At 41.9% G+C, this 288,358-nt stretch overlaps 1 protein-coding gene, 1 long non-coding RNA gene and 1 pseudogene across 5 annotated transcripts; 2 read left to right on the forward strand and 1 right to left on the reverse strand.

The window, feature by feature from the left end:
• Positions 1 to 85,359: 85,359 nt before the first annotated feature.
• Positions 85,360 to 221,518, reverse strand: ARHGEF7 (Rho guanine nucleotide exchange factor 7). 3 transcript variants are annotated; one of them, XM_045186729.3, is made up of 22 exons: positions 220,978 to 221,518; positions 189,536 to 189,622; positions 166,586 to 166,670; positions 164,551 to 164,681; positions 152,846 to 153,047; positions 145,533 to 145,621; positions 134,621 to 134,715; positions 134,290 to 134,385; positions 124,129 to 124,251; positions 118,354 to 118,492; positions 117,554 to 117,613; positions 116,692 to 116,838; positions 114,666 to 114,752; positions 111,335 to 111,413; positions 110,999 to 111,138; positions 108,385 to 108,609; positions 105,546 to 105,639; positions 101,180 to 101,269; positions 97,929 to 98,105; positions 89,819 to 89,918; positions 89,418 to 89,472; positions 85,360 to 87,738 (listed from the first exon to the last, which is right to left on the reverse strand). In XM_045186729.3, the coding sequence occupies exons 1-22, from the start codon at positions 221,140 to 221,142 to the stop codon at positions 87,616 to 87,618; spliced, it is 2,589 nt and encodes an 862-aa protein (XP_045042664.1). In that variant the 5' UTR covers positions 221,143 to 221,518; the 3' UTR covers positions 85,360 to 87,615. The 3 variants fall into 3 exon arrangements, with proteins under 3 accessions (XP_045042664.1, XP_045042665.1, XP_053772280.1); XM_045186730.3 differs by lacking the exon at positions 97,929 to 98,105 and having other exon boundaries at positions 220,978 to 221,516; XM_053916305.2 differs by lacking the exons at positions 85,360 to 87,738; positions 89,418 to 89,472; positions 89,819 to 89,918; positions 97,929 to 98,105 and adding an exon at positions 91,584 to 96,499 and having other exon boundaries at positions 220,978 to 221,515.
• On the forward strand, positions 189,875 to 218,134 carry LOC112321555 (uncharacterized). Of its 2 annotated transcripts, XR_002976536.3 has the most exons (4): positions 189,875 to 190,081; positions 190,284 to 190,466; positions 211,088 to 211,141; positions 217,627 to 218,134. It is a non-coding gene; the product is annotated as an uncharacterized lncRNA (long non-coding RNA). The 2 variants fall into 2 exon arrangements; XR_006653780.3 differs by lacking the exons at positions 211,088 to 211,141; positions 217,627 to 218,134 and adding an exon at positions 196,024 to 196,698 and having other exon boundaries at positions 189,880 to 190,081.
• Positions 221,519 to 246,418: 24,900 nt separating the features above from the next.
• LOC112321556 (elongation factor 1-gamma-like) lies at positions 246,419 to 247,691 on the forward strand (annotated as a pseudogene).
• Positions 247,692 to 288,358: the final 40,667 nt, after the last annotated feature.

The following is a 288,358-nucleotide window of genomic DNA, read 5'->3' on the forward strand; positions in this document are numbered from 1 at the left end:
GACCTTCCACCATAAAACCAGAATGAGGAACACCAAACCATTGCTTGACCAGTTTCAAGATCCTTATCAGAATGGACTGTGCTGGTATAAATGCAGAGAACTTTTCAACCCCTGATCCCTGTTCTGCCTTCCCTCTCCCTTCTTATTAAAACTTCTGCCAGCCCTGAGATGTTAAAATGGGCTGTGGGACATGAGTCCACCATTTTCTCAGGTGGCCAGAACTTGACAAACACCTTCCTTCTCACCAGCACCTGTCTCACGAGTTGGGCTTTCACTGTGGCAGGCAGCCAAACCTGACTTTGTTACACAAGGACAATGTTGTCCATGTTGCTGCAGGCTCTAGAGGGGAATAGACATGAGAACTGGAAAGTCTCCATGGATGTGGTAATTAAGAGGGCATTAGTGACCATAAATACACACAATTTAATTCATTAAAATGTCCTTCCCTAATGTCAAGTTTTGGGTTTCTGAGAAGGTGAGAAGAACTGTAGAAGATCAGCTTAGTTCCTGGCTGCCAAAGATTTCATGACCATAAGGTCAGGCAACAACCAAACAAGTTTCATGGCCCCCCCAATGGCCAAATCTGGAACAATTTGATGGCTGAAATAAATAATAATAGTCGTGAATTATAACTCATTGACTAAACTAAGAATTTAAAAATCTGTAAAGATTTAAATCAATAAATAAATGGGAGAAAGAAAGCTCTGATAGTAGAATGCATATATCTGTCTCATGATATGATGTGATATGTGTGACATATTTTGTTATGTTGTATTATATCATATTATATTTGTTATACATATATTAATATCTAACAATAGATAAAGAAGAAATGAGAGGCTTAGAAAATCACCAAGAGATGTTAAAATTAGTGAATAAAAATTGAATGAGGAACAGAATATTTCTAGGCTTGGTGTATGTCTCCATAAACTACTAATTAATTGGGTAACATGTAAGTTTATAGTAAGGAAGCCTGATAGACACACATTAACCAAGTGCTCTAAGCCAGCATCACCAAATTGCAGCAACCAAAGTCAGTGCCTCCTGGAAGAAGACCCAGTACACTTCAGTGGGCACCCTGCTCCAAGTGCAGAGCTTGAATCCAATCGTTCAGGATCACAAGGTAAATCTAAGTAACAAGCTGACCTCTTCAAAATCAAACGCATCAAGGTCAAGAAAGACCAAGAAAAGCTGAGGAATTGTTCCAAAGTGAAGAGCACTAAAGAGACATGACAACTAAATGTGCCTCATAATCCTGGATCAGATTGTAGGTAGGGAAAATATGGATATAATGATGCTGGGTTGATTGATAACATTTGAATATTGCCTGTGATTTAGACCAGCGGTTTTTTTTTTATTTTAACATTTTTTTATTGTTGTTCATATACAGTTTTCTGCCTTTCCCCCCATCCCTCCCCACCTCCCCCCCCATTTCCACCCTCCCCCTTGTTATTGTCCATGTGTCCTCTATAATTGTTCCTGTAGACCAGTGGTTCTAAAACCCTCACTGTGTCAGAATCACCTGGAAAGCATGTCAAAATAAAGCTTCTTGGGCCCCATCACTAGAGTTTCTGATTCAAAGGGCCTGGAGTGGAGCTGAAAATTTGCATTTTTAACAAGTTCCCAGTAGATGCTGATGCTGATGGCACAGGGACCTCACTTGGAAAAACACTGGGTTAATAATATAACTGAGTCAATGTTAAACCTCCCAAACTTGATAACTAAATTGTATGTATGTGAAAGAATGTCCTATCATAGTAAATGCACACTGGGGTAGAAGGACTTGACTTAATCTCACATTAATTTCACATGGTTCAAAAAGTATGCGAGAGTGTGTCTGTGTAAAGGGAGGAAACAGTGATAAACAAATGGTACACAAGGTAAACAACTGATGAACCTAACTAAAAAGTATATGGAAGCTAACTGAGCTATTCTTTCAGCTTTTCTTTAAGATTGAAATAGTATCAAAATTAAAATTGGCCAAAAATATTTTTTAAATAAAACATCATCCCTTGTGCAGTCCCCAGCAGTGGTAAAAGCTGATTGCTACCTGCCTCTACTAACATGAGATCAAATACCTGCATGGGAGGTAACACAGCTGTCTTTCATCTACCTCCTCACTGCAGATAAAGTGCTCTGTGATACGGGAGAATATCAATGAGTCTATAAACCCTGCAATTTTTAAGCAAAATCGAGTTTGTAAATACTTTTTTCTGGAGAGAGGGTCCTTAGTTTTTTAACTAAGAATATCAGTAAGTTTATCTGTTAAAATACAGTAAGTTAAAAAAAAAGAAAAAGAAAAAAGCATTACTACACTACAGAAGATACTATAAAGTCAGCGTCTTTTCTTGTCCTCTTAGCTCAGTGGACCTGGCTGGAAGGGCTAATGAGGATCTGAGAAGCTGCTGTACCGATGTCACCGCAGTCATCCTTTCTGGCTAGTGGCCTTACTGGTTGCTAAATATTTAGAATATCACCCTAGCATGTAGGGTACCAATTGTGCACCCAAGGGAAAAAAGCAAAGGACTTCCTTTGCACACATAAAAGTCCAAACAGGTAAGCAAGGTTTAGTTAATGACATGTGCACAAGACACAGGGTGAGTCAGGTAAGTCATAGAGTCTGAAGGCAATGATGTTTGTCAAAGTCCTCTGCAGTTATCTCAGTCATTCCTTAAAAGGTACAGGAAGGGATAAACCTGTCATTAATGCCTGTGCATTCAAGTATCTTCAGGTGTATGCACAGACCAGACTGTTCTATAATTACCTGGGAAAGAAAGGGAATTCAACTGTCTAAATATCCCATTTCTCCAATACCTCCGTTAACACCCCCAGTGCAGAACATTATAAAGGCTCTCACAAAACACAAAGCATTTCTATAACCATTTAAAGCATCACACATCACAGTGGCTGCCTTTCCTGATGTGGTACCTGCAGGCACCAGGCAGGCAGCGCAAACTCAGAGGAGCTCCATTTCCATAATGAGAGGCCACTTTGTGCCTCGAGAGCCTGGTGGTTCTAAAACAGTTGGAGTGAACACTTGGGAGTGCAACTTCTTAGTCTAGAGTCGATTTCCACTTCACCTGCCCACCCCACCCCCAATAATTACGTAACATCATTAATTACCTGCCCTGTTATTTTGCTGGCAATATATAAGAAGTCGTGCTATTTTTATATGAACAAACTACCTGGTCCCCATTCACTGCAGTGGGGTAAATTCTGCCACTTACTCTCTGCTACTGATATTACAGAGGCCCTGAGCAGGCTGAGGTGGCCTTTTTGTTAAACAGTAGCATATTAAGATTTCGATGTTTAACTCTGGATGGAACTAAAGGCTATTGGAAGGAGCCCATGACTACAAACTTGGGCCCAAATATTCAAATGATTATCTTGTAGGGTTACTTAACTTCCCAGGGGAGGCATGTGTGAGGTTCTAAACACCTTATTATTGTACTTGGGAAAACTTGAGGGTGGTTCTAAGGCCCTCTCCACCATGAACAAATTTGCCCTTTAACAATTTTTTTAAATTATTTATTTATTTATTTATTTATTTATTTATTTATTTATTTTAGAGAGGAGAAGGGAGGGAGAGAGGGAGAGAAACATCAATGTGTGGTTGCCTCTCAAGCACCCCCTACTGGGGACCTGGCTCACAACCCAGGCATGTGCCCTGACTGGGAATCGAACTGGTGACCCTTTGGTTCACAGGCCGGCACTCAATCCACTGAGCCACACCAGCCAGGGTCCATTAACAATTTAAAGACATCTTTCAACATGTAATTTAAGCTGTATTTTTGATACCCACCACAGGTTACATATCATAAGGTAGGTCTTTCTCACCTATACTTTTCTTTAATTTGCTAGATATAAAACAGAAGAGAAAAATTGAGATAAAAAAAAACCACATTTTCCCCCAAAATGTCTCTTTCCTATAATGGAAGGGGAAATGCAAGTTTTAGAAAAGTGTGATCTCAGCACACAAAGGGGAGCCGTGGGCTGGGGCACACCAGTCACTGCAGTCAGAAACGTCTGTGGGATCGACCCTGAGACCTGGGGTTATTTCTGATTCCAGCACTGACTGATGGTGAGATCTGGGCAAGCTCAGGATCTCTCCACCTTGGTCTCCTTGTCCACAGAATGCAGGTGACAAGAGCAGCACTTCACTAGTTATTTGTGTGGATTAAAGAAGATAGCATTTAGCAAAATGCTGGTAGACATTAAACAATAAAAGTGACCTATTGTTTTTTTAAAAACTGGGCAAGGCTGCCCATGTATCTCCCTACTCCTTGTTGACTTCAGCCATATCTCTTTCCACAGTGCTGCAGGTAAATTTTCCCACAACAACCAGAAGGCCTGTCTACCCAACAATCCCCACCTCTGATGGAGTCTCTGCTTCCTTTGGTCAAAAAGTCTGAAATCTTAACAACTGAGGTTTTCTTTAAGACAAGCGAGTCCTTTACCAAATGTCACTGTAGAGACAGGAGTACTGCTGGATTCTGTGAGTCATTGTCTTGGGGCAGGAGGTGCCAGGAAGCATCAATTCCCAGACAGCAGGTCCCCCCAGCAGGGCTGCAAGGAATGGAGGGAGGGGTCCAGCAGAAAGTGCCCATCAGCTGGGAACTGTGGGCACATGGGGTTCCTCGGGAATTGGAGAGAACTGAAGAAAAGTGAGAAACATCACAGGCTGACAGCCCCATTTCACTCTCGCTTCTGTGATTGTTCCAAGCCTGTAACCTATCCCTCATATAACTCACAACAACTTTCAATAGTGGGATGAGTTAGTGGAGTCCACGGCACACACTAACCACAGAACATCTGCCAAGGACCAGACCTGAGAGGTCTGCACTGTCCAATATGGTAGCTGCCTACTACATTTGGCCAATTAAATTTGAATTAATTAAAATTAAGAACTCAGTTTCTTAATCATATCAGCCACATTTTAAGTACTCAACAACCACACATAGCCCATGGCTATTGTAGTAGACAGCACAGTAAGAGCATTTCCATCATCACGGAAGATTCTTTCATTGCATAGCACTGTTACTGATCCATAAAATTACACACAACAAAATGTGAAACAGTGCCCGGCTGGGATGACTGTGGGGAAGAGGTAACAGATGAAATAAGAAGATATGACAAACAATAATAGTTATTTAGATTTTTCTCTTCTTTCTTCTTCTTTATATTTCATTTATTTTTAGAGAGAGGAGAAGGGAAAGAGGAATATCAGTGTGAGAGAGACATTGATCAGTTGTCTCTCATATGTGCCCAGGCCAGGGACCAAATCTGCAACCCAGGTATGTTCCCTGACCAGGAATCGAAGTGGCAATATTTCGCTTTGATGGACAACACCCAACCAACTGAGCCATGCTGGTCAGGGCTTCTTTCTTCTTCTTCTCCCAGTTCTTTCTTCAGAATTTAATTAAACTTTATGTATGATTTATTTCTCATTAAAAAACTATGGAATATAGGAATCTTTTGAAGATCTACCATGGGTCAGGTGCTTTCATGTACAGTTGATTCTTATTAATCTATGGTATGTATGTTGTATAAAGTTGCCTTGAAAACTGAATTATCCCCAGGAGAAATGCAGGGATAGGTTCCAGCAAGCCTCTGGTCACAACATTTTCATTAACAGATCAATACATAGTCATGTATTTTATGTGTATTTCTTTTTAAAGGTATGTGATGGTTAATGTTATGTGTTAACTTGACTGGGCCATGGGTGCCCAGATAATGTTTGTTTGGCCAAACATTTTTCTGGGTGTGTCTGTGAGGGTTTCTGGATGAGATTATCGTTTCAATCAGTGGACTCAGTAAAGCAGATTGCCCTCCTTAATGTGGGTGTGCCTCATCCAATCAGATGAAGGTCTGCAGAAAACAAAAAGCTGGGTAAGAGGGAATTCCTTCCTGACTACTGAGCTGGGATAGTGATCTTTTCCAGCCTTCAGACTCAAACAGAAACATCAGCTCTTCCTGGGTCTCCAGCATGTTAGCTATAGATCTTGGGACTTACAACCTCTATAATCATATGAGCCAACTTCTTGTAATGAACTTATTTTCCATATATATATACACCTATCCTTGTTAGTTCTGTTTCTCTGGAGAATCCTGACTACATCAGACACTTTATTGAGTATATACTGTTGATTTATTAACATGGAAATCACAGTCAACAGCACTATAATAAATGACTGGACAAAACTTATTTAACACATGTATTTTCTCTGCAAGGCACATCACGGCCTTCTAACGTTTAGGAATACTAGGCAGCACATTAGCACTCTGCTTGGAGACCAATTTAAGTGACTAACTCACAAAAAAAATCACAAACATGTGACAAACATGGCACCAAATAAAAACTAAAAGAGCCTCAGTCTCCTTCAAAGTAGACATCTTGGGACCTCACACAGTTCTCCCACCTGGAGCACCATGTTCCTTCTGCTCTGGTAGCAAAAGCAGAAGAACAAACTTTGCCACAACATGTTCCATGCCAAGATCCTGCATCAAAATCTCTGACACAGTAGTTTTTAGAATCTCCAGATCAGCTTCTAGTTCTCACACTGTCAGCCGCCAGTCTTTGTTGATTGCAGCCCATACATGGTCAACATTCTCAGGTGTTCTGCTTGTCCCAGGCCTTCCAGAATGCAGATCACTTTCAACAGATTCTTGACCATCTTTGAAGCATTTGTGCCACACTTTTACTTGCGCTGCTCTCGTTGCATTGTCCCCAAAGGCCTTCTGAATCATCCAAATAGTTTCCACAGAGGAATGTCCAAGCTTAATGCAAAATTTGATGGAGATTTGTTTCTCTACTCATTTACTCAGTCATTTTGAATGCAACAACCATACAGTACACTTGCTCACACAGTGGCATCTACCATCCCCCTGACTAGTAAAGTCGTCATTGTCCATGCATGCGCATTCTAGTCCACTCTCCTTGGCTGCCAGGTTACATCGATGTCACGCAAATGTTCTTGTTATATTAACAATGGGTGGACTTTTTCTGGAAAGACCTCATTGTATATTGGAAAAGTATGCAAATCCTTTTGCATGCAGAGACCACAGCTCTAGATTGCCCTTCTCAAGCAGTATTAATGTCAGTGCTCCTCTAAGGCTTCCTTTCCTATCCAGGTAGCCCTGAAATTTTCCAAGTGCTTACAGGTAAGAGTATAGAAAAGGGCGTACATGGAGAACCTGGCACACAGAAAAGAGTTGGAGGAATCTGGCTTCCCCATGTCCTCCAGGTGACCTTCCCAATATCTGAGAGGCCTGGGTCTCTTCAACCTCCACCCTTCATATCCAGTACCACTTCAGTGAGGGAAATCCCCTATAGTCTGTCCAGCATCACAGGCCATGCACAGAGTCCCTCAAAATTAATAAGATGACAACATTCTCTTTTCTTGGGTACTGGCCACAGAGCACCTATTTCTCATTTTCTGCAGAAAGCTTTTTTTGAAACCTCCTCAGGAACAGAATCTGGCTCTCTGGAGAGAAGGAACCAAGTTTTCTGATCGTGCCAGGACAGCAGGAGCAGAAACCAGACAAGCTGTGGAAAGTGTGAATGCTGCAATTCTAGTCAGAAAGGAAGAACACATGTGTCACTGGGGTGCCACTTGGAAGGAGTTTAGCATGTGAGTGAGTATAGTCAGTAGCACTCGACAGCACTGTGCCCTAAAATAAGACGAGGTGGACGTGAGAAGCTACACTAGATGTCTGGCGTGGGCTGTTCATGTGTTTGGAATGAACGGGAAAGGTGAGGATTCTGAGGGAACTTTCACTTTGTTTGTAATGCTACACATGAATGTAATTGATCTCCTTCCAAGGGAAGGGTAAAAGATTTCAAGTCAGTTATCTTCTGCTTGTAAACTCAGTTTGTGCCTAGGACAGAAGACAAAATGTTTTGTCCCTTTCAAAATAAGAGTAATTTGTGTCTTCTTGAACAAGCAATGCTCTGGTGATGATTGTGCAGCTTTTTGCTTCAAGATGCTGCTTGTTCAACATTTCAGTTTTAATGATTTGACCATCGTAAATCTAAATACTCACTCCATGGTTTCTCTTTACCTGAACATTTCATGGAAATGGATTTTGGAAGGCAGATTTTCAATAATTAATTAATTAATTAATAATTAAATAATAATAATTAATTCAGATATCTTTCCCTTCTCAGAAATCCAACTAATTCTCAGATTAAGGAATTCATTCTTTGTTGAAGAGTCAATCAGATTAACTGTATTTCAGCAAATCCAAGCTATTACAGTAGAGACAGACATCCTGATTTCAAAAATATTAAAATCTTTACATTTTCATGTTAGAATCACTGAGGTACAGCAATAACAACAGCCAACATTTAATAAAAGCTTGTCATGTATTAATTGTAATTATAAGCACTTTGGATATATTAGCTCATTTAAACCTTAGCACAAGCCTATGAGTTAGATCTTATTGTCTTCCCAACTTCATAGATGTGAAAAGCCAGGTTCAGAGAGAGAAAGTGACAGAGGAAAGGGGTACCCAGACAGCTGGACTCTGGGGCCTGAGGCCCATTGTTCCGCTGTAAGTTATTCCTGCTGCCAACTGAAGGGATATCCACTCTCTGTGGGCAGTGCTATGCCTAAATTCCAGCATCTACTTAAGGTTCAACAAAGTCCATGTTTGCTAAATGAAATAGATACATTTTAAAGATAAATAGCCTTTAAAAAGAATGGTACTTACCAAGAGTTAAATAACCATAATATTAAGACTTCATAGACCAAGAGACATGCAGCTCACAGTTTTATATTCTGACCCATTTTCTACAGGAGACACAGCTAAGGAGATCACTGATTATGTTCAGACCAAGAACAGAGGTTGGTTCCTGCTCTGGCCACCCCCCGCCCCAGTCAACCCCACCCCAATGGACAGTGAGTGACCAAGAGAAGATGCTCACTCAGATTGGCCCTCATACTACAATAGGGCTGCCAGAAGCTAGGATTCCCTGGGCAAATGGATTCAAGCCCCCTGCCTGGGCCTGCACAGACCATTTCCTCAACTCATCTTCCCAAAGAGGGATTAAGACAAAGCTGCTTGTGGGTTATAGACATAGGTGAGATTTGCAGGGCAAGAATGGAGTGATTGGCTGTGGCTCTGCAGCCACTTTGCCTGAACCTGCTAGGGTCCTGTGCCAAGTTCCCAGAGGTTTGAGTTCCACATTCATACCAGGCCTTCAGGTTATCATGAAGGCTCTTTCTCCAAGGTAGGAGGCAGAAACTACATTTGTTAGCTTCATGTGTAACTGAAATATTGAGACATGTAATATGTGGGCCTCCATTTGTACTCTAGCTCTGAGCCCACACATATTAAGGGCTGAGAATGCAACTCTGCCTGCTTTGAAGTGTAGCTGTTTGAGTGCTGGGTGTGTGTTCATTGAAAACAAGAATTGTGAGAATTTAAATGACCCCAGGGACCAGTGCAAGTAACTCCTTTATTTTCAGCTAAAGGTCATAAGGCCCAGAGAAGCAGCTAATGTCAGGAATGGAAAAGACGGGCAGTTTCAAATAATAAACAAACCCAAAAGAAGGGAAATTATCAATTTATATGCAATGGTAATAAACTTTTTTTATTTTTTTTATTTTTGAAGAATTAAAATGACCTGGGGTGAAGGGACACTCACGCTGCCAGACTGCATACGTAATGTTCAGTGTTGTTAAGTGAGAGCACTGTTAGATTTTCCTTAGTTAATTATTTTTTCCTTTAAATTACGTTTTCAAATCTCTACTTCAAATCTATTGTAGGTTAATAGCAAAAAATGTTTTCTAGTAGAACTCAACTACCATTATTTAAATAAAACCAATAAGTCCAACTAGACAGATGATACATGTCTTAAAATGTACTCTTACACTCATTCTTTAAAATTAAAGATACCTGCCATATACGTTAATACTGAGAAAAGAATAAAAATTAACTCTACTAATAACAAGCACTGTCTCCATAAATAAGCACACTTGTAAGTTCTTAAACATCAATTCTAAAGAACACTCAAAACTGTGATGTAGCAAATAAATATTCTTTATGTTAGAAATACATACTAGATATTTCTAGAGTGACATAAAAAAAAATTCTCTACCTGAATGGTTCATACCCTGTACCAGAAATTTTGATATAACAATTATATCCAAAAACATTGTTTTACCTTTTTGAAAACAAAAGAAATAATATTTGGAAAATTTATCCAGTATCTTCCAAAGAATGTCAGAGTCATTTTTTTTTTTACTTTTTACATAAAAACATTCCAGATACCTGATGGATGCCATCTTCAGTAGTGTATACTGAGGTACAACTAAAACTGGGTAGAATAGATGATTGCATATTTCAGGTTTGTCTTTCAGTAACCTGCAATTTTTCAGAAATAGCTGGAGGAAGATTCAGCCATTAGGTTTATGAAATGTATAGTTGGATGAGAATACAACATAAAGTGGGGCTTGTAAATCTTATGTGCTGGCAGTGTACAAGAAGCAATCATCTATAAATAAGCTCTTAATTTTCAATAGCACAAAGAAATCATCAAAGTCATAACAGGCTTTGTACCAGATCTTTGACCTTTAGAGGTATGATTTGCATAGGGCAATGGAAAAGCATTTAACCTAAGTCCTTAAAGTTTCAGAGAGCATAAGGTCAAGTAGTGCCAATTAAAACATTAAGAAAGGAAAAAGGAAAGGAAAGGAAAGGAAAGGAAAGGAAAGGAAAGGAAAGGAAAGGAAAGGAAAGGAAAGGAAAGGAAAGGAAAGGAAAGGAAAGGAGGGAAGGAAGGAAGGAAGGAAGGAAGGAAGGAAGGAAGGAAGGAAGGAAGGAAGGAAGGAAGAAAGGAAGGAAGGAAGGATTCAGCTTTTGACAAATAATTATTTGCATAATATCCTTTGAAATTGTTGACATTGGCTGTTAGTGTTTAAAAAACTGCCTACATTGTACCCAGTTTTTATAGATAACCTTTTTCTAATTATCAAAAATCATCATTAGTTTTAATTTACATTCTGATTCCTTAAAAAATAAAAATATGCATTCAAACATTTCTATTACATACATAATATACTTCCTTGTCTTGTAGAAAAGCTGCTCTGTCCAACATAACCAAAAATCAAGGCTAATCAAGGATTAAAAGGTTTAAATGATGTTAATGGGAGAATAGAGGTCCATAAAAATAAATAATAAAGCACCTTTAGACTTCATTGACATTCACCTCAGTGCAAATTCACATTATTTGTCCCCGCATTTACAGGATCAGTTCACCTTGTGGTAGGCAACATTACTGACATAAGACAAGTCACAATGGAACACTTCAGTGTGTTCCTCCATGGGTTTTTACGCCCTTTTCATTATTCCTCCATCCTCCACCTTGATACTCAGTTCTACCTTTAAAGTGAAGATCATTGGAGAAGCACTTACTCAATCTCTCAGTGCTGATCTACATCACCTGTGCAGTGGGACTGGCAAGTGACTGCCTGGAGCAAGCTCACCATGGTGAGGGATCAGCCTCCCTCTCTTCCTGGAAACCAAAGAAGTTACTGCCACCCATACTTGTCTCAACAGCAGGTGGCCCCAGAGCATGAGAAGGGGCCTTGAGATGGCGGTGGACACTCAGCCCTAACGGGCCTCCAGGTTGGAGACCAAAGACTTGGTAGCACCATTAAAAATGAGATAAGCACAATGCCGCTGTGATGCATGAGCTGGCACAGTTCTAGAAGAGTTGGCAGAATCTAGAGCAGCAACCCCAACCAGCAGTTGGAGGGTTTACCAAGCCAGGTTTCTGTGCCTCACCTGAGAAAGCTCTAGATTAAGACCCTGCCTTGTCAGTGTGTCTGCTGTCTGAATCCTTAAACCACTCATTTTTCTCACCCCATCCACCCTGGGAGATCCAAATCCCCAGGGGAAAATAAAAAGGGCTCCTCTTCCACCAGAGATGGACACTCATCTCTTGAGTGTGAGATTGCCATGGGGGCCTCAGTAGGAAAACAAGAGTTTCCTTGTCCCCAGACTAAGGACAATACCAGAGCAAGGATAAGGTGTGGGTGTGGCACACAGCTGGGGAGTGAAAGAACTGACCTCGGTGGTCAGCAGAGAGGGGGAGAGGACACCTTTTCATTCTCCCCTCTGCTATTACAAACTTTATAGACAACTGTGCATCCAACTTGTCTGGTAGGAGACTCGCCCTCTCTGGTGACATCCAGTCTTCTATTCCAGTCTGAAGGTTACTTGGGTGGGATGTCCACCACTGTCCTCAGTGCAGCCTGCTTCTCATGCTCTGGGGAAGACATGAGGGGCTGTGTCAGGACCATTGGGGCATGTGGACACTATCGCTCACTGCTGAGAGATGGAATGAAGGAAAAAACGCACTTGGTCATAACCAACTTTTCTCTTTTTAAATAACTGGAGAGAAAAATCACACACCAACATTCTCCTTTTCAGACACCTACCCACTGACTAGGCTCCCCTTCTGGCATTGTTGGATCCCCAAAACCAACCAACAGAAAGTGGTTGCCCTTCCCCTCTCCTTGCCACGCATGTGTCAGGTGTAAAAAAACAAAGCCACTGCACATTAAAACAGGAATTAATTATTAAAAGGAGAACTTTTCATCAAGACCACCAAATAGTTAAAATAAAGAAAATTATAATTTTCAAGTTGAAAACAATCTGTGATATTTGATCAATAGTTTCTGTAATGAATAAACTCTATTTCTTCATTATTTCTTCCATAGTAAAAACACCCCCATGAACTTTTCTTTGTCATTTCCTTTACATAAAGCTGAAAGGTAATTCTTTGACAATTAGCAATCTTCTCTTTCACAGGGATTCAACTTTAGCATAAGAATAAAGCCGCCATGCAAGGCAGCTCTGTCAGTGGGAGAAAGTAAGAGGAAATTATCAGGGGGGTTCTGACAAAGTGTATAATGAAAGCCAAAAGAATCCTGGCTTTTTCCCCAAAAAATGAATGATAAATAGATTTAAAAATCAAAATTGATTAAGGTGCTCAAGATTCTGAAAAGCACAGAAGACTAACTGCAGCAGAGTATAATATATACAATTAGAATTCTCATTCTGAAAGACTTCGATGAAAGTCGTGTTTATTGGAGTTGAGAACATACAGAGGTGTGTTAAGTAAAGCGTAGAAACATACACTCATGTAAACTAATTGGATAATGGCATATATTACCACGACTGTCAGTTTCCACTGTGCCTTTAAAAGTTCCTTTTGTTAAGCACACAATTTCATTGTTTAAATACCCAAACAACACAAAAATACCTGTTAGCCAGCAGTAAACCTAGCACACATCCCTGCCACATCTGAGTGCAAATAAACACTCTGCTATTTTCTCATTTTCTGTTTTCTGATTGTTTCCACAGGGTAGGCTCACTTTTTATTGATTCAGGTTCTTTGAAACTGTCAAAGTTTCATAGTTTAAAACTGCATGCTGTGGTATTCATTTCAATTTCTCCATTCTTCACTTCTGAACCAAAAATCAAGTTTGTAGAACCTTGAGGCTAAGCCAGAAAAATACCCATTATTTCCTCAGACCCTCACAAAAAAACAACTCAGAGTGAAACTATCGGTGGACATAAAAGGACCGTTGTCTGCCAAACAATCAAAATTCAGCAAGAATGACATTATTCTGACCAGTATTAACCTGCCCACACCACACTGTACAATTCTCAGTATTCAAGGGTATTTTCCTCTTTCCTTTTCTTTTAGTCCATTGAACTATTTTCAGATCCAAGAAACTGGAACTTAAAAGGCAACCAAAAATGATTACCAAATGAACAGCTAAAGCACTTTATCAGAAGGAACTTCAGTGGTCAATTTGATGCTTCTGCGTTAAATGGTAATAGAAAATGACCTCCTTTATCTGACTGACCCAGTCCTCTAAATCTGGGTCCAAGAACACCATGGATATTTTCATAATCCAACATAAAGACAGGGCTTGCACACATTTTTGCAATCACCAGAACCCAACTTTTTACCAACTTGAGAGAGAGAACAAAAGTCACCGTTGCCCAAGCAGCAACAGTCAGTGATGAGTCTATGCAATGCAATCCAGCCCCACCTAAATCCCAACAGCATGTTCCTCCTGCATAGGGGCTTCCAAGCTGAGTTCGGCAAACACAGATCTCACTGGAAGAAACAGTCATTCTGCCCCCGGGTCACACACTGCTCTGCACCCAGGTTCCACCAGGTCCTCAAGGACTCCCAGCATAGCCCCAGTGGCCAGCAGGCATGCCCCCAGGCTCCCTCAAAAAGGTCCTGCACCATCGCAGCAACAGAACCACCCTGGCTTTACCCATGACCCATTTGGAAGTCACCGCAGTTCAGACAACCAGACACTCTCTCCCAGCACACCTCCTAGCACTCAGTGAAAAGGCACAGCAAATTGTCCCCCCAACATTCACCCTCTTCCCATGGAGCCCAAAGACACCCTCCTCCTCCTGCAGCCTACCTCCTGTGCCCACATCCAGCTGCCTGTCTGTCTGGTCCAGGGCTCTGGGGCTCCAGTCCTCGTGGGTGCTGAGAGCCAGCTCCTGCGAATTGCGAACGTCCTGTGGCAGCAGGCTGGGTCTCTAGCAGCAGCAGCAGCCGTGGCCGTGGTGAGCACAGCTGGAGACCAATTAACCAAACATTGTATGGCAGCAACAAATCAACAACTAAAACCTGCGCACAAATCAAGCAAAGTACCATTTCAGAGGGATGCTGAAAGCTGAAGTCACCGACCGCTACATTTCTTCTTCAAGATCATTCCAGCCAGCTCCTTCTGCTATTTTTACTGTACCATAATGCACTAGGTCTGGCTTTTACCCTATTGAAAGAACATGAATATATTATTATCCACACAAAAGAGCAGGTTATTGTTTATGAATTACCAGCCTTCCCAGCAACAAAGGCTATTTTCATAAGAAAACTCAATTTCATTTTAGCTCCAATTTGATTACCAGCTGAAGAAAAGAAGCTCTGCTCCTAACCCTCAAAGGATTTTTATTCATACCATTGAATGGGCTTTATTGCTTCCTTTTCAAAACTGACGTAGAAAGCTTTTAGAGTAAAACATTGACAAAAAATTATTGCGCTGCTATTTTGTGCAATAACAGAGCTGAAGAGGGCAATGATTTCTCAGCCATCCTTCACTGTACTTCAGAATAGCAAAGGCTGGAATTAATGACAGACCAGAGAGAGGAGGCAAGCTCAGGTCTCACAATGCACGTCAAATCTAAATGATCACTATACATTGAAAGGCCCCCAAAAAAGCCCACAGCTGATTGATTCATGGCTTTCACAAGAAAGACAGGCTTGAAGAGTTTATTGCACCACAATTTACTCGGAATTATCATAAAAATAAATGTAGAGGCTGAATGTCACCCTGGCACACTCCAAAACACACACCCAGGGACAAAGTTCATGCAGGCATTATCCTGTGCACACTGTCACAGCCGGAGCTGAGGCTGGGAGGGTGTCCATGATCGGGGCTTAACTCGCTGTTGACATGTTGGGCCAGGCTTGAATCGGGCTCTGTAGAGGAGAATATTGCCCTCCCCAGTAGAATTTTTTTTCATCTTCACAATTTAAATGGGAAAAATCTGCAACTGTGAATAATATCCTGGTGTCCCAGAGGCCAGACCCGTTTGCCTCACACCTGGATCGTCCTGAGGCTGCCCTGGAGTGTGTGGGTCTGTCATCTGGTTTGTTTTCATTCCCCAAGGAAGCTGTAAGTTTGCAAGAACTCAGTTGCCTGCAAGAACAGTTTGGGGGTAAATGTTTAAATGATACAGGTAGTTGTCGCTAAAATGGCTTTCTCCACATGCACGGCACTTCTCTTTTCATTAAAATTTGAGCAATAATGGCTAAGCTAGCAGGGTTGCCAAAGAAACCTGCACTTGATATTATGCAAATAGAGTCTACTGTGTAATAACTTGGTGTTCCAGATGCCCCAGCCAATGGCCTTAATCACGTAGGTGTGTCAAGGAGGGCCGAACCAACCAAAACTGAAAGGACGTTCTTAAAATCTATTTATTAGCCAAGAGGTGAGTTCCTCTACTTGCTTATATTTATGGAGTAATTGGGATTTATATATAAGTGAAGAATGTGCAATGTGACCTATTGGCAAAGCAATATTTATATTTTAAAACAAATAAACTAGTGAAAGGCAAACTACCCCAGTTGGCCATGACATTTTTTGAAGGGTATTGAATTCATTAGTCAAATGCTGGTGTTTTGCCCTTCTCTGTCTGTCGGGTGATCTGAGCTTCACTGTTTAGTAGGAAACAGGAAGATTTCCAGTTGTTTGTTATTAGTCGTTTTCCATGACTCCCCCCACCACACCCCCTTCATTGCTCCAGAGCAGCCACTATGTTGTAACACTAGCACTGTACATTGACAATGTCAAAGAGCCAAATAACTAACGCATGTTGCACCTTTCTTCGGGTTTCTTGGCATTCTGCATACACAGCCTGTTCAATTAAAAATATGCAGTCTATTCTACAGTCAAATATTCAATGTAGTTATGTTCTATAAAGCCACCGTGATCAATATATTAGCAAATCCTGACCATAGTCCCTGGGGAAATAGAAGTTTAGGTTCCTGTGAGCCTCCGGTCACATGTTCATCCACCAATCACATCATAACCTTGTTTTACATGTTTCTGTTTATTGTACAGTGTTGATTCATTAACACTGAACTCAGAGCTAACAGCACTATAACTCATGTCCGAAAGAAGCTTGTCTAACACACACATTTTCTCCATGAAACACATCAGTTTCTTTGACTTAGGAATACCACACAGCACCTCAGCACTATGCTTGGGGCCACTTTAAACAGCAAAATTACCCATAAAAAATAAGCACCAAAACTTAGACAGTGTGGCACTAAGACTGTGTAAGGGGCACGTGCTTATTGTACTAGAACTGAAACAAGAAAGAAAGGTATTGTCTTGTTCCACCTCAGCCAGGAACTTTTGAGATAATCGACTCAGATTTTTTCACTGCACACACTGTGTATGTCCATAAGCGACCTCGAGAGCTCTACAACTAGGACGTGGAGGTACAAGTAAATTTTAGCAAGTAGGCAAATTTGCAGATACAGAATCCATGAATAATGAGGATCAACTTGATTCTTTTTTTTTGACTTAAGGCCATTTGCTATGTATTGAACTGTGTCTCCCCAAAGTGCATACGTTAAAGACCTCACCCGCAATGTGATTGTATCTGAAGGTGATAGGTCCTTTAGGAGCTATTTAAGGTTAAATGAGGTCCTAAGAGTAGGGCCCTGATTGGATAGAATTGGTATTCCTATAAGAAGAGAAAGAAACACAGAAAGCTTTCATTCTCTTTGCGTAAATCACAGGTGGTAAACACAAGTCCCACGGGCCAAATCTGGCCCTCTGCCTTGTTTGATTCAGCCCAGCATCTTGTTTCTACCCTGTGGCAGCACCAAGATCCTTGTCCCTAGTTAAGGAGCTAGTTACATTTATACAGTCCTAAAATTACATTCGGCCCTTTGAAGGCAAACACGAGGCTGATGTGGCCCCAGAAAAATGAGTTTGACACCCCTGGAGCAAATATACTGAGAAAAGGCCGTGTGAGGACGCAGCAAGAAGACACCTATTTACAAGCAAGGAGAGAGCCCCCACTAGACACCAACCCTGCCAGCACCTTGATTTTGGACATCCAGCCTCCAACTCTGTGGGAAATAAATGTCTATTGTTTAAACCACGCAGTCTTAATACACTGTGTTTCAAAATTATATTCTAGACAATTTAAGTCTATAACTTGATTATGTACTTACCTCTCTCTATTCTCTTTTTCTCCCTCCTCCAGTTATGCAAAGAGAGAATCTGTCCTCTTGTGGTTGGCTCACAAACTCTTACAATAAATGCACAGCCACAAATTAGAACCCAGATGGGTATGAGCCACATTAGCCTCTATTTACATATACAAAACAGTCATAAAATGGACCAGATTCAATACAGAATATAAATTTAGGAAACTCTAATTTAAAATCCTTCTGAATTTTGACAAGAATCTTTTGAACGTGGTCCAGTGCTGTTACTTCATTGATGGGCTAAGTTTTAGGCTCAAAGCCTTCTCAGGAAACATGTGAGAACAGGTATGGCCATCTTATGCTCTTCCAATACAGTACACCCCCAGATATATATAGATATAGATATAGATATAGATATAGATATAGATATACACACACACATATATAGACATATATATATATACCCCAGCTATATATATATACACATATATATGTATATATATATATAGCTGGGGGTGTGTATACATACATGTGTGTGTGTGTGTGTGTGTATAGCTGGGTGTGTGTGTGTATATGTATATATGTATATATATATATATATATATATATATATATATATATATATATATACACAACCTGAAGGACAACCATGACCAAAGTGTGCACTGATCTAGGCTCATTCTTCCTTTCCCCCAGAAAATGCATCAAAACAACCTAAAGAATGGCCATGAAAGTCATAAGAAGGAAATGTGTGCCCAATCACCCACTTCCACTCAACACCCATCAGGAGGCTTCCTGCTGAGTTAAAGCCTAGTTTGGCCTACTGATGGGCTTCAGGACGAGCACTATTTTAATATGAAGAACACACATGACTTTGGAACTAACGAGGCATAGTATTAACCAGCCCTGGAGCAGTCATATTTTTACTCAGTATGCTGTAACTGCGATTCTCTAACACCAACTGGGTGTCATAATTCAATCTAGTTCTGGCACTAACTAACTACCCACAGTTAACTTATACTCCACAGGTTAAGGGCTCAGTCTTGCCAGACTGTCCCCACCCCAGATGCCAGTCCCACATTCCAGGTCTCCAGACCACCACCATTTCTGTCCAACCAGCTACAAAATTAAGGTTTCTTCAACCCCCCTTCAGGTTCAGTAAATCCACTGGGACAACATATAACTTAGGAAAACACTATCTTTACAATTTTTTAATAAAGGATACAAATGAATAGACAGATGAACAGATACCCAAGGTGGCAAGATCTGAGGGAGAGGGTGGGCACAGTTTCCATGTGCCTTCCAGGCACACTACCCTCCCAACCCATCAATGAACTTACCTACCAGGAAGCTTGCAGAACCTCCTGAGAGCAGGGTTTTTACATGGCATTTCATTACACCGGCATGATTGACCAAATGCTAGCTCCAGGCCCTTCCCCTCTCAGAAGTTCAGGGAGTAGGGCTGAGAGTCCTAACCCTTTTATTGTTTCATCTGTGGATGGTTCCTGGAGACACAGAGGGGCTCATTATGAATAATAAAAGATACTCCTATCACTCAGGAAATTCCTAAGGCTTTAAGAGCCCTGTGCCAAAAACTGGAGCAAAGGCCCAATACACTTTCTAGTCCATCACACCTAAGCCCAGAGCTGAGCCCATGTCCTTGGAATATCTCCCAAGTACACAGTAGGTTTGTGGGCCTCTCTGAGCATCCCAACCAGGCTGGCCTAACTTAAGGTTTTTACTAACATGATGTTGACGTGAAGAACAGAAGTAGCTCAAGTGTGTAAGTTGGGGTTGGAGCCACTTTGCCTTGGAGGGGGGGTTCTTCTCACTGCCTGTCCTTTCCTGGGTAACACACCCTGTCCCACCAACACCTCCAGACCCAGTATGGCTGGCCCAGGACTGGTTACCTGTGTCCCATCTCATGCTCCTCTCTCTTCCAGTTTATACCCAAGGGCACGAGGATGAGGACTGGCCTCTGTGGTAGGGGCATGAGATCTAGAGTCCCCTCCAAATGCAGATATTAGCTAACACACCCTCATCTTATTGTCATTTGTCCTGTATGGGTCAGAATGGAGTGGAGCTGTGTGGACAGTACAGGAGAGCTGGAGTTAATGCCAAGTACTCACAAAATTGTAAACTTCATCAGTATTATAGGGTGAGTCCTATAGTGTATTAGTCAAGGTTCTTCAGAACCAAAAGGATGTAGATAACACAGAGATTTATTATAAGGTATTAGCTCACACAATTATGGAGGCTGAGAAGTCCCACCATCTGTCATTGGCAGGCTAGAGACCCAGGAAGGCCGGTGAGATTTAGAAGGCCTAACAGCCAGAAGGCCAATGGTATAGATTCCAGTCTGGGTCTGAAGGTCTGAGACTAGGAGTGCTGTGGTCTGAAGAAGATATGTCCCCGCTCAATAGCCAGGCAGAGAGAGAATCAGCCTTCCTCCTCCTTTTGCTCTTCAGGCCCTCTACAGATTAGAGGAGGCCCACCCCTGTTGGGAAGGGCAATCTGCTTCAATCAGTCTAAAAATTCAAATGCTAGTCTTATCTAGAAACCCCCTCACAGACACACCCAGAATATTGTCTAACTGGACATCAGGTCACCCCTTGGTCCAGTCAGATAGACACGTAAAATTAACTATGACATGTGTGCTCTGCGCTGTGCTGTGAGTGCTTTACATGTCTTATCTCATTACTCTCACAACAACCCTGGGGAGTGGGAATAGCCCTTGTTTTACAGATAAGAGTCTGGGTGCAGAGGGTGAGTTGTGCAGCTGAGAAGTGGCTGTTATGGGATTCCCAGGAGAGCTACCCAGCAACCTGCTCTAGTTCAGACTCTGGCTTGGAAATTCCTCCCAGGTGTCAGTGCTCCCCTAGCCCACTGGACCCCACAGCCAGATTTACCTTCAAGTATTACTTCACTCTTCTCCCTCCTCCTCAGTATCTTCCATTGTCTCTGTGTTTGCTGGGAACTGCCTGACCAAGGTGGCTCCTCACACTACTGAGGTTCCATGCAGCAGAGCTCAGCAGCCTCCAGAGACTAGCAGGAGGCAGGGGCCCCTGGTCTCCTTCCTGACCTGCACCAGAAGGCTGGTTGCACGTCTATGTGCTAATGAATGGCAAGCACGGAGCCCAACTTCCTGGTCTAGCAGTTCAGTGAAGGCCCAGCCCCAATCCCTCAGAAGCTCCAGGTGCTTTGCATAACACTCTCACTCCAAGTGGACAAGACAAGAGTCGAGTTCAGTCTCATCGAGGCCTCTGCCTGGTAAGTGTGAGAACCCAGAGCCATGGACCAAAACCTTCACTGAGTCACACCAGAATCCATACTCCCTCTGGACTTGGCACTAGCTAAGGTGCCTGTATAAGTTTATACGTATTTGAACTGTGCCAACTAAGGGATACTCCACATTATGAAGAGCTGAATGGCGCTGGGAGATGAAGTCCTGTGACCTCAAACACTTTCTCTACCATCCTCCCAGGTATGTGCCCCATAAAGTCTTACTAGAGTTAGGGCCCTACACAGTCTGTGCCTATGTCCTGCTCTGGGCCTGGTGATGCCCACAGGGTTCTTGAGAGTGCATCATGAGGGCCCAGACTGAATGGGAGAGAGCTACACAAGGTGCTCCATGGGCCCTTCTGGGATGGACAGCCAGGTCAGCAGAGGGGCCAGCTACACAAGAATGAAAAGGGCATTCAGTCAGGATATAGGACAGGAAGCCTTGATGGCTGAGAGGCAGCAGGCTGGGGCAAGCTAAAGTCAGGTCAAGCTGTTGAGAGATGATCACAGGCTTTGGGGGGATGAGATACAGGCCATTGTCTTTGATTGCAGCATCTGATTTGTGCTTCAAGCCAGGTTAATCCGCTTCAACTGTATAAACAGGCCCCAGACTGGCCAGTCAGGTGCACCTTTTCCCAGAGCATGGTGGATGGGGGCAGAGGCGTTGGGCACAGGCAAAAATGGCCTTGAATCTGTATCCTGTGGCCTTTTCACACCCACAAGCCAGGTGTCCTCCACAGGAGTCCATGATCTCCTGTGGTCTCTTCATGGCTCACATTTCCCCTGTCCCAGGGACAGAGTCCCAGAACTGTTACTCAGCATGTTATCTATTTTTTTAACCTACTTCAAGGACAGTGGTTTGAGTGCAGACTCTACTCACCTTCAAGCATTTCACATGGAAGGAACAGTGTGTGGTCCATATTATCAGAGGGACTTCCCCTTCCTCCAGAGATGTGGAACGCCACAGGCATGCTAATGTGTCCTCATCTTGGATACTCCTGGCCCTGTGGGTCACATCTGAGTTCAAAATCTCTTTACATCTGAACACAAATGCATTCCGAAAATAATCAGCCAGTACATCAAGAACAGCTATAGGTATTTTCTTTTTTTTTGATGTATTTATTGATTATGCTATTACAGTTGTCCCATTTCCGCCCCTTCACTCAACTCCATCCTACCCACCCCCTCCCTCCCACATTCCCCCCCTATAGTTCATGTCCATGGGTCATACTTATAAGTTTTTGGCTTCTACATTTCCTACACTATTCTTACCCTCCCCCTGTCTATTTTCCACCTATCATTTATGCTATTTATTCTCTGTACCTTTCCGCCCTCTCCCCCCCTCCCAATCCCCTATTGATAACCCTCCATGTGATCTCCATTTCTGTGGTTCTGTTTCTGTTCTAGTTGTTTGCTTAGTTTTCTTTTGTTTTTGTTTTAGGTGTGGTCGTTAATAACTGGGAGTTTGCTGTCATTTTTACTGTTCATATTTTTTATCTTCTTTTTCTTAGGTAACTCCCTTTAACATTTCATATAATAATGGCTTGGTGATGATGAACTCCTTTAACTTGACCTTATCTGAGAAGCACTTTATCTGCCCTTTCATTCTAAATGATAGCTTTGCTGGATACAGTAATCTTGGATGTAGGCCCTTGCCTTTCATGACTTGGAATACTTCTTTCCAGTCCCTTCTTGCCTGTAAGGTCTCTTTGGAGAAATCAGCTGACAGTCTTATGGGAACCCCTTTGTAGGTAACTATGTCCTTTTCTCTTGCTGCTTCTAAGATTCTCTCCTTCTGTTTCATCTTCGGTAATGTAATTATGATGTGCCTTGGTGTGTTCCTCCTTGGGTCCAGCTTCTTTGGGACTCTCTGAGCTTCCTGGACTTCCTGCAAGTCTATTTCCTTTGCCAGACTGGGGAAGTTCTCCTTCATTATTTGTTCAAATAAGTTTTCAATTTTTTGTTCTTCCTCTTCTCCTTCTGGCACCCCTATAATTCGGATGTTGGAACGTTTCAAGATGTCCTGGAGGTTCCTAAGCCTCACCTCATTTTTCCAAATTCTTGTTTCTTCATTCTTTTCTGGTTGGATGTTTCTTTCTTCCTTCTGGTCCACACCATTGATTTGAGTCCCAGTTTCCTTCGCATCACTATTGGTTCCCTGTACATTTTCCTTTGTTTCTCTTAGCATAGGCTTCATTTTTTCATCTATATTTCGAACAAATTCAACCAATTCTGTGAGCATCTTAATAACCAGTGTTTTGAACTGTGCATCCGATAGGTTGGCTATCTCTTCCTCGCTTAGTTGTATTTTTTCTGGAGCTTTAAAGTGTTCTGTCATTTGGGGCTTTTTTTTTTTTTTTTTTTTTTTTGTCTCGGTGCTTCTGTTGCTTAAAGGGGCGGAGCTTTAGGTATTCCCTGGGGCGGGGTAACGCTGGTTGCTGCGCTGTGATGCTGTACATGGGGGAGGGGCCAAGAGGGAGCAATGGCACCCGCTCCACTCTCCACTGGATTTCAGTCACTCCCTCTGCTACCCACATTCAAATTGGGCCCCTCCGGTGCTGGTTCCCGAGTGGGTGAACTTGTGCATGCTCTAGGCCCCTGTGGGTCTCTCCAACGACCTCTCCTGTGAGGCTGGGAGTCTCTCCTGTTGCCGCCCCAACACCCACGGGTGCTTTCAATCAGAGGTCTGAGGCTTTATTTCCCCAGGCTGGAGCCCTGGGTCTGCTTCGCTCCCCACCATTCATCCTGGTTCATCTGTGCACGAGTGTGGGGCCGCAGGGTCTGCTAGTGGTCAGACTGCCTGCCCCGTTCATCCCACACTCCGCCAGTCTCGGTCCCGCCACAGCCATGAGAGCCCTCTCTGCCCCGGTGCCCGTCACCGCCCCTCCTACTGGTATGGATGTATGTTTCTTTTTTATCTACTTGGTGTCGGACTTCCTTGCCATTCGATTTTCTATCAGTTCTGGTTGTGCGAGGAGGCGCAGTGTGTCTACCTACGCCGCCATCTTGGTTCTGATGATTTCTGGTATTTTCTTTTACTAAGAAAAATAAAGATCAAAAAAGCCTAGACAAAATATAAAATACAGGGAAACAGAAGAATAAGTATTTGGAAAGAAGAGACAAAGGTTGATATTATAAAACATTAGCATGGGACAAGAGCATGGGGAAAGTATGTGGGAGGGGTGAAACATCAGAGAAAGATTAGGAAGCTCATGAAGACTGAGGGCCAAGGAGAGGGGACAGACAGAAGAGAACACAGTATGATGATCTCTTAATGGAGATGGTGTATGTAGAACCTGTTAAGCATAGGAGAAGGCAGCACTCACTAATAAAAACATCTTTTCTCTTAGAGAAATCAAAATATTACTGCAAAAGTCAAAATCACCCTTGTACGTCAGGCTTACAATAAAAGAAAACATGACTTAAATGGCAGCCAGGGTAGGAATAGCTAAACAAAGTGTTGACACCAAGGTCATTTTCATCTCACACACACACACACACACACACACACACACAGAGCTTAGAAAGAAAGTACTAGAATTGCTCCTGTGTATCCAAATCAAAGAAAGGAAATAAATATTGCTGAAGGTTTTTAAATGGGGAGGCAAAGCTGTTAGAGAGAGTTAAATGGCAGAAGCACAAAGCCTCTTCACAATGTAGAAAAAAAGTAGCTGTCAATGAGAGGAATATTCTAGAAGAAAAAGAGGGGATAAAAGGCAAAGGAAAGGTTGGTTCAAAAGAAGGCTTTGGTAAGTGATGGCCTGAAACAAATGTGCATTGTAGAAAGTGTCTTCAAGAATATCAGAAAAGATTTGCCTTCTACAAAGGCCTCAAAGCGGCATTAGACACATAGCTGAGTCCTGCCTGCAGAGCTGTTCCTAGGTAATTTGGGTAAAACTAGTATCGTAATGACTGGCAACCCAGCGAAAGCTAAATGAAGGACAATTGAGAATCTTAAATGTCACCTGATAATCCATCACCAATGAACTAGCTACATTGCCTTATTGCTTATCCACCAATGGAGACATTAACGCCTGACCTCAGGCTCAACGTCAGGCTCCCTTCTGTATCATTTGTTCGATCAGCAGCAATTGAGCAGCTACTACATGAGACCAGCACCCAATCTACAAGGCATTGAAGTATTTCACCCATTTCACAGGTGAGGAAACCAAGGGCTCCCACCACAATTCAACAGCTTGATTCCAACTTGGATCCTCAAAATCCAGGCCCAACACAAGAGACTTCACAAGGAGCCCCGCCCTCCACCTTCTTCTGGCCCCACAGGATTTGAGGGGCTCTGTGGTGACCATGTCTTTTGTCTCCCAAGTTGGACAGTTTAGAGGATATAGGGGGATATAAATGATCACACCAGGTGACAGGCTAGAGCCAAGACTGTCCTGGGTGAGAGGAGGTATAGGGACCCCATGAGCAGCCCAGCTGCCTCAGCCCAAAGAGAAATGGGCATTTCCCTTACTGGCCTCTGCAGGTTCTCAGCACACATTCTACTTTGCTTGTGGGTCAGAGTGACCTGGGAAAAGGAAGAAATGAGGCTTGGGAGAGGCTGAGCTGAGGACCAGCCCAAGTATGGACACAGCCAGCTGCCATGCAGATGCCCTCCCAACCCAACAGTTACTAATGACAGGGGTGACAATCAAAATACTTCACAACCATTGGCATGGGCACTGACCCTACAAAAGAGACATTGTATAAAGGCAGGGGCCTGAGAGCCCTAATTCACTAGTTATTACTCCTCCACCTGCCCCAGGTGTCCCAGGTGGTGTGGTGGCAGAGGAATGGGGACTCAGGAGGCCTGAAGGAGTGTCTGTTACCACCATTGCAGGAGGGTTTCAATTTCTAACAACCAGCACAGCTATACCACAGTTACTGAACTAAGATAAACCAGGAAAACATAGGGGGCAACCTGTAATGGTCAGTTTTTGCTGCATAAAACCCCAAACTTAGTGGCCTATACAACAGCCATTGACTTACATTAGATTATGGTTCATGGAGTCAGCAGACTGAGCAAGGCTCAGCTGGGTGGCACGACTCATCCATCTGGGCTCTGTCACACATCTGCAGTCAGTGGCCATCAGCTAGTGCTTCTTCTGCAGGTTGGCCAGCTTGGGGCTGTGTGGGAGGTGACTGAGCTTGGCATCACCAGCCTCCAGTAAGAGAGTGTGGGGGTGTTCACAGGGTGGCAGCTGCCTTCTAGAAGTGGGAGGAAGACACAACACCTCTGGAGGACTGGGGTCAGAACACAGACAAAGCTAATCCTACCTCATTCTGTTAGCCACAGTAAACCACAGGGTCAGCCCAGATGCAAGGGATGAAGAAACAGACTCAGCCTCTGCGGGAGGAGAAATGCAGGGGGAAGACAAGAACCAGCTCTTCAATCTATCACAAAGTTCTAGAAACAAATGATGTCCCTATAGCCTTGAGACTTAGTAGGGCCAGAGAGAGGGTGGCAGGCAGGGCCTGATCTGGAGAGCTATTCAATTCTCAATTCAAAATGTTAGCAGAAATTGGGAAGAGGTGGTTCTTCTGGATATTTCTGCCTGGAAACCAAGATTAAAACCTTAGGCCAGTGAAGTCAATTTTTGTTTAATGTATTTGTTATTTTTTTCTTTTACTTATTTATGAAATGAGCTGAGGCCAGGAGTAATTTTCCTCTGTGCTTTCAAATAAGACTGTAAAAGGTTGTGCCCTGGGTTTTGCATTTCCCTGCCAGAGCCACTGAACACCGCTTTGTAGACAATTGAGGGAGGATGTATTTATATTTAATGCAGTCACATTTGATGGATATTTGGGTGAGGGATTTTTAAATAGGAAAAAAAGGACCGGGTGCACAAAGGATCAGAAAGGACATGCATGGCAAAGGCTGCAAGAGACACAAAGGAGGCCTGGGATTCTGCAATTGTTCTTCAAGTGCATTAAGCCCATTATGACAAAAGCGAGTTTTATTGCTCTCTGCCCAAACTAATGAAGCCAGAAACTCTTGACAGTGGACAAAGCCATTTCTTCTTAGATAAAACAAAATTCTTATATTTATTTGTTTTGCATTTAATCTGAATAAACCAGAATGTTTAAAATGTATTTAGTTTGATGAAATATTCACCATTTCATGTAGGAAATAGTTGCAGGTAGCTGGGATCCTCTTGGCATAGCGGGGAAGCTTTTTCTTATTAGTGTTCTAATGACAGTCCTCCAGTTAAAGACCATGGCACCTCCAGATTGCAGAGCAGAATGCCAAAGACCAGAGATGCCCCAAAGTCCCAGAATATTCACCTGCTAGTGTAGTCAGCAGGCATGACGTGTATGAGCTTTCCTTCCCATTACTGCTCTGCCTGCTTCCCAAGGATGACCTCAGACTTAGGATCCCTGACCAGCCTGAAGAACACACTGTGACAGTTCACTTCAGCAAAGTGTCCCCAGCAATGTTTGGTTTTCTTTCCCTTCAGTTTGATCGCAAGAGGTGACTATCATACAATTCTTTCTGGGTTGGCTATGTGTCAGCCTAGAGTGTTCTGCCCTGAACAGAGGTTCTAAGCCATGGGATTAGCCCAACATTCCCTTCAGCAACTCTCAGTGAGCCCACCCTGCAGAAGAGACACTACTCCAGACCAGCACCCAGCAGATCTGACTGACGGGGTTCTCTAGCTTCACCAACGATCAGCTGCAGATGGAAGTTCTGTTTTCCTTCTCTGGGTCCGTGTGCTTGATAACATGAGGAGCAGACAAAGAACTCCCTCTCAGTCCCATTGCTCTGGGAATTTTCTCCCAGGGATGTTGACACCGTCATTACCAACTTCTTGCAAAAATATTAAATACAGTGAAACTCGTCAGCTGTCAAAGCGTTTGTCTTGGACACCTGAACTAAGAGGATTCATGGACATGGCCTTTATCCAGTACCCTCTTCCATCTCAGAGGGGATAAATGGAGGCTCAGAGAAGTGACATGACTTAGTCAAGTGGTCTAATTCCTCAGACAAGAGTGTGGAAGAATTCGGCCAGTTGTTCACTCCACATGGGGGCAGGCACCTCCATGGGCTCAGTCTGACATTTTGATTCTCCCAGGGTGGTTGCCCACATGGAGCACAGAGCTGTCTGTGGGCAGGAAGAGGGGACCGAGACCCTGGCTTATGAAATAGGGATTTTGTTGGGAAGTAACCAGGGGGTGGGGCCTGAAGCTTAAATAACCTGGGGAGACCTCTTTTAAAAAAAAATCCCAACTTGCAAATACAAAATCAGGAATAGACCTTGGAGGGGGCCTGAATCTTTCCATGTCCATAGCTTCGCCGTAAATTCACTTCTGAAAGTGGTTGGAGGAGAGAGAGAGAATTGGACCAGGAGACAGACCTGCCATCTGAATATGAGTAGTCATCTTCAGATATAAGTCCCTCAACTCTGAGAAAGGAAAGAGGAAGGCAGTCCTGACAGCTGGATTGGCCCACAAGCAGCTGCGTAGAGTGTTCTCCTGTTGAACATGCACAGATGCACAGAATATCAGAGAAGCCAGCAGTGGTCAAGAAGGAACCCAAACGGCTCAGTGCTCATGCCTGTGCCCAGAGAAAACACAAACATGGCCCAACAATGCCGACACATCCTTCCATCCTGGCTAACACAGGCGATGCTGCTTCTTCACCTATCACAGCTTCAGCCTGCTCTGGGCTTTCCTCCTCACAGACCAGATTTATGAACATTACCCCTGCTTCCTGACAGTATCCAATCCAGAACAAAGTACTTCCTTAAGCCCTCCCTAAAATCTTTGTTCAGTTTCCTAATGAGCCCCTCCAACCCCTCTCACTGAGATGCCCCATAATTCCCCACTCATGTGCTCTCTGCAAGGGCTCACCCACCGCACTACCTCAGATGTGTCCTGGGGTCTTTGCTGAAGGTGCTGACAACACCACAACTGCTAGTGCCAAAGTCAGGAGGGGCTGCCTTGCCTGATGTTTATTTTAGCCTTATCTCACCCCTCAGAGTAAAAAAGAAAGGAAAAAAAGGAAGGGGAGGGAAGGGGAGGAGAGGGGAGGGGAGGGGAGGGGAAGAGGAAGTGACAGTATATCCTAGACACTGGAAGAGAAAGGAGTACAACTGCCCAGGGCACTGCACTACCCCACGCACCACAATGTCTAGGACCACCCACACCCAAAGAAGACCACAGGGCATGCCTCACCCCTCCCTGCCAACAACCCTGATCTTCCACCCCAGCCTTGGCACCTTAAGGCTTAATCAATCCATCTGAACCCACAGCATGGCCCAGAAGGGTGCCTGATCCCAGAGTTTTTGGAGCCTTCCAAGGTTGGCCCCAGTCCCCTGACCACTGCACTCTCTCAGCTGACAGGCTCCTGGGGACCCAACCGCTCTGGGTGGGATCTATTGGACCCTCTCTGTGTTCTTCAAACACACATTTCCCACAAGACACTGAGACCAGTTCATCTCAGATAGGCCACAGCACCCAGAAACCCTGCTAGCGTCAGAGCCTGGACTCTCCACTTGCCTGCACACCTGGAGGTGCCTTTCTGACTAGCCCGATTCAGAAGTCCCATGGCAGAGAAGTGTAGAGGGTGTATGACAGAGACGGCTAATATTCGAATCCTGAACTTTGTGACTATGGGACAGTTTCTTAGCCTCTCTGCTCCTGAATGCTCTACTGGGAAGTAGGAGTGATTGTTGTACATCATCTCGTGGGCTTGTTGTGAGGATTAAATGAAATAATAAAAAAGTAATGCTTAGGATAGTGTCTGGTGTTGAGGAAGCACCCTAAATGTGCTGGTGGTTGATGCCATTATCAGAAGGGCTACTGCTAACCATTGCACTTCCCGTCACAGATACTTATAAGGAAATAACTAAGATCACAAAGTGCTGATGCTGTATCAGCTCTTTGTTTTCCCTTTCATCTTTCCCCATTTTCTCCCTGATCTCATCATTGCATTCTTTAGGACTCATCCCACCCTATTCAGTTTCTGCTGCACCCAAGGGACTGTGGTTGACAGATTCAGTCCACCTGGATTCTAGATGCCCTGCTTCCAATTTTGATTCTGCCATAGGGATGAGCAGAATTCATCCTCACTGCTTTATGTCTCAAATTTTCCATCCGTGAAAGAAATGTCATTCCTGCCAAATACCTGTCCTCCCAGAGATGGGGCCAGAATGAAATGTGTCTGCTCAACAGCTTGACATTTGGGAACGAAAGGAGCCACAGAAGCAGAAAGTATTATTTGTGTGTGTGTTGGGTTTGGACTTTTTGTTTTAAACAGGATGGATGTATCCTGCAGAAACAATGAGAATGGCTGTCTTTACTACTATCTCATCCCCATGGGTGAGCCCTGGTCCAATTCTAGCCTCTCTCTTCATGAACCCTCCATAACTTAGGCTGAGGCATGCCTTCTGTGCCACAGACTGGATGCTCGTTTGCCCCAGACCCTGGCCAGCCACTCCCTGTCTTGGCCATCAGACAATACAGATGACACTGAGAATATAGTTGAAAGTTCCTGTCTTACTGTCAGCAGTCCTTACAGCCACCTTCGCACATACTCCTACTTCAATACTCCTATTGAAGGGGTATAGTGACCCTTCAATACCTTACATTGCGACCTCTCACACAGCATGGGTTTCACCTGCATATTCTGAAATTCTAAAACCATTCATCTTTTCAGTGATTAATTCAGTGCTAAGCATATTGCATATTTCTATTCCTGAGGTGGGTGAGTATTCAGGCTGAGTAACCTTGGTTCTCTAGAGATGGAAAGGTATGCCAGGCCTGATCTCACAAATCCTGGATTACATTCTCTGTAGTTTAAAATTTACTTACCAATCTCTCCTCTGATTATCCTGAGGTCAAGGAATAATCTTTCAAAACCTAACTGGTTTTTTTTTAAATGATTAACCAAAATGACTAACTGTTGCCCTGACCTCTTGCCCTGGAACTCTCTCACATGTCCATTCCTCTTCTTATTACTTCACACTATTAATTAAAAAAAAAAAAAAAAGAACAGGGCCCCAAAGTATCTATTTTTCAAAAGCACATTTTTGTTACTTGGAGAAGCAGATCAAGTCAACGTAAACAACATCAAGTTCTGGAAGCAGGCATCACTCATTACTTTTGCCTCTGCAAGGTGCACTACAGTGCCACTGCCACAGCGTAAATGACAGTTGTCAGCCCAGCAGTTAACCCGACACACAGTGGGTCATTCCTTCATTGGGTGTCTGGGCTACATGTACTTCTGTTTTTAGAGGTGAGGTTCTGCTGACTTCAGGAGCAGAGTGAGTGGGAGCTTTGTGGTTGGCGATTGTTCTAGAAATCACTTAAAAAGAAGATAAAGCAGCCATATGGAAAGAGCAGAAGGGTTTGCTCTCACACCATTTATGATTCTGAATGTGAGATGCATCTTTGAGGTACGTCCTCCAGTGTGTGACCAGAGTTTACACACTGACCTGGTTTCACTCAAACGAGTGCCCACTGGTGTCCGTTGAACTGAACTGACAAAAGAAATTAAATAAATGGAATGACAAATGAAGGGGGAGGAAAGGAAAGGAGAAAACAAATGGACAAAGAGTAGGAAATGGGAAGGAACAAGACGTGTATACTTCTGTTATAGCCTATAAAATTCATTCCTTCTAAGAACTTAAATCTGGGGCCCATGTTGAAATGGGAGCAGGGCCCCCTGGTTCTTACGCTAGCTGGAGACAGTGGCTCACCTGGAAGTGTCTCAGGCCCCTCACCCCACAGTACTTTCATGTTTACCTTTCTAGGTTCCTGTCACCCCTTATCATTTATGCCTCATAGTCACAAAAGCAGGCAATTGGGTAACAGTAGGAAACAAATCTGATCATGGATTAAGAATTAAGAGTATATTTTGTTCCTCTAAAAATCAATGCAGGAAATACCATAATATTTATTAATGTAATTCATGGTGTATTAAGAGTAGCCAGTTTTCTTTCTTTGGAGTGGGGATGGTGGTGGTCAGAACTGCTGTGTTTTACAAGACCTCTAGCTGGGTTCCCATGTCTGCAAATTAGAGATTAATTTTTTTTCACTTAACACAGTATTCTACATGGTCCTGGGGCCTGGAGGTGGGCAGGGGATCAGGCAAGAGAAGAACAAACCACAGTTCCTGATTCCAACCAACTTGGAGATTACATGTTTGAAAGTTTATATCCAGGGCACTATTTTTCACACAAGATATTGCCCAGGAATATAGATAAACAAGAAAGCACATAAGAGTGGAGCTGCTCTGCTAAAGGTGGGGGGCTTGGGGTCCTGGACCTCCAAGTCAGGCAGTGGGGGTCCTCTTATCTCTCCATCTCCAGGACCTAAGAACCCTTAAGGATCCTAGGAGCACAGTTTGCAAACCACCAGTCAGCTCACAACAGTGCTTTGGTAGGAATCTTGTCCCTGCCCTCGCCAGGTTACGTACAGTCAAAAACATCATTCTTCCTCACTGCCTTCATGTGTTGAATATCAATGGATTAAGCAATCTCCAAGATCCTATATCTTTCATTTGCAAGTGACAGAAACTCCTCAACTGTGTCAAGCAAAGTAAAACAAACAAATAAAAAAAGAAAGTAGGGGAAACGTATTGACTCACATACCTAAAAAAAAAAAATTAACAACCATGTTACAACTTTGTTAACATTTGTTTGTATATCTACATATGTGTATGTGTGTGTATGTGTGTATTCTTAAATAACATGTAGTTAACAGTTAATACTGAACTTGAAAATTTTTTAACAGAAGAACAACCCTGGACCACAAACTCCCCAGATGACAGCAGTTTCTTCTGACCTTGCCAAGGAAGCCCTATAGAGATAGAACATACCAGAAGAGAAGCCTCACATGTAAAGTATCTTCTTCTTGACTCATGTAAAAATACTTCAGAAAAATTTCCCTAACAAACAGGAATTACAATTGTGAAGGTTCCTTGGCCATCAGAGGCCTCTGAACCCCCATACTTATGCCAAGAGATCCTCACTCACCACCTTGGGTCCTGGCTTCTCTTGGCCCCAATGTTGACATTAACCCTCCAGCTCAGGTTCCCAGGGTCCATCTGGGGTGAGCATAGTTGGGTCCAGGCACTCAGCACATGAGTTCTCCCATAGACAACTTAAGTGCCAGGCAGTATCAGACAGAAAGAAAAGCCTCACTCTGGACCACCATGGCCTGGCCATTGTCACCCACCCACAAGGTCAGACCCTTCTCTAGCCTTGGTGACACAGAATGGCAACCCCATCCTTTCTGCCAAAGGGCTGTGCTCTCAGGAATTCAGTCCTTTGTAAATGTGAGTCATGAACTCTTTGTTAGACAGTTGTTCTGAGGATGAGAAAGAATGTGTAGTGTGTTTGACACACATCTCACTCAACACTGTATGGTACATGGGATAATGGAGCCCTCTCCTCCTACTTTCTGGAAAAAGTCAGTTGTTACAAAGCTACCTTTCCAGTGGATCTCATCTCAGCCCACAATATTTCCCTAATCCAGTTGGTGCCTGGACCAGCAGCATCAGAAGCACCTGGGATCCTGTTAGAAAGGCAGATTCTGGGGACCATCCCCAGAACTGCTGAGTTGGTAGGGCTCAGCAACCAGGTTTTAACAAGGTCAAGGCAATCTAAATTTGAGATCCTCTTCCCTAACTCAAGCACCTTCTTACAATTCATACAGATTTTAAAATCCAGAGAATATCTTTCCAAGGACACCTATGCTTGTCATTTCTGTCTCTTTCTTCCTGCAGAAGCCACAGAAGGCAACTTTTGTCACCAGGCCACAAACAGAATGTACAAGGCTCCCAAACCAAGGTTTCTTCAGTTTCTTCACTTTTCATCAGCATGGACCACCCTGGGCAGTGCCTTGTACCCAAGGACTATTTAAACTGTTCATTTAGAATTATGAAGCATTCATCTCCATAGTACCAGGCATTGCAACAGTAAACAATCACACATGAATGAAAATGTATTTGTCAATGTGTTAAGCCTCCCTAGGAGCTGGGTCGGCGTTATTTTATAAATAGATTAAACTGCTTTCTAGAAACACTTCTAAGAATAGTCCCAGAGCTGAGGTAAGCATACCTTGGTTCCTGGATCCACAGTGGGGCCCTGCTGGGTGGTACCTCAGCAGATAGTAAATGGCCAGAAGTTTGCTAGGAACCTTGTGGTTCTGTTAGTTTGTGCAATGTTGTCGGCAGGGAACCAGTCAACTGCATTCCTGTAGGGAATAGTAAACTGCATCCTTGGTTTTGCCTTCTGTACACACTCTTGTTCTTTAACATAATACTATGATGAAGGAGGAAGCAGACAGGAGAAGGCTTCTCCCTGTACCTGCAGTGAGGTTCTTGAACTGGGGGCTGACATGTTCCTAGCTCACTGAAAGTTAGAAAGGAAAACTAAAGGCAGTGACAAGTGTCCAACAGGGACCCTGACCCAAGCTCAGGGTCAGACCTTGGTAGTCCCTATTAAACAAGCTGATCTTTACCATAAGATCAATGGAACATTACTGAAGGGTAGAGCACAAGGGGGTATAATCAGCTTTGCACTTGGGAAAGATATGCACAGCTGCAGCGTGGGGAGTAAAGAAAGGCAGCAGAAGAAATGGAAACTCGGTCAGGAGGCTGTTTTGATGCACCAGCGAGTGATGGAGCTTAGCTGGGCCAGGAGCTGGGAGAACAGATGGGGAGAAGCAAGGATACCTCAGAGTCATGGGGAGGACACTCTCTCTCCTTTCTCCACTGCAAATCTGGACAAAGGAGTTAAATACACATTGTCTTCTAACAAAACTGAGGACAAATATGTAGGTGTTTTCAACTGTTCTACAACTGAATTGTAGAATCATAATGTTTTAGACATGGAATACCATCTAGCAGTGGTTTCCCACCCAACTGACCAAATGCCCCTTTTTTTCATGACGATATTTGGTAACAGCCCCTTTACTGTCTTGAAATGAAAGTTAAAAATATAGCATCTTCCTACAGCTATAGTTCCAAATATATATAATACTGTAACTATAATATAATAAGAAATTAAAGCAATTCACAGTCTGATAACATGTGCTCCCAGACCCAGGCAGAAAGAAGGACCTGCACCAAACTTGCATGTGGAATCATGGCGCATGTGCTGACACACCTGTGACAGAGCGGCTCTGCTTCTGCAGATGTTCTACAGCGCTGACTGACTCCTGGTCAATCCCAAACAAAGCATATCTCTGTTTTACTATAACTTCATTCTTTTAAAAAAAAAGTGTATGTTAAAAGTGTGCAAAAAGGCATTGTGTGCATATGTGATACGGGGTTAAGTTTTAAGTTCAGCTAACAAACAACTGGTTCTCACCTACGTGAATATCTGGCAGGATATTCAAAAGGTATGAGGGATGCAGAACTAACCTGTTTTTTCCCACACTGCTTCACGAGTTAGCTGAGGTCTGGCATGGCTGAACTCAACTATAGGCCATTTCAGCCCACCCCACATCATTAGGAAATCCAAAGTGCCCCCTTTGGTAAAACGTACTAGTGTAGCCCAAGCCTGTTGTGGACATGTGAGGACATGAACACCCAGAAAGTGAGTGATTTGTCCAGGGATATGCAGCCGCTCAGTGACAGTACTGAGACTGGAACACAGATCTGCCTTCTCTTTCCCAACACCTCCTGTGAACCTTCCAGTTTCCCCCATGCTGTCATCTCCAGTGACACACTGGGAAGAGGAGGAGATTCCTGATGTCCCAGGAAGAGGAAAATGTCAGCCCCTCAAATATATCACTGTTGAACACCCAGTCCTGGAAATACCAAGAGTCAAGTAGATTTCACACCATAGACTTGGGACTCAAGAGTTCTAAAAGTATGTTTTGTTGTATTATTTCTCATTGCAAAATAAAATGTGCTCATTGCAAAAACATTTAGAAGATGCAAACATACAAAAAAATCAACAGGTAAGCATTTTGTTGTATTTTCTTTTCTTTTTTTTTATTGATTGTAAAGAGAGAGAGAAAAAAAGATCAAGTTGCTGTTCCATTTATCTATGCACTCATTGGTTGCTTTTTATATGTGCCCTGACTAGAGATCAAACTCACAACCTTGGCTTATCGGGACAACACTCTAACCAACAGAGCTACCCAGCCAGGGTGATGTATTTTCATATATATCATTGTGATGGTTACTTTCACGTGTCAACTTGGCTAGGCCATGCTGCCCAGTTGTTAAGTCAAAGGTCAGCCAGTCTGGACATATCTGTGAATGTATTTTTCAAGATGTACTTAAGATTTAAATCAGTAGACTTTGAGTAAAGCAGATTACCCCCCATAAAGTCAATGGCCCTTATCCAATCAGCTGAAAGTCTCCAGAAAAAAAGAATGAGGTTTGCAAGGAAGAGAGACTTCTCCCTCCAGACAGACTTTGTAACTGCACATGGGCTCTTCCCTGGGTCTCCAGCCTGCCAGCCCACCCTGCAGAGTTTAGACTTGCCAGACTCTATAATCATATGAGCATCATGGGAGCCAATTCCTTCAAATCTCTCTCTCTCTCCCCTCTTTCTAATATACATAATACTACAATGTAAATTAAAGACATACATAATATCTATTTGTCTACTTAACTGTAGATAAATACACACACATATTCTATTGGTTATGTTTCTCCAGAAAACTAGAGAAAATTAGTTTCCTAACTAATACATATATACACACACATATACAATTTGAATAAAAAATAGAATTTTATTGCTCCTGTTGAAGTAAAACTTGATTTATTCATTTGAGAGTTATGTAGATATATTTGTTCATCATGAGTGTTTCTCCCCACCTTGCTCATTTCCAGTAGCTGCCCTTCAATTGCATGGATACACCAGAATTATTTAAACAAGGGCTTACTGACTTTACAGATGACTCTGCTTTCCTACTTTCCTTCAATGTTTCTTACAAACCCCCTTTCAAAGGTGACAAAGGGAAAGCCATCCAGGGCCCAGTGTGAATCAGCCTCTACCAAGGCTCCTCCCTGCCTTGAGGGGTCTCAGAGTTCATGGCTCTTCTGCTCTTCAGTGGCTTTGGGGGCACTGGACATGAAGGGGTCTGAGGAGACCAGTCCCTTCCATTGGGATCCAAATTCCCCTTCATGAAGCACCTTGGACCTGCTGCTTGACAGGTCTTCCCAGGTAAGCCGTATGCACCGGATGACAGCCTACACCTAGACTGTACCCTCATTGATAATGTAATTATCAGGAGAATCATATTGCTGCACACACAGCATTTTGAACCATTTATCACAATGTTGATCTTTATTTTAAATATAAATCAGGCAATCATTTATGTCTTTTATGTTCTTTGTATTTATTCAAGAATATTTAACTGTAGACAAAAGGTGACTTATTCATTATTCATCCTGAACAAGGCAAGTATGGCAATTTGAAAAGGCTGACATTTGAGCTTTTTGCCAACACTAGCAAAATTATATCCTTCCCATTGTAAATCAATGAAGTAGAATCATTGTGCACAAAGGAATTAAATTGCCTTGTCACTTTAATAAGGCCACCTTATATACAACCTTCAACCAATGCCATTGTGTAGAGAAAGGGTGATCCTCATCCTCAGCTGCCTCAGATCTCAGCTGGCTTTCCAATTACACGGGCATCCTCTAAGTCCTTCTCTTTCCTAAGAGACCATGTCAGAATGTCACAGGCACAACTTGCTATCAGTGACATGCACGCATTGGAGCAAATTAGCATCCCAGCCATAGTCTTGCTTGGGATTTTGTAAACTTGTTCAGTAGGTCTCCCTCAATTTGGACCCCTCTTCTATCATTTTGTCTCCAACCTCTTCCGCCCATGAGCACATCTCTCTGCCCCTCTGTCTCTCCCTCTGTCTCTCTCTCTCTTACACACACACACACACACACACTTACACACTATTAGCTCATTTTTTTATTTCATTGAGAAAGGTCCAAATTTCCCAGGCAGGAAACATTTTGTTAACAACAAATGACAACCTCCTAAATTTAAACACCTTAGGTAGATAGTCCAGAAAAAAGGGAAAGTAGGTTTGTGGAGCAAGGCAAAACTATAAAATAAAGAAAACTTGATGGCAGCACAGAAGACAGCTTCTACTTTAACACAGAGCTGCAACATTCTTCATCCCTGCTCCTCCACATTGGATTAATCACAACAGAAGGGAAAAGATGGGCATGGCAAGGGCAAAGGGCACAGAAAAGGCACTGATAGCAGATACACGGTATCAATGCATTTTTGAAAGATAGGAATCAGGTAGATAATAGCAACTAACACAGAAAAATAGATACAGTGAAATCTGAAAGCCTACAGAGTGGAAAAGGCAACAAAAGCTAGTTGAGTCACCACACAGGACCCCAAAAGGCTCAGGAATTGCAGACAACTGTGTCTCTCAAAGTAGGGGTATGAGAAAGTGTTCAGGACAAAGGTTTGTTGAAATTCTGATGAGACGTATTTAGACCCCAGATCCCTTTTTCTAGCATCTACCACCAGGAAACAGATCCCTCTCCACTCCAGCACAGCGAGGGAAGTTTAGTCTCGGAGGAGGTTGAATTCAATAACCTCTAGAATGAAGGACAAGAGGAACAGCTGAGTGTGAAGGATATGATAAAAGACATTGTTCAGAAAACAAAAGAGAAAATACAAGACTTTTTTTTAAGTTATTGGAGTAATTAAAATAGAGAAAAATCATTCAGATAAGGTAAAAGACATGGGAATTCAGAGAAGAAGTTCGAGGATAAATCCAAGAATTTTAACATCTCTTTTCAATTAGAATTAAAAAAAATAAAAGCAGAGAAAGAGGTGGTAATGTTTTCCCTGTCCCAGAGAGCTGAATCCTGAGTCCCTGCTGGTGTGTGAGTCCCAGGAAGTCACATCCAGGGCTGTGGCTTGTCCACTCCAGGCCAGAGAGAGGCTGTGCTGGGGACCAATTCTATCACCCTGTGAACAAACTCCCTATGCGGTGACTCTAAGCATCTAGATTCCCTCTCCGAGCCTTGAGAGTCTTGTCAGGTGCTGGCCCCCACACCTAATAGATGAGCAGCAGCATGCCAAGGAGAGGAAAGATTCCCCTGGGAGGAGTAGAACACACAGGACTGTTTTCTCTGCAACAAAGAATTTCACTTTGGAACCAGGCTGACTGTGAGCATAGGGGGTTGAGGTTGAGTCACATCTAGTGGGTGAGTGAGCTTGCTGGGGGACATAAAATGACTTGCTCAGGCCATCCAGTAGATCAACTAGAAATCACCAGATATCATTTGAAACTAATAAAAAGAAAATAGGGGATGCCTAAATAAGAGGGAAAAAGACTAAAAGCATTATTAAAAGTTTTAGTATAAACTACAAAGAAATAAGCCTCCTAATTGCCAAAAGAAAACAAATTATTAAAAGAGAAATAAATAGAATTTATTATAATATACACATAAATATAACGTTTAATAATATAATACAGTTGAGATCAAATATAACATTGAAAACTCAAGATTTTCAAATTGGTTCACAAAGTAAAACCCAACCATGTATATACAAGAGACATGTCTACACAAAGTGTTTCCCATTGCTAAATCAGCAAAGTTACCGGTACATGCAACCAAGCAAAGCAGGGATGTGAATAGTCACTATAAGATAGAGAACATAGTCCTTTTCAAATGCTCATGGACTAGTCACGAAAATTTACCCCATATTAGTCACAGATAAATATTTAATAATAAAAGTCAAACATAAATAGAAATGCAAAAAACTTAGAAATTAATACAGAATCAAAGTACCAAAAGGCCTTTTCTCTTGAAAATTAAAAGGAAAAAAACAATGCTGTATTAAACAACAATTGACCAAAGACAAAAGTAGTGTGATAAAGTTACTCAATGGGATACAATTAAAACTGATCAGGGGAAATTTTATAACTTTAAATAATTGTGCTAATAGAATAAAATAATAAAAAAGGACTTTAAAAAGCTGAAAAATAACAACTAAAACAAACCAAGAGAAAGCAGAAGGAAGAAAATTATAAAGGTAAAAACACATGTGACACAGAATAGAAACTAAACTAATATTTACTTAATAGTTATTAAATAACATTAAATACCACTATGTAATAGTTTCTTTTTTAACAAATTAACAAATAGACACTTTTATAATTTGCCTTATCAAGAAACTAATGAAAAAAAGAAGTGATAAAGGATAAACAACCATGAAAAAGATGAACATAAAAAATTTAAAAAACTATTTGGTACAACTCTATGCAAATTCATTTAAAAATCTATAACTTCCTAGGAGGAAACAATTTGCTAAAATTGATGCAAGTAAATATAGAAAGCTTACACAGATCTACCTCCACAAACAAAACATAGAAAATTATGAAAGAACTGTCTCATAAAAAGGACCAGACCTAGATGACTTCACAGGGACAAGATGACCTGGTTGTTATATAATTTGTCCCAGAGTATACCAAGAAGGAATCTTCCAAATTCTTTCTTGAAGCAAATATAACATTGATATCTAAACCAAAATAGGTAGTGTTCCAAAAAAAAGCTATGGACCTAGATTTTTTTATAAATTAATGGAAAAAAATCTAAATAAACATTAGCACACAGAATCCAAAAAGATGTTAAAAAATAGTACCTCATGTCCAAGTAGAACTTATTCAAGAAACGTGAGGCTGAATCAGTATTATAAAATCCATATATATATATATATATATATATATATATATATGGATTTTACATATATATATATATATGTAAAATATAATTTGGCATGCTAACACAAACTGTAAGGAAAAGATTATATGATCTTCCCTATAACACTAAAAAATGCCTTCAACAGAATTTAATATTAATTCCTGATAAAAAATAATCAATAAGAACCCATGGATACTTCTCCAAATATACATATATACATATCTATATCTATACACACACATATATACATGCATATGTATGTATATACATAGATAAATGTATATAAGCATGTATTCCTAAAATCAGCTTTTAAATCATTACCTTAATTTCTTAATAGGAAAACAATGAAGGTATTTCTCACTAAGATCAAAAACAAGGGGCTATCTTATTTAGCACTGCACTGAAAATAAAATGAATATGATTAAATAGAAAAAAGTCGGAGGCCGGCCAAGATGGAGGTGTAGGTAGAAACCCTTTGCTCCTCAAACAACCAAAGGAGGATAACAACCAGAAGTGCCAGAAAATCAAACTGCATGGAACTCTGAGAACCAAGGAATAAAGGAAACAGTCAACCAGACCAACCAGACCAGTAGGAGGGAAACGGGCAGACTGGAGGACAGAGGGAACACTCAGCAAGGTGGACTGTGGCTGGGGCTGGCTGAGAGACTTTTGCGGCAGGGCTGGCTGAAAGGACCCCCCAAGAGGTGGCAGACCCCGTGGGCAGGCCTGGCTGAATGGGAAATTGAGACTTAGAGCTGACTGTGGACTATAGCAGGGGTTGCCACAGTGGGAGAAACTCCCAGTCTCACACGAGGGTTTGCTGGAAAGTGGGTTAGAGCCGAGCAGGCAAGCTGCATTGTTCCCTCCCTGACCCCTCCCCCACAGACAGTCCACAACACAGCAAAGAGGGTTGCCCTGCCCTGGAGAATACCTAAGGCCCCGCCCCCTACAACTTAACAGGTGTGCTGAGACAAAGAAATATGGCCCAAATGAAACAACAGAGCAAAACTCCAGAGAAAGAGCTAAGTGATGAGGAGATAGCCAACCTATCAGATGCACAGTTCAAAACACTGGTAATCAAGATGCTCACAGAACTGATTGAGCTTGGTCACAAAATGAAAGAACAAATGAAGACTACTCGAAGTGAAATAAAGCAAGATATTCAGGGAACCAACAGTGACAGGAAGGAAACCAGGACTCAAAGCAATGACTTGGAACAAAAGGATAAAATAAACATCCAACTGGAACAGAATGAAGAACAAGAATTCAAAAAAATGAAGAGAGGCTTAGGATCCTCTGAGACAACTTTAAATGTTCCAATATCCTAATTACAGGGGTGCCAGAAGGAGAAGAACAACAGCAAGAAATTGAAAACTTATTTGAACAAATAATGAAGGAGAACTTCCCCAATCTAGTGAAGGAAATAGACTTCCAGGAAGTCCAGGAAGCTCAGAGAGTCCCAAAGAAGTTGGACATAGGAAGCACACACCAAGGCACATCATAATTACATTACCCAAGATTAAAGATAAGGGAGAGAATCTTAAAAGCAGCAAGAGAAAAGGAGACAGTTCCCTATGAAGGGGTGCCCACAAGACTATCAGTTGATTGCTCAAAAGAAAACTTACAGGCAAGGACCTACATTCAAGATTACTCTATTCAGAAAAGCTATCATTTAGAATGGAAGGGCAGATAAAGTGCTTCCCAGAAAAGGTCACATTCAAGGAGTTCATCATCACCAAGCCCTTATTATATGAAATGTTAAAAGGGACTTATCTAAGAAATTGAAGATCAAAAACTATGAACAGTAAAATGACAACAAACTCATAACTATCAAAAATTGAACCTAAAAAAAATACTAAGCAAATATCTAGAAGAGGAACATAATCAGAGAAATGGACATCACATGGAGGTTTTCAGTGGGGAGGGGGAGGGGAAGAATAGGGAGGGAAAGGTACAGGGAATAAGAAGCGTAATTTGTAGCCATAAAATAGATGGGAGAGGTTGAGAATGGTATAGGAAACAGAGAAGTCAAAGAACTTATATGTACAACCCATGAACATGAACTAAGTGGTGGGGAATACTGGAGGGTTGGGGAGTGCAGGGCAGAGGGGGATAAAGGGGGAAAATTGGGAAAAGTCTAATAGCATAATCAACAAAATATGCTTTAAAAAAGAGAAAAGTTATTATAGAATTAGAAGTTTTGAAAGAAATAAAACTCTATTTGCAATATATAATAATAAAAGAATTCAAAAAATAGAAGAATACAAACTGAATCTACAAAAATAAATTGTGTGAGTGTTTGTGTACACACACAAACAATAAACAATATAATGGAAGAGAAACTCTCTGTGCAAGAGCAACAAAAACGATAAAGTACTTAGGAATAAACGTACCAAGAAAAATAGAAAACCCACATGAAAGTAATTTCAAGCCAATTATAAAAAATACAAAATAACTTAAACAATCACAAAAACATCCTTTGTTCTTGGATAGAATAGCTCAATATTATAAAAACATCAATCCTTCTAGAGATAATATATAAATTTAACAAAATTAAAATAAAACTTCCAGGAATTTTTTACTCTGGACTAATGCAAGTTGATTCTAAAGCTTGAATAATTAAGCACGTAATAATAGAAAAACTCTAAAATAAGAGCAATGAGGGGGGATTAGTCCTGACAAATATTGAAACATACTTTAAAATCTCAGTAATTAAAACTGTGGCATTGGCAAATGAATAGACAGACAATGAAAAAGTCTAGGCATAGGCCCAAGTGTATACAGAAATACAATACATGATAAAGGTGACATCTCAAATTACTGGGAACAGATAGACATTTTGATAATAAAAAACACTGTGATCATTGGATGGTCATTTGGAAAAGGGTAGAAATGGGCACATACCTCACACCATCCGAGGTCTGTCCAGAAAAAGTCCAGCCATTGTTAATATGTCAACAATTGTTTGCATAACATCAAAGTAGCCTGGCAGTGAAGGAGGTTGGACTGGAATGTGCATGTGTGAACGATGACAACTTCACTGGACTAGTCAGTGGGGGTGGTAGACGCCGTTGAGTGAGCATGTGGCTGTCAAATTCAAAATGACTGAGCAAGTAGAACAATGAATCTGCATCAAATTTTGTGTTAAGCTTGAACATTCCTCCATGGAAACTATTCGGATGATTCCAAAGGCCACAACTATGGGCAACTGGTGATGGACAGCTTTGTCACAACAATGCACCCGCTCATGCATCACATCTCATGCTCGTTTTTTTGTGAAACATCAAATCACCCAGGTGACTCAGCCCTGCTACATCACAGATTTAGTGCCATGTGACTTCTGGCTTTTCCCAAAACTAAAATCACCTTTGAAAGGGAAGAGATTTCAGACTATCAGTGAGATTGAGGAAAATACAGTGGGGCAGCTGTTGGTGATTGAGAGAGCTGTATGAAGTCCCAAGGTGCCTACTTTGAAGGGGACTGAGGCATCATTGTCCTGTGCGTAATTTTCTTGTATCTTGTATCTTCTTCAATGAATGTCTCTATTTGCATGTTACATGGCTGGATACCTTCTGGACAGACATCATATACCAGAATAAAGACCAAAGGGATCAGTGATGTAAATGAAAAAACTTCAGGAAGAAAACATGTGAATCTTTTATAATCTGGATATGAAGGATGTGAAGAAAGGTTTTAAACGACAACATCTTTAATGTGCAATAAAAGAAATAATTAATTAATTTCACTATAAAACTCTTTTAATATTTAAAAACCACTGTAAACCAAGTCAGATACCAAGAGATAAACTGATAGAAAGTCTGTGCAATATTTCTCACAGATAAAGTGCTAATCTCCCTAATATAAAAATAATATCAAAAATACAGGAAAAGAAAGATTAAAAAATCCAATAGAAAAATGGACACAAATAGTTCACAGAAAACAATATACAAAATATTGTTAACGTATGAAAAGATGCTCAACTCCACCCATAAATAAAAATTAAAACTACACTGGATACTATCTCTCACTTATCATGTCGGCAAAAACTCAAAAGCTCAACCATGCACCCTGTTAGCAAGACTACGGGAGAAGCAGGCAGTTGGATACATTGCCAGTGGGAATGCAAAATGGTACCTTAACTATGGAAGGATGTTTGGCAACAACTAAGAAAACTATGCATTTACTCTTTGACAGAGAAATCCCACTTCTAGGAGCTAGCCCTGAAAACATCTTCACAAATATATGCCCAAGGTTATTCACTGTGTCAATATTGCAATATATAACAACCTTCATGCCCACTGATAGGAAATGAGTTACATAAACTATAGTACAACTGCAAAATGTATTGTGCTAAACTGGAAAATATTATAAACTAATACAGAGTGATTTCCAGGATACATTTTAAGTTAAAAAAGCAAAATACAGAGGAGTATATATAACATACTACCTTTTGTGTATAAAAGAAGGTTAAATAATAAATATATATAATACATATCTAATACACACATATATTCATGTATACACACACACATATTTACACAGAAGGATTAACCAGAAACTAATAAAAACTATGACCTAGAGGCTAGTGGATGGGAAATAAATGAAAGGGATGTGGATGGGAATTAGAATTCTCTGACTATTATTTTCATATAGTTTTGTCTTTTGAGCATGTAAAAGCTTAAGATGTTCAAAAAGTAAGTCAGTATGATGATAAATGGCGTACTCTAAAACTATAAACCCACAGAAACAAATGAACTCAATGGCATATCAAACTGATGACACAACCACGTAGAAGGAAGAATTAATGCAAGTGAATTTTTAACCAGGTTCTTTGACTAGTCTCACTTTGTGCTATACATTCTAAGGACAAAAATTATTCCAATGAAATCTTGAATTTTTCCTTTTATAAGTTTGTTGTTAGTAGCGGTATTGGTATAATAATCCTGAAATGAGTTTGTGCATGCTAGAGCAAATAGGTGAAATATATTAAACTTTTGGAAACCCAGCGTCTTAAGAGAAGGGAAATACAAATAAGGAACAAGAGACAACCTGTGGTATTGGACTTAAACTGGAGTAGCTTCTAGCTCTGTCCATCTAAAGGGCCAGAAGCAATGACATCCCAGTTGCAATTAGCACACCTAATAGCCATGTCTTTATTTATAAAGCAACTCCCCACACAAAGTAACCAGGAGTCCTTAGAAAATTAACTAATTCCAGATCTCATGCAGAGAAAGTGCAAAGTGACATTGAACCATCTTTAATGTCAGAAAGCAAAGACACATTTCAAGATGAATGGGCATGTCAAAAAGATACAAGAACCTGATTGAAGAGGCTCCTACTAGCCAAACTTGGAACAATTTGATTTTAAAAGAAAAAAAGAATGATGACTGTAGTCAATTATAAAACATTGAATTAAAAAAAATAATTGAGTCTATGGTGAATTAATTTTTAAAAAGACTGAAGAGATAAAGTTTTTCTTTACAAAAGAAAGTCAGTTAATAAATGTGGGAGAAATGATAGAATTAAAATATCACCATTCCACAACCATAATTGACTTAAGCAAAAATCACTGAATAAAAGGTTATTGGGGAACAGAATATTCATATAGGTTCAATATATCATCCCACAGATTTCCTACCAATAACAAAAGGAAAAGGTTTTTACACTAGAGCAATCTGGTAGTCATCCTAAACAAACGATTAAATATAATAAGTTCTTATACACTCCTAATGCAATGAAACAGGAAGTACACAATATCACCTATGCAGCAGTCTTGCTGTAATACTGGACCTGAATCAAATTATGAGGACACAACCAAATAATCCCAATTATAGACATTAACCAGACAACTCACATGGCCACGATGGCTTGAAAGGGGAAAAAGGAAGGGCACAGGTACTATTCTAGATTAAAGGAAATTATAGAGACAATAGAAACAACCATCATGTGTGACCTTTAGCTATACCTAGATTGAAAAAATATGTAAAAGACACTTTGGAGCCCATTGAGTAAATTGGAATATGGACTATGATTTTGGGGGGATGAGAAGAGCACTGTCAGTTTGGAAAATGTCATTGTTCCTTGGAGACACAGGCTGAAGTACTTTCAAATGATTCCAGAATTCTGTGTGTGCCTCTGTCCTCAAGTGTGAGAGACAGAGATACCGAGAGAGTGCACAAAAATGCACCAATTAGTGTTCCAGATAGGAAAAATAGAGTGAAGGAAAAGTATGAGAATGGAGGATGTGAGAGTAATCTTGACCTCCCATGACAGTAAGTCAATACATAATACACAACACTGCTAAGTCAAAAACACTGGTGCCAGAATGTCAGGGTTCAAATCCCCGTCTTTGCCTTTCACTCTGTATTTGGGCCACCTACCTAATCTCTCTGTGCCTCAGTTTTCTCATGAGGCTAATGACAGTACCTATCAAATTGGGTTGTTGAGAGAATTAATAGAACACATAAAGAACTTTGGAGAGTGGCACAGCGTAAGCCTTGGTGAAACAGCTACTTCAGTAAATCTAAACAGCAATCAAGGAGATTGTTTAGAAATATGAAGAAAATACCGGAAGTCAACACTGAAAACAATTAGCAATGACAGCCTCTGGAGAGCAGGACCTGGGGTGGGAAGAAAAGAGGCAGAGGGCTGCTGTTTCTCATTGTGAACTCCATAGAACTATTTGCCTGTTAAACTATGCTCATCTATAAATATAATAGGGGGTAATTCTTAAGAAAGAAGAAGCACAAGAGTTAGAAGTGCAGCTTTCAATACCATCTGTATGGAAATGAACTCTAAGGCTGAGGCACTACTGTGCTTCTGTTTCTTCCCCTGCAAAATAAAAGGGTGAAAGATCTGAGCACCCAGAACACAGCTGAAGTGATTCTTCTCATGAGAAACAAAACCCCATAGCCAATGAAATGTTATATAAAATCTTGGGGTTAAATGAAAAACACCAACCACAAAAATATATTCTATTGTCTGACCCACTGTGGGCTCTACTGTAACACTCAAAGTTAGCTGGTCTGCCCAGCCTCACCTGGGGGCGCAGCTCTGTGGAAGTTGGCGCCTCTAGAAGCCACTCTGCCTGCAGGGTCATCTCTCCCATTAATTAACACCAGGCACCCTCCACATCTGAGAAGAGCAGGGTGCCTATCTCAATCTCAGCCCACACTGGGATCAAGGAAACTGCAAAATGTCATAATCAAAAGCCAATAAAGCTTGCCCTGCCACCACAAGAACCAAAATAAATACATTTTTTCAAATTTAGAAACACACATACACATGTGTATGTTGTAGCATTAGAGCTCTTTCTACTCTCAATATTTAGTCCTGTTTTGAGAGTTTCCTGAAAATACGTGACTGAAAACAGACCCACAGAAGAACAGTGTGTGGTGACAATGTCTTAACACTATTTACATTGCTAGTTTCAGCTGGAAAACGTTAATGTCGAATGACCTTTTTCTGAAGGGTATTTTATGGAGACAAAGCAATTTTTTGTAATATGGTTACCATAGTGATTGGCCCTTTTAAAAGGCTGGGGGAGAAATGATGTACATCTGTAATCAACAGCCACTGAAACAACAAATGGTTTGATAAAGCCACATTTGGGGATTAATTTGAAGCAGACAGATAAGCAGGTTTTTAAACCCAACCAAAAAGAAAAAAAAAAAGAATGCTGTGGTACTGCACAGCAGAGCTTTGGTGACTAGCACGGACCTCTGCTCAGAAAGAAATGGTAACTGCTTAGGGATCCAGGGAGGGCTCACTGATGCACAAAGACCTGTGGGTTCCCACAGGTGACGAGTCAGCAGCCTCCTCCCTACAGAGTGAGGAAAGACCCTCCTGCCCCCTCTCCTAGTCGAGTTTGACTAGAGCTGGCATCTGCTCTGTCTGAATAAAGGAGATACCACTTATAAGAACTAGGGCTTCTTGGAGAAATTGCTGATCCCAGGGCTGGGGACAGGAAGGTACAGGAGGAGCCTGAAATATTCTGTTGCGTCAGAAAGCAGGAATCTGCTCAAGGAATGATGCCAAAGAGATGCAGGAGCCAGCTTGCAGGGGCTTTCTCTAGCCAAATGTGAGAGGATTTAAGCATCAAAATAAATAATGATAGTAACAGAGTATAGTCCATAAAACCATTGTATCATGAGTCCATACAGATTGAATGAATGAATATACAAATTGGAAGCTTAATGAGGATACTTACACAATTTCAAAGTACCTACACACAAAATACTAAATAAGGAGAAAAGAGTAACATATAATGCATTAGCCTTGGAGATGTCATCTTAATCTAGTGATTAAAATGACAACTATCATATGATTTCACTTGTGTGTGGAATCCAAAGAACAATATAAATGAACAAACAAAACAGAAACAGACTCATAGATACAGAGAACAGACTGATTGTTGCCTGAGGGGAAGGAGTTTAGGGGAAGGGTGAAAAAGATTAAGGAACTGAGAAATACAAATTGGTTGATACAAAATGGTCACAGGGATGTAAAGTACATCATAGGGACTGTAGTCAATAATATTGTAATATTTATGTATGGTGTCCAGTGGGTCCTGGAAATATCAGGGAGAACACCTTGTAAAGTATATAATTATCTAGCCACTATGCTATACACCTGAAACTAATACAAAATAATATTGAATACAAACTGTGATTGAAAATAAGTAAAAATTAAAATAAAATAAAATGACCATTGCCAGCAATGGAGCTATTTAAAAGTGATACCTCATAGATGCAGACTAGACACAGCACCTCTTCTGTGATGTTCACTACAAAGATGCACAGCCTAAGTGTATTCATGAGGGAAACATTGGACAAATCCAAAGTATGAAATCCTACTAAGGCATTGATCCATAATCTTCACAAGTGACTTTTCTGTGGTGGTCCAGGCAATGCTCCAGACTGAACAAGACTAAAGGGATCTGACGGGCATGCTGAAACAAATCCTTTTGATATAAATGGCATTACTGGGAGAATTGGAAACATTTGCATAGGGTCCAAGGATTAGATGGTAGTAAATATCAATGTTAATTTCCTGATATTGATAGTTGTATTGTTGTTATACAAGAGAATATCTTTGCTTATTGGAAATACACATTAGAATATTTGGGAGAAGGACATTATTTCAGTAATTCTGAAATGGTTCAGTGGAGAAAAATATTTTGTACTGTAACTTGCAACTTTTCTGTAAGTTTGAGAGTTTTAAAAAATAGATTTTAAAAAGAAGGCAGAGCCTTCTGGCCAAGATGGAAGCATAGGTAGATACACTTTGCCTCCTCATACAACCAAAAAAGAACAACAAATTTAAAAATGAAAAACAAATAAAACTGCCAGAAAAACAAACTGTATTGAAGTCCAACAACCAAGGAGTTAAAGAAGAAACATTCATTTAGACTGTAGGAGGGGCAGAGATGGGCAGCAGCGGGGGAGAGGATATGCAGCTTAGCAGTGGCTGGAGGATCTGGGGGGCAAGGTGGTGGCTGGCAGAGGGAGCAGTCCCACATTTGCATACAGGTAACCGGGAAGAACAACTGGGGAGCAAGACAGACCACACAATCTGGGGTTCCAGTGTGGGGAAATAAGGACTCAAAACCTCTGGCAGTAAAAACCTATGGGGGTTGAGGCAATAGGAGAAACTCCCATCCTCACAGGAGAGATTTTTGGAGAGACCCACAGGGTCCTAGAATGGACACAAATGCACCTACCCAGGGAATTAGCACCAGAAGGGCCCAATTTGCTTGTGGGTAGTGGGGGAAGTGATAGTGGGCAGAAAGCTGAGCAAGTGGCATTGTTCCCTCTCGGACCCCTCCCCCACGTACATCACCACAACACAATGACATTGGTTGCCCCACCCTGACGGATACCTAAGACTCCACCCCTTACAATTGTAACAGCTGCACCAAGACAAAAAATATGGCCCAAATGAAAGAACAGATCGATGCCCCCAAAATAGAACTAAGTGATAAAGAGATAACCAACCTATCAGATGCACAGTTCAAAACACTGGTAATCAGGATGCTCACAGAAAAGCAAGTACGGTAGCAAAATGGAGGAAAAAGGGAAGGCTGTGCAAAGTGAAATGAAGGAAAATGTACAGGGAACCAACAGTGAAGGGGAGGAAACTGGGACTCAAATCAATGGTTTGGAGCAGAAGGAAGAAATAAACATTCAATCAGAATAGAATGAAGAAACAAGAATCCAAAAAAATGAGGAGAGGCTTAGGAACCTCTGGGACAACTTTAAACATTCCAGCATCTGAATCATAGGGGTGCCAGAAGGAGAAGAGGAAGAGCATGAAATGGAAAACATATTTGAAGAAATAATGAAGGAGAACTTCTTCAATCTGGTAAAGGAAATAGACTTCCAGGAAGTCCAGGAAGCTCAGAGAGTCCCAAAAAAGTTGGCCCCAAGGAAGCACACACCAAGGTACATCATAATTACATTAGCCAAGATGAAAGATAAGGAGAGAATCTTAAAAGCAGCAAGAGAAAAGGACACAGTTACCTACAAAGGAGTTCCCATAAGATAATTAGCTGATTTCTCAAAAGAAACCCTGCAGGCAAGAAGAGTCTGGAAAGGAATATTCAAAGTCGTGAAAGGCAAGGATCTACATCCAAGATTACTCTATCCAGCAAAACTTTCATTTAGAATGGAAGGGCAGATAAAGTGCTTCCCAGATAAGGTCAAGTTAAAGGAGTTCATTATTACCAAGCCCTTGTTATATGAAATGTTAAATGGACTTATCTAAGAAAAAGAAGTTAAAAAACTATGAACAGTAAAATGACAACAAACTCATAACTATCAACAACTGAACCTAAAAACAACAAAAACAAAAACAAACTAAGCAAACAACTAGAACAGGAACAGAATCACAGAAATAGAGATCACATGGAGGATTATCAGTGGGGATGTGGAGTGGGGAGAATGGGGAAAAGGTACAGGGACTAAGAAGCTAAATGGTAGGTACAAAATAGACAAGGAGAGGTTAAGAATAGTATAGGAAATGGAGAAGCCAAAGAACTTACATGTATGACCCATGGACATGAACTAAGGAGGAGTGGCAATGCTGGTGGGAGGGGAGGTGCAGGGCAGAGGGGACTAAAGGGGGAGAAAATGGGATGACTGTAACAGCATAATCAATAAAATACATTTTTAAAAATCACAAAAAAAATTTAAAAGGCAAATTACTAATATCAAAAATCAAAGAAAGGACATCACTACAGATTTCATGGACTTTGAAAGTGTAATAAAGGAATACTATAAAAAACTTTATGCCCACAAATTGAATAACCCAGATGAAATGGACCACTTCCTTGAAAGAAAATCTAAAAGAATTTACACAACCACTCCTGGAACTAATAAGCAATTACACCAAGGTTGCAAGGTACAAAGTCAATATGCAAAATTTAGTTTTTATGTACAAGCAATGAACAAATGGAATTTCAAATTAAAAACACATACAATTTCATTAGTACCTCCCCAAATGAAATACTTAGTTATAAATCTAACAAAATACATGTGTACAAACCTATATGAGAAAACAACAAAACTGTGATCAACAAAATCAAACTAAATAGAGAGCTATTACTTGTTTATGGATAGGAAGTCTCAATATTGTCAAGATGTCAGTTCTTCCCAAACTGACCTATAGACTCAATGTAATCCCTATCAAAATCCCAGCAAGTCATTTTATGGAGACTGACAAACTGACTGTAAAGTTTATATAGAGGAAAAGACCCAGCATAGCCAACACAATATTGAAGAAGAGAAAAGTTGGAGGACTGACACTACCTGACTTCAAGACTTACTATAAAACTACAGTAATCAGGACAGTTTGGTATATTCAGCGTGATTACTTTGTAAATTATATAAATGTCTAATCACTGTGTTGTACACCTGAAAGCAATTTAGTATTGTATGCCAACTGCGATGGAAAAATTTTTAATTTAAAAAGGTAATAAAAATTAAAAGACAGTATGGTGCTGTTAAATGAATAGACAAATAGATCAATGGAACAAAACAGAAAGCCCCAAAATAGACTCACATAAATATAGTCAACTCATCTTTGTCAAAGGAGCAAAAACAATACAGTGAAGGAAAATTGCCTTTCAAAATTCAAGGTGGATAAAAGACTTAAATATAAGTCGTAACACCATAAAAGTCCTAGAGGAAAACATTGGCAGGAAAATCTCAGACATTCCATGCAGCAACACCCCCACACACATGTCCCCCAAAGCAAGGGACATAAAGGAAAGAATAAACAAATGAGACCTCATCAAAATAAAAGGCTTCTGCATGGCTAAAGAAAACAGCATTAAAATGAAAACAGAACCAACAGTATGGGAAAACATATTTGCCAATGATACCTCAGACAATGGTCTGATCTCCAAAATATATAAAGAACTCACACGACTCCACTCCAGGAAGACAAACAACCCAATTAAAAAATGGGCAAAGGACTTGAACAGACACTTCTCCAAGGAAGACATACAGAGGGCCCAGAGACATATGAAAAGATGCTCAGCATCACTAGCCATCAGAGAGATGCCAATTAAAACCACAATGAGGTACCATCTCACACCAGTCAGAGTGGCCAACATAAACAAATCAACAAACAAATGTTGGAGACGATGTGGAGAAAAGGGAATCCTAGTACATTGTTGATGGGAATGCAGACTAGTGAGGCCACTGTGGAAAACAGTGTGGAATTTCCTCAGAAAACTAAAAATGGAACTGCCCTTTGACCCAGCAATTGCACTGCTGGGATTATACCCTAAGAACCCTGAAACACCAATCCAAAAGAACCTATGCACCCCAATGTTCATAACAGCACAATTTACAATAGCCAAGTACTGGAAGCAACCTAAGTGCCCATCAGCAAATGAGTGGGTCAAAAAACTATGGTACATTTACACAATGGAATTCTATGCAGCACAGAGAAATAAGGAGCTTATACCCTTTGCAACAGCATGGATGGAACTGGAGAGCATTATGCTAAGAGAAATAAGCCAGGCAGTGAGGGACAAATACCATATGATCTCACCTTTAACTGGAAGATAATCAACAGAAGAAAAAAGCAAACAAAATATAACCAGAGATTGTTCTTAACTTGAAGTTAAGAACAATCTAACAATAGCCAGAGGGGAGTCGGGAGGGGATAGTGGGGAGAAGGGTTTTCAGGAACTACTATAAAGGACACATGGACAAAACCAAGGGGGAGGGTGGAAGCAGGGGAGGGAGGTGGGTTTGGCTGAGGTGGGGTAGAGAGGTGGGGAGAAAATGCAGATAAATGTAATTGAACAACAATAAAATAATTTAAAAATTGAAAAAAAAATAGTGCCAGATCAACCGGACATACATCCACATGCAAAAATGAATTTAGAAATATACCTTACACACTTCACAAAAAATTAACTCAAAATGGATCACAGACCTAAATGTAAAATGCAAAACTATAAAATTATTATTTTCCAAGGTCCTTTTATTAGAATATCATTTATACATCCTTAACCCCCTGGTCCCCCCTTCTTTCATCATACTTCATTGGCTAAACTACAAACTACCTTCATCCGGGTGTCCATCATGTCCTCACTTGCACCCACAAGACTAAACAAGTTGATGTAACCTGCAACTCCCCTGACTCACCTCATCTTAAATTCACAACCACTTGCCTTGCAGCTACTCAGAGGCCCTTGCAGGGCCTACCTGTCTGTATGTACCAAGTCCATACTTTCCTAGCCCAAGCGGGCAGTTGCTGGGAACACTTGTAAATGCACCTTCTGACCTTGTCTGTCCGGTGTGGGCAGTGGAGGCCTGCATTTCTAACAAGCTCTCAGGTGATGCTGACGCAGCTGCATCCAGCACACCTGGTACCCAAGGTCCTAGTGGAGACTTTACAGGAGTCCCTCTCCCCTCAAAACTCCAACATCACTGTTAGTTTTTTATTGTTGCCATAACCAATTACCCAAGATTTAGTGGAACAATACAACATAAATATGTTATCTTACAGTTCTGTAGGTCAGAAACCCAGCAGTCTCAATGCGCCAAAGTCAAGTTGTCCGCAGGGCTGTGTTCCTTCGAGAGACTCTGGGAAGCATGTTTCTTGCCTTTTTCCAGCTTCTAGAGGTGCCTGCATTTTTGGCTCCTGGCCCATCCTCCATCTTCAAAGCCCACAAGGAGACAACCCTATGCCTTCCTTCCATGGTCACTTCTCCCTCTGACCCCTGCCAGGAGAGCCCTCCACTTGTCAGGACCCTTGTGACTAGTTGGGTTCTACCTGGATGATCCCAGATTATCTCCCCACCTCAAGGTCACTATCTGCCATCACACCTGTGAAGTGATTCACATATTCACCCAATTTGGGAATTAGGAAGCAGACATCTGAGGGGCACTTATTCTGCCTCTTGCCTGCCCTCTCCAGCTAAGGACAGTGCCATATCCTCAAGATGCAGGCAGTTTCACTCTCACCCCTGCAGACCTCGGCATGCTCTGCATTTCCCAAGGGTCTCACCTAGAACCTGGTACATGCAGGTGCTTCATCAAAGCTTGTTCCTTCATTCCTCTGAAAGGGTTGATTGCATGCTGCTCTCCATTGAGATGAAATCCTCTACTCTCAGTGACTGGACCAGAGAAAAGGCTCCACTCCACCTGGCCCCCTGTTGCCTGTGGCCTTGTTCACTCCCTCCTATGATGCCACAAACAACGTCCCAGACCAGGAGGTTCCACACTGAGCATCCCCAAGACCCACCCTTATCCAAAGTCTCAGCCATTTGCTTGGTTCTCTGTTTCTATTTAAAGATATATCCACAGACATGAAGGTACAAATTGTGCTCATTCCACTTTCCAACCACTCTTCAGAAAGAAAAAAAAAAAAAAGCCTCAAGGTAGAGGAAGGACAGAACCTTCCCAGCAGAGGGACTTCTGGTGACCTTTATTCTAAGCATCCCCATTTAATTTATAAACTCTCTCTATGAAGGCAAGAGATTGAGATTCATCTTTTTAAATCTATTTGTAAGCTAAAAACAACTTTTTTAAAAAACTCCCTGGAAATCATCATGGGAGGGAAGGAAGGGGTTAGAGCCAGAGAAAAAGCTCTGACTTTATTTTTCTTGTGAAGAATCAATAGCAGACTCTGAGTGTATTAGGCCTGGAAATTGCGGTGTCCCCATGGGGTGACATGTCAATACACATATATACCCAGAGAATGGGGGAACTTGCTAAACTGCCTCAGGCAGTTAAATGCACTGGGTCCAAATTAAGACTTATCAGCAAGTTCATTATCTAAAAATAAATCAGCTTTTCTTTGCTTCATCAAAAGATCAGATTATAGTGTATGCAGCCTTACTTTCAGAATAAAATGCTTTTATTCTTAGACAAGTGAGGAGAGTGAAAATTATTACATAATCTGTTAGGTACTGTACGGGCCAATTGTGAAAGGGAAACGACTGTCTCTCTAAAAGAGGGTTATCTGGTGGTTCCCCCCACTATAAAAGTACCAGAGACTTCAGCAGTTAAAAACAATACCAAGTTCAGATGTAAAACAGAAAACATCCGTTGCAAGCATCAGCCAGTACTTCAGCTTTTCTTCAAGCACAGATGGTCCTGGAGCCCCAAGGTCAGACTTTGGTCCTCTACCACATTCTGCATGATCTTGGCTATGTCTCTTCTTTTCTGTGTATGTTTACAAACCTGAGATGACTCTACGCAGACCTGTCCCCTTCCAGTGTGATGAGAGCAAAAAAGAAGGTGGGTCTAAAGTCTTCCACTGTGAGCACCAGAGCCAATCTTTCCATAAGTCTGTAAGTCTACCTCCTGCCCCAGGCAGTGGGTGGAGCCAGGCAGTACAATTACTGCAGTGACAGGGGGTACAAGGGACTTTCATCAAACTGCACAATCTGAGGGACCAATTTCCACAAGACTGCTCTCACTTCAGGTGCCAGTGACAAGTCAGGGGGTCCCCAGACCACCCATATACCTCAGACCAGCTGGTTGCAAATTCAAGGGTCTTCACTATCACACTCATGTTCCATAATTTTCTAGAACAACTCATTGAACTCAGGAAAGCACTATAATTATAATTTCAATTTTATCATAACAAAAGGATGCAAATTGGAACCAGCAAAAGGAAGGGTGAGGTGGGAGGGTCCCACAGGACATGCTTCCATGTCCAGGACACGTCTCCTGGCACAGCAGTGTAGGCCACCAACCAGGGATGCTCAGCCCAGCCTCAGTGTGCAGTGTTTACTGGGGCTTCATTCTAGAGATATGACTGAGTGAATCGATACCCATGTGGCTTAACCCAAACACCAGCCCTCGCAGAGAGGGGGCTGATATCACCTGGTTGGTCTTTTTGGTGTGACCAGCCCCCATCCTGAGTCATCTCATTAGCATAAACTCTCCAGGGGTCCACTCTGACTCACAAAGACACTCCTTGCCTGAGAGAAACTCCAAGGGCTTTGAGGTTACCTCCCAGGCATGAGAGACAAAGGCCAAACCTCTCTTTGATTGAGGCCAACTTCTTTATTCCACAGGGGGGTGAACTGGTCAGTGTTTTCAGATAAGAGAACCAACAGGAGATTTACTTATTTACTTATTATAAGAAATTGGCTCACACAATTGTGGAGGCTGCCAAGTCCCAAGGTCTGCAGTCAGCACACTGAAGACTCAAAAATCCAATGGTTTAAAGCCCATGTTTCAGTTCAAATCCAAAGGCAAGAAAAAGCTGTCATCTCAGTTCAAAGGTCATCAGGCAGGAGAAGTGCCCTCCTACCTGTAAGAGGGCCAGATTGTCTTTAGGCCTTCAGCTGATCGGCTGAGGCTCACCCACAGTGAGAAGGACAATCTGCTTTCCTCAGTCTACCAATTTAAATATTAAATTCAACCCAAAATGTCTTCACAGAAATACCCAGAATTATGTTCAACTAAATATCTGGGTTCCCCCTGGACCAGCCAAGTTGATAAGTAAAACTAACCATCATCGAGGACAAAGACAAGTGTCTATTATTGTCCCAGAGGACAGGATGGACTCCAAATACTGTGCTGTTAGGGAAGGAATGGGAAAGAAATGCCACCTACAGTCAAATATTAACTATGGTAATCTGAGATCCCGGGAACAATTTATTTTTATCTTCTTTTCTGGATTTTTCATATTCCTTCTTTTCTTCTTGAGGGCATTATGGCAAGTAAAATAAGTCAGACAGAAAAAGGTAAGTACCACATGATCTCATTTATATGTGGAATCTAAAACCAAAAAAAGAGCTCATGACTATAGAGAACAGATCAGTGGTTGCCTGAGGAACAAGTTGAGGGGTGGGCAAAATGGGTAGAAGAGATTAAAGGTAGAAATTTCCTGTTACAAAATGAGTAAGTCCTGAGAATATAAAAAATATTCTACTACCCTCTTCCTTAGGTTATAAGTCCTAAAAAGGCAAGAATTTAGTCTTAATTTTATGCTGTCCATTATGGTATTTTCCATTCACTCCATCCCACCTCCCACTGCCAATTCAAATATAAACTTATTCAAATTTATGTAGCATTATTAATAATTTAAACTTAATTTTAAAAATTAGGTTTGACATGTAAATCATGGAAAATATTCCCAATCAAAAAAACATTGCTTCCCTTCTCTATCAGAAATATCTTTCCCACTGTGTAGCATAAACTAGCTACACAGCATTTTGTAGTCATTCTTTCCAGCTGGTGTTAAATATCGTGCATCCAGAAACTTTGTCTTGTACAGTATTTCCAGCTTGTATTACGTGTGAGATTGCTTTACAGACTTGAGTTTTCTAAGGCCAACAATATAATCCAATCTTGACACCTCTCAGATCTCTGGTGTTCATGTTATGGAAAGAGTATATTAATTCCTGGAGGTAGCCTGTAAGAGCTCACATCACATTCTAGAATTAAATTGACCTTGTTTCCATCCCCCACATCAGAAGAAGACGAGAGGGCTGGGCTACCATTTGCCAGAAGACACCCTTTTCAACACGCTACTCCATTCTTTGGGTAGCTGATGTGTCTGTTGCATTTATTTGAGTGCACTCCAAACAAAGCAATCTGGGCGTAAAACACTGCAAGATATTTCCCACCTTCGAAAGGAATCACTGCAGTTCCTAAAGCAAGAGGACATCTGAAACAACTCTTGAGGCTCTTACCAATGTTCTAGGCTCAGAATTAAGTGTGCTCATGGTCCCAGACAATCTGGGGACCTATGATGTCAGCTTCATAGCCATGTTGTTGTCAAGAAAACATTATCCAGCCAACTTCCCTCTTCTGTTCTAAATATTTGCAAAATTGTCAAAGAGTATCACTCCCCAAACACCCAGGAACTCTGCTGTGCACAGCATTTCTCTGTGGTAGCCTCCTCCAATTATCAGGTATCTCTTAAGCATGATGAAGCCCCAGCTATTTGTGGCTCCCTGGGAAGTGTCTTCCACTCTCCCAGGTTTTCTTAGGAGGAGTAAGTGTGCAGGCTGTTGTGCTCTCTACCCCTCTGCCTCTATTACCCACAAGGAAGGTTGCACGTTTCCTTGTTAATAATTCCTTTATCCTGATTGCATAAGTTTCCACCTTGCCAGTATCTATATCATCAGTGTGTCAACCTAATCAAATGTCATTGCAAAATCTCTGGCCTCCCTATTTATTGATGTTTTATTCCTATACAATGACATTTTACAGACTACATTTTTGGATAAGTAAATATGTTTTTGCCATCACTTAGTTTGTGAAGTTAAAATATCTAAAGCGATTTCCTCATAAAAGATTTACCATAAAAGTCTATTTATTCTGAAGTGTTTGGGAATACTTTAGGAAACTGCAAATATAAACCACCTATGTTGGGGTTAGAGTGAATATGATTCTGGATGTATTGAAGGGGGAGGTTCAAGTCCACAGAGTAGCTCAATGTTATGAACTCATAGTTCACAGTCGAAGAAAGAAGAAAGAAGCAACATTCAATGTACCAGGCCGAGTTTGATAGTTTAATCAGAAATTAAGTAAAAGCAGGGTCAAGATAAGGACACAGAGGTACATTATTACAGAAGTGACAGAGAAGAAAATAAAGACACTTGGTTGGTGGGGGTGGGGGGGGAACAGTAAGCAAGATTTTTCTGTCCTTGAGAGAAAATGTATGTATAGTCTGGGTCACTGGGCATACAGAAAAGAAAGGCCATGGGACAAAAGAGTTTTTACACAGGGGCCTGAAATCTTTTATAGAAGAATCTTTTAAAATTTTCTTTTTATCAGCCTCATCAATATGAAAAAATGCTCAAGCGTAATTAGTACAACACTCTAAATGTGGACAGACTTTTTTTCCTTTTTTTTTTTTTTTTTTTGCAAAATTGTGTCATAGTGAAAATACAGAAGAAAAGATGCAGGATGATTAAGGAACCATGAATATTACAAGGAGCTCTGATCTTAAAGATTCATTGTTGACTGTTAAAAAAATAAAGGATTGTATTGGTGGGGTAAAAAGCAGAACTCCACTCCAGGGAACACAAAAGACGTACGATACTATCACATGTGTTTGTGTAACTTATTAAAATTATAGTGGAGGCCTGTATTTTATCACAGTAGTTTAATTCTCCTCTGATTTGCCCCTCTCAAAATGCATAGTAACTATTACTTTCCTTTTGCTATTTAGACAAACATCATACCCACGTTTGTGATATCTATAGACTGGTTTCATGCTGGTTGACTTTTTAGAATAGGATGGCCATTTCATTGGCCTTTCTTTCTATGTCAGAAAGACTTCTTTTAACATTTATAACTTTTTATTTCAAAATAATCAGAGTTCACAGAGGTTGTGTAAGTAGTACAGAGGGGTCCCAGGTACCCTTTGCTCAGATTCTCCTAGTGGTTACATCTTACATGGCTACAGTACAAAATCAAAACCAGGGAAGTAACTCTGGTCCAGTGTGCGTGTGTGGAGCGCTATGCCATGTTCTCATGTGTGTAGATTCATGGGACCACCACTGAAAGCAAGACACAGGCTGTTCAGCACACACAGACCTCCTTTACACACCCACACCTTTCCACCAGCACCCACGACTTTCCTAACCATGCCAACCATCTCTATTATCACCTGAATGAGATCATACAGTATGTGACTTTTTGAGATTGGTTTCTCACTCAACACAATGCCTTTGAAATCCATCCAAATTATTGTACATATCACTTGTTTTTCCTTTTTATTGCTGAGTAGTATTTCCTGGTATGGATATACCAGTTTTTTTTTTAACCATTCACTTGTTATAGGGTCATGTTTCTAATTTGGGGCTATTACAAATAAAGCTGCCACGAACATTTCCGTACAGTTCTTTTGTTTAAACATTACATTAAGTTTTAATTTCCCAGGAGTACATTTGCAAATTGTATGGTACATGTGTGTTTCAATTTTTAAGAAACTGCCAAACTATTTTCTAGAGTGGCTGTATCAGTTTGAGTGAGGAATAGAAAGTATACTTCCCTTTTTATCACTTTTCCCACACCCATTTATAATATTCTGGTCTTAGTTATTTCCTTTACATACACTGAGAACCATATTTAACAATGTTATAGTTTTTACTTCAACTATCAAATATGAGAAAATGCAAGAGGAAAAGAAAAATCTATCAAATTTCCCATTTTTTCCATTGTTCTTTCTTTCTCTGATGTTCTAATATTCATCTTTTACAGCTTCCTGTTTCCAGAACTTCCTAATCCATTCTTTTGGGCTAGTTCTGCTACAGACAATTCTCTGTACTGCTTCCTCTGAGAATGTCCTGATTGCCCTTTCATTCCTGAAGGATATTTTCACTGGATATAATACTGTGTTGATGGTTCCTTTTCTTTCTGCACTCAGAAAATGCTGTCCCTTTCTTATGACCTCCATGGTTTCTGGTGAGCAGTCTGCTGTCATTAGAAACACCTTCTTCTCTAGGTGAACTGGCATTTCTCTCTGGCTGCTTTCAAAGTATTTTTTATCTTTAGTTTTCAGAAATGTGGGGTTCATTCAGCTCCTTTAATCTATAGGTTTATATCTTCTATTAAGCTTCAAAAATTTTAAGGCATTATTTCTTCAAATACCTCTTCAGTCCCAATCTCTTTCCCTTCTTCTTCTGAGACATCAATGACATGGACACTAGATCTTTTGCTATATCTGACAGATTGCTGAGATTCTTTTTTTCATTCTATTTTCTCACTCCCATTCATATTGGATCATTTCTATCCTCAAATTCATGGTTTCTTTTTCTCTGTCCTTTCCACTCAGATATTGAGCTCATCTATTGAGCTTTTTATTTTGGTTATTATATTGTTGAGTTCTAAAATCTCTACTAGGTCCTTCTTTATATCTTCTCTTTGCTGAGATTTTGTATTTTTCATGTGTTTTGAGCATGTGCATAATTCCTCATTAAAGCATTTTGTATGATGGCTGCTTTAAAATCCTTGATAGTCCCAGCATCTGTATCATGTCCACACTGGCATTCATTGGTTGTCTTTTCTCATCGAAGGAGAGATTTTTCTGGTTCTTCGTATGATGAGTGATTTTCAGTTGAATCTTTGATATCTTGGCCACTGGGTTTTGTCATGTGTTTTAGCACCTTCCTCTGACACTGTGCTGGTGGGAGCTGGGGTGCATCACCTTGCTTTCCAAGCTTTCCACATGGGGGTAAAGTCCAGCTTTCCCTGTCAACCTCCATGAAATAGGAGACCTTGCAGGCTTGTTACTACTGGCCTAGAGCAGAAGTCTAGTTTCCCTTCTCAATCTCTGTTGTACCACCCTGTCTGGAACAGAGGTGCCTTGTCCCTGCTCCTCACATGGCCTCTACTGACAGCATGTGTGTGTGTGGTGGGGAGCACTGGGTAGTAGTGAAAGTCTAGCCAAATGGACTAGAAATTGGGCTCTCCACGTGATTTCCACTGACACTATGGGGGGGGTCGTGACCTCCCAAAAGGATGAAAGTCCTGATTCCCCACGTGGCCTTTTCTACCCACTGCCCGCACCCAGCAGGTGCACCTTGCTACAGCCTGGTGGGGTGGAAGTCAATTTAGCCATCATTATTGCTCATGGCGAAATACTGGGTAGAGAGAACTAGTTGAAATAAAAAGCTAAAATGCTTTGGGGGAAATCTCTGAGAGTATTAACTATATATACTAATGTATTTCAGAAGGAGTGAGAGTTGGGGAGTGATTTGGTATATACCTAGTGGGTGATTTGGTATATTCCCCAGCTATTGTAGAAATATAGGCACAAGCTATATCCAGCCCACATTACTATGGCAAAATAATATGTAATATTAATTAGCCTTTGGTACTTCAGAGAATTTTTGGACCTGTATAGTAAAAGTAATAAGTAATATTTAAAGTGCAACATCTTGATTATGATAGTTTTCCCCTCCAGAATCTTAAACCCTTCTCTAAGTGTTATCACTACTCCTGAGGTCATGATAACATGAAACATGATGTAAGGATTAAATATTTGGTTGCAAATAGGAAACGTAAGTGAAGAAAGTAAAAGACCTAGACAACACAACAGTGGGTTGTGCTGAGCCAAGCCACAGGGCTGTGTGCCTGGGAACTGGAAGCAGACATCATTCTTCTTCCCGGATGGTCCTGAACACCACTGGACCCACAGCTAACCATCCTCCCAGACAAGTGCTCTCCCAGGAATCAGCTCAACTCCTCTCCAGTGAAAACTGAGCTCAAGGCCTTTTGTTTACAGTTCCTCCATTGAAGAGGAGAGCTGAAACCATAGGTCTGACCAGGAAGGGTGTTAGAAATGATGCCTGGGGTTACCAGTCACCTGGTAGATATGCAACCCTAAATCCTACTCCTATCCCTTTCTCAATTATGGGCAATCCAGAATTTCTTTTTTTCTCCTTCTCTGTGGCTGGCTAGAAATTGTAACTGATTCAAATATTTAAAACATATATTTACATATTTTGGCTTTTTAAAAGTGTTACTCCTCTTTATAAAAATGCTGCTTTTGCTAACTGAGTACCTGTCAGACCACTAATACGATGCTAAAACAGTTGGATGATTCTCTGTGGCAGGGCTATCCTGTGCACTGTAGGATGCTTCACACCTACTAGATGCCAACAGTACCTTCCCCCAGTTTGACAACCAAAAATGTCTCCAGACATTGCCAAATGTCCATCAGGGGGTAAAACTGCTCAGGGTCAAGCACCACTGGCATAGAGGAAGGTGAACAAGGATGGGGATGCTGATGGATCTTTTATAAGCCACCTACTCAATCAAACCTCTGCAAGAGAACCAAGGGCACATTCCATTCACATTGCCATAAAAAAATGCATCCTTGAAAAGCTCTTTGAGGGCCACCCTGTGAGGATGTAAATGAATTAATAATGTTAATTCCTGATCTTATTAGAATAATGGGATCTCAGCATGCGAAAGCCAGGTATTGGCTATTAGCAGAGTCAGGTTGGGCAGTTACAATCAGCTATAGGAATAAATTGACCATTAGAGGTTTTGAACTACAGGATCACAGAAATGTCTAATTGTGGAATCCCTAGAAAAAGATGGGCAAAATAATAGGGTTGTTAAACCACAACTTGCAGACCAAATCCTACCCATCACCTAATTTTATATAGCTTTATTGGAACCTGGCCACATCTGTGCATTTCCATTGTCTCTGGCTATCAGCAGAGTCATCAGAAATTATGGCCCACAAAACTTAAAGTAGTTATTGCCTAGTCCTTTAGAAAAAGTGTGCTGACTCCTGACACAGACAAATATTAGGGCCAATGACTAAGGCAGTACTTGACCAAACTTCCATTGCACAGAATTTACCAGCTAGGCAACATATATAAATATATATATAGAATTATACTTTTATATATTACATATTATTTATATTTTATATACTATATATAATATATATACTATATATAATATGTATGTATATTCTTGTCTGTAATGTATGGATATATAGGTTACAGCTGCTCTGGAGAATGCAAGCCTCCAAGGTAAAAAACAGATCCCCCCTGGGCTGGCTTGCATGACCCACGGTTGACGCCGTCAGTCTCTGGAACATATGTGCATTCTGCCCTGGATGAGGGACTTTGAGGAAGAAGCTGCAGAGGATGGCTCTGGGTCTCTCCAAAACTGATGCTGCTCCTCTTATTAGCACAGCTTACTGCTGGGCAAGCCCTGAATTTCCTGCGCATCTGACTGACAATTGCACTCTATCAAAGTATAGCCTGTCTTCTGAAAAGGGAGCCTCAGGGACATCACCTTGTGTCAATGCTATAAGCTGCCTTGATTTTGGTAACAGTAACAAACAGCACCATTGAAAAAAATCAAAGCTGCTGGTAATGTTCTCACACTCCAAAGTCTTTCTCTCTCCTGAAATAAAAATACAGCATCGACTAAGGCAACATGAAACAAAAGCACTTAAAATACTTTTATTTTTCTTTTTCTTAATTGGGTTGTCATTCCATCACACATTTTAACAGTGGTTCACCAGCTATACCATTTCATTTGGATATTTCTGCCATGCTCCACATTTTCCTCATCATGCATTTCAATCCTCAGTTTCTTCATCATTCATCAGTATCACTGTTGCTGAATTTAAAACAAATATAGGTGGTTTTTAAAAAATGGAATATTCAGCAATGCCAAGGAAATTTCATCAAGTTCTGTGAACACATCTATATGGCCTACAATTGGCCATGATTTACTCAATTATGTTTGGTAGGTGGATTTGTCCTGCCCTGTCTCTACACTAATTCCTGGGAGAGAACAAGCTTATTGAGGGGAGAACAGGCTCCCCCTCTCGAGGCCCCATTCTGCAGAAAGCACCCTGAGAAGGCGGCATTGTGCCCTGTGGGAAATCACTGCACGGACACAGTCTCGGTTAGGGGTGAGCATCCAGACCCATCCAAGCGATGTTTGGGCAGGCCGCTTCTCCCTGCCTCTTCCTTTTCCCATTTGTTCCAGGAAAACCAAGTCATTAGGACTAATGGATAACAAGAGACTAGATAGAGTTCCCATACAAACATCACTTAAGACTGAGCTAATCATTTGGGATGTTTCCTTCTCTACCTGACAAGTTGCTGACCTGTGAAAAGCATCAAGGAACTGCCAAGGCCTCCTAAGAGTTAATAACATGCAAGAAACTTTGCTTCCTGAAAGCCAGTGGTGTTGGAAGACCTAGCTATTATTCATATCTCCTCAACCATGACCCCAAGCTGTCAGGGAGACACAACAGGAAGTGGTGGTGTCAGGCAGTTCTGCCAGGAAGCACCTTCCTTAAATCTGCTGGGGTCGCAGGTACACCCCAACACCACTGCCACCCTGGACCCACTTCCCACCCACACAGCTGGCCCAACTAGAGAGGGTGGGATGACAGAGAGGAAATGAGGAGGAAGAAAAGATAGAAAACAGTATTTATGGAAGGAAATGTACCTTTATTTTATGATTTTTATTTATTTTTAATCCTCACCAGAGAATATGTTTATTGATGAGGGAGGGAGAGAGAGAAACATCAATGTGAGAGAGAAACATCAATCAGTTCCCTCTGATACAGTTCTTGACAGGGGATGGAACCCATAACATTTTGTTGCTCAGGATGATGCTCCAACTGACTGAGCAACAGGCCAGGACAAATGTGCCTTTAGAGCAGGAAAAACCCAAGCTGAGGGCAGGATCCACCTTACAAACTAGACCCTCCTATTCAGAAAAGATAGTTTAGAATTAATCCAAACTAAAAAATAAGTGCAACTCTTGTTGAAAGGCTAATGTAGCTGCTGAGTGTCTTTCACAGACAAGATCTCTTGAAGGAATTAATCTGTGCCCTGTGCCCCGAGTCTGGGGCAATCCCACCATCTTACCACTTACCATGCTTCCCTTCACGTTCATCACTTTTCCACGCTTTGCCAATCCAAGCCTTTGGTGGTGCCCGCTTACCCAAGCGGGCTGCCTTAGCTTTACCATGGGGCTTGGGTGACGGAGGTAATTTTGTATTGACCTCCTTTTCTCTCCTCTCTTGAACAACTCTGAGGGGAACAGAGTTTTTTATCACAACCAGAGAAATTGAAGATAGAAAACTACAGGCCATCCAGTCCTCCTCCAGGATGTCCCCCCTAAAAACACAGGGTTCATGGTCACCCATGTAGAAAATTTGTCAAGGTAAATAAATGCTTTGCCTTACTAGTTCCCATTTTAGTTCCTTATACAAGCGCTGAACAGATGATCTGTATGTGGCACCCAGACTCTCAAGGACAAAAACAGGAGTGGGAAAGGTGCATATTGTGTGCAGGTTACAGCCAGGTCAGTCACTAAGGATGCCACCTAGCACCCATCAGAGTAGGAAAATAGTTTTCCTTGTTGCTGGACAAAGTGACCCAACTAATCTCAGCAGCTTGTATTTATGTCACAGGGAGAGACTAGTGGTGGAAGGCCCCGGAAGTCAGAAAGCTGAATTCTAGTCCTGCCTGTAGGCAGCCACCAGCTTCCACAGCCTCACTGGGTAGGCGTGTCCTCACCATTGAAAAAGAAGGGAAGTCACATCCGAGAACATGCCTACATCACGTCTCTATCACAGCATGAAGGGACGTGGTCAGCCTGGATTGGGAAGTCAGCCAGCCAGAGCCCTACAGACACAGCCAGGTGGGAGCTGCCCCTCTGCTGCTTATAGGAGGGCTGTAGAGTGAAATGTTAGGTGCTCATTAAATACTGGCTGGTATTATCAAGCTCTGGGGAAAAACAAACTTGGATTCTCAGGCCTGCTGGCTCACGTTCCTGGCAGGCTGTCCTCATGGCCCCAACAGCACTGACCGAGGAGGGGGGTTCCCCCAATACCCACTCCTCTCCCATCCAAGTTCTGCATGGGAGTTTGAAAGAACAAAGCAACTGACCTGTAAATAATGGTGAAAATAAAGGCCCCAGTGATGATCACAATCAAGGCAAAAAACACTTGCACATAAGCTGGAAAACAATGTCTGTTAATCATCATTTGGGTTAATGACAAAAAGGCAGCCATCCGCCCCAAGTTGGGCCTCGGCTCCCCACCCTGCTGCCTTTCACCAGCTCATCCCTGAGCGCTGCCTCTCCCCACTGCCACTTCCCTCCTAAAACCTCTCTGTGGGATCCAGGTTGCTCACAGACAGATGAAGCCTCCACGTGAAAGGTACTCAGGGTGGTGGCTGGTGGCTACCCAGGTGACACCTGAGGACCACCCACTGAGGGGAGTACTGTAGAGGTGGCGCCCTTGTCTGTTCCCCAGGAAACAGCGACATTGGCCTCCAGTGGTCTGGGCAACTCACCCTGCTCCCAACTCCATGAAACTGGTTCCTCAGTGAGCAGGTCAGTTATCCCCAAACTGAATATAGGGAAAATAAATGCTTTTTGGATGATAAATCCCATTGGTCTGAGTTCAAATTTTATTGACTGAGTTTTTCTGTATTAACAAGGGGCTTCCACTGTCCTCAACTGTTCACGTCTTCTCTAAACCCACTCCCAACAGAAGAACCAAAGCCTTCGAAATAACTCTTAGGGGGCAGCCTCCATTCACACGTTCACCTGCCGTAGGGGCATCCATCAACTGGTATAAATTCTCGGCCCTTCTCCACTCCCTGGGAAGGAGTGGGAGGGAGAATTTGGCACCGCCCACACCCCTGAGCTTTCTCCTAGGGATATAGCCTAAGGCACAGGGAAAATGCTCTTTAAATGATGTTGAATGAAATGAATTGAAATGAAGAAATGAAGTTCATTTTACCTAAAAGAGTGAAATTAAAGATACAAAAAGGTAAACCACAAGTTCTTGAATTCCAGGGAATATGTGTTCCTTAATATAATCTTGTGTCTTTGCTCATGAAATAAACTCAGAATTAATACATGAGTGAAGTACTGTTAGAGAGCGACACATATTTAAACAATGTTTTAGAATTGAATTATAAGCATATCTTCTATATCCTTATATGTACAAGCATTTTTAGTCCTTGATGTCAAGCCCCTGGAGGCAGAGACTGAAGCTCTTTGATTTTATCTGTACAGTGTCTGGCCAGATATAAACAATATGTATGGTTTTTAATAAACCATATATGATGATTGCTTATTCAGAAATAGTAGCAATTGAGGAAAGCATTATTTTCTTCAAGGAATATCTTGGGAAATTCTCCCCCAAATATAGTTAAACAAAAGTTTTGAAACACCTCAGCAAGTCTCATGAAGAAACTGAAATCAAACACTTAGAAGAAATGACATGTTACATAATGTACCCAAAGTCAAGCCTGAAGAATGAAGGCAAGTCACTGTCTTTGAATTCCTTGATTCTTTCTCAAAGATCTAATGCTAATTCCCCAAGTTCGCATTCTTAATAATACAGATTATGCCATAACACAATGTGAACTTCAAACCAGCCAATTTAAGAAGTTGGTGAAAGGTTTTCATAACATGGAATTATGTGCACAAAGAACTCATAATACCCTGTCACTGAATACTACAACTTACACAGCACAAAGGTTCATTCACCGTCTTGAATGTGTAAGATGTCAAAGAAATGAAAAATGATTTGAGGGCACAGTGAGAACCCAAATGCAGGGCTCACTGCCCAGACTCTTCTCACGGAAAGCCCAACCTCGCAAATGTGAGAGAAGTCAGAAGATAAGAAAAAGCCTGAGAACCAAGATGGCGGCGTAGGTAGACACACTGCACCTCCTCGCACAATCAGAGCTGACAGAGAATCGAATGGCAAGGGGGTCCGACACCAAGGAAATAAAAAATAAACATTCATCCAGACCGGTAGGAGGGGCGGAGACAGGCACGGGGTGGAGAGGACTCATGTGGCTGTGGTGGGACCTAGACTGGCGGAGAGTGGGACAAACGGCACAGGCAGTCCAAGCACTAGCAGACCCTGCGGCCCCACATTCGAGCAGATAAACTGAGAGGGCCGACTCAGAGTGGCAGAGAATGGGCTGGCAGAGTGGCGGGTAGCACCCCGCGGCCCCACATTCGTGTATAGATAAACTGGAAGAACGGCCGGGAGCGAAGCAGACCGCCCAACCCAGGGCTCCAGCTCGGGGAAATAAAGCCTCAAACCTCTGATTGAAAACGCCCGTGGGTGTTGGGGCGGCAGCAGGAGAGACTCCCAGCCTCACAGGAGAGGTCGTTGGAGAGACCCACAGGGGCCTAGAGTGTGCACAAGCCCACCCACTCAGGAACCAGCACCAGAGGGGCCCAGTTTGATTGTGGGTATCGGAGTGAAAGATTGAAATCCGGAGGAGAGTGAAGCGGGCGCCATTGCTCCCTCTCGGAGCCTCCCCGACGTATAGCGTCACAGCGCAGCTACCAGCGTTACCCCGCCCCTGTGAACACCTAAGGCTCCGCCCCTTAAAGTAACAGATGCGTCAAGACAAACAAACAAACAAACAAAAAAATGGCCCAAATGACAGAACACTTCAAAGCTCCAGAAAAAATACAACTAAGCGAGGAAGAGATAGCCAACCTATCGGATGCACAGTTCAAAGCACTGGTTATCAAGATGCTCACAGAATTGGTTGAATCTGTGCGAAATATAGATGAAAAAATGAAGCCTATGCTAAGAGAAACAAAGGAAAATGTACAGGGAACTAATAGTGATGCGAAGGAAACTGGGACTCAAATCAATGGTATGGACCAGAAGGAAGAAACAAACACCCAACCAGAAAAGAATGAAGAAACAAGAACTCGGAAAAATGAGGAGAGGCTTAGGAACCTCCAGGACATCTTGAAACGTCCCAACATCCAAATTATAGGGGTGCCAGAAGGAGAAGAGCAAGAACAAAAAATTGAAAACTTATTTGAACAAATAATGAAGGAGAACTTCCCTAATCTGGCAAAGGAAATAGACTTCTGGGAAGTCCAGGAAGCTCAGAGAGTCCCAAAGAAGTTGGACCCAAGGAGGAACACACCAAGGCACATCATAATTACATTACCCAAGATTAAACGCAAGGACCTACATCCAAAATTACTGTATCCAGCAAAGCTATCATTTAGAATGGAAGGGAAGATAAAGTGCTTCTCAGATAAGGTCAACTTAAAGAAGTTCATCATCACCAAGCCCTTATTATATGAAATGTTAAAGGGAGTTACCTAAGAAAAAGAAGATCAAAAATAGGAACAGTAAAAATGACAGCAAACTCACAGTTATTAACAACCACACCTAAAACAAAAACAAGAGCAAACTAGGCAAACAACTAGAACAGGAACAGAACCATAGAGATGGAGATCACATGGAGGGGTGTCAATAGGGGAGTGGGAGGAGGAGAGGGAGGGAAAGGTACAGAGAATAAGTAGCATAGATGATAGGTGGAAAATAGACAGGGGGAGGGTAAGAATAGTGTAGGAAATGTAGAAGCCAAAGAACTTGTAAGTATGACCCATGGACATGAACTATAGGGGGGGAATGTGGGAGGGAGGGGGTGGGCAGGATGGAGTGGAGTGGGGGGGGGAAATGGGACAACTGTAATAGCATAATCAATAAATATATTTAAAAAAAGAAAAAGAAAAAGCCTAACCCACATAACTCATTTATCAAAACTGAATGGATGGAAAGAGGACTAATACTTGCCTCGATGCAAAAATGACATACTCACTTGCAAAAACAGTGGGCTCTCTTCAAGTAGAAAAAAAGTCTTGAGTTTGCAGGGGCTTTGGTGGAGGGAAAGTGGTCCTTAAAGACATTAATAATTAAGGTGCTGTAAGGAACAAGTCTCATTTTTTCAACTGAATGACAGGCATAAGATGATTCTACTAATTTAAACAATGTTTGTTATACATACTAACATCTACAAAATGGCCAACTCCCATAGAAAAATTTGATGAGAAGAAATTAAAGAAGACCTAAATAAATGGAAATACATCCCCTGCTCATAGATCAGAATACTTAATATTATTTAGATGGCAATAACCCCCAAGTTATACAGATTCAACACAATCCCTGTCAGAAATACGAGATGGATTTTTTTTTTTTGCAGAAATTGACAAACTGATGCTAAATTCACACAGAGATGCAAAGGATCCATAGTAACTAAAACAATCTTGAAAAAGAACAATTGAAGAGCTTACACTTCTCAATTTCAACACATTACAAAACTACAGTAATCAAAGCAGTATGGTACTATTTATAAATAGATAGATATGTAGAATAGAATTGAAAGTCCAGAAATAAATTCTCACATTTATGGGCAATTGATTTTCAATAAGGATGCCAAGATAATTAAAAAAAAAAAAGAATTGTCTTTTCAACAGATGATGCTAGGATAGCTGCATACCAAAGAATGAAATTGGATCCCTGCCTCACACCACATACAAAAATCAACTCAAAATGGATGAAAGACCTAAATGTATGAACTAAAGTGACAAAGTATAAAACTCTTAGAAGATATCGTAGATATAAATCTTTGCCCTTGGATTAGGCAATGGTTTCTTAGGTATAACACCAAAAGCACAAGCAACCGACAAACAGATAAACTAAACATCATCAAAACAGGAAACGTTTGTGCATCAAGGACACTATCAAGAAAATAAAAAGACAACCAACAGATTGGGAGAAAGTAGTTGCAAATTACATATCTGTTTAGGGTCCGCTATCCAGAATATGTAAAGAGTTCTTACAACTCCATAATAAAGACCCAATTAAAAACTGGGCTAGGGATTTTTAAAGATTTTTCTCCAGAGAAGATATACAAATGGCCAATAAGCACATGCACGGCTGCTCAATATCAGTACCCATTAGGGAAACACAAATCAAAGCTACGAGATACAACTTCATAACCATTACAATGGACATAATAAAAAAGATAGACCACACATGTTGGTGAGGATGTGGAGAAACTGAAACCTTCACACACTGCTGGTCAGACTGTAAAATGGTGCAGCCACTTTGGAAAATAGTTTAGCAGTTCCTTAAAAATTTTTAAAGAGTTAATATATGATCCAGTAATTTCACTTCTGTCAATACCCAAGAGAACTGAAGACATATGTTCACAAAAGTTTGTACCAATGTGTTCACAGTAGCATTATTCATAGTAGCTAAAAAGTGGAAACAATCCAAATGTCCATCAACTGGTACATGGATAAACAAAACGTGGCATACCCATACAACGGGATATCATCCGTCTTTTAAATGATTGAACCACTGACACATGCTACAAGCTGGGTGAAGCTTGAAAAAACTATGTTAGTGAAGGAAGTAAGACACAAAAGGCCACACGCTGTATAATTCCATTTACATGAAATGTCTAGAATAGGAAAATCCAGAGAGACAGATAATCAGTGCTTGCCAGAGGCTAGAGGGAGAGGATAATACGTTAACTGCTTAATGGGTACAGGATTTCTTTTTAGAATAACAAAAATGTTCTAAAATTTTTAGTGGTGATGGTTGCTCAACTTAGTGAATAAACTAAAAACCACTGAATTATACAGTTTTAAAGGTGTATTTCATGGTATGAGAATTTCATCTCAATAAAAATAATAACCAACAAAGAGGTAATTTCCAGTTGTTTCTGTCTGCAGGTCCAGGGGACGGTGTGGGATCCCAGGGAGACGGGGGTCTCCCGAAGGTGGACGGTGGGTCAAGTAAGGTGGTGTGCTCCCAAGTCGTCTAATTCAAGATCTAAAGAAGAAATTGCCATCAGAAAATCCTTCTGGCTATAAATGACATTCCTTGTGACCTCTCATCTACCACTTTTTGAAAAGCCAAACTTCCTTTTCTTTTGCCCTAAGGGCCAAGTCTTCACCATGAAACTAGACAGATGCTCTCCCTTTGGGTGAACCAGGATCCTGCTAATACTTTAGCTTCTTGAGTCATTTTCTCCAGAATATCCCTTACTTCTTAAAAGAGCTGGCTTCAAGTTTTGAGTCTTTGGGGTCAGGCGGTCCCATGGACCGGTAGTTGGTAACACTCACAGGTCACTAATGTCTCTCTCACTTCCCGGGGCTTTTTGAGTCCAGGGATGAGAAGGCAGACTTACTGTCTTGTGTCTAAGGGGCTCAGTCTAACTGGGAGTTCAAGGAGAAAAGAAAGAAGCAATCTACCCAGCCAAGAATACAAGCTTGCCACTGCAGGTGAGGACAGGAGAGTAGCCTGGGACAGGGAGGGACCAGGACACAATTTTCCACAGCATCAGAGCTGTTGAGCGTCCCCAGCCAGCAGCCAGTTTTTCGTATCTGTGGGAACACTTTCCTCCTCTTGGGTGAGGTCTTGTGTAGGCTGCCCTGGTCTATGGACTTGTTTAATCCCATTCCAAACAGCCCTGGAGCCCGCTCACCCTCATTTCTGAAAGGGCCACAAATGGCAGGAAAACGCATCAGCCGTCAAGTGGAATTCTTGAGCATTTGGAAATATTAATTTAGAAAATTCCAGTCACAGAAGGCCAAAGCTCTGAAGTGTGAGAAAATATCCAGAAGGTATATTAAAATACCCCTTCAGGGCCAGGCATCCTGGCTTATATCCTCCTCTGCACCCACTTCCCCCCCCTGCCCTCTGACTGCTTTCTCACCATGTGCCTCCCCTGGTGGGCGGGGAAGCAGGCCCTGTGTGGAGGATGACAGACTCTCCCCTGGTCCCACAGCCTCCCCACCCAGGAGTCCCTGCTTGCCCTGCCTCCCCAGGAGCATCCCAGGCCTGTGTCTTTATTCTGACAATGATGAGCCACAGGGGTCCTCTGTCATCCTCATGGTCCAAGCTGTGCTTGCTGGCTCTGGCCCTGGTCAGATCTGACCGCTTGCACAGCCAGCAGCCAACCCCTGCCCTGGACCAGGTGCTTTTGCAGGACGGTGTCCTCAACTCCCACCGAGAACATCCCCCAGAAGGCCGCAGGTCTTCCAAGGAGGAGGGCCCTCAGTTAGTCTTCTTCAATAACAAGTCTACCCATCTGGGAGTGGACTTTCTCTGGTGAGTGGACTTTCTCTGTCACCAACCCTTAAAGCCCTCTGCACTCACTACTGCAGAGAGATGTGACCAGGGAATGATACAAAGGGCCTGTCCAGCGATGAGACCCAGGACAGGAAAGAATGCCCCTCCTGGGCCTCTGTGACTTTATCCCTATGGGGTGGGCCTGGCCCAGTACTTACTGGGAACTGCTTTTTCATAGCAGACGCCTTTATGAAAGCAGCACCCGAGTCCCTGACACCGATCTCTGCTGACATTGTGGTCACATATGGTGTACAGAGGAATGTCGCACACTGCAGAGCAGACACACACAGACCAATTATTAGCAAGAACACAGCCACCACTTGTAATTCTAGAAATCATGGGACTTGGACAGGACTTAGGGGTTTCTGTTGTGGGTTTTGTTTTTAATTATGCATCGTACAGACCTCACTTTGAGACTAAGATCTGGAATAAATTGGATTGCTGAACAAAATAATGTCAAGTTAATTACACAGAATAATGCAGGGTCCGCTAGTGATGAAGGAGATAATACATCTCAGTGGGGCACCCGCAAGGCTCAGAGCTCTACAAAGAAAACGGGAAACAGAGATCTAGTACAATGGATACTTTGGAGTTCGGGTAATAACATGTAATTAATTCACTTGTAAGTAGACAGTGAATTAAAATTATCAATATGGGCTGAGGATTATTTCAGAATTTAAAAGTTGAATCAAAAGGAAAGTTTAATGCCAATTTTGACAAAAAAGAAAAAGATAATGAATGTGCAATACACTGTAAGAGACAAGTGACTGTTTTCAGCAAAGCTCAGCTACCTAACACCTAATAACACTGTCAGCTTTGGGGACATGTGATTCCCCTGGCTGGCAGCTAGCAACGTCCGCCCCAACCCTGCTGGGGTCTCTGCCACAAGGGGTGGGGAAGGAGGGGAGCCCACCCACCTCTATGACTCCCCAGTGAACTGCAGTCATTTCCCTAGAGTTGACTTAGACCTCAGACTCAGGGTTTCCAGAGAAACTGCTGTCCCTCATGCCCTTCACCACCTTTCCCAAGACCCCTCACTCCAGATTTGACAAAAACTGTCACCATGGCCTCCCGTGCCTGGCAGAGATGCGATGGAACGGTGGTGGCCCTCTGACTGCCATTGCAGCCCCCGGAGCACACAACTGGACATGCCAGCAGAGCCAGAGGATGAGAGGTCCAGCTGTTAACTTTCTGCAGGAGGGCCATGGTGCGCTGGCCTCCCCGGGGACCCTTGTGTTCACCGAGCTCTCAGTCGCTCCGCAGAGTGGCCATCAGTTTAAGGGAACAGGAGCTGTGCAGGGTTTTGCTCCTGGTGTGGTCCAGGCTGACACCTAAGGCCCTCAGGGAAGTGGTGGCAGTCTCAGGGACACAGCACAGGGAGCGCCACCACACCCACCTATGGCTCCCACAAAATTTAGACGGGGCTGCTGATGACAGTCACGGTGGCAGCAAACACTGGCTCCTGCGTGCTCAGGTCCTCAACCTCACCTAGAAAGGTCCAGGAGACCCAAGACCACTCAGCTGGCAGGCAGAGCTGGAGTCCCCATCACCCCTACTGTTTCCACCCCCCACCCCATGGGCAGGAAAAAATTCATTAAGAGAAACATAATGTGTTCATACTGATTATTCTCTTTAACATCACCAGGCAGGTGAGAAAATCTTGGTACCTATTCCCATTTTGGCTGCCTTAATGGAATATTTTGGAATAGTAGCTGGTCCCCTACCCCCACCTTTGTGGAAGCTCAGTCTCCCCATCACATCGGAGACCTCCAGGAGCCTCCCTGTCCTTCTTCCCCCTCCTCTCCAGCACTGTTTTATCAGCCTGGACCTCCCACGATGATGTCTCAATGCATTTCCTTCAAGTCACCACACAGAAGAGTCTCTTACATCTCCATCCCTGGCCATCCCAGGAACTTCCCCAATCAGTCCCTGTTCCAAGCCAAAAAAAGAAAACCAAATTTTTTTCCTTTCTATTTCCTTATTACTAGAGTCACACATGAAGAAAAGCTCAGCTGAGAAAAAAATTCAAGAAACACACATCTGCTCAGGGGAAGTAACACATCCCTCCTCTCACCTACTCCCCAATGGTCTCACGTTCCTGGAATTTTTCTCCTCATGGTTTTAAGTGACTGCAATCACACTATATATACACACTAACCATGTGCCTTGAAAGATGATTTACATAAGGGGAGAAAAGGCATACAACTGTAATTGAATAACAATAAAAAATAAATTAAAAAAAAATTTCCTTCAACACTCAGATACAAGTGTCCAACTTCACATCCTGGGCAGGGCTGGGGTAAGGTGAACTTCGCTGTTAAGAAACATTTTTTCTTTAAAAAAAAAAAAAATCACTCTTGCCCTGGCTAGTATGGCTCAGTTGGTTGGAGAGTCATCCTATAAACTGAAAGGTCTCAGGTTCAATTCCACATCAGGCACATGTCTGGGTTGAGGTTTAGTCCCTGGTCAGAGCACATGCGAGAGACACCAATTTATGTTTCTGTCTCCCTCTCTCTCTCTCTGCTTCCCTTCCCCTCTCTCTAAAATCAATACGCATGTCCTTGGGTAGGGATTTAAAAAATCATTCTTGCCATAAAAATTATGAAGTAGCTGAAGTATATGGTTGAAGTATATTTCATATGAAAACATCTTTAACCCTCAAGCCCCCTGAAAGATAGATTGCTTATGCTGAAAACCTCAGATTCAGGGATTTTTTGCAATGAAATTTTAAGAAAACAAAGACTTCCTAGTATTTTCCTACATACTTTAAAAAAACAAGTTTCTTTGCCTTTTTTTCTCAGCCTGGTGGCTGGCTAATCATCAACCCCTCAGGTTGAAATGGCTGCCATAGTGGTCTTTTCTCATTACCTGCAAATTTCTTCAGGGGATGCGAGGGGGACTTTTTGAATTCTGGTGCATATCTCATTGTAGGAGTTGAAGGATGGGTGAGGGTTCAAGGAGACCTGGGAGAGAGAGAAGTTAGCACAGTCTGGACCTGAGGCGGCCAGGATGACTCGGGTCCAAGTCTCACCTGTTGATATTTTCCCCCAGCTGAGCCCAGCAGCCATTCATCTCTCAGTGACACTGTAAGCGGACTTTTGAATACAGCAGGATACTGGCCACCTCCTCCCTCCTGCGCCTGGCCAGTAAAGTGTGGACCCAGTGGCATCACCTTCTGTGATGTCACACAGCCCCATGACATCACACAGAGGGCAGGACTGTGATGCTGGTCCTGTAGGGCAGACAGAAAACTTGCAGGGCTGAGGAGGGTGGGCAAGCCTTGGGGCAGGCATGGGTCAGAAATCCCGCCCTGCTCCAGACCCTGCACCCAGCCCCACCCTCGTTGCCCAACCAGGCCTGGCTTTGGAGCCAGGTGTTTTGAGTCCCACCACTCCCATCTTCGAGTCACATTTCTCCTTCTTAGAGAAGCCACTTCTGCTGACACTGCTGGGACACAGCAGTGAGTCCCCACCTTCAGGGACATATATTCTCATGAAAGGAGACAGAACAGACATGTAAGATCAGACATGTACTGTGGAGGACAGGAAAGGAGAGCACACTGGTCTGGAAGCGCCTGGGGCAGGCAGTGGTTTCACAGGGGTGAGCAAGCAGCCTCTGAATTAGGCAGCACCTGAGCAGGTTTGGAAGGAAGTGAAGAAAGGCATTATGTGGGTATCCAGGAAGCAGGTGCAATGTGCAAGGCTGAAGGAGCAGCAAGTGCAAAGGCCCTGGGGTGAGGCAGGCCTGGTGAATCTGAGGACCCAGAAGAGGCCCGCGTGGCCTGAGTGAAGTGACAGAGACATCAGAGAATAAATCATGAGCAAAGAAGTAGGTTTCTCTTCCCACTTTGGCCTTAGGGTTGAGTGAAATAGGGCACTAGGACAGGATTTTGTGTGGAGGAGAAACTGGAGTATATTTTAACAGCAGCACTCTGGCTGTGCTGAAAGTACATAGTAAGGAGGCAAGAGTAAACTTGGGGAATCACATAACAAGCCAGGAGAAAAATAAGGGTAGGGCCAGAGTAGTAACAGGTTGAATATTCTGTGTGTGTCGTTTTAGAGTCTGTAAGATTGGCCGACAGATCTGTGAGAGGAAACAAGTCAGTGAAGAACCCAAGGATCTTGCCTGAGAGGCTGGAAGGTGTACCTGCCAGGCAGATACTGCATCTGTGGCTCTCTCTGGTCAAGGCTGAGGTCCCAGCAGGGTGTGCACGGTGGGCAGCTGGACAGAGAGCCAGCAGCATGCAGGAAAGCACCCAGGGAAGCCTGTGTGGGGGCGGGGGGGCACCCTGGGCTGCCAGAAACAGGGAGCCTGCAAACTGGAAGAGGCAGCTGGAAGCCCAGGAAGTGGGAGGCACCATGTGGCATGGTGTTACAGAGGCAGGGAAAGAAAGCTACTCTGTGAGAAGAGGAGGGAAGAACACAGGTGCCTGGACCAGGTGAGAGTGGGGCGGCCGGGAGGCAGGGGAGTACCATCAGGTGGGTAAGTGGAGGGACCACCACCCAGGGGAGCGGGCACGGCTGTTGGTTGACATGTCGCACTCGCCATACCACTGGGCGAGGAGCAGGGACACTGGACTTAACCAGGGTCGAGGTTTCTGCAGGACAGGGGTGGTGGCTCTGGCAGGATTTAAGCAGGGAAGAGATGCAAGGACAGAATGAGAGCAGAAGGGAGAATCTGTGGGAGGAGTTGCAGAGAGAAGAAACTACCCAGACTCTCCTATTATCCAATTGTCCCAGTGGCTGCACCTTCTGACGTTCCCAAACGAAGGCAGTCAGGTTCTCTCTCCTGGGAATCTTAACCTACAGCAGCAGAAACCCTGCCAGACGTTGGTTCAGGTTCATTCGGCAAGCTTCCAGGGAAGTCATAGAGGCAGGGAGTCAAGTGTGGTCCTTTAAGGCTGGGGCTCGCACCAGGAGGCTGAGAAAGCCCTTGGGTGGCAGGAGGATGCTCATGACAGGCTTCTAGGAAGAGGCAAAGGAGGACTGGAGATTCCCAAGGATTTATTCAAGTGAAGACACAGACAAGACAGGGCAGCTAGGGGACAGTGTGGGCAACTGCTCTGGGGCGGGGGCAGGGGGCAGGCAGCCGACCTTAGGGTTGGTAGGACCAGGAGAAAAGAGAAGGGTTACTTCCCCTCCACCATCAGAATCCACCTGGGGCCACAGGACAAGGGAGATGCCACCTCACCCCAACCTGGGCAGCCAGAACCCGCAGTGCCACTGTTTAGGGAGATCCCCTTTCCGCCCTCCCAGGCATGTCAGTGCCTGAAGCCACTGCCCACTTTGGTGACTGGCCAAGCCAGGCCTGTGGAGGATGGAGGCTTAACAGTCCACGGGAGGGGGAGCCAGAGTGGCCAGGGCTCGTCTCTCCCTTAGTAGCCCTGAGTCCTGTTCCCATGTGGTATTTACTGACTTCCTTTTAGTGAAGAGCAAGACATTTGCTGTCGTGGGCTGTGTTGTCTTCCCATGGGAAAATGTAGGTGGTGTCGTGGGTTTTCTGAAATAGGAAAAGTGCCTTGGGATCCATTACAACCTTGAGGACTCCAACTACTAACCCTTCATTAGTTAACACCTTAATGGAATTTAAACTACAACGTGTATCTACACTGGAGCCTCACTTCTGGAAGGGCAGGTACTCAGGTTAGAGTCAGGGCCCAGAGGTGAGAGTCCACTTTCCCTATTGTTGTAAGTTGAATTGTGCCCCAACCCCCACCCAAAAAGAGAGCGGTGTTGAAGTCCAGTACCTCCACTCATGACCTTATTTGGAAATAGGGTCTTTGCACATACAATCAGGTCAGGATGAGGTCATAGTCAGGGTGGGCCCTAATCCAATAGGACTGGTGTCCTACTAACAGATAAACAGACATACAGAGGTAGTGGCCTTGTGAAGACACACACGGAGGGAAGATGGCCACTTGCCAACAGCAGCAGACATTGGAGCCACAGGACCCACAAGACAAGGAACACCAGACTGCTTCTGCTGTAACCACCAGAAGCTGGCAAAGGCAGGAAGGACCCTCCCCTCTGCCTTCGGAGGCAGCGAATTTAGCAATTTGGCTGGGACAATAACCAGAGAAGAAACACCTGCATACTATGGCTATTAGCCCAAAGCATGTTGTTTACAGGTGGGCCTTGGTCAGACAAGGGTCTTTGACTCCTGGGCTCCCTCAGGCACTGAGGGCCACCTCAGGCCCAGGCCCACAGGCCAGTGTGGTCTGAGGCCCAAACAGCCCCACCCTCCTGTCTCTGAGCCTCTGCCAACTACACAAGACAGCCAACCCAACCCATCAGCTGTACAGTGGCAGCTGATGGCCAGCTCTGTCGACAGACCTCACACACCACTGCCACAGAGCAGGGCTTCCCTGAACAATTCCCTCCTACTACGCAGCCACCAGCTTTTAATTTTGCAGTGTTGCCATATTCAGGAGTTGCCACTACCTCCTTTCAGTTATTAAATGCCAACCCGTTTTGTTTACAAATAAAATCAAGTTAATTAAATACCGCATCCAAGAAAGAAATTAAAACAGCATCTACCTCAGCCCAGGCAGAGCTCAGATGATCGGCATCCAGCATGTGTTAGGCAAAAGGCATCCTGCAGAAGGCACCTTTTTAGAAGGGCAGCACTGCATTTTGTCCTGTGCTGACACTGGCAGAGTTTTCAGGGACAGGGCAGCATCTGGCTCCTTGGCCAGCCACACAGCTGACAAGCTGACTAGAGGGCCTGGCTTCGGAGCCAAAGTCCCACAGGCTTGCTGACAACCATCTTGGTAAGGGCACAGTCACGTGGACTTCCTGGGGGGCCTGCCACCAGTCGGAGTCCCCACCCCCCACCCTCGTGCGAAGGACAGCAGCAGTGCTCACTGTAGGCGAGCACATTCCAGCATCAGAGAGATGACAATTGTAAAGATTTTTTTAAAAAGCTCAAAAGGGAAGAGGGCCGAAGGTTCTCCTGGTCTTTAGCTCACTCAGCCCTTCCCCAGGCAGCCATGAGCAAGCACTGAGGCATGGTAAGCAGGGGATGGGACGACAACGAGGAGAAAAGCAGATGCCATCTGGACTTCAAGGGGTAAGAGGGAATCCATAAAATCATCACAGGCACATGTATGTAACCACCACCGGGAAGGAGGGACGGGAGGACTGAGTCGGGATATCAAGGAATCCAGGTCCACCAGGCACAGGACTTCCAGACAGTCCCCAAGGGCAGGGAGGAGCACGGTGGGCCCAGAGTGCACACCAGTGAGCACAGCTGGGTTGCAGCAGCCTGAGGGAGCAGGAATGGCTGTGTGCATAAACCTGTGCCATCTGTAGGTACAAGCAAGGTCACCTGATGAGCACCAGAACAGCGTGTCTTCTTCGGCAGGCACTGGGGGCAGCAGCTGAAACGTGTACACATTCTTCCAGGTCAACTGAGAGGAAATGAATCATTTGGTGGCCAAGGGGAAACCATGAAATTAAGGCAGCGTGTGAAAGCATGCTTAAAAGCCAAAGGATGCAACTTGCTGTGTTTACAATAAGGAGACCAAGGCTTCCCCGGCACTGAGGGGACCAGAGGCCACCGGTCTCTCCCCGCAGCAGCCCTGCAGTCACGACCACAGCACCGTAACATTAATCGGTTCTTCCTGACCGCACCAGGAGCACGTGGCCTGGAACGCTGACTCCTGAAGCAGTTACCATTACTACACTTTCATGCCTGCCTGATACGTTCCACAGTGGACACACACACCATCAATAGGACCTTGCTCAGTGGTCGTGTCCAGGAAAGAGGAATAAAAGGGCACGTGAGGTTAATGAGGTGAGAGGTGCTGCGAGGGGTGCTGGCCAGGCCAAGGGCTTACCCCTCTTCTGAAACGAACAGTGCAGACAGGCGGTGCCATGCCGGTGGCTTTTTTTTTTCCTTCTTACGAAATCTGGTGAGAGTTGTGTCACATTTAAGAAAGAGGTTTTTGTAGCCACTGAGAGCTGGAGACAGGACGACCAAAAAAGTAAAAATAAAAACCCATTATTTCATCTCATCTTCCCCCTACTGCTTAAACAATTTTGACATCTTTAAAACTTGGACACACCTGAGAACTGAGAACCCTCTGCAACTGCAATGGGCACAAGTGTTCTTAGGGGCATCTGAGCTTGAGATACACAGGCCAGCTGTCAAGTCCTCTTCCAGCAGCCTATCAGAATAGCAGACACTGATCGCATGCAGACCCGTGGAAGACCCGAACAGATCAGCCAGCCTGTCTGCCGACCCAGCCTTCCCTCCTGCTTCCCAGTCTCTGCTCAGAGTGCTGGGTGGCTCTCAGCCCACACCCTCAGCAACTGCCCTGTCTGCCTGGGGCCGGCACTGACATTTTTCATCAGCACCGAGGAACTGGGGAGGAAAGCAGCCCACCCGCCCACCCCTCCACTTGCTGAAAACCTGTTCCAGAGGAATTTGGAAAGGAGAGGGGCAAAGCTAGAGTTCATGGTGGTAGACTGAGAGCTCGTTTTATTTGCTTTATGAAGAGAATTATTGCTACATAAAATCTGATGACACTAGGGACAAAAACATACACATTTGTAGAGACCACACCTCCTCTCCCAATAGCATGTTTACTGACGAGTGGGGAGTGAAGCACAAGTTTCATCCGGCATTTATTACCTCGATTCCTTTTTTGAAAAACTCTAAGTGTAAAACTGTCAATGTCACTTCTAAAACATCTTCTGGGAATGTGGCAAATTCTATCAAAGTCTAAAAACTGCACAACCCGTCCCAGAGTCAACCATACAGCTGCACTCACGTGGCTGCACAGCGGTGCACACTAGCATGTGCAGTGGAGCACCTGGCAACAGGAACAGCCTCCGCCAAGTTCCCTGGCCGTAAACGCAGTCCATCCAATCCACAGAGTATTTCTGTAGCTGTCAAAGCCCAAAGGTCATACAAATTCTGTATTTCTTTCTAAAATTTCAAGTTCTGTTTTTCATATGTAGGTCTTTAATATATCTGGAATTAAATTTTTTTGATGTAGCAATTATTTTTCCCACATGGATTTAAAAGATAGGTGAGTTAAAGTGTGACCTCGTTTGTGGGGAACAAAATTGTGTGTACACACACAACTACATACACTTGCCATTTGCCCAAAAGGCAAATAAATAAGACATGTCGCAGTCGTTACTTTTGTGGAAGGTGAAGGTATTGGGAAGGAAATACTCTCTTTACATCCTTAGGTAGTTTGTGTCTTCCCTATGGGCAGGTGTTTTATAATTAAAGACCAGCTAGAAAAATAAATGCTCAACTGCCCCCCAGAAGACGAACGATCGGAATCAGAGCTGTCTAACATACCACGCATTCTACTCACAGGGCAACTCAACACAAGTGATTTCTGAACGCCTTCTTGTTTCAGGCAGAAGTGGAAATCCTCTGCACTTCGGGTACCAGCTGCATTTGGGTTCTTGGCCCCCACCACCCCAGCCTACAGTCACTGCACCCCAGGCGGCTGTGAGCTGAGCCAGGCGCATGGACACACTGGGCACAGGCTACTTCGTCTTGTTCTCAGAAACTCCCTTCCAGAGACACCCATTACCCCCTGTCCGGCGGGGACACTGGGCTTCCAGCTTCAGGGGTGGCCTGGATACCTATCCTCACTGCCTTGGTAGCCTGCCTCCTGGAGAGCTGGAGTGTTATGTTAAGAGGACTGTGAAAAATGTCAACCAGCACACAGATGCTAGTTATACCAGCAGGAAGACAGTGATTTTTCCGCAAGATATCCATCCCATCATTTGTCTCCCAAAAATCTGGTAGAAAGATGACAAAATAGTAGTTACTAAGTTATCAAACAGAAAGCCATAGTGACTGAGAGGAGTGTGCTATCAGCTCCATCCCATAGGTTTCAGGGTGGAGATCCTGAGAGGGAAGAACGTTCTACATACCCCCAGTTTGGCGGTTTAACTTGTGGCTTGTTTTCTTCCCTGACCCCTGCTCTCTAGCCACTTACCTAGACGGAAGGCCCTGCCTGCAGGGAGCGTCAGGGAAGGGCAACACCAGTGACAACACGCAACCTCTGTGCTGTTATGACCTTCCTTTAAGGGCACACAGGAATCTTGAAAAGTCTTTCACTTACTCAACCCCACAGCACTGTTTACTGAGCACCTTCCAGAACCACAGTCATTCTACAATGACAGACAAAGTGGAGGCCATGCCTAACGTCAATTCCATTTTCTAATCATCTATCTTCAAATATTCGCAAACCCCAGATTTTAAAAGCAAATATGGCATTTCCCAGTGTCAAAAATATACCTCATAATTAAAATATATAAAACAGTCAAAGTGTAAAGGTAACATACACAAAAAAACACATCATGAAAAATAAAGTAACATATTTGTAACGTAAGGAAAATAATCAGTTTAATAATTACAACAACGTAGCATAAGTAGTCAGTGCCAGGACAGTGTGGCATTTCCGTGAAGGTCCCCACAGCTGTAAATGAGGACTGTGTCCTGGAGACAGGAAGAAGTGAGGGACATCAGGAGGTCCACACAGAGCCAGGTTGTCTCCGATGCCCGGACACCCTGGCGCATGTGGACAGGCACACGCACCGCAAAGCACAGTGGACAGAGTTTCCGATGCCACGTCTCAGCATCATGTGGGACTGAAAGTGCTTCACATCTCAGGGTAGGAATGGCTTCATCTCCTCGTCCGTGAAAGATGAGAGCAGAGAAGTGACCCTTAGGGTAAACAGTGGCCCTTTTACTGTTCCCATCAACCCCCAACCCCTCAGAAGGTCACATGGAGAAACGCAGGCAGTCTATTTACAAAATAGAGCAGGTTTGTAGAAAGAATTGCTCTCAGATGCTTTTTCTCTGCTCCCTAAGCTTAGTAAAATATTGGATCCACGGGAAGAAAAGGTAATGCATTACAGAGGCATCTCAGCCTTCACCCTCCATCAGGGGAAGGGACAGTGAAAACACGTATGTTCTCACCTGTCGCTTAATCAACAGTTAAGGCAGGTTCTGTAAGAGACCCGTCCAGGGTGCTGACAGCAACACTGTTGTCACAAAGCAGTGGAGAGATCAGGTGATGAATGTTGTTCCTGAGGTAAAATTTGCTTAAGATAGCAAACTTCAGTACACTCAAATTTAATTGTTTTTCACTGCAATGTCTATGCATCACCAAAAAAATACTACAGTAAAAATAGGGCTTACCAAAAAAAACTCAAACTTTTCTAGCCCTAGCACTAATGAACAAATGCGAAGTACAGAAGGTTGGCAATTCTAGTTGAAAGGTCAAGTGTGGGCCCCAGATACATGAGCTTATAGCCTGGAAGGGGCCAGCTCAAGTGACCCTCGGCATGGAGATGGGTGGGGACAGGGACTGATTACCATGGGCATGGAACAAGACCCATGGACAATCAGAAAACCAAGTAGTTCCCAAGTTGCCCAGTTCATAGGCATCAGAAGATTCCAATGCAATTAAAGGGTCACCTGACCAATAAAATATAGCAAATCACAAAATGTCACATCTGCAGCCAAATGGGTATTTTTGAGAAGTCTCTAATGCACAGGGCTGAGATTTTGCTTTTTAAAGATATAACACCTGAAGTTGTATCTTTATAAGATATAAAGAAGAAGTTATCTCACTTTAAAACAACCTCTTTACAAGAGGGGAACGGAAAGGACAGCTCCCTGTGACATTGTGATCCCCTCTTCAAGGCAGAAGGACAAGCTGGGCTCCACCGCTGATCTCCCTGCCCATGATGCTGAGGTGTCTACAGCCCCTGGCCCAGGGGTCGGCGGAGCCAGAGTTAGGACTGGCTGCCTCCTCCGTCTGCTCTGCTGTTTGGATATAGGGCAGGAATGGACCCACATTTAAACGTTCATTACTTAGGTGGAATTTAAGGTGGCTATTGCTTTACTCTTGCTGGAAGAGGGAAACACTTCTCCTTCCCAGGGAGCACTGCAGCAATGCTTGCTGCACTCTACGGTAAAACACAGCTCGGGGACGTTGGCCTGACAAACGTTACCCAGCCAGGTCAGCTCACAGCATCACCTCGATTCGTCTTCATCGGCTGCAGTGATATGTAGTCATACATTTTATTTACAGGTTCTAGTGAAGCTTTCTCTTTTGAGGGAAGGACAAACAGTGCACTTTGTCAAGGTATTAAACTAGTCTACATATAAAAGTCTGCTAGGGTCTCTCCAAGTGCAGTAAGTACACTCTGATGATCACAGCGCTCACAGCAAGCAGACAAGAGGGGACACCTGTAGCTGGACACGATGGTGTGTGTGGGACTCCCTTGGATTCTTGGCTGAGGCCCAGGCTCTCCCTCAATCAGTCAGAGTGTGGCACTCAGAGCCACCGACGTTGGTGACTGCAATACTGCTTTAACAGAAGAGTTTCAAATGGCATTAAAGTGTCTCTGCAGCTATAAATAATTATGGTTAAATTAGTTAGGCATACCAAAGTGGGCAGTACTTTTAGAGCACTGTGGACACTGCAGTGGTGGAGAGCACTCAGACATCCACCAAAAGCCCCTCAGGCGCCCTCTGTGCCTCTGCCATCCATGTGTGCACTAACAGGACTTCTAGTTCACGGGACCAGAAAATCAGTGGGGAGGGTGTCCTAGCGTGGGTATTAGCCCAGATGTAACCGCCATGGATATGCATCCAAAATGGGGTATTCACAAGAAACATGTATAATATTTATATATATTCAATAAAAGCCTGAAAGACCAGGATTGTAGTCAGTCACTGCACTTATTGCAGAATGAGGTAATTAAGATGTTACCAGAGTAAGATTAATGCAGTTCACCCTCAGTGTCTACACCTCATGTTTGGGTTCTTCAGGAACAATGTGACTGTATCTATTTGCAGGATGAACTCCAGCTTTTGTTTGCAGGGAAAGCAAGACAACTTCCATCAGCCCTGCCCTGTGGTCCTGAATGTCACATCGGCTGGGGTCACGGGGCTCCCAACTTGGTCTCATAACTGGTCTTTAAGAAAGTACCAAGGACGTTCCTTAGAGGTTGGTCTCGTCCCAAGCAGGATCGTTCATATTCTTTAGAACTTTCCTCACCAGCTTTTCCAGCTCTTTGCGGGCTCTCTGTTCTTCCTCCAGAGATTTCTTCATCTTCTTGTTATCCTATAAACAAAGCACACAGGATATTCACTGTGTTTGGCCCTGGAGAGGACTTTCTTTTCCCCAGCAGACTTGGGGGCCAAGCCGACTGAAATCCTGGGCTGGGGTCCGCCCTGCTCTGTGGTCATGAACGCGTTCAACAAGACCGTCTAAGTATCTAAACAGACACTCGGGGCTCCGTACCGCGCAGTCGTTCCTGGGAACCAAGGCAAATCACAGATGGAAAAACCGTCCTAACATCTCTTAAAACTTAAGTTCCAACTATCAAAGGAGAGAATCTCTGCACGACATACTATAAGCAAACGGCTGAAAATAGCAAAAGAAACAACTTGCATCCCACCTACTTTTCGCACATTTGTAAAGATCTTACAGAGTTATGTAAGAATGGAAGTAACAGCGACTGAATGAATATGTAAGTGAATGAATAAGCGCCTACTTCCGTACAGCCTGCACCCAGTAGTTCCTTCACGTGGAGAAGATGCATACACAAAGAGGTATCCCACTGCCACCAGTGAAGCAAAACCCAGGAGCCCCTCAGAGGAAGGAAAGCACTTGAAAGTGGCCTTGGACACTGCTGCAGATGGCTGACGGGGGCAGCTCTGAGCACGTGTCCAACCCCAGACCACACTGTGCTCCAGTCTCTCCCCGGCCTCCCCTCTAGTAGGGCAGCACTTACGACTCTCTTCTTGGAGACCAAAGCCATTTGTACAAATAATGTACATACACAAAATACATTTCATCTGACCTGTTGTTTTGGTTTCTCAAGAACAAGGACCATGTGTTACACTAGAAAGTGGCAGAGAAGAATCACAGTAGGTAGTTAATAAACCTTTTAATTAGGTGGAATTTTAGATATTTTAAATAATTATTCTATGAGAATTTGAGATAGTTCTGATGCCAAAAACACTACAGTAAAAAGACAGAGTTTTAAACAAGCCACTTTAAAGATTTATGTCCTGGTCTATCACACTTAGGGGAGACTGATCACAGTCTATCACAGAAGACCACCTGCTAAAATTCTGAAAGGCAGGGTTTCCTTTCCGTTATTGAGTTGGACAGAAGTCCATTTTGTTTTCTCCATACAATGGTGCTTAGTTGTCTTTAACTTCATTTAAAGTAATTTTGTTAAGATTGTATCAGCGTGCATTTAAGAAAAAAAAAAAAACATCAAAATTGGTGAATTTTTGTGCAACCATTTTAATATTGGAAGATGGAAGAAGATATGCAACATTTTCAGCCTAATATGCTTTATTATTTCAAGAAAAGTAAAAACTGAAATGCAAAAAAAGATTTGTGCAGTGTGTGGAGAAGGTGCTGTGATTGATTGAATATGTCAAAAGTGGTTTGCCAAGTGTCTTGGTACTACTGACATCTTGGCCAAAATATTCTTAGCTGTGGGTCTGTCTTATGCATTGGAAGATGTTAAGCAGCACCCCAGTCTTCTACCCACTACAAGCCAATAGCAGGAGATAGTCGATATACTCAAAATAGCCAAATCAATAAAATTATTGGTGAAGATGAAAAATGTCTTTTACTTTACGGAAAAAACTAAACGTACTTTTTGGCCAACCCAATAATTTGCTTAAGGACAACTGACTTCATTTTCAATATAGTGTTTCTCCTCTTTTCCCCCATTAAAAAAAAAAAAAAAAAAAAAGATTAAAGAACTGATTATCACTCACCTGTCTTAATTCTTGGACTTCGTCCTTCAATGCATAGACAGTATCAACAAGACTCCTAGAACAGAAAATGGAATGAAACCTGAACAAGGATAAGGAATGAAGAGAACACAGAGAAGCACTTCACCAGGAGACGCGACGCCGCCAGATGAAATAAAGGTCTTCTGCCCTACTCACTAAACATCTAAATGCATATACTTCAGATCAACCAACTTCCTTCTGTGGGAAGTTACAGCCTGGTCAACGTTAACTCCAATCTATGAGGACACAAAGTAATAGTTTCTGAAGCCTAACCCCAGCCCAGCCCTCCTGGAATTTTTCTGACTCCAGCACTCACTCATCCCCTCCCCACCCCTCCACTCCACACACACCACCCTGCTTTAAAATACTGGAATATATCTTACTTTTCTTCTATCACTGTCTGACCATTGCTTTTAGTTTCTTCAACTATAATTTTTTCTTCTTCTGGAAGCAAAACTTGTGGAGCAGATTCTTTACGTGAACCTATCATCATTGGAAAAAAAAACCCACAGGTAAATACCATAGTAAAACTAAAAAGAACTATACCATACTATTTAAATATTAATATTAAATTCCAGGGACTATGCATTAAAAATTACTTTCTATATAAAATAAGAAAAGGCAATTTTTACCAATTTTCTCTATTTCCATCTACTAAACCCTTTTTCATTCTTAAAGCATTAATGAGGAAACAGTCTTTTTCTAATTTATTAAGCTTCAGTTTCTATTCTGGACTATGGATACATTAAACTCTGAATTTCTCCACAGGCAGTAAGTTAAAGGTTCTGACCATAGTACCCTGGGTATTTGGGAATAAATATCCAAATCAACCAAACTGGCCACATTCTAGGAATCTTAGAAAGATATGTCAGACTATGAAGTACATAATATGAACTGAGTGTTTAATAAATTTTAAAAATTGGCAATTAAAACATTTAACAGTGTCATGACAGCTAAAAGCACAGCAGCTTGCCTAGGACAGTGTCTCAATAAATGTTTGCCACAAAATAGGTGCTTTAGAAATTCACTGAGAAACCCAAATGTTTATTTTAAAAGGTAAAAAAGGAAAATCAAATCTTACTTAAGGACACAAGGAAGAAAATCATCTTTTCTTACAGAAAATATCAAAGGTTATATAACACTAGGCCATGTATCATTTACATTTTTGAAAAGTAACATGAGATGCAATTGAGGAACACAGTCTACCAGAGAACACCCACACTTGCAAGGGGTACTGGGATAAACACGTCTCCATTGAAAAATACCCTCCAGTTTGATATACCCTCCAGTGCTCATTACGGAGATGGTGGCTCAACTTGCTTGATCTTGTTTTTCCTGGTTTATCTTTAATTTGCCTTCCTAAAAGTTCATCAAATTATAAGATGGCACTTACTGTACATCCTTGTATTATGGGAACATTCAGCATAACACCAATGTTTTAATAGTTTGATTTTAAATAGTTTCACCAGTACTGTATCGTAAGCTTTTCCTCCTCTGAATGAAACAAGATTAACAATTACTAACAAAGCTTGATGAGAAAGGGCTCATAAAACATTACTGACGTCCACAGAGTACCTCTACCATTCCCACGGCAGCACCCACAGGAAAAAGGACTGTGTTACAGGCCTCGGGGCCTTGGCCAAGTCTCTCCCTGCTGCCTCCTGGACATCTGCAAAACCTCCTCCGTCCCAGCCTCACTGACTGGAAGGGCATCAAATGCAAGCACGCTGGGAGACCGTAAGGTCCAGAGCAGCACAAAATTAAGATGCTGACTTTCTCCTTTGTTATCTCAGATATACAAAAATTAAGCTCTGGGTAGCAAATACAATTCTATGTTACACAGTAAAAACTTCTATATATATATTTTATATCAATAAAGGGAAGGGCCTTTTTTGTGTACTGAGAATAACTTTAGTATTATAATCAAATGCCATACTTAGAATTTTGTCACAAGCCCTAATGAGCTGGTATTTAGAAGTATGTTTGTACATGGGTTTGTCAAATATTATTTCAAAAAGGACCCTCTGCTAGTGTTTTTGTGTTCACACCACGCACTGCATATCCTGGACCAGCAGATCTTGTCACTGTCAGGCAGGAGGCGCTGGTCACTCATAACCACCCACCCCCACCCCACCCCCGTTAAAGCCACACTCTACCCTTTCACACACTGACCTGCAGAGCCAGGAAATTACTTTTAGACACAGGCTAATGTCCTTCAAGACATGGTCCCAGAAAGGGACACACCTTTAAAGACATTATTATGCTGGCAATAATCCGCCTCCCCAGGGTACTGCCTGCTCCAGGTGCCATGGCGCCGTGAGGGTCTGTGGGCATGTCTTCTTCTAGGCCTTTCTGGGTTACCAGGGAATGCTGGTGGGACATCTGGGTTACTTGGAGAGATACTGCTTAAGAAGAAAACTAGCGTTGTGAACCAAATTACTGAGAAAGTACAGGGATACCAGCCAGCTAAAAAATTCTGGAGGCTGAGGAAAATCCTGTGCTACTGATACAAATGCAAATGTTACCCACATTTTTATAAGCAACTTAATTCATGTGCTATTTTCCTGGAAGAACAGAAAATCATTCATAAAGATTCAGATATGTAGAAAACAAATTTAATTTGCGCTGTAAAGAAAACTGATGACAACAGACAATTTAGATGGCTCATAAATTTTCCAGCTGGTATCTGCTTTGAGTCCAAACAGTTGTTGACTGTGTTACAGTCAAATAAAAAAAGTTATCAGTTGTGTATCTGTCACATTCAGTTTGCAATACAAAGCTTCAAGTGGATTAATCAGACAAGAGGTTGAAAATGTTTTTATATAACAGCACTTCAGGGAATATTAACTTCTATGCATTTCAATTATTTCTGCATCTTCTAGCTTCTAGGCAACCTACTTACATTGTTTCCAGCATCAAAATGTTCAAATAACAAAATACGATCACAAGGGATATCTACTTTGTAAAGCGTGTCAAGACAGCAGTCGGCTGTCCTGCAGAGGTGCCAGGACTACCTAACTCGCACCCACACCCCATCTGTGGGAGTCCTCAGTCAACTCTCGCCCCTCACTTACACTGAGCCACACAATTCCATTATTGGTAAAATAAAAGAGCAAAACCAACCACCTCTGCAGAGATGTTCTGAGGATTAATTTTGAAGTTACATTTTATAAATGTCTTCTACCAGATGAATTCATAAAGATAAAAGCCTTGAATTCCATCATGTAACATTTAGCCACACACACGACTGCATGGCTCTGATTTTTAATACACTTGAAGTACACAAGAAGAATTTAACGACATATGATAAAACATTAAGTTTGAGAGTACTGTAGGTAGATGTGCCAAACTGCTTAACTCCTAAAACATGTAAATGTCAATGTAAAAAAAATGGCATTTACGGATTTGATGGTGAGCCAGCAGGCTTGTAAATGATTATTTATTGCCTCCAGAAAAATCGAGGGGCTGCTAATAATCTGCCTAGATTCAGTATAATGTATTTTTCTAAGATGACTGAAAAAATGTTAGTCTCTCAAAACGATAAAGGAATATTCTCCAGCCAGATTCATAAGTTAAGTTCACTATTTAAGAACAAAGTTCTGGAAAGTAAGCAGATCTCACGAGTTACCTCAAAGACTATGGAAGTGTCTGCAGGGGTACCCCAGTGTGTTTCCCTGAATTACTGAGGTTGGAAAAACAATTTAACAGCAAACTTCCAAAATGTTCTATTGCTTTACTGAAAATCCTCTGAAAGGCCTGAGACACAGATGAACAGGTTTGTGATGGTTCCAGTACACTCAAGAACTGTGTTTCCCAAAATCTGTGTTTTATAGGAGTTAACAGGGATTTCTGCAACACATCATTTTGGAAAATGCTGACTGCTACAGCTACTACTTAAAGATTCACAGTGCACATTTTAAGGTTCTCAGAAGGTTTGCGGTAAAAATACCTATTGAACTTTAATTCAGCATCTCCTTAATTCCCCTGAGCACTGAACTCTTTCTTCAGCATCAATATTAAACATTTTGCAGTTTTCTGGGTAACAATTTGAAGAGTGCTAGAGTAGCCTAAAATACATACACACAAATGCTGGTTGGTTTTGTTGCACTTCAATATGGGGGTGAATATAAAGGAAAAATAATTTATACTTAGCACCAATCCAGCATTTCCCAAACTTGTCTGCACGCATCTGCACATGCTTGGGATCCAGCCCCCACGATGGTTGCTGAGAAACAGGCAACAACAGTTCCCAACTGACACCAGCAGGGGTCATGCTGCACCACACAGCTGGAGAGCCAGTAGGCACTGGGATCCCTGGGGGGAACTCACTCAGAAGTGTGATCCAGAAGCTGGAGACACTCTTAGAACCCTGCCCCCTAAAATTGTCAAAGATCCCTAGAGCTTAGAATCCTGCCCCCTTAAACATTCAGAGCCCCCAGAGAACTATGGGCCTTAGTTTGAGAAATACAGATTGATCAAACATTTCCGTTTTATAGACAGATGACTTGCCCAGGCAGCAAGTGTAGGGTTCAAGCCCCAGGGCACAATCGTCTTGGCTGGCAGAGCACCAGTGAGGTGCCTGATCTCACAACACATGACTGTCAAATCCAGGGCATACATATGGTGTGTGTGTGTACACGACTGAGTCGCCTCCCCCAAAAGCTTATCAACAGTTTATCAGAAAACAATGTCTGCCTATCTGGCTGGTGGTCTAGTACATTTGTAGCAAAATTCACTTCTTAACTTCATAATAAGTTAACTTCATAATTTTTCTAGTATCCGTATCAACTTATACCAGCGGCGTCAAACTCATTTTCACCGGGGGTCACATCAGCCTCACAGTTTCCTTCAAAGGGCTGAATATAACTTTAGGACTGTGTACATGTAACTACTCCTTAACTAGGGGCAAGGAGCTCTACATTCAGCCCTTTGAAGGCAACCGTGAGGCTGATGTGGCCCTCGGTGAAAATGAGTTTGACAACCCTGACTTAACTGAAATTAAAATAATATTCAGAATAAAGTAAAATATTACGTTTTTTAAAATCTACTTTAAAAAAATCTCACCAAAGGGCCACTTTTTTACTTATAAGATTCTAATTTCTTTTTCTTAGGAAAGGAAGACGTGAGAATGTGAAGAATGATTTGTATTTGTTCATCATTTGCAACTTGTCCTCGCCTTGCACTGCACAGGTACTTCTTTTCTTTCATTTTGCTTTTCCCGGAAAGCTTTGCATGCACTTTAAAAAACAAACAAACAAACAAAAAACTGACCTTAATCTAAATAAAAAACTATTAAAGTTGAGCTTTTTTTTCTATTTATGCATGCACAGCTCCCCCCAAACCAAAAATGAGAATGCTTAATTCTGAAGACAAACCTCCCAGTAACTGAAAACTTGTTTAAAAAAAAAAGAGGAAAATAGATGATATAAAAATGTACAAGGGGTGACCTTGTATTGTTTAGGACACATTTAACCTAAGAAGTACAAACTTTTCCATCAAGGCAGAGAGAAAGGGCTCTACCGCCTGGCCTTCCAAGACACTGTTCAAGAGAACAGCCAAATCATATTGAACTGCAAACTATGCTACTCCCCCAACCCCCAGGTAACAAATATTAAAAGCCACAGGCTAGCAAAGGCAAAATTTATTTCAACTGTACATAACAGATGTCTTTTTTTTTAAATAAAACAAACACTTCATTGCCATATGCAACCACAAACAATATGATACTGTACAATACAATGCAACATTCAGGTATACATCCAACTGAGTCTTCAAATGGCAGTCACCCACTAAAAATGGCTTTCCCGTTCACAGATAAAAAGCACAATATATAAATTTTTTCCAGGTCTTATACCACTATATACATATTACTGTGTTTTAGCAATTTTATGCAAAACACAATTAATATATCTTATATACTTGTGGCAAGTTAATTCAATGGGAACACCATTTAGGCCATTTGCAAAGGGCCGGATAATGGCTTAAACCTACCTTCTAGTTCAGATTCTTCATCCTTTCATTATAATACTAACTGTACACATAGATATTACAGAATTGTATAAACATAAAATACTATTTCAGCATGACTGAAGTTCCACATAAGTAAAAATACGGCCCTTTAGATGCCTCATCACCACTGCCACACAAGAACTGTTTTCAGGCCTATGGCACTAATACTTCCAACCAGGTCACAAGAGCTCATGGTGCCAGACATTCAAAACAAATCCAAACAAACAAAAAGCCAGGTTGTTACTGTGCAGTGATCTTAGCATCAACAAAAATCGTCGTCCAAATGGCTTTAAGTAGTACAAAAAGGAATGATGGGAAAGTGTCAAAACTTTGGTGTATAGAAAATGACAATGTCTCATTAAGACAACCCAAATGATACTTAGTGTTAAAACTCCAAGTGCAGCAACTGTACTTCAATGCTGTGGTATACATAGCACATGACATAGGCAACCCAAGTTTACTAAGGCATGGCAAAGGCATCAAGGCCGATGCACAATTATTATAGTCTCAAAGCAAACAGAAAATGTTCTATTAATAATAAAAAAGATGACTACTCTACATGATATAAAACAAAATTGCCTCCAAATTCCTTGCATGATATTGAGTAAGCATATGAACTCTGCAGTTCTCCAAAAATTCCATTTGCTATTTGGCTTAACACATATAAAGCCTATCTCTACCATGAGTTAACAGGGGGCTCAAATTTTAAAAGATTGTTCCTCAACTTTCTCGTTTATACTAATTAATATAAAAATATGAAATCTCCAGATGGCATAAGCCTGGAAACAGACAGATATTTGGAATGATCAGTTTTCCTAATGACTCATGGCATGCAGTACTGAAGCGGTCTGACTTTCTAAGCAAAATGCTACGGCCGGGAGTTCACTAGCACCTCTGGGCTCATAAGCCACAGGACCCAGCTCCCAGGAAACAAGGACGTGGTGCATCAGAGATGTCTCTGTGCAAACGAGATCAGAACACTGAAAACATGGGGTTGGTGAAGGAGGTGTGGTGAGGGAAGAGAGCATTCGCAGCCACCTGGAATTACAGCCACCCTGAAGAAAGGAAAAAATGTTATTCCCAATTTATAATGGCATCTTGTTTTCTGAAGCTGGTTTAATGAATACTTAAAACACAACCTTAAGGTTTCATTTAACATCAAATACAGCATGCAAGGGAGAGAACACAGTGCTTTCCCTCTAGCAATGACCAGATGTGGATTCAGATGCTACAACTGAATGCAACATGTCACATTCAGTTCTTTCTGAAGCGGGAATTAGTCTTGAGTGAGGCCAGTGAAATCTCCTTACAACAAATCCCAGGAAAGTGGGGGAGTCTGCCCCAATCTGAGATTTCCTATTAAGTGAGTTACATGGCAACTTAGTAAATCTTCAATAAACTCAGATATCCCCATTACAATCAAGAATGAGGGCTACATAGGACAGGGTTGCTGTAAATGGAGTTTCACTGCAGCTAGTTGCTGAAAACAAACATGTGTCCATCACAGGCAGTGTAAGTATGGATGTCAGGGTAAGCCAGGTTGTGACTAAAGCCAAAGCACTTGCCTTTTTAATTATACCACATGCCTCTCTCTGAAAGCAGTCTAATCTATACTTTCAGAGGCTGGATGCTTCAGAGTTTGGACTTTAAACCTTCAGTAGAGTGGTACAGGCTTGCTAAGTGCCATTTAAGAGAAATTACTCCAATTAGGGAAAGTTTGGTGTGATGACAGTGTCTGAGCTCTGACAGTAATTTGGTCTTTGGCAAGGAAAACTCCCACCCCACGGGCCAATGCGGGGCATGAAGAAGACCATATGTGGCACACTGACAGGCACAGAGCTGTGGGGGTGCACACAAGCTCTTCTGTGCTGCCAAGGCCCAAAGCCCACACCAACACATGGTTCTTCATGGTCACCTCAGAGCACAGCTGCTTAAATTGAACTCACAGTACTTTTGTTGCATGCTTTTTTCTTATCTCTCCACAACTACTTGACCAGTGTGTCCATGATGCATAAAAAATTTAGATCCCTGTGTGTAAGGCCAGAGTCTCTGCCATGTTACTGGCACTTAGACCACAAACCTGTATGGTTTCAGTATAAAATATCCAAGTGTTCACATAGCTGTATCCAAAAAGAAATGAGACAGTTGCTACACTGAGAATAAAAAACAACCACCATTTGGGGCTATAAAACCATCACTACTCACTAAGAAAAGAACCCTTAGGGCTAGGCTGTATGAATTCACCATCTCCGTCAACAATCATTAAGTAACTTCCAATGGATATTTGAATGGGCAATTAAGCCTCCACAAAGTACATGGGAAATACCAGAAATGCTCTCAAAAGTTGTTAAAATATCACATAAAAGAGACAAGGAACAGCAAGAAAACATCTAAGAAAAGCAGGCTGCGATACAACAAGCGTTTGTTAAGAAAGCTCAGAAGTGCATTAGTTCTGGTGAGAGATATATGAGCAACAGCTCTTACGAGATGTAGAACCCATTCTGTAACTATGGGCTGTCCATATACTGTCATAGTCAGAGTCTTCCGAGAGGTCTGAAGGCTCCAAACGAGAAAGGCTACTGCGACGACCCAAGGAGTCTAGACTTGATTGGTCATCATCAGCCAAGACGTGATTATGCATCAGGTCAGTGCCTTGCCATGCTAAGACAGGGGTGGGATGGAGTGACAGGTGTAACAGGCAAAGATGGGATGAGAAGGAGGACGGACAGGAAGAGCCACAACCAAAAACATGAAAACAAAAGCAAAAGGTGATGGGAAGAGAAGGAAAAGAGAAAATACTGTTAAAAAATGGCAACAATGTTCATTTATTTCTCCTTATTTATGGCTGAGTTTTAATAACAAAGTTAGCACAACCCTTAGAATAAAAAAACACATTATTATTTAAACAAACCTAAAGCATGTTATTGTTTCCAAATTTTCTTTTAAAAATATGGCTAAGTTCTCAGTTAAATTAATGCCATGTCTACAAATGATTCTATATATATTTAACATGTAACCAATTCTATCCTACATTCTATTAATAATCTTGTTGAGAATATTATTTGTAAAAGGAACCATTTATGTGGTTAATTAAAACCTGTTCCTATTTACTAAGTGGATATTGAGTGCAAAATAGTTTCAAAGGATTTTTGACTTACTGCTTTAGCTATCTCTTTGGCAGACTATAAATCACCAGAAGTCATCTTAATGATGGGGGGTGGTGTTTAAAACTTACCTTATCAAACTATAACCACTGTAAAAATTTCAGAATGGAAAAAGGAATTAAATGGGGTCCACTTCCCTCTCATTGCCCTTTTCCCATCCCCCCACATCTCCACTCCTTAGAGCACTCAGCTGGTGGATATGGATAATGGGAGAAGCCATGTCTGTTCAAATGTTATCCACCCTGATGCAGCCCCCCTTTACTGGCAGGAAGACCGAGGTGAACTGGTAATGCCACGACGTTAAAAGGAGAACAACTGAAGGAAGTGCGCACCAAATGGGAGAACGGAAATAAGCCCATGAGTGGCTGGCACCTGTGAGCAATGACACTGGGCAGGCGGCTATGCGTGACACATGCAGGCTGGAATGGGCCAGAGACAAAGGGTGCTGAAAGAATAAACTCATTGGGAACCAGGGACCCCTCTGTGACGGGGAATGGCACAGACACAACCACTGGACCCATCCTGTTTCTGCTTCTGATCAAAGTTAATTCCATTCCAAATTCGTAACAAGAACAAGCAGTGGACTGGTTTGGATTTCTTTAATTAAATCACTAGTCTATAAACATCCTTATCTCCTTGAAACAGAAATCAATACCAAAGATGTTTGGTTCATAGTCTTATTGGCATCTAAATGTATACTGAACTGAGCTGAATTTTAGGCAAGATAATGGTATCCTGTCTTCACTAAACATTTACTAGGAAAAGAGCTGCTTTCACTGTGATCCCGTTTCCCAATGTATTAGGGATATCACCTTTCCAGCACAAAGGATCAACTTCCCCTATCTGACCTGTTCTTACTTAGATTTAAGGCCATATATGGTTGTGTATAGGAGGCTCCAGAGTGGTTAGCTTGTAACATCACTTAAAAACAAAAACCAGTGTTTTGTCCAATGCTTTTCTTGCACAGGAGAAATGGAAACACACAATACAGGCTATGTGATAAGAAAAGATCTGCACAAACTATGGGCCATTCCTTCCAGGCAGCCAGAAGCAGCAAGGCCACAGGCACATCACAGGGCACTGTCTCTTGGATGAAGAAATGCAGCTTGCACAAAAACACACATAAAGCCCATATGACCTGGTCTATTCACCTGAGACTAACAGGTTAGAATTTTATTTCAAATGATTGAAGTTGAGATGAGTAGTTCTTTATCATCTCAAATTCAAAACCCAAAAAACTATGGCCACATTTTATAGCCTATTACTTAAAATACAATCTCTTACCAAATATAAGAAACTGTCTATAAGATCTTAAATGACAATAATCTGTATTTACAAATGACTGCTTGATTTTACACACACATACTTGATATTCATGCCTTTCCATTTCTCTCCTCTGCTGACCAGTCACTACGAAAGGCATTTTCACTGGTAAGAGTGTGGACAAAAGAAGTCATAATGTCATAGGTGGGGTATGTAATACACTCGCCACAAGAGAGTTTCGAGATTATCTGCAGGTGCCATTTGGCGTTTAATCCTATTAGCTCTATCTTCATCTTTAACAAAAGCTAGAGCAGTTGAAATTCCTTTTCCCACCTTTTTTTTTTCCTCATCATTAGTTTAAAAACAGGACAGGACACTGATTCCAACCACCATACTGCAAGTAGTGAAAATGAAGGTGAAATAAGTGATTTGCTAAGTGTCAGGGTGGAAAGAGAACCAAAAACACAAAACCTTAATAAGAAGCCAGTTTTATGCCACATGTAATATATTAACCATCCAGTTCTCAAAAAGAAAAAAAGGCCCACATAAGAAACAACAGTACACAAGGACACCCTGTGATGCCTGTGGCCCTGGTACCAGTAAAGGGTGAACTTGGCCCCTTTCTTCTGAACAAATTCCATGCACTACTCCACCTGCCCCGCCATGCTGCACTCCACTTTCAAATGCCGGGGAAGTTTCACAAAAAAGAGCCCCCTTTTTATTTTTCTCAAAGATTAAGGTCTTTTTCACTTAAGACATTATACATAAGATGCAGGTAAATTCAGTGGTACTGAAATCTAATAAATTCATTATTAGTGTCCACTTCTAAAAAGTTTTAAATGCAATCATTTTTCAAAAGGGGGTAGATTACAAGAAGCCTTGTTCTAGGTTTATATTTTTAACAATTCTAAGAAGCTAATAAATAAATAAAATAACACTATCACACCAATAGTTTAAATAGCTTAAGTAACTGAACTGAATGAATCTTTCATTGATATCTAAATATACCTTCTGTAAGCAAAAGAAAGCTTTATAAATTCTGGTGGTACCTTATATTTGAAGTTTTCCCAGGAGGACCTTTGCTGAAGTCAAATTATTTTACTGACAGCTCAACGCCTTTTCAATGATTTAGGGATGTCAGGCTCAAGCTGTTCTATACCTGGGCAGGACCCTGAAGCATCACTCACTGAGGACCATTCGGGCAGTGCAGAGGAGCCGTGCACAGGCCCCTACAGCACAGGTTCCTTCTGACTGTGATTTTAAACAAAACAAAGCACCACAATTCCAGTACATTACTGTAAAACTTACTTGAATTAAGCGTTTGCCGTGTTTTGGCGCTCGTGCAGTAAGCTTCAATGACTTTCAGAATCTGCGCATCTTCTTCCAAAGCAGCTGTGCCTGTCAAGAGATACAGGACACGTCACAATCGAATTAAAAATGACAATTACAACACGTCACAATCCAAAAACAATTAGTACCATTAAGTAGAGCAATGCAAAGTCATCAACTCAACCAAAATGGTGACAATCAAGACAATCTCTCCTTTTATTTTCTTGTCAGGTAACTGTTTTCCAGTATTTATAAAACAATTACATTCAAAATTATTTTTACTTTTGTAGTAGTTTTGGTCCACAACATACCTGACAAAGGGTTAACTTCCTAAATATATAAAAGTTCCCTTACTAATCCATAAGAAAAACAATATCCCACATCCTCAAATCAAACAGGCAAGAACTAGAAACAAGTAATTCACACAAAAAGAATACAACCTGTAACAGAAGATATTCAATCTCACTAGAAAGGACATGAAAATGAAAACAAAGCATCAGGTTTCCAAATACCACAATGACAAAAAACAGTAAGCCTGACACTTCTCAATGTGTATGTGGAGAGCAGGGAGAAAGTGTCTTCCCTCCGTCCACAGCTGTAGGAATGAAGACAGGCAAAACCCTCCAGAGAGGCGATATGACCATATTTATTAAAGGCTTTAAAAAGAATATTCCCTCTGATCCACAAATTTCTACTAAAGATTTCATCTAAGAAATGTGTAAGGCACAATCTAAAGTTTGAAGGTATCATTCATTCCAGAGCTTTTCCTTAAACAATGGATTATTCCAGACACTGGCTTCAGCGTCAGAGGTCACAGGACAGAGAACAGAACCTTCTAGGTTAACAGCATCTGATAGTATCGGATGGGCACAAAGCCTCACACACAGCACACTGCATATGATTCTATGGTTAAATGGTTTCTGGTTTGTTTTCCTAGGTTTTCTATATTTTTCTAAGATATTACTTGGATATATATTTTTAAAAGGCTCACCTACTGTAATAAAAATGTGGAAAGAACAGAAGGCTGAAATATTTATAAGCTGCACAATAAAGCCTCAACATCATTTTATGATAGTAAGATAGACATTTACAAGGTAAGCCAAATATTCCCTACTAAAAAATAAACTTTAGTACCCAGAGTTTAAGAGCAACTGAGAAATTGACTTATATTTCAATAATTGGGACCAATCATTTAACGAGTTTCCCATAATAAGCTCCTTTCTTAGGATTAAGAAAGATAACATTTAACTAGTGTAATTTTTTAGGACATGCTGCAAAGTAACTTCCAGGGACAGGCCATCCCCTCTTGGCCAAAAGAAAAACGATCTGTCCAACTGATTTAATGGGATTACTATTTTCACACGTGGGTTAAGTGCAGTAGCATCACCCTCAGTGCCAAGAAAGCATTATGATGCCACAAAGGGCACTGGCTTCCCTAGGAAGGCTGAAAAAAGTAAATTAATGAGAGAACAGCACACATCTTCTATGTGGTGCAGATTCTGAGTGTAAAAAAAGTGAAAATAACTCACAAGATTACAATGTAACTTTAATGCAGTCAGGTTTACGGAAGTACTTGCTCACACAGACACTAGTTACATGAAGGTCCACATAGATAAAAGTTTCTCCTCCAACCCACACAAAACCCCTTGGTTTTCTTATTAACACTTGGTTCCTTTTCTGTGAGCTCTTTACCTCCCTACCTCCCTCCCTCCCTCCCTCCCTCATCTCCTAAGACTCAGACCATTCTCTTCTCCATTCATTCTCACAGCTTCAGAAACCATCTTAGCATATGAAACCACCAAAATTCTCACCATTGGTCCAGACCTGCCCCTGGGCCTCGGAATCCTGTTAACCCTCTGCCCAATCACAGGACCTTCAAGTTGAAAGGCTCACTCTCACATGCTGAGTCCAATCCAACAACTCATCCTGTGGGCCTGGTTTCTCAACTATGGATGGCACTTGACATTTGGGGTCAGATACACTAAGTCCTCACTTAACATCATCAAGAGGTTCTGCGACTTTAAGTGAAATGATGTATAATGAAACCAATTTCACCATAGGCTAACTGATATAAACAAGAGTTCCTATAACTTCTCATCAAAACTATAGTGTAATGTTGTTCAAGGACCTGCTATAATTCTTTGCTGTGGGGCTGTCTTGGGTGCTTAGCACCATCCCTGACCTTTACCTGCATCCTCACCCAGCTGTGACACCAATATGTCTCCAGACATTACTAAATGTCCCTGGTAGGACAAAGTCATCCCCACTGCTGGAGGCTCCACTTCAAAGAAATCTGAACTCTGCCCATGTTTCACTTGTCATCTCCTTGTCCGGACCAACATTATGTCATCCCCCCTGGACTACTGCACAGTCTCCTAACCTGGTCTTCCTGTCCCCACCTCTACCCGTCTCTTCTCAACACAGTAATCAGCAGTCCTATTAAAACCCAAGTCCCATCAAGACCTCTCTTCACAACTGGACTGGCTGCAAGTTTGCTCAAAGTACCTTTGGGAACCATCTCTCACTATCTCCCTGCCACCTTCACCACCTGAACCCCAGGCCAGGAGGCTCTTTCCTGTCCTTTGAATATACCACACGGGTTCCTGGCTTAGGCACTCTAGAGCCAATGCCTGGAAAGCTCTCCCCCAGACAGCTGCTCAACTGGCTTCCTCAACCTCTTCAAGCTGCTCACTCAGACAACACCCCCACACGCATGCCTCCCCAACCTCCCTATTAAGAGCCCCACCACACCTCCCTCCCCTGCACTTCACACAAACGCGCTAACATTTGCCTATTTGGTCTCCCATCTGTACCTGTATCTTTGTACGAAAGCCGAGCTCCCCGAGGAGAGGGGTTTTCATTTGTTTACTGCTGTGCACCTGGCACACAGAGGTACTGAATAAATCTGTCAAGGGAATGGCACCTCATCTGCAGCCTGTCCCAATGCCCAGCACAGAACCTTCACACAGAGCAAATGCCTGCTGACAAAGGGACCCACCAAACACTCCACAGTCACAGCTGCTAAGTGTGGAGCAGATGTTCAACTCCAGGTCTGACTCTCCTCACTAGAATGCAAAGCCTCATTACTCCATTTTATGAGCTGTCCTAGAATATTGTTGAAATCTGAAGGAAATGACCATTGGGATGGCAAAATACATGGTGCCCACTGCAGTTTACCGTCAGGTGTCAGGGGCAGTGAGAGTTCATGTTCACAGAGCAGCTGCCTCTAGGCCGTTACTGCATTTACTTCTCCCAGCTTATCATCACCCCTGTTCTAAGAACGAGGAGGTCCCACAGTGATTAGTGGCAAGAGCAGGCTCAGGTGCAAGCTGCCAGACCTCCAGGATCACCTATAGCCACTGCCCCCTCCTCTGGGTGATGTCTGCCATGCATTCTGACTAAAAACATCTCTCCTGGCACCCTTCTTCTGGAAATGAATCCCTGAAGGGCCCCAACGGGTATGGCAAAAACAAGGAGCAATGCTCCAGAGAGTCAGGAAAACTTGTGACAAAGCATGGGGTACATGTGGAGCAAGGAGATACAGAGATGGGCAGGCTCAGCAGGGACAGAGGGGTGGAAGGCAGAGCCCTTTCAGATAGAGCCCACAGCTTCCCTGAGACTCCCACCAGGCAGGGCCATGTCCTTATCAAGGTTCTCCTACAGTGCCAGACAGCCCCATAGCCGCCTGTTCACATGAAACTCTTCCTGCCTATGGCAGTGGGAAAAGGGCTCGACACTGGGAAGAAGTGGGTGGGCGTGTGCCGAAGCTCTCCAATAGTTTGCTTCTAGAAACAGCTCTACTCATTCACACGCTGCCCAATGAGCATCCCTTGTGTGTGAGGTGCCCCCTGTCAGAGGCTGAGAAATCCAGAGCTGAATTCGATACCGCGCCTGGCATTTCACAAGTTTACACTTGAGCAGTGAATGATGTCTGGGCATACAGGCCTAGGGAAAATGAGCCCTACAGTGAGAGACCACTGGGGGAATGCAGCCCTATCATGTGAAAACCTCAGGGCAAAGAAGGGCAGGAAGAGCAGGTGGTCTCAGGTCACCCTGCAGGCCTGGACTGGTTGCCCAGACAAAACGATCGACACAGAGGCCGAGGGACAGCCAATGGTTCCGTTAAGGAGAAAACCACATGCATGGTCCATCACTAGTGTCTCTCTCCTGTCGGCAAATATCTACACTGGTTTTTGGCTACTGCTGCTCAGTTTCCTTAGAAGTAACACTAAGCCTCAGACCCTGACTTCTGTTTTAAAGTCTCTGAAGAGCCACCGCCCTACCCCATGAACGCTACGCTATGCCTGTGTGAGGCAGACTCATGTCTTCGTGCACACATACTCACTTTTCCTCAGTGCAAACTCTTCGTCCGAAGGCTTCCGCTCAGGTTTACGCTTAGGTAGCAGCTTTTTCATGGTCTTGGGACTCTTACTAAGATCCTAAGGAAAGAAAAAGAAAAAAACTGCTATTTCCAAAGGCAGTAATTCTGACTGGCATATTAGTAAGGGTCGCTGTGAAGGTGTGAAATATTAAATCACTACAATTATTCACTGTTAAGAGTTTCCTACTTCTTTCCTATTTTGATTTTTTATTTGCCAACTGCTGAGCATTAATGTAAAGTCAATAACAAGGCAATGACTCTTATGAACATCCTCATGTTACTTGGATCCGTCAGCATTGTCACAACACACAGCAGAGGTGTGGCAGGCCTGCAGGGAGGCAAGCAGCTTCTGGAGAAGAGAGAAAGGACAGCTGGCTGATGCATGCACAAAGATCCATGCATGCTGCTAGTTCTGGAGCAGACCCATCTGCTGCAGCTAACTAGAAAGAGATAAGGAAACTAAGGCTATTTTAAAGGAAAGGTAAGTAAAGAACGACCCCTTTGGAAAAATACTTGATGCCTTGAGGGACAAGACAGGAGGGAGCAGTCAGCCTGTCAGCCTTCAGCACAGATGCACAGACCAGACCCTGGCTCTCCACGGCGTGTTCATGCTAATTCAGACCTACATTCACAATGTAAAGGCCTACCTCTTGCCTCTGTGACACTACTTCTAAAAACCGTGCAGAAAATGAAGGTGCAAACCTGAAAGCAGGATGAAGTCCAATAAAGTGGGCAACGTTTCCACTGTCAAACATGCATTAAGTATCAGTATCATTTAAATTACAAAAACCATTTGTTTATGAACCTTATAATGAGAAGCCAAGACTCAGGAGGTGACGTGTGCTATGTGATGAATCAGACTGAGAGTACAGAGGGAGCAGAGCTTGATTTTTAAAGGTATCTCTTCCAAATATTTTCCATAAAAGTTAAAAAGCTGTTAGAAATGCAGCAGAAATCAGCTCACAAAGAAATAAATGCAGCACATGTTCGAAGTTTTCCCAACTTCAAAGCAAACAGAGATGAGGCTCCAGGCAGTGCAGCAGACAAGGCACACCTGTGCAGAGGGCACAAGTCCACCCACACTGCACCGACTCCTGGACCAAGGCAAAGCTGGCTGCTCCATTTTCTGCGATACTCTGTAAGATTACTTTCCATTAAGAGTTTTGACATGCTCAGTAATAATACTGTACAGTAATGAGAGTGTGAAACCTTTTATCCAGCATGGGGTCCAGAACAGCAACTGTACCCAGACTTACCAAAAACAGATGCTCATGTTCACTGCCATACCTCTTCCCTTGCCTTTCTGTTCCTTTAACACTTTTACCCAATTTCCCCCCCACCAATAATGAAATCTCCACCAGTACTTGCCTGTGCTATCTGTAAACACTATACTATGTAATAAAGAACACTAAGATTACTTAAGTAACTTCCCATTATAAAGAAATTTCTGACTTGGGCATATGACCACCAGCAAGACATGTATCATAAAAGAATTTAAGAACAAGAAATGTTTAAGAATTGGTTTTAATTCATGTAGTACTTTTCTAGGTGTCTTAAAATACTTAGGATGACCAGCATGGATGGCAGAAGGGTCTGCTCCAGATCCTTTGGCAATTCCGTCCTTGACTGGATGTGGAGACAGGTACCAGGCAATGGTACTGCACCATGCTCACATGCACACCTGTGACAATCAGAGTCATGATAGCCACGCTCACGATAACACATCCACATGCGCACGCAATGAACATACTGCCACTCATGATAACCATATGCATTCTCACGCTCACAACCATATTCACACTCATGCTAATACAATAGCCACATACACAATAACTAAACTCAAGCTCCTGCTCACTCACCATCCTCACCCAGTCACACTCATTATAACCACAGACACTCATAATAACCGTACTCACACTAAACCACACTCATACTCACAGTAGCCATATTCACATTCACGATGACCATATTCCCAATTCATACTCAAGATAACCACATTCACTCACACCACTCACACTTGTGATAACCACACTCATCATTTCAATTATCAAGCTTCCTCAAGTGCTAATATTTCTCAGAATATAGTTCTTAAGACACTTTCCTCATCAAAGCAGGTTAAGCATATGAAACCTAGTATAAAAGTATAGGAAACTGTTAATACTTAGCTATGGGTGGGAGTAATATTTTAACTGCACATAATACATATAACAACACTGGGTTAGAATGGAAAAAGAGCGAAGTGCACAATCACTCCTAACACAAAGAGAAAAACTGTCAATTTTCTTTCATTGTTATTTGTAAATATTTTTATCTTAAATAGCTTCTGGTAACAAAATGCAGGGCTCCTGAGTAAGATCTCAAATTTGAAAATGGGTTATTAAGGCACAGCAGAATAGTATGCAGAAATAAAGCAAGACCCATCACAACTGGAAGTTGAAAATAATTTCAGATTCAACTAGAGACCCAAAGGAAGCCCATGTGAAGCCTTCTAATTTCTCAAGGCAGGAACACAGAGACCACAGAAAAGGCCCCTCCAAGGAAGGCACAGAGAGGGTCCGGTCCAATGCTACACTAGCCGCTACCCCATGAGGTTCTCCATGGCCCTCCCAGGCCCCCAAACAGCAGGAGAAAATGAGAAAAGAAAGTCAGACCCTTCAGAGTTCAAAGACTCTGATCTGTATTTTTTTATGCCACAAATAGAAAATGTGATTTTCCATATTTCTGAATTCAGTGGAACGGAGCACACAATGACCACCTAACCCATCCAGATGTGAAGTCACGCTCACTTTTGCTCAGACCTCACCTCCTTGTAGCACAGAGCAGCTGAGGGCCTGAGGGGAGGTGCAGGTCGCAGACAGCTCAGGCTCCATGGCTTCGGGGTCTTGGGAGGCTCCAGGGGCCCCCAGTTGATGGTGGTGTGCGGAGTGCCATGGTGGGAGGGGTGGGGCAGTGTGTGGTAGGCAGGCGTCAGTGGCGCAGGCTTGCTGTCTGCATGCTTGCTGGATGGGGTGATTGAATGGGAGGGGAGCTGCCCAGGGAGAAGAACAAGAAGGATCAGAAATATTCACCATCAAAGATACCTCGATCAAACACACTTAATTTTGCTAATTTTTAAAAATGCTCCCAGTGAAATAACCCCCAGGTCATCGTTTCTCTTTCATCTCCGAGTCCAAGCAGTCAGACTCTGGGATGCCCCCGTGCTTCTGCTTCAGGCTGGGACCAAGCTTGGGTCAGGAGGCAGCAGGATGCTGGGGGCCTAACACGTGGACACTCCACCACCACTTTTATTTGCCATGGAGTAACATTTGCAAACTGGTGTTTCATTTAATATAGGTACCAGAATTTTATGAAAAAACAGGCATTCCTGAAATAGGAGTGTGGTTAGGGGGGAGGATAATCCTCCCCTATCAAATACTACCCAGTGCCTGGTGATTCAGGGGTGGGCAAAGTTTTTCTTTAACAAAAAAGTGGCACAGCAAGACCCATTTCTGTTGATAGCTGCTTATGTTACAAGAGCAAAGTACAACTGCAGCAGAAGCCATGTTGCCTATTAAGGCTGAATATATTTACTATCTGTTTCTTTACAGAAAAAAGTTGCCGCTCCACGGAATAGAACAAATTTTCTCACAAAAATTTAATCAAGACAAAATTTATAAAAATCTAATTTCTCAGAAAACATTATTAATGGGGCTTATATTCCTGGAAAACCCATCACAATGACAATTAAATAATAAAATATTAATTAAATAATTCAAAATTAGCCAATGACCTCATATTAGTCCAAAGCAGTAAGGCATGCTTAACAGGAGAAAGAGTGGAACAGTTCTGTGGGCTGGAAGCCTGAGCAAGGCCATTATTAGAAAGAACTGAACAATATTTGAAACACATGCTTTAAATAAAGAAACCTTAGCTCTAGATGATGCCTCAGTACTCAAGAACAGGAAAATAAACTTGCTGTAGAAACCACATGTCTGTCCTGGTGTGTGAATGAGTGTCCTGTAATATGTTGCACGACCACTACAAAACTTCTTCAAACTAAGTAATTCACAATTCACAGAATTGTGCAAAATATCCCTTCTAATAATACTGTAGTAGTAAATAATATTTGGTGGTGTTTCTCCTTACTTAATAAAGTCAGAAGAGGTATGCTTTGTGCTAAAATTAAAATAATACTCAAGCTAGACACAGCAGCCAGATCACAGGGAGAATACAGAACTACCCCAAAAGGAAGCTCCCTAAGAGCACACATTTCAAAAGCCTGCATGTGAGGAACAGTCCCAGCAGACGGGGTGCCTCCCTTGCCACTGAGGGAGACGAAAAGGAATATGAGAGGCCAGGCTCCAAATACAGAACAAACTTTTATCTGATATGAAATTTCGTAAAGTTTAGTTTCAGACTGTTAGTGACAATCTGAATGAAAAGGCACTTCAATTTTTTTCTTTATAAACACACACATATACACCAATGTCTTTGGAATAAATTTAGTACCATAAAAGCATCTTTATTTTTTTGAAGTACTGGAGAAGTTAAAAATGGTAGAGATATTCAAAATGAAACATCAGCTGAAGCAAATAAGTAGTTTTAGCCTCTAAACTATTGAGAGATTTCAATAAAATGATGATACTGTGATCAGAATGTTATGCTACAGCCACTCTTCCAGAGCTAAAACATTAATGCTAAACATACGAGTGCAGAAACTACACAGTAGGAACAGTCCTAATAAAGATCACAGCAATATACTAAAAATGTGAGGAAAACCTACCAACTGGAAATGCTGTGTAATCCTAAGTCATTTGTAAAAGAGGTGTGCCTGGTTCTTCCATATTGTTTGATACAGATGACAAATGATTCAGTGTCTTAAGCAAAAAACACCAATTAAGAGAACTTTTAAACACTGACACAGATCGGTACTGATCTATTCTGAAATGTCTAAGAATCTAAAAAGCCAACGAGCTGAGCTGTTGAGGTTTTCTAAGTGGATTTCTTTAAATCAAAATGAATCAAAAATTATATTTTAATGCCTTCAACATGAATCTGGTCCTTTTCATCTTCATAAATACTCATTTTTTTGTTTTGCTTTTTGATGAAATGTAACAAGTACAGTTAAAACGCTCAGAGAAAGCATCAAGGGAGCAGTTATTAGTCTTCAAGGCTTCCTCGGAGCACAGAAGCACCCTCCCACCCGAGTGCCACTGAACTGCATGTGACGAAGCACAATTTAGGGCTGTTTCACAAGAGTGATCACTGTGTGGATATTCACTATTCAATGGAGAGAAGCAAATATTTGCAGAGAAAGACAAGTATTGTACATTCTGGATCCAGATTTGATAACACTTTAAATTATTTGACACTTGCTGACAACTCAACCAAAAGCTAACCCTGGAGTTTGGACACAGGAGAAATATGGGGGTCCTTACAGTATGAGACGGCACAGAATGAGGCTTAATAGGGGGGTTGCTGACAGATGTGACTTTCGTTTGCTTCTGTAGATGGTCCACCCATTCATGGAGATCCTGCTGGTTGTTGCATGAAACTAATATCCGCTCAATCATGCTGCCTACAAGAGATGAGAAAAACAGGGTGAAATGGGGATAGAGGTAAAAAGCACACACACGCACATACACACACCCAGAGTATAACTCAACAAGGCTTAAACATCAGCCCTCTGAAATAAGCAAAAGAATCTGCATACAAATGTTAAGGTGCCTCTCATCACTGTGACAGATAGCATCCACAAAGTTTTTGCCTATCACCTGATATTTCAAATGCATTTCTATGATTTTCACTGTCCTCAAGCTTTGTGATTGTCATTCCTGTCGTTGGTAGCTTTCCCTAAAAAAGAAACCCCCACAAAAAAAAAACAATTAGTGCTTTTCTAGTAAAGAAAATACCATCATTAAAGTAAATACTAAATTATTTTAGAAAAGGCAGAGGAACTACATTTGTAAACCACAAAAACTATTTTGTTTATCCCAGATGCACGCAAAAGCTTCTATCACATATGAGTAATCATAATACTATAATCAAGAAATTAAGCCAGCAAAAAGGTACAGAGCAGCAAACTAGAACACAAATTCCTAGAACACAAATAAATTCCAACTGATGAGTTACTCTAAACATAAACATGAGGACACAAAAAATTACACATTACGATAAAAAAAGAAAGAAACTAGAGCCTGTGGTAGTGATTTTAAATGACATGTTTATGGAATGGAAGCACTGATTTGCCTCATAAAAATACAGAGAAAGTTCCGTATCTGAAGGCAAAATAAGGGGGAAATTTGAGCAAAAGGAATTGTACAACAGTTATACTTGGTTGTCCGTCACACAGGAAGTCAACAGCTATGCTGGGCACTGCCCAAAATGCAGAAAATGGCAGCCAACCCATCCATTCTGAAAACAGAGGACTTGGGAACCAAAACAGGAAATGTCACTGGAGAGATACCAGAAAAGGACTGCAAACAACCTTGCAGGACATTTGGTCCTATCTAAAACATCCACTGAGACATCTGCTTCACACCGAAAGGTCCCTGAAATTTGGTCCTCTCAAAAACGTCTACCCTTAAGAAAACATCCCTGGGTTCAAACAGCACATACCATTTATTTTTTCTTTTGGTTTACAGGATTAATACATAAAAAGTTATCATGTCTTATTGGTCCAAAGACTGTGTTGTGGCTGTATGACCAATGATAACTGTTCTTGCCTCAGTAGTCTAGCTGGTCATGGCACATGAGGTTAGGTAGATGGGTGGGCGTGGACCAACTGTCTCCATGGATACACCATGGTACCTGGTGACCAACCGAGTCTTTAGGAAAAGTCTGTGTTGGAAGCCAATCTGCCTATGAAGAACCTCCGAAAGCAGCAGTTCTCAGCAAGGTAAGAAGAAAGGGCTGCCCTGCACAGGACACTGGCAGAGTCACAGAGATGTGGATTGCTTCTGATACCTACAGAGCAGATGGCCAGCGGTGCTGCTGAACACCCTACAGTGCATGGGACTGGAATGATCCAGTCTACCACATCAAGTGTCCGGGCCGAGAAAGCCTGTCTTGACATTTGGTAGTTGGGACATTAGACACTGCTTGGTCCTTCTGTGGTCAGATAAATGTGAAAAATGCTGCATACTGCACACTCCTTTTCAGATTCATAACACACTGAAGTGCATTAGTATCTTTGAGAAATCCTGCAGAAATAAAGCTGTGTGACTGCATCTAACCTAGCAAATCAATACCAAGGGACAGAATGTTCTGGTTGTTGCTAGATTTAATGCTTTTTAATGTCCTTCAAAGCCAGAAATAAGTATTCACAATACATAGGTCACAGCACTCAGAGATACACAACCCCCAAGCAATTGTGCAGAATGGGAAAACAGGTCCTACTGGTGGCATGAGGTGTCCTGTGGCACACCAATGCCTATGTCCACAGCAAAAGCACCAACCAGCCTTGTCTGTTGGGGCCTGGTCTGACCCAAAGGGCAACCGCTGCTTCCTCAGGTCAGAGCAGAGTCCCATCTCAGCCTCTTGAGGGATAAAACATGAAACCAGAGAGTGCTGACGGAAAAGGACTCAGCTTTATGTTTATCAGGGTCGTTTAACAAAGCAGGAGCTACCAGTGTGAGGGAACTTAAGTAGCTGCTCTATTAGCGATAGACATTTGCTCAGAAGCAGCCTTTCAAATTAAGAGGCATTATTTTTCTGGGTTGTCAATATATATTGGCTTTATCACTTTTAAAGTGGTCCTTTTGCAATACAAGTGTGATGACAACTCCGCTTTGGATGGCAGGCAAAGGTTTCTGGAGACACAAACAAGCTGTAGACACTTAGACTCAGGATTCACTAGTGTTCTATTGACAATACAAAACAACACACCATGTTCCAAAAAGTGAAACTCGGAGGAAACAAAGTGGTGACTTATGTTGAGGCAGCACAGTGATTGGCCAGGCCTTTAGATATTGATGGGAAAGGCATTAGTTTCTGTAACTACACAGAAAAAAAAAAGGCAAAAAAACCTTGCCAGAAGCACCTAGAGACATACAGAGAAAATATAACCTAATTAATATCGCCATTTTAAATTACAGTAGGACCTCCATATCCACAGGTTTCAAATCCACAGATTCAATCAACTTCAGATCAAAAACAGTATTTTCTATCCATGACTGGGAATCCAAGGATGGGGAGGGCTGACTGTATGCACTGTCCTATGCCATTTTATATGAGACTTGAGCAGCATCCATAGAGTTTGGTATCTAAGAGAGGGGATTCTGCAACCAGTTCCTTGCAGATACTGAGGGGCAACTGTGTAAAAAAAAAAAAAAAGAAAAGGTCTCCCCTTGCATTTTCTTCTTTTTTTTTTTTTTTTAAGATTTTATTTATTTTTAGAGAGAGGGGAAGGGAGGGAGAGAGGGAGAGAAACATCAATGTGTGGTTGCCTCCTGTGCGCCCCCTGCTGGGGACCTGGCCCGCAACCCAGGCATGTACCCTGACTGGGAATTGAGCCAACAACCCCTTGTTTCACAGGCCGGCAGTCAATCCACTGAGCCACAGCAGCCAGGGCACATTTTCTTCTTAAATTAGCTCTCACATCTTCTCAAAGAAAAATCAGTGAAATTATAAAATATAAAGAGGTTAACTGATCATACACTACTTACAGCACCTGCCATCTGTCAATGTCTCGAGCAGCGCTGTACTGCTTATAAAACATCTCCGCCTGAAGCACTGTCCCACTCCACCCAGCCCACAGGGCACCCACGATGGCACCACAATGACCGGGAAAGAAGTGGCAACTGCAAGACAGGACTTCAGGGGGTGACGGAGACAGCCTTGCACCTCAGTATCTGTGTCCTTAGGAGAGAGCTCTGTAAATTTCATGTCTCCTATTTTTTTTTGGCTTAGGGTGTTTGTACAGTGACATCACAATACAGAGACAGGAGCTGTGTGTACATATTTGAAGGTATAACACTATACATACAACATTACACAAACACATAAATATATACAGGTAGTATTTAATGTAAAGATTCAAATTATGCCTGGAAATGATTCTCAGATCCACAATAAATAGAATATAAATTTAAAAATGTGTTTTACCTGATAGATAAAACCACTCATCCTGGGACTAGCAGACAACATAAGCAAAATATTTGGGAAGAGTAGAAGGTATCTTTCATTCTTTTCCTAAGGTAAAAGAACAAATATGAGTAATTTTTAAAAAATATACTTACAGATGTAAGAACATATATTTAAATTAAGCCTAATAAAACATACATATTTCTTGTTTAGATATTTCTCTCTACTAAATTATATTAGCTAAATTAAATGGAAAAATTAAAACAAATTCTTAGACTCACAAGTAGCCCATGTAACATCTTTTTTAAAAATTTGGTTAAGGAGTGTACCTCTGCCATTAACTCTTTTTAATTCATTTAAAGCTTTCTTTTTGTGATTGAGAGAAAGCAAAACAAAAGAACCTGTAAAATTTTAGAGGGGAAGGAGAAGAGGTGGACCTTTCATGCTAAAAGATGGGTAAGATAAAATGTTAAAATCAATGTTGGTCTATTAATAATTCCTAGCACTTACCTAAAACTCCCTATATTATCAATTTAATGTTGTTTGCATCCACCCTGTAAACTTAATCTAGTTTACATGAAAGACTTAAAAGTATTATTTATGTATCAAAAATTATTCACTTCCATAAGGTAAGAAAAGCCCGAGACCACAACTAAAGGACAAAAATTCCCAGAACCTAAAAGGAGATACAGAAAGAGAAAACACAGACATCCCTCATCACAAGCTGGCATTTAACTAATGCCCACAGAAGTTACATAATACTAGGGAGCAGTGTCCCCAAGCCATAGGCAAAGTGCTTTAAAAAGGGGATTCTATACAGTGAAGAAGTTGCTGAAAACTACTTCTTGTACTCCCTTCTTAAATATGCGCAACCTACACTGTGAATACTCAGAGCAGAGCTCTGAGAAGCCCTGTCAAAAAGAAATCTTTACAACTAATTATAATCTTTTCAGTCGTGATCATAACTGAATCACTGAATCATTTTTTTGATGTGCATCTATTAATATTTCGTAGATCTAATATTACAAGAAAACATTTTGGGAAATGTTTTGATTTTTTAAAAAAATTTAAAAATGCATAATTTAAAACAATCTGTAGGGCTGATACCATTTTTAAATTTCATAGGCAGGAAAGAGTATGTTTGTGAGTGTAAGTTTCAGTTTTCTTACTGTCCTAAAAATCTGATGTTCGAAATGGGTCATTAACAATTTTGATCATGTTAATTATTTCTTACAAAGGTAGAATAAAATTCAAAAAAAGGTACTAGTTAGTGACCCAATGAACATAAAACTCATGTGAATGCTGAAGCACAAACTGCTCTATTTTCACTGTGTGGGGGATATCAGAAGAATCTGGTTTCATCTCTCACCTAAACCAAACCTGTAAGATAACTATAATTCCAATAAGCAAATGCCAATTAGTATTCATAACAGTAAAGTATAATGAACTAACCATCGAAAACAGTAGATTTCTTAGAATGGCAGTATTGGTAGAAGTCACAGCCAGAGAGACACACGCTTCCCTGTGGCAGGTATTTGCAGAACCGGGCTCCTAATGAGAAATCTAAAATCCTGTCTGGACGCCACCTCCGCGCTGGCACTGACACAGACTTTGATCGTAACTGCTCTCTGGCTGCATCTCAACTGGTTGAGCAGTCCACAGTCAGCTAAGCCTAACATACGGAAACCACTTTTATATTTGGCAAGGACGAAGGAGTCCTATTCAGATGTTGCCATCACTTGATATTCCTTAAAAATCTTGTATTACAAAATCATAAAAACATAACATTCTGAAGTATTTATAATCTTAACTGTAATTGAGGAAACTTAAAAAGCATTTATAAAATATAAATCACATTAATGCAAATTACGTTCAGCTCTTAATTTTTACACAAGGCATTTTAACGATTTCAGGGAGAACAACTGAGAGGCGGAGTAAGAACAAAGTCCAACAGCACATGGCTGGTGTCCCCTTGTGTTTCTTCCACGGTTGTTCCCACCTACTCTGCACAGCGGGACAGAAACGGTCACAGCGTGCACTGCAGTACCTCACTTCCAGTACACTGAATCATGACCTGGGACATGTAAATGACACTGCCCAGGGTCTTGATGTCATCTCCCTCCCAGCTGCGGATGGCTTCCGTCAGGATCTGCAACTCCAGCTCCTTCCTTTTCCGCACGTCTTGACACTGGGCCTGATAGACATAGAATACTCTTAAAAGAGATAAACTTCCAGAATCACAAGTTTGGCCACATTGCTTTGTATCTTACTTCCTCTTAAGACAGGTAATCTACTGAACGTGTATTTAATTCGCAGGTATGGAATGAGGTCAAGAGAGGCAAAACACATAACCTTCCCTGGAATAAGAAACGCTGTTTTAGAAAAATACAGATCTTGCCACCTCTAAAGGTGTAGACTGGACAGGAAAAATATTCTCTGATTTTATTAATATTTGCCAACACAGGAGACTGAAAAGAGGAGGGGAAAGAGTAAGTCCCATTTGTGCTATAAACAGAAGTATATCTCAGAAACAGCAAGAACGCATGACAAAAAATGAAGTGGAACCACCAGTATTCCATTTCACAACCCATCACTAGGATGGAGGTTAAAAACATGTTTAAATCATTTTCAAGTAGCTGTAGCATCAATTATGTGGTGCCTTTTAAATATTTAAACAATTATCATTTTATTGTTCTAGTGTCCAAAGTCTAGTAAAGCATGAGAATTTATCAGCTATAGAATAACTACTCTATGTATACTCATTTTTATTTCATCAAAGTAAACCTGAATTATATATCACAGGTTAATTTTTTATCATCTAACTTTTTTTAGCTGATAAACAACTTTTCTACATTGCTTTGCCATAATAATATCTGAAAAAAACACTCCATAATATGCTAATCACTTACTGAAAGGTTTTTGAAGGCAGTCATGGATTTCTGAATATCTTGTCTATCTGGGTGATAATCCTTTGAATAAAAGAAACACAACATTAGCTTTCATAATGAAAAGTGTTTTCCTTAAAAAGGCACTCTATAGACTAGCTTCAATTTTCTAATATTTTTCAACCTGTGATACATCCTATTCTTCCCAGCACTGAAGTGCCACCTCTCATTCTTTAAGGGAATTATGGAGCCAGTGGACTTAGGGAAAGCAGTAATTCGGAAGAGAGAAGCCAAGAGCTGGAGTCAGGAGAACGTCTACTGTGGTGAATGAAGACAGCACACACCACGCCCAGTCCTTACACACAGCATCGCTGCTTTGGCAAAGGTGAGCAGTTGTGGAGAACTGCCTGCCTGCCCTTTATAGAAAAAGTTCACCAAACCCTAGCCTATAACACAAATCCAAATTTCTGCAAGGCCCACAACCTATTACTCAGAAACAAAATAGTATGTATCTTTGGTTAAATGATAGTTTTAACATTATGCTACTCTACAACTTATGCATTTTGTATGTGTAGCTCAATGTCCCTGATGTGACTCCTCAGTGCTATCAGCACTTTCTATCAGCAGCGGTGGGTGAAAGGGGAGATACAGGATCTGGGATAAGAAGAAAAAACTTAGTATTTAACAAAATCATTCTGAAAATCTGCTGAGTTAAAAGCCTTGGTAAACCCTTGTTCATTCTGGCCTCTAAAATAAATCATTAATAATAATTTCTTTGACAATGGCTAACAGATGCCAAGTGACAGACACGTGATAAGCAGTACCTCCATGTGTCTCTCAAGCTCCTTGAGCAGAGTGGGGTACTTATCCAGGCGCATGAATGGTTTGCTGAGGCCAGTGGTCAACACGAGAATCCCCGGACTGTTGGCACCTTTCATCTCCATGAACTCTCCCAACTCCTCACTGAGCAACAAGCAGCCAGCAATAGAAGAGTAAGACAGCACTGTAAGAGTTCAGCATGAGGACGTTCTCTTATACCCACTAGCAATCACCAAGACTATGAAATATAACAGGGTATCTTCAATATTGTTAAAACCACCACTTTTCTAGCCAAACATGTGCTGGTTATTTCAAAACACCAAAAGGGAACCCCAGAAGGTTCATGTTATTTCTCTCATTATGAGCAAAAACAATTGTACATGATATAGAATACACGTGGTTCCCTGTGCAACTCCACTCATGAAAGGCCATTTCGGCAAGTCAATTTCATACAGCAGTGTTCAAATTCTTAGAGCTAGAACAGATTTCAATTATCCAGGAACTTCAAGATGATAAAAAACATAAGAGAAAAGAGGCTTTAAAACAATAACAAACTGAATCATGGCGTTAACATTTTAGATGCTCATCAGTCCACCGAACACCCCCACATGAATTGCACCCGAAAGCATTTTGTGAGAGAAACAAGTCTTTCTGACCTTCAGAGTGTACGATGTGGCACAATGAAATCATTAATACTTATTTAGGCTTTAGAATTTCCTAAGCATTTTCACACCATCATTTTACTTAATCTGTACAATATACAAAGAAGAATGTTATATCCATTTATTGTCGAGAAAATTGACTACAAATTCAGAAAATTAAAAAGCTCAAAAAGAACTTCTTAGTATTTTACTACTCCTCTTTCTCCATCAACTTCACTATTATCCGTGTACCTTTTACAACCAACAATGCCCTCCTGAGGCCTCTACTATTATGCACACTACATTTGCCCTGGGCGGCCCAATTCAGGAGCCTCCGCGTTCAGAAGGACAGGAAAGCCAGGAGTGCACTGGGAGTCAACCTGCCACTGACACACAAACGACTCTTATCAGTGACTGAAACTCTGAGTTTCTGTCTCTCCACTGGTGGACAGATGATGTTTAGTGCCCATGCGAGGACCTGGGTCTGTGTTCCTCACTGCTGCTGCACGTGTCATTCCAGACGTGGGAAACTGAGGGGCAGACAGGCTGGGAGAAAAAGAGGTCGCCCACTGGGAAGAGAACAGCGTGAACTCTGCGTCCCATATCACCTATTGGGAAGAACAGTACCATCCCTCCCCCTACCCAGCTACATTACACATGGGCCTCTGCCCAAGCTTCTTAGGAACACACCAGCCACACTAAAGGCTCCTAGTAAAAAAATATATACAATATTTAGACTAAACCATTTGAAAGTGCTAGCTGAAAAGTGGTGAATATAACAGTTTCCTATAGTTCAGCCTAAAATCACCCCATGTGGAGAGGTGTGAGAACAAGAATTAACATTGACACTCCCCCATTACCTCATCCTCAACTGATCATCTAAAGGAGAAATCACCTGACTTATTAACTAAACCAACTTAGAAATGTAAAGTTTCAAAAATCAGGTTGAAAACAAATGAATGAATCACTAAGAAATCAGCCTTACATTGCTTAAGCATGTAAATCCTCTTTAGAAGACTACTCTATCTAAACGCAGGTGAAAACTGAAAACTTAGGTGGCCTGGCTAAGCAAGGTGCACTGCATTTAAAATCAGAGTGCTGATTTTAAATGATTTCTGGCTGCACAAAGAAATACAGTAATAATTTGTTAATAGTACCTGCTAAATAACTATCTACCACCAATACATCACATATTTTTAATATCAACTTTTTAAATAAATACACATCTACAAATATTTAGAAGATATTATCAAAATCAAAGCAACTTATAAAAAGAGTGAAAAACATAACCCTAATTATACAAACTTAACACATATAATAAATCTTTTCTCATTTCTGTAAGAAGTAAGGCTTCATTATGATTTCCTTACTGTGAGCCATTCATGGTGACGCAATTTAAAATGCCACCAACACAGAAGCTGCCAAACTACTCCTAGGGTTGTGTGTATGCTTGCTTTCCTAATCAACACACAGTTCAACATCTCTGTGTGACTGTGCTTTCTCAGAATGGTTTTCTCAGGAAAATCACAGAGCTAGGATTACTGAAACCGGGAATAGTGGTATTTCAGAACCTTGTGGATTAGTCCACTGTTTATCCCAGAGGTCATGGTGATTTAAAAGCCAGGAACAGTAACCTGGAGTAACTGTTTGCACAGTTTTATCATCATTTTGCATTTTCCCTTCCTCACAAGAGATGGGTAGGGTAAGTGAAGAGTGCTCCTAAACTGACTCTTACCTGCTGCCTCCTCTCCCACCTACCCCAGCCATTTGCTGAGCTCAAGCAGAAGTGAGAGCGGCAGAGAGAATGGTCGCACAGAAGAACGAAGAAAAGGGAGAGACACTACAGGACAAGCAAGCACTCTGAGCTGGGCATCAGAGCAAATGCTTCTGAACATGATTCTGGTAAACATCACTCTGGGCCTATGACACCAGTATTATTATGCACATCTACAGATGAGGACGCACGGTGAAGGCCACTACCTCTGTTCTCACTGCCGGCTGGGTGGCTGAGCCCAAGTCAGCCCCGAAGCCTGAGGAGACATGCTGTGTCTGGGCTGGCCCCACTGACCACACCAGACCGCTCTGTCTTTCACACTCGCTGTGCCCTCCTCACACTTCTCACCAATCCGTACTCAGAAACGCTCCTCTTCAAATTACTCACTCTGTCTCCCTAAAGCATGAGTAGAGTAAAATTGATGGATTCAAGAAGGAGCAATTTGTATTTTGCATGCTCTTCTCTAATTATTGAAAAATTCATCAAGCAAAATCCCCCAAATATGAAACTTTATGGTACCAGAAGTACATTTCGAATCCTTGAAATATAATCTATGTAGGGCCTTTTCTGCCATGAGAAAAATCACAGAAAAGTCTATTCATGTCATTTTTGATATTTCAGAATTGTATTTTAAATTTTGTAACTATAGTTACAGCAAAGAAAAATTGACAAGACTAAGTTATTCTTATTACCCCTCCTCCCCAAAACCCTACAGCTTAAAATGTATATGAAAATTTTTTGCAAGCAAAAGTAACTTCTTTTAATACTCATGACATTTTTGTAATGCTAGAACATGTACGGTTAACAAAAAAACAGAACTTTATAAATCTTTATAGGTCACTTTCACTTTTTCAATTTTTTAATTTAGTACAATAAAACAAAATGGTTACAGCTATTTTGACAAAACAATGGCTCTTTCAGCTTAACTTCTACTGATGTGAGCAATCCTTGTACAGTACAGCTCTGCTGTATTTACTGAAATGACACTGTGGGCTGCAAGAAGGCAAAAAAAAAAAAAAAAGGACTACAAATAAGGAGAACTATCATGTAGCCAAGAAAAAAGTAACAATTAAAGTGCTGGAAAAAAAGAAAATTCATTTGACAGACTAAATTATGAAACCCACAATTCATTCAAAATAGGCAGTCATTAACATATGTCTACTATCATTATCACATGATAATGCAAAAAGTACATGAGAGTTATAATTCTACAATTGGTGGTTCTGTAAATGCATTCACAAGAGTCACACTAAGAATTTAAACTAACCCATTATGACTGCAAAAAGGCCTTAAAACTTCAAAACACCACACTTAAATCAATCCTTAAAAAACATATTCAAACATAAACATAGATTAATCTACCCATCAGTGTGGCAGCTTTAACACTTCAACAAATGCAGGGAAGCAGGAAAGTGGTAACAAGTAAAGATCCCAGAATGAAAAGAGGTGAATACTGACAGAAGCTGCCAGCCAGCTGCGATCCTCATCTCAGTTCACGGACTTACACTTCAGAAGTGGGGTCTGACCTGTGAACAGAGTGGGGACTCTCGCTGCTCAGAGACTTCAGGAGGGCACAAGAGCAGCAGCACATCCTGCCACGTCCACGCTCCAGGCTCACACTCCCAGAGCATGACCTCAATCCACCCATCTCCCAACACTGGGACAAGCCACACGGAGGAGGCAGTTTCCCCCCTCAGATACTTATCTGTATTCTTTCCCTGTTATTTTGGGAAAATGCTACACTTACATTTCAGCTATGGTGCAGTCATTAAAGTAACAGTACAGAAGAGAGGATAAACAGCACGTATTTGTAAACATTTCCCTTGAAAGTATTCTTTTAGAAAACTTTAACAGTCTGAATTTGCTTTAAATGTCTTCAGGACAGATCCTCACTTTCATGGGAAAACATTTAGTTAGAATTTTTCCTTAAAATTGTTCACCCCCCTCCACACTTCCAACCCAATCCTAGAGAATCAATTCCTCAAAAAAAGAGGGAGAGCAAAGATAGAAATGATAACATTCTATTTATTTTCTGTATATCTTCCCCCTTCACTGCATCAATAATTCCTCTAAAATATTTCAGAAACACATTTAATCCTTGCATTTCACTTTTGTAAAAATTTCATTTAATTTGTAATCCTCAGGAGTAGATAGCAGAGAGCATAACTAAACACAGGTTCCATGGCTTCAGAAAGGCACATGCTACCATAGCCCACCCTCCTGGAAAGGTGAGGAGGGGTGAGGTAATGAGGGGGGTGTCTTTTAGGTTTTCTGTTTCTGTCAGACACTGTATATCCTAAGGTCCCTTCTCTTCATCACCATGTTAAAGACTGTAGTTTCATTTCAGGACCTTTATCATGTTCGTTCACTTCTGATCAGTTCACACATGTTTTGCTTAAGGTTTACAATAACCCTACGAAACACTTTTACAAGTGTGAGGTGACCCAGGCCCACCTGTTTAAAAGCCGTAGTCAGGGCTCAAACAGGTGTGACTGATCCAGAAGCTCGGCCACCACTTTCATACTCGCAAGGACACTACACTTGAACCTCAAATCGATCTCTAAACAGCTTAGCAATGCTTGCTTACCAAGAGTTCCTAGGTTTTAAGTTGAAATATTTAGAGTAAGATGAAGTTAATTTAAGTATTAGAATTAAAAGCACAGTGGCACTTATCTTCGTGCTACTAAAACTATTTCTGCATTTGTGGTTCAATAAATATTGACCTGTTTTCAAAAGAAACCATAAACATTCTTCTAAAGCATTTATTAATAATAATCCTGTGCCTCTGAGCTCTCTAACATCTGCTCAAGACTGCAATGCTCCCCAGTCTTCCTACAATTTTCGGGAAACAGACACGGATGGCCTTGTCTTAAAAAACTGGCAGAAAATCTGTATATTCTGTTTCAAGTGTTTTAATTTTGTCTCAGGTCGAAAAGCTAAAGCTAATTATCTCTAATTTAATGTTCAATATACCTATAAAACACAATCTTAACTTTGAAATGGGAACTTTTCTCCTAAAACAAATCTAATTCAGTCTCATGTACTTCCAGTTGTATGACCTGAGAGAAATATGATTCTGGTAGCCTGGATTTAGCTTGTAGCTAGATTCTAGAAATCTTATCAGCTCCTTCAACCCACTGTCCAAAGGGTTCTAGGCTAACGGGGAAATTTCAAAAAAAAAATTCTTTTCTATTACAAAAATACTAATACGCATTTCAAAGACTTATTGCCAGTACTTTTCAGGCACTAATTTTAAGGGGTAACTAAAATTTTCATTGTTGAATAATCAAGTGAGTACTAGCATTGTTTTGGAGGGTACCCCAAGAAGGCCTTTCCCTTCAGGTAAGGTGTCTACATGAACGCACCTGTGTTCCGTGAGAACATTCACTGCGGATGGGTGATTGGCACAATATGCAAGGTACAAGGTTTTCATTTGTGGCATCAGATTTAAAAAGCAGCCTCCAACTCTCTGCTGAGTTTCAGGCAACCTGGAGACATACAACACAAAGAAAATCATCCTAAATTTGACAGACAGAAGGAAATTGCTAAGTAACAAATACAGAATATTTTGTGTAAGAAGACCTCCTTGTGTACAACCCTATGGAAACAAAATATACAAATCCCAGGGTATAGCTATTCACAGCACGGTTATAGCAGGGAGAAGTACCTACCTTGAAAGCTGCTCTGCTACAAAACAGAGGACTAAACCCCTACCCTCTTCTCCAGCATCCAGATGCCAGCACCTGTGCACAGCAGAGCTACAAACCCACAAGTCCAGGCTTCTTTGAGCAGTGAGGAAAACAGATAGATGTCTTACATTTTGCATAAAACAAGGAAAATTATAAAATGTGGCTATTTGGTTAGTAAGTTTTTCTACCAAAGTAGCATCAAGATAGGCACACAAAAAATACAAAAGCCACCTTTTCCTTCAGATGAAGACTGGGCACTGAGCACATCTATCAAGCCCTTTACTTCCCAAACCCACACTATGATGGTTGGCTTGATTCTTTAGAAGGCATAAACTGACAAGAACAAAAAGGACAGAAAAAGAGATGATCAGAAGCCACTTTGGAAGCTGAAGAGCAGATGATGAGTGATCATAACTGGGCAGGCAAATCCCACTCTGAGACCACATCTTAGCGCCCAGCAATCAGGCTGCCCTTCAGCAGTAGAGCCACAGACATGGCTGAGTAAAGGTCTCCAAGGCGGCAAGACATGCATTTCTGTGCACCAGGTCACTGGCTGAACATACCAGCAGTGACTCAGAGCAGGGGTCCTCTGAAGACAGCGTGAAAGAACACTGACCAACCCCAGTCTCCTTTGCCCCCCCAGAACCCAAGGGTACTGACAGGAAGGGTTACAACCTTCCCAGCAGGAAATCTGAAGAGCCTTCTTTTCTCCTGAGGGAATGTGACCCAAAGAAAAAGTGACCAAAAAATAGTAATACCAGGAGTACCCCAAAGAAATAGTCAACAAGTGTCAACCCATGGCCAGCACTTCCACTCAAGTGTTTAGTGCACCAATCTTAATTATCAGAAGACACAGGAATGTGACCAAACACTTTAGGAAAAAAAATAACCTAACAAGAATGACCAAGGGCAAAAGATGGGGAATATGAATGGGGAAAAAACATGACAGTCTGCAGGGAACAGAAAAATATTCAAAAGAAATTTTAATCCTGAGAGAAATAATACAAGATCTATGAAAAAAGAAAAGGATGCTTTTGTGGATGGAGAAAAAAGGGGCTCTATGAAAAGTACCTCACAGGGTGATCTGACCATAAATTCCTAACTGGGCAGGCCATGGTGGGTAGTCCAGCACTATCTTTTTGTAAAAGGTTTATCTTTCCTTAAGCAAGCTGTCCATTGTTTCTCTGCACCAGGTAAGAAACCACCCTCAGGACAGCACATAATCTTGTTAACTACACTGCAATCCAATCTCCACCTAGCCTTCTCCCATCTCCTTAGTTCTCTCCTTAATCTCAAATGCATAAAAAGAAACTACAAACTGTTATTCCCAAAAGCATGTAACTAAGTCTGCTGACAGGATGTTGCTTCCAGGTGTATCCTCAGTTTGACTCAAGTAAGTTTTCATACAAATTCTCCACAGGTTTGGATGATCTTAGGTTGATACCTTGAAAATTAGAACACTGAGGACAAAAATAAAGGAGCCTGTAAAAATCAAAATGAAAGAGCAACTGAGAAAGTCAAAGGAAATCTGAAAAATGAAGTTCTGATATCTCCCAGATTAACAAGAAAGAGAAGATGAGAAGATCAGGACAAGCAATTCCACATCAGGATAAAAATTCCAGCTACAGAAAACAAAATAAACAGAAGTAAATCAAAGAAGTGACCATAAAATTTGGCAGACTAAAAGACATAAATCTCGAGACAGGAAGAACTCAGAGTGCCAGCAGGAGGGGCCCGAACCAAGTGCAGCAGCATCAGAGTTGAGAGTTCAGAGTTCTAGAGACAGACTCTAAAGGCTTTGTGGGAGAAACACAAGTTTCAAACAAAGAATTAGGAATTAGAATGGCCTGGGACTTCTCAACAACACTGACCCTTAAAACAGTGGATGGAAGCAACCTAAGTGCCCATCAGTAAATGAGTGGATAAAAAAAACTGGTATATTTACACAATGGAATACTACGCCGCAGAAAAGAGAGAACTCCTACCCTCGCTACAGCATGGATGGAACTGGAGAGCATTATGCTAAGTGAAATAAGCCAGGCGGTGAAAGACAAATAGCATATGATCTCACCTATAAGTGGGACCTAATCAACAAAACACACGCAAGCAAAATATAACCAGAAACATTGAAATAAAAAACAAACTGACAGTGACCAGAGGGGAGCAGAAGAGGGATAATGGGGGAAAATGGGAGAAGATCCATCAAGGAACATGTATAAGGGACACATGGACAAAGCCAAAGGGGGTAAGTTCAAGGATAGGAGACAGGGATGAGTGCAGCAGGGGGTCCATGGTGGGGTGAAAATGGAGACAACTGTACTTGAACAACAATAAAAAAGAGAAAAAAGAAAAAAAAGAAAAAATAGGAATGGACCATTAAAAAAAAATCCAGCAGATAGAAATAACTTCTGACAATTCTATCTCCATGCATCATAATTAGTATGAACATGGATTAACTGCCTTCCAAGCATTCTTTCCTCACGACGTTCCCAGGAAATGAGGGTCTACAGCAACAAGAGAGGAGACACCATCATCCAATACCAAGGAGGTAAAATGTGGGGTGACAGTCAAGGGAGGCCCCGAGACCATGCAGCAGGGTTAGAGATGAAAAACCAGCAGGGTCCAGAGTGTCTTCTAGAATAAGTACATAATATATATGAACATATTGAAAGAAATGAACATAAGCCAAAAACAAACTAGTGATAGGTATAGAGAAAAAATAGCAAACAAAAAAATGAAGGCAATTATCACCATTAGTATCCTGAGACAAAGAGCGGGCAAGGCACAGTAATTCTGGCACAGAACATGGCTCAGCTGTCAACAGTGTGTACCTAATGCAGTACCCACCCAGCCCTGAACAGGCTTATCTGGAGTTGGACTGTTTAGTTCACTTATCCTTATCTGAAGTCAAAGTAACCTAGCATCAGTACTGCCAGCAGACTCTTTTCCAAGTGTGAACTCCTAAGTGGGTTTTTAAATAGCCTTCAGGAATTAGCCACAGTTCTATCTGCAAGAGAGTCACTGACCTAACAAATAAACTTCAACTATTTATTCAGGCACTGGGAATAACAGATTAAAAAGAGTAAGAAATCTTCTTTACCTTAAAGGTGGCTGCAATCTTTGTAGGTAATATCAAACAAGAACAAAAATAAGGGAATATAAAACAGCTAACAATGACTCAATTTTGTGAGATACAAACTTCTGCCAGCCCAGAGGAGGAAAGCGCACACCCTCCGGGAGGAGGCAAGAGGCCAGTACCCTTTCTAAATCACCCGAAGACCAGCCATCACACACAGCGAGGATGCTGCACATTGGACCTTTCTATCAGGATCCAGACACCTAACACACCACTATTTTGAGACTATAACACACTGACATTTGAGCAGGTGATGTCCATACTCAGGGACACAGTGAAACAGTAGAGTCTGGCTTCTAAATGGGAGGGCTCTAGCAGGAAACCCCAACTGCCTAGCTGAGGGGATTGAAGGTAACTGAAAAAATGGGATAACAAAGTTTTATGAACAGGAGAAGAACACTGTCAGAGATGTGTATATGGAAGTGATTAAATTTTTATGATTGCATAATATTGCCCAGTGCTATGCCCTGTGCTATGATTTCACTTCTCGTGGTCTAATACCACAGCGCAGGGGTGCATTCAAAGGAGAATGTACCCAAAATTTAAATCAATGGATTTTCATTTCTTATATTTCATTAATTGATTAAAATTAAGTTATATGTTAGCATGGCTTATACATGAATAATTACTTCATTAAATAAGGTCTTCTTTCTTTCCTTCTTTGGCCCCACTGAGCCTGGCCTTAGAGTTTTACTATATCTCTCAAACCAACTCTGCAAGAATTCACTATACCCGCCACCATCATATAAATGGCTTTACAGTTTATAAAGCCATCATAATCCATACTCACTATAATGGCACCAGCAGACAGAGCTCAGAAAGGTTACATGAGTCATCTTAAGACTGGAGCCTAGGTCATGTGCCAACATGCCTCAAACATGATACCATCTAGGATCACTAAATAAACAGAACAAGCAAGCAAAACTTACAAAGATCATCAATGAAGCACATGACAGAATTAAAATTGAGAATGTTCATTTTGGTTCTCTCTTACACTTCTAGAGATTGTTTCTCAAAGCATGATAATATTTAATGCAGGGCATGCAACATGGTGTTGAGGTCAGGTGCAAAGGAACAAATGGCTCACAAAGCTGTTATTGCTAGCAACTTCCACCTCTGGTAGTACTTATGGCCAAGATCTGATCATGGAAGTGGTGTCATCAAGGGTCTGACAACAGGTGTTACCAATGATCTAGTAACAGTTGTGTTGATACAATCCAGTCTCTAGTCTTTGCAGTAAGAATAACAGCAAAGGACACAAGGGGATGGGATGTCCAAAGGGCCGTTCTCCTTTCCCAAAGTGAAAATGAACAAATCCCAGAAAATGCTTGAGAAATCATAAAACTGCTAAGCAATTTTCTCCCATAACACATTTATTCCTGTTGGCATTGCTAACTAGATAGAACATTCACAGTTCACAATTCACTACAGACTTCAGAGGGGAGACTAAGATCAACATGAAGATACCACTATGAGCTGGGCAAACCTCAGTACACTTCGGTGTTCTCAATAAAGCCCGGGTCCAAGTGAGACTGCTCTTCAAAGTTCATTATTATCTCTACATCACCCAAGCTCGCTATTATTTAGACAGTTTAAAAAGATAGCCTTCAAAAAATAAATGACATCTTCCTGTTTAAATCTGCACTTTGACAATAATCTAAAACAAAGACATACTATTTTACTGTGAAAATGTTACTAGAACAATCCAAAGAGTATTTATAAAAATGAATATATGTACATATTAAGATAAGGTTTAAAATTCACTTTTGAACAAAATCAGTGTGGTTATTCAATCAATACCAATTAATTAAATACTTTAGTATATGCTATATGAACTATTTTATTCAATAAGCTGAATTTCTTCTGTCATATACAAGGGAACTCAGTCTACTTATATTATACATCGAAAAAGAGTTTGCAACTAAAAACCCATTGAAAAAGAGTTTGCAACTAAAATCCCAAACATGCATGTAAGCAAATGCAAGGAAGAAGAGAAGGCTGTGACAAGAAGTGATATATATTCACTGGGTCTGAAAGAACAAGCAGTATTTAATAAGAGGAGAATAAAGTAAATCCACAGGAAGGGAATGGCAGGGAGTACTGGGTGGGAAATCATACTTCTTGGTCCCCCAGGGAATAGAAAGAAAGGCTTTCCTGCTGAGCTAAGGCACAAGGAGGGGAAGGGACAGGAGAGAAGCCTGGTATCACTGCACAGAAAGGAGCCCACCTGAGGGACTACCACAGATATTAAAACTTTGGACCTGATCTTCTGAATCAACTTTTACCCCCACAAGATGTCCCATTCAAACATCTCAAAAACAAGTTTCTAAAACACTGCTGTGAATAAGTAAATGAGTAACTGGGAGCCATTCAAAGTTTCCAAGTGCAGTGTTGATGGAACAAGGCCCACTGCAGAAAGAGCCTGGGCTGGTGGAGAAATGGATGCACAGGGGGCAGGCAGGAGGGTCATGCAAGGGCACAGCAGGGATGAGGTCACCTAAGTAAGGGCAGAGCCAAGAAGACAGAAAGCCTTACAGAGGCACCTAGGGTTTCTAGAAAGAACAGACAGGGAGGCAGTGGAGTCTTTAACCCAAATAAGGACAAAAAGGCGGGGGGGGGGGGGGGGGGGGGCGTAATCAGGGGAGAAGAAAGGCAGGGACAATGATGTGGATTCCTGCTGAGCTGACTTGAAAGGCATGAAAAGTTGAGAAGAGTAGCACAAAAATATCAAGCAGATAGTGAATGAAAACACAAGTCAAAAGAGATCAGATCTGGAAAGGCAGATTTAAGAGGCAGGAGCAAGAGCTGGCTTTGATACTCAGGATGGTGACCACCAAAAAGCAAGAAGAGGAGAGGACTCAAGGGCAGAGCCCTGAGATCTATGCAGTGGGTAGAAAGAGCCAGAAGCAACCATGTGAGAAAAAGAAACAAGGCGGCTAAAAACATAAAAGAAAATTTCTACAATTCTAATCACTCTGACTCCTCAAATTACCATTTACAATGTTCCCTTAGTCACCCCCAACATTTCTTTCCTAAACACTTAGTCATTTTCTCTTTCACATTCCAAGTGAAACTCTCCTGACTTTTTAGTTTATGACACAGACACAGCCTCCAAGTAACTAATTGTCTGATGAGAATAAGATTATAAATATTTCTGCTACTTTCTATCACTCCAAATATAGGCAATGATGGTTTTAACTAAGCTAGCAGTTAAAAATAGTTCTCTTCCCTCCAGCTGTTTTAGAAGAAAAATAATAAAAACATCCACACTAAAAAATAAAATTTAGAATAAGGAACTGAATTCTCATACCGATTCATTAGATCACTAGATTCACTACAGTGTTCTCTAGTTCCCAAATGATCCCATGGCTAGTCAACTACATATTAGCTATCTCCAAAAATGATATGGCTGCCCTGGCTGTGTGGCTCAGCTGGTTGGAGCATCGTCCTGCACACCAAAGTGTTGTGGGTTTGATCCCTGGTCAGAGCATATACCTAGGTTGCAGGTTAGGTCCCTGGCTGGGGGGTGTGTACAGTAAACGGCCAATTGGTGTTTCTTTCTCACATCACTGTTTCTCTCTCTCTCTCTCTAAAAATCAATAAGCATATCCTCAGGGAAGATTTTTTTTTTAATGTTACAGCAAAGAAAAAACTGAGAAGAAAACACAATTTTATCACTGTCTTCTACAAAACAATTTGCCCAAAGATAGTAATATCTAAATTCATATATCCTACATATTTCTTTTAATGTCCTAAATTAGTCTGAATTTAGGCAGACATTAAAACTAACTGAAAATAATGCCTAAGAACTGGAAGGGTGAGGGGAAAAAAAATCTTTCAATTTGAAGAAAAACTGACCTTTCCTTCAAGAATGTCAGCAAATCACCCACGGACATCCAAACTCAATGTTTCATTTAGTACTGAATCACAAATGGCTCTAACAGAAATGGGAGGGAGAGTGTTGCAGAATCAGGAAGAATGCATTTCAACATAAAGAAACAAAGCCCAGGCAGCCACCACCACCTGCTGACTTTGATTTAATGCTCACAGTATACTCTACTATGCCCATTTTACAAATGAGGAAACTAAGGCATAAAGAGGCAAATACTCCTGGGCCACACTTCTTTACACATGGTTGAGTGGGATGCAGTGGGGCACTACATCTCCCAAATCTCCACCCTTACGTGATTCCAGGGCTGGCCAATTGTCTGTCGGACCGCCTCACTAAAAAGTACACGAGCACCCCAGAAGGCATCTACCGCCTTATCCTAAGTCCTTTCTTTAGTCTCGCTTTCATCAGTTAGTAATACCAATATCCCTCTCAATCAGCTCAACTCAAAAATCACAAAGTTTTTTAACTAAAATAGTTCAAACAACAAACCTGCTCAGAAACTATCCCTAGAGAAGTAAATTCTTCCTTAAGCTCTATTGACTTGATAATCTAAGACCATCTATTTACTGAAAATTTACTACATGTTAAAATTTAAAAAGTAAGTAACTGAGAATATAAAGAATAAGATACTGTCTTGCTCTCTAACAGCACCATGAAACACAATTCTCCAAATGTTGCTCCAAAATGGGTATGTTTCCTTCATAGTCTTTCACAGATGGTGGCATTCTATAAAATCCATTTCCAGAGAGCCAAGGACTATCATATATTAGTATTTGGCAGAGCCATTTAAACACCTGTGTGAACCTTTTTGATGAAATGGTGCCCCGTGTATCACATCTGAACATAGAGCAACAGCAAGAAAGCTATGAGACATGTCATTCACACAACTGAAATGTATCTGATTATTTAAACTCAGATATACTTTGTCAGCCCTGAGTGTCACGACAAGGGCCAAAGAAGCATGAAGTATATGCAAAAGGGGGGGAAAAGGAAGGACCTTGAAAATGAGGATAGAGAAAAAGTGAAAACCCCAAGACACTCAGTGAGGAGTGGTAAAGTGGGTCACATCCACCCCACACAAGTTACATCTCAAGTTATATATAAAAAAAACCCCACACTTGTAAAGTTCCAGGCACAGGACTGGACTGTGGGGTCAGCAAGTCAAGAGCTGCCTGTCAGAGGACAAACGCAGCAAACCCAGTTATCTCTGCTGCCTGCCTGCCTCCTTGGCATCTGTACCTAAGGGAAAGCTAACTTTTATGGCTCACTTCTTCTACCTCTGTAACTTTCTAAACAAACTATCACTTATATTTGAATTCTTCGGTGTGGATTCTTAGCTACACTCAAGGACTGAGGTCTAACGTCTGGCGTCGTTTGCCATTACCATTCCTTTACCACTCTGAACTTTAGTTTTTACATCTATACTGTGAAGACAGTAATATCTGCCCTATTTCACAGGGCTGACAAGAGGCGCACAAGAAATACTGCAAAATGTGCTACATAAGAATTTATTTAGTCTATATCACCTATATAGCCACTAGGAAAGAAGAAGCAAACATTTACTCCATTATGTGCCCAACCGGGCTAGCCTCTTGCAAAGACCCCAAATTGTGGCCAAATGATCTTCATTCACCAAAAGGAAAGCAAAGTGATTCTCAAACTACTCTCTTAATGATCAGGTAAGTAATGTCATTTTATGCAAACCAAAAATACTGCAAAAACAAAAATTGTGGATTTCTGTTTGAGAGCTAGTGTTTCGATACACTGACACGCAGCTTTCACCGCCACAGCTTCCAACATGAAAGGCCTTGACGGGGCCTTGAAGCCAAAGGTAGGGGAGCAAACCTACTTGCAGCATGGCAAACTGTTACCAATTTAAAGAGCTGCTGGCACAGCAGGCAGGCCACCCTCACCACTTCCAAGACTGAGAAAGACATAGGCAAAAACCTGAAAGAAAAACCAGAGACCAACCAGAGAGGAAAAAAAACTTTCTGGTCCTTCTGGTGACTATAAAAATAAAGAGAATATAAAAATAAAATGTGCTGCCTTCCTTTATCAAGCCCACAAATAAATAAACATCAATATAACCTGATGGACTCGAATCTCAAACTTTCATGTGCATTATGACTTTAAGTCATCCAACAGCCAGCAGGCATTTCATAAATATCCTTTAATATCTGCTGTTAACAAAGAACATAAAATGGTCACACAGGAAAAAAAAAAATCTCATGTCCGATCATTCAGAACACACCTGCCCCCTAGCCATGGGGAAAAACAAAATCTTGGAAATGTGACAAAACCAAGTCCTTAAGAGATCTCAACAGCACATTATGTGTGCAGTGCTTTACAATTTCTCAGCTTTCTCAGGCCAGAAAGAACGCACGCTCGCTGGAAGACAATGCCGGGAAGACTTGGCCTTCAAGGGTGTGTGCACACACACCTCCCCGTGGAGCACAGGGCAGCGCAAAGGAAACCAAGCCATTGGCACCTCCATGCTCTCTCACATGCCATCCTCTCCTCTACTGGAGTTATGCATCACCTACTTCCCCTCAACACCTTAAAAATCAGCACTCACGTGAAACCCTTTCTTTTCTCTGACTAGTCAATCGATACTTCCTTTAAAGACCACTAATGTAAAATTTAGATAATTTAAAACATAGCTTTTACTATAAAAGATAATATACCTAAAAAATTCAAAATAACCTGGTTTCCATCTTTGGAAATGTAAATTCTAAAATTATGTTAAACTTAATCCTTTAAATAACTATCATACCAATCTGAATTTTGTGAATTTTAGCATCTTACTTACTTGGTGCATTCTTCTAAAGACTGTACAAGCATTTGCTGGAAAGAACATATTTCTTCTAGATTTCCCATTAAATATGAAGTGTTTGCTGAACTTAACCTAGAGCCAAGAAAAATAACAGTAAAAATATGTAAACAGTTTTACTTATATTCCTCTGTTCTCCCACCCCAATGCCCCATTAAAGTCTTAACCTAATAAACAAACTGCTTATGTCTAAGGCAAACTAGTACATTAAATTCTGTTCCAGTACTTAATCCTCTATTCAATGAAAATGCAAGGGAGCACCTAAGGTGATGACTACTCTACAATTAACCCAATTTATCACCTAACTTACTTCTCACTGGTCTGCAATGGCCGTAGATAGGTTGAAAGCATAGTCTGAAGTTCTTTAGAATATTCATTTTCTGTTTCCAAAATATTCTGTAGCACCTACAATAAATGATGAATACGTATTATTTGACAGTAAAATTTATAAACTTCTGAAAGATCATCACCATTGAGCTTTTTGTTCAATTCACATTGTTGCTTCTATATAATATTAATGTGTTTAATATCATACACAGATACCTACAATTCACTGCTACTTAATTACTATTACCACAGCTACACTGACTTCATCTTACTGCCAAGCATTTGACATAGGTATATGTAGAATGAGGCTAGCATGAATTCCTTCATCAGATAAGTAATGCCAAGCCTATAGATAAAAAGGGAAACCACTGATAATCACAAAAGCACAGACGTGTGGATGAATATCTAAACACTGTGTTGTGCAAAAGAAGTCATTCACAAAAAGCACATCCTTCATATTCCTTTTTATTTTTAAATCTTTACCCGAGGACATTTTTTTTCATTGCCTTTAGAGAAAGAGGAAGAAAGACAGAAGCATCAACTGGTTGCCTCCTGTACACATCAGGACCAGGAGTTGCAGGCACCTGCACCCAGACCAGGGATCAAACCCACAATCTTTCAGTTTCGGGATGACACTCCCACCAACTGAGCCACATTAGTTAGCCAGGGCTGCACACTCCATTTACAGTAAGTCCAGGAACAAGCACAACTAATCTACAATGGCAGAAATGAAATCAGAAAGGGGGAAGGCAGTGTAACAAGGGGGAAAGGGACATGAGATAAAATTCCAGGGTGACAGACATGATGTAGACCATAATTTGGGAGGTTATTACATAGACATACACACCTGTCAAAGCTCACTGAACTGCAACCTTATAATCTATGCATTTTAACACACATAAAGTATATTTCAACTAAAAAAATGAAGTTTGCTCATTTCCTTGATTGCATCTGGGAAAGCTAAATCAATTTCTGGGAACTACAGACCATCAGAAATATGAGAGCTCAGATCATCCTACATGCATTTATTAAAAATTAAAGGTCTACCAGTATAAAACAACCTTTGAACAGCCACCACAGGCATACCTCATTTTATTGCACTTCTCTTTATTGTGCTTCACAGAGGTTGTGTGTGTGTGAGATTTTAACAAACTGTAGGCAAGACCCTCCTGGACCACCAGCAAAAAGATCATGACTCATTACTGAAAGGTTTTCTTAGGCTCCGCCGAGGAATGAATGCCAATCAGCCACAAAATTAGGCAGTACAGAGCTTTATTGGGGTTTGTGCACCTGGGCAAGGTTCCCGGGTCCGCAGAGCGGGGCCGGGGAAGACGCGCCCAAGCAGGGAATATGGTGGGGTTTTATGCACCAAATTCTGGTTGGCTCCCCTTGGGGGCTAAGGATTGGTCTCCTCGAACAAAGCGGCAATCTATCGTTGGTGGCTCCCTGGTTTGACATCAGCCGTCTCTTCCGGGTTGTAGTTCGGCTGCCCTTTTGTCCTACCCCCGCCCATCCTGACAATTATTGCAATCCTCGCTCTATTGTGATGGTCTGGAACTGAATCCACAAAATCTCTGAAGTATGCCTGTACTTTGTTTAAAGACAGCAGATTAATTATAAATCAATCTTAAAGTTAAAATGTTCCCTGGTCTCCTATATTAGTGCAGCAAATTTAGCCAAAAATCACTTAACTCCTAAAAATTGGGAGTTAAATATAAAGTGCAAAACAGCTGAACTGAAGCATGAGCCTCTTTCCATCAGTAATCACCAAGAGCAAAGGCTCCTCACAGGGCAGGGTGCTGAGGTCTGCAGGTAGAACCGGGATGCATGAGCAGGCTTAAGACTAATTACTTATGCTTACTATATTCCCAGCACTGAGCAGGGTGCTCTACATACTCACAAAACCTATGCCCTTTTCAGAGGAAAAGACCAAAGTGTAGGGAGATTCAGTAACTTACTCTAAATCAAATAGCTACTGAATAGCAGAGGCAGAATGTGAGAGCTTAGGTCTCTCTGACACTATACTGCCCAACGGTGCCTTCTCCAGCCACGAGACTAAGGGCAGGACTGAAGGCTCCTGTGGGACCTGACATGAGTAAAGAAAGTGAAATCCCTTTCTCAACTATTTTTTTTAGTCCCCTCTGTTAAGAGAGCCAGCATCTTCTTTAATCAGGAAATCATGTTACATGTTTTTTCTGAGGATCCGCTACATGCACTAACATGTGCTCTGTCTTCCAAAACTAACAAGTCATTCTAAATTAACCATACAAAAAGAAATTTTACAGAATAAAGCTATCAAACATACCCAGGTTCTATCCCCCTCATTTTTGATCATCAAAATGTATGTTTAAACACTTAAGAAAAAAAGTACTCATTAAGCTAAAAACTTAGATTACGGCATTCATAATACCACATGGATTATTCTGTTCACTACTGTTTTCTGGGTACTCTGAGGAAAGACTACAGTCACTCATGAGTAAATGCAAACCTGATTAAATAACTTACATACTACACTATTTGATTTGCAGAGAATCAGAGGTTCTTTCACTCTGACACTGAACACTGGTTTTGCCCCTGAATGGCTCTATTCATGGAAGACCGGTGGAGTGAGCCAGAGGGAGGAGGGGCCACTCCAGAGTTCATTCCTTTGTGGGGCAATCTGGGTGCTGATCCTATGATTATAGTGTCTTCCTTCGAAGAAAAATACTGATTAGATACAAATATCACAGGACTAGTGGACAGCGAACACAGTGTGACATCGGCCACTGCACCATCAGAGAATTATACTTAAACCAGATCTTACCCTTCAAAAATAACGTGAAGTAAATAAGCCAAGTATAATGGATCACTGAACTAAAAATAAAAATAAAAATGTCACAGACATGTACAATGAAAAGTCCTTTTGCAATGTTAAGACAAAGGTTAAATTATATGATTTCATGTCTCAATTATAAACATGAGGCATTATTAGCAACACTAGTTAGAGCACACTTGAAAACCTAAACACCTACTTTATAAAACAAAAAAGTTCCTAGGTAACATAAAAGGAAAACTATGCAAGAAAACATCACTAGTGTAAGTGGAAGAAAAAAATGGCATTTCCTCAATAGTAGAATTAATCACATTAAGCAGACATAGAAGCTTCCACAAGAATGTACCAAAAGCAATCCTATCAAAAAGTTACACTTACTAAGGCAGTTCACTGGTTCATTTCTACTACTAGTCATAAACATTATCTTCAAATAAGTGCTAAAGACAAGTTCTATAATACTCCCAATCCAAACAATCCAAGTTACACTTAGCTTTTTCCACCAAGGCAGGACCAAGACTTGGCTAACTGAGTCATGCTTGACGCTGACTGGCCACTCTGTCAGGAGGCCACACATCCCTCCACCCTTTGCTCAGCAGCACCATCTGTGTACTCCAGTCATCACCTTTCTTCCCTTTCTTGACTTCTGCAAACTCTGGCTGCTGCAGGACCCCATGTGACCTAACAACCAGGTTGCCAGAGCTCCATCACATGAAGACAGGACACCAGCGAACGCGTGCCGTTTTCACAGAAAGAGCAGTCTTTCCTCCACAGCCCCGCTGAGCTCAGGCAGCATGAACTCTCCCTGAGGCAAAAGGCGTGGAGAACCAAGTCCAGTCAAACAATGGTGCCACACAGAAGGGAGGACATCAGGCAAGCCACAGAGACAATCCCTGAACTATCAGCCACTACAGCAAAGCAAAACAAAGGACGACTGATTTCAGTACCTTGCAGACACACAGATACTCATTTTATTATTACCACCATTAAAGGAGCACTTAGTTTCGCTGATTTTACAAATGAGTTACAACTTTCACTGCCATTTTTTTTTACATGGCAGTGATAGTCCTTTAAAAATGAGTAAGAGATCTACATATATTTTTAAAGATTTGATCCAGATAAAAGTAATCATCATAAACTAAAACCAAATTTCAAAAACATAATCCTGGTTCATAAGCACAATGGGAAAATGAAGAATAGCACAATCAGCCTAAACCTTCTCCCACTCACCTAATCAGCCCCTCCCCACACAAGGAAAAATAATCACTGCATGTTTCCTTTCAACCCAGGCCCTGTATTTAAACTGTAGTTATTGACACTTAGATTTTCAAACAGTATATCTTAAGACAGGATTTGAGCCACTAATAAACCATCAGCCCCTAGGGAAAGGTGAGGAAGGGCAGTGCTGCTGCAGGAAGGAATTCCTACAGTTCTGCCTGGCTCCACAAATCAGAGACGAAAAAAACGCTCAGAAGCAAACCCACTCCTACACCCCAGCAATCCCTGATTTAATGGAGTTATTGATCTCTGCGTATACTTATTACTTATAACATTAACTCTCAAAAAGAGGTGCCACGTAAAATGTTTGTTTTATGTGACTGTAAGAAGTTATGTTATTACAGTATTTCTAAATTTGGGGATTCACAAGGTCTTGGGATGCTATTTCTTCCAAACACTAAAAGGTTACTAAGACAACAGCAAAGGCTGCAGGTTCACAGTGATGATGTCACAACAGAAAGCTGGCCTTAGCAAGCAAGCTGATGTGCACGACTGCACCCTGGTGTGTAACTAACCAGACTTGAGAGCGACAGACCTGCCCATAAATCCTGGCTCCGCTACATCCTACCTAGTACTATACTTGTCTACAGATCTATTTCCTTTTTTTTTTTTACAAAAAAGGATTCCTTTCCTCAAGAGTGTCAGGTCCTGACTTAAGGTAGAAAGGATTCTTACAAACCACCTAGTACAGCCTTCCAACCCAAACCCGGAATCCTATTTGGAGCTAGTTCTTACATAACTCCATTATTCGGGAGGTAATTATTTTATAAGCCAGTCTTTTCCATGATTAAATAACTTGAGTTATTTAATCATGGAAAGCCTTCATTCATTTACCAAATGCTTAGCAGCTCCTACTCTGTGCCAGGCTTCTGCTACCACCTGAAAACCTTTATGTATACTGTGATCAATATAAAACAAGAAAATTATATAAACACAACAGGAGTAAAATCTGTCAAAGACGTCAGCAGGCCCCTCGCTGTCAATATGAAATGTGGGTGGGATATTAGAAAGGAGGGCAACAGCTCTATAGGAGGGCCACAGGGAACAAGCTGCATACCCCTCTATAATCCCTAGGGCACACGAGATAATGGACCTTATCCACACATAGGCCTGGGCAGAGACATCACATGTCAAAGGATTAAAAAAAAATCTTGGTAAAGATGGAGGGAAGCCAAGGGACAAGTAAAAGATAAATGCAGCCCTGGCAGGGTGACTCAGTTGGTTGAGGCTTCGTCCCATACACCAAAAGAATGAAGGTTTAATTCCCAGTCGGGGCACATTTGTAGGTTGAGGATTTGATCCCTGGTCAGGGTGCATATGGGAAGCAATGTTTCTCTCTCTCTCTCAAATCAATAAACATATTCTCAGGTGAAGATTTAAAAAAAAAAAAAAGATAAAGGCAGCAAAACTAGGGCTGAGTTTGGGCTGTTCAATGTACACATTGGATGTCAGGTCAGAAGCTCAGGCATTCTCCCTGACCCAGCAGGCACAGGGTTCATGGCCACTCAGGGATCAAAGGGCAAAGACAGATGTACTATTTCTTTGCAGCACAGAAAAGGTCCATGGAAGTTTGCTACAACATTTTTGAAAGAAAGATGCACATCTATTTTGTATATTTATTAAAATTAGTGATTGCTGTCTATTATATCATCTTTACAATGTTTCAAAGGCAAAAGCTGCCCTGACTTTTCATGATATTTGGCATGAATGGAAGGATAACTGTTTGCTCTCCCCATACACACACAGTACTGACATACACTTTTAAGTCAAAGTTCAATAAAACCTAGAAAACAAAGCCACAGTATATCACTGAACATGTAAGATCTTAAGAACCTGTAACTTCTCAGTTCGACATATTTAAGAGACCTCATTCTCTAATGACGACTGCAGAAACTCCTGATCCTTTAAAAGAGGTGATCAAGACCTTCCACACTCCAGGGATGGGCATCAGCTTCTACATCAGAAGTGCTTGCTCTCATCTCTTGTCAGGAAGGAGGTCTATTACCATCCTGCAGGTGCAGTTAATGTTCTTTCATTGTCAAAATCCATCAACCTCAGGCACATCACAAACACATTTTCTTTAATTAGAAGACACCCCCCACCCATCACTCTTGACTTCAGCTGTCCCAGGTAATCCTCAAATGGAATGCCTGTTTGAAAACAAAATGCTATAATGGCCTCAGTGATACCTAACATCCTAAATGGCCCTAAACACTCTTCCTAATAACCCTGAAAACCTTTTAAAGGCCAAGTATTTCACCAGATACCTTAACACCAACTGCTAATCCTCTTAACAATACTTCAAGGCCAAGTCTAGCACTATCAACCTCATTTTACAATGCAGTGTCTATACAGGCAACTAGGGGCTTCTACCTGGCCAGCCCACCAACAGAGCACACAAAACCTGAACCCCCCCCTCCCCCCCCTCCCCTCCCCTCCCATCCCCTCCCATCACCTAAGCAAGGGCACTCCCTGAGTATTCATTGTCCTAAGTTCACTGAAACATACGGATTGCAAATAGTTTTCACATTTAAAAATAAAGGTAACAGTGGTGGCTGACTTTCTACAAAAATTAATCTACTCTTTATATTTAAAGTATCTTGGATTTTTTTTCCCCTTCCACTGTCATTCTCCAAGTCTGAGGCACCACTGCCCCTAACCATGGCTTCTGATGCCCTACTTCCATTTTCAACAGTGGTGCCAAAGTAATCTTCCAAAATCACTACTGCTTGTATCACCCGGCAATACAATTCTGCCACTCCAACCATTCTCTGGCACTCTCCCTTCTATTTTCTGACATTTTTACATGATCACATTTGGTATGTAATTTCATAATTCTATTCATTACACTTAACACAAAAGCATTTTTTATATTTTTAAAGTACATTTTTAATGATTATAAATGGATGTACTTCTGGTTACTTAATCATTCCTGTACTGCTATATATTTAGGTTGCTTGTAACTTACTACTATAACAAATAATCCTATGAAAACACCTTTGCACAAACTTTTTAAAATAGATTTCAAGTAATTTCTCTGGGATGGATTTTGACAAGTGTAATTACTAGATTAAAAGGCTTGAGTGTTTTCAGAATTTTGTATATACCTGCCATATTACTTTTGAGGAATCCTACATAGATTTACATTTCCACCATATTACAACTGAAGATTCTCTCTTTAAATCTCTGCTTACTGGATACATATAATCTGGCTATCAAATTTTTTATGGTAAGCTTAACTATTTTGTCAGAGTGGTATGGACTGCATGTTTGTGTCCAAGACAGAATGTGTTCAAGTCTCAATCCCCGATGTGTTGGTGTTAGGAGGTGGGGCCTTTGGAAAGTAATTTGGTCACAATGGCAGAGCCCTGGTGACTGGGAATAGTGTCACAATAAAGGGATGAAAAGACCAGAGCTTGCTCTCTCCACCTTGTGAGGACACAACAGAAGGCGGCCCTCTATAAACCAAGAAAAGGGACTTCATGGATAACCCAAACTTACTTCCAGCCTCTAGAAGCTGTTGAATCCACTCAATCTATGGTATTTCTTTAGAGCGGCCTGAACTGATTAAGACACAGCCATCAGTATTTCCCCAGTTTTATACTGCTCACCTCATTTCCTACTTATTAATCTTAATGTATTTGTCTTAATGAGCTCCTCACACATTGGGGACAGACTCATAGATGGAGAACAGGATGACACTGGGGGTGGGGGAGGTTAGGGGGTGGAGGGATTATGCCAAAAAAAAGGACTCTTGGACATGGACAACAATGTGATAAGTGCTAGGGGAAAGGGGGGAAAGGGGACAAAATGGTAATGGGAAAAAACACAATAAAGATTTAATCAAAAAAAAAAAGAAAAAGAAAAATGAACAGAACCTCAGAGACCTGTGGGACCTCACCATGCTTACCAACAAGTGTACAATGGGAGTCCCGGACAAAGAGGAGAAACAGATGATGAATCTGCCATGACAACAATCATGAATCACTAAGAATCACTTTTCACTTCCCAGTGTTTTCTGGTTTGTCTTGACCGTTACACACCAGCAGAAAGATTCATATCCATCCCCAATAATGCTTATCTCCTTTTGTGTCTTAATTTCAAAATGTTTGTTCCTCCACCTAGAACACTCTCCTCACTGCTCTCCACTGATCCCAAGTTTAGACTTAGGTCTTTCATGTAACTGTGTTTGGGAACATCAGCCCAACCCTAGTCTTAACCTCTTAGCCATATCTTTCAGTGGGGTTTTCTGTGAAAACAAAACCACAAAAGTTCAAAAATGACTAACATGCTATCTACTATAGTTGTTCTCTGTGTTATATATTGTCCTATATTTTACTTTCCTGTACAATTTAGAAATACAGGATTCAGAAAAGCTAAAACTGAATCCTGGGTGAATCATTAATCACTGTGTCACCTTGGACAAGTACTTTAACCTCTAGAGCTTACTGTTTTTCTCTACTATAAAATAAAGAGTGCTACATCAAAAGTCGATTTTCTATGCATTTCATGAGTTTATGCCCATCCATAACAACTGCAATTTTAACATTCACTATTTACTGGTGCAGTATATCTCAATCACCAGCACCACCACTCTAGCACTTTGGGGCTGTTATTAAGTAAAATAAGGGTTACTTACACACAAGCACTTTGGTAGCACAACAGTCAATATGGAAACTGAGATGATGGGTAGCATATACAGCATGTATACACTGAACAAAGGGATGATTCCTATATGAGCAAGGACAGCAGGAGATTTCATCACGATAACTCAAAACAGAGCACAATTTCAAACTCACAGACTGTTTATTTCTGAAACTTTCCATGTAGTATTTTCAGAACATGGTTGACATGGCTAAATGACTGTGGAAAGCGAAACCACAGAAAAGAAGGGACTACTTTAAACTCTAACAGCAAAAGAGTAGCTCCCTCTTGGGAATATCACCACAGACTATGACCGCATTATTCACCACATAAAACCCTCCACAATAAAGAAACCAACATCTCACATAAGAATGCATGAGGAAAAGGAAGCTCCATGAGTTAAGTTTTCCTACTAAGAAACCCTGGAAAACCATAAAAAGACTCTGATTGTCGTTTTTGGCTACATACACAAAACCACACATATAACACATTACATACTAAAAAACAAAGAAGTTAGTGGAATCACATCCCAGGAACAAACATCCAGCAGGCTCAGGACTGAAGAGGATGTGCAGAGCTAAGCAGAACCATGAGAGGACATGCTGAGGCGTCCCATGTTCTGAAAGTCGACAGAGTTAAGGTGGAAGTCAGAGTCCAGATGAAACAGGTGAAGATTGGTGAAAAGAAAAGGAAGCCAGGGAACCAGAAGGAGAGGCTTAAATGAAGGCCTTCTCAGGAAAGGAAGCTCTGGAGTAGACCAATACAAGGAAAAGAAGTCAAACACTGCTAATGGCACATGCCAAGCAGCATCATGCACAGAGCCCAACGAACGAGAAGTAGAAAAGTGAATTTATGAAAAGAGGCAATGAAATGGACACAGAAGGAGAGAGTCAACAATTTATTGTATCCTTGTCCTAGACTATCTGCTGACAAAAGAAAATTTTCTGCCATTTCTATTTACTGTTTTATGCCCAATGCCTTTAATGAGGCCTGGCACAGAGGGGGCACCCAACAATAACTTGTAAAGTGAACAAATTTCCCCTGAGGCCAACTTATTCTATAAGATTTGGGGGCAAATGGAAGGTAAATGCTTAGGAGAAAGCTGAATATACAGACTCACAATAAATACTGTGGCAACAGGTCAGTGTGGTAGAACGGTCTCATTCAAATCTGTCATAATTTTTTACCATTTCTTAATACAAGTTCAGCAAATTAAACACAGGGTAAAAGGGCTGCTGGAAAAAACAACACTTAACTGGTTGTTATTTCACTTCAAAAATTCAAAGGTCTCATGGCCACAGATGTATATATCCCCTGATCAAAAAAATAAAAAACCTGAAGGAGAAAAATAACTAAATAAATTCACACTTTCCACAGAATTCAAAACATAACCATATTTAAAAAGTCTACTTTGCTGGGTTTTCATAATAAATAGATATATAATAGCAATGTAAAATTTTATTCAAATAAAAAATATCATTTTCTATGTTCTGTACAATGTGCAATTATGTAGGGACAGAGGTTTGGATTAGATACCAGGTTTAATATCACAGATGTTTTTTAAGCTCCCAAACTGCTCGTTAACTTTCAAAATGCAGTAAGTTTTAGGACTCCAAAACATTGTCTTTACTATGTATGATCTTTAAACACTCTCCTCTAACTTCATGGTATTTGATATTTTTATATACACGTATCTGTATACAAATGTATACATACACACACACACACACACACACACACACACCAATCCCAGGAGAGACTATGTTAAGATACGAAGAAACTATATTGATTTAAAGTACTTACAATCTACTCCAAAAATAAGCATTATGGCATTTGATGCACATAAAATCTTTAAAACACATTATATACCTCTTTAAAATCTTATTTTTGAAGACTCGGTATGGGGATATGATCGCAATACCAAGTTATGTGACAAGAACAAGGTACGACTGCAGATTCGCAGTATTTAAAGTATATTTAAGATTATAAAATATAGAGAAATTTGCAGGAAACACACCAAAACATTAATGGTGGTTACATGTGTGGGGCAGATAATGATTTTTATTTTTATATCCTTATCATAGTAGTTTACCTATCTGCATTGCTGAGTTTTAGTGGCATTCAAATACAAGGTATTTTTTAAAAATAATCTGTAATTACTCACCACATTATAATAGCTTTTGTTAATGGCAGTCGTATCGAATCCTTTAGGAGGGCTCTTCAATGTTCCTGATTTGGGAGACACAGGTTTTTCTGAAATATAAAAGTAATGTAGTTTTACTGATCAAAACTAGAGACACCCAAATGTACCAGCCCCCCACAGAGCACAGCATGACTGGCCCAGCAACCTCAACAGAAATAAACCAAAAATGGGACGTTGAACAGAAGGTCTGCACGCCTCCAGGAGGCATCACAGTGCCCACATCTCCTTCTCATGCTCAACAATCTGAGTCTGGGCTGAAATCTCTGAAAGATTACACTCCATTGTTGCCAGCAAAGAACACTAAATTGTTAGCTATACAGATAGATAGCTTAGCAGTGTAGTAACGATAAAATATTACCCAAACAGAATTAGAGAAAATGTTGGCAGATATGTGACAAAATTAACACATCAAGACCCACGGTGTAAACTGTATTTCAAGGATTCTGATCACTCAGAATGCAAAAGTCTCTCAAAGTCTCTATGAACAATATGGTCTGGCTGAAGGCAATAGACAAAGGAGAAGGAAGGCCACTCCAAACAGGCAAAAACCAGGAAACCACCTCACTGCTTTAGTAACTTCCACATAAGTGACAACAATGAAAGCAGTCATGAATACTGCACGGACTGAAGTAGTTTTAAATTGCATGGCTTTCATTCAACATCCATTCAAGAGACATCAGGCATAACTGGTACTGAAGAAGTGCTTGCTAACTGAGAACATGGCTCTCAGAATGTGTGTGTGTGTGTATGTGTGTATCATTAGTTCTATTGGGAAAGGTCTGTCTACCATTAGTTCTATATGTAGGTTTGTCTGTCTATCGTTGATTCTATGGGATAGGTCTATCTGTCTATCACTGGTTCTGTGGGGGGTTGGGGTGTCTGACAGCTAAAAAGTGATACTATTCACTACTACTGAGGGGTGAGGAAATGGTGAGAATGTATTCAGTGCTACCTTTCTGAAGAAAGGTCCTCCCCTTCTTGGAATAAACTATAAGAATGATGAAATCAACATAATTTAAATACTGATGTGCTAAAGAAAAAGAGGATGAGGAGTCCCTAGATGCCAAAAGTAAAAGGGATGAAAAACACTGACATGACAGAGTGGGGCCTGTGATGACCTCCCCAGGGACAAGGGTGCAACCAATGCAGGAATACCACACAGCCCTGATGCAACTTGGGCAGAGTAAAATGAGATGAATCTATTGGTGACCTGTACAAATGATAAAAAGAAGCCTAGAAGCTTCTCTCCAAGCTGCTTCTCTCCTGGTCCAGAGAAAAAGCAAGGAAGTGTGCTAGCTACTCAAGAGACTGGGTACACAACCACTGAGAAATCAAAACCCAGAGCTTGACCCTGCCATGGTGTCCATTCCAAATCTACACCATGCTCCTACAGAACCACCAGGATTTGCTCAGTGCAAGAAAACCTCTGGGAGCCCCTGAGGAAGCAAATGTTATTCCTCTCTGAAGGAATACTTCTGCAACCCTGGGTACAAGGGTGTCCTACTGAAAAACCAACCATTCCACGTCAAAGAGTGAGGGCTAGAGAACACCTTTACTTCCAGCAATACAAAGAAAAACAAGATTCTGTATAACCTTTGTCCCTTTCCCTGAACAGAAAATATTTATTTCAAACACTGTTCTTTCACAGCTAAATTAATAACTATCCAACAGCTTGCATTTTACTCACTTTTTGATGTCAAAGATAAAATAGTAAAAGTGACAAACTTAGGAAGTGGCAGTGTAATTGCTCATGAAAGATCTGTGGATGAGCAAATCACAGTCACGTCTAAGTTCTTACATCACTGCCAAGCATAGGTTTTTATGCATCTCAAACTAACCAGCACCATAGTAAGATTTCTTTAAAAAGAAACTCTTTACTGTACACAGATAATGAGCTATCTAGAAATGGAAGAAATTAACTCAACACATCAGAAAAAGCCATTTGAAAGAAACCTGGCGAATCTGTATGCACACGTGACAGTGTACTTGTGAGAATATGGAACATGATTTGTTCACTCAGCCAGCTTACACCTCAATGGGATGCATTTTCCAACTGCATGCACCTCGTCATGCTGCCCACTAATGACTGCAAGGCTCCGTGTTTGCTTAGCAAGAGCAGCAGCCAATGTCACTCACTCCCAGAATCGGCCCTGTTGCTTCTCTTTTCTTCCATATCCCTTGAATGTTAAGAAACACACACATACGTCTGGGTATAAAATATGGCAGGTACCCATGGGTTTTATATATCAAAAAAATGTGAAAATAAATGTTAAGTAACAATAACATATCTTCCATAAAATAGTACAGATTCAGGAAGAATACACAGTGCACTTGCAGCAAGCATTAAAATTCTCTTATGCAGACTCTTGGAAGATATTTGTCTTTAAAGAGGAACAATTTCAATCAAGAAACCACAAACAGGTCAAAGGCACAAATCATGAACTTAACCAGAACATGCCCTCTGTCACTACCAGAGGGCAAACAATCACAGCTACTTATACTTCCCCAAGAAGTGGAATAGAGAAATTGGACAAGCTTGAGATCTTACCTGGATATACGCAGGCCAAAACATGTCACTTAAAGGTAGACCTTAGTTTTGTTTAGCCAATAAAAATATTTATAAATCAAGTCAAAACAGAAACTCACAATTTGAAGGAAGTCAGTGTTTTTGTTTCACCAGTAAATGATCCTAACAAGATTACAGTTAGAGGAGTCTATGTTTAAGACCTGGCACATTTTGCTTACAGAAAACGAAGCATTAATTACACTATAAAGTACAAGGCTTACATTATACACAACTTTCAAAAAACAAAACTATTCCCAAATCAGAAAGCCACATAAATTACTGAAAAGATGCAATAATGAAGTGTTACTGTGATCCTAGAATTTTAGTTTCAACTGTTATAAAGCAATAGGTAAAATATGTGGTTTTACGTATTCCTATCTCAAAATGCCAACATTTAAAATCAGGTAGGGATAACTTTCCTTAGAATATACTCAGGAAATCTGAAAACACGACAGATGGGAAGTTCTCCCCAAAAGAGATTATTCCTTTAATTCAACTGTCAGGTAAAGAAAAATTAGCATGGTGGATTACCAATTTGAACCAATGTTATTCCTTATACCTTAAAAAATAAACAGAAAAAGAACAAAGAAAAATGTCCAAAGTTACCTGAATATGCAAACTGAGGAGTCCACATGACCCCCACCCAAGGGCTTGTGAGCAACAAAGCAATCACACACTTGTTTAAAAGGGTAAAGAGTCTTTCACATGCACGCACACGGAGACCCAGGAGAGACCGAAATTTCAGAGAGAACAAAGTGATGCAGTCACTATGTAATGGCTGGTTCTTCTTAGGGCCGCAACTGTCTCCACCAGCTCTCAGGCCCCACACTCCACTCCAAAAACGGGACCAAAAAAAAAAGAGCAAGATGTCCACGCTCCACTACTGGACTTGAAAAAGGGGAACGGTGTGCTACAAAACCAACTGCAGTTGACCCGTGAACAACATGGGTGTGAACTGCACAAATCCACTTTCATGCAGATTTTTATTTTTCAAGAAATACTGTAAATATATATTTTCTTAATAACACGGTCTTTTCTCTAACGTACTTTATTGTAAGAATACAGCATATATTGACACATATAACATACGAAATATGTATGAATAGACTGTTTATGGTATCAGTAGGGCTTCTAGTCAATAGTGCACTCTCAGCATTAAGTTTGGGGGGTGAAAAATCACTTGGATTTTTGTCTGGGAAGAGGTTGGCGCCCCTCACTTCCATATTGTTCAAGAGTGGACTGTATTACCAAATGATGATGTTGATGACATTCAAATCGATTTGAAAATAACTCCCAGAAGTCACCTGAAGAGAACTTTGAGACCTACAATCTCTATCTTTCCAGTCTAACTTGCAAAAGTTAAATTTGAAAACTCCATGAGGAGAAATACATGAAAAGTAAAAATTCACTCATTTGTATTCTTACTATCAAACCAGAACTCCCAGTTAAATGAGTCATTCTCAAGAGAATTCACAAGAGCCTGATTCAACAGACATCAATCAGCAGGCTCCAGTCCTGATGATTTGTACCCATTACCGGCTCTGTGACCTCCTAGATGTGTCCATTATTAGCTCTGACCTCCTGATGGTGTGCCTCATTATACCAGCTCTGTGACCACCACCACCTCTATGACCCCTAAATTATGTGTCCATTACCAGCCCTGTGACCACCTCATCCTCAATGGTGAAGGGAAAAACCACCTCATCCTCCCCCTCCCTCGACTCCAGCATCCTCCTGGAAAAGGCCCAAGTGCTACTCTCTCATCCCCAGAAGAATGAATCACCAGAATCCGAGAGTAGCAGAGAAGTTGCTCTCAGAGCCTGGACCCAGCCTGCCCCAGCCCTCAATCATGAGGGCCAGCACCTTGACTGCCCAGCTGTCCCATGAACTAACCAGGTAACTACTGGTAAGTCCAACCAGGTTACAGACTGAGCCACATTTCCTAACAGCTGTGCCTATGAAACCAAAACGCCATTTCCTTCCTGATCAACCTGACACCATTGCCGCACTCTCGGCTGGTTCTGCACTTAGATTAAAAGATTATTATTTATTTGTATCATATGCCCTGAATATCCCAGCACTATCTGCCTTCTGGGGTTGTGGTGAGGGCTGAATCAAGTCACAAGTAAAAAGCACTTTATATAATAACCAGAACATAATAAGCAACCACAAAATCTTGGCTATTGTTAATTTTATTATAATAATGAAAAAATACTGTTTTCATTATCAACAACCACAGAAAAACAACAATGAGTTACTACTCACACCCATTCAGATGGCTATTATAAAAAACAAAACAACAGAAAAAAAGTGTTGGCAAGGATGTGGAGAAAATAGAACCAGTTTGCACTGCTGGTGAGAATACAAAATGGTTCAGCTGCTGTGGAAATAGCATGGCAGCTCCTCAAAATTTAACACAGAATTACCATTTAGGCTGCAATTCCACTGCTAGGTATATACCCAAGACAACATAAAGCACGGATCAAACAGATATCTGCATATCCATGTTCACAGCAACATAATTCATAACAGTAGCCAACAGGTGGAAACAACCTAAATGTCCAGCAACAGATGAATGGATAAACAAAATGTGGTCTGGAACAGAAAATATATATATATTGATCTTGAAGCAGGGTGCAGCCAAGAGGAGGGCCCCAAGAAGGGATTTGTAATGGGGTCCAGGACTCGGGGTGTCCAGGAAACATTAGAAAAATGTATATAGGATGTCCTCACCCCTACAGGCCTGAGCCAGGGGGGATGGGACACATGGAACAGGGCCATTCAGAGCTGTTTTGGGTAGCAAGAGCTTTGTAGCTAACCCCTGGCAGTCATTTAACATATCTATAACCTTTAACTGGTTTCATGGATGTGTTAAGTAGCTGTGGCCATGCTTTGAGCCAGGGGGATGGGACCAAATTCCACCCAAGATGGGACAGGGAAGCAACTCCCCCTGGTTACAGGGCCTGCGTGAGAGCTTGGAGATGATTGGCTCCATGCTATGGGGCCACACCTGCCCAGACTTACTATGGCAGCCCAGTAAAGCTGGAAGAATACAGGGATGCTGGCAGGTGTAGCTGACTGTAGGAGGAGTCGGAAATGGGCTGCAAAGGAAGATGGGAACTGGGATTTAAACCTAGGCCCGGCAGCCATAGGTAAGAAGAGAGACCATGTGGCTCTGAAGGGAAGAAGAGACCATGTGGCTCTGAAGGGAAGAGGAGAGACCATGTGGCTCTGAAGGGAAGAGAGAGACCATGCGGCTCTGAAGTAAGAGAGAGACCACGCGGCTTCAAAGAGTAGGGAGGACCACAAGGTTATGGGGGAGAAAGAAGAGACCATGCAGCTCTGAAGGAAGGAGTGAACCACGAGGCTCTGAAGCAAGTAGATAGATAGAGGTCCATGTGGTTCTGAAGTGGGGAAAAGGACCACGCGGTTCTGAAGGAGAGTAAAGAGGACCACGAGGTTTTGGAGTGCTTCTTGCCACGCGGCTTAGGCAGCAGGAGAGACTTTGCAGCCATAGAGAAAGGGGAGAAAGGACTCTTGCTGCTGGGCCATGAGAAGGTGCCACATGGCTTTGGATTAACTGGAGATCGCAGCAGCCACACAGCTGATGGTGCCGGGAGCCTGAATCACGGACTTCTACTTCTTTTCCTGAGACACGGTACCCCGGACTGGGCACAGGGAGAGGGAAGGACTGTGCATCTGTGGGTATTCTAGAGGACTTTAGTATCTTACTGAAGACATTAGGTCATTATTCTAAGTTTGTGTAACTTTTGAATAAACAATTCCTTTCCTTTTCACCAGTCTCTGGCATTGAGAGACGTCTTTCCTCTGGCGGCGGGCATTGCGAACCTAGCAGGTGGGCGTGGGGGGAAGGAACCTCCAGAGACAGAAAGGCGGAATCCTTTCTGTAACAATTTATCGTGAACCACCCCCACCCTCTTGCTCTGTAACAATCTCTGCTTCTGGTTCACGGCACAGAAAGCTAAAACCCTTGTAATCTCCTAGGCTGTAACAGTACTAGGAGCATCTTCTATTCTATTGAGGTGACTCTGGGTTGGCTGCTGGATGGAGACTGATCACCAGAAAGATCCAGCCAAGATTAGAAGCTTGGAATTTTCAGCCCCACCCTCTACCCTCAGGAAAGGGAGAGGCACTAGAGATTTGAGTTAATGATCAATCATGCATATGTGATAAAATCTCCATAAAAACCCCAATAATATGAGGTTCAGGAAGCTCCCAGGCTGGTGATCCTATCTACATGCTGGGAGGGTGGCAAACCCCAACCCCACAGGGACAGAAATTTCTATGCTCAGAATCCTCAGGACCTCACTCTATGTGGTACCTCTTAATTTGGCTGTTCAGCTGTATCCTTTATTATATAATAAACCAGTAAATGTAACTAGTGTTTCCCTGAGTTCTATAAGCCATTCTAGCACAATATCAAATCCAAGGAGGGGGTCATGGGAACTCTAATTTATTGCAAGTTGATCAGAAGTCAATATACCCCCAATGTGCGGGTAAAGTAAAAAATCACTTCCACTCAACAACAACAACAAAATAGGAAAGAATTTGAATATTCAGCCCAGTGTTATTTACACAAGTTCAACGGAATAAAAGGATTTAGAAAAGGATTGAGCACATTCATTTCTTTCTGTTCCTTGTCACCTAAAGGAAAAGCATCAGTCCATTCTGCCAATACTCCACTTACCGCTGGGCTTGATCTCTCGCACATAGTTGCTGGGGAACCATCCAGTCTTGCCGTTGTGTGTGCCTTCCCACCAGCCCCCTTCCTCCACTCGGGTGACATGGATGACATCTCCTTTTGTAAAGGAAAGCTCATCTTCATTTGTCTGCTGGAAGTTAAACTTTGCTCTTACTACTAGTTGATTGTTGCTATTATCGGTCATGTCCTAAAAAAAGGAGATGGGATGAAAACTTTCATGAAGTACAGTTTCCACCACAAAGTAATCAGATATTTTACTATTATAAATGTGGCAAGACAGCCCTAAACAGCAGGGGAAGGTTTAAAGTTGAGAAACTTAAGTTTCCTATCTATCTCCCGCAGTGCACCTTGACCACCCCCCACCCCCATTTCCAGCCCTGGAGGGAACTCTCTTAATGGCTTGAATGGTCTTATTCCTGCCATTGTTATGTCTACATATACACATTTTCACGTATATTTTTATGGAATTATACATCTGTACAATTTATAAAAAGTTAATACACTGCAGTCATTTTTTCAGCAGTATTTATAATTACTTTAATCTTAACTAACTGTGTAATAATATACTGTATGGCTATGCCATTGATTACTTAAACAATTCTCCATTGGTTAAGTAATATTAAATTCAGGTCAGAGAACATGTATGACATATTTTAAATTTTAATACCTATTTATAAACTACCCTCCCAAAACATCCTGCAAACTTACACCAAGCTATATTCCAACCAACAGTACCCTAGAGTTATTTCTTCAAACATTCACCAATACTAAATATTGTCAAGTATTTTTATCTTTGCCAAACTGATGGGAAGAAATGGTACCTCATTTTAGTTTGCATTTTTCTCAGTGACCAAGAATATCTGCAGATCTCTGAAATGTGGGAAGAGAACGGCAGACTAGCCAGAGCTTCCTTTTATCTCTATCCCAGAGTGGGTGCTAGAGAAGCCTGCAACCCAGAAAACACCGATAAGAGTAAACAAAAAAGAAAATCCCCAAGAAAACTGCGCCCTCCTGACTGAGGGGCAGCAGGTACTGACAGTGATGCAGGCACTGAGCCTGCACCTGGGTGTCCACAGGGACTGAGTAGGACATCCCACACCCCACAGAGCACCAGCACTACCTTAGCAGGTGACATCAGCAAAATTCAGACAAGGACTCCCACCCTCCCACCAGGTGGCAGCAGGCTGCTACATCTGCCCACAAGGCATCCTCCCTCACCCCCTTTCCCTTCACTTAGCCTTAGGGGACAACCCAGTCCCAAAGTCTCCGCACCTTCCATCCAGCCTCAGGAGAGACTAAGGTCCCCAATCTCCCCCACAGCCTCCCAAACCCCTACCCCTGTCCAGTAGGAACCCCAGCAACACCAAGAAATAAGCCTGACCAGGCACCACTGGAAGGGCTCTGGAAACTAAGCTGTCACTAGAACCACAGCCTACCAGCCTAAGCCAGGACCACACACTATACCCATTCAGGACCACAGACTGCTAAGATACAAAATGTAAGTAGGATCCAGCATCTCCTACCTAACACACTCTCCAAAGTCTCCAAGGTATAATCCCAAACACTCATTATTCCAAAAACCTGGAGAATCACAGCTTGAATGAGAAAAGACACTGATACCAACAAGATGGAGGGATGCTGGGATTATCAGAATGGGTTTTCATTATCAAAAGGTTTCAAAAAGCAATTACAAATTCTCTCAAAAGAGAATAAAATAGAAATCTCAGAAAAGAACAGAACTTATAAAATTTACTAAAACTGACACAGTGGGGGAAAAAAGTGACGAGAGCTCCAGAGACTTGTAGGAAATAACAAAGATGTGAGACAGTTACCATCAGAGTCCTGGAGAACAAAGAGAGCAGCATTGAAAAGTGGTGTAAGAAATATGCTTGAAAATGTCCCATATTTGACAAAAGACACAAACATACAGATTCAAGAAGCTGAGTGAAGAGAGAACCAAGATGGCGGCGTAGGTAGACACACTGCACCTCCTCGCACAACCAGAACTGACAGAAAATCCAACGGCAAGGAAGTCCGACACCAAGTAGATAAAAAAAAATAAGCATTCATCCAGACCGGTAGGAGGGGCGGAGACGGGCAGCCGGGGCGGAGAGGACTCCTGTTGCAGTGGCGGGACAGAGACTGGCTGAGTGTGGGATGAAGGGGGCAGGCAGTCTGACCACCAGCAGACCATGCGGCCCCACATTCGCGCACAGATAAACCGAGAGGGCCGGACTCAGAGTGGCGGAGAACGGGGCAGGCAGAGCGGCGGGTAGCAGACCCCGCACCCCACACTCGCACACAGATAAACCTGGACGAATGGCGGGACCCAGGGCTCCAGCGCGACGAAATAAAGCCTCAAACCTCTGACTGAAAACATGCGTGGGGGTTGGGGCAGCAGTGGGAGACTCCCAGCCTCACAGGAGAGGTTGTTGGAGAGACCCACAGGGGCCTAGGGCGTGTACAAGCCCACCCACTCGGGAACCAGCACCAGAGGGGCCCAATTTGATTGTGGGTAGTGGAGGGAGTGACTGAAATCCAGTGGAGAGTTGAGCGGGCGCCATTGCTCCCTCTCGGCCCCTCCCCCACATACAGCGTCACAGCGCAGCAACCAGCGCTACCCCTCCCCTGGGAACACTTAAAGCTCTGCCCCTTTAAGCAACAGAAGCACCAAGACAAAAAAAAATGGCCCAAATGACAGAACACTTCAAAGCTCCAGAAAAAATACAACTAAGTGACGAAGAGATAGCCAACCTATCAGATGCACAGTTCAAAACACTGGTAATCAGGAAGCTCACAGAATTGGTTGAATTTGGTCGAAAACTAGATGAAAAAATGAAGGCTATGCTAAGAGAAACAAAGGAAAATGTTCAGGGAACCAATAGTGATGGGAAGGAAACAGACTCAAATCAATGGTGTGGACCAGAAGGAAGAAAGAAACATCCAACCAGAAAAAAATGAAGAAACAAGAATTCGGAAAAATGAGGAGAGGCTTAGGAACCTCCAGGACATCTTGAAGCATTCCAACATCTGAATTATAGGGGTGCCAGAAGGAGAAGAGGAAGAACAAAAAATTGAAAACTTATTTGAACAAATAATGAAGGAGAACTTCCCTACTCTGGCAAAGGAAATAGACTTCCAGGAACTCCAGGAAGCTCAGAGAGTCCCAAAGAAGCTGGACCCAAGAAGGAACACACCAAGGCACATCATCATTACATTACCCAAGATTAGATTAAACAGAAGGAGAGAATCTTAGAAGCAGCAAGAGAAAAGGACACAGTTACCTACAAAAGAGTTCCCATACGACTGTCAGCTGATTTCTCCAAAGAGACCTTACAGGCAAGAAGGGGCTGGCAAGAAGTATTCCAAGTCATGAAAGGCAAGGACCTACGTCCAAGATTGCTCTATCCAGCAAAGCTATCATTTAGAATGGAAGGGAAGATAAAGTGCTTCTCAGATAAGGTCAAGTTCAAGGAATTCATCATCACCAAGCCCTTATTATATGAAATGTTAAAGGGACTTATCTAAGAAAAAGAAGATAAAAAATATGAACAGTAAGAATGACAGCAAACTCACAGTTATTAACCACCACACCTAAAACAAAAACAAAAGCAAACTAAGCAAACAACTAGAACAGGAACGGAACCACAGAAATGTAGATCACATGGAGGGTTATCAACAGGGGAGTGGGAAGGGGGAGAGGGGGGAAAAGTACAGAGAATAAGTAGCATAAATGATAGGTGGAAAACAGAGAGGGGGAGGGTAAGAATAGTGTAGGAAATGTAGAAGTCAAAGAACTTATATGTATGACCCATGGACATGAACTATAGGGGGGGAATGTGGGAGGGAGGGGGTGGACAGGATGTGAAGGGAGGGTAATGGGACAACTGTAATAGCATAATCAATAAATATATTTTAAAAAATAAAAAAATCTGATCAAAATTTAAAAAAAAAAAAGCTGAGTGAACCCCAAATAAGATTAACCTAAAGAAATCCAAACCAAGTGACATCATAATTAAACTTCAGAAAACTAAAAAGAAAGAAAAAAATCTTAGTACCAAGATAAAAGAGACATCTGCACTATGCAAGATCTCACAAACCTTACCTCCCGTGTGCTCTTTCACAGGAAGTTAGTGAAAGATGTGCTCCTCCAAACAAGGGGAATTATCCAAGAAAAAGATGATAATGAAGGGAAAGAGGGAAAGAAAAGGACTCAGGTCACAAGTAATCTACAAGATGATGATGAAGAAAATCTCAGAGAGGGCAGCTGGCAACAACCTGGCTGACAACCAAGAGACAGGGGTGGGCCAGAAGACTTCAAGTTCCTTAGAGAAACGAAAGTGAAAAATCCTAACATATCTGAATGTACAAGAAGAGATTATTAGAAAAAGGCAAAAGACTAGGACTATAATCTGCAAAAGGTACACAGAAAACTAAACAAACAGGCAATAATTATTAAATCCAGAAAACAGAATGTTGTTCTGAAAGGAAGAACAGTCACTGCACAGACCATGGTTCCCTTATGAGTCTGAGCCTAACAATGCTACACTAAACGACGGCCCAATATGAGCCCCAGTGGAAGAAGTCATGAGGAAGAAGAGCCGGGAAAGGGCCCAAAGGCAATGAAGAGCCCTAATCCCCCTCTTCCGCTGTGGGAAGTCCACACTGATAACACCTTAAGTGTAAAAAAAAAAAAAATCAAGCTTAATATAGGCATTTTATTTAGAGACTCACAGGCAAATACCTAAAGAATCAAGGGGAAAAAAAAGAAAGTTCTTGTCTCTTCTGATTTTTTTCATTCTCTCAGGTCTTGGAGAATTAATTAATTGCCTGATGCTTTAAACTAGGTATATGTAACAATAAACAAAAAAGATAAAAGCACAAACACAATGTTAATAACGCAGATCTTTAAGAGGAGCTGACAGAATTCCTGAAGTATTTAATGCTTATTTATCTATTTAAATATTAACAATCTAACTATTATATAATACATACATTAACTACTATACAGTATAAATATTTAATAATTCAAGTTAATACACTAAATATGTAATGTATACTTAATATTTAATACTTAGAATACTCAATAAAGAAATATGTCTTCAAACATTTGGCAAAGGAAGCTTTGGCTGACACTGTCACCTCACACATAATACTTGCTGGCACACTTGAATGGTGAGAGGTGGGGCAACACTCACTAGTCTGTGTGAAGCTCACATTTGGGAAAATGGCACACGCTGTCCTTGTTCTGGTTCAGTGAAACACTATCGGGCTTACTATGGCTGTATCAGATTCTCTCTTTCTGCAAACCATTGTCCTCACTCATCAGCTGACTACTACAATCTTCATTACATTCTCCTTTCTTGTGGCTTATCCTGGCTTTTTGTAAATGCACACTGCCAATCCTGGTGATAAATTCCCACAACACATAACAAATAAACTCACAGAGCAGGCGCCTAAGGAGGTCACACTGCCCCTGGGGCGACCCTACTGCCAGCCATCCACCTCAGCTCAGCAACCAGCACTGAGGCCCTCCTCTCTGCGCACAAGTTTGGCCTGAACCTAAGTCGAGGCATGGTGTCCTGTCCGGACCTTATCAAAGAGGTAAATTACCCTCTCCCTACAGTTATGAATTCTGTACACTCAAGGCACAAGTTAGGCACACACCACTGACACCATCTCTGCTTTACAAATAGACACTACACTATGGAAAGAACAGGGAGATGTCTAAGAGATGGAAAGAAAGACACAGAGTGTTGGAGGCCAGTCTAGTCATTTAAAATTTCTGATTCCACAAATTTCCATTCCTTCAGCACGTATTACATTGAAGGATATACAGATTTTTACAACGTTGCTCTGAAGAGTGCTGATTAGAGGGCAAGATGCTGCTGAAGACAGGCTGAAGGGGGGGTGCGCCACAGAGAGCTGTTCTCTGGTGACTCTCTACAACACCAACTTCAGACTAACATTACAACGGAGTAAAGAGTGCTCTGGTCATGTCACTAGTATCAGTGGAATCTGGGAAGGGTACATTTAATAACTATCTTATAACTCTTATAACATTCTTATAAGAATGTGTTCCTTCCCTTTTTTTAAAGTTCTCCTGAAACTGTATCTTATTATCTACCTGGGCTCAACATGACACTCCACAGCAGTCTAAAATATAGTGAGCTGAGCAGATGAGGCCAGTTAAAAAATAAGTATACACTGGTGGAATTCCATTTACATAAAATACAAAACAGGTTAAAACCCATCTTTACTATTAGAAATCAGGACAGCAGATGCCCTTGGGAAAGGCAGCTACAACAAAGGCAGGTGGTGCCAATCAAGTTCTGTCTTTTGATCTGGGTGCTTACACACAGGAAATGATCAACTTGTGAAAATTCATCAAGCTGTTCGAATAGGATACACACACTTTTCTATCTGTATGTTATATGACAACAACAGTTTGTGATGGAAGTGAAGAGGGAAAAGGTGACCCCCACCACCACATTCATTCTTAATAGCCTCTTTCTGATTCCTATTGTCAAAGCACCATCCATCAGTAACACGCATCTATAACTTAATCAAGTACTTTATTTTATGCAATGTTCTGAAATTATCCTAATAATCCAGAACCAGAACATCCTGGTAAGCTACCTTCACACAATCTCTACCTTCTCCTCCATTCCCTAAAAGTACCTAGAATCTCATTTAAAGAAAAAAAGGTTGTCAAGGAGTGAAAGACCCAATTTCTACTCCAATGGTTAACTATTTCCCAGTCTTGTGATCTTGTGTAAATATCTTAACTTCTCTAAGCTTCAGTTTTATCATAATGCATTTTATCAAATATAGAAGTCAGAAATTAGACAATGCCCCATGGTTTTATATTCTACCCAATACTGTCAATTATGACATCAACTGTAAGACATGCTACTTTCAGACATGGCTAGGTTTTTTAGAGGTCATAGAACTGATTAAATACAGTACCTCAGAGAAGCACAATACTTCTGTTTATAAGTACAAGTGAACTAAAAATATTTTTTAAACATGTAATACATTTTACTATCTTGCATGCCTTGGAAATACATTTTGTGAACTCAATAACCAATGCTGGCCCTGGTCCCAAGAGGCAGTGGGGACTACAGGGAGAGAAAATGCTTTAAGAGCTCAACTCTCATCTCTGGTAAATGAATGACCACAGGAGCAACAATCCCACAAATATTCTCCCCAAACTTTGAGGAAAACTTCAAGATCCCAAGGTCATACTTTATTAAGAGTCAACAGATCAATACTTGGGGCACAGCAGAGACATGAGAAATCCCAGAAGCATTCAATAACAGTTATTTAAGAATAAAATAAGGATGAATTCAACCTCAAACATGAGAAAATCTACGACCCAAGGCAACAGGCTGAAACTCCCCCATCTCTAATTCAGTTATGCAGTTGTTCTTTCTAGGAGGTAATAAGCACATCATGTAACACAGGGTCAGATAAGGAGCTTATTTTAGTGCAGGGCACTGGAAGTCAGGCAACAAGAAATCACCCCAAGAAAGGAATAATCAGAAAGCAACTGGGAAGTGCCATAATAAAGTTACAACTTCCATTTCAATGCAAGCAAACACTAGAACTTTTCAAATCTGCCTTCATCACAAGGCAGGAAATCTTTCTGAGAACAGATAGATGATGAGTTCACAGACACTGAAGCAACATTACGCGAACAACCTGCAACAAGGTGGTGGTCAGGCGAGAGAGACAGTCTTAAGCAGAGACGCAAGCAATTACAACAGCATCTTGAAAACACTGGTCCTTGCTTTGGAGACGGTAGTGCCTTACACAATTTCAAAGCTAGGCTTTATTTTATTGAGATCACAAAATGTTCAAGACACTACAAGTTGCTTTTTCAGCTCAACTGTTTTACTATGGAAAATTTCTGACACAAAAGTAGAGAATGACAGGTATACTTCCATGTTACTATCACATGGAACACTTTGCCACTCTCATTTCATTATAAACTATTTTAATCCAAGAAAATTACCTCAAAGTACTATTAATAACACATACAGAAAAATCTAAGGGCAAATAATTATTCTTACCCAGCATGCTAAGAGAAGCCTTGCCATGCTCATTTCACTAGCAGATAACTGTGTCAACCAGTCACAGACACAAAAGCAGGTGAGATGACTGAGGTCTTTTTATTTCTAGTATAACTCAAAAAATCTCTCTAGCTAATGAAAAACTAATACTGTACTTACTAACATTCTTTATCAACATTAAACTTTATTTTACTTCAAATTATATGTTGCTTCGTGGCATTTTGGCTAAGATCAAGTGTAATACTTCAGATTATGTATCTGCAATCTAGTTCTTATTTACTCAAACATAAAAGAAAGTGAAAACTGCCACGGGTAAATGGGTCAGACAGCAAAGATTTCTTCACCCAAAGTTTGCTGATTTCCCTTACACTTCATACATTGGATAAAGCTGACTTAAAATATTGTAAGTGGAGAGGAATCAAGATGGCGGCGCAGGTAGACACACTGCGCCTCCTCGCACAACCAGAACTGACAGAGAATCGAACAGCAAGGGGGACCGACACCAAGGAAATAGAAAATAATCATTCATCCAGACTGGTAGGAGGGGCGGAGACAGGCACCGGGGTGGAGAGGACTCGCGTGGCTGTGGCGGGACTGAGACTGGCGGAGTGTGGGACGAACGGGGCAGGCAGTCCTAGCACTAGCAGTCCTAGCACTAGCAGACCCTGCGGCCCCACATTTGCACAGATAAACCCAGAGGGCCAGACTCAGAGTGGTGGAGAGCGGGGCAGGCAGAGAGGCGGGGAGCACCCTGCGGCACCACATTCGCCCAGATAAACCAGACGAACGGCTGGCAGCAAAGTAGACCGCGCAACCCAGGGCTCCAGCTCGGGGAAATAAAGCCTCAAACCTTTGATTGAAAGCGCCCCTGGGGTTTGGGGCGGCAGCAGGAGACTCCCAGCCTCACAGGAGAGGTCGTTGGAGAGACCCACAGGGGCCTAGGGCGTGTACAAGCCCACCCACTCGGGAACCAGCACCAGAGGGGCCCAATTTGATTGTGGGTAGCGGAGGGAGTCACTGAAATCCAGTGGAGAGTTGAGCGGGCGCCATTGCTCCCGCTCAGCCCCTCCCCCACGTACAGGGTCACAGCGCAGCAACCAGCGTTACCCCGCCCCGGTGAACATCTAAGGCTCCGCCCCTTAAAGTAACAGACGCGCCAAGACAAACAAACAAACAAAAATGGCCCAAATGACAGAACACTTCAAAGCTCCAGAAAAAATACAACTAAGCGACGAAGAGATAGCCAACCTATCGGATGCGCAGTTCAAAGCACTGGTTATCAAGATGCTCACAGACTTGGTTGAATCTGTTCGAAAAACAGATGAAAAAATGAAGCCTATGCTAAGAGAAACAAAGGAAAATGTACAGGGAACCAATAGTGATGAGAAGGAAACTGGGACTCAAATCAATGGTATGGTCCAGAAGGAAGAAAGAAACATCCAACCAGAAAAGAATGAAGAAACAAGAACTTGGAAAAATGAGGAGAGGCTTAGGAACCTCCAGGACACCTTGAAACGTTCCAACATCCAAATTATACGGGTACCAGAAGGAGCAGAGGAAGAACAAAAAATTGAAAACTTATTTGAACAAATAATGGAGAACTTCCCCAATCTGGCAAAGGAAATAGACTTCCGGGAAGTCCAGGAAGCTCAGAGAGTCCCAAAGAAGCTGGACCCAAGGAGGAACACACCAAGGCACATCATAATTACATTACCCAAGATTAAACGCAAGGACCTACATCCAAGATTACTATATCCAGCAAAGCTATCATTTAGAATGGAAGGGAAGATAAAGTGCTTCTCAGATAAGGTCAAGTTAAAGAAGCTCATCATCACCAAGCCCTTATTATATGAAATGTTAAAGGGAGTTACCTAAGAAAAGAAGATAAAAAATAGGAACAGTAAAAATGACAGCAAACTCACAGTTATTAACGACCACACATAAAACAAAAACGAGAGCAAACTAGGCAAACAACTAGAACATGAGGGTTGTCAATAAGGGAGTGGGAGGGGGCGAGGGGGGTAAAGGTACAGAGAATAAGTAGCATAGATGATAGGTGGAAAAGACAGGGGGAGGGTAAAAATAGTGTAGGAAATGTAGAAGCCAAAGAACTTATAAGTATGACCCATGGACATGAACTATGGGGGGGGAATGTGGGAGGGAGGGGGGTGGGCAGGATGGAGTAGAGTGGGGGGGGGGAATGGGACAACTGTAATAGCATAATCAATAAATATATTTAAAAATATATATATATTTTAAGTTTGTGTATTTTTTTTCTCAATTTAGAATCATAGCTGTTCCAATACTCTACAAAATTCCTGCATCATTAAACCCTACATTTCATGGGGTCGCTTTGAGGGTGGAGTTAGTCCAGGTAAAGCCCCTAGAACAATGTCAGGCACAGGGGAAAACAACTCAATGGATGCTGTATTCCACACAAAATCAGAGAAAGGGTAATGGGACTTCTGGAAGAGGAAAAAGAGTCAAACATAAACAGCAGAGTTAGCTTGAGTTCAGAAGTTCAAGAACATGCAAAAACTATATTCCTTCTATAGCTTTCGGTTTTTAACACAGCTTCGAGAACTAAACTCAAATTTCTTTCCCTCTACAAAATAGACCTTTAACCAAGTTAATTTTTATTACTTTAGGATCACCATTAGCTTACTTAACAATATTTCTTTCTGTAACAACATTTCTGAGTTAAAGTAAATAGAAAGCTATGGTCCCCTAAAAGCTATTAGAATAGGTCTCTCTTCAGACTCAGGTTACAAGATAATTTGTTTCTAACACAAAATAATTTACTAAAATGTTGCAGGAAACAAAGTCACATCACTTGCTAATCAAACTAAGGGCCAATCACCCATTAGCTCAAAAGAGGGATCGGTGTGTTTTCACAATGACAACAGGGAGCAGTCTCATCCTACTCAGCTGATGTGGTGGCCTCTTTCCACACTTTCTCCATTCAGTACTATATTTAATCTTTTCCCAGGTTCTCAGTTACAATGTCACTGTTAATCCGGTGTTCTTCGCTCAGAGCCTGTATCCTGATGATCTGTAAGTGAATTTCTCTTCCCTTTCCAGGATGTCTGTTAGTCTAAGTTCCTTACCCATCTCATTACCGGCCATTACAAGGGAGTCCCTCCTACATATACTGCACCCTGACTCAGTAAAGCACTCTCTAAGTCATGCTTTATTAAAGGAAAAACCTCCCTTAGGTCTTTTCAGCTTTCAGCCATTTACTCTTTATACAGCTAAGTACTTTTACAAATATATGTATCTATTCCTGTGGTTCTATATATACATACTGGATGAGAAAAGACTATGCAAGTAGCCAGGGAAATATTTTAAAGCACAGATCTCTAGATTAAACTGATTATGCATCTTAAAATGTAATGCCGAAAATACACAAGTTTCTCAAAAGCAGGCATTAGCAACACATCTGGATAATTCGGTGATGAACTAACACCAAACCCAAGAAAAGGAAAAATGGGGCGAGGTCTAACCACTCCTCACTCTACAACTGTTACCAGAGACACGTGCATCATTCCAGATACGCCTACACGCACTCACTTCCTAACATATTCCGGTTTTAATAACCATCTCCCTCAAACTTACCAAACTTCGATACTGGCCCTGGAACAACCTTGAAGTCCGACTGTGGGAAGGCTGGGATCCCAGGGAGTCAAAGGACTTTGTCCGATGAGACGAGGGCCGGACACACACAGAGTCACTTCCCAGTCCGATGTCTGAAAAGGTCATGAAAGGAGAAAAGAGTGAGCTGAGACGCCTGACACCATGAACCCTCACTGCACACCAGACTCTAAACTGGGGCAGCCCCCGAGGGACGCGCCGCAGCCCACAACAAAGCAGGCCTTTTATATGCAGTAAACAAAGCACAGATTCTGTCTTCTATAGAAATGACTTGTACACTCGCTCCCCAATCACCTTTCCAGAAATTTACTGGAGATAACTATTCCTTCTTCTCTCATATAATTTTCAATTTTGTAAAATGTTCTGTAACTTGTTTTTAATACTTTCCCTTCATCTGGAAAAAATAAACCTCTCAAATTCAATTACTTAGCAGAGCACCACCCAGAACTCACTCCCAATACTTCACCACCATCGCCCACTTCTCCAGGATCACGCTTCTCATAATAAGCAGCAAGAATTATTTGGCAACAAAACAAAAAGACTTACTTAAACCCAACAGAAAATCCCCTTGTATTTTTCAGACAGACCCTTCTGAGGATTGAATTCTCAAAATGAGGACAGCCCATTCTATACTCACCTCACAAAGTTGGTGAAAGGAGCAAAGTAAATAGCTATTAAAGGGCTTAGTTCTCTCTCTAGAGTCTCTTCATGATTAGACACTCCACTTAAGCCAACCAATAAGTAAATGTTAGCAACCCACTTCTTCGAAGTAATTTGATTTTTTTAAAAAGGTGGCCATGAATAGTTTCTAAGGAAACCACTGTTCTGAGATACATGTGCCTAGCAATTTCCTAAAGCTACATGGGGAGCCTTCTGTAAAAATATCCTTAAACTGATGGTCTCCGGGTCTGTTTTCCTAGCAGATGTTTGAGTTGGCTTATATAGTGTCTTATAAAATTTTTGAATTAGTTGTCAACAACTACAGTCTGATGATATCATGGGGAAACACAAATTTCCAGTTGCTCTTGAAGCACAGGCAGCCCCTGGACAGCCATTCCAGCAAAAAAGTGCTGTGAGGGGCACCAGAGCGGTTCCCAAGTGCAGAGGACCTCCAGGGTTGTAGCCAGATGTGTTCTGACTCGGTTCCTCCCAGACACAATGAGGAGTACATCCCATCTGAAGCTCCAGGACAAAATGGGAAGAAACCGTGACAAAATAAACTGAAGAGGTCTCTGATCAAAAGAGACGTATCAAAATCTAATTTTCCCCCAGAAATCTGAAACTAAAGTCTATAAATAGAAAAATAAAAATGACTTTAAAACAAAAGAGCCACTAAGTCCTTCTTTTAGATGTACAAGATAGAACTTCTCAGAGCTCACGGGACAGGCAGAGAGCCTCCCTCTGAGGAATTTGCACAGAACCTCTCATTGTCCTCACTTGGGTCTGGAGCCCAGAGGGGCATACTGTGTCCCTACCTCCACTCACCCTTCTCCATGAGATATGACTGGGGCTCAGAACACGGTAAACCAAGTACCCTGAGCACGTACCCTCATAGCCATTAGGAAACCTGGCCCAGGTGTTTAGAGGCCAATTCACTGGCTATGCCATTGTCATGACCACACCTCAGAAAGAGTCACCGGATCTGCTAAAAATTTGCATTTTAATCAGCATAATAAAAATCCAGAGAAAGGTGCTTCTAACTCCAAGCCAACCCACGAGTGCAGCTACATGAATGAGACGTTTCTCCTCTGCTCTATTTTCAGGTAATAACTGCTCTGCCCACAGAAAGGAAAACATCTGATAGCCACCTGAGGACATAAAAAGGAACATTCTATTCTAGTAAGAAAAAAAAGTCACGGCAAAAGTGACACCTAAAAATTTAATGCAATAATAGCTTATTTTTTTGAATTTGATAATGCTCATTTTGTCCTGCTAAAAGCAAAGTTTTTTTGACCTTTTGTCTTCTCACCCCCTCAATTCAATTTAAAAAAGGTCTTACCTGCTGTTACTTTATTTAGAGTCACTAAGGAACTGAGGACCTTGTTAAAATTCTGCCCCTGATACAAATCATTTGCATCAAATGTCTGAAAGGAAAAATTAAAACAAAATTAATAGAGTCTTGTGTTGGGTGCAGGATAAACAAAGTTCTCGCAGCAATGACAGAACCACACATAGGATTTCCAGATGAAATCCTAAAGATGCAGCACCACCTGAAAAAGCAGGACCAGTGAGCTCAGCCTCTGGTCTAGGGGGGCGGGGTATCCAACAGAATTCCCTTAAGTGTACCTTCATCCTGGGCCTGAGAGCAACTCCCCACCCTCCTTCATAACGTGGATTGGGGTCCCTTCCCAAATGAGGGAGACAATTCTGCCAGCACTCAGGGAATGCTGGAGTGGTTTCCCAATCCTTCTTTCCTTAGATTGAGGCAGAGGCTGCAGGACAGGCATCCTACAGATTTCCTCTCCTTGTCAGTCAATTCCAAAGCTAACAGCAGCAAGAGAGAAACACGGGCATCAGAATGGATGTGAGAGTAAAATGAGGGGAAGACAAAAAATGCAGATTCCAGAATCAGGATAGGTATGGGGGAGGAGGGAGTCCTTGACCTTCAGGGCAGAGAGCTGAGGCCAGACCAGTGATGTCTACCCTGAAATTCCTCCAATCTGGGCGGCTGACAAGGGGAAGGACGAGTCAGCCCTAATGCAAGTGTGCGAGCGTGTGTGAGCACGTGCAAGCACGCAAGCAGGCACACACACACAGGAGCTGAAAAATAAGGCGCAGTAACTTGTTCAGAAGCCTTACAGCTAGTCTACAATGTGTATGTGCACACACACACAAACACAAATCATTCCCAAATACTATCTGAAGACTACACACAGCTTTCCATCACCAAGTAACTCCCGCCAAAAAAAAAAAAAAAAAAATCAATAGTCAAATCATCCACAACCCTGCCAGAAAAATTATGAAAAAACTTCTTTCAAAGATGAAAATAATAGCCACAGTATTTAGGTACCAATATGTAAATCGTGTTAACATACTTCAAAGTTTATCTCAGTGGGACAGAAATGAACAAACATGACTAGACCTCTACGAAAGAACTATCAGCAAAGGAGGGCCCTGACTTCCTCTCCTCATTGACTGCCACCTCTTTCCCCTTTTGGTCACTTCCTCTATCTCACAGGTCCTGCCAGAACCACCCCCACCTCCTTCCTCTCTCCTGGTTAACTCTTACGCATCTGACTTTTTCCCAGCCTCACTTCCTTAACCAAGACTCAGTGAGGTCCCCTAACCAGGCTCCACCGGCACATTCATCACAAAGACAACTTTATGTTCAATGTGTATATGCCACCCTGGACTGTAAAATCTACAAAAGCAGTTTTACAGCACCCAACATCTAGCAAAATGGCCAGCACAAAGTAAAAACTGAAATGTTTGCTGAATAATAAATGTACCAATCCATCCACCCATCCACCATTCACATAAAGAACAGCTAAGAGCCATTCCAAATCTGAATAATTATTGTTCTCTTCCTCAAAAAGCATCTTCAATTAATGATCTTTGCCTTTAATTTCTGAAATGAGTAAAGAGTGCCATGAGGTATGTTTAAACATGAAAAAGGAAAAAGAAAAAGAAAATCTGGAAGTTGAAAAACTTTAAGAAAGAAGGCCATCAAATCACTGAGTCAAGAAGAGCTGAAAAGACAACTCTCTTTTTCTAAAAGCTTGTGGCTCCATTTACTTTTTTTCTAAAAACTTAACGGAGCCACCAGACTTAAAAGATGTGAATACACCTAAGCATTCTGTATGCAATTACTGATGTCATCTCATATAGTTGAAGTACAAAATAAAGCTAATTTCATGATGCCAGACCCTTCCTGTAAAAAGAGGTAGCCCTCACAACAGTCTTAAAAATCATCTTATACAGTTTAGTTCATTTATTCTAGTATCTATTTTTGAGTAAATTGCAAGTCAAATGAGAGCAGGGTGAGATCTGGGTGACATATCCACCTACATTTTTAATGGGGTTTTTAAAAAATAATTAAAAATATTAACCTCAGTAGGACTCAGTTTCCTTATTTGTAGAACATGGAAGTTCCCATACTTGTAAAATTCTAGAGGAGCTGATCTGCAAGTCTTTCAGCTCTGAAGTTATAATTCTAGAACCTGGAAAATTAAAACTGTGGTATTCCCCAAAAAGAAGTATACATAAAACATCTACTAACCTTCATTGTGGTGAGGCAGCGAGTCATAAAACCCAGAAAAACAGGATGTTGCAAACTGAAGTTTCCTGTTATTCCAGAACTATATATCTTTCTTACTTGGATACCAGGAAGCGTCTGGTTGGCTAAAACTGCACACCAATGGGGTTCAATGTGACATCAGAACTTAAGTGAATTCACATATATCCCACATTTCTTAACAGGAAACTACACAATGAAATGAGACAAATGCTTGCCTCTAAGAGGAAAAAAAAATGCATATTCTGAGTCAATAAAAGGTTTTAACTAAAGTGTTCCTCCAAACAAAGATAACAGACTATTTCCTGAAATAGGAATCTATTCAACAAAAAGCAAAACCAGAAAAATCTTAGGGTACTAAGAAAGTTTGTACTACAAGAATAAAAGGGAATTCTCATTAGATCTTTTATAGAAGTATCTCTGCAAAAATAAGTCAGCCTGCATATGAGAATGACCAGGGCAGCACCATAAACTGCCCCCTGGATCACTCGGTGCTTAAGGAGATGAAAGTCCTCGGAGCCTGGCCCACCTCATGACCTAACAACCACTGATGCTCTAAGAGCAGTGCGCTCTCACCCCTGGCCAGAGTATGGAGCAAGCAGGAAGGAAGGAAACAGAGAGGTCCCTTTTTTCTTCAGGTGGTATTGGGAGAGTGTTATCAGGAGGGGCCGCACATTAGGATCTCCTAGAACTTTACAAAACCAAGATTACTTTACAAAACCAAGCTACATCTCAAATCAATTTAATTAGAATCCCTATGAAGGGACCCAGAACCAACATGTTAATGCTCTCCAGGTGATTCTGAGCAACCAAGGTTGAAAACACCTCCCTGGAGACTTAAGTGTCATGAATCCTCTCCCTAGGCAGGCTCACCCTCACACCCACCCCTTATAAGTACAGTAAGGAAAAAACACTCAACACCCCACAAATCTTAGAATCTATCCAGTTGGAATTATCAAAAACTCACCTTCACTTTGACATTCAAGTGTCCAATGTTCTCAACAAAATAAATTATCCTACCAGTATTCCGTTAAAAAAACACAATATTGAATGCATTAAAGTTTTCATATTTTACTTTTAATAGAAACAATACTATAATGAAATACAACAATTACAAACCATATAGAAATCAGGACAGAAGCGGCCCAGAGTATTAAAAGTAGGATACAAAAATACTTCCTAAGAACTCTCTCTAGTCTCTCATGGGGAGAGAGAGGTAGGGCTGAATTAATGTTACAAGGCATGTAGTGGAAATGAAGCAATACTGTTCCAAGGACAGATAACCCGTCTGAACTTGAAGACTGCCCCCTGCTGGTTATTTTCTGAAAAACAACTACCGAAGGGGAAAAAAGCTCCCTCAATTACCTAAATGCTCAAGAACACTTTAATTACCATCCAGAGAAGGAGCCACAAGTCTCCACATCCTGCGCCGCACACACCAAAGACACACACTACTTCTGCAGCACACCCCACAATGCACGCACAGCATGCATTTCCTTTTGTAGCACAGCAAACACTGCACACTGCACACTGCTTCTGCAGCACACACCATAGCATGCACTGCACACACTATACACAAGCACACTGCTTCTGCAGCACACTCCACACATTGCATATGCAGCACAGCAAACACGGCACACATAGCACATGCACACTCCTTCTGCGGCACACACCATACTGCACAGCGCACGCACTCTCTGGTGCCAACCTCCACTAATGTACATCAGCAAGATTCCAGCTTATACTCCAACAGGAGATTGCCTCACTCCATATAAGAGTGCTACAGTTCCCATCAGAATTCCCACCCAAGATGCTGCTCCTGACACAGACACCAGCCCCCACGCTCAACTTTCAGTCTCAACAGCATGGACTCTTTCGCCACCCCAAGGCTCATGAAGGGAAATACAGACAGACACCAGCATGAAAGAGGTTACCCCCACCAGTCAGCACCCTGGGTCTGCTCAACATTGTGGCTGGGATAAGTTGTGCCTGCTGCCCAACACCAAAACAGCTGCCCGATTTGGGAACACTTCTGTAGAACTGTCACTCCCTGCCTGACACTGAATTATCCAAAGCCTTTTCCACTAACTCTCAGAGCGCAAATCATAGCCGACCTCCCGAGCCCATTTTTAAACATAGTATGAAAAATGCAAAATCACAAAACCCATGCAGCACTGTCAACAAAGGTGGGGATGTCAGGCAAAGGTTGTGGCTTTCGTTACCAACCAAAAAAAGCAGGAAATGAACTATTTTAAAGGGACAAGTTCTACAATCCAGGCTGATGGAAGTGTATTCCACAAATACAATTACAGGCAGAGATGTGTTAAAAGAAACATCCAAGTATAGACATGGCAGAATCACCCCAAACCCACAACTTCCTTTATCAGGATAAAGTACCAAAACCCAAAAAGATTCTAGCCAAGAATGTAACATTTTCCTTGAATCGGTCAAAACAGGACACTGCTATAATCTTCTAAAAGCATCAGCATAAATACTCTTTTTCTTCTTCAGAGGTGTGGCTAACTTTCCCATGTAGGCAGGATGCACAGGGCGTCACTACAGTCCCTGCGTACAAAACTAAACTTAGTGGCCAAAAAATGTCTTCAAGACAAAAAGAAAGGAGAAGCTCTTAGGTGTGGCCTCTTTTTCCTCCAGTTTCTCTCACAAGCATGTACATCCTATTTCTCTATTGGAGGAAAACCCAGAACCATATAATCCAGAGGGCTGTAATTATCTACATAAACAAAAACAAGCACATCACTAACCCAGCTGACACCAAACCTAATAATGAAGGCTCCAGGCTGGTTTTTTCCAACATGGGCTAGTCCTGGATATTATCTTACACAAGGCACAATTGGAAGAGAAACTTGGAGGAATATTAAAAGGACCACAAGGGGGCTCTGAATGTAACCAAAAGCAGTCCAGCTGCCTACCTTTACAAAAGCCAATGTTTATTTTCAGGTGCCCGCCAGCTAGAAGATGGGGGACTCACATCTCAAAGCCCATCTCCTGAGAAGATGGAGGACTTATGTCACACAGCCCATCTCCCCCTCTCAGCAGAGGCAGAGGTGTTTATAAGGAGGGAGAGGGTAACAGAAGGGATCCAGGGAGGGGTTGCAAAGTACTCTACGTGCAGAGGAGCACAGTGCATTCCAATAAGGCAAGTGATGGTGCAGTGTGCATCATCCTGGTTTAGTAATCCTGGCTTTACATCACCCTGGCTTCACGGTCAAAGGTCAGCAAATCTCCAGGAGCTGGGATGCCTGAGGGTCAGAGTCTGTATCTTTTGACTTAGTTCCTAGGATTCTTATACAAACATGTTGCTCATCTACAAGCTACATTATTAGTCAAAATCAGCACTTATAAAAACGTCAAAAGAATGGTGGGGTGGGCTATACTTTCCCACCATTACAATTTTCCACCGTTACATGAACACAGGAACAGTGCAGAGAAGACAAAAAGTCGAGACTAGAAGGACGAGCCAACTGGACGTGGCAGTCACTGCAGGACACCCTGGACTCACCAGCCACATGGAGTCACTTTGAGAGAACAAGAGCTCTATCAGAAAATAGTCCAAGACGCTGGCATAAAGCACGGCCACCCCACACAAACCAGGCTCTATGGCCTCCAGAAGCCTATGATTTCCCGATCCAAGCCCAAAAGGGTGAGGAGGGATGACAAGTAAGCACAAGTCTTCCGAGGGCCAACCTCCCTCTCAGCACCAGCCCCTGCGGACAGGTCATTGCACGCCCTGGGCACCATCTTCCTCATCTGGTAAGGGGAAAAAAACACAACTAGCTGGCCTTTCCAAGGCACCTGTGACACAGTGTACTTTTTAAAGAATTATCACAGACTTTGAGCAAGGAAGAACCAGAGTCAAGAGACCTAGCAGAAGGAAAAACGTAAGTGTGGGAAATGCAGAAGATGGCTTTCCTGACATGCTTTTGTAAAGAGTGAAGAAGAAAAAAGAACAAAAGCAAACAAACAAACAAAAAAAAAACAGGGAAAAATGAGTTACAACTCCATAAAAGGTAAGGAATCCCTCTGTTCTAGAGCAGCATTCTAGGTTCCAGAGAAGAAAAGAGCCCAGGCTCAGGATAACTGGGAGAGGGACAAAAGACACTGCTGCTGGGCCTGGCAAGACGAGGAGGACACCAGGTTTGTGTTAGCACTCTCCCAGAGAGGACACTTCTGAAGGCCTGACAGGACTCTCTTCCCACCTAGCAGCACAAGAGAGATGCTTACCGAAGCTGTGGCCTGCCTCAGAAGAAACTGGAGGCTGCTGAGAGCCCCAGTTCACCGGCAGTGTGCCAGGTGCCACAACTCAAAGAGGAAAGAAAGCACTTGCCATAAGACAACAGAAAGGGCTTCTAAAAGAAGTTAACAACTGTGTGTGGCCTTAGCAGATGTGCAGACCTCAGCTACAGGCAAGGGGCAGAAACAAGTCACACCATCTATATCAGAAGGAGACCATCTGCCCTGAGAGGCTCTTGACTCTGCCCAGTGCTCCTCCCTAATCTGTCCAGCAGTGGCCCAGAGTAACTAGCTCCTCAGAGCACCCTGCACCCTGACCACTACTCCACCATAAACACTGTCAGTGACACGTCACTGAAAGGGCTAAAACTGACTATCAAACACTTGGCAATCTGGCTCAGCCTTAATTTTTGCTAGTCCTCTAAAAATATCCTATTTTGACATACTCCTTATTTATATGGTCACATCGAATATCAAGTCTGGTTCCTAAACACACACGTAAAGTAAGGATGGCTTACCTACACATAAGCAAAATGAGGTGGTGTCACACACGTTAACCAGCTGTCACCAGTGCCCATCTGGCAGGGAGGCAACACCATCAGGGTGACGCGCTACGTACTTTTGTGAGAACTCCCATATGCATGCATGTTTAGCCAGGTAGAAGATAACTTTGATTTAGCAGAAATTTGTTGAAAAATAGAGGTTTCAAAGGCACAAGTTGTAAGAGCTGATGCTGATCCAATCTAGAATTTTCGCATTCATCACACTACTTCCAGCTTCCTTTGTCTCTAACTCAAGGCACTGCAGCTCACTATGTCACTGCTTTCTTCCATTCACACCCGCCAACCCCCGGAAGAGAGTTGTGCACCTTCACCAACTGCCACGCCTTCCCATGGGCAGCCAAGGAGATGTGAGCGCACATGACATGCACCAGCTGTAAGCAGGATGAAGCACACAGGCTCCATGCAAAAGCTTTAGGAGCCTTTGAGTGTGTCTACCAATCTCTGTTCTTTTCCTTTAAATGACCGGCACACCATAGTTTGTGAGACGGAAGTCACCAGTGCTGCCCAGGGAAGGGGGCCACAGCCCTGCCTTTAGCAGGGAGGAATATCCAAAAACACGAGGACAGTGCTTGAAAATCACCAGCATGCCTATCCACTACAGGAGTTCTACCTTCCCATGCCATGCTTTTCTCTTTAAATTATCACCCCTTCTAAATGGATAAGTCAGACATCAAATCCATTCTGTTGAGTGCCGATACACCTAGCAAAGAAGTGGAACACAGCTCCGTAGGGTAACTGGAAGTCACCTGAATCACTGGGTTTGCCTCAGCCTGGCTTCACCTGCATCTTAATGGGATCTGAAGGCTCCCCATTATCGCTGAGTTTGCCTTGCTTTGGCTTCCAAATTCATAGATGGTATTAGAAGTTACAAGTATCTTCCCCATAAAAATAGGAAAAATAAAACTTTACGTCACAAAATACTGTGTTATACATTGTATAATGAATACCTTCAACTGCAAGTGAAACCCAACTCAAATTGGCTTAAACAAACAAAAAATTATCAGTGCACATAATTAACCAGTCAAGAATGGCAACAGCCACAGTACAAAAAAGGAAAGCTTAAGGGTAGCTCTTCACTCTGCTTTCCTCAGTGTGGGCTGCAGCTTCAGCAATGTTCCTCTTTGTAAGGCACTACCACTGCCAGTAGCCCCAGAGAGCCAGCAAGTCCACAACCTCAGCAGCACCTGGCTGTACCTGCCTGACTCCAACTGCACAGCCGCTGAGGCAGAGCATCAAGTAAAGCTGTGCAAGTCAATAACGTACGTGCACAGCCTCCTAGCAAACCTGCACACATGCATGGCTCACAGTGCAAGAGGGTAAGGCGGCCCCTACAGCACCAGGACTAACCAGATGCAGACCAAAGGGATCAATATACAATAATAATGGGCACTACCACAAATGCTTTCTCACATACCCTCCCTCAGAGTCTCATCAATAATCACAGCGACCTGGCCTGATCACAGAACCCAGACATCACCAACCAAAACAGACCCTGGCCCACCTGGCCATACTGTCATGAAAGCAACAGTATATGACTCCCACCTAAATGATGTCTCTGGCTGGTAACACCCATCGGTATATCCAAAAAGAAGATACCAAGGAATGTGGAGAGAAAAAAGTCTTCTCTCCACCATCTCTGTCCTGATGGAAAGACCCCTAAAACAAAAGGCCAACTAAGCGCTGGCTCAATCATGTAGCTAATATTCCAAATGGCAAGAACCAGGTCAGCTCTTACAATAAGTTTATGAGGAAGCTATTCTTGACAAAAGAAATTGTTACTTTTGGCACAGTTCTAGAGTGTGGTTCCTGAAGTTTAAAAATATAATTTTGTCCTATCACACTGTCAAATGGAATTTGTGATTTTAGATCAAGATGAGTAAAAATGAATCTTAAATAAGTTGTGCTATTTAAGTTTAATGCACATGGTCCCTATTGTTGGGATATGTGAAAAACAGAGATCCAACAGTGAATTTTCGCCTTCTTGGCTTCTGTAGGTTTTGTACTTAATTCCGCCTACTTCCACACTCCAGGGATAAAATTAAATTTTCATGATGGATTCTATCATTACATACAGCACTTGCACCCAACATGCCTCCAATTTCTTTCAGTTTAAAATGAGAATTAGCCTGGCTGGTATGGCTCAGTGGATTGGGTGCTGGCCTGCAAACCAAAGGGTCACAGGTTTGATTCCCAGTCAGGGCACATACCTGGGTTGCAAGCCAGATTCCCCAGTAGGGGGCATGCAAGAGGCAACCACACACTGATGTTTCTCCTTCCCTTCCCCTCTCTCTAAAAATAAAATCTTTAAAAAAAATAAATTTTTTTAAAAATGAGAATTAAATTATATGCCATTTTATGGATTCTACTATATCAATACCTAAAACACAAGGGCGGGACCACCTACAAGACAGAAATAGCAGCCAAATATTTAAGGTACATTTTCCAAGAAGTGGTGGGGGAGGGGAGAAGACAAAGTCCTGAGAAGAGAGCCAAGATAATTGAGCAATGAAAGCTTTTAAAAGTCTGGGTCACCAACAGAAATCACCACAGAGGCTGAAGCACACGCAGCAGCAGAGGAGTACCCACCAAGACCAAGGCCCCAGGGTGCCATGCGGGAGACTTCATGCCAATCTTCCTTCACCAACAGGTGTGGAGAGGAGAGGCAGACTGGCTAATGGCTGCAGGACCAAGACACAACGCAGCAGTGGGTCCTCTAGATTTTCTTTTCCCTTCAAATGCCCCAGACGAGGTGTTAAGAGAATACTGCCGCTAAGACACACCAAAGGGTGCAGACAAAAAGAGCCCCGAGAGAAACCTGTCCTCTCTGACCAGGGCATCAGGAAAAAGGCAGCCCAACAGACAGGAAACTTCTAGACAGTAACACCAGGGGAAATGTGGCCCACCTTACCCACTGTGACAAAGTAAGTGCCCTCCCTCCAGCCTGCCCACCATGCCCTGTGGAGTTCCTCATCTTTCACACAGAAGTTGAAAATGATATATCATAAAATACAGTTTTCTGATACATTATTTAAATTTATTGAAGTGACTACTGAAAAATTAAAAATCACCAAGCAGAGCAACTAGTAAAAATTGGTATAGAGAGGGGTTGTGAGGGAGTTGAGAGGCAGGGCAAGTATACTTAATCCTTCCCTTTCATGGAGATCTAAATGAAGGAAGTCAAAGGGGGGTGGGGGGACACAGGAAGTGAATGAGAAGATTTTAGAGGGCCTTTTAACTGTTAGCTATTACAAGGATAACATGAGAAAGTACACGTACTTTATAAACTACTCAATACTGTGCCAACGCAACTTTTACCATGCGACATGGAAAGGCCAAAGAAGCCTGAGTGATCAGAAAAGACAGAACAGTAGATAGTGCTTGACGTGAGGCTTGAGGGTAGGTGCCGTGAAAACATCCCGATGTGCAGACACTTTGAGAGAAGGAAAAACGTAAGCCTAAGACCAAATATTTTCATTCAGAACATCTTTGTTTTTTAAAAAAAATTAGGACCCAATACTTTTAAACGCTTCTCTGTGTAATCTCTAGTTCCCAGTATATGTACACTGTGCACTTACTTCAAAGTAAGCACCACTTAATAACGACCGGCAGCGTGGGCACGGCGACACAGCGTGACTGCTGGCCTGCTGCATCCCCAGACCGCTTTCCCATCTATTGGCCTTAGCTCTACCTTTTAGGGCTGTATTTGAGTTCCTGGTGCTGAGCCCAACCTCTACTAACTTTAAAAACGATATATGCTTTCCAAAATGTCTGGCACCTGTCCCGGCTGAGCATTCTCCTTCCATCCTAGTACAGTCTCCAACACACTAAAACTGCCCCCCAAAGTAAGAGGTTATCACATACCCCAAGCAGTTAGGCCCCAGAATGCCAAAATTCAAATCCCCCATCAATCCCTATTTAGGATAACTCATCAAATTCAGTACATTTTGTTAGTTCAACCCAACAAATTAATTTGGGAAGCCTGAAGGCCAGCCACGAAGGAGTGACAGGCTTGCCCCGCCTCCACCCTCAGGTGTATTGCCCACCCATTTTTTCAAGTCTGGTCATCTGAAAGGTCTCTTTCTTTCTCTCCCTAAATCCCAACCCCATGTAACTGTCCCTCTCGCAGGCTTACAGGAGCTGCCTGTATCCCAGTCATGTGTATTCATTTTATTTGCTACACAGTGCTCTTTAATGCTTCCAGCAGAGAGACATCCTGTGCATCTGTGCATTCCCTCAGCGCTGGGCAAGGCACAGGAACGTCCTCATAAATTGTATGCAGACTAACTAACATCACCCCAAGAAACACTTCCCCATTCTCCACTAGAATGAAACACAAACTTGCTCTTCTGTATCACATTTTTCAGAGCACAATAAATGCTCTGGTCATCAAAAAAAAAAAAAAAAAAAGCCATGTTCTCATCCCATGTGAATAATGTAGCAATCTTCTTAAGAACATTCCCAGTCACATATGAAATTACCCTCTCCTCTTCCATGGGCCAGTTCTTAACTAAAATTCAAACAAGTTGCTGAAAACCAGGAAGGAGGTAAGTTTCCAGGTCTTGTCTTGGCAAAGAGATCTCAAATTTGAAGCCGGGACAACATGAAACTTCTTACTACACAAACTTCCAATCCCCTAAACTGCCTTGTCCTGATTCTTCAAACACCTGTAATTAATCGATGTTCTTTAAACTCCTAACCATGATCCATAATTTTTAAAAATGCATTTTACATTACAACCAGGACACACACACAAAATCCAGTTGTTGTGCAATTTGAGTTTTTAATAAATTCACCAACAGGTAAACAGTTAGCAAACGCAACAAGGATAGATCCACTCAAGCTTTTAATAAAGTTGCTAATGCTTCATCGGCTCTACTTTCTTTATTCTCCAGGTTATAAATCCTTCACTATACTGAATGGCTTTAACTGAATTATCCACTACACCCAAAGTGATGGAGGATATGTAGAAAATGAACAGTTTACAATTAAACACCCTAAATCTTAGGTAAATTCCATCTCAGTTGCATGATGGAGATTAGTTAACACATTCATTAAGAATTCAAAATACATGAATATTATGGACACTACATTTGCCTAGATCCCTGAAAAGATCAGCTGTCCCAGAGTCCCTAATTTTCCCTCCATCCTCTTCCTGTTTACAGAGCTTCCACCAACTGTACTGTCCCCTTCCCCTTGGTTCAGCTGAGCTTCAATTCTAAATTCAGAAGTTATGGAAGCTCCATAAACTTGATTCAAATGCCAACTCTGCCATTTAGTAAATGTCACATATGAGGCATATTTCTTAGCCTCTCTAGATCTCAGTTTCTCCTCTGTCTACTGAGGCTAACAGCATCTACCTCACAGCATTGCCCTGTGGCTGGTTCTAGTACTTAGGAGCCACTCAGCAAGCATTTGATATCATTATTAAGTTGCCGGTATGAAGTTTTTAAACTTATTATTACATTTCTATCTCTTCTGCATTTCTATCATTTCTTTTCATTCATACAATGGAAATGTCCTGTTTGTTCCTTCCTCTTCAATTAACTTTTTTATATTCACATCTGAAGTCCACATGGATAAAACTGAGGTCATGGCTTCAGTATGAGTCAGAGACTGATCAGTTGCTTGATGATGAAAATCTTGTACAAAGGTAATACAGAACTCAGAAGCAGGTGACTAAATTTACAAAACACAATGTTCAGATTCTTGAAAGAAGAGGTAATGTCTTCTCTTCCACATGCCAAAATGCACCCAACTTTCTAGTTTAGATGCCCAACACCACCCTCAAATGTCCTTTCCTAAACAGAGCCTGAGGTTCCAAAGGCAGTCTCATACCACCTGGCTAACACCATGAGTAACACTAATTCAGGAAGGATGATCAGGGGGTTCTAGGAGCATCAGGTGAAAGGTTTTGGGGGCATCACCCACAGAATACATATTAAGTACAAAAGAAAAGGGCATCTTTATAACTGAGAGATGTGGGGAACATGACCTTAGCTAAGTGAGGGAACTCGGCACTGGCAGTATGGAGTGCACTGACAGTAAGCTGGCTCTGATTTGACCCATGAGATTACAAAACATCACTTGTGTAGGATTCCTGCATGAAATGTTTAACCTGAATCAGATTCTGTCTAGACTGTATCACTCTACATTACAAACCCTGTATTCTTCAAAACAGTCAGTCATAAATGATAAAGGCAGAGGAACTCTTCTGGAAATGAAAGAGACTAACAAGAAATGAAACAAGGGGGCAACACATGACCCCTTGTTTGGAGCCTATATTAAAAAAAGAAAAAAGAAAAGAAAAGCTGTAACAGTCACTTGGAGACCACTGCACAAGTGTGAATACGGACTGTATATATGACGCAGTACAACTAAAACAATGGAAAAGGCCTTGGGTGTGCCAACAGTACCTTGGTTATATAGAAGAATGTTCTCATTTAAACAATATACATACTGAGTATTTAAAGGTAAGCATTATGAGGTACACCACATTCAGGGGTGTCCAACCTTTTGGCGTCTCTGTGCCACACTGGAAGAAGAGTTGTTCTTGGGCCACACATGAAGTACACTGTGACACGTAAGCACAAAAAAATCTCATAATGTTTTAAGTAAATTTACGATGTTGTGTTGGGCTGCATTCATAGCCATCCTGGGCTGCATGCAGCCTGCTGGTCGCAGGTTGGACACCCCTGGATGGTTAACAAAATACAAGTGTGTCCAAAGGCTCAGAGAACAAAGGGGCAAAAGTGTCCACACAGCAGTCTGAGTGAAGGCACAGGATGTTTACACTAGTCTTCCAACCTATCCATTAGTTTTAAATTTTTCAAAGTAAGAAAAAGGGGGAGGGCATATTATGAGGCTCTCTCTAGCATTCCCTAACCAACCCAATCCCTCTTCTAAGTAGAAAAGCATTTCACTCATTATCCACAGATCTTTCCTATAAATAAGAATTCAGCTGAACAATTCTGATAGGCTCAACATCACTTCTTCAAGATCTCAATTGTTGCCACATGGATTTCTCTCAAATTCCCACCACAGCTGAGCTGACCTGGTTTCGCAATGAGAAGGATGGAGAAAAGTATACTTTCCTCTCTGCCTTGCCTAAGCTGGGCAGGATTCTTGGCTCTTCAAGCATGGGAGAATCGTGTGGTTCCCTCTCCCAGCCTGCTCTCTGCTGACCTCATCACACCCTAATTTTAATGAACCAGCTGCATCAGTTTAAACACCAAACTGATTAAACCAGAAAACTATCCAAGGGGACCCTGGAATCAGTATTTTATTATAGAAGCTCCACACTCTGCAACCCAAGAGGATACTACCCATTCTAACCTCTAAGTCTTCCCTAAAGAGCAAGCTTACATACTCCGTTTGTATCAAAGTAGAAAATATCAATGGTCACAGGAAGTAATATTGTATCACTTCTCAACTCAAGGACCAATCAGTTGCTCTAAACTGTCAGAGCAAATACCCAACATAGACTAATATAAATATTCTGGTTAGAAAGTTATTTTTTAAAACATAATCAAATGCAGACTTCACATCTAAATATGATCTGAAACGCCCTGGATTTTGTTTTGTAGTTATTCCTGAGAACTTGTCCTCACTGGCTCCTAGGACTTAAAGGAATTCTTTGGGGACACAAACTGCTTCAGGACAAGTACTTGTCAGGAAAAAGAGGGGTGAGAGAGAATTTCTCCTTCCTACAAGACCAACTGGGATTTTCCTGATTTGTTTTTAAGTGAAAGTAAAAAAGTGATGACTAAAAGATATTCAAAGAAACCTACTGTACTAGACTTAAAAAAGGTGACAAATAGGAAATACAGAAGGGAATGACATCAAAAGGCAAAACACCACACCAAGGGACTGGAATTTCCTATGGCCAGAGAAGGCACTCACACTACCTCAGCATTCTCAAGACCACACACGCCCATGAGTTCCAGATTCTTACTGTTCCCACTCATTGCTCATGACTGACATTATTTCATTTTCCACAGGGTCTTACTGGAAAGTAAGAACATGAACCCTTCATAAAGAATTTTCCCCACCAAACTGGTTGGTGTGGCTCAGTGGATTGAGTGTCGGCCTGCAAACTGAGAGGTCACCTGTTCGATTCAAAGTCAGGGCACATGCCTGAGTGGCCACGTGCCCAGGTAGAGGTGTTTGAGAGGCAACTGATCGATGTTATCTCTTCCACATCGATGTTTCTCTCCCTGTCTCTCTTCCTCCCTTCCCCTCTCTGTAAAAATAAATACATAAAATCTTTTTAAAAAAGTTTTCCCCACCAATTGGCCAACATTGGACATCCTTGTTCAACTGTAAAATGAAAAATACACGTGACCTAATAATATTCAAAATAATGCATGTTTCATACACAAAGAAACACACTTCTTTCCCCCTCTCTGGGCCAGTGATGATGCATCTGAGGCTAGTGAGAGGCCTTCCCATCAATACCCATACATGCCTGTGTGGTCAGCTGAGCCAGCCCAGAAAAGCCAGCAGAGAGCAGCAGCAGCACCTGAAGTGACAGCTGCAAGCACAGCACTGGCTTTAACAGTCTAGCACAGCCCGCGCCGCCCTCAGTGAGCATGGCTCTCCTTACACTCCACACACATGCAGAATGCATCATATCCAACACCTGACACATCTCACCTTGATCAGATGCCTCTACCTGAGCTGTTTCCAAAACCACCAACAGGCTATGACCAGTTTGTAACAGGAGAAAAAGATTCTGGGCCCCTTCCAGCGTGGAGACAAAAGATTGATAATAGAGTCTTCTATTATCATCAATCACACATGGAGTTCTTCAACACACCTGCCTCCCATCCCCCAGATTCTCCTACAGTCTCCCACAGTGGGAACTACAGAAATTTCCTGTCCATGTGTAAGGAATCCAAGAAAGCTCTGGACATTTTGCGCCACATCTCCCCCAATGGAGGGGAAAGAGGATGCGCAGAGCTTCTTTTCCACTGCTGCTCTCTATGGGACATGTTCAGTTTCTCTTATACCAGATCTATATAAATTTGTCAAATACAGTTTTCTAGCCATGCTCAAGGTCCTTCCTGATCTTAAAACTCTAGGATGCTAACACCAGAACTGCCAGGCCCCCAGGCTGCCTCCTGCTGTGCTCTGCAAAAGGTAAGCCATCACTGAGAAGAGCCAGGACCCATAACAACTCCTCAGCTACAGTCAGGCTACACAACATGGCCAGCTGCCAGCTTCTCAAGCTGACCCTTGTTTATTCGGATCAGCAGATAGCTACTTCATAAAATGAGGGGGGGAAGCTACCTTCTGAGTTATACTTTAGTTAGAAATAGTTCATGAAGCAAGGCCCTGAAAGAATAAAACAAAAATGTAAGGAGTGATGATAAAAAAGAAAAAATGTGAATGGGGGTGGGAGGTGGGGAAAAAAGGCTACACTGTGAGAGAACAGATGGGACTCTACAGAATGCTGAGCCCCTTTACCAATGGTCTGGATGGGGCGCCCCACAGGGTTTTTACCAATTCAACAAATACCTACTTGGTGCCTGTGAAGTGAGAGACACCAGAAACCCGAATAGTAAACAAAGACACAGAACCTGCCCTCCGGGAGCAGACCAGGGAAACATAGATACAAGTAATGATGCTGTGCTGACAGAGGCAAACAGCAAAAACAGCCTGAAAGACCTTGGGAAAACCATGCAGATGGCCACCTGAAGAAGGGGCTTCTGGCACAGAGACAGGATGGGCATCAGGAACAGCCCCCAAGGTAGATGCAGGCACAGCCCATTTGAACCTGGCCCCACCCCTTGGCAGCTGAGTGACCATAGCTCTGTCCCTCAACCTCTCTTCTAACATGAAAGTCATTATAAGGTTTAAACAAGTTAATACAAGTGAAGCCACCAGAACAGTACCTGGTACAGAACACAGGCCACTATATGTAAAATTAAACAATCAACAAATGCTACTCAGACATCTCAAACAGTCTGACGTGCCTGGAACAGAAAGTCCAAGAGCACGGGGGAGGGCAGGTAGGAGTGGACAGAGTTCAAGTCATGAGAAGTCCCAACCACTATGGCAAGGCTCCTGGGAACAACCCTCTGAATGATGGGGATCAGGGACAGACAGACCCGCAGGACACCAGGCTGGACGCCACATGGGCTACCCCACAGGTGGCAGCATTACATGAGGAGATATGAGGAGCAAGTGGAATCAATACTCAAGACCAAGACTAAGGGCCGAGTGCTGAAAGTTTGCTTCTGGGGTAGGAGAGAGAGAGAAACTGTTTCTTTCTAAGCCTTGGAGTATGCTATGTACACATCTTACTTGAACAAAAGGAAGTTTTCAAATGCAACCTAATGACATGCCCTTGGCATCCTCTAAGTCCTACGCCGCTAGCCCAGAGGTCGTATTTTCATAGTAGTAAAATAGCCTCACTCTTTTACTACATGGTGTAAGTAATGCCAGTATTTGCTAAATAACTAATTAAGATACGAGTTATACAACTCTGACTGGCTGCATTGAAACAACTTACAATGGTTACCCAAGGAGGCCTGGCAGGCAGACCTGAAGTATGTGTCCTACATCAAGTGCGAAATTAGAATCATGGGCTAGGTCCTGTTACTAAACCGGTAGCTAGTGGAGGAGGTAGAAGTTTCACTGAATAGGCTTTGCAGAAACCTTATAAACACCTGGCCTGATGCTCAGCTCTAAGTCCCCTTCGTGGAGGCACTGGAAGAGTTAGACGCAAAGTGAGAACATACCCTACGAGCCTATCCTCCCCTTTCACCCTGAAGTTCTCCCACTGGGAAATGCATACTAACTCCCACTTCCCAGCTCTCATAATCCCAACACCAGAGGAAGGCTTTCTCAAAAGGATCCTTAAACAAAACCCTGAGTCTACCTCACCTCCTGTCATTACACTGGGGGAACAGTACTGCCTGGGAAGCTGGGGCAATTTTTAGTGCACAAAAGATATTATCTTGAGTTCCTAGCAGAAGCACTGTCACAGCAGGCATGGATGTGGACTGAGATATGCATCATGTCTTCTTCTTGTTCCTCCACCTCCTCTTGTCTGGGATCAGGAATACAGTTTATTAGGCTTACCCAGCCTGCCTGGGCTTTAGCCTTATTAACTCAACAGATAATAGGAACCACCTTCACTTTTCCCTTTTTACACTTAATTCCAACCTAATCTATTCCTGTGTCTCTTCAGGGTCTTCACTGTTCTAGTGAGGAGGGACAGTGGAATGTTCTTCTGGACCTTGGGCAGGTGCTGTACTTCCCAGTGCCTGAGTTTTTCTAATCATAGTTTGGGGGTAATAACCTAATAGAGTTGCTTAAAAATTGAGTTTAAGAACAGAGTCCAGAACATAATAAGCACTGAGAAAATGCTGCTTATTCTTGTTATCTATCAGACACCTTCAAAGAATAATTCCACCAAGCTAAACCAGCTACACAATTTACATGATCCAGCACAAAATGAAAATGCAGAGGTTCCTTGTTCAGTATGTTTTAAGAATCTGAGATGGGGACAGCAGAGCATTAAACCAAATGCAGGGCCATGTGTCACTGACTACAAGGGTCAAACACCCAAAAGGCTATCCCTGCCACAAGCTGAATTCTCCTGAGAACTTACCTATGGTCCTTGCTACAAGCTAACAGTATTGCCTTACAATCATTAAACAGTTCAACTACCTCCAGGCCAGGTGGCAGCATGCTTGCAAGAGCCCAGTCTGTGGAGCCACAGGATCCAAGTTCAACTCCTCTTTCACTTGTTGGGCTATGACCTGGGACCTCTTAACCATCCAAAGTCTCGATCACCTCATCAGCAAAATGCGGAAAGTGCCATCTTCTTTGCAAGATATTTGGGAGGATTAAACAAAAGAGTATAAATGAAATGCCTAGGCACATCATTGTACTCAACAAATGTTAATCCCATTTAATTTCAAAGATGACTATATTTCTCCAGCCTCTTCACTGATCTACACTTGCCCTGTCCAACTTGGGACCACTCCCTATGTGAGCTATTGAGCATTTGAAATGCTGCTAATCCATAGTGAGATATGCTGTGAGTGTGACAAATACACACCAGATTTTACAGACTTAATATGAAAAAACAAAGAAACAAGCTCACTGATATTTTTCTATTAACTACGTACTGAAAGAACATCATTATGGATACAGCAGGTTAAAGAATGCATTATTAAAATTCATGTTTCTTTTTACTTTTTTAATGTGTTATTGAAAATTTTAAATTACAAATATGGCTTACATTGTATTTCTATCAGATAGTGCTGATCTAGATACACAATGCAGTCTGTCTGGATTGCAAAAACAGTACACACCCAAAGATCTGAAACTGGAGGGAAGCTCTAGTTATCTGCATGGAAAAGCAGTCCAGACACAGAGGTGACTAACTGCTCACCCTACAAGACACTTTGACAAGGAGCTAAGAGATAAGACCGCGTCAAGTTTGATACTTTTTGCCAGGAAAAATTAAAATAGAATGATAATATCTGAGCAGAATTTGGCTTTCTTTGCTTTTAAGTACCTACGAAATGTTTGGAGAATACCCTTTTCACCTCTCAAATGACCCTTTTCTAATTACATAACTTATAACAACTACTTTAAAAGGCAAATTCTAGTAAAGGCATAAACTGATTTCAAAAGTTTATTCAGTAAGTCAATCAATAATCACTATGTCATTACCTACTATTTCCAGCTTACCACCTAGTCAATAATACAGAAGATGACTAGCTAAGAAGACTGCTGTGTAGCCTCATAAACCTTCAATGCAAAGCTGCAGTAAACAGCTTAACTATCTGTCTGAATCTAGGATGAAGGTAGCACTTGGGTGGGGTACTCCATCCCGAGGGAAAACACTGTAGACAAACTTTTGTCTTTATTCAAATTAATTCTTACGCCTACATCAACAAGTTTTAAGTTTCCACATAAGCATGTGTTAATTATTTTAATAGTATTTTAAAATATTCTTTTGGATGACATCTCAATTATAACCTTGGCTAAAAATCTAGAAGAGAATTGAGCGTTAGGGCAAAGAAGTATCATAAATAAGTTTGTCCTTCAGGAAAACACACAGAAGATGAGTGTTTTAGGAATACACAAGGCCATTTCTTTCCCAAAACCTCTCTCTCACTCAATAAACCAGCCCAGTTGATCACAGTACTGGAGAGCCCACCTGAATACTTTTCCATACTCTCACCAGATACTGGAGAGAAAGCGGAAGGTAACTGCAAATGTCTGAGGTTTTCAACTTAGATTTCCTATTCTAGCAGCTTTTCTTTCACATCCCCTTTCAAAAGTCCAAAGGTGTTCAAAACTTTTAAAAGCCCCTACTTTTGACCTACCAGTGCCCTATCAGGGAATTTCTCCTTAACACATAATCAGCAATGAAGGATTTTGTTCAGAAATGTCCATCACACAGTTCAGTGTTTACAATAGTGAAAACTTAGAAATAACCTCTATGTCCAAAAATGGGAATTACCACTAGGAACTATGAGACACCCTTTAAAACTAAATAGACAAATATTTAACATGAGAAAACAGTCATACTATATTAATTCAAAGCATATTACAAAACATTATGTATACTATGATATCATGGATATTTTAAAAGTATATTTACATATGTGCAAAGGGGAAAAAAAGACTGAAAAATATATAATAATTTTAACACTGGTTACTCTAGATGTAACATTAGACCTTTTTTTCATTTTTTTCTTACATTTCTCTATTTCTTGGATTTTATATAATGAATATGGATTACTGGGTAAAAAAAATTTTTTTAAATACACAGCAATGTGGTTCAAACTACAAAAAAACTATTATAATAATAGCTACTATTTAGCAACTAAAACACAAGGCACTGTTCTAACAATAAATGCAAACTGTACAATATTCCTTCAAAATTAAAATTCCTTTCATGATCAGAACAACTCACTGGGGCATAATACCTGACTTTCTACAGGTAATTAAAATGTGTATGCATTAAAATAATAGGAAAAGTAACTACAATGTTCAGTTCCTCTTTTCTTTAAAAAAAATCTTAGGATAGTTTAAAGTGGTGGCAAACAAGAAAATACATATACCAAAATTAGACAGTCTGTTACAAAGAAGTCAGTCTAGCCAAATCCCTGAAAAACAAAAACACACTTTGATACTTATAACTATAAAGCAAAAACTAATCTAGAATACAAGCTGTCAGTTTTAAGTTTTGTGTTTATAATTTCAAAAGGTTTCTTGTCAGTCTTCCACAATTTTATGAAAATGTGTAAAACCTAGAATGCATTTCAAAAGAGCCAAAGCCCTTCCCCACTCACTTTCTTCCTACATATTTTCTTTTACAACCACTGGGCGATGGCTGCACTGTGGTCCAAGTGCAAGGCCATCTTCTGAGGAACAGACCTGTCCCTTCACACCACAGATGAGAACAAGCCTGGAAGCCCAAACTGAGTCCACACAAACTCCTTTTTCAGAGTAACTTCATAAAAATCAGAGCGACGATTTACGAGGTTTTTGATGTGTTTTTTTTTTTATTATCTCCAATGTAATTAGGAGTTTTAAGGGTGACTTACAACTGACCTTGATAGAAGGCTAACAAAATTTGCCTCTATTTGCAGTTTAACAGAAGTGATATTTAGTCTTTTAAAACAGCACAAAATAAGTCATAATTTCCCTTTAGCTTAAAAAAATTGCTATCAACTGAACTTCATCAATCAATTATTGAAGGTCTACTATGTGTCAAGCACTGTTCTAGATGCTTGGGATATGTCAGTTAACGAACTTTTCTAAAACACCTTTAAATAAACTCAATTCTTTTTAAAAACTCACTATATGACATTTCAACAGCAACCTCTGGAAAACTAAGGATATTTTTTTAACTTTCTTTAAAACAATACTTTCTTTAAAAGTCTTATACTGAAGTTGTCAGATTATAATCTTATATGCAAACTGAGTTCCAAACTTAATATAAATAAACAAGAGTCATTAGTTTGAAAAGGATAATAAAATCCCACAACAAAGGTTAAGAAAAAGCAAAAATTGCTACAAGCAAAGCTTATTATCAGAGCCCAGTAAGGAAGTCCACCTTATACCAGGTTCTGCCAAGGATGCTTTCATGTCTGTAATCTAGAAGCTTTGTGTAACGCCCAGGCTGAGCGTGCTAACGTGGAAATGGCAGAAAAAGCAAGCTTTAAACACAAAACTGACTAAAGCCACATTAGCCTGTAATTCTGAGGTAAAAGTACAGCTAGATTTCTGGATCTAAAGCACTACCCCAAGATTAAGACAAATCACATGTTCAAATAAGATGAAAAAGAGAAGTTTCCAGAGCGCTTCCCGTGTAAAGCTGTATTTAGAATATCAACAAAACCTTAAGCAACCTGGAAGAGACATACCACCCAGTGTGCTCCCCCAGACACAGGCTGGCATTTCTCTAAACTAAACATCAAATATTAGAGTAAAAACCACCTAATTTCTGGAAGAAAAATAAAACACATTAAGGAGTAAGGCAGGAAGATGATTGGGGACCCATTTATTTCTTCACGGCTTTCCCTTCTAGGGATTCTGACGCGCTCACCCAGATTCAGTTGCGAATCATTGGAGAACCCCTAAAAGCATTTAAAGCTGAGGCAGGTGCCAAAGAATCAGATCGCACCTTTGACAGATAGTTGTCGAAAATGCGAATCACCGGCACCACGAGCTACTGAAACCACTTTTCTCATTGCAAAAAAGGCAAAGTATGGGGCTCCGTACAGCGGCTCCTCCCTACCCTGGGACCGCGCTCACAACCTGGGGCGGCCCGCGAACAGGATCTCGGGCCGATACCCTGGCCGTCTAGCCCCTGTCAACGCCCAAGACCCCCTGCTCCGCGACCCCCGCGGCCGCACCCGCTCACCTCCAGGCGCAGGGAGGCCCCGCAGCCTCGCAGAAACTCGCGGATGTTGCTCAGGCACTCGCTCTCGCTCCGGGGCTCCGGGTAGACCTGCAACACAGAGCACAGAAACTGAGCAAAGCGAAGAGGCCGCGGACGGGCCCGAGACGAACCAGCCGCAAGCCCAGCAGAGGCTCCGGCGCGGGAATCTGGCTGCCCGGAGCGCCCCCAGTTGCCCGCCAGTTCCCCCGCTTAGCCGCTACCTCCTCTCTCCCTCTTTCCTTCCTCCGGGATGCACCAATCTCTGGCCCTCTTCCCTCGCCAGGAAGAGGACGGGCGCAGGAAGTGACGTCTTCAGACCGCGCACCGGACGGTACCCCGCGCGACCTTTTCCGGTCCTCGGCCTCGACCTAGCAAACGCGGTCCACCTGGCCCCGTGCGCAGCCGCTTCCTCCTGGCGCCCAGTGCTCATCCTCCGACTCGGCCCACCTGGCCTGGCCCGCGCGCCCTGCTCCTGCTGACACCTGGAGCTGCACCTCAGACGCGGCCCGCGTGGACACAGACCGCCAGGTCCGGAGGAGCCCGAGTGGGCTCGGCCTCGGTGACTTCAGCAACCTCAATGGAGCTGGAGAGAACTCAGTGTGCCTTGAGTTCTCCCCTGCCCCGGGCTCAAGGCAGAAAGGAACTAGCATTCTAATATGGTTTTAAATAATTAGGAACATAAATTATGCTTGTTGGAATCACAATGCAGCATTTCTTTCCCCAAATACAGGCCATGTGCTACACGAATGATTAACCAAAAGAGCCGGTTACATACAAATCGCCGAGTAAGTCACCTGGGGAGGAATTGTGGCGAATGCAGCCTCCACCACTGGTAAAGAGCAGCAAGGAGGGCTCCTGCAGTCTGCCCGGTGCTTGGTCCAAGGTAGAATTGTGACAGCTACCCGTCACACATGTAAGTAATTATTGGCAGCATCCCAAGAGACATTAAGGAAACCAGGTACAGTACCAATTACACAGAACAATCAAGGGAGAAGTATGAGGACATCAGAAGAGCTTTTCATTGTGTTCTGAACTGCATATGAAGACTAAGTTTTGGCAGTTACATTTAACCATCATCCAGTATTCTAGCATTTTTGAGGACATTGAAGGCCCTTTGTACTGTCCTCTAGGGGGAAATCAGGCCCTTCCATTAGGCCTCTCTTGGGAATACAGTGGTTTCATCTCAAAGTGCTCAGATCTTTTACAAATCAAAACAAAACCAGCATGTTGAGAGGTGTGGAGAGGGAGGAAATGAGACTTCCCCCCCCATACAGTGTGAAAATTCTTCGAAGAAAGTGCTAACGTATTTCCCTCCAAATTGAACAGATTTGTTTATGTAGAACAGCAAAACCAAAGTGGCTTCCTACTTCATTTTGCTTCTCTCCCTAAAAGAATCAAAAAGTCTATGTATCAAATGTGTATTTAGTATCTAAAATCTTCATGTTAAATAGTTGCAAAGTATTAATTTCAGACATCCTGATGACATTTTAAAACTGACCTGGTAAACATTCTTTTTAAAAAATATATCCAACAGACTCTAAATACAGTAGACATAATACCCATTTTTCCACATAAGGGAAAAAAATTATGAACATGCTCTTCTTTAAAAAGTCAGAAATTTCACATTAATTTTTTTCTCCTTTAACTCATTTCCTTTGAACTTTCCCCACAAAATTGTGCTCTGGGGTGATACATGTTTGTGCTTAAAAATGATACTGCTCACATTGTTTTCCCAAGAGGCCCACACAAATGTAGTTAGTCCTCATTCACTGATTCTTTGTTTGTAAACTCGCTTATTAGGTAAAATGTATGTGTAACCCCCAAATCAGTACTTGCGACACTTTCTCAGTTATAGATAGGTTCATTGAAGCGAGAAATTTGAATTGCCTTATGCACACATTCCGAGCTGAACTTGAACCAAGGCCATGTTCTGTGCCATCTTGTTTTAGGCATAATGTTAGGCAAATGTCCTTTTCACAGGCTACTAATGTCACATTTTTCACATTTTTGTGCTTTTTGTTGATTTCATTGTTTTAAATGGCCCCCAAGCTAGTCCTAAAGTACTGTCTAGTGTTCCTAAGTGCAAGAAGTCTATAATGTGCCTTACAGAGAAAATACATGTGTTAGATAAGCTTTCTGCAGGCCTGAGTTATAGTGCTGTTGGCTGTGCATTCAGTGTTAATGAATCAACAATACAGTATATCCAGAAAAAGGACAAAATTCACTAATCTGTACGTGAGGCCATTCTGAAAGTGCTAAAGTAACATCTGTAGTACATGATGGATCTATGGAAAAGATGGAAAAGCAGCCAAGTTTGTGGATTCATAAAATGAAGACCAATGAAAGTAGTGTAGTGGACAGCATTGTGAGGCTAAAGGTCAAAGAAATTTATGGTCATGTTACCCATGGTCAAGAAAGTGTTAAAACTTTCTCAGCTACTGCAGATTGGCTTGCACGTTTCAAGAGGCAATACTACATGAAAAATGTTGACTTTGCAGATTTGGCAGATCATGAGGCTGCAAAAGAATTTTTAAAATATCTGCTAAGCACTATATATGAATAGGGCTATATGGAAAAGCAGGCTTTCAATGCTGACGAGACAGGCTTGTTTTACAAGAACGTTGGCAAATGAATCTATGTAACACAAATGGCCTCCAAAACTCCTGGCTTAAATCATGCAAAGACCATGCAGCCTTGCTATTATGTGCCAATGCCAAGGAGTGCAAACCCTTAATGGTACACACAGCACAAAAGCCACAAGCACATAGAGGGAAAAACCTGAACTGTATGCCAGGCCACTGGAGGTGGAACAAAGGAGCATAGATTGAGTCCGAAATAGCCTGGGATTGGTTCCACAACTGCTTAATCCCAGAAGTTGAATGCTATTTCCAAGGCAAAAACTTTGCCTTCAGGGTTTTGTTAATTTTGGATAATGCTCCAGTTCATTGCCACAAAGAACTCGAAAATGCCCACCCCGATGAAGAAGTTCTCTTCATGCCCCCAAATGCTGCATCTTTTATCTAACCCCTCACTCGGCATAATAAAAGCTTTCAGGGCACACTACACCAGGAAGCTTTATGGCACTGCTTTTGAGGCTCTTGACGCCAGTGAGGAAACCACCATAACGGACTACTGGAAGTCAGTCACTATTCACAGTGTTACTGATTATACTGGCACAGCCTGGGATGGCATCAAGCAGGCTACTATCAATAACTGCTGGGGAAATGTGTGGCCAGACTGCATGAAAAATTTCGAAGGGGTTACAGAGAATATTAAAAACAGCATCGAAAGCATAATGCATATTGCACAGCAATAAGTGGAGATGGTCTCAATGACATGAAGGAAAAAGATGTGGAAGAAATTTTGACAGAAACAGCAGTAGAACCCACCAACAATGACCTGGATAGCAGAGGAAACCTGGATGTTTCCTTCAGAATGGAAGGAATTTTATGATGTAACTTGATTCTTTGAAGCCTTCTGAGTTACACAAAGTTCAGATATAACCTATCATAAATAAAAAATTTTAAATCATCAGGTAACAGTTTGATTAGGGTCCCTTGCAATTCTGTGAAAGCTAAGAAGTAGAAATCTCTGAGCTGCAAAATTCCAGTCCTTAAAGTTAATGACTTTTCAACATCATGAATACTTTTACTTGTCCCTTCGTTAGAAGGCCTTGAGGTTTTCCATCTTGCAGTAGTGTACCTCAGGAAGACAATATTTAGGGGAACAGTCTGCCCTTTTATGTGCTGTGGGAGAAAAGCCATTGTGAAAGTGGAGGTGAGATGACTGAACCAGCATGATGCCCTCCTTGGTCACAGGCACCTTTCTCGGGCTAATCGATTTTAGGGAAGTGCGTATGCAAGTTGAGGATCTGGAAATGGATTCCCCTAAAGCTATCCCATGCCTTCAAAAGCCATCGTGTGTGTGTGGCTAGCTAGTTCAGCGTATACTGTACCTCAAACAACATACCTGTTTGGAAAACTAATGTGAAAGAGTCAAAACTTTATAGTAAGCAGTCTCTGACTCTGCAACATAACATGCTGACCTTGGACAAGTCACTAGACCCTTCTGGTCTATGCTCTGACCCCCAATTTAAGTCGAGTATATTCAGTCTTTCTCACAAAGCTGTTGGGAGGATCAAATGGAAATGCAAAGAAGAGTGAGACAAGGTCCCTGCCTTCAGTGAGGCCGGGAAGAATTGCACGCAACATGGCATGTAAAACCACACAGATGGACACCCAGAACCATGGAGGCACATAGAAAAGAAAGAAATTTTATAGATGTGTGGCAGGGGCTGAGGCTTAACCAACTCAAAAGGTGACATCTAAGTTGGGGATAAGACAGTGAGAAAGCATATGGCATTGCATTTCCAAAGGTGTGACATTCAAGAAGTCCATGGTGTTTTGAAGGCTGGTGAGCAATCAAAGACAACTGATTATTCAGTTGATCAGATCATGGGTGAAACTACAGTAGAAAAAAAATACGTGTGAGATATGATGGTACAAAAGAAGGTGTGTAAAGTCCCCCTTATTTTGCTAAGGAAGCTATATGAATAAGTGAGCACATGAAAAAGTGTTCGTCATTAGTTATCAGGGAAATGCAAAATGAAACTACAGACACTACCACACACCGCCAGAATGGGTAAGATGGAAAAGGCTGACAATATCAAGTATTGGCAAGACAGAAAGCGATTGGAACACCCACATACGACTGGTAGGAGTTTAAAGTGGTGCATTTGGAAAACTGCAAGTTTCTTGCAAAGTTAAACATACCTATGACCCAGCAATTCCTCTCCTAGGTATTTATCCAAGAGAGATGAAAACGCCCACAAAAAGGCATGTACAAGAATGTTCATAGCTTTATTTGTAATCACCAAAGGCAAGCACTACTCAGGTATTTAGAGAAGAGCTCTGGCCTCAAATGACCAACAACTGCCCAGTTCACTTTCCAGAAATCCTGTCCCAAGTTCTCCACATTAATAAACTCCAGGCTTAGCCCAGGCTAGTGTGGCTCAGCTGGTCCCAGAGACTGAAAGTTCACAGGTTCAATTCCCAGTCAGGGCGTATACCCAGGCTGCAGGTTCAGTCCCCAGTCAGTGCGCATATGAGAGGAACCCATCGATGTTTTACTCTCACATCAAGGTTTCTCTCCCTCCCGTCCTCTTGTCTCTTAATAAAAACATATCAATAAGCATGTCCTCAAGGTGAGGATAAAAAATTTTAAAAAAAGAACTCCAGGCTTTTCCATCAAGAACTTTAATCCGGCAGAGACATAGGTACTCCCAAAATCACTGTAACTTTCCTTTCAAATATGACTTTTGTACTTAATAGTTGATGAAGGGTGTGTCTGACGTCCTGAGAATATGCTACAAACTAAATCATGAAGCAATGTTAAGATCAGACTTCAGAGACCTCCACAGCTGTCCAGTTTCCTTCCCAACTCTTCTCCACTACCCACACCATGCCAAGAACAACCTGCTCCACCCTCAGTCCACACAAGGTGCCGACTCAGGCAACTGCCTTCTCTCTGACTGAATGTGTAGAGAGCTTGAATGTAGAGAAACTATGAGAAAAGAAAATAGGCAGGTCTAGCAAGGCAAACACTTAAAGTTCAGTGCTATCACAGCGATTAAGATCAAGAGTATACAAAACACAGCTGATACTATATGGGAAACACTTAACTCCCCAGGACCCTAGTCCTCAAAATTTCTGATTGAGTAGGTCTGAAATACAGCCCAGAAGTCAGCGTGTGTGCGCACATGCTTGTGCGAAATTTCCATCTGACTGTGTATATGTGTTTTTGAAATACCCCATCTGATTTTCAGCCAAGTTTGGAACCACTAATACTGTATAATTCAGTGTTTCTCAAATGGACATATGCATCAGAATCACCTGGAATAACATTACTAAGACCTGCCACAGAGTTTAAACTCTAGGTCTATGATGGAACCCAAGAATTTGGATTTCTGACAAGGTCCCAGAAGATGCTGATGATACCAGGACCATACTTAGAGAACTAGTGGGTACCAGTAGACTGGTTATTAAAGACATGTCCTGTTTTCCCCCCTTTGGAAAAACAAATTCCCAACTACAGAACAAAGGTCTTCCCATCTCTCTGCTGTCAACAGCCTCATCAACCCAGCTACAAAGATCACTTCCCCTGAGTACATGTGGTTCTGTCTGCAGTCCCGACCCTGTAGCTGGACCTATTGGTGCATGCCTTATTTTCACCATTAGACATAAACTCTCTGAGCGCAGGGGCCCATAGCACCTCCTGTTAAATAGACTAAATGACCTGCTCACTCCCGTCACCAAATTCACTAATCACAGAAGTGAGAGAACCTTATTGTAGAAAGGTTCTACATTCAAGGCAGACTGTTCTTTTATAGCTGAAGATACAGTAACACGGGATAGATGACCTGCACAAAATTATGCAGCTTGCTTACTTCATCCACCTTCTCTGTATTCCAGTATGCTAACCTGTGAAGACTGTAGCAACCAGGCTCCCCAGTACATTAGCTTCTGGTGGGATTCAGCCAATCAATGGCCCTAGCAGGAGGAACCAGGCTGGCAGCCACTCTGCTGAGCAGCTGCCCGACATGGCTGCAGTGACGCCCTGGAGCTGCTCACAAAAGCTGACTGTGTGCTTCCCACTCCAACTCTGCAATCAGTAACATCACCTTGGGAACTTGGAATCAGGCACAGAGGAAGTGTTTATACCACAGAAATTGGCAAACCCTACAAATCAGGGATCCTCACCACAGAGAGCCCATTGTTAAGCCTTTACCAACACACTACTGGCTGAATTCCTCAACTGAAGACCACAGTTCCTCCTATCAGGAGTCTTCTCCTGTGGCTGCAACTTTCACGGACTCCAGGAAACTGCTTTCCTCACCTTTCCCTTCAGGCCCAGGGGAAGCAGTGGCTTCCCAGAATACTTCCATATCATTACAGGTTGTTCTTATCCCTGCCCATACTTTGTAAATATCCTCTTCATTAAACTCTCCCCAACCACTGTTTAAGTATGCTAATCTGCTTTCTGCTGGGACCGAAACCTACTGAGCTTCTAGTGGTACAGTTAAAAATAGAACAGTGTCACAACAGAAGATGGGAAATAATTTAGAGAAAGGATTGAATCAATTATCATACTTCCACAAAACAGAACACCACCCACCACATAGCCTTTTAAGAAGAGGCAGTTTTATATACTAATATGTTACAATCTCCTAGTTACAGCAAATAGGGGAAAGGAACATAGGGAACAGTACATATAACATGCTACCTTTTGTGTAAAAATAAGAAAAAAGAAAAGACAAGAAGAAAAGGTGTGTGGGAGTTTAGAAATGCATGGAATATCTTCGGAAACACATGTCACTTGCCTCCAGGGAAAGGAAATGGGACTAGAAGATGGGAAGAAATTTGCTTTTTACTCTACTTTTTTGTACCTCTTCAGTTTTGTACCACATGCAAGTATTATTAAGTAAATGCATTTTTAAAAGTAAGAAGGAGAACAAGTTAATGTTCTCCTCAGGCCATGGTGCCTTCCCAGTCCTTAGTGCGCCCAGCCATCAGTGTGTTGGGGTCCTTGTAGGACCAATCTCCACCACTCCAGGCCAAGATGCAATGCCATGTTTAAAATCCTGAGCTCAGCTTCTGAAAGTCTAATTAGCACTTATTAATGCATCTAACTTTTAATTACCTGGTAGCCAGTGCTTTATTCTAATTAGACTGAAGCTATCTCCTGGCCAGGACTGACTGAGCTCTCCCACAGCATTGTGTGCTCATCCAACACTCAGTGACGTTCAACGGAGTGAAAATGTAGGTCGGCTGAGCCCACTCGGCAGCCTACCGGGCAGCCCTTCCTCCAGATCGACTGGAAAACAAACGAAGCACCCAGCAGAAATCTCGAGGATTCAGTTGCTAAGTACCTTCTCAAAATGCATAGCCGAGGTTTGCAAGTAGTTTACTGAAAGAAATTCAAGCCTCTAATAAAGTATATTTTTCTTTTGCTTTCCTTCTTCAACTTATCCCAAAACCCAACTCTCCTGTGGATACTGCAACCATCCGGGGAAAAAGAAAATGTCTTCCATCAGTTTGGAACTAGCCAAACTCTAAATGTCAATAAGAAGTGTGAATGTACAAAGCCTCCAGTTCCCAAGCTTAATTCAGATATCCAAGACATGTGAAACGTCAAGGAGAGGCCCAGCGAGACTACACAAATTAACTTGTGTCCCCTGAGGTTTGGTTCCCACAAACTGCAAACGCATATTTTATGTCCTTTAGAAATGGTCACACCATCCAAATTCATACCAATGCCAAAAATGGACTTTTTTAAGTGTAAGCATAAAACATAATTCATCAGACAACCAAGAATAAACTGCACTGAAGTTATATTTTGTTCCCCCAGTAATGTTAGGTCAAAACACGCAGGTGTGTATTCATCAAGTGAGAGCACCCTGGAAAACAGCCCATGCCCTGTCTGGCTGTGATCCGGGCACCAGGGAAGCAAAAGTGCACGGAATGGGCTATTGTTAATGTCTCATTACATCCCCTAAGCAGATGCCATTTCTTATGCCTTTGAAGGATCTTGGTACAAGAACACAGAAGAGTACAAATTCTTTTTTTTTTTTTTTTTTTTTTTTTTTTTAATATATTTATTGATTATGCTATTACAGTTGTCCCATTTCCCCCCCCACTCCACTCCATCCTGCCCACCCCCCTCCCTCCCACATTCCCCCCCTATAGTTCATGTCCATAGGTCATACTTATAAGTTCTTTGGCTTCTACATTTCCTACACTATTTTTACCCTCCCCCTGTCTATTTTCCACCTATCATCTATGCTACTTATTCTCTGTACCTTTCCCCCTCTCTCCCCCTCCCACTCCCTTAATGACAACCCTCATGTTCTAGTTGTTTGCCTAGTTTGCTCTCGTTTTTGTTTTATGTGTGGCCGTTAATAACTGTGAGTTTGCTGTCATTTTTACTGTTCCTATTTTTCATCTTCTTTTTCTTAGGTAACTCCCTTTAACATTTCGTATAATAAGGGCTTGGTGATGATGAACTTCTTTAACTTGACCTTATCTGAGAAGCACTTTATCTTCCCTTCCATTCTAAGTGATAGCTTTGCTGGATACAGTAATCTTGGATGTAGGTCCTTGCATTTAATCTTGGGTAATGTAATTATGATGTGCCTTGGCGTGTTCCTCCTTGGGTCCAGCTTCTTTGGGACTCTCTGAGCTTCTTGGACTTCCCGGAAGACTATTTCCTTTGCCAGATTAGGGAAGTTCTCCTTCATTATTTGTTCAAATAAGTTTTCAATTTTTTGTTCTTCCTCTTCTCCTTCTGGCACCCCTATAATTCGGATGTTGGAACGTTTCATGGCGTCTGGGAGGTTCCTACGCCTCTCCTCATTTTTCCAAGTTCTTGTTTCTTCATTCTTTTCTGGTTGGATATTTGTTTCTTCCTTCTGGTCCACACCATTGATTTGAGTCCCAGTTTCCTTCTCATCACTATTGGTTCCCTGTACATTTTCCTTTGTTTCTCTTAGCATAGGCTTCATTTTTTCATCTGTTTTTCGAATAGATTCAACCAAGTCTGTGAGCATATTGATAACCAGTGCTTTGAACTGTGCATCCGATAGGTTGGCTATCTCTTCGTCGCTTAGTTGTATTTTTTCTGGAGCTTTGAAGTGTTCTGTCATTTGGGCCTTTTTTTTTTTTTTTTTTTTTTTTTGGTCTTGGCGCAACTGTTACTTTAAGGGGCGGAGCCTTAGGTGTTCACCGGGGGCGGGGTAATGCTGGTCGCTGCGCTGTGACGCTGTACGAGGGGGAGGGGCCGAGTGGGAGCAATGGCGCCCACCTCACTCTCCTCCGGATTTCAATCTTTCACTCCGCTACCCACAATCAAACTGGGCCACTCTGGTGCTGGTTCCCGAGTAAGTGGGCCTGTGCACACTCTAGGCCCCTGTGGGTCTCTCCAACGACCTCTCCTGTGAGGCTGGGAGTCTCTCCTGCTGCCGCCCCAACCCCCAGGGGCGCTTTCAATCAGAGGTTTGAGGCTTTATTTCCCTGAGCTGGAGCCCTGGGTTACGCGATCTGCTTCGCTCCCTGCCGTTTGTCCGGTTTATCTGTGGGCGAATGTGGTGCCTCGGGGTGCTACCCGCTGCTCTGCCTGCCCCGTTCTCCGCCACTCTGAGTCCGGCCCTCTGGGTTTATCTGTGCAAATGTGGGGCTGGTCCGGGGAACACCACAGGGTCTGCTAGTGCTCAGACTGCCTGCGCCATTTGTCCCACACTCTGCCAGTCTCAGTCCCGCCACAGCCACGCGAGTCCTCTCCACCCCGGTGCCCGTCTCCGCCCCTCCTACCAGTCTGGATGAATGGTTATTTTCTATTTTCTTGGTGTTGGTCCCCCTTGCTGTTCGATTCTCTGTCAGTTCTGGTTGTGCGAGGAGGCGCAGTGTGTCTACCTACGCCGCCATCTTGGTTCTCCCCAGAGTACAAATTCTTAAGACAACTCAAATCAGGCCTGTGGTCAGAGACTTTTCTTACCTGAAGTTGTCACCTGGTCATGTGGAATAATCATTTTTGTTTTTTCTAATTCTTATGTTTATGACATAACAAAAATAGCCCATAAATTACAGCACAGTGTTTTGTTAGTCTGAGCCACTGCTTGCTTTCTTCTTGAGCTCCATTTATATGTTGTTTCTGATTCTTTGACATCCATTTCCTCTCCTGCTGAACACATTTCAGGATGGTTGTGGTATCCTCCTGTTATCCATCAGTGGAAAAGCCTATGGAGGAGGCTTGTGGTCTGGTGGAAAGGTGCTAAAATACCTAAAGCAGGAACTTGCTGTGTATCCTTATATTATCATTATGACAGGGGTTGAGAACCTTCTAGGAGGGGAGGAACACCAGCAGTCTGCTCTCTGACACTGGTGGAGGCTGGTCCCACAAGTATCACAACCTGACAGTCCTACCTTTGACCAAGTCAACTCAGGTTAAAATGTCAAGTCCTACCCTACAGACACTGAGAGTACTCCAGTGTTCTCTGCTGTCTCAGAGGGTTTATGCCTGCCCGGCCAGCCCCCATCTGTTTTACCCTAGCTTTTCATGCTCACTTCTGAACACCCTCTCCATGTGTTTCCCACACACAACTGAAGGGCTGCAGTAGGAGCTACAGAGCATTGCGCTGCCTTGTGCCTGACCCGCCCGCCTAAAGGATCTTTCATTTTTAAACTGCCTGAGAAGCTGCATTTAAGGCAAGAAGATTGGACACAGACCACCTAGGAAAAGATTCTATTTTAAATCACATGATAGCATGTGGGAGGTTTAAAGGCATGAAAAGAGGGCTGGCTGACTTAGGAGAGTGACTGGGAAGCAAAAGGGAGCCTTCATTTGAGGAAGAAACCTGAATAAGGGGATAAAAAACAGGTGAGAACATTCACAGGCAAGCATGCCTCTATAAATAGCAGCTGAGACCCCCACCTCCCTAGAGGGAAAGGCAAGGGGAAGGAAGCCACCACAGCTCAGAATACTCAGCTGCAAAAGCCTCTTACATGAAATAACTCAGCAGCCCGTTGAGACTTTCATTATAACTGTGAGTAATAAAAAGGTGATAAAAAGATCATTATCTATCAAAACTCTTAAGTATCAGCAGAGTATGGCTGAAATAAATAGGGCTGTAGCTATGAAGAAAATGTCTAGCTATCTGTATTTGGAAAATATGTTTTCAGAAATCACTTAGAAAAACTGACCTTTGTTAAAGGTAAAGTTGCCAATATATACTCAGGAATTTTATTTCTTTCATATTACTCTAGTTGGAATATCTTACTATTATAAAAATATTTATAATTTGCCTGTCATATTTGATTACTCCTGTGCTTAAAACCCTCAAAAGTGCCCCATTTCATTCCACAAAAGCCAAAGTCCTTTAAGAGAATGAAAAGACAAGTCACAGACTGAGAAAAGATATTTGCAAAACACAAATCCAATCAAGGACTTATATCCAAAACATACAAAGAACTCCTAAAACTCAATAATAAGAAAACAGACAACCCAATTTTTAAAAGGGCAAAAGACCTGAAGAGACACCTCGCCAAAGAAGACATACAGAGGGCAACTGAGCACATGAAAAGATGCTCCGTTGCCACTGACATGTCATTAAGGCAAATTAAAACAGAGATACCACTACACACCATTAGATGACACCAGTCCAACACTGTCACCACCGAAGGCTGGTGAGGATTCGGACCAACAGGAACTCTCTCCTTCATCATTGATGGGAATGCAGAATGGTACGGCCACTTTGGAAGACAGTTTAGTTGTTTCCTACAAAACTAAACATCCTCTCACCATATGATCCAGCAATCCCATTCCTTGGGTAAATTTGCTTTACCCAAATGAGTTGAAAGCTTATGTCCATGCAAAAACCTGCACACAAATGTTTATAGCAGCTTTATTCATAATTGCCAAAACCTGGAAATAATCAAGATGTCCTTCCATAGGTTAATGGATAAATAAACTGTGGCACACCCAGACAACAGAAGACCATTCAGCACTAAAAAAGAAATGAGCTATTAAACCACCAGAGACATGGAGGAACCTTAACTGCATTTTACTAAATGAAAGAAGCCAATCTGAAACTGCTACGTGCTACATGATTCCAATTATGAGACATTCCGGAAAAGATAAAACTGTGGAGACAGTGAAAAGATCAGTCGTTGCCAGGGGCTCAGCAGGGAGTGTGGGATGAATAGGCAGAGCACAGGGGACTGTGGGGGTAGTGAAACTATCCTGTATGATACTGTAACGGTGAAGCCATGTCATTATGCATTTGTCCAGACCCACAGAATGCACAACACAATGCACACTACTGACTTCAGTTGATAACATATCCGTATTGGTTCATCTGTTGTAACAAGTCTACCACACTAATGCAAGATACCATAATAGGGTAAAGTTGGGGGGAATCGAGAAAGAGTATCTGGGAGTTCTCTGTATGTTCTGCTCAATTTTGTGGAAACCTAAAACTGCTCTAAACAATTAAGTCTATTAATTTTTTAAAGTCAAAGTCCTTATGATAGCTGGACAGGCCCTGCACAAGCTGCTCCCTTGTTCCCTCTGTGTCCTCATCAGCCAACTACTACTTCTCCCCCAACTCACACTGGCCTCTGCTGTCCCAGGCTTGCCAGGCTGACTCCTACCTGAGCACCTTTGCACAGGCACTCCCTCTGCCTGAAATACTCTTCTCCACAGTCAGGTCACACCTTCCCTCATACTCAGCAAGTCCTTATTCAAACGTCATTTCTGATGTAAACCTGCAACATCGCCCTAACTGTTGACCTTCCCCATCTTCCTTACTCTCCTGTTTCTAACACTTATCACTGCCTAACATACTATGTAATCTACTTAGGTACTATCTATGTTTACAGAGCACCTCCCTGCACTATGAAATATATGCTCCATATGCATAGTATTTGGTCTTTTAGATGACTCCTTTATCTCACACCCAGCATATATGAGCACTTACTATTTGTTCAGTGAATTAATGAAGGACGTTGGGGAGAAAATGCAGACACTTGTAACTGAATAAAAATTTTTTAATAAATAAATAAATAAATAAATATACAGCTGCCAGGAAAAAAAATTAAGGACCTACACCCGCAACAGTAATTAATGACCATAAATTATTTGATTATAGTTAACAAAAGTGAAGTTAAGTGATACTGATTTGGCACCTAGAGCCAAAAGGAATATAATTGGTTTAATATGAGAATTGAATACCTGAGACAGAAACTATCCTGCAAAGAACTTGGAACTATAATCACCACGGGCAAATGAAAGAGAAAAGATGCTCTTGGATTTTACCATAAAACCCTCAATCCCTTTCTATCGTGACTGACAGATGCATCTCGTTACTGCCGGCTCTGCCTGAGGCCGGCTGCCCAGCTGCTGCCCCGCTCTCTCCAGAACTGCCCACATTCCGTGTCCAGGGCTCCATTTTCTCTTTGTGTGTTTCAGGGCATCGGTTAGCCGGGTGCCGTTGAGAGCCAGCACTCTGGTTTCAGCTCTCATCTCTCTATCACTAAGGAAAATCGCTGGCTCTAAGTTGGTTTCCCCTAACCAGCTGGTCTGCTCCCTCAGGCCACTTCAGGCTCCTGTTGGCCAACACTTCATGCAGCTGTCCACAGACCTGCATGTTTAATAAGGTTACCTTATATGAGTTTCCTAAGCTTCACAAAGGGGCTGAAATGAACTGATGAAGACCTCATGTGATTCTGCCATTTCAGAGATGTGAGCCAGACAGAGACACACAGAACGAGGAGGAGAGGGAAGGGAATGAATAAGGGCAATTGCCCAAACTGCAGTTATGTTACTGTTTTTGTTATGGTACATTGTCACCTATTTTTGTCTCATGATAGCCTCAGGGGGAGTATACAGCCCTTTAGCAACTTCCTCATTTTCCCTCAGACTGTTTTCTCTCTGTCTAGATTGAGCAAATTCCATCAATGGATCCCCAATTCACTGGTTCTGTCTTGTCATCTCCATTCTACCTTTTTTTTTTATCCTCACCTGAGGACATGCTTATTGATCTTAGAGAGGGAGAGAGAAAGAGAGGGGGAGAGGGAGACAGAGAGAGGGAGACAAAGAGGGAGAGAAACATCGACAGTTGCCTCTCATACTCTCCCGGATGGGGGACCACACCTGTAACCTAGGCATGTGCCCTGAGACCAGGAATCAAACCCATGACCTTTCAGTTTACAGGACACACTCACCAACTGAGCCACACTGGCCAGAGCTCCACTCTCCTTCTGAGCCCATCCACTGAGTTTTATTTCAGTTATTCTATTTTTCAGTTCTGTAGTTTCCATTTGTTTTTTTTCTTTTAAGTCCTGTTTCTTTGCTGAAATGTCCTACTTTTTCACTTGTTTTAAGAGAATTGGTCATTGTTTTTAATGCTGCCTTAAAAACCCTTGTCAGGTAATTCCAACATTATTCACTGGAAGGAGAAATGGTCGCTAAACGTCACCTGAATGATGACATCTAGAAAAGCAATCCTCTAATAAAGCAATCATTGAGAAAAAGAGATTCCTGAGACCACGCTTGGGGTGGGGGAGGTTGTCAAATATTGTCATTGTTTTCTCCATATTCAGTAACTAAATGAGTTCTTAAGTGGCTACTGAATCAAAAAGCATAACCTGGAATGAAACTCAAGGCGCTTGTCCTCAGTGCTGGTGGAAGGCTGGTGTGAGCTGCCGACTCCTCCAGAACTTCAGAGAACAAGGAGTCCCAGTTTAAGGGCCACAAAACCACCACCACTTAGAAGCAGCCTTAGAATGAATCCTAAAGTTGAGCTAACCTCCATCGCTAAAGAGCAGGGGCTGCCTGGTTATGTTTTGATACATTCCAGACTATTTCCAGAGGCAACTCCCTAACCCCACAACCCAACATGGGTGATTTACTTTTCCCTTAAAAGCCTGTGTTAAAGGAGAACCCTTACCTAGAAGTGTCTCCATATGTCTGGGTAGCTTTTAGTGATTCCTCCTCATCCTATTTAGCCACAGTTCTTTCTTCCAGCCCTCATTTCAATATTTCAAGGATCTGCTCATAAGTGCCTTATTTAAGTAATATAGTCAAGTCTCATACAAACCTCCTGAGCTGATCTCTTCATGGAGACTATGTTTCCCTCCTGTTTTACATAAAATTTTCCTGGACACACAGAAACAGTTGAGTAATCCCATTTTTTCAGATATATTCCACGTGCCCCTTCCAACCCCAGGCCAGATTTCTTCCCAACCTCTCTACCTCCATGTTAATGCTACAAAGGCCCACAGGGCGGCAGCATGGGGTCTGCTCTGTCTCCAACTAAAAGGCAATAGTTAGGAAACTTCTCAAGCATGAGGGGGTATCCCAGGTAGGCAAGCAGCCAGTGCTCACCTGTGGGAAAGCCCCCAGCTGATCACACCTCAGTCTCCTCTCTTAAAGGGCCATGCATGCAATCTGGCTGGTCCAGGTTATGGTACTGGTATGCTGATGAGTTCAGTAGGCTGTCCATGGCTCTCAGATGTGGTCCCCTGGACCAGCAGCATCAGCACGACCTGAGACCTTGTTAGAAATGCAGATTCTCAACCCCCACCCAGACCTACAGAATCAGGAACTCGGGTGAGGCCCAGCAGTGTGTATTTTCACAAGCCACCAGGCGACTGACACACATGTAAATGTAAGACCCACATAACCACCTAAAATCAAAGGCACAAAATGATGGAAAGCCCATCCTTACTTGAAAACAACTTGAAATGTGCATACTACTAATTCTGATGTCAGTAATACGACTAACAATTTTATATATAGTAGACAAAAATTAATGTTGGGCAGCTATGCCACAGTCAGCTCTAAGAGAAGGAAAACCAAGCCAACCCAGGTATTTTCAGTCTGTAAGCTCCCCAGTGAGTATGTGTGTCTCACACTTCCCTTAATATCCCTGCCCCTACACTCAGTAACACTCTCCCCATCCTCCCAAAGAAAAAGAATTAAGAGGAAAAAAAACTGGTGGGCTTACCTCTCCTACACATGGAGACAGAACTGAGCAGTGCATTTTTATTGCTTTGAACTGGAAAAAGAATACCGAAAGCTAAACATTGCTTACATTTATTGTGGTTACTAAGGAACAATATTTCTAATAAATACCACTTGATTTACTCTTACTTCCCTTCACTTATTATATGTAACAAATTGTTAGCATTCTCTAAATGAAAGAGAGAAAGCAAACCCCAGAAGAGACACATGTATATTCATAAAATTATAATACAAATAGTCCTCGACATGAACCTGAACTTTCTAAAAATTATACATTTACATCCTGATAATACCTTATTGTGCATCGGATCTGGACTTTCAAATATCAATTGCAAAATAGAAATACAGCAAAGAGCAGTTTTTTTTCAGCAGTGTTGCCAACTTTACCTCAAAAGCCATTTACTGTACATTTAAGATGGAAGTCTCACAAGTGCTCAAAGTGACAACTGTTGTGCCTCAACACTCATTGTATGTAAACAGACATGTTAAAACATATAGGAAATGAAAGACAAAAACACATTAGATATATTTCCCTGAAACTATTCAAAGGGATACCATACAGTTCTAGATTCTCCCTTATCAAGCAAAAAACAGCTGAAGGTTAACTTCCTCTTAACAAAATTTTCAAGAGAGTTGGTAAGTATCATAATGTCCTGCTCAATCCCCGGCAAAATCACTATAAATTCACATCCCCACACACAACAGGCTCTCCATGAACTCCCAGTTGTCTGACCACTCTCCTCGAATCAACCCACTCACACTCCACACCATTTCCAACATTTTCTACTCCCTTCAAACCTGTGCTCAGAGCTCCCCAATTTTAACAAACCTCCCTCCCCATCCGCCCTCTCTGTCCTGAACCCACCCTCACCCCAACCAGGTGCCCACCCTCGTTACTTCACACAGGTGCCCTTGCTAATAATGTCACTAATGACTGGGGAGACCACTCAGTCGGGCTTGCCCAGACAGTCCAGTGCATTCCTATTGTCCTAGAACAATTAATAATAGTGGCCTCTCCCCCCTCCCCCCCCCAGCACATTGCCCAAGGTTTTTTGGGTTTTTGAAGCACATGGTCTTGGCCATCCTCTTCCATTGGTCACTGCCCTCTCTTCTGACTTAACCACACTTCGACCACTGTCCTTAGCTTCTTCAGGCTTGTCAGCGCTGCCTGGCCATCAATTTCTGAGTTCTTCAAAGCCTTCTCGCATTTTCACTCTGTAATTTCCCCATAAGAAATCTCACCACTCCTACACTTCAGTTCACATCTCTGTAGTGTGACTCCCAAATTTATATTTCAGGTAGGTGTCCTCTCTGAGCTCTGATTCAACATACTCTGCATGGAATCCATTCATGATCTTGCACCAAACCAAGGCCCCTGCCAGGCCCATATCTGCCTGTACAGGTGCCCTTGCAGCCTAATTATAGCCTACTCACATAAGAGCTCAGCTCAAGTACCACTTCCAGAGGACAGCCTTCCCTAAAACATCACCCGTCCCCCTCTGCCAAGCAGGTTCCTCTGCTACACACTTTTAGAAATCTGTTCCTTTCCTTCACAGCACATATCTCAATTTGTAAAACATGTTATTCTCCCCCACTAAGTGAGTGTGCAAGTTTATTTTTGGTAATTATTGCATGTCCAGTGTCTAGCACAATTCTTACAACATAGTACATATCCAGCAAAAACTTGATGAGAAAATAAACAAATAAGTAAATGAGCTCTCTGACAATAAATCTAAGTATACTATTTACCTTTATGCATCAAAATTCTATACATGGCTTCTGGATTCACAATTAGGTTCAAAAGTAGGGTACTGGCAGTAAAGTGAATTAAAGCACCATTACACACAACAAAAACTTAATGATAGCCAGTGTGAATACTGTCAGATAACACATATTAAGATACAAATCACATGCAATAAAGTACTCCTATTTAAAGTACCCAATTTGATAAGTTTTGACATACGTACACTTTCGAAACCATCACCAGGATTATAATAAACACACCCATTATCTCCAAAGGTCTCCTTATGCCCCGATGTGTCCCTAAGCGAGCACTGATCTACTTTCTGTCACTACAGATTACACAGCATTTTCTAGACTTTATGTAAGTGGAATCATACAGTATGTACTTTTTTGTCTAGCTTCTTTTACTGTACATAGTTTTCCTCCATTCCCTTTTATTGCTGAGTAGTATTCCATGGATATATCATACATCATTTATCCATATGCCAGTTCAAAAACATGTGGCTTGTGTCCAGTTCATGGCTATTAGAAACAAAGGTGCTGTGAACATTTGTGCACAAGACTTGGTATGGGCATGTTGTTTCCATTTTCTTGGGTAAACAGATAGATATAGAATGGCTAAATAATTAGGTAAATGTATGCTTAATGTTTAAGAAACTGAAAAACTGGTTTCTAAATCAATTCTATATTGTATACCCATCAGCAGTGCCTCCAAATCCTCTCCAATGCATGGTATGATCAGTCTTTTACATTTTAGCCATTCTAATAGGTGTGTAGTGGTATCTCATTGTGATTTCTGTTTATGTTTCCCTACTGACCAATAATGTTGAACATTCATTCATGTGCATGTACGAGGTCTGTCCAAAAAAGTCCAAACATTATTAATATACAGAACGGTCTGCATGACATCGATGTAACCTGGCAGCCAAAAAGAATGGACTGGAATGTGCATGCATGAACAATGATGACTTCACTGTACTAGTCAGCAGAAGCAGTAGATGCCATTGAGTGAGCATGTGTACTGTGTGGCGATCGCATTCAAAATGACTGCTTGAGTAGAGCAATGAATCTGCGTCAATTTTTTTTTTTGCCTTAAGCTTGAACATTCCTCTGAGAAACTATTCAGATGATATAGAAGGCTGCAGCTATGAGCACTGGTGACTGGCAGCTTCATCAAGACAATGCCCCCTCTCATGTATCATGTCCCGTGAAGAGTTTTGTGGCAAAACATCAAATCACCCAGGTGACTCAGCGCCCCCTACAGCTGAGATTTAGCACCCTGCAACTTCTGGCTTTTCCCAAAACTAAAATCACCTTTGAAAGGGAAGAGATTTCAGACCATTGATGAGATTCTGGAAAATACAACAGGGCAACTGATGGTGAGTGGGAGAACTGTGTGAGGACCCAAGGTACCTTCTTTGAAGGGGACTGTGCATCACTGTCCTATGTACAAAGTTTCTTATATCTTCTTCAATAAATGTCTCTGTTTTTCATATTACGTGGCTGGATATGTTCTGAAGAGACCTCGTACATCTTCTTTGGTGAAGTGTCTGCTCAAACCATTTGTCCATTTTTTAAACTGGGTTGTTTGTTTCCTTACTATTGAGACTTGAGAACTCCTTATATATTCCTTAATTGTTTGGTAGATTTCACCAGTGAGGCCATTTGATCTGGAATTTTCTTTATGAGAAGCTTTTTAACTACAAGTTTAAATTCTGTATAGATATAGTAGGGCTATTAAGGTAACCCATTTCTTCTTGAATGAACTTTGATAGTCTGTGTCTTCCATGTACAACTTCATTGAAATTGCAGAGAGGACCCAAGACGGTGGCACAGTAGGTGGAAGTTTCACTAATCTCCTCCCAGGACCAAACTGAAATTACAACTAAATTACAGAAACATAATCCTGAATAACCAACTGAACATTAGCTGGAGAGAAGCCACACAACCAACGACTTACAGAAGAAACCACATCACCACAACCAGACTGGTAGGAGATGTGGAGGTGCGAGAGGTCTAGCTGGGCTCCTATGAGCAGCAGCTGAAGCTCCAGAGGGATATTTCAGCAGCTGGGGGGCGGGGTTTCCCCAGAGAAGTGTGGGGTCTAAACCCCAACCTGGGTTCCCCACCTAGAGTACTAGAACCAGGAAAGGAGCCCAAATAACATCCACTGTGAAAAGCAGCAGGGTTTCTGTCCACCAAGGAGAGACAGCTGGAGACACTGAAAGCATCTTCAAAGGCCAATGCACAAAATTTTGTTCACAGCCACTTACCCTGGGCTCCGGCAGAGGGATCGAAGATTGGACTAGAGTCTCATGAGGAGAGTCTGGGGTTGGTGGCTCTGGGGAGAGAACTGAAGGAACAACAACCAGGATCCCTGTGCTGAGTCATACCCTATACTGCAGAAGTCATCTCTTAGGCAGAGCACTTCCCTCCAAGTGGCATCAGCCTGAGGAGAAGCAATAGCTCCGCCTGTAGGAACTACTTTCACTTCAAGGTGTGGAGCTTAAACCCTGCTGCTGAGAAGTACAGATAGAAGACTTTCACTCTTTAAGCCTAACAGAAAGCCTGCAGTAGGAGGCGGATCTCTGGAAATTCTGAGACTTTAGCTGACCCTCCCCCACACCCGGTGCTGGTAAAAAGCCAGCCTTGGCGTACAGCTTGGTTCTTTCCGCACACACCAGACCCAGCAGCAGGAGCCATAGGTTGTGGATTGTTGATAGCTCCAAACAGGTTGCCCAGGGCCGTCACAAGCAGTGTCTGACACAGGCCTGCACCAGAGTCTTTGCAGATCTACCTAATACATAGAAACAAACATAAAGAGACAGCCAACATGGGAAGACAAAGAAACAGGCCCCAAAGCAAAGAACAAGACAATTTTACAGAAGAACTAAATGAAATGGAGGCAAGCAATTTGTCAGATGTGCAGTTTAATGAAAAACAGCATAAAAATAACAGAAACCATCTAAATTGTAGAATTTATTGATCTTAAAATAGTCATAATACCCAATTATTATCTGTTTAATATGTGCATTGTGCCTTCTCTGTTTTTCCTGATCACTCTAAGAGGTTTGTCAATTTCATTGATTTTCTCAAAGAACCAGTTTTTGGTTTTGTTAATTTTCTCTAGTAATTTTCTGTTTCCTATTCTGTTGTTTATTATTATTCTCTTTTGTCTATTACTTACTTTGGATTTATTTGCCTTTATTTTTCTAGCATCTTAAGGTGGGAACTCCATTACAAACAACAGAAGACTTAATTATGTGCAGGGTAAGTACCCTCTCACACCCAGTATATTATTTTAACAATTCATAAATAGTATGCTTAAGACTCACACACACATACACACACACACACACACACCATGATTAGTGTTATTTATTTGAAGAGCCAACTGTGGATTGCTGACATGGCAGTTACTCGGATTCAATCTAAGTAAATGCGCTTTGTCTGAGGTACAATAAATGAACTCTTATTCTCCATTTGTCTTCAGTTGGTCAAGTCTGCAAGATACTCCATTCCAGTCTCTTGTCACTTGCAAGTAAGGCTTCCATGGTACTTTCTAGAAGTTTAATCTCTTCCAGTCTTTCAAGAATTTGATTACATTCTATTCATAGAGCTTGTTTCCAAAAGAAACAAAAATGCACTATTAAATAGGAGATCTATGTCCAGAAAATTTCGTGTTTCCATAAGAAGAAATCTGTTACCAACACCAATGTTTTCTGTGATTTATTGCACAAAAACACAGGTCTTGAACAAGGCAATTTCTTCAGCACCACAGAAAGAACACAATGCAGTTACTCAAGTAATAAAGACCTAGAATAAGATTCCGTATGTTCTGATGGTCTCTTCCTTCTCCTGGAGAGCCAACAACAGAGGTGAACAGTAGCAGCATGATTCCTCTGAAACTCCTAATTTTCCATCAAAAGCACTATAACATTCTTCCTTAAAGTGAGTGACAAAAGTCATAATTTTTTGGCATGTGTGAGAAAGCAACAGGCTTTTTGAGAAAATCTGCATTCCTGACAAAAGACTTCTGAATAAATTTGCTAACTGCAGTTGGGTACTTAAAAGTCTCTTATGAACTTACACTAATTTTAAGGACAGGAAATAGATGCAAAAGCATCTTCTTGGCATAAGATCTTAGTAGTGAGACACTCAGAATTGAGGAAGAAAGGCCAACGCAGGCCAGGATATTTATAAATAATCCCAAACTTCACCAGGTTAACGAAGGCGTTACTAACAAAAACCATACTGCTAGAACAAGACGTCTCTGCAAGCAACTATGCAAATTCAAAGCAAACTGGAAACTGTGAATTCACATTCTAGTAGACTAAAACAATATAAACTGGATGAGGCTTAAGTTGCTTCTATGTACCCTTTTGGGGGTTCTGAATTACATGCAGCTTGTTTGAAAAGAATGATTACGAACCCCATTTTAAAAAGCTGCTCCAAGTATAACAACAAAGTTATACGTAATTTTCCACTTCCTCTCCATCCTTGTACCCATTATCTATTGCCACAGTAACACTGAATAACAAGCAGCCACAAAACCTCAGTGGCAGGTTGAAATAAGCATCTGTTTATGTTCATGGGGCTACAGATCATCTGGACAGTCCTGGTCTCTACTGGGCTTGCTCATGCAGCACTGGTCAACTCTAGCTCAGGTGGCAGGTCAGCTGATCTTTGCCGGGCTCTGCCCAGTGTTTAGGATTGGTGGGCTACAGGTGGGTACAAGAGGCCTCAGCAGGGACAACTGAGCTCTCTGCCATGTGGTCTCACATCTCTCAATATCTAAGCCCCAGGCTTGTACTCAGGTGGAGGCAGAGTCTGAGAGAGCTGAAAAAGACACAAGGCCTCTTGAGCCCTGTGCTTGGTCAAGCACCTGTCACTTCTGCCACATTCCACTGGCCAGCTGAGATTCAAGAAGTGAGAAAACAGGCTCCACTTCTGAATGACAGAGGGTGCAATGTCGCTCTACAAAGGGCATGGCAGCAGAAAGGGGTGGCTAATTCAGGCCACTTCCGTAACCTACCACGACCTTCCTTTAATTTGCTTTGTGCCCTAGAAGGCTGACCTCTATTGAGGCTCAGCTCTCTATATCACTGCCCCAAAGCTTTCCCCCAGCACAGTCCTGGAGACACCATTTATTTAGACTACAGTGTGAATGGCTGTCCCTAGACTGTGCACAACTTACACGACCACAGGCAACTCCCCTCAGTTTATCCAGCTGTAAAATTATGAGTTTGGGCTACATGACCTTTTGAGAATTCACAAACACAGTATACTTAAGACCCAAAGGCCCTGGCTGGGTAGCTCAGTTGGTTAGAGAGTCGGCCCAATATACCAATGTTGCAAGTTTGATCCCTGGTCAGGACCCATACAAGAATCAACCAATGAATGCATAAATAAGTGGAACAACAAATCGATGTTTCTGTCTCTCCCTTCCTCACTCTCTCAAAACAAAACAAAAAAAACCCCAAAAACAAACAACCCTCTGGTTACTCTTATGACCTACTTGAAAGTTGGTGCAGAAAACATGCATGTGTGTACAGGTGTGTATGTAATACATTAGTAGCATGGACATAATGCGAACCCAATAAATACATGTGTTTCTGTGCGTATGAATGTGTACACTAGTACACAGTGTGAATAGTAGGAACCCAATAAATATTAGGTTGGCCAAAAAGTCCATTTAGTTTTTTCCATAAAATAAAAGACACATTTTTCATTTTCCCAATAACTTTACAGATTTGTATATTTAGAGTATGTCGGCCGTCTCCCATATTGGCTTCTAGTGGGTAGAGGCCAGGGGAGCTGCTAAACATCTTCCAATACCTAAAATAGCCCCATAGCAAAGAATTATTTTGCCAAAATGTCAATAGTACCAAGAAACTTCATAAACCATTTTTGATATGTTTTATAGTCAAGCAGCTTCTCCACAAACTGCAAAAATCTTCTTTTTGCATTTTAGTTGCACTTTTCTTGAAATAATAAAGCATAATATGCCAAAAATGGTGCATATTTTCTTCCATCTTCAATATTAAAATGGCTGCACAAGAATTCACCAATTTTGATAAGTTTTTTAAAAAATGCACACTGCTATAACTGTCACAAAACAATCTAACAAAATCATTTCAAATGAAGTTAAGGACAACTAAGCACTACTAGAGCCATCCTACAGAAGAAACTAAGCAAACTTTTTGACCAACCAATACACTAATTAGATTTAAATAATTTCAATAAATGTGTTGGAAATGCATCTTCACACATCCCATCTAAAAATACCCTTAGCCTTTCTCCCTGGCCTTTTGACACAGAACTATTCTACAAAAACAGGGCTGAGAACTACCAGTCTGGTTCATAAAACTAAAAATTCAGAGCTAAAGTTAGAAATACAAAAACATTAGGAAATAAATTCTCCTGCCCTAACTTGGTAGAAGCGATGGAGGGAAAAGTCTCAAGTCTCACGGGACACAGGCCCCAGGGACAGCCCCTGCCCTCCCTCTGCACACACAGGCGGCTGTCAGGCCCTCACTGCCCATCTGTCACTCCTGGCCCTTCTCAAGCAGGAAACTCTATACAGTGAAACCTGAGCCCCACAGCCTGGCCCTCCGCCCCTTGGAGCCAGCAGCTGTGTATACTCAGCAGCTGCGCAGGGACCTGGTGCTAAACCAAAAGGCTCTGGAAGCCAAATTCAGGGGTCCCACCAACCCAGACAATGGAGGTCTGTCAGGGTGGGAAGGGAGGGGTTGCCAGCCCCCTTAAGTTGCAAGAATCTATCCTGCTGTTGGAATAAAGAAGTATTCCTGAGTTTTGGTGGAATTGAGGTTCAAATCCTGGCTTAGAGTTTTCCTGGACTTGGCAGGGAAAGTTTTCAACATCGACCATAAAATAATAACTATCGCGTACCGAGGACCTACTTCACCCAGCACTGCACAAAACCCCTCACATCTACTCGTGGTAATTCCTTCCAGGCATATGTCATTAACCTAGTTTTTAGGAAGAAGAAACTGAGACTCAAAGAGGTTAGGCAGGTTGCCCAAGGTCACACAGCAAATAGATGACTGACTCTAGAGCACATACTGGGACCACCCCATCTCACAGCGACTCCAAGAGAGACCAGCAGGGGTTGGGGACCACTGAACCTCCCAGCCCCTGACACTGCCCATAGCAGAGTTGAGTCCCACAGGGAAGGTGTGCCTTTGCTGCCTTTCAGTGACAGTAACAGGGGCAAGGGAACTCCAGCTCCCACATAACTCAATCCAAAAGGCTAGAAATGCCCCACCAAACAAGAACAGCTCTTTCCACAACCCCTCTTGTGGCCCCCAGTTGTTATTGGCCCTCCAATTGTTATTTTTTATATTGAGCAGTTACATCTAAAAAGAAATTCATTAAATATATACATATACAGTACCTTCATTTTAAAAGTTTATTATATGCATGCATATGAATTTATATTATATTGTTTTAAATCTTAGTGTAGATGGACATCCAATAAACTCAGAGTCAGATGGCCCAGGAGCCACAGTGGGTGTTATCAGATGCCTGAGCGAGAGCTTAACTAGAGTCCTTAGGGGTGTCCTCCCATGGGATAAATGAGAAGGTTCAAAGTGAGTTTTCCTGGGGCCATTCCCCAAGGACAGCACTCCCTAGAGCTACGAGTCCTCTTCCAGTTGTCTCTGAGGTCCTGTCCAACCAGGAAGGAGCTTTGCTCTTGCCAAGAACCACCTACCTGAGCCTTCTGAGTGACCCCACTATGCCCCTGCCCCCTTGGGAGCCCTGCTGATCAGCAGCCTATGCTGCATGATCTAGCCCTGGACTCTGTTCTGTCCGCTATGGTCCCTTACATTGTCTGTCTGGCTTTCTGACCTGCCTTATAATTCCTGAAGGCATAACTACCGGTCTTCCCCTGGTTTAGCACAGGTTGGGCAGCCAGCAGGTGCTCAAATAACAGCAATATTGTCACCACCTGAAAGATATGGGGCTCTGGCAGCAGGGTTGGAAAGTTCTGACACAGATTGGAAGGTTCTGCTTCCATGTGCCAGCTGGGTACCTCAGTGTTCTCATCTGTAAAATGGGTGCAACATGAGATGACATTGGATCAGCAGTTTAGCACAGTGCCTGCAGCTCTGGGCACACAGTTTTTTCTTTAAAGAAATCTATATAAAGGCACAGTGGGCAGTGCTTAAAGAAATGAGATGAGAAAGCCATTACAGGTGTTATTTCTATTAATAGAATGAGGTCCTGGGATGGCACAAACACTGAATTCCTCCAGAGAGTTCACAGAGGCAGCTGCCCCTGATGAAGGCCATCTTATGATCCTTTTCCCTGGTGTCCTCCAACCCAAGTCTGATGTGCATGTGTGAGTACGCAAACACATATGAGAGTGTGTGTGCATGTGTGATGCCAAGAGCAACACTACAGCATGTCTAGTGTGGCTCTCAGGAAATCACTTCAGGTGTTTCCAGTCTCAACTCAATTTCGTCTGTTTGCTTTACGTTAAATGAGCCAGCAAATGTAGTTACAGCTGCCCTCTTCTTTGGGTCTAAAACCCAAAACAGGAATCACCCTGGTGCAGGGTTGAGACACTACTTTAAAGTCACGTGCTTCAAAAGCAGATGTTTATTATTGCAAAGTTAACTATTCTGAAATTGTAAGTAGTTTCATTAGAAGCAATTTGATATAACCAACAATTCAATTTGCAAGATTTAAAGAAGTCTCTGTAGAAACACAACAGGAGATACATGTTTTATAACTAGAACTTTCTCTATGAGTGCTTCACAAGCCAATCAACAGCTACGGGGCACAGCTTTCCAAATCAAAGTGAGACTCTTACCATCGTACCACAGTGCCATCACTGACCACAGCCTTAGGGCAGCGGTCCCCCAAATTTGGGGGCACCAGGGATCAGTTTCATGGAAGATGGGGTGTGGGGGGACAGGGAGCTTCAAGCTTGATTGCTCATCTCCTGCTGTGCAGGGGGTGGGGCGGAGACAGGAGGCAAACTCAGGCCGCTGACCTGCTGCAGACAACTGCCTTAGGGCAAAGGGACCCAGGAAAAGGTACATTTCTCACAGTGGGCACTTAGAGCTGCTGTCCAGCAGCTACTGAGACTTCATTTCTCTTCCCACCCTCACCCCTAAACAACCCTAGAATCCTTGGACTGATCAGAAAGCGACACATGTATTAATGAAGAAACAGAATTGTCTTTTTCCTACTCTGTATCAGAATTTACCTATTTTTTGTGCTGTGGAAGATCACCTAGGGCCGCCAGATCACAGTCTGAAAAAACACAAACCGTATTCTCATCCATGTGTCAAAAAAAGTCATCAGAGGCTGGACAGCACAAACACAGTCTCCTTGAATTTCTTAAATCTTCTGTCCTTTGTATCTACGCCTGACTTCATGACTTTTGATTCCCTTCTGCCTCATGTGGTTCTTGTTCTTATAGTTATGTTTTCTCCTGTAATAACCACCCCCCAAATCCCTTAGCTTAAGGTCTTTTTATCTCCCACAGTGCCTGGTACCTGCAGGTAGGCAAGTACTTAATAAATGGACTTGGTTCAAATTTATTATGCAACCTGCTTTAGGATGAATTGTGTCCCCAAAAACGTATGTTGGAGTCCGCACCCCCAATACTTCAGAACATGATCTTATTTGAAAACAAGGTCATTGCAGATGTAATTAGTTTAGGTGAGGTCATGCTGGGGGTAGGATGGTCCTATTCTGATGACCGGTGTCCTTATCAAAAGGGGAGATGTGGACACAGAGAAGAGACCACAGGGGAACACCATGGGAAGACTGTAGTTCTGCTGCCACAGCCCAGAAACCACCAGAGGCCTTGGTGAGGCCTGGACAGATCCTGCCCTAGCACCTGCAGAGGGAGTGCGGCCCTGCCCACAGTTGATCTGGGACATCTGCCTCCAGGACCGTGAGCGAATAGATTGTTGTTTCAGCCGCTCTGTCTGCGGTACTTTGTTATAACAGCTCCAGGGCACTAATACACAGCCCAACAGTTTAAACCAGTTGAAATGCATGCACACCTGCACCCCCAGGCCACCTAGCAAGACCGTAAAAGGTAGCATCTAACTTTCAATTATATTCCACAAATACTAATTGATGAGGAAGTCTCCTGTGCCGCACTTTATAGATTCATGTATGTTATGAGCATAGAGAGAACCAGGTTCCTTGAGGTTTTCGCGATGAATCAAGCAACTTCATCTGCTGATTTACAGATAAAATTAAAGCAGCATTTCATAATTTTTCAGTTTTAATGGGTTTTATTAATCTTATAGTAATGTTCCATCCTCTAAAACTTCAAGTGTCAACTCATGACCTCAATGCTAATAGGACTCACTGGATTCCGTGTTTCTGGATTCTGTGGCCTTCATGTGTTTCTCGCCACAGGAGGAATGAGGGAAGCAAACAGTGTGGGTAGGTCAGCAAAGCATCCTGACCATTCCTGGAGAAAATCAGTCTCAGGTGCTCATACACAAAGATCTGCGAGACCTTTCGATCCCCACTTTTCACTCCGCTGCAGTAAGGAACACCTTGTCAGCAATCATGCCACACGCCTCTTTTCTGAACTGCTCTCGTAAAGTGTATAATCCCCTCTTCCCTGTCTAACCTTCCATTTTAAAGAAAAGTAGAACGGCATCAAGGAGAACCTGAACAAAAAAACTTGAACGCAAGCAGAGCAATATGAACCAAATGACTGTCGTCCAGGTTCTCCACCCTTTTACTGGCTCTAAAATAGAACAAATGAGCAAGACGCAAGAAACATATTAGGACATGTTTTCTTAATACGAGGCACATGGGAAATCTGAACCATCCCAAAGCTTTTCTCCATTATGCACTATCCCCAATTTAATGGTTCAAAGTTTTAAATGATAAATTTGCAAATGCTGAGCTGCAGGCTGCTTACACCCCATTAATTAGTTGTGTGTTCATGTGGCACACAGGCGTAAAGTGAAGACCCTTTCAATTCCATATGAATATTCAGTTCAGCTTCCAAGTGTTCCTTTTTAAGGAAAAAAGTCCTCAAACTAACATTCCCACATTCCAGAGAAAGCTGTTCAGCATGCGTGCTTTGTGGCATATATTATTTCGTATGCATGCAAACACTAGAAAGCTCAAATAAATGACTTCTCAGAAAATGGAAAAGGCTCATGAAACTTCTGAAACCTGAGGTCTTCAGAGGCAGAGAATAGCTAACATTTTACTCCAAAAACCTACCTTTGAACCACAGAAAATCAGAGGCTCTGTCTATAATTGGCTACTTTGATGTTCAACTTTGCGATAGAGCCAGTCTTAAACAAACCAACTGGGGCCTAACAGAAATGAAAGGATAGCTTCCATGTAAGAAACTGCCAAATGACTATCGTTTTAGAATATGTTGGGTTGTTTCAATTTGGCTTCAACAAGCTAAACATTTTATTCATTCCTCTCTTTGTTGTGTTAAAGATGAAAAGCATGCTACAGCGTTGTAAGAAAATAATTATTGAAGTCTGCCAATCAATATTAATGTAGTTAATATGCCAAAGAACATGTATTGATAGTGATATGTTTTTATCTAGACAACATAAGAAGTTTCTTAGAGATTCGCTCTCAGGAATGGAATGGTATTTCATATAAGCCTATTTTGGTTAATTTAGCATGCATGCATTTCCAATTCTTTTCAACATCTGTCTTTTATTACCTGAGGTTCTGATACCCAGATGACAACAAAGTATTCTGAGTGTCTTGAAAGTTAGATCCTGCTCCTTATTCCTGTTTTAAATCATAATTTTACTGTGACATCAGGTTCATTTACAAGCAACATTTTTTATTTCCTGGACAGGCAGACCGACATTCACTCTAAAATGCAGATTATGTTTTCATAGATTCGTTCCAAGTAAGAAAAATGCCTAAAATTAGCATGCATGCAAAATTCAAATTAAATAAAATATTTACTGATCTTTAAATGTAGCACTAGGACCTGCACAAACTTATGAAATTAAACATTTTACTTTTTAAAGTCACCTAATATTTTTAGTAGCAAATTGTTATTGTGCGTTGGGGCCAATACACCCGTTTAAAATATTAAATAGATTTTCCTAATCATATAGTGTACTTTAATTTCTTCATTTAACACCTTTTAAGTAATTGATGATCTTAAGATTATATACTGCCCCCCAAAAATGAGGTAAGATTGTAGTGTTTTTGAAATATAGGGAACGCATCGGTTTTAAAAGCGCGTGTCTCCCCTCACCCCTGCTTTGTCAGCTGCGGGAGAGGAAAGCAAACTTTAATCACTCACAGAGATACAGGTCAAGGTTCACACTCCAGCCCCGGGGAAACCACCAGTCACGAAGACGGGAAGCAGGGTCTGTAGGGCTAGGGATTCTGTTCAAAATCAGGTAATAACCTGAAAATGAAATCTAGAATTTTAAGCCAACCTTGAGGAATGCCAAGGCTTTTCCAACACCGTGTTTGCCATCCTCTGGGCTTGAAGACAGGAGGAATTCTTCCGTGGAGAGAGTAATATACCATTTCACAAACCAGCCCTCAGCTATTGATGAATGCATCTTTAAAACATGCCCAGCAATTGGTCAATTAAATGGGGGACGAAACTCTCACACAATACCACCAACAACCGTTCAAACAAAGCCTCGAAGGAAGCAGTGCGCTTTAGTGGAGCACAATTTTTCTGGTCGGGTCACAGAGAGGGGTGACTCCACCTTAGGGCGGAGAAGAGCGCTCCCCTTTCCTCTGGGCCTCCTCGGGGTCATTCCCCTTGAACGCAGCCCGGCTCCCTCCCCATCCCACACCTCACACAATGGCGCCCCGAGCTCCCGCCACTGGATCCTCGCGCCGCCAGCGCGCCCCCCGCACGGTTGGCGTTCCCGGTCCGCGCACAAAGGAGGCGCGTGGGCTCCTCCTCGCCCGCGCTCTCCCAGCCCCGCGCGTGACCACCAGGTACCGGTGCGAGCTATCCCGTGCCCGCGCGTCTCAGCGCATCCTGGGTCACCGTGGACAAGGAGGGGCGCGGGGCCTCCCACCGCCCCCAGCTCCCACTGCCGGGGCCTGTTAACCAAGGGGGCGCAGGCCGGGGAGACACTCACTTTCTCAATGGTCCCGGGTAGCAGGCGCTCCAACAGCCTGCAGAGGACCACTCCATCCTTCAAAGATGCCTGCAGGAAGCCCTCCGGGTCCGAGATGGTTTTCTTGGGCGACTCTAGCACCCCCAAGGTAATGAGCCACGTAACGGTCTGCTCGGCAGAATTCATAGCGGCGGCGCGCCCGGCCTCCCAGCTTGTCTCCCTGCCGTTCACCTCGGAGCGGCCGAGGCCGGGCCGGTTGCGCTCACAGCCCCCTCCTCCTGCTCGCCCATGGAGAGGCCGACGACGGCGATTGGCTCGGGCGGCGCCGCGGTCCGGCCGGCTTGCGCTCCCTCGCGTGCGTCCTGGCCGACTGTCAAGTGCCTTTTCATTACAAGCACATGAACCTGCGGCGGCCGCCCGGCGCCGCCCCCGCCGCCGCCTCCTGGCTCCCAGCCGCTGCTGTCGATGACATCACTGTGAGAAGAAGAAAAGACGCCACGCGGGAGCAGCCCCTTGCCCGCCCCCGGGCCGCACACGCACCCCACGCTCGGCCCGCAGCTGTGCTCCCTCCACCCCTGGCTGGGGAGTGCGTGCGCGTCTGCACCTGCGCACCGAACAGTGGGCCCCAGCCCCAAGGGCCCGGTGACCTCCAGGAGGCCACAGCCAACCCGCCAGGGACGGCTCACCGGGACTCCCAATCCGCGTGCTGCGCGCACCCTTAACCGTTTGCACCCTGCGAGGCCCATGCGCAGCACCCTCCAAAACTGAGTGCCTAGCCAGGCTCCTCTCACTGCCCTGACCCTTCCTCTGCCCTCTCCCCTCCTTGAAGGACTGGGAACCCTTTATTGATATTCTTAATTCATGAATGTTTAAATTATTAAATGCTTCCCAGAATGCTCTTTTTATTTTTGCCAGTTTTATTCCAAGAGACTGGGGGGTGGGGTTTTGAAAACAAGAGGTTTGCTTCTTGTCACTACCTTGCAAGCCAATAATTACAGGATACAAACGATAATTAAATGTTAACCAGATGGGTCTAATTTGGGGAGGGATTTTCGGGATGCTGCTGCGATCCTTGGGGGGGGGGGGGGCGTAGACACCCCCCACCCCCCACCAGCTGCGCAGCTGGCGGCACGCATGCCCCCTACTGGGAGGCCCACTCTGGTGCTCTTGTGGCTTCACCTGGGATGTGACTGGCTGACTAGCCAGGACCAGAAAGAAACCTTGGAGCGACTCCACTTTAAATTGATGGCAATATTTCAGATATCGTGGGAGGAAGATTAAGAAAACAGCAGACCCTAAACTGTATCTGTGCAGATGATCTAGAAAGAAGGACTGTGACAACAGCTCAGTCAAAATAGACCACTTGGCTAGGCTCTTGGACGAGATGCTGTGAACTGGCAAGGGCCAGACCTAAAGAACTCAGATGATCTAAATGACGCTCAATGAACAAGCTTCTTCAAACAACCAGCGACGCCAACGTGTATATGCTAACCAAGGAAGAGAGCCTCTTCCTAAAAGAAGCACGGTGCGAAGGTGTACATATATGTCCATTTCCTCCATCCGGTCTCTGTGTGCTTTCCCTGTTTGCTTGCTATGACTGTCCATGGCAATTTAGGACGGCATTACAACTCCCCTACAGAAAACTTGCTATGTGCCAGGCACATACGAGTATATTAATAGGAGTGGTGACAAAAACTTAGAAACCATATATTTTTTTAAAGCAGAGGTTTAACTCTCCTCTTGCTCTGCCTTCTACCAGAGTACTTCTATTGTAATCATGAGTTGTATTTATTTCCAGCTTTAAGTGAAGTGGTTAACTGTTCTTTCCAAATGTACAGTAGTTCAAAGAGCAGTATGAATTCTGGAGTATGAGGGCTGAAATTTCGGTGGCAACAGCTGAGCAACTGCCTGAGGACCCTGTGTCTCTGCCCAGTGCTTTCTCCCTGCATTATGTCACCATCATTACTACAGCCGAATGAAATTTCTCTGGTCCCCATTTTACTGGTCACATCCAATAAGTGGTAGAAATGGACTCAAACCTGGGCTCTGACTCCAGGACTGACGCGTTTCACCCGTTTTCTAGACCACTTCCCTATATACTCTCCAGGAAGCAAAGCAATTAACAGCTCCATCAAGTTTTGTAGCCAAAGACTCTTTATCAATGGAAGGGTATTGACCTAAGAATAATTGCCCTCTGAGGCTCCTGTTTACTCTCATTACTGCTGAATTGGAGACATAATTTAGAATATAGTCATTACAATTTCAAATTTCATTAAATTAGGTGTTTATAATCTGGTAAAGAAGAGTAAGATTCAACTTGACTCAATCAAAAGGTCTACAAAAAGACAGCTTTAGGCAGTGAGTGGCCTTCAGTGACCAATGAACCTGGCAGCCAGTTATTGTCAGAAGGGAGACCCACAGGACATTTAAATACTTTATAGCTACTAGTGGTATTTTTACTTTGGATAGACATTAATTTTTTTTAAGTTTATTTAGAAGGGATTCTAGAAAGTAACATTGTTCAATGCTAGTTTTGGAGGTGTTCAGTGAAGCTGTTTTAGTACCTGAAGTGAGCATTTGGTTAAACTTAACATTTTTCCAAGTTCTTATACATAGGATTTGTACTATGAAGAACTTCTTGTTACATTAGGTTGGAGCCAATTAACATTGTTGTCAACGTCAGCACAATCCTGCGTTCTTCAGTTTCCTCATCTCTCCAGAGGATTTCAGCCTCACGTCCAGCTCGGCGGCCTGTTAATGTCTGATCCCAGGCATTGTTAGGGCAGAAAAACAGTTTATAAACATAGATGGCTGAAAAATTACTCAGGACCAGAAGGCACTTACGAATACAGTATATTATGAAACACAATGTCATTGAGACACTTACCCTAGTTTGAGTTCCCCCAGAAGCAAATCCTGAGCCAACAACTTGGATACAACTAGTTTATTTGGGAAGTGACCCCAGGAAGGACAAATAAAGGAAGAAAGTGAAATGGGAGGGAGAAAAGTGGACCAAAGGTGTGTGAATGAGCAACTGGGGCTCAGTTCCTCTGGGGAGCCTTGAGAAGCAGTAGAACAGGTCTCAGAATCTTTCCAGAGGATGAGCAGGCCTAGATTTATCCCTAACCTGACATCTCCTGTGACTGAGGGTCTCCCCTTGGGGTCAATGATCTCTAATTCAGCAGAGCCTAAAGCTGCAGAGCGGGAGGCACAAATCCTCCAAGTGCCCCACTGGGAATGATAGTAAGAGGAGCCAATGCTACGTCTACCCATTGGTGCCTGGGTGCTGCTTTTTAGCTACTAGGGGCACAGTGCCATGTAAAAGCCATTGGTTTAATTTATATGCCACATCTTAAAGGGTAGGTCCCTAACCCTGCATAAAGTCATCCTAAAGCTGGCTTCCTGCAAGTACCTATCCAGTGAGATAAATTGCTTTTCCCTCCAGGACTGCAGGGCTCTGATGTAATCACCTTGCACCAAGGAGCCAGTGTTGCCATATCATCAGGTAAGAAGCTACCTCCCCTGTGGATAGCTAGGTTGCTGTTTGTAGAGGGAACTCACAGCGTGAGTCTCTTGCACTCCTCCATCCCTGCCACCATGACTGGGCTGTCCCTGTCCCATTGTGCAGGGCACTGGGCTGGTACACAAATCCTGGGCTGGCTGCACTTGGCTACAGACACCCCTATGTGCCTGGTTGCTGGGTGCCCCTTCTTCAGTGATGCTCTCGGGAGATTGAAGCAGGACTCAAGACCCACAGGCCTGCATCTATACACACAGGTTCCTCCACTGCCCCCACATGCACACCTCCCTGCAGCCACTCATTCCATCTTGCCCCTTTCAGGCACCCAGACAAGGAGCCCAGCACAGATACTGTCCAAGCATCTGTGCACAAAGGAGATGACCAGCAAAACGCTTAAAGCTTCGCCAGTCAGAGTGCTTCTCCTCACATTGTCCTTTAGCGCCACCCTGGAGTCGAGCTGTAGCAAGGCAGACATCCATGTTTGGTTCACACCAAATTATCAACCAAACCCAGTCCTAAACCAGGCCAGCTCCCTATCAGCTGGTCATAGTAAGCTTTCCAAAATGTCACAGGAGAAGTCTAGCCAACAGAGGCAGGTGACTTGGAGGTCTGGACCATTCGTGTCAATAGCTTACTGCACTCTCAGAACATAGCCATACCCAGTCCCAAGTGTACACAGTCCCTGATAGGATGGATGGCTGCCGTGCCAGCTCCACCCATTCACCTGGTATTCCTCCCTAGCTGCTGACTTTCACCTCTTCACCACTTTGTTTTAAGTTGATTGTGTAAAGGGCATAAGCTGTGGTTTATTTTTTAGGCCTATTTGACAATGTCTTTTTTTTAATAGGAAAATAAGTCCATTCAGATTTAGTGTGTTGCCTGATACACTTAATTTTTTCCTATTACTTTATTTTTTTAATTTTTTCCTATTACTTTAAATAAATTATTATTTGTTTTACATTGTTGTAAACCTGTTTTTAAAAAACAATAGGCAAAAATTGAAGATTAAACTATTTCAATAATTTTGGGGGGTGTATAAATGCTAATGATGCTATAGTAGACAAGGCTTGTTGGAAAACAAAATGTTTTACAAGGCTGTTTTCACCTCCCTGTGAATTTACCTCGGGGATACCAGTGAGTGTTGTTCTCAGTGCCCTTGACTGGATACTGTATCAAATAATGGAGACAGGACAACTGGGCAAGAGAACTCTGTTGATCTCTTGTAAAGTCTGAAATAAACATTGGCCTTAAAAGTGGTTGTGCTTTGATCTTTCTTTTTGTTAAGGTTGTATTTATTTGTTTATTTTTAGAGAGGGGAAAGGGAGAGGGAAACATTGCTCATTTGTCTTCTGCACGCCCCCAATCAAACTGGTGAACTTTTTGGTTCTCAGGCCGGTGGCTCAATCCACTGAGCCACACTAGCCAGGGCTCATCCTGTATATTCTTGACTCCTAATTTTACTTAAAAATTTCCTGTGCTCTTTGGGCCTAAACCACCTTGCCCCTGGCTCCAACTGCATGTTTCACTCTCCAGAGGCCTGTGTCAGCTAGGGTCCCACCAGGAGAACAGAAGGCACACTGGTTATTTGAACAGAGAGATTTTAGTCTAAGGAATTGTTGTTGAATATAGGGTATGGAGAATGGCCAAGGGAAAAGGGCGTTGAGGTTACACAGGGTGATCCTGCTGAAGACAGCTGCCAGCTAGGGCTGGGAAAAACAAGGGGAAGATTGGGCTACTAGTAATGAATACTGAAGATAGTCCTGGCAGAACTGACAGACCTCTGCAGGCAGGGAAGCTCGGTGGCTAAGAGGACACTGCCAAGAGCCTAGGACTCAGCTCTCTGGAGAGGGGTCATCCCCGTGGTGCTGGAGCTTCCAGAAGACTGCAGAAGGCTTGCTTCTACAAGTGTAGAAATAGACTGGAGAATACCACAAACAGCCCATGCCAGCTGAAGGGGTGGCAAGAAAACAAGCAAACAGGAAGGCATCTCGCCTCTCTGCCTGCCACCTTCCAGCCCCTCTGTGTATGCCTACCTCTGGGACACTTACCCACGAGCAGTTGATGAGGGAGACCTGAGTTATGCAGGGTCCCAGGCTCAGCATGACAGAGTGCGGTATAGAGGGTGGGTTACAGTCCCATGACAGGTAGGATTCCTTTTCAGGGAATGACGCAGTTCAGCTCTGTATTTGCACCTTCTAGAGAGTGACCATCACTCTGCAGGAAAGGCTTCATTGTCTTCAAACCTGGGAAATAATTAAGAATGTACTTGCACCGTGTTAAGAATCAAAATTCTTCACTATTCTCAGCACCTTAGTCATGGTGCCTTCTGCCTTTTGCTGGTGCTCAGTGACAGTTATCACATAAATAATTCTGCCTTTGTTTTATACGTACATATTTCACACATAAAACTTACCATCTCACTGATTTCAAGATGATCCATAAAGTTTCTGCTCTAACTTACCAAGCTCTTTCCCAATGATATGAATATTTTCCAGTGTCCCACATTAATAAATAATGCTGCTATGAAAACATGTGTATATTATTTTTTCTTCATTGGACATATTTCCTTATCCTCACACTTTCCTTCTATATCGTTTTACCTTACATTGAAATTATTTGGTGTCCCACACCTGCGTTTTATTAGAATCATCTCTGCTCAGCCTAACCTCTCTATCTCTCCATTCTTTCCACCTTCTTTCTTAATACTTTTGCTTAATTACTTTTCTACTGGGCTTGTCATTGCAGCCCTTATTTTCTTAACTTTTTTAAAAAAAAATCATATTTTATTTAGTCACATTCATCTCTACTTGAACTAGAAGAACCACCTCCAACAGAAACTGTTCTGTGGCAAGTGAGACTAATTTGCTCCCTGTCCAGCCTGAATCTCAATGAAATTTGGCACTTGGACAAGTACATGAGGCCCTGTTCCCTAAGGGACCTCTCTATTTTCAATAATTAGTGGCTTCTAAAAATTGGGTTTTAATTAACCAAACCTATAATATGTTTGATGTAGCTTCTTCTGGAGTAAGTCAGAAGAACAGAAAAAGGGGGCAATTAAAAATGTTTCCCTTTGGAAATTGACATTACATTCAAATGGATGAGGACATTTACAAAGCAAAACACTTTCTTATAAGATTGATTTTGCTACCCCAGTGTAAAATATGGCAGGCAATTAATTATGTCACCAAATATTTGTTGGTATCTGTTTCTTTCCTTTTCAAAAAGTATTTCTTCCAACAGATTTTTTAAAAGTTTTGCGTGGAATATAGATACAAATATCAATAAGTATTTTAAAAGAAAAATCAGTCCTGGCCAGCGTGGCTCAGTTGGTTGGGCAGCTTCCCACAGAGCGAAAGGTTGTCAGCCTGGGTTGCAGCCCCATCCCCAGACGGGGCGTACATGAGAGGAAGCTGATGGATGTTTCTCTCTCACATCGATGCTTCTCTCCCTGCCTTTCTCCCTCCCTTTCCCTCTCTCTAAAAATAAATAAATAAATCTATTTTTAAAAGAATATTCAGGATGAAATAATCAGCTCACTATAAAAATCATTAGGCAAAAGGAAAAAATAGAGAGACCTGAGAAGGCAAAGGAGTAAGTAGAAGCTACACTAACCTCCTCCTAGGATGAATCTGGAGTGCAACTAAATTGTAGAGAAAACATCCTGAGTACCAATGAACACTAGCTGAAAAGAAGCTTTATAACCAAGGACAGACAGAAGAAACCACATCACCACAATGTGACTGGTAGGGAGAGCTGGGGAGGGACGAGAGGGCTCACTGTGCTCCCACAGGCGGCAATTGAAGTTCCAAAGGGATATTTCAGCAGCCAGGAGGGGAAGTTCCCCTGAGAGAGTGGGGTCTAAACCCTGAACTAGGCTCCCCAGCCTATAGCACCAGAAGCAGGAAAGGAATCCAGATAATATCAGATGTGAAAAACACTGGGGTTTCTGTCCACCAGGAAGAGACAGCTAGAGACATGGACAGTCTCCTAAAGGGCCAATGCACAGAATTTTTTTGCAGCCACTTACTTGAGCTCTGGCAAAGGGAGGGGAGAGTGGACTATAGATGCTTGAGAGACTCTGAGGATGGTGGCTCTGGAGAGAGAACTGAAGGAACAGCCACCAGGTTCCCAGTGCCAAGTCATTTCCCATACTGCAGAAGACCTCATTCTCAGAGCACTCCCCTCCAGGAGCTTCAGCCTGAGGGGAAGCAATACACTTCCCCGGCAGGAATTACTCTGCCCCACCCAGTGGAGCGTAAGCCCTGCTGCTGAGGACAGCTGGAGGCTATTTCAATGATTATTTTAACAACTAAGATGGATCTCTGGGAGCTCTGAGGCTTCAGCTGACCCTCCCCCAGGCCTGGTGCTGATAAAAGCCAGCCTTGGTGCACAGCCTAGTTCTTTCCACACACAAACAGGCCCTGCAGAGGGAGCCACACACGGTGGATCACTTTTCTAGGGTGACTGGGACAAGTCACAAGCAGCATCTGACAAAGACCCACACATGAATCTTTGCAGATCTACTTAATACATGGGAACAAATACAAAGAAGCAGCCAAAATGGGAAGATAAAGAAACAGACCCCAAATGAAAGAACAAGAGAATTCTCCAGAAGAACTAGATAAAATGAGGGCAAGCAATTTATCAGAGTTTAGAGTAATGATTATAAGATACTCAACAACATGAAAAAACACATAGAAAACATTTTTAAAAGACCAGTAAAAAATAAAAAATGCAATATCTGAAATAAATAATACACTGGAAGAAATAAACAGTAGGTTAGATGAGACAGAGGACCAAATCAGTGATTTGGAAGACAAGGTAAAAAAGGAAAATGCCTAGGCAGAGCAGCAAAAAGAAAAAGAATTTCAAGAAATGAAGATAGCTTTAAGAAACATTTTGAACAACATGAAATGTAACAACATCTGCATCATGGGAATACCAGAAGGAGAAAAGAGAGAGCAAGGGATCAAGAACCTATTTGAAGAAATAATGACCAAAAACTTCCCTGATCTGGTGAAAGAAAAAGAGAAGTCCGGAAAGCCCAGAGAATCCCAAACAAGTTGTACACAAAGAGGCCTACACTAAGACACGTCATAATTAAATTAGCAAGGCTTAAAAACAAGGGAAGAGAATCCTAAAAGCCGCAAGAGAAATGCAGGTAGCTACATACAAGGGACCACCAATTAGACTATCTGATTTTTTAGCAGAAACATTTCAGGCCAGAAGGGAGTGGCATGAAATATTCAAGGTGATGAAAAGCAAAGACTGACAACCAAGGCTACTTTGCCCAGCAAGGTTATCATTTAAAATCAAAGGAGAAATAAGGAGCTTCCCATATAAGAAAAGGCTATAGGAGTTTGTTAACACCAAATCAGCACTGCAACAAATGTTAAAGGGCTTGCTTTAAGGAGGAGGAGAGGAAGAAGAGGAAGAAGAGAAAGAAAAAAAAAAAGGAAAATAGTCTAACAATAAAATGGCACTAAATGCATACCTATCAATAATGACTTTAAATGTAAATGGCTTAAATGTTCCAACCAAAAGACATAGGGTAGCTGAATGGATAAGAAAACGAGACTCATATATATGCTGCCTCCAAGAGACCCACCTCAGACTGAAAGATATACACAACTAAAGTAAATGGATGTAAAAAGGTATATCATGAAAAAGGAAAGGAAAAAAAAAAGCTGGTGTAGCAGTACTTATATCTGACAAAATAGACTTTAAAACCAAGCCTATAGTAAGAAACAAAGAAGGACACTACATAATTATAAAGGGAACAATCCAACAAGAGGATATAACCCTGGTAAACACTTAAGCACCCAACATAGGATCACCTAAATATGTGAAGCAAATCTTGGTGGACATAAAGGGAGAGATCCACGGAAATACAGTCAGAGGTGGGGATTTTAACACCCCTTGACTTCAATGGATAGATCTTCCACACAGAAAATCAACGAGGAGACAGTAGCCTTAAATGACACACTAGATCAAATGGACTTAATTGATATCTTCACAGAATTTTACTCCAAAGGATCAGACTATACATACTACATGTTAGGACACAAAACAAATCTCAATAAATTTAAGAAGATTGAAATTATATCAAGCATCTTCTCTGACCACAATGCTATGAAACTAGGAATCAATCACAAGAAAAACACTGAAAAACAGGCAAAGACATGGAAGCTAAATAACATGTTATTAAACAATGAATGGGTCAACAAGATCAAAGAAGAAATCAGAAGATACCTTGAAATAAATGAAAATGAGGACACAACAATCAAAAATCTGTGGGACACAAGGAAAGCAATCCTAAAAGGGAAATTCATAGCATTACAGGACTATCTCAAAAAACAAGAAAAAGCTCAAATAAACAATGTAACTTTACACCTAAAGGAACTTGAAAAAGAAAAGCAAACAAAGTGCAATGTGAGTAAAAGGAAAGAAATAATAAAGATCACAGCAGAAATAAATGAAATAGAGTCTAAGAAAACAATACAAAAAATCAATGAATCCAAGAGCTGGTTCTTTGAATAGATAAACAAGATCGACAAACCTTTAACCAGACTCATCAAGAAAAAAGGAGAGATGATCCAAATAAATAAAATCAGAAATGAAAGAGGAGAAATAACAACTGACGCTAAAGAAATACAAAGGAGTGTAAGAAAATATTGTGAACTTCTATATGCCAATGAACTGCACAACCTGGACAAAATGGATCAATTCCTAGAACATACAACCCTCCAAAACTGAATCAGGAAGAATAAGAGAATCTGAATAGACAGATAACACCTAGTAAAATTGAAGCAGGCATCAAAAACTACCAACAAACAAAAGGCCTGGACTGGATGCCTTCAGAGAGGTATTTTACCAAACATTCCAATAAGAACTAACACCTTCTCAAACTATTTCAAAAATTCAAGATGAGGGAAGACCCCCAAACTCATTTTATGAGGCCAGCATTATCTCAATTCCAAAACCAGATAAAGACACTACAAAGAATGAAAATTACAGGCCAATATCCCTGGTGAACATAGACACTAAAATCCTCAACAAAATATTAGCAAACCAAATCCAGTAATGCACCAAAAAGATCATACACCATGATCAAGTGGGATTTATCACAGGAATTCAAGGTTGGTACAACATTCCCAAGTCAATAAATGTGATTCACCACATAAACAAAATGAAGGATAAAAACCACATGATCATATCAATAGATGCAGAAAAAGCATTTGATAAAATCCAGTACCCAATTATAATAAAAACTCTCAGCAGGGATTAGAGGAAATATACCTAAACATAATAAAGGCCATATATAACAAACCCACTGCCAGCATCATACTAAACAAGCAAAAACTACAAGCATTCCCCTTAAGATCAAGAAGAAGACAGGTGTGTCTGCTTTTACCTTTCTTATTCAACATAGTACTAGAAGTCCTAGCCACAGCAATTAGACAAGAAGAAGAAACAAAACACATCTAAATTAGAAAGAAAGAAGTAAAACTGTCTTTATTTGCAGATGACATGATACTGTACTTAGAAAACCCAAATGATTCCACCAAGAAACTACTAGAACTGATAAATGATTTCAGTAAAGTAGCAGGATACAAAATTAATATCCAGAAATCAGTTGCATTTTTATATGCCAATAACAATCTAAGAGAAAGGGAAATTAAGAAAACAATCTCATTAACAATTACTTCCAGAAGAAAAGAATACCTAGGAATAAACCTAACCAAGCATGTAAAAGACCTATACTTGGAAAATTATAGACACTAAGAAAGAAATTGAAGAAGATACAAATAAGTGAAAGCACATGCTGTGTTCATGGTTAGGAAGAATTAACATCATTAAAATGTCCATATTTCCCAAAGCAATTATAGATTCATGCAATTCCTATCAAGATTCTGGTGACATATTTCACAAAACTAGAACAAATATTTCAAAAATTTATATGGTACCACGAAAGGCCCCGCATAGCAAAAGCAATCCTGAGAAAGAATAACAAAGTTAGAGGAATCATGCGACCTAATATGAAATTATACTATAAGTCCACAGTAATCAAAACAGCATGGTGCTGGCATAAAAACAGACACATATATCAATGGAACAGGATAGAAAACCCAGAAACAAACCCACATCTTTATAGTCAGCGGATATTCGACACAGGAAGCAAGTATACACAATGGGCTAAAGATAGTTCATTCAATAAATAGAGTTGGGAAAATTGAACAGATACATGCAGAAAATAAAATTAGACCATGTTCTTATACCACACAGAAGAATAAATTCAAAATAGATCAAAGACTTAAATGTTAGACCCATAACCATAAAAATCCTAGAAGAAAACATAGGCAGCAAAATCTCAGACATTGCTCATAGCAATATTTAATCAGATATGTCTCCCCAAGCAAGGGAAATACAAGAAAAAATAAACAAATGGGACAACATCAAGGTAAAAAGTTTTTGCACAGCAAAGGAAAACACCAATAAAATAAAAAGACAACCCACAGAATGAGAGAATATATTTTATGAATAAATCTGATAAGGGGTTAATACCCAAAATTTATACAGAACTTACAAAACTCAAGACCCCCTCCCCCAAAAAAGCCACCTAAATTAGAAAGTGGGCAGGGGAAGGTTGCTGGTTCAATTCCCAGTCAGAGCACATGCCTGGGTTGCAGGCCAGGTCCCCTGTTGAGGGTGAACGAGAGGCAACCACACATCAATGTTTCTCTCCCTCTCTTTCTCCTTCCCTTCCCCTCTCTCTGCAAAATAAATATTTTTAGAAAATAGTGAGCAAACTGACTAGCTTCAGTTCCTCTCTCAATGCTCTTGCTTCCTAAGCCTGCCCTGTTTCCCCTTCCTTAGCCACTTCTAGGTTATTTATTCTGTACTTGTGGTTTGGGGCTCTGAGGAAAATCCTGATCTTTTACCTCTCCCCCTTTGCTAGGGGTGGGGTGGGAAGAGAGGGTAGTCTGTGCTCTGGGTTACCGGTGGAGGGGAAGGGGTGTCATGTCTAGACATTGCCCCTCTGTGGACTGTCATGCCAGTGTGCCCACCTGCCTGGTCTACATCCTGAAGAGATGTACCATCCCACCTTCACTCCCAGGAGCTGAGCTGGAGGAATGCAGTCTGTGCTGGGAGCAGAGCTGGCTGTCATGAGTGGAGCTGACCCTAAGCCAAGTTCTCTGGCAGTTGCTGGATATGTCCCCTGCCCTGCTCTCAGGAGCAGTTATCCCACATGGGGTAGCGAGTACCCAGGACTGGTTGGACCGATTTGGGTTCGGGGTCCCAGAGGGTTAAGGGAACAACGGAGACGGGGTTTTAGCACCCTGTCTGGAAGCCCGATCTCCCCATGGCATGGTTTTGCTTGTGGCTGAAGTCTGGTTACAAACTGATTTTTAACCCAAGAATTGTGATTACTTTTTAAAAAGCCAAACAGATTTTAGCAGGAGTTAGAATAAATCCTGGGGCCTGGGCTCCTCTGTTCTTGAACCGCCATAGTCTTCTCCCTCTGAGGGGAAGCCAGGGGGAAAGGAGGATCTCAGCCAGTCTCCAGCCTGCTTCCAAATGACCTCTTGGAAGTAGGTTGAAGGTGAAGGGAGGAAGGCCAGGGGCCATTCTTCCTTCTGAGAGGCAGCTGCAGTTCAGGCCCTAAATAGTCTTTCCCTTCTGGCCTCTCCCTTTCCGGCTTCTGGTTGGAGGAGGGAGAACTGGGAAGTAGTTTGGGAACTGGTTTGTCCACCTCCACTTCCCCATTGTTCCTCAGCCTGCCCTCAGGGCAGAGCCCCCTGCCCAGGCTGGGTAAGAGGTGGGTTTGGTCCAGCAGGGACCCTGAGGAAACAAATCCTTTTCCTTCCTGGGAGAGTAGGCCCCCCTACCATGTAGTTTAACAGGAGCTAGGAGTTCCCTCACTCCTCCTCCCTCTAACAATAGGCTGTGTGGGTTTCAATTCCCATCCTTCCCAATTTGGCTAGTTGTCATCCACATCCTGTGTTTGAGTGTGTGGGTGGGGGGCTGGAGGGTGGGGAAGGTTCTGTACTAATTTCCATGGGCTTTTCCTTCCATGCATCACTCCCCACTGGATACCCAGGGGCCACTCCCCTGGCATTACTGCATGCTGGGGTCATTGGGGGAGGGAGGGTGATGCTCACACTGTCCTGTGGTCTTGAGATTTTTATTTTTGCATATGTAATCCATCTTGTACAGGTAGCTAACTTTGTAAACGCTGTGTATTTACCCTGCCCCCATGGCTGCTGGTATAAATAAACTGCATCTCCCATTGGGGAAAAAAAAAGAAAATAACAAAGGAACTGAATAGATACTTCTCCAAAGAGGGTATACAGATGGCCAATAGACATATGAAAAGATGCTCAATGTCACTAATCATCAGAGAAATGCAAATGAAAACCACAATGAGGTACCATCTCACACCTGTCAGAATGGCTACCATCAATAAATCACCAAACAAGTGCTGGCTTATGGAGGATGTGCAGAAAGGGAGACCCTTTTGCACTATTGATGGGAATGCAGATTGGGGCAGCCACTGTGGAAAGCAGTATGGAGATACCTCAAAAAATTAAAAATCGATCTGCCTTTTGACCCAGCAATCCCATTTCTGGAAACATATCTGAAGGAACCCACAACACTAATTTGAATGAGCATAAGCACCCCTGTGTTCCTTGCAACATTATTTACAATCACCAAGATATGGAAGCAACCCAAGTGCCCGTCAATAGACGAGTAGATAAAACAACTATGGGACATTTACACAATGGAATAGTACTCGGCCATTAAAAAGAAGAAAAGTTTACCCTTTATGACAGTATGGGTGGACCTGGAGAACATTATGCTAAATGAAATAAGCCAGTAAAAGTAAGACAAATACCATATGATTTCACTCATAGGTAGAAACTAAACTAACAAGGAAAATAGAGGTAGACTCACAGATAGAGAGCAGGATGACAGGTAAGAAGGGGAAGGTAGAGGGTGGAGGGATTAAGGAAAAAGGACTCATGGACATGGACAACAGTGTGGTGATTGCTGGGTGTAGGGTGGTATAAGGCAACTAAAAGGTAATGAAAAACAATACAATAGAAAAAATTTTTTTAAAGGATTGAGGAACTGGGGCTAATTCTGTGACCCTGATGAATATCACTCAACTCCAAACCCAGAGCATTAAGGGGAGTAACAATTAGTTTTATTTAAAAGTTTTCAGAATGAAGAGAAAAAAAAAGGAGAAACCAAAAGAGCAGCTGTATTGATAAGGAGAAATGCGTAGAGACCTTACATTCTAAAATAAGGGGCTGGGGTGCCCTGAAGCAAGGGCTCTGCCATTCGCCCCTCATCATTCACCTCCAGGCTAAACAAGAGAAGGCTGAGAATTTTGCTGAGGGGTGGAGAATAGAGAGAGAATCTCATTTGGAAGGGTCACTGAGGCTCTTTCTCTTCCTACCGTAGAGAGGAAGGTACGTGCTTCACCCAAGCAAGAGAGGAGAGCTGGGAGATACATACAGAGCTTCCCTTGTTCCTTGGCTTGGTAGGGTGTAGTGACAGGCTCCCCAGCAGCCTATGGCTGCCTTGGGAACAGCTGGTGGCCTGAGTGTTGTGGGTCAGGGAACGTTTATGTTTCCCTGGGGCTGAGGAGAGCCCTGTGTCCAGAGTTAGGTACTTCTTTTTTTTTAATTATTTTATTGTTGTTCAATTACAGCTGTCTGCATTTTCTCCCCACCCCTTCCCCCACCCCATCTAAACCCACCTCCCTCTCTTGCTTCCACCCTCCCCCTTGGTTTTGTCGATGTATCCTTTACAGTAGTTCCTGAAAACCCTTCTCCCCACTGTCCCGTCCCCCCTCCCCTCTGGCTATTGTTAGATTGTTCTTAACTTCAATGACTCTGGTTATATTTTGTTTGCTTTTTTCTTTTGTTGATTATGTTCCACTTAAAGGTAGAGGTGGGTACTTCTAAAGGGTCACCTCTGAAGTGGACCTCTGGAAAGATGCGGTGACACTAAAAGCAGGGTCTGTGTGTTAGGGAGGGATCCCCTGATGCTCAAGGGCCAGGTGCTGGAGGTGCCCTGAACACTGGGGAGCTATAGGTGGAGCAAGGCTGAATGGCTAATCCCCATGATTGTTACATTTTTATAAGTTAATAAGTTGGCATTGTGAGTCTAGATCTATCTCAGGTTTAGTTCATTTGAACCTACCCATTTCTACACATGGCCAAATTCTAGTTTCTAGTCCTGCAAAGTTTGGATCCAGATGTCAAACAAGGTTTCTACAGATAAATTACCACCTTCTGGCAAGACTCTATGACACACCTTAGTCAGAGAATGGCCCACCCTCCATGCTTCCCATCCAAATCAGCTCAACATTGACATGTGCTTGTGGGTCAACCAGAAGCCAAACCATGTGCTTGTGGCTGGGACAGTGGTGAGGAACACAGAGCCATGTCTTGTCTGTGTTAGCCTATCTCAGCTGTGTGCCAGTTAACTAGGGACTGCACCACAAAGCTGTCACCATAAACTCTGAAAGGCAGCCTTCCTCCACTCTCCACCTGCAGGTTGGTGATTTTGGATGGCAGGGTGTCTAGTGGCACAAGGGCCTCGGGAAAAGAGGGAGAGGACACAGGTTTCAACACAGACCCAGGGGTAAGAGAACCTATTTTCCATCATACCAGCTTCTTACCTAATTCCACATGGCACAATCTCCACAGTTTCTAAATAAGCTAATAGGATGAATAAGAGTATTGGATTGACTTACTAGTCAGCTCAATGGTTCTTCTGTTATATACAAAAAAAAAACCCTGAAGCTATATAGACAATTTCCATAAAAAGGATATACCAAAGTTAAGGTGTGTACATCCATTTTTATGTCTGGAATTTATTAGTAACCCAGATGTCCAAAACCAAGATTTACAGAGCATGACGTTTCATTTTCATTGGCACATTCAAATTATTCCCCATGTGCCTGAATATCTTACATCTTAATAATTTTTATAGTCTCTCCTCAAGCTTATATTTACTATTATAGAACAATAGAAGCGTTAAACACAGGTGCATTTACAGCCACCCTGAGACTGAACCACCCAGGTCAGCTGTTGGAAGACACAATGGAACACTTATATCCCAGACAATGGGCAGTGTGACTAAAGTATTTGATACCTACCCTGTTACACCCCAAAAATAGAACCACCAAACCAGTTATAAACTGGGGTTTAGAGCAGTGGTTTTCATATATTTTTACTCATGAAGAATGATTATAGCTTTGCATATTTTTAATTTGGCATCTACAATATTTATAATACACCAACTTAAAAATAAACTCACTTCATTCCTTTAACAGTATCCAGTGGAATCTATATATCAAAAAAATTTCAGACCCACCATTGCCCACTTAAAAAATGCACTGACAAGGTCTTTAAAAGTCTCTAATTTTACACTTTGTTTTTTTCTTAAAATTATATTTTAATGTACTTTCTCCACAGAATTTATCATAATGTAACATACTTTTATATTTAAATGACTCATTAATCACTCTAGCATGCTTTTCTGCAAACACATATATAAATAGTAATATGTATTTTTAAATGTGATCATAAAGCTCTAGGTGTCAAAATATCTACCTAGATTGTCTTATCATAACTTTTATCAGTTCACAACTGATCAAAAACAATGCAGCATACCAATTTGCATAATAGAATATTAAATATAAAAATATAACCCTGGAAGCAACTGTTTTAATGAAATTATGGGACTATTTTACTTTTTAAATTAGTTCATGTGTCTGGGGATAAATAGTTTTTATTGCTAGCCTCAGACAAAGTTCAGCATTTGTGTTAAAGATTTCTCCTTTGCTATGAAAATTTGACCTTGGGTTAACTTCCTAGCTCTACTCCCCTGACAGCTTTTTGAAGGTGTCCCCCTGTGTCAACAGTTAACATCACTTAGGATGAGAATGACTGGTGATTGGCGCCCCACACAGTCTGGGAGGACTGTGCGTGGTGGGAGGCCACAGTGTGGTAACAGTTCTAATTAGGCATGTCCTCGCCTCATGGACTGTAAGACCTAAAATCCCATGTGCTGTCTGGAAGTCTTTGAGCCTCATAGGGCTCCAAAGGCCCAACTGCAAGTTCCCTACTTTCACCAGCTATGCGCCCCCCGCCCAGCAGGAAATGCCCCCCACCTTCCTACTTCTCCCATCAGCTGGATCAACTGCACTCCACCTGGTCTTTGACCTAATGGGTTTCACCACCCGGCTAGCTCATGAAATTATTCAACAAGGCGATCACATCTTCCTGTGGGTACCAGGGGATGCCCCTCCTCTCATTACTACAAAGCCCACCCCTCTCCTAATAGGTTGGGTCTCTATGGGGTCAGCAGCTCTGGCCCATGGTCGCAGACCCCTCCCAACATTCAAGCTGGGAATTCTGCAAACGTGGCTGTGGCCACAAGATGGATGGGGATGAGCCACTGAGGAGTATGACTTATTCTGGAAAATTAGCCTAAAGCCCTTGATGAGTCACCAGTGCTGCTGGGCTTATTCATCATGTTTCATGTTCCTGAGCCAGAAGGGTAGGGCAGAGGTAAATGAGAGGGCAGGAGAGGCTGTGACTAAGAGACGGTGGGCCTTCCTGTTCAGAAGTCTGGCCAGATGTATTTGCCTCTGCTCAGAGAAGATCGTAACTCTCAAATATGGTATGCGTAAGAAACTTTGGTCTCCTGAAGTCCAGAAAAGGCATTATTGGTTTGCAGTCAAGAAGAATGAATTTAATAACCCAGCTCACTCTGGAAGTATCTCTAACTTGTCAACACTCATGGAATGAAGTGCGCTGACTAGACCATGCAGGCTCCTCACCATTTTCCTCTGTGTTAACACATTCAAGGAGAGATCTGGGAAAAGGGCAAGCCAGTCCTACTTACACGCTATTAACCTTGACACTCTCTTCTTCCCACATCTTCATTATTCTGATTTCATTTTCAAACGATATTGAAAAGATGTTGGCACTGGTAACATGCAGGTTGCCTCTGGACAGGTGAGATGTGGCAGGAACATTGCTGAGCTTTAAAGACACCTCCTTGGTTCAAAGAAGAGCTGATTTTGTCATGGGAAGTTTGACTACCGCTGTGTGTCCCAACACTGATGCTTGGTTAGGACTTGGGGTTTAATCACTGCAGCAATTTAAATGTAACATGGGCTTACTGTGTGTAAGAATAAAGAATTTTATTCACAACACCTTTGCTTGATCAAGAAGAAACCCTCCTAATTTGACAACACTCCATGGGCCAAATACATATTCTGAGTGCTTGTAATTTGCACAGTTCTTATATCTTCATTACTGTTTTCCTAGTATCCAGCTAAAGTTACACCGCTTGGGAAGTCCTTGAAAGGCTATATATCAAGTACCATAATAATTTCACACTATAAAAAAGTAGTTTACAATATCAAGTATTGGTAAGGATGTGGAGCAACTGAAACTCTCATATGTGGCCGGTGGGAGTGTAAATTGGTACAACCTTTCCAGAAACCTTTTAGTGATATCTCGTAAAGTTTATACATGATGTGCAAGAGTGTCTTTAACAGCATCACCCATAATAGTCTTGAACTGGAAGGAGCCCCAAAGCCTGCACTAGCCATTATTTATGAATAAATAAATGTGGTATACTCATGCAGTGATGTACGCCACATACTACACCTTGTAACATTGCTTCACTCAGGACGTGGACAACCTCATGAACAAAATATTGAACAAGAAATCCAGACACAATTACACAATTCAATGATAGAAAGTTTCAAAACAGCTAAACTAACCTATGCTGAGACACGTCAGAAGAGCACTCACTCTGAGTGGGGATAATAACTGGGAAGGGGTTTGAGGGAATCTTCTGGGAATATTCTACATCTTGCCCCACGGAGGAGTGGTCCCACAGATGTGTTGCCTTTGTAAAAATTCTTCCGGCGGCACACTTATGATTTGTAAACTTTTCCATATATACGCCATGCTTCAATTTAAATGTTGACTTTAAAATATATCTATATCCTTTAAAGTTTACTTGTAGACATGTAGAAAAATTAGTTTCGAGACTAAAGAATACATAAGTTAATTAGTGAGTGATAAAAATTCTATAAAATTCAAGGAGTTAAATTAATATTTACTTTTAATAAATGAATTGGCACTTGCGATCCTATAATTAAGATATGAGAACAGTAATAAAGCCATTGACCAACGCCCCCTATTGGCAATCAACAGTAAGTAGGATAGAATCCATAAACGAAATTAGACCAATGATTGCTAGCTCTAAAACACGTTTGCTCAGAGGGGTTACAAACTGGCATTAAAATTTAGTAGAAAAAGTGAAAAAAAAGGGTGGGCTTGTAATAATTGTATCTGATAAGAGGATAGAGCTGTAACAACTGCAGCTTTATTTCAACACACCTATGCACCTCATTATTTATTTAACTATTTGGGTGCTCACAGGACCAAACCCCTCTGTCCCTGATTCTGGAGCACAATGCAGAGTCATCTGAGAGGAAAGCAGCATGAACAAGCCCGTGGCTGCACTCCACTTTACTCTGCAATCTGCTTCTGCATTAGTGCTCAGAGCAATTCTACGCAAGACATGCTCCCAGGGAAGAGCAGCCATCTGACTACAATGAGTTGTCAGAGGAAATTAAGGGTGTCTCTAGAATAAATATGGGTTCTCCCGCATCACATCTTGTTAAGAGGCCCAGATGCAGGCTTGATGTTGTTTTTCCAACATCTGGATTCTGGCTTTTCCTTCATTGTTAAACATCCAGCAGCTGTGGGGGTGGGGTGAGGGGGTTGGTAATTACCTCCAGCACGTCCTAGCCACTGGGACAGTGTATAGTTCTTTAACTCACAGTTCCACATAAGGGTTTGATAATAGTGACAGCTTTTACCCAATGAAATGAATTGTCGATTCTTTCATATTGATGAGTTGGCACTCTGGCTTAAAGCAGCTATGTGCCTTTTTTCTCTGTGACCCTCACTGCCCAATGCCCATGAAGGTGTGTGAAGATGCCATCCCAGGGGTCTTTCTTGAAACTTCTAGAGGAATCTGCTTGTCCCAGTGTACACACTGCATCTAGCCCATGGTCCCCTCCCTTCCTAATTGGCTGCCAAATGCTCTCTGTCAAGACTGGCCTTTGGATTTCCTCAGCATTTCTCCCCATTCCTTTTGAAATCTCTGCTGACGTATGTGGAAATAAGATCGCAGTTGCCGTTCCCTTCAGGATAGTTTCTAATAAGTAGCACAGAAAATAAAACATTGAATAAAAATGAATACTAGAAAGATAAACAGAGAGGTGAAAGGCAAATGGTTTGCATGTTAACTGAAGAACATGGTATACATTTACTCTTAAATTTTACAATTGTTGTAAAATATTCCTAATATTAAATTGACTAGCTGAACCATTTTAAATGCACAGTTTTATAGTGTTAAATGTATTCACATTGTTGTGCAACCAACAGAACTTCTCATCTTGCAAAACTGAAACTGTCCCGTTAAACAATTCCCCACTTCCCTCCCCCAGCTTCCCTACCCCCACACCCACATTCAAGAGGCTCTGATTCTGACGACTGTAGGATCTCACAGAAGTGGAGTCATACCAGATTTGTCTTTTTTGACTGGCTTATTATTACACATTTATTTTAAACAAGAAAGTCTTGATAGAATTTTTAATAAACTCTGGCTGTTTCTGTATAACTCGTTTCACAAACGCTTCTTATTCTCTTTCTGATATGTTTTCTCTTCCTCTCTGTTTAAATCCTTTATCCCACTATTTCTTCCTACCTCTTGCTTTCAGTGCATTTTGTTCTCCCTTTCCTGTTTTTTCCTCTTTCTTCCTGTTTTCCATAACATAGCTGGATGGAAACTTTAAAGAATTAGTGCTCAGCAGAGTGACTTGTTGAGGATCATCCAGGTAGGGGGTGTCCTGGTGAGAAGTATCCGTGCTTTCTCTCAGCCACCCACCTGAATCACTCAGAAGTGCTTCTCTTACCCCAAGGGGGCAGTCATCTCTCGTGTTTTGACAGAAAAGGACTGCAAGTTGAGCTGCCTTGAAGAAAACGAGAAAAGCTCACCAAGGCCACAACAGATTTTGTTTTCAGAGAAGGCAAGACAGATGTGACTAAGTTGCAGGGGCCTTCTGGGGACTGGGAAGGAGGAAAGGGTTCTGGGTCAACACTTGGCCAAGTGGGAAAGAAAAGACTTCCAGAGGGTGGATGACAAGTAGACACTGAGAGGGGCCAGAGGCCAACTTGGTCCTGAGGGGGAGGCCTCTGTTGGGGGGGTCAGCACCCATGGACACATAGGACTGTGCCAGGTGACAGTGTTGGGCCACATAGTGACCAGACTTAGGACAGAGAGCCAAGAGGCTGGTGGAGTCTGGGGTCCAGAGATACCATCAATCTCTAGGGTCCCTACACAACCCAAGGGAGCAAAAAGGAGCCTCCTATAATATACTTTATGGGCTGAATTGTGTCCCCCAAAAGGATAGTTCACATTCTAACCCCCAATGCCTGTGAATGTGACCTAATTTGAAAAAAAAGTCTTTGAGGATGTAATTAGATAAAACGAGGTCTTATTTGGAGTAGAGTGAGCTTTTGATCCGTGTGCCTGGAATAGAGTGAGTTCAATTTCCCCCCGTCTGATATTTTGAGGTTTAAATTGTATTGCCAAGAGATAAAGCTAAGTACTTTTTAGAAATATATTTTAAATAGAAAAGTAGAGACGATACATACCAAGAGCTTCATGTTTATTTTGCCATACTTTGCATTTTCTCACCTCATAATTTAATTTTATGTAACCAAGCTATGACAATGAATTGGCATTTTTTGTGGACGACAGATATGATTTTTCTATTTCATAGACTCAACTCATATGAGCAAAAGCAGCTGAGGTGGTGACTGAGCTACTTCTCCTGTCTATTGTCAGGTAAAAATTTGACGAATCTTTCCTGAGCATCTATCTACTTTTTGTCAGGTGCCTTCACAGAGCTCATGTTTTACTCGTGTCCTAATTCATGCTTCCCCTTTTCAGTGCATATTTGTCTTATTTTTCTATGTAAACTGAGTGCTTTAAAAATTCATGATGTATCATATTCTATGTAATCACGGGCAAGTTACTATTCCACTGCTTTTGAACTTATTGTAATGCAAAAGTTGTCCACATGCTTTCTGATTTTGACTGCAGAACTGAGAACATCTTGGTGATTTTCCCTTAATTAGCATTAGTTTCATGTTTATTTACAGGTGATTGGAGAAGTATGTCTATTATATATATAAAGAGATAAAATGTGATAGTTTCCATTTTATGGAACAAGAAATATTAAATAAACTGTTAAACTTGCCACCTTTCAGTTTAAAATTTCCACTTACTCTTTGCAAGGCAATTAGATGAAACAAGACAACATGAACTTGGTCTAGCCCTGCATGGCAAGAGGAGTACAAAATGGAATGAGTCATTGTCATGTAGACTAAGTCCTAAAAATATGGAGCGACATCCCCACCTCAAGATAGAAAGATCCAGGAAATAGGGAAAATGGAATCCCAGGTGAAGTCATCTCCTCAAAAATCTTTTCTCAACATATAGTTGAGAAAGAGCCTCAAATGTTCTAAGATGACCTAATTTAACCAAGGGTGGTTTGGGGACCTGGTGAAGAATCCTAAAACATATGAGCCAAAGGCGTGGGAGTAAGGGCAGCAGCTGCAACAACTGCAGTTTATGAAAAGAAAGTTTGCCTCATCGTGGACCAGGGCCCCAGAGGTCCTGGTGGATGCTTCCAGATTGCATGTGGCCTCATTGAGCACTGACGCCAAGATTAGACAAGATGAGGCAGATCCAAAGCCAGGACAGATGGAGAACCAACTACCAGCCACAAGTAAAAACAGCCACAGCAGGTCTCTGCTCTTAACATTTTCAAAACTATCAGAGCTCTCTAGATTACCTTCTATTTTACATTATGTGTGTGGCTTTGTGCTGGGTGCACCCAGCTGGGGACTCTGTCAGTTGCTGAGTATGTTTATTCCCAGGATGCACCCCAGAAGTGGGGTGATAACTAGGATGAATCTGGGAACCCATCCTAAGGAATCCTCCCCCCCAAAATCCCTAAAGTACAGGATTCAGAGTTTCTAGGTGGAGGTGCTAGGAGGATATTGCTCCCAGAGAGGCCATGGAAGCTCTGTGCCCCTTCCCTCATAACTATACATCTATAACTTTCAGCCTCCAAAACTGTGAGGCAATACATTTCTGTTATTTTTCAGCCACCTAGTGTGTGGTACTAAGCTAGTGCACCTCAGAAAATGAATACTCTATTTATTGTGGCCATTGTTTATTGAGTGCTTCTTATTGAGTTAATCACTGAGCTAAGTTTTATATAGGTTATTAGATATGTGATAACATTTAATCCTCCTAAAACTCCATGGGAGGTCCTAATGTTATCCCTACTTAACAGATGTGAAATAAGTGGGTCTCAGAAGAATTAAGCAACCTAAGTCACACAGCTAATGAGTTGTTGACCAAGACGCAAGTCCTGGTGTGCCAGGCTAATGCTCTGTCATTTCTCCCTCGTGACAACACCACAGACCAAATCATTGTTGCTTTTGTTCCAAAACTATTTTAAATTTTATTTTGAAGCAATTTCAATCTTATAGAAAAGTTGCAGGAATAGTACAAAGTGCTCCTGCTGATCATTCACCCAAGAACCCCATCCAGATTTCTTCAGATTTCTTCCAGATTCCATCAGTTGCCCCATTGTTGTTTATAACAAAAGACCCAGTCTAGGATCAATTACTATGCCTCTCTAATCTCTTTAATCTGAACATCTTGTCTTTGATTTTCATGACCCTGACATTTTGGAACACAGGGTCCCCCAGCATCACAGATGAAATAAGACTGCCAAGACATGATCTGCTTGGGGAGAAAAGGCTGGCTAATCTCTCAGAGGAGAAGAGCCCTGAGCACCTTTTTCCTTGGGCTTTTATTGAATTTAGCTTGCATAGAAATACATATCAAAGAAAGGAGGTATGGTTTACAGATAACATTTCTGGGATCACAAGGGGCCTTTTGAGTCAGGGTTTGGTAGACAGAGTGACAGCAATCAGCCATAAAACTTAGGGAAACAAACTCATTTTGTGCTTGGACCCTAAACATTTAGTATGCATAGCTTGAGGGCATTCTTAGCAGAGCAGGTTTCACAGCATTTAATGCATTCTTTCTCAGGCCTGACTGACCCCGGAAACTGCCCGTTCCAGTACAGGGCTGCACCCCCAGAGGCATTGTTTCAGGTCTGAGTCAGGCGGGGGAAGCAAGGCAGCCAAGAGATTAGGAGACTTTTTACAGATAGAATGAGGACTCAGGCTATAACAAAGCTGAGGGGTGAAGGTTTGTCACCCCTTTTCTAAAGTCCCCTAAGTCCTTCCCTGATGCTCCCTTTGTGACTGTGCCCGTCTTAGGTTGTTCCTCCTTTGATGAATCTTACCTGTCATTGGCTAACCAGTCATCCACCCAGGCCAAGCAGGGGGATAGGTTTTTGTCTCATTAGTGGCTCATGCCCCTAAGGCCTTTCTACTCAGCCTTAGGTGTGGGAGGTTACAGCTCCTAAAACCAGGCAGGGCAGTTCCCAACAATTGCAGGCAAGTCATTTTGTAGAATGATCCAAAATGCAGGCTCATCCCACACTTCCTCATCATCAGACCATAAGTTAAGGATCTTGGGCAGGTAAATCACAGGAGTGTGGTATCCTTGTTGCACTCCATCAGGTAGCACACGATGTCCCTCTGTCCCATTGCTGCTGGCATTAATGTCGATCACTTGTTCAGGATGATATCTACTGATTACTCTACTGCAAGGTTGCCTTTTCTTCCTTTTTCATTAATAATTATTTTGTACACCTCCTTTCTCTGTGGAATCACCATGGCAGCTGGGACCCTGTACACATATCCTGAAAACTAAAGGGCCTTCAAGGTCCTCACTGCCTCTCAGTACAGCAGGGCTCAGGTCCATGTGCTCTCCACACCACCCTACTTCCACTTTGGGCAAACCAACCACACCACTGAATTTCTTCACAAGTTTTCTGCCAGCAAAATTCCAGCATTTGAAGCTGACAATGGATTCTGTGTGTTCAAGAGCAATGCCATTGCCTACTGTGTGAGCAATGAGAAGCTGCAGGAAGTAGTCCAGAGGCAGGAGCCCAGGTGGTACAGTGGGTGAGCTTTGCTGGTAGTGACCACAGACAGTGCCTGGGTGTTCCCCACTTGGGCATGATGCACCACAACAAGCAGGTCACAGAGAATGCAAAGGAGGAGGTGAGGAAAGTTCTGGGCCTGCTGGATGCTCACTTGAAGACACAGACTTTTCTGGTGGGTGGACGTATGACACTGGCTGACATCACAATAGTTTGCACTCCATTGTGGCTCTATAAATAGGTCCTGGAGCCTTCTTTCCACCAGGCCTTCCCCAATACCAACTGCTGGTACCTCACCTGCATTAACCAGCCCCAGTTCCACGCTGTCTTGGAGGAGGTGAAACTCTTAGAGAAGGTACTAAAAAAATTGCATAAAGCCAGCCTAAAAAGTACACCCCACAGAAGGAGAAAGGATCTTGGGAGGAGAAGCAGAAACTCCAGACTGAACAGAAACAGAAAACAGCAGTCACCTCTGCTCCTGAGGAGAAGACGGATGCATGTGAGCCTGGGCTACCTGCTGAGTTGAAGGTCAAGGACCACTTTGCTCAACTGCCCAAGAATACCTGTGTATTGAATGAATTTAAGTGCAAGTACTCCAATTAGGACACACTCTCTGTGGTGCTGTCATGTTTTGGGGAGCACTTCAGTGAGAATGACTGGTCCTTGTGGTACTTCCAGTACCACTTCCTGGAAGAGCTCACCCAGACCCTCATCACTGGAATGTTCCAGCAATTGGCCAGGCTGAGGAAGGATGCCTTTGGCAGTGTCATCCTCTTTGGAACTAACAATAGCAGCTCCATTTCTGGAGTCTGGGTCTTCTGAGGCCAGGAGCTTGCCTTTCCTCTGAGTCCAGATAGGCAAGTGGACTAGGAGTCATATACATGACAGAACCTGAATCCTGGCAGCGAGGAGTCCCAGACACTGGTTCGAGAGTACTTTCCCTGGGAAGGGGCCTTCCCGCATGTGCGCAAAGCCTTCAATCAGGGCAAAATCTTCAAGTGAACATCTCTTGCCATTGCCTAGCTACCTGCTCCTGTCTTTCAGGGAGATGGTGGTCATTAAAGGAAACTGAGTATTGAAAAGAATAATAATTACTATTATTTTGTGGAGAGATCCTTTTAGACTAGGCAAACATCCCATAAGTCATCACACTGACTTACTGGTTTGATTTGTAAATGATGACTTCTTCATTCCACTGTTCCTGCTACTTCAAGAATTTCCTCTTTCCTTATTGATATATTTATTCATTTGTTTATATCACCAAACCAAATTTTTAAAGGTTAAAACATACTGAACAACAAATTTGAAGATGGAACAAATTTGAAAATTGTTATTTAAAATTTTCTAGTTGACTAGAATTGATTCTTTTCACTACAAATTTTCATGTGAGAAAGCCTGACCTAAATGTTAATTTCATGTATTTCTGTTCCTTTCATTATCTTCACTGTCACCCCATCCGTTATTGGTAATAGATTCAAGGTACTGGTAATGTAGAAATAAATAATGTCAGACAGTTGAAAGGGTCAGGCCAGTTTCCAACCCGCCGGACTGCTCATGACTCAGTTACCCTGACTTGCTTGATAGCCCGAGGCTTGATCGAAACTCTCTCCCACCTCGCACAATAGACATCTGGCGACAGCCACAATGGCCAGCGGTCAGACTGACCCTCCTGTACCTGGGAACAGCCCAGCCCTTTACCTAACCCATCCTCCCAGCTCACATCCTGGAGCCCTGAGGCACCCACCTGGAGGAATGAGAGACTAACCGCTACCCTAGCCCCTCACAAACCTCACACCTTTTCGTTTAAAAACCCCATTCCTGCCTCTCTTCAGGTCTGCAGTCTGTCCCCTACTCAGCCCGCTTGCAAGCGTGGCATCAAATAAAGGCACTTGGATCAGATCATCCGGTTCCTCCCACCTCTATCTCTCGCGCATCTCTAACCAGTCACTCTGTGTATTTCAGACCAGTATTTAAAAGGTAGGAGGATCTTATCCTGTTCACTAGAGAAATAGGATATTTAAAGCTGTAGAATTTACTAAGTATGGTTTCACTTTTAACTAAATCACAGTGTTAATATCTATAAGTAGAAAAACCCATTAGACCGGCATCTAACAAATAGCGAGAATACACATCTTCCTTTCAGATAGTATATTATTTTTTTAATATATTTATTGATTATGCTATTACAGTTGTCCCTTTTCCCCCCCTTCACTCCACTCCATCCTGCCCACCCCATCCCTCCCACAATGCCCCCCTACAGTTCACGTCCATGGGTCACACATGTAAGTTCTTTGGCTTCTACATTCCCTACACTATTCTTACCCTCCCCTGTCTATTTTCTACCTACCATTTATGCTACTTAGTATCTGTACCTTTCCCCCCTCTCTCCCTCCCCCACTCCCCTGTTGATAACCCTCCAGATCTCCATTTCTGTGGTTCTGTTCCTGTTCTAGTTGTTTGCTTAGTTTGCTTTTGTTTTTGTTTTAGGTGTGGTTGTTAATAACTGTGAGTTTGCTGTCATTTTTACTGTTCATATTTTTTGTCTTCTTTTTCTTAGGTAACTCCCTTTAACATTTCATATAATAAGGGCTTGGTGATGATGAACTTGTTTAACTTGACCTTATCTGAGAAGCACTTTATCTTCCCTTCCATTCTAAATGATAGCTTTGCTGGATAGAGCAATCTTGGATGTAGGTCCTTGCCTTTCATGACTTTGAATACTTCTTTCTAGCCCCTTCTTGCCTGTAAGGTCTCTTTTAAGAAATCAGCTGACAGTCTTATGGGAACCCCTTTGTAGGTAACTGTGTCCTTTTCTCTTGCTGCTTCTAAGATTCTCTCCTTCTCTTTAATCTTGGCTAATGAAATTATGATGTGCCTTGGTGTGTTCCTCCTTGGGTCCAGCTTCTTTGGGACTCTCTGAGCTTCCTGGACTTCCTGGAAGTCTATTTCCTTGGCCAGATTAGGGAAGTTCTCCTTCATTATTTGTTCAAATAAGTTTTCAATTTTTTGCTCTTCCTCTGCTCTTTCTGGTACCCGTATAATTTGGATGTTGGAACATTTCAAGATGTCCTGGAGGTTCCTAAGCCTCTCCTCATTTTTCCAAATTCTTGTTTCTTCATTCTTTTCTGGTTGGATGTTTGTTTCTTCCTTCTGGTCCACACCGTTGATTTGAGTTCCAGTTTCCTTCGCATCACTATTGGTTCCCTGTACATTTTCCTTTGTTTCTCTTAGCATGACCTTCATGTTTTCATCTAATTTGTGACTAAATTCAACCAATTCTGTGAGCTTTCTACCAGTGTTTTAACTGTGCATCTGATAGGTTGGTTATCTCTTCGTCACTTAGTTGTATTTTTTCTGGAGCTTTCTGTGAGCTTTCTACCAGTGTTTTAACTGTGCATCTGATAGGTTGGTTATCTCTTCGTCACTTAGTTGTATTTTTTCTGGAGCTTTGATCTGTTCTTTCATTTGGGCCATTTTTTTTGTCTTGGTGTGCCTGTTACATAAAGGGGCAGAGCCTTAGGTGTTCCCTGGGACAGGGTAACGCTGGTTGCTGTGCTGTGACGCTGTATGTGGGGGAGGAACCGAGAGGGAGCAATGGCGCTTGCTCCACTCTCTGCCAGATTTCAGTCATTCCCTCCACTACCCACAGTCAAGTTGGGTCCCTCTGGTGCGGATACCCGAGTGGGTGGGCTTGTGCATGCTCTAGGCCCCTGTGGGTCTCTCCAATGAACTCTTCTGTGAGGCTGGGAGTTTCTCCTGCTGCCGCCTCAAACCACCACCCCCCCAAGTGTTTTCAATCAGAGGTTTGAGGCTTTATTTCCCCACGCTGGAGCCCTGGGTTGTGAGGTCTGCTTTGCTCCCCTGCCGTTTCTCCCGGTTTATTTATGCACAAATGTGTGACCGCAGGGTCTACCAGCCACCACCTTGTAGGGTCTGCTAGCTGCAGCCTGGCCTGCCCTGTTCCACAATCCGCCACCTCGCTAGATCTGCCAGCTGCCGCCTTGCCACGAGTCCTCTCTGCCCCAGCTGCCCATCTGCGCCCCTCCTACTGGTCTGGATGAATGTTTCTTCTTTATCCCCTCAGTTGTTGGATTTCCATACAGTTCGATTTTCTGTCAGTTCTGGTTGATTTTTGTTTTTAAATTGTTGTCCTTCTTTTGGTTGTGCAAGGAGGCACAGTGTGTCTACCTACGCCTCCATCTTGGCCGGAAGCTCCGCAGTATATTACTGATATGCTATCATGAAAGCTTTTACAAAATATCTAGAAAACTTTTTTTGTTCAGTAGCATTACTTCTGTTTGGCTTAGAGTTAACAGGATCTTGCAAACATTCCCTATAACATGTCCCTTTGGTTCAGAAATAGCAGCTTTTTTTAGCAGCTTGTATAAAGTCACTTTTCTTTGGAAGCTTTTCTACCACTGTTTGTGGCCCAGGGTAAGATACATAAAACTAAATAGAATTGGTTTACACTACCTATTTCAGTCAAAAATTACTTCAGCATAAAGAATGAGACAGATTTTTGCCAGAAGTTGGAGGCACTTCAACTAATGTAATCTAAACACACAGGAATCCCAGCCAAGGTCAGGCATCTGAACTGCAAGTTGTCGATGGCTTTATGCACTCGTTTTCTTCTCTGAAGAGCTCAATGTTCGAACATGAATGTCAGTCATCACTTCTTAGGGATGTCAATACTAGCTAATAAGTTGTAGTATTCCTTGCAATGTGTCTCCAAGGAATTCTGGAAGCAAATAGGTATGAGGAGGAGTCAATCCTGTGGAAATTTCAGCCTTTCTTGAGTTTATGCCTATTATCAGAGCTACCCTCAATTTCTTCTTCCATTTCCTATCACACCAAGATAGAGAAACACTAATACTTGCTGTCAGAAAATGCGACCTGACTTCCTCTGGTCAGAGAGAGCCCTGGAAATTCAATATGCAGTGAAACCTGGTGAATTGTGTCAAACTTCTGCTCATGCTCGCCTGCCTTCTTGTGAGCTCCGCCCCATCGCTGGGCAGCTGCCTTATTAGGCAGGTCAGGGAGGAGCCATGCAGACGCCACAAGTGTGCTGTCCAGGTGATTGTCATTATCCTTTCAGTCTGTTGTTTGTTTTTCAATATAATTAAATTCTTTATTAAGTCTAGACCAGGGGCGTCAAACTCATTTGCACATCAGCCTTGCTGATGTGTCTCCTGGTGAAAATGAGTTTGACGCCCCTGGTCTAGACTCTGTGGAGTCTACTTTGGCTTTTTTGCATAGAACAACTCAGTTTTTATAATAATTTTCATCATAATCTTTTTATGTTCCTTGATTAATCAGATTCCTCAGTCATGTTCCTCACTATTTGATTACATAATTTTTAAAAAATCATGTGTTACAATTGGATTTTTTATGCTTATTCAGTTCAATTTAACAGCTACTCTCTGTACTCATTCTACTCTGAGTCTAGCACTATGATAGGAGCTGGAGGTACAGAGAGAAATAACCGAGGAGAGAGGCTAATCCAGGAGAGAGAATAATCCAGAGCAAAAGTAATCCCGCAGATAGGGCTAATCCAGTAGAGAGGATAATACAGCAGTGAGGATAAACCAGGGGAAAGATTAATTCCGGAGAGAGGATAATCCAGTCTTTGTCCTTGGGAGGGAGTGGGAGTGACAGGGAAGTGAAAAAATACAAGTTCATAAATGAGAAGAATTAAGATATTAAACCTATACCCCACACAGGTGATTTTGTTGTCAAATGTAAACAGTTATGGGATTTTTCAGTCATATAAAAATGTCCCTTGACATTAACAAAGCTCACAGTTTTAAATTGTTTTAAAATTTCATGAACCCCATTCCTGGATGCTGGACTGTCTCCTTTATCAGTTGGGTCCTCTCTGGTCCCTGGGCACCTCTCTCATGGCAACGTGTCGTAGTGCTTCCCGAGCTAGCACTTCAGCGGGCATCTCGCCTCCTACCAGCTCAGCGTAAGGGAAAGATTTGACAGAAGCTAGGAACTGCTTTTTTAAAACAGTTGTTCTGCCTGTTTTTTCTTTTCCCTACAAAAATAAGTCACCTTCAGGATGCCAATAACATAGTATCGGAGCTAGATTCCTACAGTGGACAAAACCCTAAATCAACTCTGAGTGGAGGTATAAACAAAATAAATATTTTGGAGTCAGATATCATAACTTTAATAAAAATTGTGACTCATTGTAATGACTCACTATTCGTAGGGAAAGTTTCATCGAACAGATTGTTGGAAGTGATTCTGAGACCACAGCACCCCTTGCAGATTGGTTAACAGGCCCTCATGCAGGGTTGCTGAGTGTGGGGTGCACTCCCTCCTTCCTGTCCACTGAGGAAGTGGCTGCAGGCTGAGCAATGACCAGCCAGGGACTGCTGTAAGGCAAGGCTTCATAGAGGGGCAGTGTGAGCACTAGGCCCAATCTCCCACTGAGGGTCACGTGGTGAATGTTCATAGGTCCTTGAGGTTTTACAGGGAGAACAATTTCTCTATCTATCTATCTCTATCTCTCTCCTCATACCTCCTTATAGTTGACGTAGGTTGTGTATTAGTTTTCCAAGGTTGCAATAACAAAGTACCACAAACTGGATGGCTTAAATCAGCAGAATTTTTTCTCTGAAATCAAGGTGTCAGCAGGGCCACACTCCTTAAAAAGGCTCTAGGGAAGGATCCTTTCTGCCTCTTCCAGCTCCTTAAGATCCCAGTCTCTGCCTTCACCTTCTCTGTGTCTGTGTCCTCTCTTCTTATAAGGATACCAGTCGTTGGATTTTGAGCCCACCCTGAAAAAAAAAAATCAAATGATTTTTTCTCAAGATCTTTTGCAAAGACTCAATTTCCAAATAAGAGTACATTCTGAGGTTCTGGGTGGATGTGAATTGGGTGGAGGGGGAGCACTATTCAACCCACTGTAGCTTATAAAATAGAAACTATTGCCTTCATAAGATATTAGGAGAAAAACTTCTGCTTTCTCTCCTCTCTTTGGTTATTCCTTCCCAAAAGAGGAGGAGGAGGATTGAAAAATTCCCAGATCATGGATGTTCCAGACTTCCTTGGTCCTAGAAATCTGACTTTCTTCAGACACATGCACTCAATCTCCCTCATCAGAAAACCTATCAGGCTGATTTCTGTCCAGCCTGTGACCCAATGGGAGATTTCAATTTGGGGCAGGGGAATGTTATAAAAAGCCTCTACTGGGGCTCAGGTCCAAGCCCCAGTCTGCAGTCCAGCTTGACCAGTAATAGAATTCTCACCTGTCAAACTTCTGAGAACACCCCTCAGTCACACCCTTACTGCCTCAGGAGTCCAACCCCTCACAAGTGGTTGGACTCCTCAGGCAGTAAGGGTGTGACTGAGAAGCACGGGGGTCCCCATCAGCAGCCTCCTGTTGTAGTAAGATATGGGGGAGTTTCAGCTATCCACACTGTCCTAGCAGACAGGAGGCTATGGCACCAGAGAGAGAATTCCCAAAGCCCAGCAGGCCTGCATTTGCAGGTCAGATGATCTTCCCTGGGAGCAAGGCCCTGAGGATTGGACTAGGCTCCAGGGTAAAATGTCAGTGCACAGGCCTGGGGAATCACACTTTTATAGACAGACTGAAGTGTAAGGGCACAACCAGATTATGAAAAAGAGAGTTTAAGAGGGTAATCAAGACATAAGCCCACTCCTATCACCATTTTCCTGATGGTTTCTAGGTTGTTTTCTCCCAAGTCCCACTGAGGGCGTGGGGGTGGGGCAAGGTTGAGTAGGGATCAGTTAGGCCCAGTTCAGGAACAGCTGGGAGGTGGTGGTGGGAGTAAAGGGCAGCTACCAGTTGTCCCGTTACACTTTCTAACCCTCCTCTCCTCTGCCCCTCAGGCTGAAGCCTGTGATGTGGAACCAGTCCCTAGTCAGGCCTCTTGCGGGGCTAGTCATCCTGAGTGAAGCAGTTACTCCTCCACTAGTTTTGATAAAAAGGAAAAGTTGCAGGAAAATCTAGGTCCTTAGGCAATCAGGTCTCTTCCACCCATGTGACCATAACATGGGTGCTGAGGGTATGGAGCTCTGCAAGCTGAGCCGCGTTTTAAAATAAAAATAACCCGTGACAGGACATTTCAGCCGGTTGGGAAGAAAACTCTGGTTTCGAGGTCACTGGTTCAGATCAGGACCAGGGACAGCTGGACCTGTGATGCATGGTCATCTGAGCCTGTCAGGGGACCTGAGTTCACACATCAGTAAGCTGGGATTTCTGTCTGCTTCCTGTTGGACAGGTGTCTCCATCACAGCCCACTGGTCACAATAGAAAGGCCAAAACTGGAATGGGCCTCAAGAAAAAGCCACTTCACTCTTTCAAACAGGGCCAGCACCTGGCATTATCCAACATGAAGTGGCATTACTGTGGGATTTGTCATTCAGCAAACAGACTCACATCAAAGAAACAACCGTTAATGGTGAACAGATCTATTTTTAAAGTACAAGAATGAATGGGGGATGGCAAGAGCATTTATAGTAAGAGCAGCTACGTAAACGATCATTCTCTTTTTGTAGCCAGTATTTGAGAAGTATGACTTCATTGCAACACAGCGAAGACTTAGTCATAATATAGCCCATGCTGAGAACTCCATGCAAGGTGTAGAGATCAGGCGAGGACATGTAAGCTCTCAATAAATGTTATCTGTGACATTGGTGAAGGACAAGCCCTGGCCCAGGAAGCCAAACAGCAGCAGGTGTGGTGACCCTGGCGAGCCTTTGATGATTTCCCAGCAGGAGATTGCACAAGTTCACCTGCACTCCCGAAGCACACTTTGATTGTCTGGGAAGGTGGCCCAGAGTATTTTGTGTTCATTCTGTATTAAAACTTTGATGCACAGAACATAAAGACTGAATAATCACAAGACGACTAGAGATATAAAATTAAACCCTCTTTTAAAAATTAAGGAAGGCGATTCATTTAAATTCATTTGGTCTATTCAATGATTTACTCTAGAGTTCTGATTTCTGTTAGTTTTCAGATGCCAAAATCAGTTACTTTATTAGTAAGCAGAACTTTGTGTTATGGCAATAGTGATCATTCGTGCACAGAGATAGAGGGGCAAAAGCAAAGGATTTAGGAGCAGCATCTGCAGAAAGGTCTCAATTTTACAGCAGCAACATAAGAGGTCATGTTAGAAATCCTTTTGAGGCTAGGGTTGAGATCTAAAAGAAGTCCAGATGGTTGTTGGATCAGTTCATTTTTCTACCCTGCAACAAACAGGAAGAAGAAAATGTTGAGGATGACCTTAACAACCGTGCCTAGCAATACTGTCTGACCAAAACGCCACTGGCCTTAAACTTCCTTCTGGCTGCTTGGGCTCCTGGGCATGTGTCGAGAGGGCACAGTGCCCACAGAAATCTGGACCAACCCTGTGATCTGAGAGCCAGGAAAGGGAGAAGGCCCCCATGGGTGACTAAGAACCCTTTCAGTGGCATCTATTCAGCTGCATATGGCTCCTCTGCACACTGGGCCAGCGCACCACCATTCACTCCCTAACATACTCGTTGCAATTTGATTTCACAAAGTGGGTGAGTCCACAGAGACCTTGATCAAGAACACATGGGAGTTTCTCCTGAAAAAGGTAGTGAGAGATGTGGGAGCAGCATGGAATGACCTTCTCAACAGCTGAACACAGCTGACTCTCCAGCAGCAGCTGTGCTGAACTTACATGCCAAGGGGACCCTGCTGAGAAGCTGGCAGCAGGAATTGAAAGTTCCCATCATAGAAGTATGGGTCAAAGGCACAGAAACAAAATATAAGTGTGCAGCCTCCAAACCTCAGAGCACAAGAGGACCTGGAAACATGCTGGGGCTTAGCCAGAATCTCACATAGAAAAATACACACTAAGCTAGTATAAGTGCAAGGTAGGAGCCAGCAGAGTGGGATTGAAAGCATTTAAAAAAAAAAAAAAAAAATGAAGAGCCAAGATGAGACTCAATAGAACAAACAGAAGCATGGGAGGGAGGAGGTATACCGAACCAATAAAAGAGGGAAATAGCAGGAGTCAGTGGGTATTAACATGGTACAAATCTGAAAGATATGCCTGCCCCTGAGCCTGTCTGACCCAGAGGCCTCTCACATAACACATTTCTTCTGCACATCATTACATACTGTATAATTTAGTAATAGACATAATAAAAATATCTCTTTTAGAATGTGGTATTTTTTTTCTTCAAGCCACCAAATCCAGATTCTAAAAAACACGGGACAGTCTATTGAAATGTTCACTGTTTATTAAACTCATTTCACAAAGGATAATGTAGTGTTTCTCTTTCCTTGCGAAGCTCAGATGTCTGGATTTTTTTCAAATGCTCTTTTGCATACAGTTAAGCTGCAGGTTGTAATTTCTAAAAATGACCCAACAATATCTCCCATTTCTCAGGGTTTTTTAAAGAGAATTTTTATAAGAGTTTATTTGAACCAACCTGACAACATGCTGGGGAGCAAGATGTCAAATGCTCTGGAGAATAACAGTTTTACAGTTTTATACAGGGTCTGGCCCAAATAACACCCCTTTTTTATTACAAAATCTTTTATTACAAAATCATAAGCATGTAATTCTGTAACATAACAATATCACATTGAAACACACAATATGACATTTTAGGTGAAATGTTCAAATTAAAACTATAAATTATTAACACCCACATTATCCTACCAAACACTTAGGCAGGCATTACTTCTGCTGCACCCTGTTGTATGTGTGTGTATGTTAAGGAGAGAATGTAAGGAAGACCGCAAGAAGGTATGGAATACAAAGTACAGGATAGTTAACAAGATTATTTGCTCCCTTGGGGGTGGTTACACCTCCCTCTGAACAAGAGGATTACTCAGGCATTTCAAAGATGTGCTAACCTAGTTGCACAAGAACAATGGACAGGGCTTGCTTAACACAAAGATCAACCTCTTTACAGGTCTGGGGGTGACTACCTAATAACAAATTGTTAGGTATTTATAATTTGTTACAGCACCCCTTCTTGTTACACAATTCTTCCTTTTCATCATAAATCGATCTGAAGAATGCACCGATAACCAACCTTTCAGTGAGGTAGTGTGGTTTCACAGCACCAGAAAGGCTCATTCCTAGAACTGTTCAACACTGTCTTGTGAAAATAGTGGATCACTGCTCATGCCGCCATACCGTAACTGTGGTATGTGAGTCGAGGCCGAATATTACCAAGAGGGAAGAGCAAGTAAACGAAAGGTGGTCAGGACTTATGGCCTTCACTGAATAAAACACTCTGGATCAGTTGTAGCCTGTGAACTATCATGATCCAACTTTTTCCATCTGTCTCATTTTTCTGTATTTTGCGTCTAGTATGACATTTATGTAAACCATAAAAAAGAGCATTGAAGGTATCTCATGTTCAGTAATCATAAGCAGTTGGACTATATCGAAAAACCCAAAGAACAAGTATAACTATTATTATGATTACCATATTTTTTGGACTACAAGACTCACTTCCCCCCCCAAATTTGGGAGGAAAATGGGGGTGCATCTTATGGTCCGAATGTAGCTTACCTCGCTCACGGGCGGGGCGGGGGGGACAGCAGTGGAGCAAGTTTTTTTTTCCTATTTTCCTCCTCTAAAACCTAGGTGCATTTATGGTCTGAAAAATACAGTAATACCATTAGTCGACAGGTAAAGAAAATCAAACAAATGGTTTCTGAATTCAATATCAATCCATAGGTATACAGGCCTATCAATGTTTGGGGGTAGTTGTCATCCCTGGTGCCAGTGGCTTCTCATCCACAAGGAGTCTTTGGTGTCTGTTGTGGTTGGAGGTAAGTGTGTGAGACTGGAGTAGATGTTGATTTGTGGTTAGGCACCTGATAAAGTTCTTTTCAATGAGGTGGGAGAGTGTCTTTTATTTGATGTCCTTTCTAGTAAACAAAATATCTCAGTTGCAATCAATGACCTTTAAAGTCCTTGTCTCCTGGGAGCTCACCAAGTTCATCCAATGTGAAGCTGGGAGCCAGTGGGGCTCAGTGAATCCATGCGGGTACCTAGCACTGGGTCAAATCTGCATGGTGGCCCTGCATGGGCTTCTTCAGAATCCTGCTGACTACACCAAATAAAAGTTGACATAAAAAAAACATCCAAACTTGTAGAGAATTCCTATAACTATTTGAGCCAAACTGACAATATGTTGAGAAGCAGGATCTCAAATTCACCCCCCTCCCTTTAAGCGATGTGATCCTGAAACTTCTTTTAACAAGTGAACAGTTGCCTTCACTTGAATCTGGGATGATTTTGTCCCAGTCTTAACCAACAGTGTGTGGCAGAATTGATGCTATGGGACCCCGAAGGCTAGGTGACTGTAAAGATGTCATGTATTTCAACCTGGCTCTTTTAGGGCACCAACACCGGGAACCCAGCAGCCATGCTGTGAGGAAGCCCAAACTAGCCCACACTGTGCTTTAAACTTTCATCTAAGTTCCTTTGTATCCAGCCTGTGTCTCACCTTTATTTGAGCCATGAATTTTTTGTAGTGATGTGTAAGACCTATTTTCCCAATTATTTTTTATTTCTCCCAGAGTTGTTTAATACTTCAGATCATCTTCAGCTACATTTCTGCAAGTTGAAGTCAGTTGTAAATACATGAAAGGAAAAGAAGTTGGCCTGATCTGATTTCTATTGCTTGACAACAGGAGAAAAAGCAGTAATTTTTAAAGTTAGCTTTTTAATTGACTTTTAATTACATAAGCAATACAAGTACATTTTAAAGCAATTCCAAAAAACTAAAGCACAAAGACAAAGCTAATGATCCTCTTGAACGAGTGTACCTCACCTATCCCTGTTCCTGCTTCTCATAGGTAACTTTTATCAATTTCATATGATCTTTTCAGATTTTTAATGAAATACATGCATGTATTCTCACAGAAAACACATAGTGTGGTCAAACAATGTAGTGTCATTTTTATGTGGGTTTTTTAACATATAAACTTGATGGTATTATAGAAATTGTTCTGCAAGTCCCTTATTTATCTATTTTTAACTGCACACTCTGACTCCCTACGATCCACGATCCACGGGACTTTTACTGCTTTCAGAGCATTTCCTCCCATTTAGAGGATTAGGATTAAATGTCTTCATGTTTTATGCGATGGAGTTTGCATTTCTTTTCTGTTCTCCTTTCAGCTTTTTGGGCAATTTCTGGGCGATTAAAAGGAAATACCTAAATTTATGACATTTCCCCTGAACTGAACATCTTTTGTGTGTTTTTTGTTGAGTGTGTTAGGACTGTATTCCTGATATAGTATAATTTTTGCTATAGTGTGAAAAAAAATTTTTATCACATCTTACAGCTGGCTACTACTAAGAAAAGCTATTTACTTGATTCTATTAATCACATATTCATCATCTTGCTAAACTTGGGGTTAAGGGTTAATGCTAAAAGGAGGCTGAGGATTAGACAGTGGTTATCTTAGGGAATGTATTATTACATAGTGTGTAAGGCATCAATGCTATTTTCCTGATTTTTGAAAGGTATTTTATAGTTGTGAAGGACAAAGCTATTGTTTGTAAAAAATACATAGTGAAATATTTGGGCGCGATAAAGTATTATGATCTCAATTTATCCTCAAATAGTTCAGGGAAAAAATGTTTCATTGTCCTGTCACTGTGATTTTTATGTAGGTTTGAGTGTTTTTTTTTAAGTTTGTTGAAAAAATACTTTGAGATGCCTGCTGCTAAGGAAGTGAAAACAGAGGAATGAAAGTGTTTAGCCAAGAGGTTTTTAAATGCATGTAGCTGTGATGTTGTCCAATCCAGAAAAGTGGAAACATCTGGTGAGGAGGCCGTTAGCTGACTTAACTCAGTCTATGCTGAAGTCAGGCAGTGATGGCACCAGGACAGCCGTGTAACAGATGTGTGTTCACCCCCTGAAACATCTCCGACGAAGCTGTCAGCCCCACAGGCACGGCTTCTCATCTCATTCCTTCTTGACTGTCTTTCCACTTGACTTTTCTGGAAGTTTAATCCCATAATCTGCTGCCAGGTCAGATTATTGTGTCTTGGTCTCAATTGAACTTTTTTAAAAAGCAATTTACAAATGCTCTTCCAGGGCAGGGGCTGGACAAGTTGCATTTTAACCCCTTCCAATTCTGTGATTCTGGGTATAAAAATAAGGGAATGAGCAGAGAGCACGTTGGGGACATCAATTCTGTGCAGCTGCTTCCCCTCCCCCCTCCACCTGCCCTGAGCCAGGATCTGGGAAAAGAAATTCATACTTAAACCGACTCAGCTTTCCTGGCAGTAGATTTAAAGGAAATCTTTAAATAGTAACATCTGTTGCTTTCTCAAGGAAGTTTCTGGGAATGTCTATTTAGTTCAAGTAATATTTTCAGATTTTCTTTACGAATATTAAGACTGGGGTAGCTCAGTCGGTTGGGCATCTTCCCACAAAGTGAAAGGTCAAAGGTTCCATTCTCAGTCAAGGGCATGTGCCCTGGTTGCAGGTTTGTTCCCCGGACAATAGGCAACCAATCAATGTTTCTCTCTCACATCAGTGTCTCTGCCCCTCTCTTTCTCTCTCCCTTCCCTTCTCTCTAAAAAAAGTAAATAAATTAAATCTTTTTTAAAAAGAATATTAATAAATCTAGAATATTAGTTTCAAAAATACAGTTAGTCACATATTCAGAATTTTATAGCATACACATTGAAAAATTGAATATACCAAAGGACAATAGCCAGAACATACATAAAAACACAACTTTGACCTACAACCTGCCTCAGCCTGCCCAGGAAACCAATGCCTTATCTACAATAAACACCCAGGAAGCAGCCTGTTTTAAGGAGTCAGGTGGCTATCTCTTGTGACAATCCAGGAAGCTAAACCATAGCTTCTGGAACAATCAGCCCCAAATGGCCAGGACTTGATCAATAGCTGACAGATACCATAGCTTTTGTCCCTGCTTACAATTTAGGGCCAACCAGAGAGAGCCAAATGTGCTCCCCTAACCAGGCACATGGGATGTCTGACTCTGGTTAGTGTCTTCAGCTTCTCCTGCCCAGAAGCACCCATCAGGGCACACGTGAGCAGTCACTTTTGTCCACTGTAAGTTTTTCCTCCTCTGCCTGCCTTGAGTGTCTGCCAAACCTGTTACTGTGACTCCATACTCTGGTGAGCTCTGAATAAACAGACTTTGCTTTTATAATTTGAATAGTGTTCATTAATTTCACAGTATTTTAAAATACTTTAACACCTATTATCCCACTTGACTCTCACCCAACCCTGCAAGAAGATTAGAGCAGTCATCCCAGTCATTTAAAGACACAAATCTTCAAAGGACCCACCTGACGTAGCTCAAGGACAGGGCCAACACCAGAAATTATCTGATTTTTCTCCCTGGGTTCTTTCTAAGGCACTTCTTGAAGTATGTTATCACTTACTATTGTAACCTTGCATCTGAGGCTACACTGAAAATCAAGATTCTTCAAGATAATTTAATAGTCTTTTTTTTGAAGTTTCATTGAATTTCCTACAGGGTCTTCAACTCCAAAATTCCTTCCAACCAAAAATTCCATCCTGATACTGCCAGTACAGTAACCCAATTTCCTCCATCTCTCTGAATAAATGGGAAATGTGAATTAAGACTATCCAGGAGCCCTAGCCGGGTAGCTAAGTCCGGGTATCATCCCAATACACCAAGGTTGTGGGTTTGATCCCTGGGCAGGGCACATACAAGAATCAATCAATAAATGTATAAATAATTGGAACAACAAATCAATGTTTCTCTGTCTCTCTCTTTTCTCTCTCCCCCTCTTTCCTCTCTCTAAAATCAATAAATTTAAAAAATTTTTTAACAGACTACTCAGAAATGCAGAGAAGGATATTCCTAATAAGACATATATGATGTGCTAACCAAATGTATAAACTGTCCTTGCTGCCATTAAACTCAGTCTCATGGGTAAAAATATATAAATAATAATTAGATCAAGTCATCTTGGCCTACCTTTGGGGAATTCTCAGGATTTGACTAATGAGCTTACAGGGCTGTAGATGCCTAAATTGTAGGTGACGTTTGATGTGAATATATTCAATACATTTTCTGGGAAGAGTTTCCATTATTTTTGTTGAAATACAATTTTTTAATAAAAGCAAAATCATGCTCTCATATAAAATGTAAAATGAACATGTCAAAGATTCTAACCAGTAGAATGTTGACGACTCTAAAGAATTAAAAGAAAAACTCAAAACACCACACATATATAATAATGAAAGAATACTGAAAAGCATTTACAGATAGATATAAAACCAGTAAAATAGGCCAATATCTACATGGCAATAATCAATTGTATCTTACCCAACAGAATTTGCATTTCTGTGGACAGGAATTATCTACTACCAGCTTTTTATAAGTTATCTGTTTTCTACAAATTATGGACTTGTTAAAAGAGCTCAAAGCCAGTAAAAGGTAGAGATAACCTGGATGGGTAACCTGCATAGAACACCAACAAGTCCTGTCTTAATTTTTTTCCCATTTCAAAGTCTTCCAAAGTATTTTACTAGAATCTCCATTGTGACCATAATAATCTCAAAGATTATTTCTGATCACAGTATAAGGCTGGTCTCTGGTTTGGCCTGATTATTTATGTAGGTGCAGCAACAGTGTTATTTTACATTATCAATAGACCTTGGTAAGACTGAATCAGAAATTAGTAACCTTCCGCAAAAGAAAGCACCAGACGCACATGGTTTCACTGGCGAATTCTATGAAACTCTTAAGGAGGAAATGATGCCATTTCTGCATGGTGTCTTCCAGAAAATAGAAGCAGAGGGAATACTTCCTAACTTAGTCTATGAAACCAGCATCACTCTGATATGAAAACCAGGTAAAGATGTTACACAAAATGAAAACCACAGTCCAATGTTTTTCATGAACATAGATGCAAAAATCTGCAACAAAATACTGATGAGGGACTCAAATGTTGGAAAATTTTAGTTTCAGGCAATAGCTAATAAGCTTAGTAACCAATGCATGTAAAAGCTATTTTTCCAGGACCTGAAGATATGACTCACTTTGACTCCAGGAGACCATAAACAGTTTCCACCTTTGTGCCTCAGGAGGACTGCCAGCAGTCAAGATAGTATCTGAGCCATTGTCCTCCAGGGCTAGACGTCCACTGCCCAGGACACAGATAAAGACCACTGCTCAGGACCGCTGCCCAGGACACAGATGAAAGAATGCTGCAGCTTGTATCTGATTAACTTTTTCCCGTAATTCCAAACCCCTTACCTACACTGTCCTCCTTATAAAAAAGGTCAGTTCAAAATGGAATTTAAGATGGTCTGTTAGAGTACAAACCCTTGCATTCTCAGATCGCAGGCCATCTGAATAAGCACCCATAAAGATTCAATCCCTGTCTCTGCTTATGGGGTCTGGTAGGTGACAGGCAGCACGAACACCAGCATTTCCAGTTTCAAAACTATTAAGCAAAGCAAATCCAACAGTTAAAAAAAAAAAACAACTACACACCAATGGTCAAGTAGGATTTATTCCAAGTATGCAAGGCTAGATCAACATTAAAAAATCAATTCATATAATGTCACATCAACAGGCTAAAGAAGAATAATCATATAATCATATCAATTAGTGCACATCAGACTGACTCTATTGGTAAGTCTGATGTGCATCCCCCATTAAAAGCTCCTGGCTCAGAAGATGCTAGGTTCAAATTAAAGACCAGGGCCAATCAACATTTTTTAAAATTATTTTATTGTTGTTCCATTACAGTTTTCTGCATTTACCTCCCACCACTCCCCCACCACCCCAGCCAAACCCACCTCCCTCCCTTCCACTTCCCCCTTGGTTTTGTCCATGTGTCCTTTATAGTTGTTCCTGAAAACCCTTCCAATAATGGCTGAAATTTGATAACAGTTGACTGTTGTTGCCTGAGATCCTAGAACTCTAACAAGCGTGGGCAGCACTAATTTGGAAGAGTTTTGATCAGCATCCCCCGAGATTAAACACACTATGGGCACCAAGGGCATTGACAAGTCTTCAGGGACTTCCCAAGAAGCCTCCAGTTTCTGAACATCTCTTCAGACTTGACGGGTTTTCCCATGAAACTTTTCAGTGCAAGACATCAAACCGAATGATTACTTTGAGCCTTTCTCTGGAGAATCAGAGAACTGTTTTTCCGCTTATCACTCTCTGTGATGTTTTAGGGACCTTCTGTTTTAGGTATAAAGATATCCTGAAAGTTATCCTATTTTTTCCACATTTATGATCTGATTTGGGGAAGGCAAATATCAAAGTTGTCAGACATACACACTTGGTTATAATAGGATCATGGGTGCCTAAGGTAACTTGGTTACCTATTTAATCAAACTGACAATAAATCATTTAAAATAAACCTAGAATATATTACTGTTTTTAGCCTCAATTCGCTCATAAGTTAGGAAACCCTTTTATTCCCCATTAAATAATTAAGAACATGAAGTCAACATGTATCACTGAAATGATTTCAGTAACACAGAAACTCTGCTGCCTGGGGATATTACACTGAAAGTGAAGAATGGCCCTTTGTATTGTAGGCAAAGCCATTAAACAGTTAACCACAGATGTGAGCCCAATGAAATTTTGTGAACCCTCCTAAAATTTCACACATTTCATAGCTTTTTTGTTTTGTGGTTGGTTTTTTTCAGGTTCATGTATTATAAACCCAGGCAGATACAGTTTGCTTTCAGTTTTGCTTTTGTTTGTTTGTTCTTTGTTTTTCTCCATTCTGCTTCTAATATTTTGAAACAGATCACCAGGCCCAGGAGGTCAGAGTTGATTTTATAATAATAATTCTAAAATTGTATTTATGTTTTGAGGAGGAAAGTAAAACTTTTTCTTCTTCCCACTTTAGGTTCTCTAGCTGGGGCCCTGTAAATTAGACTGACAAAAAGGCAGATTACCAAAAGAAAAAAAAACAGAAGTTTATTAACATGTGCATTCTGCATACATGTGGGAGTACTCAGCAATGAGCAGCTCAGAGGGGTGCTTAGTACGTGGGCTTATATAGCATCTTAATTAAAGAACGATGCATTTTTAGAGAAGTGACAAGACAAAGGACAAGAACATTGAGCTTTTAGGGGTGACAAACTGTGGTGAGGCAAATCTAGGGGGAAACTAACAGGAGATGGTGGCTAAATTCAGCAAGATTCGTTATACAGATTCCTCTGGTGCCATCTCTGGGCTGATAATTAGCAAGAGCTGTCTCTGTCCTTCCTAGTACAAAGAAGAGAAAGGATACCTTTACAAATTTATGGCCTGTTTTTAGGAAAATGTGGGAGGGTAGAGCTTTTCTTGTAACTGCTTCTCAATTGCTTCCAGCTCAAAATAACCCTATGCCAAAGCAGCATCATAAGGGATGGCATGCTCTGCCTCCCTCAGCACACAATGAGTTTATCATTGCCATCTTCAAATGAAACAATAAGTGTGTGTTTTTAAAATTTCCCAATTTCCATTTTTAACATAGTAAATGTGGATACTTATAACGTGCATAAACAGAAGTTGACATCCTCATTAAGTCCCAAGGGTGTTAAAGGGTGCAGTTACCAAAAAAAGCCTGAAACCACTGCTTGAGGGCAAAACTATATTTTTCCTTACAATGAAATACACAGATGCACTTCTCTGTCAGTGTTGCTATTAGTGTGGCTTAATCAGTAGTACTTTATAAAGAAAACTGAGGGGCAAGATTGATTTTAAAACTGTCTGTCATACATGAGCACTTTAGCAGACTAGCAAAGCTTATCACACAACTTCCTACAAGCCCCACACATCCCTTTTTAATGTGGCAAAATAGAACACATTCATTAACTTGAACCAAAGATATAGCCTTTCTAGCACATAAAATTAACTAAAGTATGTAAAATTATGCTTATTGATTGAGGAATAGAGTGAAGAAATAAAATGGAGTCACCATAATCAAGCTGCTAAATTACTAAAATCATGTAGGTTGAGGCATGAGAAAATGACTCTATTCTTGTTTTAACTAGCCTGGAAACTTAATCTCTTGAACTTCTAGTCCTGTGTCAATGCCTGAGTATATACATCCAACCCCCAGGCAACCCTCTGGTTATCTGAAGCACTGAGAAGAGAATGTTCACATGTCCAGACCACTTGACATCCACGATCCAGACTACTGGTCATCTACAGGATTACTATCTCGGGCCAATTCATAGTCTAAGAATGCAGGACAGATTCTTCTCAAGAATGTACTTTTTGCTATAAGAACTCTTAACTTTTCTTTCTTTTTGGAAATTTCTGGGGTTTTGCCTATCTGTGGTTCCAGTTTAGAAACTCTAAGACCCTTGAATAATCTTTATCATTTACTTGTAGCCAAAGGTCCAGACTCTTTTTGAGATCATTCGACATGATCAATGTTTCAATGTCTTACTTTAAAAGCATCTAGGTCTCTAAAAAATTATCTATTAATTAATGCAATTTGAAAAGATCACATAATCTTGTAATTTAACAATGTTGGAAATTATCGTTGATGACAATATAAAACATAACTACTCTTGAAATAAAAAGATCATCATAATAATGCCTCAATTTATTTAAACACAAACTTATATTTTTCATAGTCTGGAACATTACAGAGGGGCAACATTAGCGTACTTGATCAATAGACCTGTTTTATGAAAAGCAAACCCAAGGAGTTAAGCATTTTGCTCAATCAATAAATCAGGGACAACTATTTTTTTAAACTCAATTTTTAGATTAAATTAGTTTCACATGCCAAGGACTTGCCTAATTTATATACTCAAATTCTTAAAGCATTTCTGAGTTGGATTTTATATGAATAATATTTTTTAAGATAACACATTTAAGAATACTTTAAATTTAATTAAGTTCAATTTGCTTATTTTCTCAAAATTCTAGGAATATTCCATTTTTTGTGTTTAATTATCTCTGTAAACCAATCAGACAGAACTCCTTTAAGAGACTTTGTAATCTGATTTACTAATATGCTCCAGACATAAGGAAAGCATTACATACTCCCTCAGAAATGAAGTCATCTCTCAAATACCATATGATCTCACTTACACGTGGAATGTAATAAACAAAGTAAACTGATGAACAAAACAGAAACAGAGGCATGGATACATGGAACAGACTGAAAGCAGTCAGAGAGGAAGGGAGAGGTCTGGAAGAAAGAAACTGAAGGGATTAGCCAAAAACATATATGTATAACCCATGGACACAGACAAGAGTGTGGTGATGCCCAGCAGGGAGGGGGAGCAGGGTTGGGGAGGAGGTGGGCGACGGGGTGGGGGGGAATGGGGACATCTGCAATGGTGTCCTTTGAAAATAAAAAATTAAAAAAATAAACTCCTTTATGAATTACAGACAAATCATCTTAGAGATACTTAAAAAGCTGAGCTCACAGGTTCAGACATAAGAAGCTACAAAGAGAATTCAAAATTCTATAGTCATTTAAGAAATGACTCTAGTCACATTTTATAGTCATTTCTGACAATAAATTACTGTCACATTTATAGCCATAAGATGCCGGAAAAAATTATTTTTAAAAAAGATTTTATTTATTTATTTTTAGAGAGAGGGGAAGAGAGGGAGAGAAACATCAGTGTGAGAAATTTTGCTCAGCTCTCCAACCAGGGACCTGGACTGCGACCCAGGCATGTGCCCTGACCAGGAGCCAAAGCAGTGACCTTCTGGTTCACAGGCCAGTGCCCAACCCACTGAGCCACATCAGCCAGGGATGAAAAAAAGTTACAGATACAAAGCTGGCAGCACTGGTCAGTATCCCCAAGGCAATAATCAACTGCATTACACTGGACACAATTTACATTTTTATGGACAAGAAATATTTGTATTTTTATCAGTTTTTTTAATAGTTTACAGAGTTGTAAAGTTTTTGTGTCTCTGTTTGCTTGTTTGGGGTTTTCCTGCCCATTTCAAAATCCTTTACAGTTTCCCCCTACAGCCTTATCAGAATCTGAAATGTGCCAAGTAGTCTAATCTGTCCTTTAGGTCTCAGCTGAAAGGCCACATCCTGGAGGACAGCTTCCCAGAACAATCCATCTCGGGAGCTTTTGCCTGAGGTTCTAACTCATGGTTGTATTTTTTTTCTTTGTAGCACTTACCACAATTTGCAATCACGTTTTTATTGGAGTCTTGTTTAAAATCTGTGCATCTCATAAAGCAGAGATAATTTCTCTTTTACTCACCACTCTGCCCCCAGCAACAAGCATAATGTCTGGTTCATTGTAGATACCCACAAATTTGTTGATTTAATCCATACAAGAAAGAAAGAGAACGAGAGAAGTAGCAAACAGCTTACTGAAAGCTGGGTTCCCTCCAAGTCCTTAATGAAATGGACATGAGGGCCCTAACAGGTGCTAGAGGAGAAGAGCTCCCTTGGTCCCTCCCACCTCAAATTAGCTCCCTGGGTTCTCACAGAACCCTCCAGAGCTTGGAAGTTGACAACCTGTCCCAAAATGGCTTTAGAATGTCTTTCAGGGCGACCGAGGGTGTTCGTGAAAGAGCAGGTCTAATTAAGGGTCCGCCTTAGCATCCTAAAGCGGATGCAGGCTCAGGCCCCACCTGGGTTCTGCTTGTGCGCTCAGCCTGGCAGTCTTCACAGTGCATTCTCTTGAGCCAGGGGAGAGATGAGAAAAGAGAGGGCTCAGAGACTCAGAAGCCAGGCCTTTTAGTTATAACAGGACTTACTCCGGAAGGTTTACCCCATGCCAGACACTTGGCGCAAGTCTCACTTAAGTCTCCCAGAGGCTCCACAAGACAAGAATTGTCATCATGCTACAGACAAGAAAACCTAGGCAAAGAGCATCTCCCAGGCAGTGGGGAGAAGAGGCAGGATGTGGGACCAAGCTGGTAAATAAATCCCAGCACCTATGCCTTTGGCCGCCATGTTGAGTTTCTTCCCACTGCACATGAGCTTCCAGCTTCTGCTGCTCCACACTACCAGGTCTTTGTACAGGGTCCAGACATGTGCTAGAAATCAGGAGCCTGGTCAGAAAGGACAGTTATGTTTGCTGGACAGTGGCTACCTCAGAGGCTTAGCTTCCTGACACCCTGTGCTTACACAGCCAGGACACGAGTGGGAAGACGCAGAGCTGTGCAGTCCTGACTTCACAGTTAATTATGCACCTGTCCTCACAGATGAGAAGAGGGGTGAAAGAGTGAGGAATAGAGATGCTCCTCCTCCTTCCTTCCAACCTCTTGACAGGATGCAGCCTCGGGAGAATACACCTCCCCAGTAGACGTGAGGTAGAGGCTACAGCAGAGGATGAGCATGGGGCCCCGGACCCACAGGATGGCCTGGCCCTCCTACCAACGACTAGCAGACCATTTGTGCGTTAGACCAGAATTAAAGTACAGTACTTTTTTCTCCCAGATACTTCTAGATGTTTAAAATTAATAATAGGTATGGAATGGATTGGATAGAAAGAATATAAAAGCACAAATTCTAAGTTTAATTTTTTAAAAGGTGTGTAAAATATGTATATCTTTAAAATTAATTCATTCTTCTTCCTTCAAAGCACAGCTTTGAAAAAACTATGATAATAGTTTTTTATAGGGCTTTTTAAAACCTAAGAGTAGAGTTTTTAAGAAGCAATTTTTATTCAAATGTTTTATAACCATCTACTTAATAGCTCTCTTTAAAATTTCTATTCTGTTTATTATTCCCATTTCATGGCCTAAAAGTTAAATTTAGTTATAATTTTCTATTTTTAAAAATCTCAATTCATCAGAGACAAGGGGAAAAGGACTATATTCCTTCTCATGAATCTATTTAAAAGATTGGCTTGTCATCCTAGCTAATTACCCATATATTCCTACTCATGAATTTTCATCCTGGCTAATTCATTCAACCAGGAAATATTACAGAGTTACCTATTGCATTATTACCTTCATTTTCTGGTAAGAAAGTGATCCTCCCAGGGCCATGCCCGACATACCAGCCTCCAATACCAGTCCACCCCCTGCGGCAGGCTCTCCCATCTCAACTGTCCACTGTGGGGCCCCCGACTCATAAAGACTTTGCTGACCCTGGTTGATGGGACCCTGCTCTGTGACAGGCCTGCCTGTCCCTTAGTGACTTCTCCAGTCGGTCTGAAATGAATTATTCCAAGGCCTCATTTAACCTCCACCCCTGCACTGCCTCACCTGCTGTGGTCCACAGCTCCGTCTTCCAGCCACTCAGCTCTGTTCTGAGTGAGACCTGTATCCTGCCCCTGCTCAGGAACTCCTCCATAACCTACAGATCTGGCCTAATCACTCGATGGCTCCTAAGTTCAGATGGAGTTTTAGTCCCCAAAGTAGAATTTTCTGGAGTGGTTTCTACTGAGGCTTAATCTCTGGAGAAAGCTTCAAATAAAATACAAGCAGGTTCCAAGGTCAAAACACTTTGGGAAATTTCTCTTGGAGATACACAGTACACCAACATTTCTGGAAAAGTTTGCATAGAGAAACCTGCTTCAAACTTCTGATATTATGAATTTTTTAACTAAAATGAAATTTACATCTTAAGAATTGGATTCATTCTGCATAGCCAGGACTCCTGAGATCTCCTTTTAAGTGGACTTTACACCCAAAGGAATCAGTTGTAGATACCAGATAACTAAAAGGATACATTGAGCAAGCACCGAGTGGTGGTGTTCCCTTTCGCTCCACACTGAAAGTCACACATGGTCTGATTTCTTGGTTTCACTGACTAAATAATTCATATGCTGAAGCACATTAAATCCAACTCTGTCAGCCTCTGCCTCCAAACCTGGCAAGTGGACTGTTTGAGAAAGGACCAATATGTGTAAAAGATAATCGCTTTTAAATTTCTAAGTTTTCACTCATGCAACATAATAAAGGCAGATTGACATGACTTGATATGATATTTTTACAGAAACATTTCCCTCCAACATTTGGCCATTGGTATATAAATATTTACAATGCAAAAAAAAAAAAAGCAAGGAAAAAGGAAATCTTCATTCTTCGAGTCAATCTCTTTCCAATGCTTATCAGAATTTTGACAATAATATTAGCCTCTACCCCCAGTGGAATACAGCAGGGAAAAATTCAGAAACATTCTGTATCCTGTAACGCTTCTATTGAGGGAGGCAAGAGACAGCACATAAACAAAGACGGAAAGGGATGCAATTGGCACTTCTGGGGGTAAACTGAACGGGGTGGAGATAACACTGCTGTGGGCCAGGGGTGGAGTGTGGGGGGAGTGGTCATTTTACATTGGGGAATTCATCCAGTCAATCTCCTTTAAAAGGAGGCATAAAAAAATGTCAAAACATGATGACCACAAGAAAGGGATTTCTACATTTATTTTCTATAATGACAGTATCACTTTAGCATATAATTAAATGATTTCTGATAGAAAACAAAACATTTTATAGATGTGGCATGAATACGCGAAAGGACTATATTCAACAACCACCCTAAACCTCATTGTTCTATGATTTGCCAGTGAACAGATTGGATTAATTACCTGCATAGTTTTTATCTGTTCCTCACTTATCAGAAGAGCTAGTTTCTACAGATAGCACACTCATTTATTCTTGTAGTTGGAGTGAAATCATATTTTTTTAATCAATATCAACACTGAGAGGAACAAGTACATCTTAGAATTTAATTAGTCCTATGAAAAATATAGAGTCATAGAGAAAAAATCAAGGTCAGAATATAATTGCAATATGCTCTTATTTTATTGATGCATTTTCCACTCAAGATTCTTTAATTTTCCCCATTACATCAAACACGGAAATAACTGAGTGAAAAAAACAAAACAATTGTACAATGATTTGTACATTAACTGCTGGACAAATGCCAAGGCTTCCCTACTAAAAACAGAAATAAAGAGGGTAATTTTTTTGCAAGCAACTTAGTTTCTAAGAACCAGATCTATAAGTACAGACAACAAAAGACCACACCTTCAACCTGTCAATCCTTCAGGCAAATACGAAGAGAAGCTACAAAGGCTTTGAACTAGAGGAACGGGTGAAAAGGGAATTGACAAGGTAAACTGATGAATTACAATATTTTAGGGTGCGACATAAAAATGCCAAAACGGTAAGATATTTTACATTGCAAACTTTTAAATTTCAATAATTCTCAGCAAAAGTATAAAAGGAACAAAATAATGAGTACTGAATATATCACAGAGATATCCCCAAAAGCAGTCCCTGTATATTCTATAATTCACTGACCTTCTGATTTAAGAATAGAGATTTTCAGGACATTTATTAAAGCATTTAAATAAACACTTGAAGCAAGTCTGAAAATTTTCTAGTTTGAAAGTAACAGTGCTGCATTCTAACTCTGCCCCTCCCCGCTCCTTTTTGCCCCAGCGTGAAGCACCGGTTCTTTATAGCCCTGGCAACCTTACCCTAAAGCCTCTCCCACCCCACCACCTACTTAACACTGAGCTGACTCCTCACACACAACAGACATGATTTGTTTACCTCAGTCATTTTATGGGGCCAGAAGTCCTGTTAGCCATGAAAAAAGCATAATATGGTTTCTCCAGATATTTTAGTAACAAATGAGGTTTTCTTGTATAATATTGCTTTTCTTCCAAAAATAACTAGAAGCTTTCCACCAACAATTGAAAATACTTTCTACACTAATTGTTCAGAATGTCTGTAAATTGTAATAATGATCTATTTTTGCCTGTCTTTCCATTTCATGACAATACAAGATAAATAAAATTAAAGTTGGACACCAGTCCCTACACCATTGGGCAAAGGGATCGTATCTTTTTTATAGCTAAAAGTAAAATGCCAACCAATGGACCCAGAGGCAGATTTTAACTATCCCACACCAAGAATAGCAGAGCTCAGAGGCAACCTGGGAGTTTTTAGTTCAGACAAAATGAGTAAAAACTCACCCTTGGGTTGCAAATCAGCCAAACCCAGAGGCAGCTAAGGCAGGACACTGAGTTAAAAGAGAGGCAAAAGAGAGAAAGCTTTTCCTGGAAACAGGTAACTTCAGGCATTTGAAAGAGTTTCCTAGAAGAACAACTGACACAAATCGACTTAACACCTAAAGTGAACTCTGAATAGCCATCAGAGAGCCTAATGCAGGAAGGACACTGAGTAGGAATGCAGCTGGGTCACACAGAAAGGTCAAAGAATCCCAAGAAAAATAGACAAGGGGGATCCAATGTGGCAGAGAAGTAAGTGGAAGCTACACTAACCTCCTCCCAGGACCAATTTGGAATTACAACTAAATTGTAGAGAAATCATCCTGAATAACCAATGGAACACTGGCTGGAGAGAAGACTTATAACCATGGACAGACAGAAGAAGCCACTTCACCACAATGAGACTGGTAGAGAATGCAAAGGCAGAGTAAGAGGGCTAGCTGGGCTCCCATAGGGGGCAGCTGAAGTACGGGAGGGATAATTCAGCAACTGGAGGGTTCCCCCCTGAGAAGTGTGGGGCCTAAACCTAAAGCTGGGCTCCCTAGTCTATAACACCAAAGCTAGAAAGGAACCCAAATAACACCCAGCTGTGAAAAGCAGCAGGATTTCTGTCTGACAGGGAGACACTGTTGGATATTCAGAGAGCCTCTTAAAGGGCCACACCCAAAATTTCATTTGCAGCTACTTATCCTGGGCTCCAAGGCAAAGGAAGGACAGAGTGGAGTAGATATGATTGAGGGGAGTCTGGGATTGGTGGCTCTGGAGAGAGAACTGAAGGAACAGCCACCAGGATCCCTGTGCCGAGTCATTTCCCATACTGCAGAAGACCTCTTTCTCAGAGCACTCCCCTCAGGTGGCTTTAGCCTGAGGGGAAGCAATACACCTCCCCAGCAGGAATTACTCTGCCCCACCCAGTGGAGCTTAAGCCCTGTTGCTGAGGACAGCTGGAGGCTATTTCTAAATGATTAGTTTAACAACTAAGATGGATCTCTGGGAGTTCTGAGGCTTCAGCTGACCCTCCCCCAGGCCTGGTGCTGATAAAAGCCAGCCTTGGTGCACAGCCCAGTTCCTTCTGCACACAAACAAGCCCTGCAGAGGGAGCCACACACGGTGGATTACTTTTCTAGGTTGACCGGGACAAGTCACAAGCAGCATCTGACAAAGGCCCACACATGAATCTTTGCAGATCTACCTAATACATGGGAACAAATACAAAGAAGCAGTCAAAATGGGAAGATAAAGAAACAGACCCCAAATGAAAGAACAAGAGAATTCCCAGAAAAAGAGCTAGATGAAATGAAGGCAAGCAATTTATCAGGTAGTTTAGAGTAATGATTATAAATATACTCAATAGCATGAAAAATCACATAGAAACAATAAAAAGGACCAGTCAGAGGCAAAGAATGCAATGTCTGAAATAATAATACACTGGAAGTAATAAAGAGTAGGTTAGATGAAACAGAGGATAGAAACAGTGATTTGGAAGACAAGGTAGAAAAAACACCAGGCAGAGCAGCAAAAAGGAAAAAAAATTAATGAAGAAAGTTTAAGAAACATTTTGAACGTGAAGTGTGACAACATCTGCATCATGGGAATACCACAGGAAAAGAGAGAGAGCAAGGGGTCAAGAATCTATTTGAAGAAATAATGACTGAAAATTTACCTGATCTGGTAAAGGAAAAAGACACACAAGTCCAGGAAGCTCAGAGAATCCCAAACAAGTTGAACCCAAAGAGGTCTACACCAAGACACATCATAATTAGTGTGGCAAGACTTAAAGACAAGAAGAGAATACTAAAAGCTGCAAGAGAAATGCAGGTAGCTACATACAAGGGAGCACCAATTAGACTGATTTCTCAACAGAAACATTTCAGGCCAAAAGGAGTGGCATGAAATATTCAAGATGATGAAAAGCAAGGACCTACAACCAAGGCAAATTTATGAGCAAGGCTATCATTTAAAATTAAAGGAGAAATAAGGAGCTTTCCAGAGAAGAAAAAGCTACAGGAGTTTGTTAACGCCAAACCAGCACTGCAACAGATATTAAAGGGCTTGCTTTAAGAAGAAGAGCCCTGGCTTGTGTGGCTCAGTGGATTGATTGCCAGCCTATGAACCAAAGGGTTGCTGGTTCAATTCAATTCCCAGTTAGGGCACATGCCTGGGTGCGGGCCAGGTCCCTGAATGGGGGTGTGTGAGAGGCACCCAGTCAATGTATCTCTCACTCATCAATGTTTCTCTCTCTCTTTTGTCCTCCCTTCCCATTTCTCTAAAAACAAATAAAATCTTTTTTAAAAAGAAAGAAAAAGAGAAAGAAAAAAAGGGAAAATAGTTTAGTAATAAAATGCCACTAAATACATGTTTATCAATAATCACTTCAAGTGTAAATGGCCTTAATGGTCCTACCTAAAGACATAGGGTAGCTGAATGGATAAGAAAAGAAGACTCATATATATGCTGCCTCCTAGAGACTCATCTCAGATCCAAAGATACACACAGACTAAAAGTAAAGGGATGGAAAAAGATATTTCGTGCAAATGGAAAGGGGAAAAAAAGCGGGCATACCAGTACTAATATCTGACACAATGGACTTTAAAATCAAGGCTATAGTAAGAGACAAAGAAGGATACTACATAATGATAAAAGAAACAATCCAACAAGAGGATATAACCCTAGTAAACATTTATGCACCCAACATAGGAGCACCTACATATGTGAAGCAAATCCTAAAGGACATAAAGGGAGAGATCCACAGAAATACAGTCAGAGGCGGGGATTTTAACACCCCTTGACTTCAATGGATAGATCTTCCACACAGAAAATCAACAAGGAGACAGTGGCCTTAAATGACACTCTAGATCAAGTGAGTTAATTGATATCTCCACAGTATTTCACTCCAAAGCATCAAAATGTACATACTTATAAAGTGCACATGGAATGTTTTCTAGGATAGACGACATGTTAGGACACAAAACAAATCTCAATAAATTTAAGAAGACTGAAATCATATCAAGCATCTTCTCTGACCACAATGCTATGAAACTAGAAATCAATCATAAGAAGACACCAAAAATCACACAGACATGGAAGCTAAATAACGTGTTATTAAACAATGAATGGGTCAAAACAACAAGATCAAAAAACAAACCAAAAGATACCTTGAAATAAATTAAAATGAGGACACAACAAAAAGTCTGTGGGGCCCATGGAAAGCAATCCTAAGGGGGAAATTCACAGCATTACAGAACTATCTAAAAAAAAAAAAAAAAAACAAGAAAAAGCTCAAATAAACACTGTAACTTTACACTTAAAGGAACTTGAGAAAGAACAACAAAGCCCAAGTGAGTAGAAGGAAAGAAATAATAAAGATCAGAGCAGAAATAGAGAAAATAGAATCTTAAAAAATGATACAAAAGATCAATGAATCCAAGAGCTAGTTCTTTGAAAAGATAAACAAGATTGACCCAGTTTTAATCATACTGGGTCATAATAATAAATAAAAAGACAACCCAAATAAATAAAATCAGAAATAAAAGAGGAGATACAACAACTGACCCCAAAGAAATACAAAAGATTGTAAGAAAATATTATGAACAACTATATGCCAACAAACAGGACAACCTGGAGAAAATGGATAATTTCCAAGAAACATATAACCTTCCAAACTAAATCAGGAAGAATCCGAAAACTGGAATAGACATAACACCTAGTGAAATTGAAGCAGTAATCAAAAAACCCAAAAAACAGGACTTCCGGCCAAGATAGAGGCATAGGTAGATACATTTTGCCTCCTTTCACAACCAAAAGAAAGACAACACAAATTTAAATATTAAAAACAACCAGAACTGCCAGAAAATCAAACTGTGTAAGTCCAACAACCAAGGAGTTAAAGAAGAGACATTCATTCAGACTGGTAGAGGGGTGGAGATGATGCTCAGCAAGGTGGTGGATACAGAACCTGGTGAGACTGGCAGCTGGCAGACTGGGTGGTCCCACATTCATGTGTGGATAAAATGGGAGGAACAACTGGAGAGCGAGACAGACAGCTCAACCCAGGGTTTCAGTGCGGGAGAATAAAGCCTCAAAGCTTCTGTCTATAAAAACCTGTGGGAATTGAGGTGGTGGGATAAAATTGTAGCCTCACAAGAGAGTTCGTTGGAGAGACCCACAGAGGTCCTAGAACATACACAAGCCCACACACCCAGGAATCAGCACCAGAAGGGCCCAATTTGCTTGTGGGAAGCAGGAGAAGTGAATGAAAGCCGGCCAAGAGCCAAGCAAGTGGCACTGTTTCCTCTTGGACCTCTCCCCCATATACAGTGCCACAATGCAGCGACATGGGTTGCCCCACCCTGGCGAATCCCTAAGGCTCTACCCCTTACAAAGTAACAGGGTGTGCCAAAACAAAATAATACGGCCCAAATGAAAGAACAGATAAAAGCTCCAGAAAAAAATACAATTAGGTGATGAAGAGATAGCCAACCTATCAGATGCAGAGTTCAAAACACTGGTAATCAGGATGCTCACAGAAATGGTTGAGTATAGTCTCAAAATAGAGGAAGAAGTGAAAGCCATGCAAAGTGAAATAAAGGAAAAAGTAAAGGGAAGCAACAGTGGAGGGAAGGAAACCAGGACTAGAATCAACAATTTGGAGCAGAAGGAAAAAATAAGCATTCAACCAGAACAGAATGAAGAAAGAAGAATTCAAAAAAATGAGGAGAGGCTTAGGAACTTCCAGGAGAACTTTAAACATTCCAACATTCAAATCACAGGGGTGCCAGAAGGAGAAGTGGAAGGGCAAGAAATGGAAAACTTATTTGAACAAATAATGAAGGAGAACTTCCCCAATCTGGCCAAATAAACTGACTTCCAGTAAACCCAGGAAGCTCAGATAGTCCCAAAGAAGTTGGACCCAAGGAAGCACATACCAAGGCACATCATAATTACATTACCCAAGATTAAACAGAAGGAGAGATCGTAAAAGCAGCAAGAGAAAAGGACACAGTTACCTACAAAGGAGTTCCCATAAGACTATCAGCTGATTTCTCAAAAGAAACCTTGTAGGCAAGAAGGGGCTAGAAAGAAGTATTCAAAGTCATGAAAGGCAAGGACCTACATCCAAGATTACTCTACCCAGCAAAGCTATCATTTAGAATGAAAGGGCAGATAAAGTGCTTCCCAGATAAGGTCAGTTAAAGGAGTTCATCATCACCAAGCCCTTATTATATAAAATGTTAAAGGGATTTATCTAAGAAAAAGAAGATGATCAAAACTATGAACAGTAAAATGACAACAAACTCACAATTATCAACAACTGAACCTAAAAACAAAAACAAAAGCAAACTAAGCAAACAACTAGAACAGAAACAGAATCACAGAAATGGAGATCACATGGAGGGTTATCAGTGGGGAGGGGGAGGATGGAGAATGGGGGAAAAGGTACAGGGAATAAGAAGCATAAATGGTAGGTATAAAATAGACAAGGGGAGGTTAAGAATAGTATAGGAAATGGAAAAGCCAAAGAACTTATGTGTATGATCATGGAAATGAACTAAGGTGGGAAGCAATGCTGGTGGGAGGGGGGTTGCAGGGCAGAGGAGAATAAAGAGCAGGACAAAAATGGGAACACTGTAATAGCATAATCAATAAAATATATATTTTTTAAAACTCCCAAAAAACAAAAGCCCTGGATCAGATGGCTTCAGAGTGGTATTTAACCAAATATTCCAATAGAAACTAACACCTCCCCTTCTCAAACTATCGTATTTTGCTGTGTATAACGCACATCCATGTTTTTGGCCCAAACTTTCAAGAAAAAAAATTCCTTCATTTTAATTTTTTATATATTTATATTTAGATATTTACTCTTTGTATTATAAAGGAATATTAGCATTTATTTTTAATATATTTTGGTACAAAAAACTTTATGTAACAAATATTTACAAAACACAAGAACAGGCATAAGGTATTTCAGGTACTACCCATATATAATGTGTATCCTTATTCTTCCCTCAACAATTTGGGCAAAAAAAGTGCACATTATACACAGCAAACTATGGTATTTCAAAAAATTCAAGAGGATGGAAGACCTCCAAACTTATTTTACAAGGCCAGCATTATCCTAATTCCAAAACCAGATGAAAACACTAGAAAGAAAGAAAATTATAAGCCAATATCCCTGATAAACATAGATGCTAAAATCTCAACCAAATATTAGCAGACCAAATACAGCAATTCATCACAAAGATCATACACCATGATCAAGTGGTATTTATTGTGGGGATGTAGGTTGGTACAACATTCCCAAGTCAATAAATGTGATTCACCACATAAATGAAATGAAGGATAAAAACCACATGATAATATCAATAGATGCAGAAAAAGCATCGGATAAAATCCAGCACCCATTTATAATAATAACTCTCAGCAGCGATTAGAGGGAACATACCCAAACATAATAAAGGCCATATATGACATTCCCACTGCCAGTATCATATTCAATGGACAAAAAATATAAGTGTTCCCCTTAAAATCGGGAAGAGGACAGGTGTGTCTGCTTTCACATCTCCTATTCAACACAGTACTGGAAGTCCTAGCCACAGCAATCAGAAAAGAAAAAGAAATAAAACACATCTAAATTGGAAAGGAAGAAATAAAGTGCCTTATTTGCAGATGACATGATACTGTACATGGAGAACCCCAAAGATTCCACCAAGAAACTACTAGAACTGATAAATCAATTCAGCAGAGTAGGACAGAAAATTAATATCCAGACCTCAGTTGCATTTTTACATGCCAATAACAAACTATCAGAAAGAGAAATTAAGAAAACAATTCCATTAACAATTGGTACAAAAAGAATAAAATACCTAGGAATAAACGTAACCAAGAATGTAAAAGACCTATACATGGATAATTATAAGACACCGAAGAAAGAAATTGAAGGAGATACAAATAATTGGAAGCACATGCTGTATTCATAGGTAGAAAGAATTAACATCATTAAAATCTCCATACTACCCAAAGCAATTACAGATTCAATGCAATTCCTATCAAGATTCCAATGACATATTTCACAAAACTAGAAAAGATACTTCAAAAATTTATATGGAACTATAAAAGGCCCTGCATGGAAACATGATCCTGAGAAAGAACAGAGTTGGAGGAATCATACTACCTAATATCATACTATACTCTAAGGCCACAGTAATCAAAACAGTGTGGTATTGACATAAAGACAGACACATAGATCAATGAAATAGAATAGAGAGCCCAGAAATAAACCCACACCTTTATAGTCAATGGATATTTGACAGAGGAAGCAAGCACATACAATGGGCTAAAGATAGTTTATTCAATGAATGGTATTAGGAAAATTGGACAGATACGTGTAGAACAAAGAAACTAGACCACCTTCTTACATCACACACAAGAATAAATTCAAAATGGGTAAAAGACTTAAGTGTTAGAACTGAAACCATAAAAATTCTAGAAGAAAGCATAGGCAGCAAAATCTCAGACATTGCTAGTAGCAATATTTTATATCCTGAGGCAAGGGAAACACAGGAAAAAATAAATAAATGGGACAACATCAAACTAAAAAGTTTTTACACACTAAAGGAAAACACCAACAAAATAAAAGACAACCCACAGAATGGGAGAAAATATTTTCTGATACATCTAATAAAAGGTTATTGTCCAAAATTTATAAAGAACTTACAAAACTCAACACCAAAAAAAACCCCAAACCCAACTCAATTAAAAAGTGGACAAATGACCTGAATAGATAATTGTCCAAAGAGGACGTACAGATGGCAAATAGTCATATGAAAAGATACTCAATGTCACTAATCATCAGTGAAACACAATTTAAAACCACAATGAAATACCATCTCACACCTGTTAGAATGGCTATCATCAATAAATCAACAAACAGTGCTGGCTTGTGGAAGGGGTGGAGAAAGGGGGACCCTTTTGCACTGTTGATGGGAATGCAGATTGGGGCACTGTTGATGTGGAAAGCAGTATGGAGATACCTCAAAAAATTAAAAATGTATCTGCCGTTTGACTCAGCGATCCCATTTCTAGGAATATATCTGAAGGAACCCACAACACTAATTTGAAAGAGCCCAAGTATCCCTGTGTTCATTGCAATATTATTTACAATCACCAAGATATGGACACAATCCAAGTGCTCATCAATAGATGAACGGATAAAACATCTAAGGGACATTTATACAATGGAATTCTACTCAGCCTTAAAAAATAAGAAAAATTTTACCCTTTGCAACTATATGGATGGACCTATAGAATATTATGCTCAATGAAATTAGCCAGTCAAAGAAAGACAAATACCATATGATTTCACTCATATGTGGAATCTAATGAACAAACTGAACTAAAAGGGAAAATGGGGACAGACTCATAGATGGAGAACAGGACGACAGGTGTGGAGGGAGGTGAGGAGGTATATGGATTGAGCAAAAAAGAAAAAGGACTCATGGACATGGACAACAATGTGGTGATTGTTGGGGGTGAGGATGGTATAAGAGGACTAAATGGTAATGGAGAAAAAATACAGTAATGATAAAAAATAAAAATAAACAAACAAGGGCAGTCTCACGTGTGATTGGCATTCTACCAATTCCAAGGCAGGAGATCTAGAAATGGATGTTCACCTTCACACCTGTGTTACCTCTATAGAAAAGTAGCTCCATTCTATGGTGCCAGGACCAGTTCACAACTTTTCTTGTAGGTTTTGCTCTAACTGAGGTTTTCCTGACTTGGAGCTCACAGGTACAGAATGTAGAGGGGTCTGTGAGGAGACCTTTGTGAGGAAGATATGTATTTGCACTATCGTCCATCTGGAATTTAGCTTTTTCTTTTATTATAAATGATAAGGGAGGGAACTCAAGAGTTAAAGATTTTAGTTCAGTCATAGTTGATAGGCTTAAGTGATTCATGCATTTGGAAATCTGTTATTCCAGGAACTGGAATGCCTGACCTACGTGACTCCAGGAGGCCAATTAGCAATTCAACCTTTGTGTTCCAGTTGGTCTGCAAGCCATGGAGATGGTATGTGAGCCATTGTGTTCCAGGGAGGGAACATCACTGACACAGGTAAAAAAAATTTTGTTGGTTTGTTTATGCTGTTACAGTTGTCCTGCTCTTTCTCCCTTTCCCCACCTCCACCCAGGCTCACGCTCTCCTCTCCCCAGGTCAGTTGGCATATTGTTGTCTGTGTCCATGGGCTGTGCAGACACGGTCCTTGGGTAAGCCCTTCACCATCTTTCATGCCATCCACACCACCCTCCTTCCCAGCAGCTTCAATCTGTTTTATATATCTAAGATTCTGTTGCTATTTTGTTCATTAGTTTATTGTGTTCATTAGATTCCACATATAAGTGAGATCATGTGGTAGGATTGTTGATCAACCGATAAAGAAGTACTAGGAAAATCACCTCCAGACTGCCATTCTTATCGAATCAACCTTTTTACCAGACCCCTTCCTACAGTTTCTTTTCATTATAAAAAGTTCAACTTGAGATGAGATGTGAAGACAGTTTTGAGGGTACACAACCCACTGTCTTCTCAGATCACCAGCATCTGAGTAAAGTGTCCATAGAGATTCAATACTTGTCTCCACTTATTGGTTCTGATAGTGACAGGCAGCATGACTGCCAACATTTCTAGTTTCATAAGTGCAAATTATAACTATAGTTCCTGTGACTTTGTCACCAATAAAATCCTGTATTTTCACATTGCATTGTTAAGTTTTTGCACATGCCGTGAAATAGCTACTACTCATTATTATTTCACATATTAATAAAAATGCACATAAGAACATCAATTTGATGTTAAGTTTGGAAAACACTGAACAGAGTAAGGTTAGACACAGTTCTGCACTACAGAATTTCTCAGCATCTGTGATTTTTCAAAGAGAAGTATGAATATTTGAAGGGGAGATTTGGTGTGCAGAGCTGGTGTGGAATAAGGAGGCACTCTGAATTCCTTTCTCTTTCGTCACCCCCATCCTTCAGGACAAACTCTGCAGATGTCCCACTCAAGGCTGGCTGGCGCTGCAGAGGATCAGAGGGTGGGTAAGCATACCAGCTCAAGCATTGCGACACAACAGAAACACTGCAGGTCTTTGGAAATCCTCGTGCCAACGTCACAGTAATGTTAAAATTCCCTGCAAGGTTCCCAAGTGCGTTCAAAGAAACATACAGATTAAGAACCACCGCACTCTACTTAGACATGGTGAATATGTGTATAAAGAAGATGTGGTATATATAATGAACATTCCTTAGCAATAAAAAAGGAAAAAATCTTACCATTTGCAACAGCATAGATAGACCCAAAGGGTATTCCACTAAGTGCAATAAGTCAGACAGAGGAAGACAAATACTGTATGATTTCATTTATATGTGGAATCTAAAAAACAAAACGAATAAACAAAACTGAAACATACCCATAGATATAGAGAACAAGATGAAGGTTACCAAGAAAGAGGGGAGGGTGAGGCATGAGTGAAATTTAAAAAATAAAAAATAAAAGGTTGGTGACCTCAAGGGTGGGTAAGAAGAGCCACTGGCTGACACCCCATGGTGACCTTCATGCTAGACCCAGGCCCCTTTCCACCTTTTAAATAATCTGCATAACAAGACTTGGTAATTAATTTGTAAAGCACCAGAACTTTGTGATGTGACACAATTAATCATTCCCAGTAACACCATTGAAAGATTTCTGAAGGCAAAAGTAAGAAGACTGTTATACAGGTTGCAGAGACTAGAGAAAGAGGAGCAAGAGAAAGAGAAGCTCAGAGAGCAAACAACAATGTAACATAAACATCTCAGTAAATATAGTGCAACATCCCAGCAAATACAACAGTTTAACACCTGAATACATTCACACGCCTGATTAAACACTGACAACATACACCATAAAGGAAGATTATATGTTGTAATATGTCTTTGCAAGAAGTGGCATATTAACCACTGTTTGTGTACTTCTCCAATTATGTTACTTTAATTCTTTCATTTAGAAAACAGTTTACATTACAATAGGCAACATCCCTTCTGTTTTTGAAACAATTGATTTTATGTATATTGACAAATTATGGGTCCATAGCACATTTTCATAAGTGAAAACAGCTGCAACTGTGCTTTAAAAATAACCTTTACTTGGGAAATTTGGTGATATAAGGATATATTGTTTAATGGGTGAAGGGTGGCAGAATATGTAACCCCAAAATATGCCACTTAGGATTATTTTAGCTGAAGGCAATCAAGAGTCACAGATGCAGAAAGAGCTCTGTGCCCTCTCCTTAAGTGTCTAAGGGTAAGGGCATAATGTCCCTTTGTGAAGGTGACACCTTCCCCCAAACCAGGGAAAGAGAGCATTCTTATCTGTTGTAGAGATGGTAGAGATGAAGAGTCAATACTGAGCGTTTACATAGAGAGACCTTACTAAAATACCTCTTCTTATCTTCCACTAGTTCTCCTAAGTTTTTCTTAGTCACATCCCCATCATTTATCATCCCCTGAGGTCCAAACTCCCCTTTCCTTTGTTAAAATGGTACAGAAACCCCCAAATCTAATTACTTCTTTGAGTTTCACTTGTACTCTGTGAACTCCCATGCATGTAAATTGCACACCTTGCCCCCGCCAGCAGGGCTTGGTTGGTTGCTTGGGCACCATCCTGCAAAGCAAAAGGTCACTGGTTCAATTCCTGGTCAGGGCACATGTCTGGGTTGCGGGTTGGTCCCTGGGAGGGGCACAGCCAATCGATGTATCTCTCACACATCAGTGTTTCTCTCCCATTCTTTCTCCTTCCCTTCCCCTCTCTCTAAAAGTAAATAAAATCTTTTTGAAAATTGCATACCTTTTCTCTTGTTAATCTCTCTCTTTGATAGTTCCATCTGCAAGCCTTACAACCTAAGAGGGTAGAAGAAAAGTTTTTCTCCTCAACAGTTTTGGTTAACAAAAAGGGGTTGGACTGGGGGGTACCTACCACTCACTCTGGAGGCTGTAGCTAAGGTCTTGGCAAACCTGAAAAAGCTGTCAAGGTAAGAGTACTTACCAAGTCAGCTTTTTGGATTCTGCTCGAAGTTGGGTCTAGTGAGGATGCTAAGAGCTACTCCTGTCTTTTCCTTTCCAAATTTGGATTCAGAGGAGAACGCATTTTAGTTCTTTGACTATTATGACTCTTACAAATTTGAGTTTGAGTTCCCTTGTTATTAATCTTTTCCTTTCCAGGGGTAGCCATTGTTTTCCTATGTCTCTGTCCTTGGTGTCATTTGTCATAAAAAGGAGAATCATAGGGAAGAACATAGGCATTGGTCCTACAAACCTGTTATTCAAGGGAGCCTCTCACATCAGTGAGTTTACATTTCCTACCAGGCAGGCATTCATTTGGATAAACTTTTCTGTGAGTTACCAATAAAAACAATAGATGAGATTCTCTTTCCATCTTGTTTTGTGTTCTGAGAGCTTGGCTTGGATCTCCGAAGACAGAGGAACACCAAGGAGAATCCTAACAAACAGGTTTTGCTGAGTTTCCCTGAGTTTACTACACTTACCTCATACTCTTTGACCTTTCAGAGTCCTCCACGACTCTCTACTCTTCTTCAAATTTAGCATAAAAATATTTAGGTCTTAACTGTTTCTTCAGATCTTCATTTCCTTACAAAGACTTCCATTTCACATAAAATTTATCTTAAATAAATTTATATGCTTTCCTTCTGTTAATTTCTTTGTCAATTTCATTTTGGACCCAGCTAGGTCCCATAAATGGGTGGGAAAAATCTTTTTCTTCTGAGAGCCAGAGTAACCACTAACAAAAATATCCTGTAGCCCAGTGCTTCCCAAACCTTATTGTGCACATGTATGTCCTGGGTATCTGGTGAAATGGAGATTCAGATCCAAGAGATCTGGGCTGAGTCCTGAGATTACATTTCTAACAAGCTTCCAGGTGATGCTATGGAAATAAACAAAGGATCTGCAGGACTGAAGAAGGAATCAGGACACGAACTGAGACTAGAAGAGATCTCCATTACATCCAGGCCCAGTCAAGCATCACCCTCTTTCTCAGTCATTGACCCTAACTCTCTCCCACCCCCCATCCCCCGCCCCTAACTCTCTCCCACCCCCCATCCCCCGCCCACACAGGGCAGGACCCAGCTCACTTTCTGCCATGATGTCACAAGTCCCTGGACATTCCACAGTATCCTGGAGACCAAGGTGAGGGGAGCTGAGGGGCATTCAGGAGAAGGTCCTCCTCCTTCAGCTGGAGGGAACATGACAGCGAATAGGAGAATGACCCTCTTTGTCCTGCTGCTGAACTGCTGGCAAGAAGCTGAGCTCCAGCCAATTAACCTGTCTTCAGGTACAGTCACAGTGGAGGGTGTGGCAGGTAGAAAGCATGCCCCTCCCTGGGGCCTGAATCAGGTGGGTGGTGGCCTTCTTCCCACAGGTCCTTCTTCTTTCCCATCTCCACGAATTTACCATTTATTCCCTGGGGGAATAGAGTAAGTTGAAGCCCTTCTTAAAATCCAGAACTCCAAAGAGAGTAGCATACATTACGTATTTTAACTTTTTACAACATTATGGAAATTTTCTGAATTACTCAAAGTAGAGGAAAAGTATAAAGAACCTCCACCACTTGGTTTTAATCATATACGTTTTGACGTCTTGTTTTCTCTACGCACACAAACACACACTCATTTATTGTTACTGGGAGTATTTTAGCACTGTCCAAGATGTCTTATCATTTTATAAAGATGTTTTCTTACTAAGATAAGGGCCTTTTTCATTTAGACATATCTACAATGCCATTCAACACTGACAACAGTAACAAGAACCCTGTAAATAATTAAATATGTGCTAATACCTGGCACATGTAAAAAACTCTCCCAACATCTCAGAATGCCCTTTTATAGGTAGTTGCTTCCAATCACACTCAAGCATGGCCCATGTGCCTTTGGCTCTGACCCTTTTGTCCTGACCACTTACGTATTAAGAAATGGAACAGCGGACAGGGGACGGCCTTCTGGGGATATGACTCGATGGTAGAGAGGTCAGAAGGCAACAGAAAGAGGGGACCTTTGTGACCCTCCTTTCTGCCCAGGAAGCTACAGGTTCAGACCACCTCAGAGGTCACCAAAAATGGGAGTTCAAGGAAAGAGGCCCGAGAGGGTCCCCAGGCCCAGCTCCCAAGGTTGGGCAAGCAGACACTGAAGCATCATCCACAGGGTTGGTGCGTCCCTCCTGAGAGCAGGACTCATGGTCAAGGCCCTGAGCCCAGTGGTGCACTCTTCCTCCCACTCACACTGGCCTGAGTTAACTGGGGGACAGTCCAGCCTGGCCTTGTCTGGGTGAGAAGGCAGAGTGTCCCCTGGGCCTGACAATGACCTGAAATAAGCTAACATTCCAGCTTTCTCTTCTTAAGGAAACTTTGTTTTGAGGCACTTGCGAAGGACAGTATCCTTTGAGGCACTGAAGTGCCAAAGAGTCTGTAACAGGTGGGGTACGTGTGGCCACTCCATGCTGCTGCCATCCCTTCAGCCAGCTCATTCCCATTTAGGACGTCCCAGCTCTAAGAAAGAATGGGTTAGCACAGTTCAGGAGTCCAGGGACCCCACGGAGGACTACTGACGTCTGGGCCTGCTCAGCTCCCCATGAGACTCCACTCTTACCTGTAAACGGACCACTCAGAGTCTCTCTGCTCATGAAAGAGGAGAAATCA

This window comes from Desmodus rotundus, chromosome 13, assembly GCF_022682495.2.
Source record: "Desmodus rotundus isolate HL8 chromosome 13, HLdesRot8A.1, whole genome shotgun sequence".
NCBI lineage: Eukaryota > Metazoa > Chordata > Mammalia > Chiroptera > Phyllostomidae > Desmodus > Desmodus rotundus.

What these genes read in the sequence shown, in the direction of transcription:
- ARHGEF7 (XM_045186729.3), bottom strand. Translation starts at nt 221,142, where the DNA reads ATGAATTCTGCCGAGCAGACCGTTACGTGGCTCATTACCTTGGGGGTG. An exon ending in TCTTTAGAAGAATGCACCAA is followed by an intron (nt 124,252 to 134,289) that starts GTAAGTAAGATG and finishes GTATGTCTCCAG; the next exon opens with GTTGCCTGAAACTCAGCAGA. An exon ending in AATGTTCTCACGGAACACAG is followed by an intron (nt 118,493 to 124,128) that starts GTGCGTTCATGT and finishes CTTGTTGCTCAG; the next exon opens with TGAGGAGTTGGGAGAGTTCA.